This window comes from Grampus griseus (assembly GCF_964374135.1).
Source record: "Grampus griseus genome assembly, chromosome: 6".
NCBI lineage: Eukaryota > Metazoa > Chordata > Mammalia > Artiodactyla > Delphinidae > Grampus > Grampus griseus.
The window spans coordinates 22,195,288-22,436,426 of NC_139000.1; the positions used below are offsets into that span (position 1 = coordinate 22,195,288).

Below are 241,139 nucleotides of genomic sequence, written 5' to 3' on the forward strand. Positions count from 1 at the left end.
GCTATGTTTCAACTTAGAGATAATATTTCCTCCATCATTTCCTGGCATAATTATCTGGACATTAACAAGACACGTGATTGAACTTTGAACTCACCGATTGGAATTCACAGGGAGCAGACGCTCCAAAAAGTCTGTGAGGTCGTTGTCCGCTCTTACCTAAGCACACTGAGGCTCCAGTTTCTCTTAGTCACTCTGGATAGATTTAAAAGGGCATTGGCCCAAGCTCCTTCTCTTTCCCCATTTGTTTTTTATGGCAAAATGTACAAGGGTGATCATGTCTGTATATTGTACAAGTTCAAGAGCCATGTGACTTGTGGTTTTCTGAGCTTCACTGGTAGCTCTTTCCAATGTGTAATATCCACCCTGCTCCTCGGAGTAAACCCTTGGAGCAGATATGCAGATGTGTTGATGTGTAGACATGAGACATAGTACCCTCTACCGGGGCTGTGGTCCTGGTGGACAGACGGGAAACAGACACGCTGAGTGGTTTGTTCTCAGACAGTAACTGGAAAGATTGATGTCATTTTATAGTCCATATTTCACAATAAGGCACTAAGCCTGGCTTTCTATCCTCTCAGAACTGAACCATGTGCCTAAGCCTTAAAAAGGAAAACTAAAAGCAGAACATGAAGAATATGTTCCATTATAAGCTCAGGAGGGAGGTGAAAAGTTTAACAAATGAAAAACAGAATAATTGTCAATGGTTGGCTATCGTGAGGCAACATTTTGATGCACTCAACCATGAACCAACTGCGAACTGTCTTTTGGGGGCAGAAGAATATACTACACGTTAGAAGGTAGATGTTTAGTTATTTTTCCTTAGCATGATAAAATGCAGGCTTTCGACCTTCTACCAGCTCCTGTGTGCTATGGGGAAAGAACCTTAATAAAGAGTGAAAGAACAGACCCCCACCACAGGGGCATGAGCTGGTATAATCAGAGGAGGGAAAAGACCATATTATTTAGGATAAACAAGAAGGGGAGAGCAATTTAATTGGTTCCTGATGTCCCACATAACACAGGCCAGAGCTCTTAAAACCTAGTGGCTTATTTTTATTTGTGAATAGATTTTTTTTTTTTAATGGGTTTTCCATCTGTGTTGGTGGAATTCCAGTCAAGAAACTTCCATCCTGGCTGCTTTGATCTTGTGCTCACCTTTGAAAGACATAAAAAGGTCTTCTTTTTCCTTTATGTAAAAGTACTTCCAGCCAATATTTAATATGAAAGTATGAAAGAGATGTTTATCAGACTTGGGACAGGCATATTAAAGCTATTCAGGGGTTGGGGCTTTCTTTCCCTGTTTCGTCTTTTTCCCATGCACACAGGTTTTTTTTTTAAATCTATCAGTCTAGGTCCCTGGCCTATACGTCCTCTTGTGAGTTTGCACAGCAGAGGGAGGTGGCAATTAATAAAGGTGTTATAAAAGTAAGTGAGAAGAATGGGAATTCAAGGCGGGAGTGTCGCTGTGTAAGGGAGAAATGTGCATTAATTCAATTGCAAAACCTCTGACTGACAGTGGTGTGATTATTTCAGAGAGCTGACAATTTCAGTACTGTCTGTTTGCCAGATCTTGATGTGAAGTCCAGACTTACAGGCGGTATTTGGAAGATAATTCTCCGTGGGTGCCGCTGTTACTTTTTCCCCCTTCCTATCTCTAGGAAAGCTATCTGTCTATAAATTATTTAAATTCAGCAAATCAAATAGGTCTCTTTGTGAACTTTTGCAAATAAAACAGAATGTGTTATTTTAAAAACCAACTGATGATGATAAAATAGATCTTTTTTCAGGTGAAAGAAGTTATATAGTTTTTGGACATAAAGCCTGGTCATCTGAGACGATTCTAGAGCCAACTAACGTTTTTCAGTCCACTTTCCACGTAATGTTTTTTATAAACGGTGATACTCACCAGTTAACTTGCATATAATTACCCTTGTTTCTTATGCAAAGTAAACATGGTTATAGCATTTGTGTTTCTCCTAACATTTAAAGCAAAACACTCCATGAGACAGAAATGTCTCTCCACTTTAAGGAAAATGGGGGTTTGCAAAATAAGTCAGAGCAGAATAATTATTTACACAATGAAAAAATTAATTATTTGAACCCCAGATTACTACAAAATTCCTTTAAATATAGTTTAAATATATTTTTATTAACCATAATTTAATTAAATGCACCTTTTCAATAACATTGATTGCAGTAAAGAACAGTAAATCTCTAAACAGTTTTCTTTTAGCTTTTTGTTTTTCATAAAACAACCACCACAGACTTTGCCTGTGTTACCCACTTCTGCAGCCAACAGGCTTTGAAGAGATTGCTTCATTTTCTGCTCACACAGACCTCTAAAACCACGTGGAAGAATTAATAAGCCTTTTTACACAAGGGCTGTAGGATGGAAACTTTCTCAAAAATAAGCAGTGAAATTGTGGTGAAGGATAAAGGAGACAGGACAATGTCAGCTTTTAAATAGCCATTTATCACACATTCCAGATGATGGAGCAGAAATGCTGGAGCAACAGGTCAGCTGTTTTCATGCTTCTCCCTGAATCAGAGAACGGGTACTTTATGGATCCCAGCTGTGCTTATTTTGGGGTTTCCTGGCTCTTTACCATTTTCTAGGTTGTAGTCTACGTGTCCAAAGCTCCAGGGAGATTTTGGTCCAGCAGCTCTTGCCAAAGTTAGTTTTCTTTTCTCTTCCTTTCTTTTCTTTTTTCTTTTCTTCTCTCTTTCCTTCTTTTCTTTTCTTTTTTAAAATTTTATAAAGAGTAGCAGATACTTGTAATGTTCCAGATACTGCCATGATGTCCTTAAATGCCAGGTCAAAGTCAGGACTGGGCAGGAGAGTCAGAGGAAAACAGAGAGAGAGAGAGAGAGAGAGAGAGAGAATGAATGAATGAATGAGAAAAAAAGGGAGGAAGAAAGACTAGAGACCAGAAAGTGAGGCCAGGGTGTTCCATTAATTTCCCAAGAAGGAAGAAAGGAACCAAAGAATCAGGAATTCAGAGGACTGAAGGCCTCATCTATTTTTTACTTCTTAAGTTTTAGTGCATATCATAATCATCTGGGAAGCTCGTAAAATGAAGAATCCCAAGACTCGCTGACAGTTTCTGATTTATCTGGGGCTCAGGAATCTGCATTTTAACAAGAAACAACTTAATAGTCTTAATAATGTTGAAGGGCAGTAGCTCCCAGGTATTGGAGCCTGCGGAAGTTGCCTGAAGCGGCTCTGCAGGCATGTAATGAAGTCACAAAAGCAGAAAGAAGAATGAACATTTGAGAGGGAACTAGGGAAACATGGTCAGAGGAGTGTGTTAGGAGCAAAACAAAAGTGACCTCGTGAGATGTGGGAGAAAGAGGGTTAAAAGAGGAAGTGAGTACCTGTAGAGATTCTTTTTACCTTCTAACATCCAGATTTGCCTGATGAGATGAAATAGAAGACAGGAAAAGGAGAAGACATAGAAGATGGCCAAGTTGCTGTGAAGGCATTAATTAAATTAGCGAAAACTTAGGGCTGAATTCCTTGATCACTTGATAAGTCCTCTGTCCCAATACTTCTCTTTGAGATATTTATTACACAAGAGGGAAATCATAAGAAAGTACTATGAGAAATAAATGACTGGTTGAATTCATTTCCCTTATTCCCAGAAGTTCTACTGAGGTGCCTGCCTTTTATTAGAGAGGAAGACGGAATTTCAAAATAGCTGAAGAAAATCGGATCCAGGAGAGATAGGATCAAAAGTTGCCAATGGAAAGATGGAAGGCTGTTATTCCCCACCTCAGAAAAGAAAACTTCAAAATGTCAAAGTGCAAGTGGCCATTTTAAGCATATAGAGTTCAAAAATGGTATCTGGTTAGCCACTGATGATTACAAAATTTCTTTGTATGAGGGACTTGCAGGCAGTAAGAGGTTTGGAAGGGAGCCAGAGTTGGGTTTGTATAGCGCTTTACATAAGTTTGAGAAAGTCAACTGTTCACCTCAAAGAATAAGGGGTGATGGAGATTATTGGGGGTAGGGTAGGGGGGTGGCTGAAACCATTCCAGTCTCTTTTTTTTGGCGTACGGATAACGAGACTGCTGCTCCCTGAGGCAGACTCACATAAAGTCTCACTAAAATAACTGTGGAACCACAGAGAAAATGAAAACATGGGTCTTAAGTAGACTGATAAGCAGTTGCCTGCATTCTGGAGGGGACTTGGCTGACTACAAAGACCTTGAAATAACCTATGCACACCTTACCACCTGCGAGGAAGCAAGGTAGGCGTTTTCCCCCCACTGCAGCCAACACTCAGCGGCCTGCCCATCTGCCCGACGCCCTTGGGCCACCCACGTGAAGGCACATGGGAATGTCTTGCTCCCCTGCAAGGCTCACACAGGGGTGGGGAGCCGTCTCTGCAAACACCTTCCTCTGCTGGTGCTGCGTTATAGCCCTCACACATCATACATCGTTGACCCTCGCATTGAGCAAGACTAGATAGGGCTTCCCTAGACCCAGGGAAGCCGTCCACTAGCTCCACAGTCCTCAGTTTCCCTGATACGTTTTCTGGATGTTTTTTACTGACCCCTAAATGCTAAGAGGAGGAAAGTGAGATCCCCAGGATCCGACTTCATCCTTCTTTTTCTCCAAACTCCACTAGAAGAAGAAAGGATGGACTTCCATTCCTTCCTGCATAAGCAGGAAGCATGGCCTTTGTAACATGGCCTTCCAAAGCATGGCCTTTGTTTTCTGAGTTCTCCCGACTTAATACTTGTAGCGGAACTCTACAATCAAGTTAATGATTATGAAAGTGAGATCTCAAAGAACTGAGAAAATCCTTTTCTCTCTGGGCAAAGCCATTTGACAGAAGCTGAACACTGACCTTTCCATCTCCTGCATTCCTGCTGTTAAGAGTCCTAATTACCCCTGACCATCATCCAAGTCACAGGGCTACTCAAAAAGGACAAACTACATTAGATTATTTCAAAAATATTGTTCATCTAACACAACTATTTCTCCAGTTTATCATTTAAAAAGTGTTGTTTGTTTTTATTTAGAGGCGTTGTAAATTGCTATAAAATTCCCTTATTGAGTAAACTGAGTGAACTGCCCTCTCAGGACTGTTGCATTTACCTTCCCTTTTGCCTGGGAGGCTTACCTCCCCCCTTCCTCCCCCCCTTACCTGCTTTCCTCAGGTCTCTGTTTAGTGCCATCTTTACAAAAGGTCTTTCCTGACCATTGGATCTGAAGTAAGTGCTCCCCTAATTACTTTGCATTCACTTTTCTCCAATCCTCTTCGTAGCACTTATTGCTGCCCGACACATTACCTGCCTTTTGGTTGATTTTCTATCTCCTCCCATTGGAATGTAAGCTCCTTGAGGGATAGCTATATTTTGTTCACTGTTGTGTCTCCACGGTCTAAAATGGGACTTTTCTGCATTTACTAAGACGTATTTTGTTTTCTCCTTTGACCTCATTTTGGGATGACTTATGAATGAAATTACAAGTCACTTTTAAATTCCTAGAAATAAGTTTATGTGGTTATTTTGAACTTTTATAATACTGCCATCTATTTTAAAATGTTGCTTCTGGAATACTTTTATCTATAGTTGTTAGTCAACTTGATTTGTACTTCCTTTTACTATCTCAAAGTCGTCTTGTGCTTCCAATAATTTTTGCTCTACATAGTTGATGTGATATTGTTAGACACGCCAAGTTTCGTTACTACAACTTTTTGAAAAATTATACCATCGGTTCTTCTCAACTGTCCATTTTTATCTCGTTTCATTTTTTTCATTGACTATTACTTATTCTGATCTTAATAATGCCAGTCTTGAGTTTTTAGACTAGCATTTGCCTAGTATTTTCCTATTCTGCTTATTTTCAAACTTATATTTTCTTTTAGGTCTGCTTCTTTTATTTATTTTAAATTTATTTATCTTATTTATTCTTTTTTTTTTTTTTTGGCTGCATTGGGTCTTTGTTGCCTCACGTGGGCTTTCTCTAGTTGAGGCGAGTGGGGGCTACTCTTCATTGTGGTGTGAGTTTCTCATTGCGGTGGCTTCTCTTGTTGCAGTTGTGGAGCATGGGCTCTAGGCCCGTGGGCTTCGGTAGTTGTGGCACGCAGGCTCAGTAGTTGTGGCTTGCGGGCTCTAGAGCTCAGGCTCAGTAGTTGTGGTGCATGGGCTTAGTTGCTCCACGGCATGTGATATCTTCCCGGCCCAGGGCTCAAACCCGTCTCCCCTGCATTGGCAGGTGGATTCTTAACCACTGAGCCACCAGGGAAGCCCTAGGTCTGCTTCTTTTAAACAGCAGATAATTGTTATTTTATTCAAACACTGAACCTTTAAAAAAAACTTCTAAAACTTTTTTTCATCAATACCTGTACCCACATGTGTTCTTTGGTTATTTAGAAACAATTCTCAGATATCATATTTTATATTTAACACTTCAATATATATCTCTAAAAAGAAAATAACTTTAAAAACATAACCACAATACTATTATCACACCTAAACATTAATAATAGTTTCTTAATATCATCAAACACCCAGTCACAATCCAAATTTCCCAATTGTCTCATTTTTTCAAAACAAAATGTATTTGTTTGGATCAGGATCCAACAAATGTCCATACATTGCTATTGGTCAATATGTCTCTTAGGCTCTGTTTAATCTGAAGTTCCACTCGTGCCTCTGTATTTTTTCCTTACTCCTCTACCCTTTGTCAAATCTCTCACGTAAAACTGTCCCAAGTTGAGCTGTCAGGAGAGAGCCGTTGGATGGGACTACTGTATATAAAATAGGTAAGCAATAAGGATATACTGTATCACACAGGGAATTATACTTACTATCTTATACTAACCTATAATGGAGTATAATCTGCAAAAATACTGAATCGCTATGCTGTGCACCTAAAACTAACATAATATTGTAACTCAACTATACTTCAATTAAAAAAAAGAAAAAGAAAGAAAGAGAGAGCCCTGGACTTGACAATGAACAGTATTCTTCACTGCTACCCTCCCACTTATTTTACATTTCTCAGGATTCATCAGTATGCTGGACCGAGTCTGGTGCAGGTCATTTTCCCTGCTGCTTCTGCTATGTCTATAGCTTCACAGTGATTTCACTAGACAATGTGTACAATCAGTGAGAATCATATACAGTCATTTATGTGAACTCTCTGAAAATCCTCACCTTCCTCCTTTCTCCTGGTATAGACTGGGGCTAGGGAAAACGGTGCTATTAGTGGCTAGGGACTGCTGTGTCATCTCTCATTACACCATGTAAGTCTGTTCCTACTTGTTAGTGTTTCTCTTTAGAAAGCACACACTTGGAATCTCCTTATTTTCAGCCACCAGCCTTAGTAACCCGTTTTTGTAAAACTGGAAAAGTTTTCTTCAACACCCTATTAGATACGTATAACGTTTGATTTTCCATATCTCTCTTTTACATTCTTTATCTTCTCTATTAAAAATTCCACTTCTTTGCTTTTTACTGGGTATTGATAATGATAGCTAACATTTGTTAAGTATTTTATGTATCAGACATTTAGATTTTGCATAAATTAATCATTTAATCCTTATGGCACTCCAGTGAAGGAGGCACTATTTGGCTCAATGTTATAGATGAGGACTTGAAACCTAGAATCAATACTTAGAAAAGATAAAGTAGCACAAGATGAAATACCTGAAAAGGAGTGGAGCTACAATTTGAGTACAGGTCGTCTAACTACAAAGTCTAGGATCCCACCACAACACTATACTGTGGTTACGCTCTGTTCTAGGAGAAGTCTAGCAGTGGATCTAACCCATTAATTTGATTTCCATAAATGTCCGTTCTGCCACTTGTCAGTTTTGCTTTTAGTTGTTTAGTTATTTATTTACTTGCAATCATATTTTTAAATCTATAAGAATTCATTCTTGCTTTCAATGACTACTTTCTAATACCATCTAATGGAAACCCGTTTTAATTTTATCTATGCATTATCCTTTAAATCTCATGGGGAGTATCAGCTACAATTCTTCTGAAGTTCTATTTCGTTTTGCCCCATGACTACTGTTAATGAAGGTCATTTTCTCTGACTCTTCAGAAGAGAACCTGTCTTCTGGTGGCAGATTCTCTTCTTTCATCTAGTTATTTTTTGCTATCCACTCACGTATGAGTGAAGGGTTAGAACAATCAGCACCAGTGGCCATCGTGGATTTCCTTAGCAATCTTGCTGGACTGTGTTGAGCATCCCTTGGTAGTCCTCTTCCCTTCCAGCCTTGTGGAGGGCAGGTAGGTGTAAGGATCTTGGATAAGCTGAGTCAGCTGGTCTGGGTCAGAAAACTTTCTTTTTTCCAGATGTGTCAGCTAGAAGCAGACCTGAGGAACAATCTCAGAACCATCCCTTTAGGGAGTTCTTGGGGGCCAAAGCCCTACTCAACTTCACTTGTCTCATATGAAGTTCAGGTTGAATGATATGCCAGCGGTCTGTACATGGGCCACTCAGGGTGGCTTTCAACATCCTGTGGTTTGCTCTCTGGTGGCTGACCTGATCCTCAACCTGCCAGTCACACAGCCTTTGCTCATGGGATCCCAGGGACATTGATGGATGGTTCAAAATGTCGTTGCCAGTGGGAAGCAGGAGGGGTTACAATGACTAAGCATGAGTGAGGTTTTATTGATATACTGAGCTGTCCCCGCCACCTCCCATGTCGTTTTGTGGTGGAAACTTCCACTGAGTAGAATTTTTGACTTCACTCTACTTCAGAAGCCTGCTACAAAGAATTGTCCATTTTATTTATTTGTGCCATCCTCACCAAACGAGGTCTGGAGATAAACACCAGAATTGGCCACTGTCTACAACTTCATATTCATTTATATTCATTACTGTGGTGTAATGGTTCATCACAGTATCGATTAACCATTATACCACAGTGTTATACCAGTTTACTCAGGGAGGGGAGAGGGCATCTAACCCACAGGTAACCAGTCCTACAAGAAAGCCTGGAACAAAACAGTTTTGTCCAAACAGGGACAAGCTGGGCCAGTCAGATTCTCACTCTCAAGAATTCAAACGAGGAAATACGGTGAGATTCAGGCACTGGCAGGAAGAACAGAAGATAAAAGGGTGTAGAGAGAGATCTTGAGGTACTTTAGGGACCAGGATCAAGTTAAAGTTATGAAGAAGCAGAAAACATTTCATTTACATCAAAGACGTACAGTCAAGGGTGATGAATTCAGGTGATAGTATGAGAAGCAAAAAGACACAGAAAGAATACAGATTGAGATAGCAATGGAGTCACACTAAAGGCATGCTTTACAGTGAGTATCTATCAACCTGCTTCTCTCAGAGATCCAGTTACAGTCTCCATGAGATCACACAGAGCAGCAGAGTGCCCCTGGACAATGTATGACAATTACATCCTTTGACTTTTGGGGGAAGATGATTCGGTTCTAATCAGACCATGCACATTTCAGAAATTGAGAAAATAGAAAAGTGTCAGATATTTTATGGGAAAAAATTTCTCAACCTTCATTTTTTCCCCTCTACTTTATACAGTTAAAATTCCAATGAGAGAGAGAGCATTTTGTTCTGGAACATTCAGTGAGAGTCACTAGCAGAGTAGGTGAAGTCTTCCTGATGACTAAGAATGACACATACCCTTTACAAAATCCAAGCAGGCAAGTCTTTCAGAAATGGATCAAAATGAAGTTCTATATAATAGCTGAGGGGCTTCTCTCTTAAAGTTTGAGCAGAGATGTTTTCTCAATATTGTTTGATAAAAGTTTCAGCATGGTTGTCAGAGGAGAAAGCAATAAGGTGATGGCTGCAATAGCCTATAGAACCTAAAGAGAGACAAAAAGACCCTGAGCAGATGGAGTGTAACTAAGGAGACATTGTGGAATGGAAACTATCTGTTATGAAAAAGTGGAGAAGCCTATGGTGAAAGATTCAGAAAATAGGAAAATTAGAATAGATGCTAAGGTGCTATAGGAAAAAAGAGCCCTAAAATACAGGGGCTTGACTAACATAGTAATGTATTTCTCGGTCAAGAAACAGTCTAGTGGTGAGTGGTCCAGATTGGTGGGAGAGCTTTCCAGTCTTCAGTTAATCATTCAGGAACATTGTTTCTTCCATCTTGCTGCTTCTGCAGTCCCTAGGGTGTTGTTCTCATTAATCATTTGAAATTAGATCAAGCTAGAAGGAGAAAGTACAGAGTTGGAGGGCAGGCAATTTCCTTTTAAGCAAATGGTATAGAAGTCGCATACATTTCTTCCACTCACACTCTTCCACTTCCATTGGTGAGAACAAATCACCTATCACTGATCATAACTAGTTGCAAAGGAGGCTGGGTAGTGGAGGCGCTAGCTGAACGTCCATGTGCCAGGTAAAATTCCACTATTAAGGAAGAAGAAAAGAAAGGATTTCTGGTAACCACTAGCAGCATGCCACACCAAGGTAATCCCTGCTAGGGATTAAATCTCTTGAAAAGTTTGGAAACCCAGGTCAATAATGTCTTTCTCTGAGAGCCCAAAGCCATCTGTGTGGGTTACGAGTCAAAAGGCAAGTCTGTGAAGTCTGGCACAACCGTGCAAATGGAGCCTTTTAGTTACGTCCATAAAACTTCAACTATTGTTGAAATCGTTTTCTGTTTGCTTCATCCCCAAAGATTCTGTGTGGAAGTCCAGAATATTTCCTTTGCTTTTCTAAAAGGCACAATCTAGACCCTCTCTTTTAATGCCCTGAAAGATTAGCTCTGCTCGGGGATATCCTCAAATCTCAGCCTTTTGTTTTTCTCCAGAGCCTTCTTCAAGTGCTCCATTGTTTTTCCTCACAAAGGAACACAAGGCAAACTCTCTCCAAAGGGGCCAAGGACTCTTAGTTCTCTCCTTCTGTCAGGACTTCTTAGGTAGCTCAAAAAGCTTAAATAAATACTGGAATTTATTGGCTTATGTAACTTAAAAGCTCAAGGGACAGACTATAGGTACACCTTGATCCAGGGGTTCAAATTATGTCATCAGGATATTATCTCATTCCCTCTATGTCTCTCAATGCTGCTTTTCTGAGTGTTGGTTTCCTCCTTTGGCAAGTTCTCATTCATGTTGGCCTACAACATTTCAGGCTTTAAGATTCATAGCGCTGATTGTAGCAGGAAAAGAGAATATACTCCTTTCTCCTCAGCTGAAGCAAAAGTACCCAAGATTGTACATCAGTGGCTCTGATAGGATCACTGGCTCATGTTTGAATTAATCAATGTGACTGTGGAATTGAATGCTTTGAATGGTCAGCACCACATCATAGGAGAAAGCTAAGTCAACACAAATCAGTAGAAAGGAATATCAGGGTGCTGTTAGCAGAAGGGAGCATGGATCCTGGGCAACAAAACAACAACAGATGTCCACTGCCCATTCATTTGCCTATGAAGTTGACAAATCCAAACTGGTCTTAGGATGACTCTTAAATACTTGCCTTTGAATAAAGATGCTCTAAAGCCCTTTAAACTACTTAGTTTCCCTGAGTCTTCTTCTTGCAGTCATACTCCAAGTGTTTGTCATTATCATGTCCTCATGGTCTTTAACCCTGAGGGCAGGCATATGCCTTCCTACAAGGACCTACTGATCATGAGTTACATCACAGTAATTGCCATTTTGCAATTATAATTTCTTAAGGTTTTCATTTTGCAGCCCACTTCCATTTTCTGTAACTTCATGCTGTACTTTATGTCTTTTTAAAAAAAATTTATTTATTTTTGGCTGTGTTGGGTCTTTGTTGCTGTGTGCGGGCTTTCTCTAGTTGCGGTGAGCGGGGGCTACTCTTCGTTGTGGTGTGTGGGCTTCTCATTGCAGTGGCTTCTCTTTGTTGCAGAGCATGGGCCCTAGGTGTGTGGGCTTCAGTAGTTGTGGCACACGGCTCAGTAGTTGTGGGTCACAGATTCTAGAGCGCAGGCTCAGTAGTTGTGGCACACGGGCTTAGTTGCTCCGCGGCATGTGGGATCTTCCTGGACCAGGGCTCAAACCCGTGTCCCCTGCACTGACAGGCGGATTCTTAACCGCTGCGCCACAGGGAAGTCCCTGTACTTTATTTCTAATGAAATGGATTACTTAAAAAAACTTCATGTCCCATTTAATATAATGAGGGACACCAAAACTAAAGCATCCATAGCAAGAGTAATTTGTAAAGGATTTCAGGAAAGAAAACCTCCTTTATTTCTTAAACAGAATAATAGATCTCTCCAAGATACAATGGAGACTGGCCCTACTGATAGTTGGTTATATACCCTGCCATAGTCTCTAAGGCTTGGAATAGATAAGACATTTGCCACAGTAATATCAAGATCTTGTTCATATTAATGAGGACTAACCAGGGAGCAGGGAATCCAGTTTTACCATTGTTCTCTTGGAACAAGCTAGATTCGTTGGGACTTAAACAATGTAGTGTAGGGTGAGGTAGTTAAGACCATAGACTCTGAGACATTTTCCCCAGGATTGAAATTCTACATCTACTACTCACTGCCTGTTTGACCTTAGGTAAGTTACTTGACTTCACTATTCCTTACTTCCTTCAACTGCAAAGTAGAAATAATAATAGTATTGACCTCACAGAGTTGATGTGATGCTTCTATGAGTTAATATGTATAAAATGTTTAGAATAGTGTGAGAACTATGAAAATAAAGTAAGAGCCATATAAATGCATAGTAAGAACTTTATTAGCTATTATTAATTTTTCATGACTATTCATATATAAATATTTAAATAAACAAAGTGAGGGAAGTATTCAGTAGCAAGTTCCTTGAAGAAACAACTGATGCACAAAACCCACATTTTCTTTTTATGAATCCCACTTAAATTATCCACATCTGAGGAAGAAAGTGGGAATGACATACTAATGGAAAAACAGGCTAACCTAGTTTCACATTTGAGAGGTGGAATAATTTATGGAAAGGCTCTCAAGGCTTCTAAATGCTGCAATCAAATCACTATAGGGAGAAAACTACAAAATCAAATTCCAAACAATGAAAACATTAGTTTCTTAATGGAACAGTTCCAACCATCTGGCATTCATATGTTTGCAGGGAGGTTATTGTGCAGACATAAGGACCCAATCCCACCTCTAGGCAAGAAGCTTTCATGAAGGAAGTTTACCCTGGCCATTTGTGGCTGGTTAATATTACCAGAAGAGGTTTTATGGCGTTTTTTGTTTGTTTGTTTTTTTGTTTAAGTGTTCCACTGTTAATGTTTCAAATGCAAACTTTTTTTTCAAGAGAACACAGAAAGAAGGAACTTCAGATATATTTGTAGAGTGCAAAAGAGTGGGTAGGAGATTTCAGCATCTCAGAAATAAGCTTTTTCTTGAAGGCAATTTTTAAAAAGAGGTGCCCTTTTGCATAGGTTGGATTCAGTCTTGATGATAATCTATTATCTCTTCTAAACAGATTTAAATTAAATGCTAGATAATCTTCTCATCATACTTTAACAACTGATTTTGAATGAAACTTGGAACACAGAAAATAATGACATTTCATTTTTCTTTGAATGAACTGCCAATTTTGTTAGCATATTATCTTTTCTCTCTACTATGGAACTTGACCTACTGTTGAAGGTTCATTCATTCACTTAAGATTAATAATCCAACAAGTATTTACTAAGCCTCTACTAAGTGCTAGGTACTGCATGAGACATACCTATTCAATAGAGTATAAAAAGATGAGTTTTTAAGAAATGAAAACAGGTGTGTTATGAAAAGGGCAGTTTGCTATAAAATGTTAACAGCATGAGAGATTTTTAAAAAGATAAAAGGAAGAACTGGAAAACAATTTAACATTCAATGTAAATAAAAGCCACATTGGAGTGATTAGAAAGAAAAATATGCTATGGATAATAGAATCAATCATGTGGGTTTCACACTTTATAAGGTCTCCTAGGATGCAGGGCAAAAGATTAAAAAAAGGGCAAAGAGATAAAAATGACAAGAGAGGAACTGAATGGAGAACAGAGAACAAAGAGCCAGTATATTGACAAGGCTGATCCTGAAGGAGACAGAACAAATGAAGCAAAGCCACAATTACATACATAGTAGAAGAAAACTTTCCTGAGCTTATTGTATAAATTTATAAAACGAATTATAAATTTTTTATATAAAGACCTATTTCTGTAGATTTGTAGTTTCTAGGTTACTACATAATTTACTTTTTATATTTTTGAAGAGAATAGAAAACATTCAAAGATACACAAAGACTAAATATATACTACCCATAAAGCCTTGTTGAGAAATGTAAACATTAGTCCAAGTGCCTGAGGTGTATACCAAGTTGAGAACATTTGAAAATTATTATTAAAATTTTTTATTAAAAAGAAAGAATAAAATAAATTCATTAAGCATTCAGCACCAGAAACTAAGGAGATTTACAAAATAAACCCAAGGAAGTCAGTAGGAAGGATTTAACTATGAACAAAACAACTAATGAGATACACAGCAGAAAATGAATAGCGTTGATAAATCCATCCTAGATCTGTTTCTTTTTTTCATAAAGGTCAAAAAAAAAATCCTTAGCAAAGCAAATCATTAAAACAAAGCAAAACAAAACAAAAAACATGTAACCTACAGTACTAGGTTAAACAGAGGGGTGAAGACCATAACAATTCCAGTTCAAGCAATTTGAAAATATCAACAAAAAGACTATTATATGACGATCATTGAAAGATAAATAGAAAGCTAAATAGGATAGAAACTGTGGAAGATACTTGTGCAGGTTTGGTTCTATGTAGATGCCGAGGCTGAGGTAGGAGAACAAAGAAAGGGTTTATCGGGGAGTAACATCTATGAAAAGAAAAGGTGGAGAAGAAGGATAGGACAGGGGGAGCTACCAGACCATGATACAGACCCAATAAAGTCTTCACTAGCCCAATACTGACCTTGGGAGCACAGATGGTTCATTAGAGAAGTCCCTCATTAGACAGAAATGGCTAGGTCCTTGTACCCCCACCCCACCGCTCAGTCATTGGCCATGGTTGACCATGAGAAGAGTGTAATCTTGGCTATCACTTTGCTCATTCATTGGCTCAAGGGATGCCCTAAGAAGAATGTGGTGTCACCTTAAATTGCTGAAGCCGTGGACCATCTGCTAACCACACCCTTTGCAGCAGGTTTGTGAGTTCTTTCTTGGAATGGATTTGAATGGCACATATCCATGTCTGCTGAGCAGGCTCAGCCTTCCTGCTTGTGGAGATGATCAGGAATTCCACCTCTTCCCTCTCCTTTACCAGTTGAAAGAATTACGGAAGGGGGATGATCGTGTGCATTCAAGTTCATCTTGGAATATATTACGATACTCAGTGTAATTTATCCTTGCCAAAACCTGTCCTTAATGGGTCAGATGCATGACCTATTAGTCTAAATTTCTACAAGTCAGTTCAGATCTCTCTCTGGGAAAAAGTCCAGTTATTGTTATTGCTGTTTATCTTTTATCAACTTAAGGTCCCAGAAATGGCTTTTAGATAACTTTTCAGAGATATTTTTTTCTAGGTATTTTCTCAGTAATTGGAGATTAATTAACCTCATCAGCAAATTCTGTCCAGGCTCAATTGCTATACTTCCTTCCTTCTGATCACTGTGTATCTTCCCAGGGGTTTTAGAGTATCCCGTGTTACTGTCTCAAACCCCCTATAGTCCCTCTGTACTCTGCAAATTAGCAGTGACTTCTGTGAGGTCACCTCTTGTCTGCAGAGCAATCCTCCGAAGGTTGTGGCCATATTTTATATCAAATTAGTTCCTGTTGTAGGGTTTGTGATCTTTGCATGGCACAGATACAAGGTGGCCAGGGGTCCTTAACAATCATGGATAAGAACTCCATATTTAGTGGGTGTTATAGGCTGAATTGTGTCTCCCCCAAACTCTTTTTGAAGAACTTAAACCTCAGCACCTCAGAATGTGACTGTATTTGGAGTCAGGGCCTTTAAAGGGGTGATTGAGGTAAAATGAGGTCATAGGGGTGGACCCTAGTCCAACAGGACTATCCTCATAAGAACAGATTAGGGCACAGACGAACACAGACTGAGGGGAGGCCAAGTAAAGACATCTGGAGAAAACCACCATCTGCAGGAGTAGGACAGAAGCCTCAGAAGAAAGAACCCTTGATCTTGGACTTCTAGCCTCTAGATCAGTGGGAAAATGAATTTCTGTTTTTTGAACCACCCAGTCTGTAGTACTTTGTTATTGGCAGCCCTGCCAAACTAATACAGTGGGTATCAATGTCAACCAATAAACTTAGATATTCAAGAAGGATTTTTCTATATTTCAGATTAAATTCTTTTCTGGATCTCCCATTCCTCATGGTTGGTGGGAAAACATGAGCTCAGTTCTTTTGCAGTTTTCTTCTTTTCTTGGGGAATTATAGTTACACACCCCTATCTAGGTCAGTTACTCTTCCCGAGTTTTATATAATGGCAACGTGTTGGAGGGGCTTCTCCAGCATCGGTCTGCAGAGGTTGCCTCTGAGACTTCCTTTGTTCAAGTCCACTGCTGATATGTTACCTGTGAGACATGACCATCTGTGACCAAGCTATGCCATGTTCCATCTACCTAAACACATCTTGCAGTCTTTTCTTCTAAGGCAGCTTGCTTTCTCTCCAGCAGAATTGCTGGGAAGCAGGACAGAGGTGCCCTCTGTTCTTGGGATACACAGTCTTTTCTCTGTTGCTCTCACATTCCAAGTATACTTTTTTTCCTTCAGGTCTATGCATACTGTGTATGCCTGTAAATCCCCTTCTCCTAAGAGCTTAGGTTTTCTATAAAGAGTTTTGGCTCTTCTGTTTTCTGTTTTGTCATATACTTTCCAGAGCAATGAGCACAGAACATACGGCTATTCAACAATGAGAGAAGGAAAGTAGAAATACAGGGAGAAGAAAACATGGGAAAAAAGTCTCAAAATATAGTTTGGTCATGTAATTATTATATCCCACTAAAGCCAGAAGACACATACTATTGATTATATAAATATATTTTATGGTTATATAGAATTAGAATCCTAGCCGTGGAAAGTCACAGGCTTTTTACATAGGAATAATCTACTGACTTGCTTATTATTAAAAAAACAGTTTTTATTGAAGTATGGTTGATTTACAATGTTGTGTTAGATTCTGGTGTACAGCAAAGTGATCCAGTTATGCATGTATATATATTCTTTTTCATTATAGGTTATTATAAGATATTGAATATAGCTCCCTGTGCTATGCAATAGGAACTTGTTGTTTATCCTGACTTGCTTATTATAGTTAATTTTTCTTAGGACATGTGTAGAGTGTATCTTGGTTTTATACAGGAGTACAGTCATTCTCTGCTCTTAAGGGTTGTAGTGTTTAATATGTTCAGTCACAACAGCAGCCTTCAGAGGATGTGATGGCTGAATATTATTCCATAATAGTTTGTCTTAGAAATATCATTGTATGGATAGATCCAGATAATGACACTTGTGTTTTGAAATATACTATTCAGGTGTAATTTACAAATAATAAGTTACACCAATCTTAAATGTTCAGTTCACTGAGTTTGGACACATACATACACCCATGTTACCACAACACAAAGCAAGATATAGGATAGTTCCCTTACCCCAGGAAGTTCCCTTGTGTGCCTTTTCTGTCAGTCCCCATTCCCTGTGCAATCATTGTTCTAACGTCATAGATAAGTGTTGCCTGTTCTGGAACGTCACAGAAATGAAATCATATAGTATGCACTGTTTTGGATCTAATTCTGCTCAGCATATTTTTGAGGTTCATCCGTACTGCTGTGTATATCAGGAGTTTGTCCCCGGTATTGCTGACCAGTCTTCCATTCACGTCATTATTTTTTTTTAACCTGTGGAATTTACTCTGCTTCTGGCAGAGTAAATGTTGTCAGAGAAATGAGGGGGGATTGGCAGAGGCATTCAGTGCAATGTGACCAGTAGAGTTTGTGCAAAGGTGTAACACGCCCACTTCTGGCGAATGCCCACTCTAGAGGGCAGGTCATCAGAATCTCTACTTTTCTCAGATCAATCCACAATCTAGGCTATAGGGTGTCATTGAACCCCTGAGATTACAGTCAAAGTGTGTATGAATATATATATATTAGTTAAGCCATGGTAACTGAGAGATTCCCCAAGTTTAGTGGCTCAAAGAACAAAAAATTTCTTTTTCACATAAATGTCCAGAGAGATGTTCACATCAGTAGAGAGGCTGTCCTTCATGTGGACAGGAGCGTCCTTCAAGCGTCGGGAGTCACGGCTGCCTGTCATCTTCCATCCGTGGCTTCCAAGGTTGGTGTGGGTATTGCCATCCCATCAACAGAAGGGACAAAGAACCTGAGGGAGCACACCTGAGAGGAGTTTTTGGTAGTCCTACAATCAGCAGAAGTCACTTATGCTCAAGTTATCCTGGAGACAACTCAGTTACGTGGCCTCGATTAATCGCAGGAGAGGCTGGGAAATCTAATCTAGCTGGTGCCCCAAAAGGAGAGAATGGATATTGCAGTTGCTTCTGCTACAATATGTATACCTACGTTTACCTGTAAAGCAGTCTCATAGCTTTGATTCAGTTCTGAAGGGGGTCCACATCCAAAAATGTTTCAGAGCCTTCTGTTAAGGGACCACTACCCCACTGCTTCTTCCACCTTGCTCTAGGAGGTATAATAGGTATCAAGTCAAAACAACAGAAATGACATAAGATACACATGACTTGGGAAAACCCCTGTCCCACTTTTGCCCAGAGTGGCACAATACTGCGCATATTCCCTGGAACACTCATTGCAGGTCTTGAGGCAGACATCACATCAACTACTAGAACTCACAAGAATCCAGCATATTAGAGTCGGCCGTATTTTATTTGAAAGAAAAGAGCAGACTCTTTTATGGTTTGTACTTTTTGCACCGTTTGTAAGAAATTCTTCTCTACCCTGAAAAGATGAAGATATTCTAAAAATCTGGAAGTTTTACTTTAGGTCTTCACATCATTAGGAACTTCTGTTTGTTTGTAGTGTGAGGTAGGTATCCCATGTTGTTTCGGAAATATATTTAGAGAATGCTAAAGAGAACTACAGAGAACATCTTCGATGTACTATTGTACGCGGGCGTATCTCATTTACGTGTGCTTCCGTTTCTGAACCTGCCATTCTCTTTCATGAGATTGTTTACCAGTCTCTGCACCAATCCTACATCGTTTCAGTTGGTGAAGCTTTAGAATATTCTGATACCTGGAGCGACAATTTTCCCTCCTTATGCTTCTTCAGAATTGTCTTAGTTATTCTTGGCCTCTTCCACTCCCACATGACTCGTAGAATCACTTTGTTAAGGTCTATGAAAAACCCTATTACAATTTGGAGTAGATTGCACTCTGTTTATGGAGTCCTCTCGTCCATGAACATGATATTATCTATCGATTTATTGAGGCCTCTTCATGTACTTCAATAAATTTTTATAATTTTCTGCATATAGTAAATACAGATACTGTACCTTTCTTTTAATTTTTATTCAAGTTATAATAAAAATTTGTTGCTACATAAGTGAGACCTTCAAACATTTATTATTTATAATGGGCTGTGGCTTCATTGTACATTGATCTTTTATTCAACAATGTTGCTAAACTCTCTTCTTTGTTCTACTATTTTATTAGATTTGCCTGAATTTTCTCAGAAGACAATTATATCATCTACAAATCACTTTTTTCTTCTTTTCCACACCTTATATCTTCCAATTTCTGTGTGTGTGTGTGCGTGTGTTATTATCTTGGCAAGGTGCTTTATTACAATGTGGAATAGAAATGGTAAAGTGATCCTCGTTTTCTTTCTTACTTTAAAAGGAAAATGTTTAATGAATTAACATTAAGAATAATGCCTCTAGAATTAGGTTGTTGGTAGCAACTCTATCATGTTCAGGAAATTCCTCCCTTTTCTAGTTTGTTGAGATTAAGAAAAATGAGTGGCAAATTTCTTTACGTTTTCTAATATGAAGCCATTCTTACATTATGGTATCAGCCTGATGTGCTTGTGATGTATTTTTTAAAAACACATTGCTGAACTTGGTTTGATTATATGTAAGAATAAAATTTTTTATTCCTTTTGAGATTGGTCTAGAATTTTCCTTTCTATTTTGTTTTTGTTTTGTTTTTTTTGCGGTACGTGGGCCTCTCACTGTTGTGGCCTCTCCCGTTGCGGAGCACAGGCTCCGGACGCACAGGCTCAGCGGCCATGGCTCATGGGCCCAGCCGCTCCGTGGTATGTGGGATCTTCCTGGACCGGGGCACAAACCCGTGTCCCCTGCATCGGCAGGCGGACTCCCAACCACTGCGCCACCAGGGAAGCCCTTCCTTTCTATTTTAATGTCTGATCTTGGCATCAAGATTTTATTAGCTCATAAAATAATTGGGGTGCTTTCCTTCTTTTTCTCTGAAATCATTTGAATAGAGATTACCTATGAAGATTTGGTAAATCTTTGCCACCAAATTTTTGACCCTTTTTGTAGGTAGATTTAGAAATATGAATTTAATTTATTCAATAGTTACAAATATATTCATGTTTTTAATTTGTTTGACTCAATAAAGTTTTGTAATTTGCATCTTATTAAAAAGTATCTATTTCAGCTAAGTTTTAAAAATGTTCACAACATTCTGTTAGTATTAGAAAAAAAGTCTCGAAACTATAGTTATAGTTTCATTCACAGTCTTGTTTCTTTTCTCTCTTTCCTCACTATCAGTCTTACTAGAAATTTACCAATTTTATTATTGTTTTAAGAACTTTTTGTTTTGTGACCCTTTCTATGAGTTTTTGGATATTTAGGTCTATTTTTAGCTCTAAAATTATACATGTAACACACATATATGGTTTTTTCTTCATTTTCTTCCCCCCTCCCCTTCTGTTTTAGATCAAAGGCTTTTTATTTGGGTGAGGGAAACTACAGGAAAAGGATTTGCTCACCCTTGATCTACTTCAGACACTACCCAGATTATTCATGCAGAAATAGGTGATAAGAAAAAGGTGAGCAAACAGTACATTTAGGGCTTTCATTTCATTGTAGTCTGGTCCTCATACAGGGCTGCTGCACACACAATCCCATCTTCTACTCTCTGTTCCTAGAGTCTCTTTATGTCACTTCTACCCTGAAGAGTGTTATTTTATTTTATGCTATTTTAGTTTTACTACATTGGGCTGACCTCACCCACCTCTGCCGCTGGCCTTTTAAAATAGACACGTTTCCTAAGGAGAATGATTTCTTTACAGTCAAGGGGAAAAACAGCAGCGAGGCGTAAATACCCCCATTTTAACAAGGAAGAAACCTCTGCCTGAGAGGCACCTGAAAAATTTTCCCAAGCAGGCTGAATTCTCTCAGGGTATTGTTTCACCGGAATACATTCTCTGCATCAGTCTCTACATTAACAGACTGGAGGGAAAGTTTCCAACAGATCTTTTTGCTGATAGGTTTGATTACTCTCTAGTAGAAAATTTCAAAGGCTTTTTGCCAGACGGAAGGGAATGTGGGAAGGCAGAGGGAACTGGCATGACCAGCAAACCCTTCTGAACAAATAACAGAGCCAAAAGTAGTGACAGCCAATGTTTCAATCCTAAATGCTCTGCAGATTATAGTCCTTGGACCACTAGATAACAGCAATAATCTGACAAAGTCTACAGTTATCAAGATATTAATGTAAACTGTACTTGAAATACTCCTCATTCAAATTCTCTTCATTTTGCTGAAAATATTTTTTCTCACGTTTGACAGCACCAGCTATCTTTGGGCCTCTGGCTCTGGTGAAGTCATTTGAAGAAACAGATCTAGAGAAACATTGCTTGGCAGAGGATAAGAGAGAAAGGTTAGGACAGAAAGCATTAAGATGACTATCCAAGAAATGGAATCAGTTTGATTGGCAGGAGGGCCACAGACAGATAAAAACATTAAAGAAAGTATATCAAGGTATCTTTCTGCATCTCTATTGAAATAACATCACCTACTGTTGGGTTTGAAGAAGCCTGCTCAAATATATTATCTTACTTTGTTAAAGGCAACCTGGAACCTGATAAAATAGACTTTATTAGTATTATTATCCCATTTTACAGATGAGAAAACTGGCTCGTTTGGAACACAATACTAGTTTTGATGGATTAATCTCTGTGCTGAACTGGATTCTGTATTGGATTTCATTTTCTCTCTCCTTTTACACTGGGCATACAACCTACAGTTGATTTTAAAGTTATTAAACAAAAACTGGGTGAAGAGCAGTCTCATTCAGACAGGTCCGCATGTGTCAGGGAGACAGGTCTGTCCAGGCTGACCTTGTACTTTGCTCTCCAGTTCATTCTAGGCCATGGTAGGACAAATAAAGAGGAAAGAAAGTTTTTTTAAAGCCAATAACTTGGAACTCTTGAATACACGTCTTGCGTGGACAGAACTCCTCATTTGATGTTAGAAAGGATCACAGAGTAGTTAAGGCAGTTACTATATAGTCAAAGCAGAAGCCACCATATTCCTTAATATGGTAAGAGGTAAAATCAATATCCTGGGAAAAGATTCAAGCTGAGTGGTAGGCAAGAAACTCATTTGCACTTTATCTTTGATTTATGAGGAAGGGTGAAAGATTGAAATAATTAATTTGTAAATTAATTATTTGATACTATTTATTGCTATAGTTAATATAATAATTTAATTATTTTAAATAAAATTTTAAAAGATTCTTTTTACTAGATATAGAAGTTTTGGTATTGAGAAACCCGACAGTAAATACAAAGAGCGTGTAGTAGAAAGAAGACAGGAAAATGAGCTAAGTGATTTTTCTGAGGTGGGTAGAGCTATGGTGCAAAACAAAAGTCCCTTTCAGTATAGTCTTTCTTTTCTTACCAATATGTGCTTTTTATTATATTTAGATTATATAGTGGACATTTTCCTATTTGTCCTGGTATCTTTCCTTAGAGTTTAAGATCAGCTCTCATTATTTTTGCGATAAGAGTTTTTATATGCATTTCTGCATGCTGTAAATGAACATATTAGCACCGTGCATGTATTAAAATTTCTATTTTTTCACATTTTAATGGATTATTATAAAAGAAATGATAAATTGGTAGGAAAGGAGAGGACGCAGAGTTCTTTAAGGCTGATTTTTTAACAAAGGGGATTTGCTACATTGTTTGAAAAAGGAAACAGCTTGAGAGTAATGGATGAGCAGTCAGGGTTTAGCTTTGAGCGCCCTTTGAAAACCGCAAGACGAACTCAATCAAGGTTCGAAGCAGTCACTTGCGGGCGACGGTCACGTTCTCTTCCAGGCAGACCTCACTGTAAGCTTGAGACGTTTCCATCCCCACCAAGAATTCTTCCCCTCCCCGCCCTGTGCGGTTTCCGGTGACCTCCCATTTCTGCGAAGCCCAAGGTTACCGAGTGACTGCCACCAACGCAGCCCTCCGTCCTGGTTCTGCGTTTCTTTCTTATATGTACTTGTATCAGTCCTGCCAAGTTCCCTGACATACTGCTGTCGTAGACCCCACGTGCCGTTTAGAGTTTGCCCAGTTTTTACTCGTAAGCTGCTACTTTTGTTGTGTCGCGGCTTTAGCAGTGGAGCTAGAGGCAGAGAATTGCCAACACTCCAGGAAGCCAAGGGTGGGAGGTGGGTAGGGGGTGGCGCGGCTGGAGAGCCCCCGGTGGACCGGGTGTTGTTCCAGAACCTGGGCGAATCTCTGTGCCCGCCACTTTCCCGAGAACCATCCCCAGGCCTTAGTCCTGCGCCGCTCCCAACCACACCTCCAGGTGTGTATTCCCCGCCCTTAATTACTATTCTAAAATTGATAGTTTGCACTTGCAAAGTTACACTGGGAAAGCGGAAGAGAAATTTATAATCATGGATATGGAGAACTAGGGGAGCACAGTCACACTTGCTTTGGTCTGCAGACCCAGGCAATCGAAAACTCAGAAATGGAAACGTGTGCACCTTTCCGGCAGCAAAATTGACTCTGCGTTCTTTGCAGCCTCGACTTGAAGGCTGCACTGGGAGAAACTCTGTGCCTCCGGGAAAGTTTGGAAACGGAACTACGAGAGAGGCCAGACATCGGGGATTTTGCGGGCCCTGCGATGTCTTCCAGAGGTTTTCAAGTGGGGAGAGAAGAGCGACGAAATGAAAATGCAACGTGTAGGAGAGGCCGCCCGAGTCCCGCAAGTTGCCGGTCGCAGAGGTGAGCACGGGAGCGGGTGGGGATGGAGATCCGGAGCTGGAGGCCGTGGGTCTCCAGACGCGGGTGGGTCCCCAGACGCGGGTGGGTCCGATCCGGGTGGGGGGCGGTGGGAAGATGATGAATGGGAGGCTTGGGCTACCCTCCGCCCCCGCCCCTGCAGGCGGGGCGGGGAGTCCGGCAACTGGATGGGGTAGGAGGAGCACAGAGGGTAGGGGCTCTGGGGGCGTCGCGCCAGGTAAGGGAATGAGCCAGGGGGAGGGAGTCGGGGGTGTGGGAGTTGCTGACTTGTGCTACGTGGAGCCTGCAGAAAAGAAAGAAGGCGGAGGAAGAAGGGGGCAGGCGTCCGCCCTGCTCCCGCGGCCCTCCCTCGGCGCCCCCCTCCCCCGCCGCCCTGCCAGCGCGCCAAAGCCGGAGCAGTCGGGGCCGAGCGGCGGCTGACGCTCCCGGAGCCGCGACGCCCCTGTCCCCCAGCGGAGCCTGCCGGGATCTCGGGCGGCCTGGGCCCCGGCGCCGCCGAGCCCTCCCCTGCCTCCCGGCCGCGCGCGCGGGACCCCGGCGGGGTGGGCGCAGGGGGCGGCCCCGCTCCGGGCGACGGCCGAGGGGCGGGCGGAGGGCCGGGCTCGGCGGGCCGCGGGGCGGGGGCTGCGGGGATTGACCGCGCAGCCTGAAGCCAGCCCGGGGGCGGCGGGAGCCGGACGCGCGGCGGCGACGGGCGCAGGTAAAGGGACTGGCGCGGCGCGGGGTGGCGCGAGGGGACGGTGCCTTCTGAGCGCGGAGCCAGCTTTCGCCGGGTCCCTTCCGCCGCCAAAGGGCGCGCTGGGATCGCGCTGTCCTGCGGCAGACGGGCTTTGTGGCTGTGTGTGTGTGTGTGTCTGTGTGTGTGTACGCGCGCGCCTGTGCCGGGTGTGGGTGGGTGTGCATGCTCGCGGGCCGACCTGCAGGAGGCGAGGCGCTCTTGGCCTCCCCAGCCAACCAGTTGATCGAGCCCCGGGAGGGAAGTGGCCGCAGCCGCCCGGGCCGCCGCCCCTCCCGTCTCCCAACCGGGTCAGCGCTCCCCGGGGCCCACGCTGTGCCCCGTGCCAGCGGCCGGGACCCGCCCAAGTGACACGTAGGTGGTCTCCGGTTACCTGGGTCTGGGTGGGGGCCCGAGCTGGCAGGCGGGAGGCGCTCAACATTACCCCCAAGCCGCGTCCCGGTGGACGTGGACCGCCGGGGGTCCCCGCGACCCGCAGCGCCGAGCTTCCCCACCACTTGCTTCTCACCGGCCACGCAGCGGTCTCTCCCCGCCTGAGGACTTTAAACTTAAGTTTCTGTCCGGACGTCTAACAGACACGTTTATCAAGTAACTGGGGACTCTAAAGCAAGGGAGGGACCTGGCTTTGAGTTCGTGGTTTTGAAATAGACGGGCTCGTTGTGTGTGTGTGCGCGCGCGCGTGTGCGCAGGACTAGTTTGTTGTGAATGGATTTATCATTTATTCTTGTTTTTCTTTGCTGCCATTTGGACTTTGATGTGTAAGAATGACGGTATCCAGGACTTGTTGCTGTCTTCAGTCCGGGGCCTGAGATTGCTGCTTTCTGCTGCTACTTCTCTTTTTTTTGTTGTTGAAATCTATGGAGGTTTCCTAAATGTGGGTTTCCAGTGAGCGCCGGCTTGTTAAAGTTTCTCTATGAACGCGTTGTTTCCCATTGGAATAGATACATATTTACAAACATGAATCTTGAAAACAGGTGACTGCAGTTATGAGAGCAAAATCCTCTATTCCTTCGGGCTTTAACAGTCCGTGATTTTCACCTATTTGCATTAAGTGTCGTTTGCCCAGCCTAAACATAACTGTGAAGCAGGAGGTCTGTTATTCAAAGCTTGCAATTCGGGTTAGAGGGAGACCGTGCTGGTTTAAAACTAAGTTCTTTTTCCTAAGAAACTATTTCCTTGTCAAAGAAGAGTAGTAAGCCCCAAGGAAAAAGGGTGTGTACTGAAATTTGGACCGAATTAAATTGCATTAACACACACATGCATAATGTCATCCATTTGTTTCTGCCCTTGATTCTCCAATTCTGGGGAGGCCGGAGCATATTTGCCCCAAAAGCAAAATTGTGAATAACGATCAGCATTATTAAGGCTGCATTTTTCTTGATACCATTTAATTTGAGGATAAAGAAGCCAAGTAGCCAGAGAAAGAGGTAGTGTGTGGCGGGAAGGCCGGGCTGAGGGGCCAGGCAGGAGGACTGGGTTATCATAATCTGATCCCACAGACACACCACGTCCCCTAGTGGTGCGACTTTAGCCGGTTAGGTCAGCTGGTCCTCCTTCTTGGTGTACTCATCTGGAAAATGGAGGGGTTTGATCATCTCTGCTGTTCCTTCCAGCTCCCCCCACAACACTACAAACTGGAGGGTGGTTATCCCATGTTAGAACAGTAGGGAGAGAGTAGAGGGAAGTGTCAACTGTTAGTCTGGGAGGTAAGGGGGAGGGCAGGAAGGCCAAGAGGGTTGAGGAAAAGCAGCAGTGGGAGATGCCTGGAGGGGGAAGAACCTGGAGCTGGGAGTCGGTTCTCCCCTGTTTTTTCTTTCCTCCTGCACAAGGACATCAATAATACCACCCTACCCCACCCCAGTCAGTCTTCCACTACCCGTATTGTTTAAAGTGGGTGAGCTACTTAACGTTAAAATTGACTTGGAGTCTGTAGTCTGACCTGGCCAACTTCCCATTTGCATCGTTGTCTCTCAAGAGATGAGCTGCAGCTCAGTGCTGAGCGCACTCAGTGGATCTCAGAAATCTCTGCGAGTGATGGGAAAAGTTACCAGACGTGGGAATGTAAGTGGCAGCCCTTTCAACACCTGAGTTTGAAACGTCTGTTTTTATTTGAAGCTAATCTTTTCTGAAAAGTAATTTGATTTAAAAGAAGATTCTACCACAGACTTCTCAAGGTTTTACTGAATCTGTTCTGACTGTTAGACCTACTGGAAAATTCAAAGCAAGTAAAACTCTCACTTGCTAAGTCTTTTTGATACATAGTGACAGTCAGTCTGAGGTTCATGATTTTTAGGCAGGAGAATCTTATTTCAAATGCTTAGTAAGGAAAGTTGCAACCTGAGTGGAATAGACTATCATTTTCACTGGGACGCTCAAAGGGTCCAAATAACAAGACCTGAGATTTAGTTTGAGGTCACGATTTTAATATCTGTGCTTGATGTGTGGCCTGTCTCCCTTTTCTTTAATTTTTTTTTTTTGGGTACCTATATGCATACACACTTGAGGAACATGGTGTATTTTAAAAGTGAAGTGTGATGTAATAAAACTTGGTTTAAAATTTGAAAGCTTGCTCTGGCCTTGCTAACTCAGCATCTTATTTGGTTTCTAATGTTTACATACCACGCTATGTTCCAAATCCCTGTAGTGTTATTTAGCTATCTCATGGAGAGCTATCATGGATGCCTTAGAAAGTTGGGAGAAAAGGAGGAAATTTTGATCGGATAAGCAGTTACTGCATTCCTTCGACGGTGGCAGATACAAGGATGAGAGAAAGGAGGCTCTAGAAAGAGCTGCAGTACAGAGGGAAAAGATGCAGCTAACTTCAATATATAGCAGCTGGGTTGCATAACTAGGCGGCAGCTGTAGAATCTAAGAAACTTGGCATGCCAGGCAATGGAAAATTAAATTCTGTCTCTGGGGCAGACTTCACAAAAGGGACTTGAAGGATGAAAATGATGTGTCTCTTAAAAGATGAATGGTGGGGAGTGAACTATGTAGTTGGAGTCTGGAGTAATGGAGGCTGGAAAGATACAAGGTGATAAATTGTGGGGACCTTGGCTGTTATTTTAAGGAATTGTACTACCTAGGGACAGGGAGGGGGAAGTACAGTTTAACCCCACAACGCAGGAAGGCACTGAGTCACAAGTACTGGGCATAGAGAGGACTGAAATGATTGAGAGGTGCCTGGGCCCTGATTCCATCACATACCCTCGTAACTCATGCCGAGTGAGTTTCAGGGCGCTGCTGCCAGCTTATCCAGATTATAGAAAGGTTACAGAATAAAGAATATGCAGTTTCTTCACCCGTATTGCCCCCAAATTGATAGTGGCCTTTTGAGAAATATAATTTAGTGAAAATTAATGATGTTATTGTGTTACATCTGGACCTTGCGAGGCCCTTGCAGCATGTGGGTTAAAATTGCTCCCCAGGCTCAGAGCTGACCAAGAAAGCATTCTGTTTTGTTTTTGTTTAGGGAAGGGCCTGCTAGTTAATGCTAATTGAAACGTGAATCTCATGGCAACCGACATTCTTGACTGTGTGTATGTTATACATAGTATTTCACAGCGGTTGAATATTTGCAGCACAGAAGAGAATTATTATTAGTTTAGAAATGGGGTTAACGCCCTTGTAAAAGGTAAGGGGGTGATGTTGGGGAGAAGGGAGAAGCACCCTTGGTGTTGCAGCGAGGGCTGACACACCACGAAGATCCTTTATTAAGTTTAACCTCCAATAGAAGTCGCTCGCCCAGTGCGGTAGATGAATGCTTCTCTGGGAACCTCCTTTCTGGTCACCTGCCTCTTTTGTTGTTGTTGTTGTTCTTTCCCCTAACTGTCCAGAGCGAAGGTGTATAGCTCATTATCTCTCAGACAGGAAGAATCTCTGTGGGCTCCATTTGGGAGAGACTTCCAGCAACTCTGGAGGTTTCCTCTCACACCGCAATACCTCTGTGTCAAAGGTGGGAGTGGGTGGCCTTTCAGCTGCATGTCAGAGGTGCAGCTGATTTGAGTAAGTCCTCTAATTGCCTTAGAATCTGGAGGTGCTGGGCTAATAAGGAGACAGATGATGAAAGGAGATTAGGTCAGCTGCTTTTTACTGTCTTCTGAATACAATTTGAATGATCCTCCCAGCAGTTTGTTTTATCTTCTGCAAGGGAACTTGGGTTTGGCACGTTTAATCAATTAATTAAATTAGTTAAGTTGAAGTAACTCAAAGTTTTTTGGTTTTTTTTGGGGGGGGGAGGGAGAGTGCTGGTTTTGGTGATTTTATTTAAATTCCCTGGCTTTTTTTTTCTATCAGGTTGGTATGATTTCAGAGTAATGTTGTTGTTACTATTATTGACCTGGGGGTGTGGGGCAAAGAAAATTGTCTCAATCCTTGGACGTTGGCTCCTGTCATCTGATCAGTACTGTAGAAACTTCAACTTTGAAGCTCATGTAACATTCAAATTTCTTTCAGAAATGAGAGGACTGTTTTACTACATGTGTGGATTTAGGCTATAATTTATTTGATTTTTGTGGTACTGTTTTTAAAAAAAGTGGTGTAAGGACAGGGTAGACTCTTAACTTTAGTCCAGTGCTAAAACAAATAACGTGTAAGCCTGAATGAGGTAGATCAGGTTGTGTTTGTTTTATTTAATATGGAGATAAAGGAAAGGGATTTCAGAACCAGCCTCTTTCTCTGAAAGAGAGAAAGTTGGACTAATAAAACCTGGTTATGGATCTCTTTGGGGTGGGATTTCCAAGGTTGAAACTGTTGTTAAAGGAACTCTTGTTCATTATGGCCATTGGGTGTGCCTTGGCTTCTTAAGGTTTAGGATTCACTGTACAGAGAGGGCTACTGTGAACCATTCCTTTTTAGCAAGTTTTCTTTTTTCCCGTTTTCTTAAATCTCAGAACAATAGACTGGATTCGATTTCATGTAAGTCTGCTATACTCAACTTTCTTCCTCTATGTTTAAGCGGTTCTTCTTGACCATTCCCCAAGCTGCCTTCATTCTGAAACTTGGCCCTAACAGAAGGATACTCCTGGCTCTTTGGAAGGAGCAATGATTTGGTGGCAGAGGAAACAAGTTCTGTTCTACCCCTAGCAGCACTGAACTGACCGTCTCCTATAACCCAAGCATTGTGCTAGGTGCTAGATGGAGGCAGGGAGGGGGGATGAATAAGGCAGGATTCCTACCCTCCAGTAGGAGCTGAGCTTACAGACATATTAACAAATGATGATTGCAATTCAGTGTGACAGGGCGATAAGCTCAGGGCACTGTGGGAGCACCAAGCAGGGGCACCTGACCCTCAGGGGCATGGGGTGGGGGTGAGGGTGAGGGAAGGCTCCTAGGAGATTAAGATCTGGGAGGGACCTAGGAGATAAAACAAGAAACACAGAAGAGAAAAAGGTAATCAAGATAGAGGAAATCAAGGGGCTTTTAATTTCCAGTGTTGTTATTGCTGAATGAGTTGAAGTTCCATTCTTTTTTTTTTCTTTTTTTTTTTTTTGCGGTACGCGGGCCTCTCACTGTTGTGGCCTCTCCCGTTGCGGAGCACATGAACCCGTGTCCCCTGCATCGGCAGGTGGACTCTCAACCACTGCGCCACCAGGGAGGCCCAATTCTTTTTATATCTATAAAATAAGAATAGGCACTGATATTATCTGGTTGCTAATTCTAGTTTTCGTTTACTTGTTCCTTAATCTTTAATTTGTTCATTTATTCCAGATGCAGTAGATATTTGTTGCACACCTACTAGGTACTGGGGAACAGTAGGAAACAAGACACAGAAGGTCCCCTCTCTCGAGGAGCTTGCATTCTATCATATTATGTTCATGACTGAAGTTCTTTTGAAACATCTTCAGACATGGAGCATGTTTGTTGAGTTTCAACTTTAGGAATGTTTTCTTCAAACTAGGCCCGGTGTTTTCAGGTCAGTTAGCTTTTCTTAACAAGGTGAGAAGAGATGGATCCTGGTATTCTCATTTTCGTTTTATAAACTTGAAACATTTTTGCCCAGATTTACCTCTTAGTTGTCAAGTCTAGAGATAGACGTAACTGTGTCTTATCTGTAGCCCTGCCTTGCTTCCTTCTCATTTCAGATATTCTCACTTTTGACGCAATTTGTGTTTGAGGCTCTATAGTCAGTTGATAACTTGCTTCCTAGAATAATCCAAACCTAGCCTTGCTGGGAAGTCAGACCTATTTTGAGGTCATGCCACAGTGAACTCTGCTTGGTTAATGCATTTTACTTATCCTGTTTAAGTCACTCGGCTATGAACACAGTAGAAAGTGTTCTCACCAGAAGATAGCTGCATTCATTTATAGAAAGATGGGGGTTTTGTAATGATTCAAATGATACAGATGTGTCTAAAGTAAATGTAATATCCCTCTGCTCTTTCTAGCTTACCCATCTGATGTAACCAACCCCTCTGTCATGAATTCGTTACGTAGCCTTCCATAATTGTACTTCTGCTTACACAAACCTAACGTTCGTGTTTATATATATTGATGCATGTGGGGTATGTGTCTGTGCGTGCATGTGCTCTCTCTTGCCTCTTTTCGTTTTGGAGAGCCTGTGATTGAGATTGCCACCATGGGCCAGACGTTTGAGGTCCCAGGAGCCTGCATGGCTCTTCCTGAATCGGTGCAGCGTGCTATGAGGAATTCCCTGGTGGTCCAGTGGTTAGGACTCCACGCTTTCATTGCAGGGGGCACGGGTTCAGTCCCTGGTCGGAGAACTAAGATCCCACAAGCCGTGTGGCCCAGCCAAAAAAAAAAAAAAAAAAAACAAAAACAAACACAAAAAAGGGTTCTTGTCCCAGAGATGGGAAGGTTGGGCTATTATGAATGGGAAAGAAGAAAATGATTTCCAGCTGCGTGACAACCAAGACAACAAATATCATTGCCCCAGAATGTTATTTCCACCAGGACTCTGCTTCATCCGGGTGTCTGGCGAGGGAAGGCGGGGCATTTAGAAGCACGTGGTGGGTATCTGCGAACCTTTTGTTAGGTGCAAAGCAAGGCAGCTGGGGAGGGCCTATCAACTGCTTCTAGAGCAGAGCAGATAGGGGGAGTTACTCATTATAGGCAGGTTTCGTCATGGGAGCATTAAACGAGGCCCCCCTAGCAGTCGGCAATCAGCAGGTGATAAGGATGGAGAGTTTTTAACCCAGGGAGCAGCACAGCTGAAATAGAATTGCCTTTTGTTAAGGGGCTGCTTTGCCATCTTGGACTATGATTTGTTGGGAGAGGGATTATTGTCATGTCGAGAAAAGGAGGAATTCATTCTGTACCCGGTATTTATTATAATTCCACAGAGAACGGCTTGCTTTACTTTCTGAGTAGACACAGAGACCCAGAGGTTCAAAGGCTAGGGCCGGATGACTTGGCTTTTCCAAATTCAGTAGGCTCTGTGCTCTCCTCCCTTTATCCGAGACCCTGTCAGTTCAGTTTCATGCAGCTAAAATCTCTGCACGCTTATGAGATTCAGTCCCTGTGCCTGGCTGAGGACACTACAGTACAAAAATTAAAAAAGGAAAAGCAACTACCAAGAGAGGATGGTTCCCTGCTCTCAACCAGCTTCTAGACATGGAGAGGCATGGATACAAATGCCTGAGATCACGCAGACAGTGATAAATATTGTAAACCGAGGTTTAGACAAAGTGCCCTCTGAACATCTGAGGATGGAGAGAGTAACTCTACCTTGGAGTAGAGGAAACATTTGCAGGGGGTTTCTGGCCTCAATGGGCAAGTGGGCTGAGAAGCTCATTCCGTGCAGAGGAGTCATATCGAAGGCCCGGGAGCTGCATGTGAGTGATGGGTTACAATTTGTGGCTGAGTGGTGGTATGCTTTGGGTCAGTCTTTTTTTTTTTTTTTTTTAATTAATTAATTAACTTTTGGCTGCGTTGGGTGTGTTGCTGTGCACGGGCTTTCTCTAGTAGCGGCAAGGAGGGGCTACTTTTCATTGCAGTGCGCGGGCTTCTCACTGCGGTGGCTTCTCTTGTTGCAGAGCACGGGCTCTAGGCATGTGGGCTTCAGTAGTTGTGGCTCGCGGGCTCTAGAGCACAGGCTCAGTAGTTGTGGCGCATGGGCTTAGTTGCTCTACGGCATGTGGGATCTTCCCGGACCAGGGCTCGTACCCGTGTCCCTTGCATCGGCAGGCAGATTCTTAACCACTGCGCCACCAGGGAAGCCCTTTGGGTCAGCCTTGAAGGGCCAACAGAAAGGTGCAGGGAGCTTCTGGGGACAAAAAAGGGCACGTCGATGCCATTAGCAGAGAGCAGGGGCATGAGGCTATGAGGATTGTGTCAGTGAGGCATGCTGGTTTTAGGCGTGTCTAAAGCTAAGGAGGCAGAGATTTTCAGCTGGTAGCTGGAAATTTGAGCTTGCAACTTAGCTGAGAAGCTAAAGCGTGGCAGTATTCAGGAGTACTTGTTATATGTCAGAGTAAATACCAGTGAAATTGATGTGATAAGGTGGAGAGAAGTTTTAGAGTGAGAAAAGTGATATATACTCAGTGGGTTTTTAAAAATGATTAAAAAAATTCCTCCCAGCTTTATTGAAGTGTAATTGACAAAACTAAGATATTTAAAGTGTACAATGTGATGATGATGTCCGAACACATTGTGAAAGGATCCTCTCCCATTGATATAAGTACTAGGTGTCTTAACAAGGACAGTAAGTCATTTTTTGATTCTTCAGGTGCTTTTTCTATCCAGCAGGTGCTTAAAATAGTTTTGTAGGTTGTCAAACATTCAGTGAACATCCACTATGGCTTCTCTGATGAGGTGGTCCTGGTATGATACAAAGGAGATGGAATTTCAGTTTGATGTTCCTTTGAGATGAATAAAAGCTTCCAAAACAATCCATTCAGGCAAAGGAAAAAAACATCCTGAAAAGAATTGGAAGATTCTTGGTGATTTGGGGCCTGAGTGGAGTTGCAAATATAGTTTTAGTTTACTGCTGTACTAACAGCATTGAGTATCATATTACTGTCATCACTGTAGTAAAAGACAAGCTGAAAAACTTCTCAGCCTAAAGCCCGGACTTTGAGAAACCCCAGCAAGTTTGCCATGGGGGTGTATACACTCTGGTCAAGTAAATTTAAGCTTTAATTGCTTGATGAAGGTTAAAAATAACATACAGTAGAACTTTGCTCTTTACCTGGTTACAAAAAGATCTTTTCCAATTAAAAATGTACTTTCATTTCAGGAAATTATATTGGCATGCCTTCTTGCAGTAAGATAGAGCAAAGATAATCTGTTCTCAGCCTTTTTCTCTCTAAGCCATTATGATTCTTTAAAATTATACTCATTTCCATTTGAAAGTTGTAAAAACAGTACATGCTCATTTTGGAATTTGGCAAGTCCAGGAGATTCATCCGTAGTTCCACTGCTCAGGGATAACTTCCTTATTCCATTTTGGGATAACTCTTGCAGTTTTTAAAATATTTGATCTTACTGAATATTTGTAGCATTTTGCTTTGTATCATAAGTACACATGGCATTAAAATCTTTTACGTTAATTTTCCATTGACCACGTGATAGTCACAGTATTTAATAGGTATCATATTTAATCATTTCCTATCTCTGTTTGCTTCTTTATTCTTTTAAGAGTTTTTGCTTCTCTGCCCATCTTTAGGTACTCATGTTCCCAGAGTTCTATCCTTACTTTAAACAAGAACCATGTATGGACTTACCTACAGGGTAGACTGTGGTTTCTAGCCCTTTGCCATCGACTGTACCCTCTTGCTGGAATGCTCTGTTTCCAGGCATCCATATGGTTGCTTTGTCATCATTTTCACATCTTAACTCAAATGTCACCTCTTAGTGTGGCCTTCTCTAATGATCACTACATTTAACATTGTATAACCCTTCCCATTTACCGAGCTTGCCTGTTATTTTCTTCTCCATTGCATTTATATTGTTTTTACTTCTTTGATGAGGGAAAGTATTAATTAAAAAAAAATTCCTGTTTTATTTACTGCCGTTTTCCCAGTGTAATACCCTTAGGGTAATACCTTGCATGTAGAACTCAAATATTTTGAATTAAAAATTTGTTTGAACTGAAATTTTCTGAATAAAAGAATCAATATATTTACCATCTCCACATGTTATAGTAAATAAGACACAGTCTCGATTGCATGGGATTTACAATCTAGTGAAGGAGACAGCCTCTGAACAAGTAACTCCAAGTTACTTGGAATTAGGGAGGAAAGCAGGGTCTCCTGGAAGTGTCATGGGGATTGACCTTGTCTGCGAGGGTAAGGAAAGTATCTCTGAGAAAGTGGCATTTATGTGGGGGCTTGAAAGGTGAGTTCAAATAGGTTAGTGAAACTGGGAGGTGAGAATAGAAGAGGCGGGAGACATTGATTAAAGAAAAAGATGGGCTGATTTGATGGGGAAAAAAATCAAGAAAATAGACAAAACTCTGGTTCTCACTTCTTGAGTTGATATTAGGTCATTTGTTTTCAATGAAGGAGTAGACATGGATCAACTTTGTTGTCATCTTTGACGTACATGACTTCATTTTCAATGATTTTGAAATAATGAGCAGTATTTTATTTTAAATTTTGAGTCAATCATTATTGAGGGAGGAGGAATTTTCATATAAAAGTCCCAAGGTGGCAGTTAAAAAAATGAAGATAGCTTAACTTCTATGTTTTGTGCTAATAGAATCACTAAAAATTTAAAACAGTACAGGGAAAGTGAACATTTTTGTTAATACCTGACTATTGGGAATGCAGCTAGCGGCTCAGTAGGACTTGGCTGCATATTGCTTTATTGCTTACGTAGAAACTTTTGCATAAATTATTGGTTTTATTTATCATGGTAATTAAGTGAGGTTTGTACAAGTTTTACTTATTGTGTATTAGGGATTTCTGTGTCCTGAGGATTGAAAAGAGCATGGTTTCTACAGGTGACAAGTGCAGATATGTTTATTAACTCAGCCACTATAGTAATATTATTCATATCCTCTATGTCCTGATTCTGTACTTGAGCTGTCACAGACTGATAAGAATGGTCCTTTAGTCTCTTTCTACAAATGGGCTTTTGTCAGTTTCTTGATAGCAATTTCTATGTGTTACCATAATATTAAATGCATAAAGATTACTGTTAGGCCTTTATTTTGTTTATCGATATAAAATAACCCTTTATGCGTTTGGAACTACGTGCTGCTATTTTCCTGATATTAATGTTCCCAGTGTTTTCTTCTTTTCTTTGTCTGAAATAATTTCACTCATCCTTCTGATTTTAAACTTTTGGTGTCTGTCATTTTGTTTCATATATTTTTGCTTATAAGCAACATTTAATTGGATTTTAACATACCTCTCAAAGGGAAACTTATTCCTTTAATATTTATTGTTATGGCCAATATGTTTGACCTTAATTCTTTAAGGTTTTTTTTTCTGAGAGGTACTGTGAAAAGCACTGGTTTACTTCTTCCCACCAGTATTTAGCTGCATGGCTCAGATAAATTACATAATGTCTCTAGGACTACAGTTTTTATTTGTAAAGGAACATGCATACATAGATTTTCAATCAATCCTTTAAAAGTGCCTCGTACACTGAACAAATTAGCTGACACTATTATTGTCGTTGTTGATGGATTGAGTCATATGAAATTGTTATTTGACTGCTTTTGACCTATAAAAACGGCAGTTTCCTACGGTTCAATCTAATATACTTTCTGGACTTTATTTTCTGTCTTTTTCTATGTATCATTTGTTTCATATATATAAACTATTTTTAAATGGCCAAATCTAGTTTCCACTTTACTAGTGATTATCTCTGTTTTCCAAATACATTCATGATTCTGTGTTTCTCTGGTTCCCAAAGTCAAAGAACTGAATAACTTTTGATCCCACTCCTCCGCACAACAGAGAATTTAGTATGCCTTTATTTTTTTTGCCTTCTTGCCACTTCTCAATTTCCATCATATTTATATATATACACTATATATATATTTCAGCGTATAGCTTAAATTTTAAGTGTAGACTTTAGACTCTTGTATTCTAGTTTGTAATAAAATCTGCAGCAGTATTTTGTGTGTGTCTCTAGTTAGTTTTGACCCTCATTTGCACTTGGGGTCCCCTTGCTTATTCTAGTTTTAAAGGTGCCTCCCATGTAGTTGGGGTATGTCCTCATCTTTATCGGGCCAGTTGTATCTTCTGCGTTCCTGAGTTGGACTCAGAATTTTTTCTGCATTCATCAGAGCATCTGACTTGTTGAATTTCCAAAGGTGCAGTGCGAGTCTTTCAGGTTCATGTGGTTCAAGAATTTTCTTTTTACCTATCCTTCACAGAGTTAGTGGAAATAATGCCTAGATTTTGGCTTTTCCCTGCCTCTTTCTAGTACTGCTGCCAGTTTTGCCATTTTGTGCACGTTTTTGAGCAGTTTGGTGGGAAGTTGGGAGGAGTTGTATTGGGACATTCAGTTCAGTGGCTTTCCAACGTTTTGGACCATGACCCATAGTTAGAAAGGGTCATATATATATGAAGAAAATGACAGTTTCATGCAGCTTACTACATATAATAAGCATGATCCCCCCCCCATTTCTGTTATAATCTGTTCGTTTTCATTTAAAAGAAGTGTTGGTCATAATTTAGAAGTTTTGAAAACACTGATCTGACTGTGAAGGGTGGTTTGAAAAACACTGATCTAGTTTGTTGCTGTTCTATGTGGAATTAGGATTATTTATTATTCTACAGGTCTTTATTATATACACAGTACCAGTTCTTATGCTAATAGTTGGACTAGAGTGGGGAATAAAGCAGTGATCATCACTGGGGGCATGAAACAGAGTCCAGTGGGAAGGAGGATATTGACCAAATGAGCACCCAGATATATATGGACAAACGTGATGAGTGTTACAAGGGAAAAGCACAGGGAGTTTCAGAAGAAATTAAATGGGGAACCTCATCTGACTTTGGGGTGATTCAGGATTTCCCTAAGTGACGTTTGATTAGATCTGCAGAATGAGAAGGGGTTAACTCAGTGAAGGGTCGAGGTGGGGTGTGTGCGGGATTGTAGAGTCATGGAAGAACTGAGTAACGTAAGCAAAATAAAGTACTGGAAGTGAACGACAGATGGAAGGCAGACCTTTTTGTTAGATGAGTTGGCATTTTTGTGATACTTAGTGGGCCTTCCTGTTTGTGGCCTTGTTTTCAAAAGTCAAAGAGGAATAGAAAGAATATTTGGGGGGAGGTGGGTGCCAGTGTGTTTGAAGCAGTTTTGTATTATAGCAGTTTTGTGTATTGGTAAATAATAATAGCATTTGTTGCAGGTATGCTCTGCACTAGAAACTGTACAAAGCTCTGTGTGGATGTAGAGAAGTAGTTTTGGTTGGATTAAAAAAAAATCCTACGTAGTGTAATTACCAATCTAGTAGCTATGCATAATTTGTGAGAAAGTAGAGCACTGAAGTTAAGTGTTAGTAAGTGGAGATCTGATGACTGAATGAACATTTCATAGCTTCTTAGTGATTTTTTAAATAATGGTTTGGAATTATTGCTGTGTTAGGATTTTTATTTTTTATTTCCTTATTTTGTCATGACAGGGCTTTAGGGTTCATTCCCCTGCCCCCTTTTTAAAGCTGGGTGAAGAGTTCTAAAATATTTTAAATTGGATATCCATACATTAGTGGACTGATTGAGACTAAGTAAGACAGGCGACCATAATTCAAGTACCAGTTTCCCCACCGCTGTCCATGGGGCCTTTGACAGGACCCACCCTTTCCAGGCCTCAAGGTCCTTGTCTTGAAATAGAAGATTCAGAATAACGTGCACAAATCATTCTCTCCATCGTGTTATGCAGTGACTTCATGCTTTTTATTTTCAACTTTGCTCTGGCTGTTTCACCTTCAAAGAATTGATGTTCTTGTGCCACTGAGTTAATTTAGTCTGACAAGCTCAAGCTAAACATGGGAGAACTCCAGGTATTTACATCCTTACTTGTATCGTAAAGGGAGGCTCAGGTGGTACAAACATCTTGACATTGGACACCAGCACTGATACTTCTGGAAACATGAAGAGTGGGCAAAGATGAAGACTTTCCTGAGCAAATTCTTGAGACTTTAGCATCATAGTTTGTAGTTTGCCCACACTTGAAATTACATTGGTGTTTAACCTTTCAGGTTCAGTGAGGGTGAAAATAATCATTATCTTAGGTTTATATGCTGGATGCTTGCTTTAGGGGAAACGTGTAGTATCTAAATTGTTATACATAATCCACATTTTATAAAAACCCATTGAACAGTAGTGATGTTATGTCAAAGAAATTTAAAGGGCTAAGGAATCCCCATGGAAGACTGATTCAGTTATAATGACTATTCCGAGTTTAAGGAATATTGGACAAGGATTGGGTTTTCTGTGAAAGGGAATGAGAAGTACTTGGCAACTCAGCTTTTCTTACCAGTGTGTTAAATCAGTTGATTAAAATACATTAGTTTTGGTAATTTCAAAACAGTTTTCAGTCTTCCACTTTCACTTACAAGTACTTTATTTCACTTGTTCTTATTTTTGAGGAAAATGTATTTGAGGAAACAAAAGATAAGATTCATGCTTTTTCTTTTTGAGCACTACCTAATTCCTCATTCATAATAAATATTTATTCAGGAAGTCCAAGTAACTGTGGGTATTCTACTTAGTGTGTTTTGGTATTGCTTCATCAGCTTATATGCCTTTATTTGCTGTTGAATATCTTCTCCTTAAGCTGATACTATGTGGAAACCTGGCCAGGACCTCAGGCTCCCCGTCTGGGACAAGGCAGAGGCAGGTCACACAGGCGGTGTTTGGGAGCAGGTTGGGCATAGGTCCAGGCACGTAATAGGTATGGATGTTGCTCAAGGCTGGTTCTAAGAAGTAGGTTGGATTAGAAGGGGTTGGAGTCATGGGGTTAGGTTAGGTTCAAGGCTGACAGAGTCAGGGAGATGCACAGAGTGTTCTCATGCACCACCTAGTATTTTTTTTTTCATTTTTGCTGTACGCGGGCCTCTCACTGTTGTGGCCTCTCCCGTTGTGGAGCACAGGCTCCGGACGCGCAGGCTCAGCGGCCATGGCTCACGGGCCCAGCCGCTCCGCGGCATGCGGGATCCTCCCGGACTGGGGCACGAACCCGTGTCCCCTGCATCGGCAGGCGGACTCTCAACCACTGCGCCACCAGGGAAGCCCTGGGCTTATTTTAATACAGGAAGGATGCACAGAATTTTTTACCTACGCAAACCCCTTTCTTTTTCTGTTTTCATCACATTTTGATGGTGGAGTAACTCAGCTGGTAGAAGAATTTTCAGCAAACACATGTTAAAGTATTTAAAGCTATCGAACGCATCTAAAAATGTTTGTTTTTATGTAAAACGCTGTTTAGAGTATTCTTAAAAAAGTTTTGAAAATTATTTTTGAAACCACATATGGCAATATTTAAATAAATCAAACCTGTTATATTTTTCATTTAATCATGTTAGTTTTATGGTCTATTCCCATTATGGTCTATTTTATGATGTAATTCTACCTAGAGGTAACAAATGTGTTTTTGTTTCTACTGACCAATTTCTACCTATTGTTATATGTGATAATGTAGTCTGAATCATTATATTTTTAATAGCTTAATAGTAATCCATTAAGTTGTTAAACTATTTTTCATTCAAGTATTGCCCTAGTTTTGGACATTTAGTTTGTTTCTCATTTCTTTGCTATTTTATTTTATTTTATTTTTTGCTATTTTAAAAAAACACTGCACCCAACAACTATCTATGTAATTTTCTGAGACTAAGAGTGAGATCACTAATTTGAGAATAGTATCATTTGGTTTCCAAGTAGGTTTAGAATAAGCAAAACTTTTAAAATTACAAAGGTAGTATGTGTTCATTGTAGAAGACAAAAGAAAATATAAAGAAGAAAAAAAGTTGTTATAATCCCCGCCCAGAGATCTCCAGTATCAACTTTATGGGATATTTCCTTCTGATATTTCCTCTGCACATTTTACTAGTTGGTTGAAATCCTGCTGAGTACAATGAGTATACTGTCTTTTGTCTTAATAGTATATCATAATTAGAGGTGACCTTAATTCCATTCAGAAGCTCTACTTCACTGCGGTGAACACCTTTTTCTGTGTTTTGGATGATTTGTTTAGGGTAGATTCTCAGTTACAGAATGTACTATCTCAAAAGGTAGGGATGATTTTTTGACTAGTGGTGAAAAATGATTAAATCAATTTCCAAAACAATGATAACACATTATACACCTACCAATCAAGTTTGAGAAAAATTTAAAGATATTTGCATGAATGAAATGTAGGTTTGTAGAACTTGGAAAATGAGTAGAGCAATGGGAAGCTTTGATAATAATTGGTCTTGGATGACACTGAGTGCAACTGACCAGACCTTACTGGTGGATGTACTTCTTTCCACTGCGGGGATAGCCTTCATTCCTTTACAGTTCCGTGTCTAACGAACAGCATCTTGCAGCTTTCTTTGGTCCTGTACCCTCTGAGTGGACAGATTTTAATGTGCCATAAAATATTTTGCTTTTAACTGCATTCACTCTCTTGACTGATTGTGGAAAATTCCTGGTTAATATGCTTCTGCAAAAGAACTGGTTAACTACTAGAAAATGGAACAATTACTGGAAAAATGGATAGCAAAGGATTAAAAGCTAAATAGTATTTATACCTGTACTTGTTTGGTGTATATTACTCATATTAGTCCCCATAAGTTTTATTTTCCTCCAGATGCTAATTGGTCTTGAGGCCAGGGACAACTTTTGCTCTTTTGGGGGAAATTAAGTGTGCTTCCTTAAGAGATAGTTAATTTACCATTTCATCCATGACTAGAAGGAATCACATGTAATACAGTTCAATTTGATATTCAATTAATGGTCCCTTATTAGCCTTCACAGATACAAAGATGAGTAAGATGGAGGCCTTGTCTTCAAAAAACTCACAAACGGGAGAGGTGGGAACTAAATGAAAATACTGTGTGGTGAAAGAAGCGCTAGAAGTTAGTTACTTGAATATTTCCCTACTGAAGGGGAAGAAACTTACTTAATAAGCGCAGGAAGGAAATGCAGGAAGAGAAAGTGAGAGTGTGAGCTACGGGAGAGACCGAGGCAGAGGGTTCCCCTCAGGGTCCTATCCATGTATTAGGAAAAGGCCACATATTTCGCTGTCCTTGCTAGTAGGTGACACGAAGAGGGGACACAAACAACTGTATGATCCCAAAAGCCTGCAAGTATAAGGGCTAAACAAAGGGCACAACTCTTCATGGTGCTGGGAGGAGAGAGGATTTTATGAATGGTTCTTTAAACATTCAGTATGTTAATGTAATGAACAATGTCTCCAAACACAGTCTTTACAATGAATATAACGGTGGGGTTAGAAAGACAACAACAACGTTGCCCAGTAGGGGTCAATGGCATGATGCCAGAGTTTGTCTCGGAAAAGCAATTCTATGGGAGCTAAAGCAAGACAGTTCAGACAAGTAGCTCTTGGCTGGTGTAGCTCTGTACAAGGATAGACATTTCACATTCCTCGTGGAATAATGGGCTAGATGCCTTTCAGGATATTGCCTGTAAATGTTATTCCTTCAAAAATAATATTTTTGGTAAGTATTGAGTAGCAGTGAGTTCGAGGTTATACAGCTCGACACTGCATCCTTTCCTTGTACGCAGGTAAGTGGGGAGCTGTGTGCTTTAAGTGTCACCCCTGCTGGGCAGCAGGAACGAGGATCGGAATGCGACCACATGCTATGGGAATACCTACAGGCGTGCTCTGTCGTCTTTTCAGTTCAAGGAGTAGAAGGAACAGAAATGATGGCCCTGACGTTTTATGCCTTTGGCTGGAGTTTGCAAAACTGGCAGTCTGTGTGCTACATGAATTTGGCCCCATATGCATTTTCTTTGTTCAGTATAAGGTTTTAAAAGGTGACATAGCCAGGCAGGCATTATGACTGGTCCTAATCATGCAGAGTTGAGATCTGTTTTCGCTAGATACTTCATTTATTTATGATACCTGGTTGGTCCCTGGAGATGTTTGTATTCGTGACACCTGCCAAAGTATGATCACAGCATAATGTGAAGTATGTGTAACTTCCGAGGCAGCATAGAACAGGTAGTGATTACTCTGGGTGGGGAGGAGGGTCATAAAAGGTTTTGTTGAGAGGTGGTTCTGAGGCTGGGACTGGAAGGATGAAGTAGGTGTTTGCCAGGCACAGAGTTTGGGCAAGGGAAGGTGTTTCAGGAAGAGCCAAGCGCGTATGTAAAGACAGTTGTGTGGATCAGTATTATGTGTTAGGGCACTTTCGAGCAGGTCCAAAGTGCTGATGGTTCAAGAGGATGGGAGGTTATGGCTGAAGTGGGAAGTAGCTGGAGGGCTCAGTAGGCTGCGCTCAAGGATCTTGGACTTGAGGCAATGGGAAAACATGGAAGGGTTTATTAAAACTGACCATTGGCATGCTAGATATCTGTTCCAGGAAGATTAGTCTCCACACAGCTAAGGGAAATGGTGGTAGGGGGAAGGGACTTGGAATATCCTAGGGGAGATGATTAGGACCTGAATTAAGGCAGTGATAGTGGGTTTGGAGGGAAGGAGTCAGATGTGAAAGATGTTCAGGAGGAAGAATTGACACAATTTAGTGAATGGGTAGATATGGTAGACGAGGGAGAGTGGGGAGTAATGGTGAATGAATGGTGATTCCATTGACTAAGATGGAGAAGTAGGAGAGAGCAAGGAGGGCATGGGAAGTCTATGCTAGGGCTGCCATGACAAAGTACCACAAACTGGGTAGCTTAAACAATGGAACATTTTCTCATAACTGGAGGCTAGAAGCCCAGGATCAAGGTGTCGGCAGGGTTGGGTTTTTTTTGTTTGTTTGTTTGTTTTGTTTTTTTTGCGGTACGCGGGCCTCTCACTGTTGTGGCCTCTCCCGTTGCGGAGCACAGGCTCCGGACGCGCAGGCTCAGCGGCCATGGCTCACGGGCCCAAACGCTCCGCAGCATGTGGGATCTTCCCGGACTGGGGCACAAACCCGTGTCCCCTGCATCGGCAGGCGGACTCTCAACCACTGCGCCACCAGGGGAGCCCAGGGTTGGTTTTTTTTTTTGAGGCATCTCTTGGCTTGTAGATGGCCCCCTCCCTGTGTATCTTCATATGATCTTTCCTCTGTGTGCATATGTCTGTATCCCAATTTCCTCTTCTTCTGAGGACACCAGCCATATTGGATTAGCGTCCACCCTAAAGACCTCATTTTAACTTGATTACCTCATTAAAGACCCTATATCCAAATAAGGTCAGATTTTGAGGTACTAGGTGTTACGACTTCAACATATGAATCTTTGGGGACACAGTTCAGCCCCTAACAGGAAGGATGAGGAGTGTAGTTGGTACATGTTGAGTTTGAGATGCCTGTGGATGTGCAGTGGTGGTTCTGGAATGCGTTGAGAGATGTGAGAACACAGCTCAGAAAAGTGCTCCAGATTTGGTAGTTGAAACCATGGGAGTAGTTAGTGATCTTGGACCATGGTACCCAACCTTGTCTTATTTTAAGAATCACCTTGTTGGGGGAGCTTTTAAAATAAATCACATGCAGGGGTTCCACTTGAGACCCTCTGACCCCATCTTTGGGACAGACACGGGGGCAGCCACCTCGTGATTCTAATGTGCATGCAAGTTAGAGAGGAGTGTCTAGGGCATGTGATGGGTGAGCCAGAGAAGATGTATGAAAGAATGGCCCAGATCACTCAAGTGATGGCTGGAAGGGGAGAGCAGGGGGGGAAGGGCAGAATTTCAAGAGGCTTCTTGCCTGATGTCCACTGATTTCTCCGTGATGGTTGTGAATGTTATGGAGCTTATTTGAGAGGATTAAAGGCTTAGAAGAGCTACCAGGAGAAATGGAAGACAGCAAAGAGCAGTGACACCGTTAATGGCTGCTGTCGTGAGCTCTGCTGAGATGAGAAGAACTGATGAGCAGTGACATCTTCATCTTATCCATACATTTGCTCCATGGGGCCTCTGGAGGCTGTGAGTGGGGGCAGAACTAATCAGAACTGAGGTGTTAAAAGGCAGAAAGGAGTGTGTGAGGTAGCAGGCTGGTGGGGGGGGTGGCCTGTGACATTTAGGCTGGATATTGTGGGAACTGAGACTGCATGAACAGGGGAAAATGGAGGGGGCAGGAAGCTGGATATTTTGACATCCAAGGGCAGATAGAGCGTATGTGAGTGCTAACAGCTGTAGGGATGTACAGTTCCAGTTAGAAAGGGGATTTTGAAGTGCCCTGGGGGCAGTTCTGGGTAATGAGGGGCTAAGCAGAGAGGTCAGATTTGGGGGTATGTTGAAATTACTCTTGCTAATGACTTGCTTGATGACTGAGTTGTTTGAGGGTAGAAGGGATTTACTAAATAACCTTTAAGGTCCTTCCAGCCCTATGATTTAACAAAATGTCATTTGTTTTGAGCCACTGCTATCCTTTTTTTCCTCCCTTTTGTTGTTTTGGAATCCGAATACAGCAATCTGGAAAGTAACCATTTAACACTTCTCTTTTTATTGATCCCCTTGTAACTGTAAATGTTTGACAGGTTATGGCCTCTTTACATGCCGTTGGAATCTATTAGGGCACGTTTCGTAGGGTTCATACAGGGTGAAGTAGTACATTGGTCAGAAATGTCTCCACCAAACAGCTGGCTTGTGAGGTCTGTAGGGAGTAATTATGACAGGAAGGAGAGGCGTTACTGAAGTTCTTTTTAAAGGTAACGTTAGCTGGATTCATCTTTTACCGCATGGCAAAGGTCATTGTTACTACATTTACCATTTCGGGTTAGGAGTTTAACCTCTTTATTGTGGATTTGTTGGTCCTGGGCATTTTAGTTTTGCGGTAAGATGTTTTGTCTGCAGTTTGCATCTGTATTTGGAATGAGAACGAAGTATCGTTTTTAAAGCTAGGACCCAAAACAATGGAAAGAACTGTGAGGGCACATTCTGTGTTCAGTGGTAGAATTTCTTGTGGTTGTTGGAGGAGATAAATTTGACCCTCATCCTAGCATATAAAGATGACTCTTGAGTTCTTGTTGCAGCAAATGCAGACATCAACTACTGGGATTTTGAGTTTGCTTATTTGGGGAAAAGCATTTTCTAAATCACATCAAGCTTAGTATTAATACAAGAAAGCTTGAAAATTGTAAGGGTGAAACTCCAGAGCGTTCACAAAGCTACGGGCTGAAATCCAACTGGTGTGTCTTTATGGTCACAGAAATCCCCCTCCTCTGTTGCTTGGGGTTTTACCTTTCTCCTCTCATTCCTTGCCTTCCTTTTCTTCTTTCTTCTGGCAAGTCCTCCACATTGAGCAGTTTCTCAGCTTTTTACCACCCACCTCCAAGGATCAAGTGTCAGTGAATAATTGCTTTAGGATATTTATTTCTGTAAATTCAGTCCCGTCTCATACGCTGCCCTTCCCTCATTCTCCTACTACATCCCAGATACTGTTCTCCCTGTAGGGACAAGTTTGGACTGGAACTAAAAGAAGGGATTACCAGTACTGGCTTCTAATACCAGTTTAACCATCAGTTGAAACCAGCCCAGATTGTACTGGTCACTTGGATTCTGCCTTTGTGGACCTACGGGAGATAGAGGCGGAGGGAGAATGAGAGGATGAGAGAGAATGGATGGGTTTGTGTGTGGTTAAGCGGTAATCATTTAGCGACCGTGAAGGTAGGGCATGGGTTCTTGCCTTTTACTTTGCGTCAGAATCAACAGAGAGTATGTTTAAAATGCGAAGTCCTGGACCCTCTCACAGAGATTCTGTTTCAGGCAATCTGGGAAGGGTTCAGGACTGCATTTTTAACAAACTCTACTGGTAGACCACGTTTTCTTTTTTTTTTAAACATCTTTATTGGAGTATAATTGCTTTACAATGGTGTGTTAGTTTCTGCTTTATAACAAAGTGAATCAGCTACACATATACATATATCCCCATACCCCCTTCCTCTTGCGACTCCCTCCCACCCTCCCTATCCCACCCCTCTAGGTGGTCACAAAGCACCGAGCTGATCTCCCTGTGCTATGCGGCTGCTTCCCGCTAGCTATCTATTTTACATTTGGTAGTGGATATATGTCCATGCCACTCTCTCACTTCGTCCCAGCTTACCCTTCCCCCTCCCCGTGTCCTCAAGTCCATTCTCTACGTCTGCGTCTTTATTCCTGTCCTGCCCCTAGGTTCTTCATCGCCATTTATTTTTTTTTTTAGATTCCATATATATGTGTTAGCATGCTTATTTGTTTTTCTCTTTCTGAGTTACTTCACTCTGTATGACAGACTCTAGGTCCATCCACCTCACTACAAATAACTCAACTTCGTTTCTTTTTATGGCTGAGTAATATTTCATTGTATATATGTGCCACATCTTCTTTATCCATTCGTCTGTCGCTGGACACTTAGGTTGCTTCCATGTCCTGGCTATTGTAAATAGAGCTGCAATGAACATTGTGGTACATGATTCCTTTTTTTTTTTTTTTTAACATTTTTATTGGAGTATAATTGCTTTACAATGGTGTGTTAGTTTCTGCTTTATAACAAAGTGAATCAGTTATACATATACATATATCCCCATATCTCTTCTCTCTTGCGTCTCCCTTCCTCCCACCCTCCCTATCCCACCCCTCTAGCTGGTCACACAGCACCGAGCTGATCTCCCTGTGCTATGCGACTGCTTCCCACTAGCTATCTATTTTATATTTGGTAGTGTATATATGTCCATATATACAGTACCACTCTCTCACTTTGTCCCAGCTTACCCTTCCCCCTTCCTGTGTCCTCAAGTCCATTCTCTAGTAGGTCTGCATCTCTATTCCTGCATGACTCTTCTTGAATTATGGTTTTCTCAGGGTATATGCCCAGAAGTGGGATTGCTGGGTCGTATGGTAGTTCTATTTTTAGTTTTTTAAGGAACGTCCGTACTGTTCTCCATAGTGGCTGTATCAGATTACATTCCCACCAACAGTGCACGAGGGTTCCCTTTTCTCCACACCCTCTCCAGCATTTATTGTTTCTAGATTTTTTGATGATGGCCATTCTGACCGGTGCGAGGTGATACCTCACTGTAGTTTTGATTTGCATTTCTCTAATGATTAGTAATGTTGAGCCTTCTTTCATGTGTCTGTTGGCAATCTGTATATCTTCTTTGGAGAAATGTCTATTTAGGTCTTCTGCCCATTTTTGGATTGGGTTGTTTGTTTTTTTAATATTGAGCGGCATGAGCTGCTTGTAAATTTTGGAGATTAATCCTTTGTCAGTTGCTTCATTAGCAAATATTTTCTCCCCCACATTTTCTTTGAGAAACTTTTAGGGACTTTAATTTTTTATAATTCTCAGTTTCACAGTAATAGCATATTTCAAGGCTGGACCCATTTGAAATGGCTGTTATCTCAAACTATAGACTTTATTTCATGATAGTGTGTTCTTTAAATACCTCATATCTGAAAATTAAAATGAAAGCAAGTGAGATGTAGGTTTCACCGTGTTCTGGATTGGTCAGAAGCACTCAGCAAGGATACTGTATTGTGTTTTAGGTTGTAAAAGGGGTTGTAAAGGATCTATGAGATAGAAATTTTGAGAAAGGAAAGGAGTAAATGGGTGACTCGACCTCTACCTTTGTCTGCCTGATCTACCTTCAGGTGTTGGAAGGATGAGATTCAGTTTGATTACAGAAGAGCAGCTGAGCCCCCTGGATGGGCTTTTCAGCCGGGATGATGTGAACTATATTTAAGAGAATTTCTAGCGAGCAACCTGCCCAAGGACTTCATGGCTGGCCTTGGAAGGGAGTGAGCTTCCTGTCATTGGAAGTGTTCCAGCAGATAATGGAGAATGTAGACGAGATGAAAGCATTGGGGAAGAGGAAGAACTAGATGACCTCAGCAGTTTCCTTCCAATTGTGAGATACTACTTATTTCATGAACAGCACACTTGAAAGTTTTAGGATTCTATACAAGAATCCAAGGTGAAAATAAGACTAGGTAAACTATAGTTGGTCAATGGATTACACACCACACTCCCTCCCTCCCTCCCTCCCTCCCTCCCTCCCTCCCTCCCTCCCTCCCCCTCCCTCCCCCTCCCTCTCTCTCTCCCTCCCTCTCTCTCCCTCCCTCCCTCCCTCTCCCTCCCTCCCTCCCTCCCTCTCCCTCCCTCCCTCCCTCCCTCCCTCTCTCTCTCTCTCTCTCTCTCTCTCTCTCTCTCAGGCTCACAAATGATAAATGCCAGGCTGGTTTTGGGTTGCCTTTGAAGTTTATTATTTGCAGGTGTAGAAGCTCTTAGTTTTAGCTTGTAATGTTTCGAGACATGAAGTGCTCTCTTGAACTGTCTTTGATGATTTGATGTTTATACATCGGTTCTGCTGTGAATTTGGAAGGCACTGCAGAATCACTCTTTTAGAGATCAGACGACGGCTGGATAGAATAAATTAAAAGTTTTCTCCTGATATTTTGTAGATTCTTGTTCTTTGCCTAGGGATCTGCCTTCGGAGATCTGCTTATGGAAACGGAGTCATGGCAATTTGTGTGAACTCATGAGCCGATGTGAGGTTTTCCTATCATTAGCTAGTAACATATATTTAAAGTCACATAAAAGTATGCTGCCTATGGTCTGAATTTTTATTCCTGAATAAATTAGAGATTGAAATCTGTGGTTTCTAGTTCAAGGATATTGTACATAAACACAGAAATCATGTATCTGATGTGGATTTTGATGTCATGAAAGAGAAGTGGCAGCAGCCAGACATTATTAGCTTTTCCCCCTTTTTCTTCGTTGCATCAGTCTTCTGCCGTTATGCTGAAAGGCCGTAGTAAATGTGGACTTTCTTTCTCTAAATGCCAATAATTGTAAATTTTGAAGTGTTTTTTAGGTAGGTGGTTTTAGCCCCTACCTATCTTTTTTCCTGGTTCTCTTGCTTTCACTGCTCTTGTTCCCAAGACTCAAAATTGAGGCCAGATGTGTGTCAACATTGAGAAACCCTGACTGGCTCTCTTGTTCTCTCCCTTCTTGATATTAACGCACGAAGGAAACTGCGACACCAGGGACGGCCACCATTAGCATTCTTCTATTATTTCTGCCCGTGATTCCCCTGCACTTTCTGTATGAGATCAGCACATACTTTCGTTCTGTGCTTTAAAATTTTAACATTTAAAGGCAACACTTTGCCATAACATCATAAGTCTCTGAAAACATTATATATAAATATATGTATATGCAGCAGATTTTAAATTTTGATTATTTTATTTTGGGGGGAGAGTAGAGTATTTTATTTATTTATTGGCACATGATTTATAAAATTTTGATTATTTGATTAAAATTATTTGTTTTTGGCTGCGTTGGGTCTTCATTGCTGCACGCGGGCTTTCTCTAGTTGCAGTGAGAGGGGGCTACTCTTAGTTGTGGTGCGCAGGCTTCTCATTGCGGTGGCTTCTCTTGTTGCAGAGCATGGGCTGTAGGTGCACGGGCTTCAGTAGTTGTGGCACACGGGCTTAGTAGTTGTGGCTCGCGGGCTCTAGAGTACAGGCGTAGTAGTTGCGGCACACGGGCTTAGTTGCTCCACGGCATGTGGGATCTTACTGGACTGGACTTGAACCCATGTCCCCTGCATTGGCAGGTGGATTCTTAACCACTGTGCCACCAGGGAAGTCCAAAAATTTTGATTATTATTATTATTTTTCCCTAATAAACCAGAACAATGTCTTTTTTATTAAGTATATATAATATCGTATCTAAATGTTTTCCTGTAAGAAAAGAAAAAGAAAGATGCAGTTTTTGAAGAAACACCCATGTGTTTGTGAAAAACTGGTAAGGAGAATTGCAATGTCCCTATTTTGCGGCCTGTGATATTTATCTATTTATTTACATCTTTATTGGAGTATAATTGCTTTACAATGGTGTGTTAGTTTCTGCTTTATAACAAAGTGAATCAGTTGTACATATACATATGGCCCCATATCTCTTCCCTCTTGCATCTCCCTCCCTCCCACGCTCCCTATCCCACCACTCCAGGTGGTCACAAAGCACCGAGCTGATCTCCCTGTGCTATGTGGCTGCTTCCCACTAGCTATCTATTTTACATTTGGTAGTGTATATATGTCCATGCCACTCTCTCACTTTGTCCCAGCTTACCCTTCCCACTCCCCGTATCCTCAAGTCCATTCTCTAGTAGGTCTGCATCTTTATTCCCATCTTGCCCCTAGGTTCTTCATGACCTTTTTTTTTGATTCCATATATATGCGTTAGCATAGGATATTTTTTTTCTCTTTCTGACTTACTTCACTCTGTGTGACAGTCTCTAGGTCCATCCACCTCGCTACAAATAACTCAGTTTCGTTCCCTTTCATGGTTGAGTAATATTCCATTGTATATATGTGCCACATCTTCGTTATCCATTCATCTGTTGATGGACACTTAGGTTGCTTCCATGTCCTGGCTATTGTAAATAGAGCTGCAATCAACATTTTGGTACATGACTCTTTTTGAGTTATGGTTTTCTCAGGGTATATGCCCAGTAGTGGGATTGCTGGGTCGTATGGTAGTTCTATTTTTAGTTTTTTAAGGAACGTCCATACTGTTCTCCATAGTGGCTGTATTAATTTACATTCCCACCAACAGTGCACGAGGATTCCCTTTTCTCCACACCCTCTCCAGCATTTATTGCTTCTAGATTTTTTGATGATGGCCATTCTGACTGGTGTGAGATGATATCTCATTGTAGTTTTGATTTGCATTTCTCTAATGATTAATGATGTTGAGCATTCTTTCATGTGTCTGTTCGCAATCTGTATTTCTTCTTTGAAGAAATGTCTATTTAGGTCTTCTGCCCATTTTTGGATTGGGTTGTTTGTTTTTTTAATACTGAGCTGCATGAGCTGCTTGTAAATTTTGGAAATTAATCCTTTGTCAGTTGATTGATTTGCAAATATTTTCTCCCATTCTGAGGGTTTTCTTTTCGTCATGTTTATGGTTTCCTTTGCTGTGCAAAAGCTTTGAAGTTTCATTAGGTCCCATTTGTTTATTTTTGTTTTTATTTCCATTTCTCTAGGAGGTGGGTCTAAAAGGATCTTGCTGTGATTTATGTCACAGAGTGTTCTGCCTATGTTTTCCTCTAAGAGTTTGATCGTGTCTGGCCTTACATTCTGGTCTTTAATCCATTTTGAGTTTATTTTTGTGTATGGTGTTAGAGAGTGTTCTAATTTCACTCTTTTACATGTAGCTGTCCAGTTTTCCCAGCACCACTTATTGAAGAGGATTTCTTTTCTCCATTGTATATTCTTACCTCCTTTATCAAAGATAAGGTGACCATATGTGCGTGGGTTTATCTCTGGGCTTTCTATCCTGTTCCATTGATCTATATTTCTGTTTCTGTGCCAGTACCATAGTGTCTTGATTACTGTAGCTTTGTATTATAGTCTGAAGTTAGGGAGCCTGATTACTCTAGCTCTGTTTTTCTTTCTCAAGATTGCTTTGGCTATTCGGGGTCCTTTGTGTTTCCATACAAATTGTGAAATTTTTTGTTCTAGTTCTGTGAAAAATGCCATTGGTAGTTTGATAGGAATTGCATTGATTCTGTAGATTGCTTTGGGTAGTATAGTCATTTTCACAATGTTGATTCTTCCAGTCCAAGAACATGGTATGTATCTCCATCTATTTGGATCATCTTTAATTTCTTTCATCAGTGTCTTATAATTTTCTGCATACAGGTCTTTTGTCTCCTTAGGTAGGTTTATTCCTAGATATTGTGTTCTTTTTGTTGCAATGGTAAATGGGAGTGTTTTCTTAATTTCACTTTCAGATTTTTTAACATTAGTGTATAGGAATGCAAGAGATATCTGTGCATTAATTTTGTATCCTGCTACTTTACCAAATTCATTGATTGGCTCTAGTAGTTTTCTGGTAGCATCTTTAGGATTCTCTATGTATAGTATCATGTCATCTGCAAACAGTGACAGCTTTACTTCTTCTTTTCCTATTTGGATTCCTTTTATTTCTTTTTCTTCTCTGTTTGCTGTGGCTAAAACTTCCAAAACTATGTTAAATAACAGTGGTGAGAGTGGGCAACCTTGTCTTGTTCCTGATCTTAGTTGACATGGTTTCAGTTTTTCACCACCGAGAACAATGTTGGCTGTGGGCTTGTCATATATGGCCTTTATTAGGTTGAGGTAAGTTCCCTCTGTGCCTACGTTCTGGAGGGTTTTTTATCATAAATGTGTGTTGAGTTTTGTCAAAAGCTTCTTCTGCATCTATTGAGATGATCATATGGTTTTTATCCTTCAGTTTGTTAATATGGTGTATCACATTGCTTGATTTGCGTATATTGAAGAATCCTTGCATTCCTGGGATAAACCCCAGTTGATCATAGTGTATGATCCTTTTAATGTGCTGTTGGATTCTGTTTGCTAGTATTTTGTTCAGGATTTTTGCACCTACATTCATCAGTGATATTGGCCTGTAGTTTTCTTTCTTTGTGACATCTTTGTCATCTTTTGGTATCAGAGTGATGGTGGCTTCATAGAATGAGTTTGGGAGTGTTCCTCCCTCTGCTATATTTTGGAAGAGTTTGAGAAGGATAGGTGTTAGCTCTTCTCTAAATGTTTGATAAAATTCACCTGAGAAGCCCTCTGGTCCTGGCCTTTTGTTTGTTGGAAGATTTTTAATCACAGTTTCAATTTCAGTGCTTGTGATTGGCCTGTTCATATTTTCTATTTCTTCCTGGTTCAGTCTTGGAAGTTTGTGCATTTTTAAGAATTTGTCCATTTCTTCCAGGTTGTCCATTTTATTGGCATATAGTTGCTTGTAGTAGCCTCTCATGATCCTTTGTATTCCTGCAGTGTCAGTTGTTACTTCTCCTATTTCATTTCTAATTCTGTTGATTTGAGTCTTCTCCCTTTTTTTCTTGATGAGTCTGGCTAATGGTTTATCAATTTTGTTTATCTTCTCAAAGAACCAGATTCTAGTTTTATTGATATTTGCTATCATTTCCTTCATTTCTTTTTCATTTATTTCTGATGTGATCTTTATGAGTTCTTTCCTTCTGCTAACTTTGGGTTTTTTTTTTGTTCTTCTTTCTCTAATTGTTTTAGGTGTAAGGTTAGGTTGTTTATTGAGATGTTTCTTGTTTCTTTTTTTTTTTTTTTTTTGCCGTACGCGGGCCTCTCACTGTTGTGGCCTCTCCTGTTGCGGAGCACAGGCTCTGGATGCGCAAGCTCAGTGGCCATGGCTCACGGGCGCAGCTGCTCCGCGGCATGTGGGATCTTCCCAGACCGGGGCACGAACCCGTGTCCCCTGCATCGGCAGGTGGACTCTCAACTGCTGCACCACCAGGGAAGCCCTCTTGTTTCTTAAGGTAGGATTGTATTGCTATAAACTTCCCTCTTAGAACTGCTTTTGCTGCATCCCATAGGTTTTGGGTCATCATGTTTTCATTGTCATTTGTTTCTAGGTATTTTTTGATTTCCTCTTTGATTTCTTCAGTGATCTCTTGGTTATTAAGTAGAGTTGTTTAGCCTCCTTGTGTTTGTATTTCTTACAGATTCTTTCCTGTAATTGATATCTAGTCTCATAGCATTGTGGTCAGAAAATATACTTGATACGATTCAGTTTTCTTAAATTTACCAGCACTTGTTTTGTGACCCAAGAGATGATCTATCCTGGAGAATGTTCCATGAGCACTTGAGAAGAATGTGTATTCTGTTGTTTTTGGAAGGAACATCCTATAAATATCAATTAAGTCCATCTTGTTTAATGTATCATTTAAAGCTTGTGTTTCCTTATTTATTTTCATTTTGGATGATCTGTCCATTAGTGAAAGTGGGGTGTTAAAGTCCCCTACTATGATTGTGTTACTGTCGATTTCCGCTTTAATGGCTGTTAGTATTTGCCTTATGTATTGAAGTGCTTCTATGTTGGGTGCATAAATATTTACAATTGTTATATCTTCTTCTTGGATTGATCCCTTGATCATTTTGTAGTGTCCTTTTTTGTCTCTTGTAATAGTCTTTGTTTTAAAGTCTATTTTGTGTGATATGAGAATTGCTACTCCAGCTTTCTTTTGATTTCTATTTGCCTGGAATATCTTTTTCCATCCCCTCACTTTCAGTCTGTATGTGTCCCTAGGTCTGAAGTGGGTCTCTTGTAGACAGCATATATACAAGTCTTGTTTTTGTATCCATTCAGCCAGTCTATGTCTTTTGGTTGGAGCATTTAATCAATTTACATTTAAGGTAGTTATCAATATGTATGTTCCTATTACCATTTTCTTAATTGTTTTGGGTTTATTATTGTAGGTCTTTTCCTTCTCTTGTGTTTCCTGCCTTGAGAAGTTCCTTTAATATTTGTTGTAAAGCTGGTTTTGTGGTGCTGAATTCTCTTAGCTTTTGCTTGTCTGTAAAGGTGTTAATTTCTCCATCAAATCTGAATGAGATCCTTGCAGGGTAGGGTAATCTTGGTTGTTGGTTTTTCTCCTTCATCACTTTAGATATGTCCTGCTACTCACTTCTGGCTTGCAGAGTTTCTGCTGAAAGAGCAGCTGTTAACCTTATGGGGATTCCCTTATGTGTTATTTGTTGTTTTCCCCTTGCTGCTCTTAATATGTTTTCTTTGTATTTAATTTTTGATAGTTTGATTAATATGTGTCTTGGCATGCTTCTCCTTGGATTTATCCTGTATGGGACTCTCTCTGCTTCCTGGACTTGATTAACTATTTCCTTTCCCATATTAGGGAAGTTTTCAACTATAATCTTTTCAAATATTTTCTCAGTCCCTTTTCTATTCTTCTTCTGGGACCCCTGTAATTCGAATGTTGGTGCGTTTGTTGTTGTCCCAGAGGTCTCTGAGACTGTCCTCAAATCTTTTCATTCTTTTACCTTTATTCTGCTCTGTAGTAGTTATTTCTGCTATTTTATCTTCCAGGTCACTTATCTGTTGTTCTGCCTCAGTTATTCTGCTATTGATCCCTTCTAGAGAATTATTAATTTCATGTATTGTGTTGTTCATCACTTTTTGTTTGCTCTTTAGTTCTTCTAGGTCCTTGTATTTTCTCCATTCTGTTTCCAAGATTTTGGATCATCTTTACTATCATTATTCTGAATTCTTTTTCAGGTAGACTGCTTATTTCCTCTTCAGTTGTTAGGTCTGGTGGGTTTTTGCCTTGCTCCCTCCTCTGCTGTGTGTTTCTCTGTCTTCTGATTTTGCTTAACTTACTGTGTTTGGGGTCTCCTTTTCGCAGGGTGCAGGTTTGTAGTTTCCTTTGTTTTTGGTGTCTGTCCCCAGTGGCTAAGGTTGGTTCAGTGGGTTGTGTAGGCTTCCTGGTGGAGGGGACTAGTGCCTGTGTTCTGGTGGATGAGGCTGGATCTTGTCTTTCTGTTGGGCAGGTTCATGTCTGGTGGTGTGTTTTGGGGTGTCTGTTGCCTTATTATGATTTTAGGCAGCCTCTGTGCTAATGGATGGGGTTGTGTTCCTGTTTTGCTAGTTGTGTGTCGTGGGATGTCCAGCACTGTAGCTTGCTGGTCATTGAGTGGAGCTGGGTCTTGTCGTTGAGATGGAGATCGCTGGGAGGTTTTCCCCATTTGATATTGTGTGGAGCTGGGAGGTCGCTTGTGGACCAGTGTCCTGAAGTTGGCTCTCCCACCTCTGTGGCACAGCACTGACGCCTGGAAGGAGCACTGAAAGCCTGTCCTCCACACGGCTCAGAACAAAAGGGAGGAAGAAAAGAAAGAAAGAAGATAAAATAAAATGAAGTAAAATAAAATAATTAAAATAAAAATTATTAAGAAAAATTTTTAAGCAATAAAAAAAAAAAGGAGAAAAAATGGACAGAACCCTAGTACAAATGGTAAAAGCAAAGCTATACAGACAAAATCACACACAGAAGCATACACATACACATTCACAAAAAGAGAAAAAGGGAAGAAAATATATATATTGTTGCTCCCAAAGTCCACCTTCTCATTTTGGGATGATTCGTTGTCTATTCAGGTATTCCACAGATACAGGGTACATCAAGTCAATTGTGGAGATTTAATCTGCTGAGGCTGCTGGGAGAGATTTCCCTTGCTCTTCGTTGTTCGCACAGCTCCTGGGATTCAGCTTTGGATTTGGCCCTGCCTCTGCGTTTTGGTCGCCTGAGGGCATCTGTTCTTCGCTCAGACAGGATGGGGTTAAAGGAGCAGCTGATTCGGGGGCTCTGGCTCACTCAGGCTGGGGGTGGGGGGGGGGTTCGGATGCGGGGCGAGCCCGCGGCAGCAGAGGCCAACATGACGTTGCACCAGCCTGAGGCGCGCCGTGCGTTCTCCTGGGGAAGTTGTCCCTGCATCACGGGACCCTGGCAGTGGCGGGCTGGACAGGCTCCCGGGAGGGGGGTGTGGATAGTGACCTGTGCTGCACACAGCCTTCTTGGTGGCGGCAGCAGCAGCCTTAGAGTCTCATGCCCGTCTCTGGGGTCCGCGCTAATAGCCACGGCTCATGCCCATCTCTGGAGCTCCTTTAAGCAGCGCTCTTAATCCCCTCTACTCGTGCACCAGGAAACAAAGAGGGAAGAAAAAGTCTTGCCTCTTCAGCAGCTGCAGGCTTTTTCCTGGACTCCCTCCCAGCTAGCCGTGGCGCACTAACTCTCTGTAGGCTGTGTTCACGTGCCAACCCCAGTCCTCTCCCTGGGATCTAAGCTCCGAAGCCGGAGCCTCAGCTCCCAGCCCCGCCTGCCCCGGCGGGTGAGCAGACAAGCCTCTCAGGCTGGTGAGTGCTGGTCGGCACCGATCCTCTGTGTGGGAATCTCTCCATTTTGCCCTCCGCACCCCTGTTGCTGCGCTCTCCTCCGTGGCTCTGAGGCTTCCCCCCTCCGCCACCCGCAGTCTCCGCCCACGAAGGGGCTTCCCAGTGTGTGGAAACCTTTCCTCCTTCACGGCTCCCTCCCAGTGGTGCAGGTCCCGTCCCTATTCTTTTGTCTGTTTTTCTTTTTTCTTTTGCCCTACCCAGGTACGTGGGGAGTTTCTTGCCTTTTGGGAGGTCTGAGGTCTTCTGCCAGCGTTCAGTAGGTGCTCTGTAGGAGTTGTTCCACGTGTAGATGTATTTCTGATGTATTTGTGGGGAGGAAGGTGATCTCTGCGTTTTACTCTTCCGCCATCTTCAAGCTCTCATGTCTTGATTATTTTAAAATGAGGTTTTCTTGCACAAAAGTTTACCTGCAATCTATGGCCAGATGACCCACCTGTGTATCCACATGCATATGTTAAAAATTGTTTTCTTAATTGTGAAACAATAATTGTGTGAAATATAAGCAATAGAAACAATATAACAAATGAAAATTTGTAAAATACACAAAAATTATAAACCATGTAACTAAGCATCCAAAATAAAAGCACTTTTAATGTTTTCAAATACCAACTCTTTCCCCCTCTGCATTTGTGCTTATAATTTGTTTGGTCATTGATTAGAAACTGTAGGGGAAAATCCAAATTCTTACGAACTAGGAATATTAGCTGTTAATATCTTTGGTATATGTCTCTTCATATATTAAAAGACATTGATGCATTTCATATTGTTAAAATTTTAATATTTAGTAACTTTTCTTATTTTAAAAATGATACATGTACAGTTCAGAACCTCTGGAAAAGATAAAAAGCATAAAGCAAATGCTGACAGAAGTCTTTCCACTTAAAAATAAACATTAACCATTTTTAAACCATTATTTTCAAGTATGTACATGTCTATAAATGCATATTTTTTAAATAGGTCTTTATTGGAGTATAAGTGCTTCACAGTACTGTGTCAGTTTCTGTTGTACAGCAAAGTGAATCAGCCATATGCATACATATGTCCCCATATCCCCTCCCTCTTGAACTTCCCTCCCATCCTCCCTATCCCACTCCTCTAGGTCATTGCAAAGCACGGAACTGATCTCCCTGGGCTATGCTGCTGCTTCCCACTAGCTAACTATTTTACATTTGGTAGTATATATATGTCAGTGTTAGTCTCACTTTGCCCCAGCTTCCCCCTTCCACCTCATGTTCTCAAGTGCATTCTGTATGTCTACATCTTTATTCCTGTCTTGCAACTAGGTTCATCAGTATCATTTTGTTTTTTGGGTTTTTTTTACATTCCATATGTACGCATTAGCATACAGTATTTGTTTTTCTCTTTCTGACTTAATTCACTTTGTACGACAGACTCTAGGTCCATCCACCTCACTACAAAGAAGTCAATTTTGTTCCTTTTTATGGCTGTGTAATATTGCATTGTATATATGTGCCACATCTTCTTTATCCATTCATCTGTCGATGGACACTAGGTTGGTTCCGTGTCCTGGCTATTGTAAGTAGGGCTGCAATGAACATTGTGGTAAATGTGTCTTTTTGAATTATGGTTTTCTCAGGGTATATGCCCAGTACTGGGATTGCTGGGTCATATGGTAGTTCTATTTTTAGTTTTTTAAGCAACCTCCATACTGTTTTCCATAGTGGTTGTATCAATTTACATTCCCGCCAACAGTGCATGACGGTTCCCTTTATAACACACCCTTTCCAGCATTTATTATTTTTAGATTTTTTGATAATGGTCATTCTGACTGGTATGAGGTGATACCTCATTGTAGTTTTGATTTGCATTTTTCTAATAAATAATGATGTTGATCATCTTTTCATGTGCCTTTTGGCCATCTGTATGTCTTCCTTGGTGAAATGTCTATTTAGATCTTCTGCCTATTTTTTAAGTGGATTGTTTGTTTTTTTGATATTGAGCTCCATGAGCTGTTTGTATATTTTGGAGATTAATGCTTTGTCTGTTGTTTCATTTGCAAATGTTTTCTCCCATTCTGAGGGTTGTCTTTTCGTCTTGTTTATGGTTTCCTTTGTTGTGCAAAAGCTTTTAAGTTTAATTAAGTCCCATTTAAAAATTTTTTTAATTTTTGTCACCCTAGGAGGTGGGTCAAAAAAGATCTTGTCAAAGGGTGTTTTTCCTATGTTTTCCTCTAAGAGTTTTATAGTGTCTGGTCTTACATTTAAGTCTTTAATCCATTTTGAGTTTATTTTTCTGTATGGTGTTAGGTAGTGTTCTAATTTCATTCTTTTACGTGTAGCTGTCCAGTTTTCCCAGCACCACTTATTGAAGAGGCTGTCTTTTCTCCATTGTGTGTTCTTGCCTCCTTTGTCATAAATTAGGTGCCCATATGTGTGTGGGTTTATCTCTGGGCCTTCTATTCCTGTACCATTGATCTATATTTCTGTGTTTGTGCCAGTACCATACTGTCTTGATTACTGTAGCTTTGTGGTATAGTTTGAAGTCAGGGAGCCTGATTCCTCCAGCTCCATTTTTCTTTCTCAAGATTGCTTTGGCTGTTTGTGGTCTTTTGTGTTTCCATACAAATTATAAAATTTTTTGTTCTAATTCTGTGAAGAATGCCATTGGTAGTTTGATAGGGATTGCATTGAATCTGTAGATTGCTTTGGGTAGTATAGTCATTTTCACAATATTGATTCTTCCAATCCAAGAACATGGTATATTTCTCCATCTGTTTATGTCGTCTTTGATTTCTTTCATCAGTGTTTTATCATTTTCTGAGTACAAGTCTTTCACCTCCTTAGGCAGGTTTTTTCCTAGGTATTTTATTCCTTTTGTTACTGTGGTAAATGGGAGTGTTTCCTTAATTTCTCTTTCTGGTTTTTCATTGTTGATGTATAGGAATGCCAGAGATTTCTATGCATTAATTTTGTATCCTGCAACCTTACCAGATTCATTGATTAGTTCTAGTAGTTTTCTGTTGGCATCTTTAGGATTTTCTATGTATAGTGTCATGTCATCTGCAAACAATGACAGTTTTACTTTTTTTCCAATTTGTATTCCTTTTATTTTTCCTCTCTGATTGCTGTGGCTAGGACTTCCAAAACTATGTTGAATAAGAGTGGCCAGAGTGGCCACCCTTGTCTTATTCCTAATCTTAGTGGAAATGCTTTCAGTGTTTGACCATTGAGTATGATGTTTGCTGTGGGTTTGTCATATATGGCCTTTATTACGTTGAGGTAGGTTCCCTCTATGCCCATTTTCTGGAGAGTTTTTATCATAAATGGTGTTGAATTTTGTCAAAAGCTTTTTCTGCTTCTATTGAGATGATCATATGGTTTTTATTCCTTAATTTGTTAACGTGGTGTATTGTATTGATTGATTTGTGTATATTGAAGAATCCTTGCATCCCTTGGATAAATCCCACTTGATCATGATGTATGATCCTTTTAATGTGTTGTTGGATTCTGTTTGCTAGTGTTGTGTTCAGGATTTTTGCATCTGTGATATTGGTCTATAATTTTTTTGTGACATGTTTTTCTGGTTACTATCAGGGTGATGGTGGCTTCTTAGAATGAATTTGAGAGTGTTTCTCCCTTTGCAATTTTTTGGAAGAGCTTGAGAAGGATGGTTGTTAGCTCTTCTCTAAATGTTTGATAGAATCCACGTGTGAAGCCAATTGGTCCTGGACTTTTGTTTGTTGGAAGATTTTTAATTATGGTTTCAAAATCATTACTTGGGATAGTAAATGCATACTTAAAAAAAATAAAAGTACTAGAGTATATATTGCTTTGTAGGGTTTTTTGTGGTTTCGCTTTTTTTTTAACTTAGAAATGTATCAAATATTTTTTGTCAGTAAATGCACTATTAAGTTTGTTTTGGTGTGAATTTCTTTTTATTGATCTTGCTGTTTCCTGTATCTGAGGATTCATGTCTACCACCAGTTCTGGTTCATTTTTGTCCATTATTTCTTTGAGTAACACTTCTGTTCTGGCAGTTCTGTGGTTCTGGATCCCCACTTAGATGATTATGAGACCTTTTCAATATCATTCCTGCCTCTGAACCTCACTTTCAAATTCTCATCTCTGTGCCTCTGTCCTCCATTCTGTGTAATTTTTTTTTTTTTGTAGTAAGTCTCATTTACTGATTTTCTCATTGGTTGCACTTAATCAGGTAGTTATCTCACACAGTGAGTTATGGTTTTCATTTCTAGAAACTCTGAATCTTTTTCAAATTCGTGTCTTGTAAAATGTACCATTCCTTTACTGTATCCTCTTTTATTGTTAAACATATTAAGCATTTTACTTTTACGGTCTGTATCTGATAATTCCATTTTCTGTAAACTTTGTAGGTCTGATTCTGCTATTTGTTGTTTTTGATGACTCTGGTATGTGCTGACCTGCTTCCTCATGTGTTCTGTGATTTTTTTTTTTTTTTTTGATGTGAGCTCATGTTTCTAAGAAGTTTTCCTCTAGTAATTCTTTGAGAACTTAAAGTGAAATACAAAGAACTTGTATTTGCTTCTACTGATGCCTTAAGGGCACTATCAACTCATGTCCACATCAGTTTAAATATCCCAGTTGAGGTTTTTGGGTAGCCACAGCAGTAGTATGAATTTAGGCTCCCAGTGTATTAGGGGCAAATGTCTGGATAGAAATTCTCAGAGGAGGCACCTTCCTGCTTAGATCCAAATCTGAGACAGTCATGTTTCTTTATCCTCTCCCTATGTGACATGGGTCAGTACTTTTCCCCCTTGTTCACCTGTTGAGGGTGGGATGTCCCAGCTTTTTGATCTGACTTCGACTTCCCACTTGATTTCTGCTTGTAAAAGTCACAACCAGAGGTCACATGGGATTGGGATATAACTGGTTGCTAAGTTATGTGTTCTTTTACCTTGACATAATTTGGCTTCTCAGGGGGTTCATTACTTTTTTAGCCAACTTGGCTAAGCATTTAAAAAGGTAGGTAGGGATGTGTGCACGTACGTGCGCGTGCACGTACGTGCGCGCGCACGTGTGTGTGTGTGTCTGTTACATATGTGTTCATACACCCAGCAGTTTTAGGTGTTTTTGTAGTAGGAGGGTTTTCAGGGTATTTTGTCCTCAGTATTCCTGGAAAGGAAGTCTACAGTATGACTTTTTTTTTTTCTTTTTGCTGTACGTACGTGGGCCTCTCACTGTTGTGGCTTCTGCCGTTGCGGAGCACAGGCTCTGGACGCGCAGGCTCAGTGGCCATGGCTCACGGGCCTAGCCGCTCCGCAGCATGTGGGATCTTCCCAAACCGGGGCATAAACCCGTGTCCCCTGCATCGGCAGGCGGACTCTCAACCACTGCGCCACCAGGGAATCCCTGATTACATTTTTATTTACTTAAATAATCCTCTTCCTTGGGACCTTAAGGTTGCTTTCAATTTTTGTTGCAAAGGATATCCTCATATAGATATCTTAGCATAGATGGCTGATTATTTCCTCAAGATAAATAGCTTGAAGCAAAATTGCTAGGTCAAAGGGTATGCTTGTTTGGTTTTTGATAGATATTGCCATAGTCATCCTGAAGTATGAGGAGCATTGCTCCACATTGAAACTCCTGAACACAGCACTTGAAAGTACCATACTTCACTAACCCCTGAGTGTTATAAGTTTAAACAAATCATCAGTGTATCGGGGGAGATGACATTTTATTTTTAAAACTCGGATTTCTTTGATCATTGGAGAGGTTAAGCACAACTTTTTCTTAGCATTGAATGTTTGTATTTCTCATAAATTTCCAGTTCATCTTTACAATCATTTTTCTACTGGGATGCTCATGAGTAAGTTTTTTTTTATTCATTTAAATTATATACTTAATATATATGTACTACTTCTTTTTAAAACTTTTGAGATATTAATAGCTTTCCATATAATGTAAGACATCTTTCCAGTGTGCATCTCTTTATTCTTAAATATGAAGAGGCTTTAAATGTTTAGATAGTCACCTTTATCAGTCGTTTAGGCTTTTTGCTTTGGCATTATGCTAAAATAGCCTCCCCTACTCTAGGATTATAAAAGTGTTTATTATGTTTTCCCTTAGGTCTGTTAAGGCTTTGTTTTTCATTGAAAATGTGTTTGTTTATGTAGTGTGAAGATCTGTCTCTCACTTTATACCATCGTGGATTTCTTATTCAAGCCGGTTTGCCTGTGTTCCTGTTTGGAAGTATGATTTAGATAAAGCCAAATCATTTGGGAATTTCTTCATGTTGAAGCTGTAACTTTTGAAAATGGAATTGGCAAGATATAGAATTGGTATGATACTGAATTGGGAATGTAGATGTTTATGCAGGCAATGGTGAACTCCAAATCCATGATGAAAAAAGTAGGTGAGTGTGTTAAGGAAGAAAGAACGAGTTAAGGGATGTGATAAAGAAGGTTAACTATAGGGCTTAACCATCACAGGGTCATCTTCCTACCCATCTGTGTGTGTTTTCTGTTGTTCTGATTGCTATTGGAAAAAAAATGTGTGGGATGGACCAGAAAGGCTCTTGAATTGAAAAAGCTGGGAAGACCTTTATTACCCACACTTTGTTTCTTGTGTGAAATGGCTTTTTGTATGCAGTGGGTGCTCAATCAGTATTTGTTGCATGAATGAATGAATGAATGGAGATTCCCTGGTTAGGAAACAGAGCTGTGTTTCAATACGGTGTATTTTGGGGTAAACCAAGTTTTTGGTTCACTTTTCATTTCTAGTGGTTCCTTGTCTGCCTTCATTTCTCCTTTTGTCCAACAAGCCTTTTATGAGGACTGTCTCTATGCCAGACACACTGAACATTAGGATAAAAAGATAATTATGGTGCTGACTTTGTCCTCAAGGAGCTCAGAGTCCAGTAATTGTCTCACAAGTGAATAGAGTTTAGTGTGATGAATGCTGTCTCTCACGTGCAAGGTGCAGAGGGGATGGCATATAGGAAGGCACGAGCAACGCACTGCTGCTGCTGATGTGTGTGTTAGGGGGTGACTTAGGAAGGAGACTTCTGAGACTTTATAATGAAAGACTGAAGAATAAAGGAGAGTTCACTTTGTGGATAGGCGGTGGAAGAGGGCATTCCGATCATGAAAATAGAATATGAGAAGACATGAAATAATGTGTTTTCCAGGAACTCCAGGTGGTTTGGTTGGTAAGTAATGGAAGACTTGCTCAGGCATGAGGTAGAGGCCAGACCTCTTGTGGGGTGTTCCAAGGAGTCTGAAGTTTGCCTCTTCTCTGTTTCAATTGTTGTTAACAGTTGAAAGGATTTCCACAGTTTTTTATTTTTTGTTTTGTTTCCAGTTAGATCATTATGGGAGGTTAAAATGGAGAGAGACAGAGAAGTGAATTCAGATTAGAGACAGAGACCCTTGCAGTTGTCCCAGGGAGATGACCTGAACTAAGTGACAGTGGGAGCTGGAGGAGAAAGAATGGATTTGAATTTATTGAAAAGTGTAGTCAACAGGATTTAGTGACATGCTCAGCGTAGGAAAATAAGTTGGTTCTGGGATAGTTTTGAATTGGGGGTTTTTTAATTTTGGACAGGTCAATTGGAGTGTGGGAGAATGTTCTGGAATGGGGCTGCATATTTAAGAAACAAGAGCCTGCAAGTGTCTTTGGGATCCATTGGTATGAATAAGATGGCCTAGCGAAAGTGAGCAGAAATAGAAAAGGGCTAAGCAAAGGACTCGGGGGGTGCACCAACATTTCCGGATCCTTAGAGGAAGAAGATGCTGCAAAGAGGCCTGAGAGAACCAGCACGAAGTTGGATAAGAATCAAAGGATCGTGCTGTCATGAGTAGGGCAAGTTTTAAAAGACTCTGATTAACAATTTAAAATGCCACTACAGAGTCCAGTAGTCAAGGACAGAGAAATGTGCTTATTTAGAAGAAAAGGATCTTTTCTCAAAATTTTGAGCAGTGAGGGCAGAAACCATGGTACATCGTACAAGGATGCAAAAGCAGTGAGCACAGACTGTTCATTCAGTATTCTTGGCCTTGAAAAGAGAGAGCGGGTGGGGGAGGGGCAAGGAGCTGGGGAAGAGGAGGAAGGGGCAGTAGTTGGGGTCAAGGAGTATTTCTTTCTGTATTCTTTTTAAAATGGGAATCATAGCATGTTTTCATTCTGAGGGCTGGGAACTGAGGAGAGAACAAAGCTGAAGGTACAGAGAGGGAATGATTGAATGAAGCCAACTTTAGTGCTAAACTATTCATGGCCAACTGGGGACAAGAATGGGTGGGAGAAATGTCTTACAAAGTCAGTGTTGGCCAGAATTGGTGACTGTTATTATCTTTGGAAGATACAGGTTTTCCAGGCAAGCATTTCACAAATGTTTATGGTCCCCAAAACTCTGGTAGCTGTCTCTTGGGTGTATGCTACAGCCTTAATTATGTCTTTATGGAAAAATTAGCTGGGTGTTTTCCCCTAAGTCTGAATAGCTGGGATAACCTTTATTGAATCATTAATATGTCTTTGACACTACTAACAGTATAAGAATATTACATGTCCCTTGGAACAGTGTTCAAAGGTATATGTAAGTAAATTCAGTTACTTCTGGATCATTGCTGCCCAGCCTAATTCTGGTTTCCCTTACATTCTTGTTTCTGTGAGCCCCAAGAACCTGAAGTACAGTCAGGTTTGGGGGGATGATCACTATGATATGTGGCTCCAGCGTCTTGCCTTCACTTCCATAAAGACTGGTTTATTTTTCATGCTCCAGCTCTGTGGGGTGGTGCTCTTGGGAAGGAAGGAAGCTCCTAACCTCACCAAGTTGCATGGGTACCTGGATGACGCTGCCCATTCTGTGATCGTTGCCACTACTTTTTAGTTACTGCACCCCAAATAATTGTTCACCTTACTCCAACCCCCCAAAACAGAAGGAAGTTTTCTTTTCAAGTAGGAAAACTTTTTAAGGCATTTTCAGAGATACCTGCGTGTTTATAACTCTTTAAGTGCCAAAGATAGCCTTTCTTTTTCAATTTGTGGTACCTTCCATTAAGCAAATTACATTAGAGGATATGAGGATATAGAGGATATGCTCTGGGATGATTTGTGTGCCACCATGCTGGTCTCACTCTTGCCAGCCTTTTTCTTACAAGCACTTGTGTGCACCTATAAGCTCTCTCCTACCTTGGAGCGTTCTGGGTTGCCTACTAAAATCCAGGGATTGAGGCAGTCATAGTCTGTCCTCTGTTTGAGAACGGATGTCTGTGGTTTAAATACTTTCCTATAGAACCACAGGATTTAGGGATTTCCATTCTAAATGACCTGGATTTCTAGAGTTCCTGATCTGGGTATGCAAATGAGCCTTCTTATAACCAGCACTTCTTTATTTTAAAGAGATGTTGCACACCCCTAATACTTTAGAGTTTGGATGGACCACATATTTCTAGAGCCTGTCCTTTGTATTCCTCTTTTACTGGTAGTTTTAATTTCTTTGTTCTTTTAGCCTTGGCAAGAAAAATCCTATCTCTACTTGTGGCTTTAGATCCTCTGGTTTATCTAACTTGGATTAGTGATGAGAATGCCTCCTATCTAGCTCTCAGAAGACAATGGCTATTGCTTACAATCAGCCTCACTATACCCCACCCATTTTTTTTTACAGTTTAATTTTTTAAATTGAGATAGAATTGACATATATTAGTTTCAGGTGTACAACATAATGGTTCGATATATGTATAATGATATAGTTTACATTTTGTTGCCTTTTTTTGCTTTTCAGCCAACCTAAAATTTTTTTTTAAATAACATGTCCTTTTATTTATTTATTTATTTAATTTTTATTTTATATTGGAGTGTAGTTGATTTTCAATGTTGTGTTAGTTTCAGGTGTACAGCAAAGTGATTCAGTTATGCATAGACATATACATTCTTTTTCAGATTCTTTTCCCATATAGTTTATTACAGAATATTGAGTAGAGTTCCTTGTGTCCTTGTTGATTATCTGTTTTATATATAGTAGTGTGTATATGTTAATCCCAAACTCCTAATTTATCCCTCCCCCATACTTTTACCCTTTGGTAACCGTAGGTTTGTTTTTGAAGTCTGTGAGTCTGTTTCTGTTTTGCAAATAAGTTCATTTGTATCATTGTTTTAGATTCTGTCCCCACCCATTGTTAGTTTACATCATGTGGCACTTTTCCTGATTTTAAAAGATAAATTCTTTCTGAAATATGTTCTTACTTGTTTCTGGTTTTGTGTGGTTAACTTTGACACACGATGAGTATTGACTGGTAAAATTAACTGCTTGTTTTACCTTACGTTAACTACAATACATATACATATTACCCTGATTTACTGTTTAGTGTGCAGAGTGATGTGGCTTAGAAATAAGTTTGAAAATTTATTTCTCAAGGGAATTTTCTGTGCAAAACATAATAGATGAATATGTAATTAGAACTCTATTCCTTTTAAAGGAACATAGAACAGCTTAGCACTTCCATGTGTTTGATTTTAACATATTAAAAGTTAGAAAACATGATGAACAAGAAGGGTTAATTATGAGCTTATTATAACTACTTGTCTTAATGTTTACATTGTTCTAGATGCATTTAGTCAGATTTCATGCTGACTCCAAAATGACAGAACTCTCTGGAGACCCCATTTTGTAGAATGATGCTTCTTCCATTTTCATTGATAAGGGACAAAACTTTTTTCCACTTCACAGTTTTTGTGGACAGTATGCCGCACTGCCCAATAGAAACTTTTAGAGATGGAAATGTTCTGTTTTTGCACTGTCCACATATGGCAAGTGACTATCATATTGGACAGTGCAGGCCTTGACTTTGGAGTTAAAACCATCCCTCATTTGCTAGCTGTGTAGCTCCTAACTTGTCTCAGAGAGCTTATTCTTCTGGGCAGACACAGCTGCACAATGAGGCACACAACTGGGCAAGTGGTCCAGCGCTTGCTGGATTCCAGCCCTGCCTCTCCCACTTAGTCACATGCCCTTGTACAGTGACAAGGACCATCCCCCTGACCACCCCTAGGCTCTGCACCTTGACTGCTAAAACAGGAGAAAACCCTGGTCCCGTTTCGCCAAGAAGTCTCCCCAGTCAGAGTGGGGCCCATTCTTTCCTGAGTTACAAATCAATGCTGAGAGGCTTGGCTGTTGACAAGGAAAATTGTCGTGTTAGAATTCTTCCTCTACCCAGCTCTTTTAGAACTGGATTTCTGTTCTCCCGTATTCAGGAGGCCACGAACCAGCCAATGGAGTATTTATTGTACTTACTGACTTATGAAAAAACTTCTCAGCACAGAACTTCTGAAAGTGATGGGAGAAAGGGATAATAGTGGATCGCTGTCTGGTCGAAAGCAGAGCTGCGTGGTATGGAGCTGGTCCATGCTGTTCTCTTTGGTCCCCACCCCTTTTTCTGGAAAATGAGATAGAGTGGGAGAGGTCTGACCCTTCTAACTTACTTCTCCCTGTTCGTTTTCAGCAAGCAAATCATTCACTGGACACTGATTGTTTTTAATTCAGCTCCATCTTCACCGCACTTGATAGATACTACACTGCACTTAGTGTATATTATTCCCAGGTTCTTACAAATGGCTGGCTGCTCTTCTTGGTTTCAGAGCCAATTTTGAGTTTTTGCCTTTTTGTCTTTATGTGTATTTTAACTGGAAATTGGGTGGGGACAGTCAGGGAATTTGGGCTAATGTCATCTTTATTCAGAAAGTTTATGACCATTTACAGTATGAGTTATTTAATCATAGCTTTTGATTGTAAGGAAATGCCTCTGGTTGAACTGGCTGATCTCAAAGGTTTTGGACGTTAATGTTTCTTAAGAGGATTGACACAGCCACACTGAGAGTCACGTGGTGTATAGGAGTTACCTTTTGACAGATCGAATTCCATTTCCAAATGATATAAAACCTATCTGTGTCCTCATCTCTCTGCCTTCTTTCAAATTTATAATTTAAGAGCTTAAAAAAAACCTCTGTATGAGTTAGATATTGCCTTTCCAGTAGAGCTATAATATGATCTTGTGCTCATGAACAGGAAGTGAATTTAAGAAACCTCAGATGTGTTGTCCAGTCCTTTTTTTTTTTTTTTTTTCTGTCCAGTCCTTTTTTAAAGGAGAGCTTGCTGTGGACTTCGTCAGAACTAAAGCTGTTGCTTTTGGCAGACACCCTTCGCCATTCAGAAGGAGACATTAAATAGCTCCACTCCACAGGCCACTTCATATGATGTGGCGGGTACATCGCAGCTCTTTTATTCTTATGGACACACACTGGGATCAAGTCCTGCTCAAAAACAACTTGTTCTTAGCAGCTTCGCTAAGTGTGTTTTTAAAAAAGTGTCCAAGGTTTATGAATGGTTCTACCTGCCCTGCATTTTTCTGTGGTGTTTCAGTTAAAGTCTTTATTGAATAATCCAAAAGCTCCTTCCTGAGAAAATTCCTGGCTATCCTCATCACTGAATAGGTGAAATGACCCTCAATTTGGATTATAATCTAATTTATTTTGTTTGTTAAAGAAAATTCCAAATGCCTGGTATCAAAAGCACATGAGGGGGCTTCCCTGGTGGCGCAGTGGTTGAGAGTCCGCCTGCCGATGCAGGGGACACGGGTTCGTGCCCCGGTCCGGGAAGATCCCACATGCCGCAGAGCAGCTGGGCCCGTGAGCCATGGCCGCTGAGCCTGCGCGTCCGGAGCCTGTGCTCCGCAACGGGAGAGGCCGCAACAGTGAGAGGCCCACGTACCGCAAAAAAAAAAAAAAAAAAAAAAAAAAGACCATTTGAGGCAACCGGGATATTAAATGGACAGTCCAGTGAGTGGTTCTCAAAGTGAGTTACCGGGACCTGCAGCACCAGCATCACTTGAGAACCCGTTAGTAAGTGCAAATTCTCAGGCTCATCCCAGACCTACTGCATCAGAAACTCAGGGGATGGAGCCCAACCATTGATGTTGGAACAAGTCCTCCAGTGAAGTCTGGATGCTGCATGCTACAGTTTGAGAATTACTGGTCTTATGCAGGAGTTAACACATCTGACTTTCAGCCTAGGTTCACTTTGAACAGTTGTTAAAGTACCGATTCTTGGTTCCCACCTGTACAGAGTCTGATTCAGTAGGCCTCAGGTAGGGCCCAGGAATCAGTGTTTTTATATTCTGTGGCAAAGCCTGCTTTGGGAACCTCTGCTCTCACTTTGTGTCATATTACATTAGTCAGTAGCTTTACGTGAAGAATACAATACTTTGGTTCCTATGTAAATGTCCTTATAGAACTCTGATTTAAGACAATGGCATGTGATCAGAGGTTGCTTCAGAATTAATTAAGGAGACTTTAAAAATATAGGAGACTGGGTTCTACTATATCAAGAGATCTTGTTAGGGGTGAGGAGAAGTATTTGTTTTTGTGTATGTTTTGTGTTTAAGTTCATGGGTGAAATGCCCAGGTATTTTTGTCTTCGGATTTCATTGAGAATGGATAGAAGAAATCATCATGTTAATATTTCTGTGTATTTTGTTCTGTATGAGAACTGTTACTAGTATTTAGTAGAAGAGAATTGTCCCTCTCTCCTGATACTTAATGTGCAACTCTTCTTTTTTCTTTTGTTTGGTTAACAGAGAGCTCAGAGAAAAATTTTGCACAAAATTTTGAAATAATCTATTTCCATTGCCCACTTCAGTCCATGACTCATTCTTTTTTCCCCAGTTTTATTGAGATATTATTGACATATTGTGTAAGTGTAAGGTGTACAACATGATGATCAGATACACATATAGATTGCAAAATGATTACTACAATAAGGTTAGTTAACACATCCATCATCTCAAAAAATCAACTTTTTTAGGGGGTGGTGATAACATTTAAGATCTACTTTCAACGACTTTCAAGTATATAATATAGTATATTAATTATCATCTGTACATTAGATCCCCAGAACTTATTCATCTTATAGCTAGAAGTTTGTACCCTTTGACCAATATCTCCCCATTTCCCCCACTCCCTAGCCACTGATAACCACTATTCTACTATTTCTATGAATTCGCTTTTTTTTAATTAAAAATTTTTTTTAGTGGAATTTCCATTTTATTCCCATTTCTTTTAGTTTTTAAAATAACAGCTTTATTGAGATATAAATCATATACCGTAAAATTTACCCCTTAAAAATGTATGTTTCTGGGGCTTCCCTGGTGGTGCAGTGGTTGAGAGTCCGCCTGCCGATGCAGGGGACATGGGTTCGCGCCCCGGTCCACAAAAAAAAAAAAAAAAAAAGTATGTTTCAGTGGTTTTTAGTATATTTACAGAGATGTGCAGCCATCATCATCATCTAATTTTAGACCATTTTCATTATCACAAAAGAAACTGCGTGCCCAATAGCAGTCAACTCCCATTTTCCCCTCCCACCAGCCCCTGACGACTGCTAATCTGTATCTATGGATTTGCCTAGTCTGGGTGAGTTCGCTTTTTTAGATTTCATACATGAGTGAGATCTTATAGTATTTCGGCTTTTTCTTTCTGACTTATTTCACTTTGCATAATGCATTCTAGGTTCATCTATGTTGTGGCAAATGGCAGGATTTCTTTCTCTTTTATTGTTGAATAATATTCCATTGTATATATGTTATACATATACACCATATTTTCTTTATCCATTTATCCAATGATACACACTTAGGTTGTTTCCATGTCTTATTGTAAATAATGCTACAGGGAACATGGGGGTACGGTTATCTCTTTGAGATAGTGATTTTATTTCCTTTGGATATATACCCAGAAGTAGGATTGGTAGATCATATGGTAGTTCTATTTTTAATTTTTTGAGGAAACTTCATACTGTTTTCTGTAGTGGCTGAACCAATTTACATTCCCACCAACAGTGTACAAGGGTTCTTTTTTCTCCACAGTGTTGCCAACACTTGTCTCTTTTTGATAATAGCTTTTCTAAGGGGTGTGAGTTGATATATCATAGTGGTTTTGATTTGCATTTTTCTGATGATTAGTGGTGAACATTTTTCATATATGTGTTGGCCATTTGCATGCCTTCTGTGGAAAATGTCTATTCAAGGCCTTTGCCCATTGTTAATTGAATTGTTTGTTGTTTTGCTATTGTTGTATGGGTTCCTTATATATTTTGAATATTAACCCCTGACCCAGATAGATGGTTTGCAACTTTTTCTCCCATTCCATGGATTGCCTTTTCATTTTGTTGATGGTTTCATTCGATGTGCAAAAGTTTTTAGTTTGATGTAGTCCCACTTGTTTTTGCTTTTATTGTTTGTGCTTTTGGTGCTATATCTAAATTATCATTGCCAAGACCAATGTCTAGGAACTTCTTCCGTATGTTTTTTTCTAGTAGTTTTATAGTTTTGGGTCTTTGCTTGTTTGTACATACAATGTCATATCATTTGCAAATATTTTTCTTTATCCATTCATCTGTTGATGGATACTTGGTTTGCTTCCACATCTTAGCTATTGTAAATAGTGCTGCTATGGACAGTGGGGTGCATGTATCTTTTCAAATTAGTGTTTTCATTTTTGCTACAAATATACCCAGGAGTGGAATTGCTAGATCATACGGTAGTTCTATTGTTAGCTTTCTGAGGAACCTCCATACTGTTTTCTACAGTGGCTGCACCAGTTTACATTCCCACCAGCAGTTGTACAAGAGTTCCCTTTTCTCCGCATCCTCACCAACATGTTATTTGTATTTTGATGATAGCCATTCTGACAAGTGTGAGATGATATCTCATTTTGATTTGTATTTCTCCAATAATTAATGATGTTGAGCATCTTTTCATGTGCCTATTCACCATCTGTATGTCTTCTTTGGAAAAATGTTTCTTCAGGTCTTTTGCCCATTTTTTGATTGGGTTGTTTGTTTTTTGATATTGAGCTGTATGAACTGTCTATATTTATGTATTTTGGACATTAACCCCTTATTGGTAGTTTCATTTACAAATATTTTCTCCTATTCTGTAGGTTGTCTTTTTTTTTTTGTCAGTGATTTCCTTTGCTGTACAAAAGCATTTAAGTTTAATTAGGTCCCATAGAGAATAGATTGGTGGTTGCCAAGGAGTGGGGGCAGTTGGGAGAGGGTTGGATTGGGAGTTTGGGATTAGCAGATGCAAACTGGTATATGTAGAATGGGTAAACAACAAGGTACTACTGTATAACACAGGGAACTATATTCAATATCCTGTGATAAACCATAATGGAAAAGAATATGAAAAAAATGTATATATATGTATAACTGAGTCACTTTGCTGTACAGCAGTAATTAACACAACATTGTAATTCACCTATACTTCAATAAAAAATAAATTAAAAAAGGAAAAGTTTAATTAGGTCCCATTTGTTTATTCTTGCTTTTATTTCTTTTGCCTTAGGAAATGGATCCAAAAATTATTGCTACGATTTATGTCAAACAGTGTTCTATGTTCTCCTCTAGGCATTTTATGGTTTCAGGGCTTACATTTAGGTCTTTAATCCATTTTGAGTTTATTTTTGTATATGGTGTGAGGAAATGTTCTAATTTCATTGTTTTACATGTAGCTGTTCAGTTTTCCTAGCACCACTTATTGAAGAGACTGTCTTTTCTTCATTGTGTACTCTTGCCTCCTATGTCTTAGATTAATTGACCATAGGTACATGGGTTCATTTGTGGGCTCTTTCTTCAGTTCCATTGATCTATGTGTCTGTTTTTGTGCCAGTACCATGCTGTTTTGATTACTGTAGCTTTGTAGTATAATCTGAAGTCTGGGAGCCTGATACCTCCAGCATTGTTCTTTTTTCTTTTTTCTCAAGATTGCTTTGGCAATTTGGGGTCTTTTGTGGTTCTGTATGAATTTTAGGATTATTCTAGTTCTGTGAAAAATGTCCTGGGCATTTTGATAGGGATTGCATTAAATCTGTAGATTGCTTTGGGTAGCATAGCCATTTAACAATATTAATTCTTCCAATCCAGGAGCTTTCCATTTCTTTGTGTCATCTTCAGTTTCCTTTGTCAGTATTTTATAGTTTTCAGAGTATAGGTCTTTCACCTTCTAGGTTAAGTTTATTCCTAGATATTTTATTCTTTTGATGTGATTTTGAACAAGATTGTTTTTTAACTTTCTCTTTCTGAGAGTTAATTATTAGTGTATAGAAAAGCAACAGATTTGTGCACATTAATCTTGTATCCTGCAACTTTGCTGAATTCCTTTATTTTTTTAAATTAATTTATTTTTTTGTGGTACACGGGCCTCTTACTGTTGTGGCCTCTCCCGTTGTGGAGCACAGGCTCCAGATGCACAGGCTCAGCGGCCATGGCTCACGGGCCCAGCCGCTCCGCGGCATGTGGGATCCTTCCGGACCGGGGCACGAACCTGCGTCCCCTGCAACGGCAGGCGGACTCTCAACCATTGCGCCACGAGGGAAGCCCTGAATTCATTTATTAGTTCTAATAATTTTTCAGTGGAGACTTTAGGATTTTCTATATAAGTTATCATGTCATCTACAAATAGTTACAGTTTCACTTCTTCCCTTCCAATTTGGATGCCTTTTATTTCTTTTTCTTGTCTGACTGCTGTGGCTAGGACTTACAATACTATGTTAAATAGAAGTGATAAGAGTGGGCATCTTGTCTTGTTCCTGAATTTAGAGGAAATGCTTTCAACTTTTCACTGTTGAATATGATGTTAGCTGTGGGCTTATCATAAATGGCCTTCATTATGTTGAGATATGTTTCCTCTGTACCCACTTTGATGAGAGTTTGTGCCATGAATGGATGTTGTATTTTGTCAGATGCTTTTTTGGCATCTATTGAAATGATCGTATGATTTTTATCATTACTTTTGTTAGTGTGGTGTATCACACTGACTGATTTACAAATGTTGAACCATCCTGTGTCCCTTTAATAAATTCAACTTGATCATGGTGTATGATCCTTTTTATGTACTGTTGGATTTGGTTTGCTAATATTTTGTTGAAGATTTTTGCATCTATATTCATGAAAGATATTGGCCTGTAATTTTCTTTTTTTTGTAGTGCCTTTGCCTGATTTTGATATAAGGGTAATGGTATGGCCCGGTAGAATAATTTGAGAGTGTTCTATTCTCTTCAGTTTCTTGGAATCATTTGAGAAGGATAAGTATTAGTCCTTCTTTATATGTTTGATAAAATTCCCCTGTGAAGCCATCTGGTCCTGGATTTTGTTTGCTGGGAGGTTTTTTTTTTTCCTTTTTATTACAAGTTCAATTCCACTTTTAGTGATAGGTCTGTTTAGGTTGTTCATTCCTTCTTGATTCAGTCTTGGCAGGTTGTATTGAGTATGTTTCTAGGAATTTGCCCATTTCTTCTAGGTTGCCCAATTGGTTGGCATATCACTGTTGTAGTGTTCTCTTACGATTGTTGTACCTCTGTGGTATTGGTTCTTATTTTTTCTCTTTTGTTTCTTATTTTGCTTATTTGGGTCCTCGCTCTTTTCTTCTTGGTGAGCCTGGCTAGAGGTTTGTTGATTTTGTTTTTCCTTTCAAAAAAACAGCTCTTGGTTTTATTGATCTTTTGTATTGTTTTTTGATATCTATTTTATTTATTTCCTCTCTGATCTTTATTATTTTCTTCCTTCTGCTGAATTTGGGCTTTATTTGTCGTTTTTCTAATTCCTTTACGTGGTAGGTTAGGTTGTTTATTTGAGATTTTTCTTGTTTCTTGAGAAAGGTCTGTATCACTGTAAACTTTCCTCTTAGGGCTGCTTTTGCTGCATCCTATAGATTTTGGAGTGTTGTGTTTCCATTTTCATTTGTCTTGAGGTATTTTCTGATTTCCTCTTTGATTTCTACATTGACCCATTGTTTTTGTTTTTTTAAATTTTTTTTTTTTTTTCTGTGTTGGGTGTTCGTTTCTGTGTGTGGGCTTTTTCTAGTTGCAGCGAGTGGGGGCCACTCTTCATCACAGTGCACGGGCCTCCCACTGTCGCGGGCTCTCTTGTTGCGTAGCACAAGCTCCAGATGTGCAGGCTCAGTAGTTGTGGCTCATGGGCCTAGTTGCTCTGTGGCCTGTGGGATCTTCCCAGACCAGGGCTCGAACCCGTGTCCCCTGCATTGGCAGGCAGATTCTCAACCACTGCGTCACCAGGGAAGCCCAACCCATTGGTTTTTTAGTAGCACTTTGTTTAGTCTCCACGTGTTTGTTCTTTCTCCATTTTTCCTTCTGTAGTTGCCTTCTAGTTTCATTCTGTTGTAGTTGGAAAAAATGACTGATATTTCTATTCTCTTAATTTGTTGAGACTTGTTTTGTGGCCTAGCATGTGATCTATCCTGGAGAATGATTAATGTGCACTTGAAAAGAATGTGTATTCTGTTGTTTTTGGATGTAATGTCCTGCAGATATCTATTAAGTCCAACTGGACTTGTTGTCTCTTTTAAGACCACTGTTGCCTTATTAATTTTCTGTCTGGATGATCTCTCCATTGATGTGAGTGGGGTGTTCTCACCTACTATTATTGTACTGTTGTCAATTTATCCCTTTATGTTTGTTAGTATTTGCTTTATATGTGTAGGTGCTTTTGCATTGGGTGCATATATTGTTAATGAGTGTAACATCCTGTTCCTGTACTGATCTCTTATATAATCGCCTTCTTTGTCTTTTGTTATAGCCTTTGTTTTAAAGTCTGTTTTATCTGATATGAGTTTTGTTGTCCTTGCTTTCTTGTCATTTATGTTTGCATGCAACTTTTTTTTCCATTACTGCACTTTCAGTCCATATATGTCTTTAGCCCAGAAGTGAGTCTCTTGTAGGCAGCATGTAGAAGGGTCTTGGTTTTTTTTTTAATAAATTTATTTATTAATTTTTGGCTGTGTTGAGTCCCCATTGCTGCATGTGGGCTTTTCTCTAGTTGTGGCGAGTGGGGGCTACTCTTCGTTGCAGTGTGCGGGCTTCTCATTGTGGTGGCTTCTCTTGTTGCGGAGCACGGGCTCTAGGCGTGTGGGCTTCAGTAGTTGTGGCACTCAGGCTCAGTAGCTGTGACTTGCAGGCTCTAGAGCACAGGCTTAGTAGTTGTGGCACATGGGCTTAGTTTCTCTGCGGCGTATGGGATCTTCCTGGACCAGGGCTTGAACCCGTGTCTCCCGCATTGACAGGCAGATTCTTAACCACTGTGCCACCAGGGAAGCCGGCTCTTGTTTTTTTATTCAGTTAGTTGCCCTATGTCTTTTGATTGGCGTATTTATTAGTCATTGACATTTAAAGTAATTATTGATAGGTATGTACTTATTGCCATTTTAGTACTTGTTTTCCAGTTGTTTTTGTAGTTCTTCTCTGTTCATTTTAAATTCTTTTTGGTTTTTTTTTCTCTTGTAGTTTGATGGTTTGCTTTACTAGTATGTTTGTGTTCCTTCCTTTTTGGTTTTTATATATCTGTTGTAGATTTTTGATTTGTGGTTACCATGACGTTCATATATGTTGACCTGTAACTGTATCTACTTGCTTTAAACTGGCAGTCATTTAAGTTCAAGCACATTCTAAGAGATGTACATTTTTTTTTACTCCGCTCACCCCAATTTTGTGTTTTTGATGTCCTATTTTACATCTTCGTGTTTGTCCTTTTACTGCTTATTGCAGTTATAGTTGCTTTTACAATATTTTTGTCTTTTAATCCATGTACTGGCTTATTTATGTGGTTGATGCTTAATCCTTATCATATATTTGCCTCTTCTAGTGGGGTTTTCCCTTTCCTGTGGATTCTTTCTTTTCCATTTAGAGAAGACACATCAACATTTCTTTTAGGGGAGGTTTAGTATTAATGAACTCTTCTAGTTTTTGCTTCTCTGAGAAGTTCTTTATTCCTCCTTCTATTCTAAATGATAATCTTGTTGGGTACAGTGTTCCAGGTTTCAAGTTTTTCCCTTTCAGCGCTTTGAATATGTTATGCCACTTCCATCTGGCCTGCAAATTTTCTGCAGAGAAATCAGCTGATAGCCTTATGGGGATTCCCTTGTATCTGACTCTTTTTTTTTTTTTTTCTCTTGCTGCCTTTAGAATTCTCTCTTTAACTTTTGCCATTTTAATTATGATATGTCCTGGTGTGGGTCTGTTTCAGTTCATCTTGTTTTGGACCCTCTGTGCTTCCCATACCTGGATATCATTTTCCTTCTTCAGGTTTGGGAAGTTTTCAGCCATAATTGCCTCAAATACATTTTTTGATCCCCTTCTCTCTCTTCTTTTTCTGGAACCCCTATAATGTGAATGTTGGAACACTTAATGTTATCCCAGAGATCTCTTAAATTGCTTTCATTTTTAAAAATTTGTTTTCCTTTCTGACTTTCTGATTGGGTGGTTCCCATTATTCCAGATCACTTATGCATTCTTCTGTATCACTTAGTCTGCTATTCATTCCTTCTAGTGTGTTTTTTATTTCAGTTATTGAATCATTAATTTCTGATTGGGTCTTTTTTATATATTCTAGTTCCTTGTTCAGTGTTTAAGTCAATTCTTTTTCCTAATTCAGTTAACGTTTTTGTTAGCAGTGTTTTGAATTATTTATCTGGTAAATTGTTTATTTCTATTTCATTATTTTTTCAGGGGTTTTCTTTTCCTCTTTCAATTGAGTAGTTCCTCTGCCTTTTCATTTTGCTAAACTTTCTCTGCCTCTATGAACTTAGATAAAACAGTTCCCTATTGTGGTCTTGAAGGGGTGTTCTTATGTGGGAGCATCCCTATACAGACTGCTTTTAGCCAGTGCCTTTGGTAGGAGTGCTGGGTTTGACATGGATGCCATTCCCATCTTTCCTTAGGGTGTGCTGGCAGCTTTCACCTTGGTGGGGGCGGGGGTGCTAGAGATGGAGGGGCAAGAGCTGGAGCCAGGTGTGAGGTGGGACTTCCTTTCTGCTGCTCAGTGGCTGTCACTGCCCTGTCAGGGGTGGGGGGGTCTGATCCCAAGCTTCTGGGGCAGAAGCCCTGAGGGTGGAGCTCATGTTGGCTCTGTTCCCTTTAAGTGTGTGTTTTCCCTTCTCCCTTCACTGGGACTTTGCCCCAGAAGAGGGAAGTGCTGAAGCAAGTGAGGCCTGTGCGTAGACAGAGGTCTAATGTGTTGCCTCCGTAGGTGGCTGTGGCTCTGCTCAGACACAGCCTCAGGTGTGAGCCCCCTTTGTCTCTCATAGCCGATCATTCTCCCCTTCCTTTACCACCCCTGCCCTGTTGTGGAACTACTCCACAGGGCTGGTGGGTACCCGCATGGATTCTCAAGGAGTGTTGGAGAGTTAGCTGTGGTAGGGGGACGCCATCAGAGATCTGGGCAGCTCCTGGGGCACTACCTAGGTAAGAACATTGCTCACGCATGCTCCTTATGAGTGGAGTCCAGTCTTCTCCAGCCTTTCTGTCTGACTCAGTGGTCTTCCAAATAGCCAAGGGGGCTTGTCTCCACTGTGTCGGACCCCAGGACTAGGATGCCCAGTCTCTGGCTTGACCTGCTGACTCCCCGGGGCAGGTGTCCACTTGTGTAATCTCCCTTTTTCTCTGGGTCCCTTCCCAGGGGCACAGGTCCCAAGCTGACTGCTTTTCTTCCCTTCCTACTTGACTACTTTTGTATCTTTCTTACAGCCTTGGATGTATAGGAGTCCTTCTGCCAGTTTCCAGGTTTCAGTGAGAATTCTTCCACATGTAGATGTATTTTTGATGTGTTTGTGGGAGATGATGAGCTCTACGTCCTTTTACTCGGCCATCTTGATCTTGTTCCCCATACTGTTTTGATTAGTATAGCTTTGTAATGAAGCTTGAAATCGGGAATTGTGATGCTTCCAGCTTTATTCTTCTTTCTCAGGATTGCTTTGGCTATGTGGGATCTTTTATGGTTCCATATCAATTTAGGATTGTTTGTTCTATTTCTGTGAAAAATGCCATTGGAATTTTGATTTGGATTGCACTGACTCTATAGATAGCTTTGGGTAGTATGGATATGGTAACAATATTCTTCTGATCCATGAGCACAAGACATCTTTCGATTTATTTGTGTCTTCAGTTTTTCTCATCAGTCTCTTGTAATTTTCAGCGTACAGATCTTTCACTTCCTTTGTTAAATTTATTCCTAAGAATTTTATTGTTTTAGATGCTATTATAAGTGGGGTTGTCTTTCTTTATTTTTCAGGTATTCATTATTAGAGTATAAAAACACAACGGATTTCTGTATGTTTATTTTTATATCTTGCAACTTTACTGAATTAGTTTATTACACCTAACAGTTTTTTGATGGAATCTGTAGGATTTTATATAGTTAAGATCGCATCATCTGCAAACAACTTTACTGCTTCCTTTTGATTTGGATACCTTTTATTTTTATTGTCTAATTGCTCTGGTTAGGACTTCCAGGTCTATATTGAATAGGAGTGGTAAGAGTGGATATCCTTGTCTTGTTCCTGATCTTGGTGGGAAAAATTTCACCCTTTCACCGTTGAGTATGATATTAGCTGTCAGTGTGTCATAATAGCCTTTATTATGTTGAGGTACATTCCTGCTATACCCAGTTTGTTTTGAGTTTTTATCATGAACGTATGTTGAATTTGTCAAATACTTTTTCTGCATCTATTAAGAGGATCATATGACCTTTATCCTTTATTCTGTTAATGTGGTGTATTACATTAATGGATTTTTATTATGTTGACCCATTCTTATATCCTAGAGATAAATCCCACTTGATCATGGTGTCTCATCCTTTTAACATGGTGTTGAATTTGGTTTGCTAGAATTTTGTTGAGAATTTTCGCATCTGTATTCGTCAGGGATATTGGCCTGTAGTTTTCTTTTCTTGTAGTATCCTTATCTGGCTTTGGTATCAGGGTATGCTGGTCTTGTAAAATGAGTTTGGGAGTGTTCCCTCCTCTTCAGTTTTTTTGGGAGAGTTTGAGAAAGATTGGTATTAATTCTTCTTTAAGTGTTTGATAGAATTCACCAGTGAAACCTTCTGGTCCTAGTCTTTCCCTTTCGGGAGGTTTTGCTTTTTCAGTCTCCTTATTATTGGTCTGTTCAGTTTTTCTATTTCTTTATGATTCTGTCCTGGCGGATTGTATGTTTCTAGGAATTTATCCATTTCTTCTAGATCATCCAATTTGTTGGCTTATAATTGTTCACAGTCATGACTCTTGTTCTTTTATAACCTCTTGTAACCTGGCTGAAACTTGTTTGGAGATAAATGGGATCCAGAAAATAAGTAAATGATGGAATATCTGCCTCTGCTTTGAAACGAGCTTCTTGTTTGGAGAAACTTTCCCAGCTCTTGGTCAGTATTTCTTTATGTCTCCTCCATTTGATGGATGCACTACAGTTATTGCCTGGCTGTGAAAGAGTTAATGTTTCCCATTACCAGGCACTGACATAGGCAGTAGGGGAAGTCTGGCTCATTTTGTTTCAAAATACACCATACCTCAAATAAGTACAAACAGCTGCAATGTGGGATTGGGGCCAAAAGAAATCCGTGTGATGCTCTGAGCTCCAACTGAGAGGAGTTCATGTAACATGGACCTGAGATCAGGCTCCAAAACGAAACCATCAGGTCCCAACAGGAGGAGAGTCCTTGCTTGTCATCCTGGTCACCTCCACAGCCACCGCCCAAAGAAACTGGTGTGGTTCGAGGTGACCTTTTCCTTTTCCCTCTGGAACCACTTCTCTGCAGCGGGTTTAACACTACATTCAGTTTCTTGGAGCCCAGAACTACAGTAATGTAAATTGGAGACATCTTGGAACACAGAGCATTTATAGATATGTTGCCTGCTTATTTTATTTCCATGACTTGGCTTAAAATAGCAATCACACTGAGTCCGACCCTCCAGCACACTCCTCCTTTTCAAGCCCCCGTTTCAAGCCCCAGTTCTTGGTCAGGTAGAAACTGCTGCAGCTGAGTCTGTTTGGTTGTTTCTTCATCTTCCAGATTTTTAAGGTAATATCAGTTTAGCAAAACCTTTTTTTTTTTTTCTGATCCCTTTTATAACCAGAATTTCATTTTTCATGTTATAATGCCTTATCTTCTCTTTGGAGTGGCCATATAATCCCTTTCACGCTAGTGAGAAATATTCTGCATGATACTCTTCATTCTCCACATGTTTGGATTTCCCCCTATGATCTTCTGGACATTCAGGATAGCATCTTTCAGGCTGATGGTTAGAAGTCTTTAAAGTGGCACCTCACAGCTGTTTTTAGGTCTCCACTTGGTTTTTAGGTCACATCGCAGGCAGAGGGACTTGTGGCTACTTTGTGGCTTTATTATCGCCTCACAGTTTAAAAAAGGCTTCTTTTCCTGTCTATATTCTGCTTCTGTGATAAACAGCTTCAACAACAATCGAAAAAGATGCCAGATATCCACTGTTACATTGAAAACCCTTTCATAAAAGGAAAATAGGAGTTTGAATACCATTCACTTGAGAGTTAGGGAGGAGCCCTTTTTTGGTTTATTTGTTATCATGGTTACTGAGTTATTGTGAACAGAGAGGAGTCATTTGATTCCCTTTGCTTCACATTCCTGATTTCTTCCACAGGGTGATATGTTTGAAATGTTGCTCACAGAATTGTTACATTAATGAATGAGGCCATCCTTTCCTTGTTGACCTCTCAAGTGGGCAAAAGCATGTATGTGAATTCTCAGGAAAACTACAGTCTTCACATATCTTCAACCCAGCTGGGAATAACTCATTCTCCAACACAATACTAGTTTTCTTTAGATTTCCCTCTATTACCTACTCTTTTAAAGAGGTATTGCCAAGAAGGACTTCACTAAAGAAAAGTGATATCTATCGTAGCAGGAAAGGAAATGAAATTTCATTTTTTCCCCCATGGTGAATTAGATACTAGGGTTGTATTCAACAGGTTTGATTTTTTTTTTTCCCCCTTAAAACTTTGGGCAGGATCTATAAGTCTAGATTTAGGATGTACACTGATTTTCTTTTTTTTAAAAGCTGTTATCTCCGACTTAATTAGAAGTTAGTGAAGGAAACAAAGTTTCTTATTTGGTTCTTGAACTCTGAAAATAAACAAAAATTTCATATTTTTGAATAGCACACTGTGGGCCAAACAACATCTGGAAGAGATTATTCTCACTAGTTGGCAGAAGAAATTTCATAATCCACCGCCTCAAAGAACATGGTACCTTGTCACATTTTCCCTATATATGGGAAACAAGACATTCTTAGGACCACATTTGTGGGGTATCTGCCCTTTTCTTTGTTCTGCATTGAATATAAACGTGTCTCTCTACTACTATAGTGTTTCTTTAGCTTTTGGAAATACAGCAAAACTTGGTGGGATGTTGCTGCCTGCACTGTTTACTGTGGTCCAGATTTCTCCTTTTTCAAAAGACCTTTTCGGCAGCGTGCCTCCTATACTCTGCCGTTTGTCTGAGACGTCTTTTCCTGTCTTCTCTAAAATCAGGCACGTGTGTGTCTGGGATAGTCATGTAATTTGTAACAGTAACTTCTAACTAGATTAAAATTTTTTTTCTTTAAATTCAGTTTCTTCTTGTGCACATCTATTCTTATGGTTAGTAGTGACACAGGAACACTCTCTTCCAATTAAACACATTTTATTGTAGATCATGGGGCTTCTCCTCCTCCCCCACTCCTCCTTTCTCAAACTTACAGAAAAGTTGCAAGTGCAGTACAAAAATGCAAAGAACCTTTTATCTTGCCAAGTCAATTAGGAATGAATTACTGACATGATGTCCTAACACTCTCAAGTACTTTATAATGTATTTCCTAAAAACAAGAACATTCTTCCACATAGTCACAAAACAATCATCAGAGTTCAGAAATTAACATCATTATTATACTATCCTCTAATATTCAAATCCATTTACGTTTTCCCCAATTGTCTCAATAATACCCTTTATAGCAAAGGATTCATTTCAGAATCTTGCATTGTGTTAGTTGGTCATGTCTCTTGTTATGGGGACAGTTTCTCAGTTTTTTTTCTTTTATGACCTTGATCTTTTAAAGATTATAGGATGGTTATTTTGTAGAATGTTCCTCAATTTGAGTTTGACCCTGTTTTTTTTTTTGTTAATTAAACTCAGATTTTGAAACTTTGACAGGAATATCACAAAAGTGATGCCATAGTCTTCTCATTGCATCCTATCAGGTGGCACACAATGTGTATTTGTCCCAATTTCTGGTGATGTTTACTTTGATCACTTGATGAAGGTAGTGTCTTCCAGACTTCTCCACTGTAAAGTTACTGTTTTTCCTTTGTAAGTAGTAAGAATTTTGTGGGCAAGTATTTGAGTCTATGTAAATATCCTATTTCTTGTCAAACTTTTATTAGCTAATTTATATTATAATGAACTCAAAGATTCCTATTTTATTCAAAGTGTTATAAATCTGTTCTGTCATTTATTTTGAATCTCAAAAATGTCCATTTGAGGCCAGGAGGGGCCCTTTAAGCTAATTTCCTTGTCTTTTTAACTTCTTCATAATTCTTTGAGTGCTCTCTTTCTTTCGGGCACAAGAAGATGTTCCAAGTCATTGTATACTTCCCTGGCCACAGCTCTGGACTCAGGCGTTTCTCCAAAGAGCCTGGTTCCTTTCAGTAGAGAATGGTATTTAGAGACCAAGATCGAAGTGCTAGGATACTCATAGTTTTTGGGGTGCCACTACCCCCAGACCTCTGACTTGCATACACACACATGTACACCCCACCACACACTCTTAAACCTCTATTTTTATTTCTATAGCTCTTGAAAACCATGAGTCTGTATCTCTCTCTCCTCCTCTGCTGGATGCCCCTTTACCTTTTATGCTCTGACAAGTGCTGTCAGCTGCCTTCCCATGGGGACATGCTCCTTACCTCACTTAACCTCTGACACTCGGCATTGGGCTGCCCTTGCGTTGTTACAAATATATGTATATATTATAGTTAGTGCTCAGATTTTCTTATAAGCCAGTGTTTTCCTTTCAAGGAAAATATTCTTTAAATATTGTATTTTAAAAATCTGTATCATAGCATTTTTCTTTATTATAAGACATGCTTCGTATTAATACTTTTTATCGGGGACGTACATGAAGTGCATATATTTAAAATGTGCCATTTGATTTGTTTTGACGTGTGTATATACTCTTGAAATCGTCGCCACCATCAAGGTAATGAACATATCTACCACCCCTCAAATTTTCTCCTGTCCCTTTGAAGTCCTTCCTTCTGTTACCTTACCCTCCCCTCATATTTCCTGGCAATTACTGATCTGCTTTTGGTCACTATAAATTAGTTTGCTTTTTCTATAGTTTTATATAAGTGGAATCATACAGCCAATGCTGTGTTTTGTTTGGCTTCTTTCACTCAGTGTAATTATTCTGAGATTGGTACATGCTTTTGTGTCTCTAACTAGTTCATGTCTTTTTATTGCTGAGTAGTAATTCCACTGTATGGACGTTACAGCAATTTGTTTATCTGTTTGTTTGTGAATTGACATTTGAGCTGTTTCCAGTTTTTGGCTATTAAAGATAAAGCTACTGTAAACATTTGTGCTCAAGTCTTTGTGCTGACATACTTTCTTTACTCTTGAGCAAATACCTAGGAGTGAAATGGCTTGATTGGATAGTAAGTGCATATTTAATTTTAAAAAAACCTGCCAAATTGTTTTCCAAATTGATCCTATCTTCCATTCCCATAGCAGTGTGTGAGAGTTGCAGTTGATTCATATTCTCACCAACACTTGGTATGGTCAGTCTTTTTAATTTTGGTTATTCTATTGATATGTAGTGGTATTTCATTGTGGTTTTAATTTGTTTCTTCCCAATTGCTCTTCTGTGCTTATTTGCTGCCTGCATAATCTTTGGTGAAGTGTCTAAATCTTTTGCCCAGTTTAAAAAGTGAGTTTGGTTTTTTACTGAATATTGAGATTTTTAAAAATACATGTTGGATACAAGTCCTTTATTAGACATGATTTGAAAGTATTTTCACCCAGTTTGTGGCTTGTTTTTTAAATTTACTTAGTGTCTTTTTTGTTTGTTCGTTTGTTTGCGGTACGCGGGCCTCTCACTGTTGTGGCCTCTCCCGTTGCGGAGCACAGGCTCCGGACGCGCTGGCTCAGCAGCCATGGCTCATGGGCCCAGCCGCTGCGCGGCACATGGGATCCTCCCAGACCGGGGCACGAACCCGTGTCCCCTGCATCGGAAGGCAGACTCTCAACCACTGCGTCACCAAGGAAGCCCCTTACTTGGTGTCTTTTGAAGAGCAGAAGAACTTTTGATGAAGACTAGTGTTTCAGTTTGTTTTTTATGGATCATGCTTTTGATATCTTTCCTAAGAAAAATTTGCCTGATCCAACTCCGCAGAGATTTTCTCTTATGTTTTCTTCTAGCAGTTTTATATCAATAGTCCTAGGTTTTACGTTTAGGTCTAATGAGCTAATTTAAGATTACTTTAAGTTAATTTTTGTGATTTGAATTATGAAGCAAAGTTGTTTTTTGTTTTGTATTCAAATAAACAGTAGTTCAGCACAATTTGTTGGAAAGGCTCTTCTTTCTCCACTGCATGGCCTATTTACCTTTGTCCAAAATTTGTTGTTTATATAAGTATAGGTCTACTCAACTTTCTATTATGTTCCATTAATCTATTTGTCTTTCTTTAGGCCCATACCACACTATCTTTATTCTTTATATCCTTTAATGTCTATTGGGTCAGTAGTGACCACCCCTCTTTTGTTTCTGCCATTAAAAATTTGTGTCATCTTTTTTTCCTAACCAGTTTGGTTAGAGGGTTAGCAATTGCATTGATTTTCTCAAAGAAACAGCTTTTGGGTTTATTGCTTTTATCTTCTGCTATTATAATATTATTGTTGTCTGCTGTTATTCACTGTTTCCTTTCTTTCTGCTTACTTTGGGTTATGAGATCATCTTTTTCTGGTTTCTGATGGTCATTTATTTGAGACTTCTTTTCTACTATAAATGTTTAATGCTATCATTTTCCTCTTCGACACTGCTTTAGTGGCACCCCATAAATACTGATGCTTTGTTTTTTTCTTCATTCAAAACACTCAAAATATTCAATTCAAAATACTTTCTAATTCCTCCTTCAATTTCTTCTTTATTGCATAAGGTATTTAGAGAGATGATAGTTTTCCAGCATTTAGTGATCTTCCAAAGATCTTTCTGTTATTGATTTCTAGTTTAATTCAGTTGTGGTCAGAGACCATACTTTATATGACTTGAATCCTTTTAAATTTATTGAGACTTGTTTTATGGCCCAGAATATGGTCTATCTTGGTACCAGTTCTTTTTGCACTTGAGGAGAATGTGTATTCTGCTGGCACTCAGTTAAGGGTTCTAAAAATGTCAGTCAGATCAAGTTGATTGATTATGTTGTTCAAGTTCTTGTTATCCATATTGATTTTCTGTTCTATCCGTTAATTACAGAGGGGTATTGCAATTTTGGCTGTAATTGCGGATTTATGTGTTGCTCCTCTCATCAGTTTTTACTTCATATCATTGGAAGTTCCCTTATTAGATGTATAAACTTTTATTATTGCTGTGTCATCTTGATGAATTGACCCCTTTATCATTATTAAATGACTTTCTTTATCCTTGGTAATGTATTCTGCTCTAAAAGCTACTCTGCCAGATATTAATATAGGCACTCCAGTTTTATTTTTAGTGTCAGCTTGGCAGATCTTTTTCCTCTTCCTTTTAAACTATTTGTGTCTTCATATTTAAAGTATGGTTCTTGTAGGTAGTGTATCTTGTAGGGAGTTGGGTCTTGCTTTTTTATCCAGTGTGACAATATCTGCCTTTTAATTGGGTTGTGTAGACCACTTCTTGTGTGTATGTGTGTGTGTGTATTTTGTTATGGTTTTATTTAAGTCCATCATCTTGCTCATCTTGCTGTTTGCTTATTTGTCCTGTCCATTCTTTGTTTCTCATTTTTTCTTTTTGCATTTGGTTTATTTTATGATTTTTATCTCCTTCTAAGCATATTAGCTATAATTCCTTGTTTTGTTTTTAGTGGTTGATTCAGCATTTATAGTAGGCTTAAATTTATTTTAAGGTATATTTATTTAATTAAATTAATTATATTAAGTGATATTTTCTTAAGTGATACTTTTAAGTGATATTATAATCCTTTATAGTATACAACAGTATATTTACTTTTCTCCCTCCTAACTTTTCTAAAACTTTTATTTCTGTAATAAATCCCATCATTAGTATTTTTGTCAGTTGTCTTTTTAGCAGCTTTATTGGGATATAATTCAACTATTTAAGGAATACAGTTCAGTGGTGTTTGATATATTCAGAGCTGTGCAACTATCACCACGGTGTTAGAAAATTTTCTCCATCCCCAAAGGAAACCCCACATCTGTTATCAGTCATTCCCTATTTATTCTTTCCAATCCCCTGGCAAACAACTAATCTACTTTTTTGTCTCAGAGATTTGCCTAAACTGGGCATTTCATATAAATGGAATCACAGTATTTGGCCTTGTACGACTGGCTTTTTTCACACAGAATAATGCTTTTAAGGTTCATGCATGCTACAATAGCATTTATTATCATTTTATTTTTTTCTTGCCCAGTAATATTCTATTGGTAAGTCCCCTACATACGAACCTTCAAGTTGCAAACTTTCAAAGATGCGAAAGTGCATTTGCATGCCCAGTCATGTTAGTTAATGTGTCTGGTGTGAACTACTGTACTTTTCAAGGTACTGTACTGTAAGATTTAAAATGTTTTCTTTATTTTTCGTGTTTCTTTACTTTTCTGTCTTTCTGGTTCTCTCTTTTGCGGTACTCTGTTCTGTGAACTCTCGCTGCCTTGAGCTTCTTGGGTTCTCATATCTGCCTCTTTAACTCAGTAGGTTCTGTGGATCCCACCTGGATTTCCCCCGTACTGTGGCTGGACACTCTTGAGGCAGGAAGCTGGGGCAATCATAGGGCTCACCTTGTTCTTTTCCCGCTTCTTAGATGTCCAGTATTTTATAGTTTCTTTTTTTTTTTTAGACACACAATCATCAGGTCCCTGTTACTCTATCTTAGCCCTGTACATTACTTTTCTGTAGAAACTTAAAATACTCATACCACCTCAGGGCACAATAGATATATATGTATAATCTTGTTGTGTGTATGTGTTTCCCAAGTGGGAGTGATATACAGATACCTAATTTCAGTACAATTTAATTTTTATTGTCTGTATAAAATTGAATTGCATGTGAACATAGTTTTAATAACTCAGTTGGCAAGCACTATATTATTAGATAGTTTCTACAATTTTCTAGTAATATATTGCATTAAGCCCTCTTGTAGCAAAATCTTTGTCCTTTGTTAACACTTTCCACAGTATAAACTCCTAGTTGTAGAGTTACATACCCTCTGATTCAACGTACTTTTTAGAATCTTGATGCAAACCATACACACACATACACACATCCATATTGTATTCCAGGAAGATTATAACAGTTTATCTATACCAGAAATACATTTGAGTGCCGATTCTCTTACGTTGTGGCAAACACATCAGAAAGCTGTCTTCCAGGCATAACCTTTTTATGTTGAGGTACGGTCTTATTTTTATTTTTAAAAATTTATTTTATTGAAGTATAGTTGATTTACAATGTGTTAATTTCTGCCTTATGGCAAGGTGATTCATATATATATATATTCTTTTTCATATTCATTTCTATTATGGTTTATCACAGGATATTGAATACAGTTCCGTGTGCTATACAGTGGGACCTTGTTGTGTACCCATTCTATATGTAATAGTTTGCATCTGCTAATTCCAAACTCCCACTCCATCCTTCCCTCCATGCCCCCCAACTTGGCAACCACAAGTCTGAGGTACAGTTTTAAACGGCTCTTCTTCAATTCAGGCCCTCAGAATGGATTTTCATTTACTCTCTGAAAAGAACTTGAAATTTAAGCTACTGGAAACCTTAAGTAATGGAAGATGCCTCTGTCCACAGACTCCTTTGCTGTTAGTTTTCTTCTTTTTTTAATATATTTATTTATCTTTGGCTGCATTGGGTCCTCGTTGCTGCGCATGGGCTTTCTCTAGTTGCAGCGAGCGGGGGCTACTCTTCGTTGCGGTGCGTGGGCTTCTCATTGCGGTGGCTTCTCGTTGTGGAGCACGGGCTCTAGGCACACGGGCTTCAGGAGTTGTGGCTCACGGGCTCAGCAGTTGTGGCTCACGGGCTCTAGAACGCAGGCTCAGTAGTTGTGGCACAGGGGCTTAGTTGCTCCATGGCATGTGGGATCTTCCTGGACCAGGGCTCAAACCCGTGTCACCTGCATAGGCAGGTGGATTCTTAACGACTGCGCCACCAGGGAAACCCTCCTTTGCTGTTGTTTACTGTTATTCTGGGCTGAATACTTTTCTTACCACAGCTGTAGACTTCTGCATTCTGGCCAGCTATTTTGACACTTTGCCCCCATCCGCATTTGCTTTCCCTTTTTCCCTCTTTCCCTTCCCCTTACACCCTTCTATTCTAAGTAATCTGGGAATTACTTCTGATTTTAAAACATGCGCTTGCTCTTAGAAGGAACTATCCCCCAAGACTCCTCCATTGGCTCTGGTTGGAAGAGTCTAGCTCAGCCTGAGGGTTGGTTATAAAGTTGTAATCTCCTTGTCCTGAAACGTGTGGACTGCAGCCGCTCCAGCATGGCTCAGAGGCTCGCTCCATGAACACTCCTCAGTAGAAACGTATCAGCCCTATCTATGCTTCCACTTTCTTGCGTGGAACTCTTGATTACCGTTAGTCTTTTCAGGACTCTGGCTCTGGGTCCCTGTACAGCTGGCTGAGTCAAGGCATGCAGATACTAAAGAGATCAGGAGTTTAGACACTGTGGGCCTTGGGTAATGGAAAGAAACAGGGTGGTAGTAAGTAAAGAGTAATTCTTATTCAAAGAGTAATTCTTTTAATTGTCCTGTCTTTCAAGAGGATTTTCTCAGTCTTTTGAGTTGACTTCTCTTCCTTTGTTCTCATCACCTAGTTCTTCTTGCTCTCTCCCTTACGATTGAGCACCATTCTTTTATTTTTTTTTGAACTTAGAGGGTGTGTTTCTCTTTTGGCCAATTTCTGACCCATTATTCCTAAACTGCAGATTTCCCCCATTTTCTAAATAATATAGCACAAAGTAGCTTGAGCTTAACTGTAAATAGAGCACGGCCAATACATCCTTGGACCTAGTAGTGACAACGTTCTGAGATTTTTCTGAAAATTGTGTTTTTACCATTCCTGGTTATTTTGACAAGTTTCAGGATAGCATCGCTCCCCAGCAGGAACACTTTCCAAAAGGGAAAACTGTATGTCTGTCAATACAGTCTTTGAAATCCAAACAGTGAGTTTATTTAAATACGTTTTGGCCAGTTCCTTCCATCTGTAGAATCCTGAACTCTGAACTGTTAAAATACGTGTAAAACAGTGTGACTGTGGTGCTTGTGTTTCTTTTGTGCAGGCAGCGCGCAAGCAGGATGGTCTAGCTGTACTCCTGCCCTTGAATGCATTAGCTGAGTGCCACGTGGAAAGAACGGTAGACTTTTAGGCCAAATGTAGGTTTGATTGAAAAGCTGGAGAAGCAAATGGAAAAACTGATCCTATATGTGGAAAAGGAAAGATTTTTAAGAGCATGAAATATACTGTCTTCAGTGAGTATATTGAAGCAAGATCTTGGGTCTGATCCTTTGAAGAAGAAAACTGCTGCTGCCATAGGTAGAAGGTGGTATTTTAAAACAAAACATGAGGAAATTATTTGGTCTCGCAAGTGCTTTTCTGACTTCCTTGTTCTAAATCTGCATGTGAAGCAAATGGACTCTGAAAGTGATCACAGCTTTCTTCATCCCAGCTGGACCATTTGCCTCCCTGGTTTTATGGGAAGCAGTGGTAAGGATAGGAAGCTCAGATAAAAAAGTGTAGCACTGCCATCCCTTTGTCACCCATTTCCCCTTTCGCTCTTTAAATTTGGCCTGAAATTCCTCTTTTAGCAACTTTAGAAATAAAACAGTATTGATTGACTCTCAAAAGGTGAAGAATGTTTTCTTTCTGCTTGCGATTTCCTGGAGTTTTTATCTTCGTTTATTACAGTGACATGCATTTCAGTCATATAGCTTTTCTTTCAGTAGTTATAATAGCTGCATTTTTTGGTCACCGTTATTATCACAGATATCCTTGGTTTACATGGATTGAGAAGAAGCTCATGCCGAGGCTTTCCTGAGCACATTAATTTGATTTGACACATGGTTACATTATTTGCATGGTTACATTACATTACATCCATTTGACACATGGATGCATTATGTCATCAAGTGGAGATTTCAGGGTGAAATAAATCCTGATTATATTTAATACACGTGCCTTGTTCTTGCTATTGCAGGTAAATGACACCTTGGCCGAATGTATACTTTTTGAGTCATTCTATATTTCTGACAAAATAATGAAAATTGCTTCTGTGTCTCGTCATCTGTTGTGGCCAAGCTGATGACTGTGTCCAGCCTAAGTTTTTCCCTTTGTGATTTGATTTTTCCCCACTTTGTTTTTTAATGGGAATTCTTTTAGCTCTTGAAGTTTAGTTATTTAACAAACCTGCCTTTTAACTGTGGTAACATATAAATGACATGTAATTTACCATCTTGATGGTTTTCAAGTTCAGTAGTGCTAAGTATATTTACATTGTTGTGAAACAGATCTTCAGAATTCTCTTCATCTTGCAAAACGGAATCTCTCTACCTATTAAACAATTCCCTGTTCCCTCCTCCCCCAGCCCCTGGCAACTACCATTCTACGTACTGTCTTCTATGAATTTGATTGCGATAGGCACCTCATATAAGTGGAATCACAAAGTATTTGTCTTTTTGTCACTGGCTTATTTCACTTAGCATAATGTCCTCATGGTTCACCCATGTTGTAATATGTGTCAGAATTTCCTTCTTCTTTAAGACTGAATAATATTCAATTGCATGCATATACTACGTTTTGTTTATCCATTCCATCTGTCCATGGGTTGCTTCCACCTTTTTGTCTATCATGAATAATGTTGCTATGAACATGGGTGTACAAATCTCTCTTTGAGACCTTGCTTTCAATTCTTTTGGGTATATATGCCCAGCAGTAGAATTGCTGGATAATATGATAATTCTATTTTTATTTTATTTATTTATTTTTTCAATTTAATTTTATTTTTTAACATCTTTATTGGAGTATAATTGCTTTACAAGGGTGTTAGTTTCTGTTTTATAACAAAGTGAATCAGTTATACATATACATATGTCCCCATATCTCTTCCCTCTTGCATCTCCCTCCCTCCCACCCTCCCTATCCCACCCCTCTAGGTGGTCACAAAGCACCGAGCTGATCTCCCTGTGCTATGCGGCTGCTTCCCACTAGCTATCTGTTTTACGTTTGGTAGTGTATATGTCCATGCCACTCTCTCACTTCGTCCCAGCTTACCCTTCCCCCTCCCTGTGTCCTCAAGTCCATTTTCTAGTAGGTCTGCTTCTTCATTCCCGTCTTGCCCCTAGGTTCTTCTGATAATTTTTTTTCTTTTCTTTTTTTTTTTAGATGCTATATATATGTGTTAGCATACAGTATTTGTTTTTCTCTTTCTGACTTACTTCACTCTGTATGACAGTCTCTAGGTCCATCCACCTTACTACAGATAACTCAGTTTCATTCCCTTTAATGGCTGAGTAATATTCTGTTGTATATATGTGCCACATCTTCTTTATCCATTCATCTGTTGATGGACACCAGTTGATTCCATGTCCTGGCTATTGTAAAAAGAGCTGCAATGAACATTTTGGTACATGACTCTTTTTGAATTATGGTTTTCTCAGGGTATATGCCCAGTAGTGGGATTGCTGGGTCGTATGGTAGTTCTATTTTTAGTTTTTTAAGGAACCTCCATACTGTTCTCCATAGTGGCTGTATCAATTTACATTCCCACCAACAGTGCAAGAGGGTTCCCTTTTCTCCACACCCTCTCCATCATTTATTGTTTGTAGATTTTTTGATGATGGCCATTCTGGATAATTCTATTTTTAAGTTTTTGAGGAACTGCCATTCTGATTTGCGTAGGAGCTGAACCATTTTACATTCCCACTGGCAGTACATAGAGATTCCAGTTTCTTCACATCCTTGTTTATTTTGTTAGCAACCATTCTAATGGATGTGAGGTGTTATCTCATTGTGGTTTTGATATGTATTTCCCTAACTATTAGTGATGTTGACTATCTTTTCAGGTGCTTTTTGGCCATTTGAATATCTTTGGAGAAATATTTATTCAAGTCTTTTAATTTTTAGTTCGGTTGTTTGATTTTGTTGAATTTTCTTTATATGTTCTGGATATCAATTCCTTTTTAGATCTATAACTGCAAATATTTTCTCCCATTCCATGGATTATCTTTTCACTCTTTTTTTTTTTTTTTTTGCTGTACGCGGGCCTCTCACTGTTGCGGCCTCTCCCGTTGCTGAGCACAGGGTCCGGACCCGCAGGCTCAGCGGCCATGGCTCACGGGCCCAGCCGCTCCGTGGCATGTGGGATCTTCCCGGACCGGGGCAGAAACCCGTGTCCCCTGCATCGGCAGGCGGACTCTCAACCACTGCGCCACCAGGGAAGCCCCTTTTCACTCTTGATTGTGTTTTTGTGCACAGAAGTTTTAAGTTTTGATTTAGTGCATTTTATCTATTTTTTCTTTGATTGTGTTCTTTAAGCCTAAGAACTTATAATCTTTTAAGAAAAGTTTACTTTTATTGTTAAATAACTTCCGTTCCATTTGTTCTTCCAGGGGTACCAATTATTCTTATATTGAATCTCTATTTTCTGTGCTCCACAGCCATAATTTCTAATCAGTCTAGTAACTATGTTGAGTATAAGCGCGTGTGACTCTTCTTAAGCTTGTCTTCCGTGGCGTTAGCTTGGTTTTCTGTAGTGGCACTTCTGCCTGTTGTAGTTTTAAATACATTTTTAGTTTCGGCAGTGATCTTTTTTTGCTTTATTTTTAAATCAGCGTTAAAATGATTTAAATGTTCAAATGTTTGAAATTTAAAGTGTCAAATAGCTATATGAGGCTTTCTAAGGAAAAGGAATTCTTTTCTCTTTCCCTGCCATTTACCTTCCCCATAGCTACCATTTTCAGTTGGTTTAGCTGCTTCATTGGGTATTTGCATTGCATCACTAAGACTTGTACTTTTTGATACATCAGTTTCAAGTATTGATAGACATCCTTCGTGGAGGATGTGCTGCATGCATACTCCCCTCCTGTACCTCTTCATCCTGATATAGTTAGGTCGTGATTTTGATCAGACCATATTCAGTATTAGTGTTATTATGACCTTGTTAATGTCATTCACAGTGGAGCCATTTAGAATTCAGGTAGAATTCTATGGATCCTTTTCTTTTTCTGTAAATTCTTCTCCTTTAAATTTTAATTATTCTTCTTACGTTTTCTTCGTCTTCTTCTTATGTTTGCTTATTATTTTTCTGTGTGCTTATTATTTTATTCTATGTGCTTAGGATTCTACGTGCTCATTCAGTCGCAAACTCTGTCAGTTCTAGAAATATCTCAACATACCCAGACAGATGGTTATTCTGCAAACGTACTTTGTGAGTCCACTTACCTGTCATCCAGCGATGTCCTTTCACAAGTAGGCCAGGTATTCCCTTTAGTTTTCTCCTGAATCGAGCTCCTGTTCCTGTATCCCATGCCTTCATTTTGATTAGTTTCCTCCCTGTTTTGCAAAGGACATCCTGCAATAAGATTGTAGACTGTAAATCACTTTCTTCATTGTCCATTGTCTTCTAGCTTCTAGATTGCTGTTGAGAAATGCAGGGACTTTCTGGTGGCTAATCCTTTGTTTATGAGCCCCCCCATCACTTTCTGATCAGTTACAGGAATTAAAAAAAAAATCTTGTGTTTAAAAAAATCATGATAATGTGCTTACCGTGGGCATATTAAAATCGATGCAGGTGGGCAGGTATGCATCAGTGGACCCTTACAGTCAACAAACTTAGGACTTGTCACTTTAGGCAATGTTTTGAGTTTGTTGTTTGATCCTCCCCCCGCCCCCGTTCCATTTCCTTTATTTTTTTTTTATTCTGGAATTGCTTTTATTTGGCGATTAGATCTCCTGGATTAGTCCTCTAGCTTTCTCATTCTTACTGTTCTATTTTCCTTCACTTTGTTTTTTGGCTGTACATTTTGGGCAAGTTTCTTAACTTTATATTCCAGTCCTTCTCCTGCACTTCCACTGATTGGTTTTTAAGTCTCCTGTTTGTTGTTTGAATGGGTGCAATATCTTCTTCCTGATGTTACTGTCGTTAAGGTCTTTTCATCTACTCAGATTCAAGAGAAGAATCTTCCAGTCTCAGGCTTTAGATATAAGGCTGGCTTCAGATGCTTAAGATAAATAAATAGATAAATAGAAATAGAGAAATACTGAGAAAGACAGGCTATAGCTCTGACCTTCCTCTATCACGTCATCTTGTCCGTCCAGGCTTGAGGTTGAGAGTTTCTTCTGTTTGGTTTCTGCTGAACTCTATAGAGTAGAGAGCTCTCTGAAGAAGGATACACACATTTCAAGTCTGAAATTTTTTCCTGTCTGATCTAAATGGCTCTATTTATGTGTAACACTTTCTAAAATTTTGAGGGTCAATGTGTCCATTCCTGGTTTCAGCATTGATGGCTGCTTTCCTCCTTTAGTACTTTGTGTTCATCTGTTCTGTTTTGAGAATGGAAGCTTTGAAATCTTTAGTCATGTAGGCCCCACCCAAAGCTCTGGTTTATCTTCTGCTTCAGTAATACCATTTTCTGCTTTTTCATTCTGTTTTCTACTTGATCGACTGCCTTCATTCCAGTTCATAATTCATAATTTTTTTGTTAATGCCGACTCATTTCTGATCTCATGTTTTTCTAAAGTTCTCTTTTATGTAGTATACCTATTTCTTAAGTAAATATTTGCTCTGATTCTATAGTCTTCCTTCTCTGGAGCCCCATGATATTTTTCATTTGCCTGGTGGATTTGGATTTTTCTGTCTCTTATCCTCAGAGAATGAAGTCTATGCATATTCAGTATCAGGTATTACCCTGCACTCTTTCTAGAGACTGAAATGAGTCACTGTTTGACTCAAGTCCAGATGAAGGAAAAAGGTTAGCTTTATAGTAGATAAATTTGCCGCTTAGAAATTCATCTTCCTATGAGGCCTAGGAAAAAAGCCAGCATCGGCTCCAGAAGTAATCGAAGGGAACATTTGCCTCAGAACCAGAGACTTTTTTTTAAGGTATTTGGTGTGGCACTCAGTAATTAGCAAGATCATTGTCACTTGGCATGGCTGCCCATATCAGAAAGCCAGCTGGTAGTGCTTTCTTCCCACATATTTTCTGGGCCAGTCATTATGGCCACATGTAAATTAGAAGTAAATACAGCCAGAGATTACTTGCTCAGTTGGAGCCATGAACCCCTTTTAAGGAGCTGAGTGTATTTTAAATGTACTCCAACACTCCCTGGCTTAGTTCACTCCAGCCGTCATCCCTCTGAACAGGGAGCATCATTGTGAGTCTATTGGGGTCTCATTTACTTATTTTATGTCCACCTAATTACAGTTTCACATGAAGGGAATGTTGAGCCTTAAATGTTCTCCAACCTTCCATATTGATTCTTTCCAGTTTATTTCTGGAAGTTTAAGCAATAGCTGGGATCCATCTGTGGCTTGATTCAGGGTTGATTGATCAATGTAGGGTTGATTCAGGATATTTCATTTTCTTATATTCAATTGGTTATTTTCCGTTAATCTAGCACAGAACCATGAGCCTATGTAGCTTTCTTACTTGTAAATGGTATTTTATCTATACATTTTTAAAAATATTATTTTTTTAAATTGAAGTATAGTTGATTTACAATGTTGTGTTAGTTTCAGGTGTACAACAAAGTGATTCAGTTATATATACATGCATATCTATTTCTTTCAGATTCTTTTCCCTTATGGGTTATTAAAAATATTGAGTAGAGTTCCCTGTGCTGTACAGTAGGCCCTTGTTGGTTACCTATTTTATGTGTGTGTGTATATATATATATATATATATATATATATATATATACATTTCGAACTATAGGGAGGGATTTTGAGGTAATTCATACCCAAAGACTGTAAGATGGATGAATGGGCAAGTCAACAGGTGACAAAGCTCATATTCTGCAAGTGAGTGGCATTAGATGTAGTTTTGCAGTTTTGAGAAGAATGATATAGATTAGAAGGCATGCCTAGAATGGAAAGTGGGGACAACTAGGGAAGAAGGGAAGGGGCAATAGTGACGGCCAAGGGCACCTGCGGTTAATGGAGCTGACTCACACTGCTTTGTGGTTTCCTGTACCTGGAGCTCAAGCAAAGGAAGTAGAGAGTTACGGTGAGGGCAGGCTATAAGAATTGCAGGGCAGGTATCTAAATACTTGGAAGAGTTCAAGTAGGGATGAATTTCTTTAAAAATTCCGTGCAACTCTGTAGTTAGCAGTCTGGGGCTCTGGGAAAGCAGGACACAAGATGTCAAAGTAGTCCAGCTTACTTGGCCAGAGACTGAATGGCATCATTATTTAGGATATTGTCTTTTTTGTCATCACATCTCTTCCCCCATGATTTGTACAGTTTTGTAAATAGGCTGGGAAGTAAATAGGTTTCATGAATGTAATTTTAAGACATTGCTCCCTGAGAGAGCTATTTTATACCCTTTGAGGTAGTATTGCTTAGCTCTTATATTTTAAGAGTTAAGTAACCATATCCCATCTTACAAAAGGCTCTTATAATGTAAGAATAAGTTCAACATACACTTTTATGAATCTTCTAGTGTTATACACTATTATCTCAGAAATAAAGATCTCTTCGTCTGAAAAAAAAAGGTTTAACAAAAGCATCAAAACTCGGTATGTCTTAGATGCTTTAGGGGAAGACAGTTAATGTTCTTCTTCAAAATATGAAACTAACAATCTGTACTATCTACTATGTAGCTCAGGCATGTGTCACATAAATCAAAACTAGGGGCACATCATGGAAGTTTTATATGGATGAGAGCAGCCCAAGGTGCTCTCCTTCAGGGTTTGGGGAAATAGTTACTCTGCAGAACGTCTGACTTGCATCCTGCTTCCTGAAGGACTTTATGAAATTTTTGCTTAAAAAATCTCCAAGCACTTTCTCACTGTTAATTTTTGTACACTTGGAGGGTTCGTCTATGGAAAGGCCCTGGGGTGGGTCCTTGTTCAGGTCTCTGCTCCATCATTTCCTGACCACATGACTGGGAACAATGCATTGGGTTTCTCACCTATGAAATGAGTTAACAATATCTGCCTTAAACTGTATGTGAAATGATTGTGCCAGTGCTCAGCATCTAGTAGGTGTTCATTAAATCTCAGTCTCCTGTCCCTCCCCCTTTTGCTGTCAGCAGTGATGCCATATGGCATATTTGTCACATCCATTTCGATATCCCTTTCCCGACTGCAGGCTGGGTGCCCAGCATTCACCTTTTGGGCAGCTCTGTGTACTCTGATTATTGAAAATATTTTATGATTTTATCGCTTAATGATTTAGCTCGGCAGAAGTGATATTGGGCCAGCACACAGAGCGTGAGTCTTTTAGAATAGAATCTCACTTGCCTGCTTGTTTTGCTTTTTGGTTATCATTGTTTATATATTTATATATTATATAATATATTTATATATTCATCTGTCCACTCCACATATAATAGAGCAAGAAGATGTGAATTGTCAATATGTGAGAAGGAAAAAGGAAAAATACAAAAGTAGAGGTGGCACAACATGGTACCAGAAATAAGTTCAGTAGGAAAGAGTGCACCATAGGGCCCTGTAATTTTCCCAGGGTAGGCTCGGCTCTCTGGCACCCCTCATGAAAGAGGAAATACACTCTGTGGATGTGTGCCTTTCTCCTGGGCTGTTACTTAAAATCACAGTGTGATAAACAGCAGGTATTTTTCCCTCTAAAACTGGGACTGAGGAGAACATCACTGTTGTCTTAGGGCAGCTATGGAATTTTGTGTGGAATGTTAGACCAAAATGTGGCTTGACAGCTTTACTTCTTATCTATTAATAAAAATAGTCACTCTGGGGCTTCCCTGGTGGCGCAGTGGTTGAGAGTCCGCCTGCCGATGCAGGGGACACGGGTTCGTGCCCCGGTGCGGGGAGATCCCACATGCCGCGGAGCGGCTGGGCCCGTGAGCCATGGCCGCTGAGCCTGCGCGTCCGGAGCCTGTGCTCTGCAACGGGAGAGGCCACAGCAGTGAGAGGCCCGCGTACCGCAAAAAAAAAAAAAAAAAAAAGTCACTCTAACAGAAAGGTAGAGGAAGAAAATAGGAAGGTGCCACAGTTCTAAACAACTAAAACCTAAAGTGATTAAAACTACAGTATGAAGGCTAATACACAGAGACAGGATAAAAATCAGAATGTAAGGTTCAGAAATCAGAATGTAAGTTGCTGCCAAACCGTGATTGTTTCTTAGGAAACAGTTCTTCTGAGGTTATGTGACTTGCTCAGTGTAATCCAGCTCATAGAAAATAGTGCCAGAGGATTTGGCAAAGACTTGGGTTAAATATCCAACTCTGCCATTACTTAACTGCTCAAGACTTGGATCTTGTGATCCTGGTTCATAACTTTTACTATTATGAAGAGTATCCTTTGCCGATAGTTTGGAAGTATTCCAGTGTTATCTTGCATGCTGCTGAAACCAGAAAGTATATTTACAGACAAAAGCTCCCTGCGGGCAGGGGCAGGCTCCATTTTATTCATTGTGCCCTTAGTTCACTGTAGATGCTTCATAAATATCTTTTGAATAAAAGAAAGAACATTGTAAGATGGTATGAAACCAACCTAAAAATGAAAATTTTTCTTAAAATGAATGTATTTTCTTAAATTCTTAACCTGGAAAAAGGTCCCCTTCTGGACTAAATTGCAATGTGGAAATTATCGCATAGGTCTAGCATCCTCTCTCTAAGGGTGTCGAGAGGAATTGAGAAATGTACTCTTCCTCATACGTGTGGAAGTCTGGTTTACAAAGCCCCCCCCCTCCCCCAATCCAAGTACTTCACTTTTTCTTGTGACCGACTCATGTCTATCACTTTGGGGCGTCTTGCCTTTCTTTAATCCTGAAAGTGGTAACAAGTTCCCTAAAGAAATGTAAACATGGAACACATTCACTTATGTCTCATCTGGGACTTGCTCGCTGCTCTAGGGCTGGTTCTGCCGTTAATGAAGAGTAAGGTTCCAGTCATCTCTCTTCTCCAACCCACAGGGTTTTTCATCTGCTAATGGGCAGGGTTGAACTGGGTGTCTCTAAGACCCTTGATACTATTATTCTTTTTGCCCTTTGTCTATAAACTGTCAGCTCTTAATTGTGAGTCACTCAATTCCTTTGTTATTTAATGACAGGATGGCTCTTCCCTCTGCCCACTCTCCCTGTCTTCACAACTTGAAATCACCTGCCCAAAACATCTAGCTATCATACCAAGTTGGATTCAGACTTATGAAAATACATCAACTGATTTGGATGAGTGGTACAGAAGTCCTCCCGTGAGATGTTAGATGCTCCCTCCCGGGTTCCTCTTTTCATTAAGCTGGTAGTTGGCATTTGGTATAGGGGATTTTTCACTTCCCGTGGCCAAAGGTACTTCACTCTCATATGCTAGTCCTCTGAGGCTGACGGTGGGTTTTCCTATCCTTTTCCAGGTACACAGTTGCTCCTAGCATGACCGTGATCTGATCAGCAACCACGAGAATCTGACTCCCGTGTGGGGTGCCTTAGTGCTGGGGCCTGGTCACCGCCCACAACTCCAGAGCTGCCATGGCTGCTGCCTCTACGTCCACCCCTGTCATTTCACAGCCCCAGGTATGTGATTCAAACCTGCATAGGTTTGGGCTAATCATAGTTTTGTTGAGTATTTCAATTGAATTTCAGAAAGTGTGTTTGACTTTGGAGATCATGTGTCTCCTTTGAAGTATCATTTGGTGGGGGATTTTTTGAAGAGTATTTTTGTGAGGGAGGTGCTTATGGTTTTCAGTGCCTAGGGTGTCTGGCTGTTACCGTAGGCATCAAACTCCAAATCAAGACAGTCAGTAGTAAATCCTGCTGTTGGCTTTTTTAGGGTTTATTTTGGAACAGATCTAATCTTTTTTTTTGGCTGCGTTGGGTCTTCATTGCTGTACGTGGGCGTTCTCTAGTTGCGGCGAGTGGGGGCTAGTCTTCCTTGCAGTGCGTGGGCTTCTCATTGCGGTGACTTCTCTTGTTATGGAGCACGTGCTCTAGATGTGTGGGCTTCAGTAGTTGCAGCACGCGGGCTCAGTAGTTGTGGCACATGGGCTCAGTAGTTGTGGCTCGTGGGCTCTAGAGTTGTGGTGCACAGGGCTTAGTTGCTCCACAGCATGTGGGATCTTCCCAGACCAGGGATGGAACCCATGTCCCCTGCATTGGCAGGCGGATTCTTAACCACTGCGCCACCAGGGAAGTCCAGAACAGATCTAATCTTACAACAAGTTTTCTGAATGTTGTCTTGATGTCCTCCTCCTATAATGATGATTATTTTGTCTTGACCTGTTCTAGTAACTTTGAGAAGAAAATGCAATTCCAGAAACTTCTGAACCACAGTAATATGAGTTACTTTTTCTGTCCAGTGAAGAACAGTCACATGGCAAGAACATTGTTCTCACTGTTTTACAGTCTGATCTATTCAAGTATTAACTGGACTCTTTCAGTTTCAGCAGGCAGCATGGTATAGTGGGGAAACAGACTTTGGAGTCATTAGGCCTGTGCTCACATCTCAATTGCTGGATAAGGTGCCTTAGTCATGCTAACCTCCCACAGCTTCCATTTCTTCTCATGTAATCATCTTTCACAGCATGGTTATGGGGATTAAAGGAGAGAAGCTATGCAAAGCATGTAGTACTCAACAAGTGTGGTTTCCCACTTGCTCTTCCTTTGTCTTCGTCTCTTCCTTTTGGACTGTGACCTCTGATCGCATTCATGAGAATCACTTCTAGGTCAAGGTTGAAGAAAAAAGTACACCTTTGAGAAAAAGCCATATTGATTGAAATTTGAATCATTATGATACAAAATATTGTTCCATACTTTTTTTTCTTTGTATCATTTTGCAGGCTAAATTTTGTATATATTTCTTTTTTTTAATTGAATACAAGTTTTATATGATATGGGAGCCTTCGTAAGGAAATGAAGATCTGAAGAAACAGACCTATGTATTTTTATGCTGGGTGGGGTTTTATTGTTTTTTTTTAATTTTTTTTTTTTAAGTACAGTTGATTTACAGTATTATGTTAGCTTCAGGTGTACAACAAAGTGATTCAGTTATACATATATAGAGAGAGAGCGTGTCTGTGTGTATATATATATATATTTTTTCAGATTCTTTTCCCTTATAGGTTATTACAAAATATTGAGTAGAGTTCCCTGTGCTGTACAGTAGGTCCTTGCTGTATATATTTCAGGTAGGCGTGTGTGTGTGTAAAGAAGGGGACGGAGGGAAAGGAAGGAGAGGGAGAAAGGAGGAAGGAGCATTTCCACTTTATTTACTATAAATGCTTTTCTTCTCTGAAAGACCTTGGAATTTTATCACATGGATAGTCGTTGCTGTTCCTTAACATTATAAAGTTTGTATATCATTTTCCAGGATGTTTAGTGTTATCACCATCATGTGTATTTCTGTTTTCTGGTAAATGGATCATTGTCTTTTCAACACCTCATTTACTTTGGGTGTTTGGTTTCCATTCCCCTTAGTAGAGTTCTTGGTGCCCGAGAGAGACATGGTAAATGGGTAAAAAGATTTACTGCCTGTTACCGGAGGTCACCATTTCAAAGTCCACTGCACCTGTTCCCTTGCAATGACTATTCTTAGCCTTTTGTGGAGTGAGTTAGGCCCTAGTACAGGTTTTCTAGACAGGTCGTTTCAGCATCCCAGTCTCACCGCTCTCTTTTGTCAGCATTTCCAACAGCATCATCTTATCTACACGTCTTCCCTCTTACACAAGCTACTATCAGCCGGTGAGTAATATAAATATTTTTAAATGACTCATTTAATGAAAACGTTTAGCACTGCCCTAGGTAGAAAGAGGTCATATTTAGTATAAACACTTGGGGAAATATATACTCTTGTAAAGTCTCTGTGGGAAAGTAAATTGGTCCAGTCACTCTGGAAAGTAATTTGACAGTATCTGTTAAAATTATAGACCTTTGCACATGCCCTGTTCCCATCTTGGTACCTATGTTAGAAACATGTGAGTCCAAGGAGATGTGCAGGAAGATATTCATTGACACATTCGTTGAAGGCCAAGAAGTACAAAACTTTCTAATATTCAATAGTAGGAGGACTTAATCAAGTTGGTCACGTTGATATGATTTTAATACTGCAGTTAAATGATGGATATCTGTCTATCTGAGCACAACTCTGTCTCCTCAAGATATCTTGTGGAGGGAAAAGAAAGCAAGATGCAGAATGATACTTACAGGAAGATATCATTAAAACTGTGAAACAAAACCATATGTTTTTAGGGATAAACATATGGTACATTAATGTAAATGTGTATAGTGAAAAGTCTGTAACACACATTGCCAACGGGAAAGAGATTGTCCCCAAGAGGGCAAAAATTGGATCTTGGGAGATGAAAAATCCCTCCAGAGCTTAACCTTGCCTGATGAAATCCTATTCCTTAATTTCTCCTTAGGGAGAATTTGAATTTAATTAAAATTTCCTCCTTGAGCATCACCAATAGAAAAAAAAAAGTTAAGAAACACTAGTCTAGAAGGATACACAAGGCTCTTCAGTCACATTGCCTAGGTTCAAATCCTGGCTCCAGTATTTCGTAACTGAGCCTGTTGGGGGAGAGGAGAAAAGGTATCCACTCTCTCAGTGCCTTGGTTTCCTCATCTGCAAAATGAACATCATCATGAAAAAGCCGACTTCATAGGGTGGTTTTAGGGTTGAAATGAGATCATGTGTGTAGAGCTTAGAACCGTATCTGACATATTGCTCAATACATCTCAGTATTGTTCAGCAAGCACTGTGGCAGGCCTAGGGATGCAAGAATAAATAAGATAAAGAAGGCTTTTGCCCTGTCAGAGTTGATAAATGTAGTGGGAAATACACAGATAGGGAAACAAAAAATTAGAATGCTGTGTCACAAATGCTATGATACAGGAAGAATGGGTGCTCTGTGGATAAAGTGGAACACCAGAAAAGATGTGTAGAATCAGGGGAGGGGCTTCTCGAAGGAAGACTGCCAGGCTGGGAGCTTGTGAATGAGGATGAGTTATTCTGGTAAGGGAGAGGAGACAGCCCGTGTGAATGTCAGGCGTCCCAAGGTGAAAGCTCACAGCATTTGCATGTGAGTTCAGGGGTGGTTGCCGTATACTGGGGTATGAGGTTGTGAGCAGTGATGTCTAGAGCCAGCTCTGCCCGCTTACAAGATCTGACTGTTCAACTTTAAAAGGAATTTCGTGAGCCAGTTGACTTCATGCTTATAGCCTGAAATCAGCCAGGGTGGAGTATTTACACCACAGAAATTGGCAAACACAGGCCCTCATTCCTGAGCACCCATTGTTAAATACTTATCGGCATACTTAAGGTTGTAGAAAAGGTAGATGTTTTAGGTTACAAAGTTGGAGAAGGTTGTGCAGGGTCTCGGAAGCCAAATGAAGGTATTTAACATTAACCTCAAACAAGCCTGGGTAGCTCGTGTGTCTTAGAGCTGGGTTCAGACCTTGACTATTAACAACTGTGTTGAAGCAATTAATTAAAGAATCTCAACCAGAGAAGTGAGTCCCATGATTCTCACCATGTGTTGGGAGCAGTAGTAGCTTCTGATAGTTGGGGGAACTCAAGCCCTCTCGGAAGGAGTCGGCTGTAAGCTGGGGTGTTAGGTCACAGAGAGAGGCAGCTTACCCTTCCGGAGAGATGCAGCTCATTGGGTCACTTGGTTCCCAGGATCCTTTCGCCCATGATGAGCATCTTGATTATATGTCAACTCTTCACATGTAATTTGTGCAGTCAGATTTTAATCCGAGGCTGATTTGCCCTTGCCCCCAAGCCTGTATTCATTGTAGTCTCTCCTATTATCAAGTTTTCCCCAGGTTCAGAGAAGGTAAAAGTAATTTAAATACAGCATCTCCTTAGGCAAGGCGTAATAAGCTGTTCACTCAATCAGCTTCACCCGGTATTGTCTGGCACATCAACTTGCATTCTTTTAGAGTGAATTCAGGGACCTGTGCAAAGATAAACCCACATTCAAGTGTGAAAGGCCTGACAATCCTTTCCTAAGACAAAAACAACAATTTTAAAAAAAAGCTTTTGGTTTTGTTTGGTACTCTATTCATTTGGTAACAAAGAGCATTTTTCTAATCAAGGCTGCCTATTACTAGATATAAACTAATTAATATGAACAAAATAGCTGGTGATTGTTTCCAACAATAATAGGGAAGAAAGGTTCATTGTCACTCTTGCTGGAATTGCTGTTTAGTCAGTGAAAGATACGCCTGGTGCTTTGAAGTGGGACAAGTTTGTATTCCCTGCTTGACTCCTGCCTAGACTGTAAGATGGATTTTTGTTTGCTCATGCTGAGAGAGACAGCACCTTGTTCTGAAGCTAGATGAATACTGAGGCGAAACTGGGCTAGCAGCAGCAGGAAGACTGTTTGTCGCTGCTTTGTTGTTCTGCTAGTCCAGATAAAGAGCACCCAAAGGAAGCTCTGGAGATGTTTGCAGACAGGAACATGCTCATCCTTTGGTTAAACGAATGCGCTCTTACCCTGCGGGGATGGGAGAATGTAGGGGATGGAGGTAGAATAGGTAACCAATGACCATTTTCTGTTTCTAGAATGCTGTTTAGCAGGACTTTAACGGTGGTTCATCCAGTTACTGTGGGTGGAGTATGGATTAAAAGTTTTATTTTCTTTTTGAATGGAGGGGTCAATAGTTCAATCCATGAATGGGTGGTTTGGGCTCTCTCAAACCGACCGGTATTAGAGATCAGAAGAGGTGTTTAAGAACTTCAAAGGCGTTCGGATCTCACACCTGTGATTCCAGTAAGGAAGGAATCTTTGCCATCAGTATTTCACAAGGTATTTCATTCTTTCTCATTTGCTAAGTGGCTGTCTTGGTTTCAAGCCAAGGAAACGAAGATATTTTGATCCCTTCAAGTGATGTCCCGTAGCTTTCATTAAAGATGTGAATTTGGATAGATGCTTAATGTCTTCATCTTTATCAACAGATTTGTTCCCCTAGTTCTTACCCAGTTCTCTGATATAACTAACAAGTAGGTCTCTACTTGGTGTCTGCTGGAAGACAGGTGTTTTTGAACATCATTACTGATAGGTTTTTAGAGGTTTTATTTCTGACATTAGAGAGTGGATACATTTGGATTAAAGCAGTTGAATTCCTTGTTCAGTGGGTTGTGTTTTTTGAGATTGAAAGACTTCTGTTTTGTTTTTTGGTTCTTTTTTGGAACTTTGTATTATGCAGTTTTCAAACATTCACAGAAATCAAAAGAATAATATAATGAATCCCAATATAGCCATCACTGAGATTCAACAGTTATTAACATTTGGCCAGACTTGCTTCACCTTCTCCCATTTTGGGGGGATGAAATATTTTAAAGCAAATCCTTGGCATCCTGTTATTTTATCTCAGTCCTCATACATCAATATGCATCTCTAAGAAAGAATTCGCTTATATAACCACAGTCCCATTCTTACACATAGCAAATGATAAACAACATTTTAATGTCATTTTCTACTCGTCCATATTCAGAATTTCCCAATTGCTTTTCTCAAAAGTGTTTTTGCAGTTGGTATATAAAGTGTTATCTTTTAAAAACACTGATTAGATCAGTTTACTCTTCTGCCTGAAACTATTCAATGACTTTTTAAGGTTTAAAAATGGAATTGTTGCATTTGTTAAATTATCAGTCCCTAAAGTAAGGGATCATGGCTATCTTGGTAGTAACTTTCTTTTGGACTAAAGTGTGAGCAATTACTTGTAGTATGACGTATGTTTCCAGTGCCACATAATGAAGACATAGTGTGGTCTGGCTTCACCTACCCAGAGAAAAGAGAATGCTTGGGCTTAGATCCAGGTGAATTTTGGTTCAAATATAGGTTTAAATCCCTTTCAATATAGATCTCTCTTCAGCTAATTTTTTTTTTTAATCTCTAGAATTCAAATAGTATACACTGTGCTCACAGATTTAAATGGCAAAATGTCTGCTAGGTGCTTTGTACGGTATTAGCCTCTTAATTGATCCCTGACATATGTTAGTTCCTTCCTTTTTCCCCATAATTATTCCCCATAGTTTTTTGCAGGGAGTGAGTGGGTACCTCTACATATGGTCTGTGTGTATGACGCGCTTATGTGTAGTATGCCAGAAGATCCATCAGAGGAAAGCCAAGTTGGATAAACACTAAGGAAAACTCCAGTGTATTGCCAGGAATAAATGCGTGTGGAGATAAACACTGAGATTTCTGACTTACTCCACCTTGAACCATGTTTCTATTAGAAGTTAAATTTGTTCTCATATTGCAATTTGAATTCATCTCTGCCCCCTTTTGTGTTTATAAACACAGATAAAGTTTGAGAGGATATCTTATTTCAGAATCCAAGGGCACATTTGGAGTTTTCTATTCATAAGACAAAATTTTACTGGGATACCTAGGGCAAACCACAAATGAGACCTTTCATGTTTGTTTCTTTTTCTTTCTAATTGGTTTAGTCTTTAATGATTAATGGAGCCAATTCTTTATCCTTCAGAGTGATGTGGCTTCTTCCCTCTTACTGCCCATGATGGGGCTCTTGGCCTATTTTCCTTTTTACACTCCTACCTTCTCCAGTTGTTTTGCTTTGAACTTTAGTTGCAGCTATTCCATGAATAAAAGCTAAGGTGGGAAAATGCCCTGCTGTTTTCACCAGCTGAGGAGATGGTAATCAGAGGGTGCAGGGGAGTTTTGTCTTCTGAGAACTGTACCTTGCTGTAATAAGACTGTCATTTAAAAATTCCACCTTGGATGATACTACCAAGTGATACTGAGTGATGATACTACCATTTGGTAATCACATAGCATCCCTTAAAGAACTGCCTGTAAGCTAGACTTATTCCATTTCGTAAATGATTATCCTGGGCAGGCTCAGGCTGGGAGAGAAGTGATAGTGGGTTGTTATCTGCTCCTTAGCATCCGATAAAATGTTTCTGAAAGGGATGAATTCCTGAAAGGCAAGGTTAGGTATTAAGCAACTTTCAAAGATTCAGACAACCTTTGGTAGCAAGAGCACCTGTCCTGTAGGAAGAGGGATAGGGTATGGTTGTTGGTGAACAAGATAGCTGCCCCATTTAAAAGTATTTGCACTGAGATGAACTTCCACCAGCCAGCATAGGGAGGTTTGAAGCCTTAGTTCAAGCCTGGGAGAAAAAGTCATTCATCTGGATTCAGGTTTGGGCCCCAACTCCAAGGGCTTTGCATATTCTAGAACTCTGTTTAGCATTAACTTAACTGTGGTTGATCAAGTTACTGAAGTCACCTGACAAAAACCTGGCAAAAACAAAGGGCCCAGGAAGAAGCCCAGCCCTATGGCCTGTGCTCTGGGCTTACCTCTGACATGCTGGTTTGTATATGGATACCCAGTGGGAACTCAGGACTCAGAGGTTATGGTCAGGCATAGATGTGACAAGTCAAATGGAGACACTCAGCTGCTGGTCAGCTCACTGTCTCATTCAAGACCAGCTTGGAAAAGCAGAGCAACACAGCCTGCAGCTGGGAATTCAACTCTATATCAGCGGAGAAAAAAGGTAGAAAGAACAAGGTGGCGAATGACAGGGAATCTGAGAGGTTGTAGTCCTGTTGTGCCACGATGTTTAACTCAAATGATGTATCCGGAATATACATTTATTCTTATGAGCACTTTTCTGCATGATTTTTTTCTCAAACATATTAAAAAATTGCATTAAGTATTTAAAATATTAAAAACTGCCTCTTTTCAGTTGCACATCTTATTGCTTTCCTCTAAGCTAGTCACAGAAAAAGCATCGAGAAGCTGTTTGTAAGAATAAGAGAATACAGTAAGTATGGGTAGCAGAATACAACAAGAACTTAAAGAATAGGTATACAACCCTATTTTTTAAAAATTGAGAGGCGGGGCGCGGTAACGGACGCCTGGACCCCGTGGCGGCAGCGGCGAGTTTAGTGAGGACTGGCGGGGCTTAGAGGCCTGGTCGGCCCGTGGCCGCAGCCGCGGAGCCTGAGGCCGGGGCGTCGTGCGCAGGCGCTACCCGGCTGGGCCGCGAGCCGCCCGCGGCCTCGGCGGCGAGGCCTTCCTGATGCCGGTTGGGGCTCTGCGGAGCAGAGCAGAGGATGCGCCCGGGCCGCGGGCGTGGTAGAAGGCCGGCGGCCTGCTACCCCGTGGGCGGTGGATGCGGCGGCGGCGGCAATGGACGCCCTAGAGGAAGAGAGCTTCCCGCTGCCCGTCTCTTCACCTCTGATGCACAATTTGATGCTGTGGTTGGATATTAAGAGGACATTATCATGGATGGTGAGTTCCAGCTATTACAGAGGAATTGCATGGACAAGTACTACCAGGAGTTTGAAGACGCAGAAGAGAGTAAGCTCACCTACACACCTACTTTTAACGAATATATTTCTTTGGTAGAAAAGTATATAGAAGAACAGCTGTTGGAGCGGATTCCTGGATTTAACATGGGGGCTTTCACTACAACTTTACAGCACCATAAAGATGAAGTGGCCGGTGACATTTTCGACGTGCTTCTCACGTTTACAGATTTTCTAGCTTTTAAAGAAAGCTTTCTGGACTACCGAGCAGAAAGAGAAGGCTGGGGACTGGACTTAAGCAGCAGTTGAATGGTGACTTCATTGTGCAAATCATCTTCTATGCCAACTTCCCAGAAGAGTCTGCGGCGCTAGGTCCCACCTGCAGGTAATGGGATCTTTCTAGACATCACCAGGCCAATAGACTGGGAGAGGCTTTGGCTAATGATGTCAGAGGAATATGTCTTGGAAAGACTGACTCTGTTCTACAACTCTTCACTAATGCTAAGTATTGATGGGTCAGAAGAAAATTACCTGACTTCCTGGACACGTTCTTGTCTTCGGTAACCCTAGTACTCCTCCCTGAGTAGACACCTCTCGCAGGAGCTTCTGAGTCTGGCTCCTGCATCAAGCCCAAGACCAGCATTCCACCTGGGGGAATTCCACCAGCATGCATGTTGGTGTGCCCATGTTGGAAGAACCCTATCATCAACTCTCTTGGCCCAGCAGGCCTTGCATGTCCCACCAGGCTTTTTGTGCACTCACAGCTTTTTATATGGGTCAGAGTTTCAGTCCTGCAGCCTCAGTGGGGTTTTTGACTGGGAGTATTTATCTAGGGGTTAACTCTAGCTAGCTGCCCATCTCAAGATTTCTGAAAATCCTGTCACAGCTAGTCTTGGCTGTAGGAATCAACTTAGATTCCCTTTACCTAAAAGGTGCATGTGAAAATCAGTTCCTAGTCTTACATGTACAGTCCTTGTATCACTGTCTTCTGCTGGTCCTGATGTAGTCCCGTTGTTTCTATAACTCTCGTTTACATGTTTTTTAAAAAATATTTTTATAGATGAATACTCAGGCTAACCTAGTGGATATAATCTTGGAACTTCCATGATTACCCACTTCAAGATCAAAATATTATATGCTGTGTGCTTTTTAGCTGTTAGTGCTATGAAAGCAAACATGCTTGCTACGTTGGTGTTCCTATTTTACTGGGTACCAATGAATGTATGCTGGAAGTAGTCTGAAAGGTTTCCTTTCTTAGAGCGTGTTAGTGTTTGTGCAGGTTTGCTTAAAACCCTTTCTGTGTAAAACAGCTCCTTAGGTTTTCTGTTGGGGTAGGGGCTCTGCACTTACTTCTTACTGTCAAAATAATCCTACCAAGATAGTGTTCCACTGGTCTAGCTCAGTAGGAGGTAGCAAACAGCTTTACTGGTCATCTGTCTGCTTGGGTTTAGTACACTGGTTTGGTACAATGTTTGATAGAACATGACTGACAAGAAAACACGGATGTCACATCTCTAGAAAGAAAAACTGTAGTAGTTCAATTCCCAATGTGTACCTTAGTTGTTATTTTGTTTTTATTTTTATTTTTCAAGTAAAAATAAGAATCTCTGCTGACTTTTCACTTGGCTGTTTTGATTTTAAAGGATGAGCTATATAGGCTGTGTGTTTTTCTGTACCGATGTGGCACTTATTAAATACTTTTTACCATGAGTAAAAATAAAATAAATAACAAAAAATTGAACACCTACAACTAATACAATGATCTATGTCAGTTATATCTCAATTTAAAAAACTGTTCAATGAGAAAACTACCCCAAAATCCTGTATACAAATGCCTTAAAAGTATCAAGTATTTAAGAATAACTCTAATAATAAATTTGGTATAAGGACTCTGAGATTATTTATAAAACCTTATTAATAGACATTAAAGAAGACTTAGAGAGATACCATGTCAATGCATTGTGAGATTCATTGATTTCACGTCAGTTCTCTTTAAATGTGTCTGAAGATCGAATGCAGTCACAGTAAAAATTCCAAAAAATTGTCTTGAAACCTCACGAGCTGATTCTAACATTCATATCAAAATACAAAAGGTCAAAACTAGCCAATATCATCTTGAAGAAGATGACCGAGGTGGGGAAAAAGTGATCTTCCAGATATCAGAATTTATTATAACATTATAATAAATAAGTCAGTGTGGTATTTGTATAGGGATAGATAAACCATTGGAAGAAATAGAGCCTAGACACCAATCCACACGTATTATTGTAAAACAAATGGATTTGAAACAAGATAATAAAGAAAGATACTCTGTTCTTAGCCTATGGAAATAAAAAGGGCCACGAGAAAATAATTTTCTTCATCGGATGAATTATTTAATTATCTTGTTTTGATCTGTGAGTTCAAGAAGGCTGCATTTTAGAGGTGGTGTTTGATTTATGAAGGTTTAAACCCTCTGGGTTACTTGTTTTAAAAGTTTCAGGAGAAATGGATATTACAGAAACTGAATAATAACTCAGTCCTTAAAACGTGGTGTGTTTCTCTCTATTTTACAGATGAGGAAACTAACTTCTAAGAGGAGAGTGTTAAATAATTTATTCAAGTCATATTAGTAAACAAAACAACTGGAATTTGAACCCAGATCTCACCAATTCTGGGGTCTAAACTCTAAGCTACTAGAAATCTGTAATGTTATCTCCCAGACCCTTTGTTGTCTCCCAGGAAATAGGAATGTTAAGTGAAGCATGATCATGTATTTCAGTTTAAGGTGTTTGTTTGTTATTTTAAAAATATGTCGGGATATATGTATATGTATAGCTGATTCATTTTGTTATACAGCAGAAACTAACACAGCATTGTAAAGCAATTATACTCCAATAAAGATGTTAAAAAAGAAAATATGTCAAGCATACAGAAGAGTGTAGAGAGTGTTATAATACAATAGGATGTCTATTACCCAGCTTTTAAAATGTTAACATTTTGATGTAATTGCTTCAAAATCTTTTGGGTGAAGATGGTCAAAAGGTACAGACCTCCAGTTGTAAAATAAAGAAGTCCTGGGGATGGAATGTACAGCATGGTGACTATAGTTAATAATACTTACATTGCATTATTGAAAGTTGCTGAGAGTAGATCTTAAAAGTTCTCATCACAAGAAAACTTTTGTAACCATGTATGTGGTGATGCTTCTTAACGAGGCTTATTATGGTGATCATCTCACAATATATACAAATATCGAATCATTCTGTTGTACACCTGAAACTAGTGCTATATGTCAATTATACCTCAATAAGAAAGGTATATTTTGGTTATTTTATCCATTCTCCAGTTGACAGATATTTACATTGCTTCTAATATTTTGATATTATAAAAGAGTGGCAATGAAAATTCTTGTATATGTCTCCTGATGCACATGTGTGAGTTCTTCTGGCGTTAGAATCTCTCAATCACGTGTATGAACATGTCCAATTTAAGTGGTTTTTGCCAAACTGTTTTGCAAAGCAGTTGCACTGAAATTTTATTCCCACCATAACTGTATGACAGTCTTCGCCAACTCTTGATATTTTCAGACTTGTTAAATTTTGCCCACCTGATGGAATGATTAATTGGGTCTGACGGCAGTTTGTATTTAACTTTCTCTGATTCCCCGGAAGGGTAATTATCTTTTCATGGGATGACTGGCCATTTAGTTTTCCTCTTCTATGAATTGCCTGTCCCCATCTTTGCCTATTTTGCTATTGGATTGTTTGGCTTTTCTATTTTGATTTGTAAACTAAGCCTTTTTTATGTGCATTGCCAGACTTTTTACTATTCTTCAGCTTTTCTTTTCACTGATTAGGAAGTCTTTTGCTGCACGGAAGTCTTGAATTTTGTCAATGTTTTGGTCTTGTTTAGAAAAATCCCCCATTCACAAATTATAAATATATTCTTTATTTGCTTTTTACATATGTCTTTATATCACCTGAAATTGATTTCTGGGTATGATATGACATAGACAGTCAATTTGTTTTATTTTTTCATATAGATGAACAGTTACACTGTTTTCCCCATTGGTGGGTAAAGCCATGTCTCTTATATCGAGTTACCATAGAAATGTGTGTTTCTGGTTCTTTATTCTATTCCATTGGCTGTTCATGTTTTTCTGTGCCAATATCATGTCTTATTTTATCACTTTAAAATAACATATTCTTTTCCATAGGGCATCTAGTTCTTTGTTTTCCAAGTTATCTTGGATACTCTGGTTCTTCTGTACTTCTGTAGCAGTGTTTAGGGAGCCTGTCAAACTTCGTGAAAAACCCTTTTGGGATTTTCATTTTATTGCATTGAATTTATATATTAATTTTGGGAAAATTGACATCTTAACACCTTTTTCTTCCCATGAAATATTATCTCTTCAATTATTTAGGTTTCGCTGTAAGCTTTTGAATATTTAGACTTATTCCTAGATACGTTAGACCTTTTGTTATTGTAAATGGGTTGTCCTTGAAATAATAATTAAAAATTTTTTTTCTGGTGTTTCTGTAGGAACACAGTTGATTCATGTGGCTTGATAGTTAATCCAGCAAATTTACTAAACTCTGTTAGTACAGTTTGTTTATATATTATCTTGCATTTTATATGTAACTGATTAATCATTTGTGAAAAAGAGTAAGTTTTTCTTTTCCAATTCTTTCCTTTGTTTTTTTTCCTTATTGTTTTGGCTATAATCACCAATACATGCTAAAAGCAACTGGTGATTGAATCACCTTTGTTTTGTTTCTGCCTTAAAAGGGAATATTTCCATCAAATATGACAGTTGCCATACATAAATCTTTTACCAAGTTAAGGAAGTTTCCTTCTAACCCTAGATTGCCAAATTATCATGAAAGGCTATTTAAATTTACCAAACGCGTATTTCCATTTCTAGTGAGATGATCATTGGCCTTTCTTCTTGAATTTGCTCGTGTGGTGAATTCTATTACCAGATTTTTAAATGTTAAATATTCTTTGCATTCTGGAATAAACTCTATTTAGTCACACCTCTCTCTCTTTCCCTATATCTAGATCTACAGATATAGAAACTATATTTTATTTAGGAACTCTTCATTTATGTTCTTAAATAATACTGGCCAGTAATTTATTTCACTCTTAATCTCCTTTTTGTTCTTGTACCATGGATGTGCTGGCTTCATACAAATATAACCAAATAAACTGAGAATGGAAAATCAAAACGGTAATATGAGGTAATTTTAGGTAGGTTTCAAAACAAATGGAAGTAAAATGCTGAACCACAGTAACATGGGAGCCAGAGGTGTTGGAGTGAAAGCTCATCGAGGGAAGAGGATTACCTTTAGACTTCAAGTCAAGTATGCATGTTAAAATATTAAAGATAAGCATGAAAGAGTAGAAATGGAAATGTAACTGGAACCAGTTGAAGTGGAGAAGGGAGAATGCAAAACCTCAATCGGTTCAGTCTTCTCTTTAGTCTGATATTCTTGGGTCCTATCCTACTGTGTACTGTTCTGCTGATTCTCATACATGGTATCCTTCCTGTGTGTTTGTAGTCTTTGGGATGATGAATTCATCATCAGTGGGGCTGATTCGAGAGAATCCTGTGTGGCTGTATTGAGATCTGGCCCTCTGGAGGGGTTTGATGCTTGCTAGTACCAGCACGTGGATGGGAGGGGGGGCGAATCACAGGCTAAGGACTGTGGTTTGTGTTAATTTCTCCTCCTGTGGGTTCTCAGATTTGGCAAAGGTCTAACTTCATTCTCAGACTTGGCAGAAGGTCTAACTTCAAATCCCATCTTGATTGGGAAGGGAGGGGTTTTGATTTCTGAAGGGAGTCTTTTAATTTATTTATTTCCCAACCTGGAGCCTAAGCTAAGACAAACTTCCTTGTTCTCCCCAGTGCACCTGGGTAGATTATTTTTTCTGTTCCACTCTTTTACTGATAGGGAGATCTTCAAGACTCCTAGCTTAACTACTGGGTCTCAGTTCTAAGTCACTTCCTCAGTCAAGGCCAAGGGCTCATTTTCTTTTTCCCAGTTATATTTAATGCCCTGTCTGCATGATCCTGACAGTGTGCTGCCAGGGCAGCCTATCACCTCAGTTTGCTGTTCTCTTTTAGCTCAACAGTGTATCTAAAACACTATATTTTTTCTCCAGCATGTCTTAGTGTTTTTAGGCTTGTTTGTTTGTTTTCCATTTCTTCCTCTTGGGCCCAGACTCAAAATTCTCTCTGGAAATTCAACTAATATGATGTCACTCACTCAGCCTGTTACAAGGGGCCATAACAGATACAAAGTATTTTTATTGATTTACACTTGTTTTCCATAGTTTTCTTTTTTACATGTGTGTACATCATATTCACGTACATTGTTACTGTATAAGAAGTAGCATTTTATGTACTTTTTCAGATAAAGTTTAAAAAAATCTAGTAGTTGCGCGTTCTTCAGCTACTGTGAGGCTAACTTTCTAACTTCAGAACATTTTTAGTTTGCATCAGCGTTGTTTTGTGTCCTATTTTCTGATTATAGTGGTAGATCATTCCTTTTTTTCTTTTTATTGTTTCTAATTTGAGACTCTAAAAAGTGTGAGAACTATTTTTGTTAATAGAGACTTAATTGCATTTAATTAAATTCTGTGCCGTCTCTTTTCAGTCTTTTTTTGGTGGGGGTGGGAAGAGGGAGGAAATGTGTGGAAGGTCTGATTATTTTAGATTTAAAAACTAGAATTGAAGAGCCCTTAGAGATAACTTATTTTACAAATGAGAAATTGACACTCAGAGCAGTTATGAGACTTACTGAAGCTGGTGAGCATCAGAATCAGGAAGAAGTCCTCACCCACTCCATTGTTGTACTTTAACAGAAGTGGGAAACCAAATAGGCTTGATTTAGATCTTATTACTGGTCCTTTATTCAGTATAAATTAAAATCTCCCTTTAGGATGTCAGTAGAGTACATATTTACATTCTTATCTAAATGCTTACTAAATCATAAAGGTTTAGTTACCAGTTCGTGAGCTTGTGCTAAGTGCTCCCTTCTCCGCTTGGCTAATGAAGATGTAGTTGTCTTTCAGGAGATTAAATACCACACTGGATGGACCGTGAGTGACCCCACACCAGGCGCCCAGGTGTTTCATGTTGGTACCCCTGGAAGGCATAGCGTAGTGTAGTGCCATGCCCCATACCTGGCATTCCAGAAATGTTTGTGAATGTGCCAGGGAAGAAATGAAGTGCATAGCGAAGATGAACACCCTCTGTGTCTCTTTAGAGTTCAGGCTTGGCAGAGTTGTTACGACTTTTGAGATCACACGATGGGTGAGGTAAATTTTTGAGATTTGGAACATCTGTTTCTGTAGAGCAGCGAACGAGGCCTCCTCCCTCCACCCCATCATCCTGAAATGTAATTGGTGGATGTGCAAAGGGTGTGAGTATGGACTTCTCTTTTTAGCTTTGAGGACAGTTTATTTTTGGAATCATTCTATTTTGTTTACATCTTTGTTTCTTGGGCAGGGCGGAATTCTGTAACTTATTACAGAGAAATTTCTAATTATAGTCATCAGGATTTTGGAATAATGAACTTTAAAAAAGTATTTGAGTTTTGTCTGATTATATTCTTGTTTCCCCCTAAATTTATTGCAACAGATACTACTTTTCTAAAGAAGAAAAGAAAATCATTTATAGTCTTACCTATATAAATTTCACAGAATTGTCATTCTATACATCGTTTTTTTACTCTATTTTCTCCAGTAATATGAAAAGTAATCATCTTTTAGTATATTAACTACTCAATTTGGTGGCTTTTGAATCGATTATATTTAAACTTATTTTTGAAAATTATTGTTACAACTTAAATAGTATGTTTTGATTCATACCTGAGTAATAAGAGGAAATGAACAGATATTTCCATTCTTCTCTCCCCCTATTTTTAAGTTCTTATTGATACAGTGATTTTAGTTCCAGATTATTATTAATTTATTGTCTTTATAATAAGTATACCCTCAAGAGTTATTTTTGATATTTGTTTTATAACCATTTGGAGAGCAGTTACTTAGACTCGATTTTGTTTTGTGTATTTTTGATGCTTACTGCCAGTTTTTTTATTCTATTGTGGTTTTTATTTTTACTTTTTTCATGGCTACTTGCATTTGTATTTTCTTTAGGAAGGAAATGTAGATGATGATCTTTTGGAGCTCCCACATCTCTGGGACTGTTCTTTATTATCCCCTATGAGAACATCAGTATAGCTGGCTGTGGAATTTATGATCTCAAACATTTTCTCCATAGAATGGAGATTTTTTCCAAATTGAAGTATAATCGAAATAATGGAGATTTTGATTGGTTGTGTTCCATCTTTTGGAATTCTACAGCAGAAGCTTAGCAATACCATATTTTCTCTCTTTCTCTCAATATTTGATTTGTTTGCTTTTTGTTTATTTTTTTATATTTTTAGAATTTCGAATGTTAACCTTGAGATTCCAAAATCTAACCTAGCTATATCTGAATTTTAGTGATTTTTTAAAAATTTTTATTTATTTATTTATTCTTGACTGTGTTGGGTCTTCGTTTCTGTGCATGGGCTTTCTCTAGTTGTGGCGAGCGGGGGCCACTCTTCATCGCGGTGCGCAGGCCTCTCACTGTCGCGGCCTCTCCTGTTGCGGAGCACAAGCTCCAGACGTGCAGGCTCAGTAGTTGTGGCTCACGGGCCTAGTTGCTCTGCGGCATGTGGGATCTTCCCAGACCAGGGCTCGAACCTGTGTCCCCTGCATTGGCAGGCAGACTCTCAACCACTGCGCCACCAGGGAAGCCCAATTTTAGTGATTTTAATCGACTCTTTTGTAATTTATGTAAACTTAAACCAGTAATCTGAGGTCTTTCTTCTTAAGCAATAACTTTTCTTATGCTTCAAGCTGTGTTACTTAAGCTTTGTCCTAGGCTTACTTGGAAAGCTAGTTATGTTTGGAATGTTTTTCCTATACGTGCCTTCTTTCCTTTTATTCTTATCTCTGACCATCTTCTCTGAGCACTGAGTAAACTTCCTAAGTTTGTTTTCTATTTGCCATTTCAGTTTTCTGGAATTTTTTTTTTTTTTTTTTTTTCCGGTACACGGACCTCTCACTGTTGTGGCCTCTCCCGTTGTGGAGCACAGGCTCCGGACGCACAGGCTCAGCGGCCATGGCTCACGGGCCCAGCCGCTCCATGGCATGTGGGATCTTCCCGGACCGGGGCACAAACCCGTGTCCCCTGCATCGGCAGGCGGACTCTCAACCACTGCGCCACCAGGACAGCCCAGTTTTCTGGAATTTTTATACATCATTTCATTGCCTGAATTATTGTTTTTAATTGAAAAATAGTTTTTCATCTCTTTGGTGGGCTCAGTGATGAAGTTCTAATGATGTCCGTTGCATATTTAATCCTGGAACCACTGAATAGGCTAATTTACATGGCAAAAGGGGCTTTTCAGGTGTGATGAAGTTCAGGATTTTGTGATGGGGAGATTATCCTAGGTTATCTGGGAAGGTAATCACAAGGGTCCCTAAATGTGGGAGATGGAGGAAGAAGAGTCAGTGTTAGAATGATGTCAGTGTGAGAAAGACTTGGCTGGCCATTGCTGGCTTTGAAGCTGGAATGGGGCCAGGAGACAAAGAATGTGGGCCGTCTCTGCAAGTGGGAAAAGACAGAAAAATTCTCTTCTAGAGCCTCTGGAAAGGAACACAGTCCTGCCAGCACCTTGATTTAGCCCAGTGAGCCCCACTTCGGACTTCTGACCTCCAGAACTGTAAGAAAATAAATTTGTCTTTTTAAGCTACTAAATTTGTGGCAATCTGTTACAGTAGCAATGGGAAGCTAATATAATCTCTATGTAGTTTTTTCTGAAAAAAAAAATTTTTTTTTTGTCTTCGTAATGGCTGGCTCTCTTTTCAGTGCTTGTACCCTAACAAAGCATTTTGAGGATCAGATCAGAAATATCCTAGTATTTAATCTTTTCCATTCCCCCCCTTTTTCTTTTTTAATAAATCTGCTTCAAGGGGAGGTATTTTCTGTTATCCTTTAGGATGGTCATCTCCTCCTCTGAGATTGTTTTCTCCCCATTGTGTTGGCTGATTTTTTCTGTTTGCCATATCATTATAACCATGACTACCTGAATGTCTTGTAGTCCAAGCACAGTTGAATTGCATTCTCTCAGAGCTCGATGTGGGCTTCTGCCTAAATCCATCAGGTCCTGAAAAAGGAAAGAAGCACTTTCACACTACCCTTGTGACTGCCATTGAAGATGCTGCCAGGGTATCCTTCACTTATTCTCCAGATCTGCTGCTTTTTGCAGATGATAGGAGAAAAGTTTTAATTCTTCTTTCAATTCAGTCCTGTTGTACTAAATCTAGCTGAAATTCCTGAAGTTTTTCTCAGGTATATTCTACCCTTACTATTTTTAATTCCTGGTATATTTTCTACTGCTTTAATATTTAGTTGGCAATTTGATTAACTATAGAGTTCTAACCCACAATATTCTTAGTATAGACTTTTAAATCTGAAATAGACCTTATGTATAATTTAGTCCAATTTCCTCATTTAACAGATGGTAAAACTGAGAGGTTCAAAAAATCATGTAAATTATGTCATTAAATACGGTATGGTTTTTATGGTATCGCTACTCAATTTTTGAGAGATAAGAGATGGAATAGAACCAGCTCACATGCCATTTGCTGAGTAAACACTGGATACCTTCAGAGAAAATTTTTCAGTTTTATTCATCTGAGCATATTGTGGCTTAAAAAGCCAATTTATACTTTATTTTGTCATTCTTAATTATATGGTTTTTCTATGTGGGAAAAGCAAAGAAGCTGTTCATATCACTGCTTGACTTCGTTGGCAGTTGGTGTTTAGAAGTTGGAATGCTGTGAAATACTACATGCTTCCTGTTTGATTAAGAAATTTCTTTGTCCGGAGAAAGTAAATGGTTACAGGGGCTAAAGGAAAGAACAGAATTTTCATTTATATAATATTTATGATTTTTTTAATATCCTTTGCAGAAAGAAAACTTGTGAAGTATAAACGTTTTTTGAATTATCTTTAATTTATTAAAGCAATCAGTATATATTTAGAATCTAATCTAATAGTTGGATGCTATACAACAGTGAACGAGAAAGCTAGAATCTCTGCCGTCATAATGCTTACAGCCTAGTGTGGGGAGGTGTCAATAGATAGTGAAGCAATTATTATACAGTGTGGTTAAGTGTTGTTATAGGAGTAATGCAGGGAACTGTGGTAGGAGGCACCTTGCCCAGACATGGGAAGATCTGGGGAGAATGACTGGAAATAATAATATTTCAACTGGTACATGAAGAATGAGTATAAGGTGAAAATGGGGGGAAGATTGTTCTAGGCCAGTGGTATTCAAAGTGTGGTCCTTAGCCCAGGAGCATCAGCGTCATGTGGGGCCCCACCTCAGATCTGCTAAATCAGACAGATGTGGTCATCAAGCTGTGTTTTACAAACCCTCTGGGTGCTGATGCAGAAAACCTCTGTTCTCAGCGATGCTGAGAACCAGAGGTGAGAGAGAGCACAGTATATTAAATAGAGCTGAAGCAGAGAGTTTAAAGTCATTAATAGCTTGAGTTGAGGCTGGAGAGGCCTGATAAGGAGGCCAGATAAGGTGGTTGAAGAGTATGGAGTTTTAGCTTAAGTGCACTTGTTAGCCATTGAAGCGTTTTTAGTAGAGGAACAGTTTGGGCAACTTTGTCTTTTAGAAAGATCACTAGAGAAGAGATTGGTGCTAGGTAGAAAGAACACCTAGGAAGCCAGTGTAGTAGTAATGCTGGTGGCCATGAGGATGGAATAGTAAACAGGTTGAACAGATACTTAGGAAGGAGAAGTTACAGGGTATGGTTATTGGTTAAATGATGAAGATGAGGGGAAAAGGAATTCCCACGTTTAGCATTCAGGCCACTAGAAAGATAGTGGTTCTCTAGCCTCTGAAATAGTGACCGCGGGAGGAACAAGTTGGGGAAGGTTATAAGTTTGAGCTTGGTTTTGAACACAGAGACGGAAGTAATTATGAGGTTGTCAGAGATAACAGTGGGCAATTTGGTATTTGCTTAGAGCTAAGGAAAGAAATAAGGGTCAAATATGTAGATGTGGGAGTATTTGAGATATATAAGATAATTGAAATCTTGGAAGACATATTAGAAAACTCAATGAAAGTGTGTTGAATGAGAATATAGGGTAGAAACAGTAATGTTGCACAGAGGATGGGGAACCTCAGAAATGACTGAGAAGGACCAACCAGGGAGAGAGAGATCAAGAGCCAGGATAGTATGATGTCATGATAGCTAAAGAAAGAGAATTTTCTAAAAAAGAGGCTCCCAGTCATGTATCTGATGCTTTGAGGGGTTAGTAAGGTGAGAACTGAAAAATTTCCATTGGAACAGCCACCAGATTGGTGTGATTTGGGGAAGTTAATGTGAAACTCAAGAATTGACTAGAGTGGATTTGATGGTGGGGAAGGGGGAGAAGCTGTACCATAGGTAATTGAGAAATTTGTGTGTGTCCAGTGAGACACTGGAGAGCAATTGGCTATGAAGGGGAAAAATCATCAGAGCTGGAAGCCAAACAGGAAGTTATATGGGGATTTCTTTCTTTCTTTCTCCCTCCCTCTCTCCCTCCCTCCCTCCCTCCCTCTCTCCCTCTCTCCCTCTCTCCCTCTCTCCCTCTCTCCCTCTCTCCCTCTCTCTCTCTCTCTCTCTCTCTCTCTCTTTCCCCCCCTCCCTCCCTCCCTCCCTTCTTTCCTTCCTTCCTGTCTTTGGTAGAGATTAAACTTACTTGTATATGGATAGGAAAGATTCAAGAGAGAGGAGAAGGAGTGAGGAGGGACTTGAAGAAAGAAAGCAATTTATAGAACAAGATTCTGGAAATAGTAAGAATGGATGGGATTCAGAACACTTGGATGGCAAAGGGTACACCTTTTCCATTGTAACAGAAGGGGAAGAAAAAAATGGGTTTTTGAATAGGTAATTTTAAAGGAAAAAGAGTTTCAGTCTGATGATTTCTAAGTTTCCTCTTTTGGCAACTGCTGCTGGAGAGAGGGAAGGTGAGACTCAAAAGAGAATAATAAATTTAGAGTATTTACTGTGAAGAAGATACAGAATAATAATTAGGGGGAAAATCAGATTTCTTGTGGCATTAAATTCTCAGTTGAGGCAAGACATCATGTGAATTTATAGCAGAATCAATCTGCCAGATATGTTGATTTTTCTCTAACATTTCTCAGAAGCCTTGGTGTAGGTGTGGAAGTGGGAACCAATTGCATTCATCCAAGACTGCTGTTATTCTAAGAAATTGTTACAGAAGTGCAGTGGAGCAAGTAGATTAAAAGATAAAGGTCTCTACTTCCTTATCTGAAACTATAACATTTAAGAAGATCTGAAAACTGATGATTTTTTCTTAACGCAGTGGCAAAAGTTGCTCTGAATGAATAGATATGAGGCTACTTATAACCTTTATTTATCAAACTTAGTGTATATATTCATATGTTTTACTTTAGAGATTAACGTGTATCATTATGGAGTGCTGTCTCAGATTTTGGTGGGGCTGTTACGTCAAACATAGATTATGTCCTCTATAACTGTTCTTAAAACTGGCAAATTTTTGAATTCTGAAGGACATCTGACCTCAAAGTCTTCAAGAAGAGACTGTGTTCTTGCGTTAGCAAAAAAAAAAAAAAGAGGTTGAAACGATATCCTATGGAACCTAAGCCAGATAGGGAAAAGGGGGAAGATAGGGAGGTAATCCATTGGGAAAAAGTAGGATGCTTAAGGAAATAGATGGCTTCAAAGAACTGATGTAGGGGGATCAATTGAGAAATTTGGAAGAATGGGAAGGGAGTACTTAGAATGTATAAATTTGGAAGAATGGGAAGAGTAATTAGAATGGAAAGAGTATTAGAATGTATCAATCGATTATTTCCAAAGGGAGACAGTTCTGAGTGGTTACAGAGTCCAGGGTGTGACCTTGGAAGTGGGCAGCTGAGTTGTAATGGAATAGAAAGTCATGAAAGATGAGGTCAAGAAACTGAGAGGCTAGAAAATTAGATGAGATACCCAGAGTGATGGCAAGATTTGGAGTGGAATGGAACATCACAAGTTCTCATATCGCCAATGAGTGGGGCTCTGTGGAAGGTACATTAGATAAGATACCAAGATGTGTAAGACAAGGTCTTCACTCTTCCCCTGGACTATCATCTTTTTAAGAAACAAGGTGATACATAATTATACAACATGGTAAGAGTGATTATTATAGAAGCATAACCTAAAAGCTATTTAGTCTAAATGAGGAAAGAGACCCTAGATGTCTGGACAGGTCAGGAGATTAACCATTCAAGAAGAGTTTCACACACTGTTTTGGAACTTTCTGTGTTTGGTAAACATTAAGGCACAACTCACGGATATTCGGTAGAATATTCTATCAAAAATAGTGGTTAAAACTGTCATATTTGCTAGGTAATTTACTAAATGCAGTGCAAGATATGAAGAAAAAGGTTGGATGTGAGCTATCTTCAAGAAATATTCTCTAATTTTAGGAGTCACAGACAAACCTAAGGCTTTAGGAAGGGTGATTTATTCTATTTGATGTGTAATTTTCTAGTTTCTCCGTGTTACTTTTTTTTTTTTTTTTTGGCGGTACACGGGCCTCTCACTGTGTGGCCTCTCCCGTTGCGGAGCACAAGCTCCGGACGCGCAGGCTCAGCGGCCATGGCTCACGGGCCCAGCCGCTCCGCGGCATGTGGGATCTTCCCGGACTGGGGCACGAACCCGCGTCCCCTGCATCGGCAGGCGGACTCTCAACCACTGCGCCGCCAGGGAAGCCCTCCGTGTTACTTTTTCCTTTCTAATTTTGTTTTAATAGTTTTATTGACACCTATATCATTCTATTAGAAACTTCCTCAATCCTTTAGAATTCAAGTGAGAGTATAAGTAGTTCATAAGCAAATATATTCTGATTGGTGATGTTAAAAATAAGAAAACACATAATGAAACATTATCGCTCAACATTTTAGAAGGTGTACTTTTAGAGCAGTGTCAAAGTATGAACTGCTCTCTGAAGGTTACATTAGTTACATATTTCTTATGTCCTCCAAGAAGAAAAACGTTCTCAAACGTCATAGATTGTTTGATGAATGCTATTCTGGGGTAAGGAGTTGTGGGGGAAGACAGTGCTGACCACAGGAATGTTGAACAGCAAATGCTGGCTTTGGGCATAGTAGCTTTGATGCATAGTGACCTCTTTGAAATGTTGGGACTGATGGTCCTTGTGGGGACTTGTGTTACAAGATATCTGACACAGATTGAACATACTATGTGAGAACAGAAATGCAGAATAATAGGGCAATAATACCCTATCTATAAACCATCTGTGTTTACAGATTCCCTAAATAACGGGCCAAAATAGATTTCACTATGGTAAATATTCCAGTTGCAACGCTCTGCAAAATTCTCATCTGTCTCATGTATTTTAGGCATGATTTCTGGGTCGTGTGGCTTTTCTAGTAGACTTCAATGATGTGCAGCCACCAAGAACAGACCTTGTCATTTATTTAACTCCAACTGTCTTTAATCTCGAGAACAGTAAAACAGAAAGAAACCTTGGGGTTTCAACATAATCATAGAACATTACACAGGATCAGATTTTCAAATTCTTTGCTTTTGCTCTTTTTTGGCCACATTTACCGTAGAAGACTTGCTTTATCTACACATCTTTAAATTTGGGTCCATGGTTTTTCTCTTTTTTAACCTCTCTTCCTTTCTCTTTTAGTTCACAGCCATGAATGAACCACAGTGCTTCTACAATGAGTCCATCGCCTTCTTTTATAACCGGAGTGGAAAGTACCTTGCCACAGAATGGAACACAGTTAGCAAGCTGGTGATGGGACTTGGAATCACCGTCTGTATCTTCATCATGTTGGCCAACCTGCTGGTCATGGTGGCGATCTATGTCAACCGCCGCTTCCATTTTCCTATTTATTACTTAATGGCGAATCTGGCTGCTGCGGACTTCTTTGCTGGGTTGGCCTACTTCTACCTAATGTTCAACACAGGACCCAATACTCGGAGACTGACTGTTAGCACGTGGCTCCTGCGTCAGGGCCTCATTGACACCAGCCTGACAGCCTCTGTGGCCAACCTACTGGCCATTGCAATCGAGAGGCATATTACGGTTTTCCGCATGCAGCTCCACACGCGGATGAGCAACCGGCGGGTGGTGGTGGTGATTGTGGTCATCTGGACCATGGCCATTGTTATGGGGGCCATACCCAGTGTGGGCTGGAACTGCATCTGTGATATTGAAAACTGTTCCAACATGGCACCCCTCTACAGTGACTCTTACTTGGTCTTCTGGGCCATTTTCAACTTGGTGACCTTTGTCGTCATGGTGGTTCTCTACGCTCATATCTTTGGCTACGTTCGCCAGAGGACTATGAGGATGTCTCGGCATAGTTCTGGGCCACGGCGCAATCGGGATACCATGATGAGTCTTCTGAAGACTGTGGTCATCGTGCTCGGTGAGTTGTGTCTTGACTGTAACTTACTTTACGGATTCTTGATGTCTTACTACAAACCAGGGTAGTTTATGATAGTGGTAAGCAACAATGTGAACATCAGCGGGTATATATGCAGGAATTACAAGGGGACAAGGCACCTTTATAGCAAATGTTTATGATGAAGTCAGCATCCCAGTCTTTCTATAATTACAGAACTGGTTTCAGGGAAATAATGTCTCAGTGATGTGTTATAAATCATGGTGATGTGGAAGATGTCATTGACGAGTTTGGCTATCAAGTATTGAAGGATATCAGCTTTTGAAAGGTTTTATTACAGCCCAAATTGTGGAACTTTTGGCTATAGTCTCTTTATTACAGATTCTCAGAAAGTGTTCTTACTGTTCCATTAATATGCTTTCACACATAGCTATTTTTATGAGTCTGTTTCCAAATAAGGAGTCTTTCACTGTCTGTCATTGTTACTGCACACACGTAGGTAAGTATATCAAGTTTTTGTATAGATTTATTGCGCAAAATGGGTTGGAATTAATACCATCTCTGACAGTCACCTTTATGAAAACTTACTTTTTTTCCATTAATTTTCGGTTTTTAGTGGTGGAAGTTAATTCATATTTCAAGGTGAAAAGCAGGATTTTATTCTTTTATGTAATGTATACTCGAATAACTTTTGCCTTTAAATAACTGTTGTTTTTCCTGGGTGAAAAATTCATGGTTAATGATCACAAGGAATATATTTATTCATTTATGTATTCAGAAAATAGTTAAAGAGAACCTCATACGTTCCAGGCCCTGTGCTAACTCCCGGAAATGTGTCCATGAAAACAGCATACACAGAACATTTCTTTTGGAGCTTAGAGGGCCTATTTTTAAAGTTCACCCAGTGAGAATTTTAAATAATTACCCTATTGAATTACATTTTCTCCATGGGCTATATTTGGGTTAATGTCTGATCACATTTTAAAAGTATCTTTTAAAAAATCTTTAGTAGTTCATCTTTCTCCATTGAAATTCAGTGGAAAGTTCCTCTAATGCTCTTTGTTCCAGTTTGTAAAGCAGGGTTGAGTGGATGGAACCTGGGATGGTGTGGCTCCTCTGAAACTCTGGGAGCTACTTCAGTCTTAGCCCCAGGAAAGAGAGCCCTAATTATGCCTCTAAGAATAAAGACCAGGCCTTGGGATTGCCGACACAACTAAAGCCCTGTCTGTAACTAACTGGCACGTGTAGGTAGTATCCCCACTGAGGCCCCCACCACCTCAGATGTGAAATTTTCTTATTCCATCCAACAAAGTTCAGTAGAAGTATAAAAATGATTTCCCTCTGTGTTTAATTATCAACAAAAGCCTTGGACATACCTGTGCCCCAAGTATACATTCTCCGTGATAGGGATGAAGCACATCTTTGTTTACCGTGGATGCTATTTTTTGTATTAAATTAAATAACATGAGAGATTTCACTTCTGTATTGACTCAAGTATTTGTTTGTTTACTGCTGATCTCAACGTTGGTTGAAACTTTTCATACGGGTGCACTTTTTCTAGTGTCATCTCAAGTACTGCTTGTAGTTCATAGAACCACCAGCAGAAAATGACTACTGAACTTGGACTATGAACCTGCTAAGTTCTTGTTTGAATTTTGACCTTTGTATAATGCCTAGCATTTTCCGGTGTGTAGTATGCTTAACGATTCATATAAAATTAACTTTTGTGCCTCATTGGGTGGCTTTGCAGGTTAAATGAGAATTATTATTATTATTTTTGTGTGTGTGTGTGCAGTATGCGGGCCTCTCACTGCTGTGGCCTCTCCCGTTGCGGAGCACAGGCTCCGGACGCGCAGGCTCAGCGGCCATGGCTCACGGGCCTAGCCGCTCCGCGGCATGTGGGATCTTCCCAGACTGGGGCACGAACCCGTGTCCCCTGCATTGGCAGGCAGACTCTCAACCACTGCGCCACCAGGAAAGCCTGAGAATTATTTTGAGGGTTTATGGGGCCACAGTTTCAGTGCACGTTGACCCTAAATGCCCCTTCTGCCCTACCACACCAACCCCAGACTTGAAAATAACAGAATATAACGCTGGTTTCCGAGGTTAAACTAGTGGGCTCCACAAAGATTGAATACATGTAGCTGCCTCTGGAATAAATGGCATTATCTCTATAGATGTGTGATGGAAGAAGTTTAGAACATGGAGAACTCCCATCAGGGTGATAGGCAAAGAAATTTGGTGAGGCAAGATGTGTATGGGATTGTAGTATAGGAAGGAGAAATTAAATAAATGGACTGTAACCTTGCAGAGAAAAGCAGCAAGAATGGGAGAATGGGCAGGGCTCGGAATAGGTCATTCACCACCCTAAACAGCCAGGTGTTTGTCAAGTTGGTGCCTGTTACCATTTGTACAACGTACTCCCCTGCTTGAATTCTATGTAGTTGTGCTTGCATGCGAAAGATGGGTTGGTCTTGTAGGAACAAGTTTATTGACCATCAGGTTTTTTTGTGGTGCACGTTCGGTTTTTTAATGTCTTCTCTGCCAGACTGTCAGCTTTGCGGCAGTGAGCAGGAAGTGTGATGATGTGTTGTCCAGTTTCTCCACATTACCTGTGGTGGGATGTGGCACAAAGTAGGTACTTGTAAAATAACTGTTGAATGAATGAATGTGGTGACAAAACCAGGTTTTTGAGCCTTCAAAACTGAGGACCAGAGAAAGCCATAGTGAATTCACTAAGTTGATGCCACTTGGTTCAGTCGTGTGGCAGAAACCAAACCTAGCTGCACCACTATTACGTTTTGTGCCTTCCAGTCAAATACAGCAGCTTGGAAAGTGACCACAAGGGCTGCTCAATAAATAATGTGTATTTTGTTCATTTATTCTGGGGATGATTACAGTTTGATTAAGTGTCAAACCTTCGGTTTCCATTTCACCATGTCAAAATGACCTCTGGGTTTTAGACCTATTCGGTTCAATAAACCAGTGTGTATTGGTTATTTATCCTTCAGTAAAAGGATTTGTTAGTCAACAAGTTGAATTTCTAGGACTCAACATAAAATAAAGGGGTCTTTGAGATTTATGATGGCAATACCAGCAGCAGTTTTGAAGCACAAGGTTGTGTATAAGCTGCTCCTGAGTGAGTACTGGATCTTAATAGTTTTATTTGTAAAACACATATAGCATTAATCACGTGCCTAGCACTACTCTGCCTTAGACATGAGTTTTTGTAAAGAGCATCCCTGTGGAGTCTAGGTTTGTTAGCTTCATTTTTCAGAGGTGAAAACTGAGGCACAGAGAGGTTAAGTAACTTTCCCAAGATCACACAGCTAGTTAAGTACAGGAGCTGGGATACGTTTCAGGCAGTCTGGTTCCAGAGCCCATGTCTTTTTCACCTCCATGCTATCCTGCCTCTCTATAATACAAACAGCTACCAGCACATGCTGGATTGTTTTTATAAAGTTTGAACAGCACTGTGCTATTAAATTGAAACATTGTGATCCCATTTGTTTCTCTTGATACTGCCTAGCTGCCTGTGCTTCATTTCCTGGGTAGAAGAAAGCTTTCAGGGAGCATTCCTTTCCTCCTTTTGCTTCTGATCATGATCGTTATGACTCTCATCTCATTGGCCCTTTTCCACTCTTTGGTGTTGGAGCACCAGTAACTGACTGCTTCTGATTGAAGGAGTGTTTAGTTCAAGGTGTAGTTAACTTGAGGGTTCATTGTCCTAGTGCGAAGTCATGTAATCCTTCCCCAGGCTTGAGTTCTCCCCACTTGACATTTTACCAAGAATTCCTTTTGAGTCCGTTCCACGGTTGAATCAGAGTGGTAGTCAAGTTCTTCCTTATTTGACCACAGTCTATCTTGAGTTGTAAGTCCTTGCCTTTCTTGCGCTGTTCCTTCTGATGACACTTCTGTTGGGGATAATTAGAGAAGAGGGAAACCAGGATTTGGAAAGAGAAAATAATGGTTATGGTGTAGAGGTTTTTGCCTCTTAATTGTGGGAGAGAGTGAGGAAAATAAAGCAAAATAAATCCAGGTGGAGCCTATGTCTTTGGGGAAGAAGAGAGAGACACTTTTTCTAGTTGGATCTGTTCTGGCTGGAAATGATCACCACTGAAGCTAAATTACTGCTTTTTACCTACGTACCCTGTGCCAGGGTCAATACTCGGCATTACTCTTCATGCACTGTTTATAACCTTACACCAAGGAAAGTTGTGTTTCTCCCATTTTATACTGAGGGAACTGAGTTAAGATAGGGTAAGTAACTTGTTCAAGAGTGCTTATTTTGTAAGTAGCAGAACTGGAATCCAGCTGTAAGAATGTTGTGGACCATGACCTTCTATCATAGGACACTGGTCACATGCCATATAAGAGACTGTTACTGGTATTAATAATAGTAGTTGGGGCCAGATGAGTTTAAGCCCATTGTTTTCTCGTTACTCTGATGAAGGATAATTTGGCGAATATCCTGTAAGCAAATCTTTATGTACTTCTCTGTTCAGTTTAATTCAACAAACATATTGTTGAGTGCTAATTATGTGCTAAAGGATAAAAAGATGAATAAGGTAAATACCATTTATTTAAATTGAGGCAACATTGTTTTATAACATGATATAAGTTTTGAGTGTACAACATTATATTTCTACAGCATCCTCGTCACCAAAAATATAGTTTCTATGCATCACCATACTGTTGATCTCCTTTATCTGTTTCACCCTCCTCCCCACCCCCTCCCCTCTGGTAACCACTACTCTGTTCTCTGTATCTACGTGTTTGTTTTTATTTGATTTATTCTTTTTTTTTAATTCCACAGTGAGAGAAATCATATATTTGTCTTTCTCTGGCTTATTTCACATAGCATAATACCCTCAAGGTCCATCCATGTTGTTGCAAATGACAAGATTTCATCTTTTTTATGGCTGAGTAGTATTCCAGTGTGTGTGTGTGTGTGTGTGTGTGTGTACACACATATATACTACAATCTTCTTTATCCATTCATCTGTTGATGAGCACTTAGATTGTTTCCATCTCTTGGCTATTGTAAATAATGCTGTGATGAACATGGGATGCATATATCTTTTCAAATTAGTGTTTTCGTATTCTTTGGATAAATAGCCAGGAGTGGGATAGCTGGATCATATGGTAGTTCTACTCTTAACGTTTGAGGACTCTCCGTACTGTTTTTCATAGTGACTGTACCGATTTCCCACCAACAGTGTAGGAGGGTTGCCTTTTCTCCACATCCTCGCCAACACTTGTTACTTTTTGCCTTTTTTTTTTTTTTTTTTTTTTTTTGCAGTACGCGGGCCTCTCGCTGTTGTGGCCTCTCTCGTTGCGGAGTGCAGGCTCAGCGGCCATGGCTCACGGGCCCAGCCGCTCCGCGGCATGTGGGATCTTCCTGGACCAGGGCACGAACCCGTGTCCCCTGCATTGGCAGGCGGACTCTCAACCACTGCGACACCAGGGAAGCCCTATTTTTTGCCTTTTTGATAACAGTCCCTCTAACAGGCGTGAGGTGATATCTCATTTTGGTTTTGATTTGCATTTCCTAATAATTGGTGATCTGAATATTTTTTCATGTACCTGTTGGCTATCTGTATGTCTTCTTTGGAAAAAATGTATGTTCAGCTCCTCTGCCCATTTTTTAATCAGATTTTTGTTGTTGTTGTTGAGTTGTGTGAGTTTTTTATATGTTTTGGGTATTCACTCCTTACCAGATACATCATTTGTAAGTATCTTCTCCCATTTAGTAGGTTATCTTTTTGTCTTGTTGATGGTTTCCTTTGCTGTGCAGAAGCTTCTTCATTTGATGTAGTCCCATTTGTTTATTTTTGCTTTTTAAACTTCATTCTTTGCTGAGCTTACAGCGTGTTAGAGGAGACTGAGAAGGAGTTGCAAAGCAGTCGGGTCCATGTGCTAGTTGATGTCTGGGTGGAGTGGAGGGAAGGGAGGCCTCACACAGGAGGAAATATTGAGCTGGGTCTTGATGCATGTGGAGGAGCTTGTCCTCCTGTAGGGTGGGGGGAGAGGAGAAGCTAAGCAACAGCTCACCTTTGGGGGACTGAAAGTAGTCAGGTGTGATTACCGTGTGATGGGTATGCTGGATAGAGTTTTGGCTTAGAGCCTTTATAACGTATTAAGGAGTTTGAGTTTCTGCCTTTAGGTGATCAGAGATGCTAAAGGATTCCCTAAGATAAAGAACACCAGTTCCTTATAGGGATAACCCTATAATTTATCATCCAAACTGAGACACTTCTGGTAGTGAAAACAGGCACTAACTGGGACAGTGGGACAACAGGCCTAAACCAAGACTAGTCTGGCCAACCCAGGGTGTACAGTCACTCTCCTTCTAGGCTCTGCTTTCTGTTTGTTTCTATTTTTTCTACATTTTCTTTTGGCTTTGTAAATGTAGAGCTCAACACTGGACTTGTTCCACTGTGTAAACATAGTAAAGAACAACTTCTTCTTCGTTTTTTTTTTTTAAAGCAAGGATCTGTCCAGATTTAGAATTTTAGAGCTGAAAGGTCCTTTAAAAATCACGCTATCCAACTTCCTAATCCTACAAATAAAGGGACCGAAGCTCCCAAGTTAATTGAGAAATTTAGGTCTGAGTTAGCTGGTGGCTCAAACCGAGAACTAGGTTTGTTAACTCCCAGTAAGGTGCTGTTCCTACTGCCTAGGCCTCCAGCTTGTTCATTTCCATCCACACCTTCCATCATTTTCTTCCCTGTGAACATCAACATGTATTTCCGTGGCTACCCAGGTTTAGGTGTAACCATTGTGGCTATAAAGGTACCCGGAACCCACAGAAAGGGTTCCCTTGAATTTGGCCTTATTATAAACAGCTGGTGATCTCTGAAATGAACCTTTGATAAAAGTCATTGGAAACTGAATTACTGGCACATTATGTAGTTTTTACACATTTTTTTTAAACTAATACTCTTTATTTTTTTTAATTTTATTTTTTTAACTTTTACTATTTATTTGGTTGCGCCGGGTCTTAGCTGTGGCAGGCAGGCTCCGTAGTTGCAGCTCACCAGCTCCTTAGTTGCAGCATGCATGTGGGATCTAGTTCCCTGAACAGGGATCGAACCCGGGCCCCCTGCATTGGGAGTGCGGAGTCTTATCCACTGCGCCACCAGGGAAGTCCCAACACCTTCTTATCATCCTGTTTGCTTTCTTCATAACAGCAGTGTATTAGTTTCTTATTTATCTTGGTTTTTTATTGTTTCTATTTTACCGTGTGTGTGTGTGTGTGTGTGTGTGTGTGTGTAGTTTTCCCACTTACATTCATTGAGGCAGGATGCCTCTGGGATCTACTCCTGACTCTTGTCATTAACTGTCTGGGTGATTCTGGGCAAGTCACTTTCTCTGTGCAGCAATTTCTCTGTACTTTCATCTCTAGGATGGAGTTGGCCAATTTGATTTCCAAGGTTATTTGGAGTTCTACTTATAACTCTATAAATAAAACGATAAGGACATAACTACTGTGGGTCAGCCACGTAGAGTTTTCTAGTGGAAAACGTAGAAATAGAATTGGAGTAAAAGCAAGGGCCTATGATTTTTCTCCATATCAGCTTTTGAATAACTAGGTTTAGGTGTACTCTCCCCCGTTAAAGGGAGCGGCACATTGATAGAGGAGAGTCTCAAAGAAACGATTTTAAAAAAAATGACTGCAGTAGAGAGCTGTGTGGCAAGAAGGAAGGGTTTCCCAGTTGGTCTTGTTGCTAAGGGAAGGGACTAGACACAAGAGTCTCTTATTCCCTGACCACAGGTGACCAACTGCACATCCTGTTGCTCTGAAGAGGAACCAGAGCTACCCCGAGTCTCCTCAGGTCCCTGCGGCGTCCCTGTTAAGGCCTCTTTGAGGAAGGACCTGTGAGACCATTCATGAGAGCCTCTGTTGTTGGATGAGCCACGGGGCTGGCTGGCACTGCGGGTGTGGTCAGGAGAGAGTCCCTGCGGAAGCCCCACAGTGCTGCCCAGACCCCAGATCCTGGGCCTGGTCAGATGAGAAAACAACTTGCAAATACCAGCTCTTTGTACCCTTTTGTTGCCCAACTCCATTCAAATATTTTTACTCAGAAGAAACTTTCAAACAGAAACAGAAAACAAAAATACCACATGAACCTAACAGGGTTTCTTCTGAGGTGTGGACAGAGCAGGCAGAACATGAAGCTCTTTCTTACCTTAGGTCTGATGAGAGTGATTCAGACCTCGTCTCGCTGAGATGCCTGTCAGTCCCAGAATGAACCTTACACAGTCATTTGTCCTCGTCCTTAAAGGTCATAGAAGATGCAAAGGTTTCCTGAAGGAATTGTGGCAGCCGCTGGAAATCACTGTTGCTCAGGGCTTGAGAGCTTCGATTCGGAATAAAATAGGCCAGAGTTTAGAATTGGAATCCTGACCCCTCACTCATTAGTTTCATAGCCTTGAGGAAATGACTGAACGTCTCTGAGCCTCAGTTTCAGGATTAATAGCATAGGGATAGTAGGACCTTCCTATAATCAAGTGATCACGAGCATTAGACGAGGTAATTCATGTAAAGCACACTTAGCACAGGATCTGGCTAATGTAAAACACTTACTGAATGGTAGCAAGTACTGTCATTACCATGAGGTCTTGCCTGCATGTGCCTTTTCTCCCCCTGCGCCCCGCCCGCCCTTTCTGTCTTCTCTCTGACATACCTCCACTCATCCACACACCAGCATACATACAATGGTGGGTTTGGTGGCTGTGATGGTGCTTCATTTCTATGACATGGTATTAAAGTACTGTTGTGGTTTAGCAGCTCTTGGCTCCAAAACAGGCTGTAAATTTTATTCTGAGTGGCCTTTGCGTTCCCAAAGATACATCTGCACTGCAGAGTTGCCTGCGTCTTATTTGTTGAGCCTCAGCCATATGTATGAAAAGTCCTGTTACCCCATAAGAAATGACAGTTTTGACCTGGTAACTCTCTGGACGTCTCCAGATTAAACAGTTAAATAGTGTTGGCCATTAAAATGAGTTTTGAAATGGAACAGGCCACTTTGTCAGTATCTGTTAGAAAGGGTCATTAGCTCCTTTTGGTGGACCTGCCATGCTTAGGGCACAGCTGGCAACCCAGCCATCATTCAGGGCACCATTCTGTTTCCTTTTGATCTGAAGTGAAAGACTGTGTCTGGCATAAATGAAAGAAATGGCAAATGGATAGGGTCATGAGACCTTATTGCTGTTCCCTAGTGAGTCCCAGCTTTATTGTGAGACCACTTGCGATTCCTTTAGTCTGGGTCCCATCACTATCCACCTAGAAAGGAAAAGATATTTCACTCCCCTTCTCATCTCTCACTGCTACTTTACATACCTCTTTGGAGTATTGTTTTGGGAATTCAGTGATGGCAAGGTTTTATCTTATTTCCCAGCCCCTAGAACAGGGCCTAGCACTTGGAAAACTCTGGATTTTTTTTTTTTTTTTTTTTTTTCAGTACTCGGGCCTCTCACTGCTGCGGCCTCTCCCATTGCGGAGCACAGGCACCGGACACGCAGGCTCAGCGGCCATGGCTCACGGGCCCGGCCGCTCGGCGGCATGTGGGATCTTCCCAGACCGGGGCACGAACCCGTGTCCCCTGCATCGGCAGGTGGACTCCCAACCACTGCGCCACCAGGGAAGCCCTCTAGATATTTTTTGAATGAATAAATGAACTACACCTTTTATTCTGGATGGAATTTTACAGGTTCCCTAGTTACAATAGAGATATACCTGTGTAGCTTGAAATTCAATGGGATTTAATAATGAGTCTCATTCAAAGGAGTATTTGTTTAAAGGTAGTTGTAATAAGGCAGTTCCGCATCCTGCCTGTCAAGGGCATTTCTTTAGGTTAAGTTCCAGTGTGAGCTTGTTAATAATAGTTTGTTTTGTTAACAAACATGTATTGAATGTGTACTAGGCCCTCTGTTAAGGAGTAGGGAAGCGGAGATCAGTGAAAATATGGACCCTGTTCTCAAGCGGCTCTCATTTTAGGAGATCATAATGGATAATTTAAGTAAATAAAAACAATGTAATTTGGTAAATAAAATATGGAAGGTGCTGTGGAAGTGCTGTCTTCTGATTGGGCAATGTCAGGATATTTGGTGATGAAGGAGATTTAGGAATAACATCTTAGATGTTGTAAAGGAGTTTGCCATGTGAACCCAGGCAAAGAAATTACTACTATTAGCTATTGTTTGCACTCTGAATTAAGTATTCAGTTACTTCCTTATATTGCAATTAATACGTTACTTAGATATGGAAATAACCCATTTGGCATTTTTGGGGGGGTGGGAGGGGAAGCTTGCATGATTTTAAGACAACATTGTGCTTAATAATTTTTTTGCCTGCATTTTGCACTGTATAATTCATTTTTTGAATCGACTGTAGTTAATCAGATTCACATTAAATTGGTTATGAAGTAAATGAGTTTGCATGGTTACTGACCTATAAGGAAAGGGATGATTTTTCTGCGTGTGCAAATTAACATCTTGTAGCAAGTAAGAAGTGCTCTGTAGTGACATGTATGTTTTCAGGACTTGAAAGATCATTGCCTGGAGCTGTGGACACTTACACTTCTGATGAACACACATATAGGCATGCAAATTGCCGTATTTAGCAAATATAAGTAATTGCATGAGACATACTCATACTAACAAAAGTATTCATTGTTTATCTGAAATTCAGATTTAACTGGCTTTATGTATGTTATGAGGCAACTCCAACACACACAGCATTGGATGGGAAATAAAGCATTTTAGATGGCAATCAACTCTCTATACATAGATTTTTTTTTTTTTGTATGTATTACAGGTTTCTGTATTATCCTGGAGATCAATTTAAGTACACAGGGTTTTCACTTATTTAATATTTCTGATTTTTATTTTGGGTTGTCTAGAAATAAAGGGACATATCTGCTTTATAGAATCTTATATTTATCAGCAATTATATATGTTTACAAACAGGTAATGTATACCTTCAATTCAAAACTGAATTTTTCTCTCCTTTTACATATACTTTGTCATGCCCTTTGAAAAAAAGTATCATAACAATTTGTTTTGCCATAGAAATCATCTTTTTTCCTGTGTTTGTACCTTTGCTATTTTTTTCTTTGAGGTCTAAACTAGAGTCTGATACTCTGAGAAGCTACTTTTTATTCATGTATTTCAGTGAAGATGATACTGTCTAGACTGAGTGTGGTCATGGCTTTACTTAAACCCTGGCTGGTCTCCTCCACCAATAGAGGAGTTATTATAATGATCCAAAGCAAATAGGAAGTTCTAATAGGGTTACACAGCAATAACAGGGTCTTTTTGAAGAAGTGGGATTTAGTCTGGCATCGGGAGACTGGAAATTCATGGCTTCACCTATTTATCCTGCCCAAGTAGACTTTTGTTGACACAGAGAACACTGCACTTTAAGCAGGGTTTTCCATGAGTTCATTCTAAATGGGTATTTCTACACTTCAGAAAGCTTCTCTTCATGTGGCAGGCAGGAATTCATTTGCTCGAGTTATTTTCCTTTCTTGGGGGGAGAGGGAAGATAGCCACTCAGGAGCCCAGCCTTACAGGACCCGCACAGGAAACTGATGAGGTGCAAAGCTGACAAGCGTTTGCTGTGGCCAACAAGTGATTCACCACGTTATTCTGGAGGGATTTGCTTTGCTAACCTTGCTAAGCACGTGATTCCCCGGGAATGCTCCTTTGTATATTGCCCCAGCCCCAGAGGAGAAGCCCAGCTATAAATTGAGGCTCTGGAATCTGAGTTTCTGAACGAAACAGGGGAAGCCTATATTTGGACATCCTGCAAAGTCCATGTGTAATCATCAAATAAACAAAAGTCGTAGAGATTAGAGCACTAGCTTTATTTAATTAGGCAAATTCTTATGTCTTGGGAAAAATGAAGACGTTTTCATTGCAAAACACTATTTCTAAGGCACCATGCATGTACTCTAGCATATCTACAAGTACTAATACATAAGATCAGCTTATTTAAAATAGAAGAGAATACTGTAGAAATCAAATTGGAATAGTAAGTCTAACTGTAGTATAGATGATTACATTGCTATGCTAAATTCCATAACGGAATTTCTTAATATTTTAGTTCAATCTGAATGGGTTCTACCACTTTTAAGGCCAGAAATCTGTCACTAAAGCATGCATATATTCAAAAGACATGAGAATCAGAAACAAGAATTTGAAACAGAATTAGAAAATACATTCATTTATATACATTGATTTGTCTATAATATATCAAATAGTAAATGATTTGCTGCTGTTACATTATAATACATTGTATGTTCAATGTGCTGTCCCTTCGCAACTATTGAATTATAACATTAATAATGTTGTACGTAGCTTTATTACTAGGTAGCCTATAGAAGTGATGGAATATTTTGACCCATTGTTTTAATTCGACTTCAAGGACATTTTTGTACTATCTTTGTGAATATAGATATTTAAATCAAAATTACAGTAACATTCGATTTTGGTTGAGAAGATATTTTCTAGAGCGTATATTAGTCTACTTTAATCCCTTCAACAATTTAATATACTTAAAACATTTCTAATTCGCTATACTTTTCCAGATTTAGTTTAACTGAAATTTTCATGAACATCAAGTGTTCTTGTATAGATTGTAAAATGAAAACTTAATTTATCCATTAGTTTGTTGGGAACAAACCAGATTGTAACAATTAAGTGTCTACCATTGAGTTTTCATTCTTCCTCTCACATTTACTTTCCTTTGGCTTTATTTTACAACTAAGTTTTATCAAAGATATTTGATTTTTTTTTTTTTTTTTTTTTTGTGGTACGTGGGCCTCGCACTGCCGTGGCCTGTCCCGTTGCGGAGCACAGGCTCCGGACGCGCAGGCTCAGCGGCCATGGCTCACGGGCCCAGCCGCCCCGCGGCATGTGGGATCTTCCCGGACCGGGGCACGAACCCGTGTCCCCTGCATCAGCAGGAGGACTCTCAACCACTGCGCCACCAGGGAAGCCCAGATATTTGATTTTTTAAGGTTTTAATATGTAATAGATTTTGTGTAGTTTGGATGTTAATTTTATTTTTAATTAATTTTTATACCAATTTTAACTTTACCTAGGTCAATATTTATAGTTTTGAGAGTTTCTAAAAAAAAAAAAATGAGGATAATAATAATGGTTAACATTTGAGTGCTTAGTAGTCATCAAGACTCATTAAATTCACTACTTTGGCTCAAATATATATTATATAAAAATTTAAGCAAGAATCTTAAACTCTCTGAATTTCAGTTCTCTCATAAGTCAGATATAGATAATATATTTTTGTGACGATCATATGTGATAGTGATTGTGAAAGCTCTTTTTATAGGAAGTGTCACATAAATGTAAGCTATGAATGTTTTCGCAGCTGCTGCTTATAGAGCAGTGACAAAAAAAAAAAGGTTGGAATGCTAAGCATGAAATGTGATGTAGTGTGGTTGCAAAGGCATTGACTGTGTTCTGACTCCAGATTCGCTACTTACTGGTTGGTGTGACTTTGGGCAATCCTATTAACCTTTATGGCAATTTCTTCATCTGTCATGAAGGGCTCTGCTACATCAGTGTTCCTCCAGGTGTGGTCCAAGGACCACCTGCATCTGAATCACCTGGGATGCTTGTTTAATAAGCTGATTCCTGGGCCCCAGCCCAGACCTACTGAAGCAGAATCTTTGTGTTGGTTTCCAGGCATCCATAGTTCAGTCACACAAACCTGGCATTAAATCTGCCCTTGCTCATTTCTAAAGTCTGTTTTTCACCTTTCCTGCCAAAATGTATTGGTATCATTTAAACAGTGAGTGAGGACCTGTGGTCACCCCTACACACATGTGTTTGTACACCTGCTTTACAAGAGGATGAGGAGAAAAGGTAAAGGAAGGTGGAGGTAGGAGAAAACACAGAACTACTAAGATGAAATTCTTGGCTCCTGAAGAGCTTACTATTAAAGAAAATTGATACTTTTACACTTAATAGACTTTCCTCAAAGTATTTGAAGTAGCCACACTGATTGTTATTATCATCCAAGAAAAATGTCACCTTTAAATTTAGTGACCGAAAATGTGACTGACCTATCATTAAGATACCTTGAGAAATCATGGCGTAGAATCCAAGATTTTTTCAGGTAGGCATGTGATTTTATATTATTCTAAGGAGGAACCTTTTCTCTCCCACAAGAGAGGAGATAAAGCAACAGTGTTTGTTTGTTTTTGCATTAACCTAATACAGTTAGTTGTATTTGCCTACAGGGAGATCTTCACAGAATAGGATAAATCAATCATTTAGTTCATAGGCTACATAAGGGATATCCTGTCTCCCCTTTCCTTTTCTTCCACAGGTAGCACGGGGTAATCTAAAGAGCATGGGATTAAGATTTACATTACATGTACATGGGTTAAAAACCCCAAGTCAGCTGACGTGCAGACTTTATGACCTTGGACAGTATATTTGACCTTTCTGAGCTCTGTTTCCTATTGGGGACAGCATTACTTATCACTCTCCCCCGAAATGGGGAGGTGATGGGAATTAAATAGATGTTAAAGTACTTAGAATGCTATCTGGCACATGTTACAGTGAACATGAAGTTCTCATGCGTTACCTGTTGTTCTGCATTCATAAAAGTGCCACCTTTGGCCAGTAGCAATTAGTCTTTGGAACTGTTTTCCCAGGATGGTCATTCCTTGGAGCCATTTACCCTCTTTTATAGACCTATATAATCACTAGTGGCATTTCCCCACTGTCTGCCCATAGAAATGGAATTGAGTGTCCTATATGGGAACTCAACCCATTACTGTGGTTTGTTTATTCATCTATGCATTCATCTCTTAATTACTCATTTAACCAGTGAATGTAGAATCCTGGTGTGGAATGAGACTGCAAGGATTATGGCATTCACAGCGTCTTCCAAAGCCAGGCTTGGCTTGTCTGTACAGTAGTAATACGTTGTCTCTCAGCCTTTCCTCAAACATCTGGGATGCAGAAAACATTCTTATCTCCCTAGAGGCCAGACTGACTTCATATAGCTAGGACTATTATATATATTGAGGCAAAATCTGGGAAAGAGCTATATTTTAGGGTGCCACCCACTAGATCTAGTTCTTTTCCCTTTGGTGCTATAAAGGACGCTGCCACTATTTACAAACCAATTCAATTCAAGTGACATCTATTGCCTCTTGTGTGTTGGGATAACAAATACCAAAATGTGTAACCCCTACTCATTTACAGATATGACTAAATTACAAGGCAGAATGGGAGTAAGGCCTAAGGCAGATACAGTTACAAAGCAAATATGGCCCTGCCATCCTAAAACCTGCAGTCTGGTAGGAAAGATGCCACATGTACATAGATGATTATTATAAAACAGAAAAGAAGTCTGGATAAAGCTGTATGGGAGTTTAGAGGAGAGAGGGAATCCCATCAATAGTATAATCAGGAAAGCTTTATGTCAATGAGTTTTTTGAGTTGAGTGTTGAATCATAGGTGATGTTCAAGGAATGAGGTAATCTGTTAGACTGCATTTACCCCCTTAAGGACTGAATCCTATTTTAATGATCATCTTGATTACCAAAGTAACACGTATTTATTGAGGGGGGAAAGGCAAAATTAAGAACTTAAAAATTAAGAAGTAGGGCTTCCCTGGTGGCGCTAGTGGTTGAGAGTCCGCCTGCCGATGCAGGGGACATGGGTTCGTGCCCCGGTCCGGGAAGATTCCACATGCCGCGGAGCGGCTGGGCCCGTGAGCCATGGCCACTGAACCTGCGCGTCCAGAGCCTGTGCTCCGCAACGGGAGAGGCCACAACAGTGAGAGGCCCGCGTATCACATAAAAAACAAAACAAAACAAAAAAAAAAAAAAAAATTAAGAAGTAAAAATTAAGAAAATTTAGAATTCTGAAACCATTCAGAGAAGAACCAAAATATTAAAATGAATATGCTGTTTCTTTCCAATCCTTTGTTCTGATTAATACTTTACAACTGAAATCATATGGTACATACAATTTTGTTGTATGATTTTTAAAAGTATCCTGTGCATGTGACCATGCCATTAAGTAATGTTTGAAAGCATGAGTTTTCTACACAAAGTTCAGTACATCCAAATGATGGAATATTATATAATCACTGGGTATTTAGGTTTTATCTCTTACTCTCTTTTTTTACTATTATAAATAATATTGAGATAAATATTATCTAATACGAATCTCTGCTTTCTTCACTGAGACTTTGTGAATCTTGATTAACTATGGTTTAATGTTCTGTAGAAAGTCTGCACCAATTTACACTCTTACCACAAGGGGATGAGAATATTTTGTGACATTCATGCCAGTATTGGGTGGCTCTTTTTTCTCTCTTAGTGGTGTCATGTTGTAACCGTTCACATTATTTCTATTTGTGAGGATGGATATTAGCAAAACTAGAAAAGAGATGGAAACTTTTTCTGGGATTTAGAAGCTAAGACTAAACAAAAATAGAAATGCATTTAGCCCCATTTAAATGTATGTACTACTTTGAAGTACTTCGTTCCGTGTAAAAGTCTAAAGTATATTTATTTCTTAAGAAACTAAAGGCCTAACAGCTGAACAGTATAACACAGGGGATAACAGTTATCTCTCAAGTGCCAACTGCCTCAGTTCTAATCCTGGCCCTCCTACATACCAGCAGAGTCAACTTGGGCAACATATTCAACGGCTCCAAGCTTCCGTTTTCTTGTCTGTACGATGAGAGGCAGAGCAGAAACAGTAAAACCTCAAAAAATTAAGTAAGATTATTATATAAGATACCAGGCATGTAAGGACTTGGTAGATACTATTATGAAATACAAAACGTGGTGTTTTCATTGAATGATCATATAGCTGTGTTGAAACCTAAAGTCCCAGGATTAATCCTTACTGTTGTGAATCTTCATTATGCTGTGAGAAGAAGAGGCAGTCCAGAAGGATTAGGACCCATCGTGCTTCTGGGATTCAGTGGGACAGGTTTTCCTTGGACTGGGTGGTACCACCATGTCAGGTGATCCTGAATGACCCCGAAAACAGATAACACAACTTTCTTCTGAGATCTGCCGTGTTTCTGTCTTCCCTAGACAACTTGAATCCCTAATGCAGATGTTCCCATCATCCCTCAGTGCCCTTTATTGTCTCAGTAATTTTTTCACAGTGCTTTTTAGGCCAGAAGAAGTACCTGACAGTTTCACTTATTAAGCGGTTAAATCAACCTAATAAGTAGATAGGTCCTGATAAATTAGTAGCCATTTCATAAAACAAAGCAAAAACACATACACTGAAAGGAAGAAAATAATTTTTAACTAATTCTTAACAGCAGTGACTAAGGAATGTGAGTGCCTCGTTTGGCACTGCACGGCTTCTCAAAACCTGACTTGGATGGGCCACCGCCATCCTCATTTCCTGTTCCACACTGAGTTTTAGGCAATACTTGCTTTTTTTCATAGCAGACAAACTGCAGAGACATGATGTCACAGAAAGGAATGTAATGCCACCTAATGTTGAAACTGTGAACTACTTCAAGCTAGCAGTTCACATGGTTTCTGAACATATATGTATATATACACACACACACACATTAAGGGGAGGGAAACAGTGACATTCGACGTATATCTATATCTAATCTATATATTTATTTATCTATCTGTTTATCTGGCTGTGTTCTTTTAAATCAACTGGAACTCTAAGGTGCCTCGGGGCACAGTTTGGGAACCAGAGCCCTGCTGTATTCCTGCTTTCTGGATTTACTTCAGTTTTGTTTTCTTCCGGTTACTTGACTTCTCTTGTTCTCTGGTTCCTGTTTCTATTTAGCTCTTAGTTCTAGCTGTCCAGTTTCCTTCCCCTTTGCCCCGAGCCTGGCTCCGCTTCTTCCCCATCAAGCAGCAGCCGTCTCTGGAGCTACTCCTTGACTTTTGCAGACCTAGAGGCAGCCCCGGAGGGACTCGTATGGTTTGGTAGTTGGCTGTGGACCAATCACTGGGCACGAAATCTTACAGGACTTCGTCAGTTCACAACTCTAGGGAGCTTCATTTCCTCTGCAGGCTGCCCAAGTGGTCTGCCAGTGATGTGCAGTATCTTTTGGTGGCCATCTCCCTGTGGTGTGGACGGGCACGTGCTCCACACCAGATGTCCCAATCCACCAGGGCCGCTCGTGGCCTTATGGCAACAGAGGCCTGCCCAGGACACATTTCACTGTCCCTGTTCTTGGCATGTCAATCCAGAAAATGTATTTGAAGTAGTCGAGTGGTTAATTGTGGGCTCTGGGTTAGACTGCTTGCTTTTGTATCCTAGGTTACCACTTAGTGCTTAATTTCCTGAAACTTCAGATTCCTCATCTGTAAAATGGAGATTAATAATAGGACTTACTTTGTATGAGAAATGAGAAAATAAAACGAAATAAAATAAAATCTGGTGCCTAAATGTTAACTGTTACTAATTTTATTTTTCTGAAAGCACCCATAAAATTTATTTTCAATTATGTTGATTTTTGTTAGGAATAAAGTAACAATAGCACTCATTTAAAAAATTTAGTATCTGTCTTTTTACCAGTTTATGAGAGAGAACATCAATATTAAAATGAAAAAACACCTTACACTCATAACATTTGATTTGTATAATTAAAGTATTCTTTTTTTAAAAAATAAATTTATTTATTTTTGGCCACGTTGGATCTTCGTTGCTGCGTGCGGGCTTTCTCTAGTTGTGGCGAGGGGGGGCTACTCTTCGTTGTGGTGCGTGGGCTTCTTATTGCGGTGGCTTCTCTTGTTGCGGAGCACGGGCTCTAGGTGCACAGGCTTCAGTAGTCATGGCATGCAGGCTCAGTAGTTGTGGCTCGCGGGCTCTAGGCGCGCAGGCTCAGTAGTTGTGGTGCACGGGCTTAGTTGCTCCGCGGCATGTGGGATCTTCCCAGACCAGGGCTCGAACCTGTGTCCGCTGCATTGGCAGGTGGATTCTTAACCACTGCGCCACCAGGGAAGTCCAAAAGTATTCTTAATAGACACGTAATCTCAAGATTTTCATGACATAATAGGTATATACTTTACGCACATGACATTTTGCTCATTTTAGAGATGATAAAACTGAGGCTCAAGAGATTATGTGAATTGCTCAAGATAATTCAACATTTGATGAAAGCCACACCCTCACTCCAGATTTGCAATTTCGGTGCCACTGCTCCTTACTTTGTTGCTTCCTTTAATATTTAAAACGTTAAAAACGAGAGAGGAAGGAAGGAAGGAAGGAAAGGAAAGAAAAAGATGATTGTTATTCTCTTCGATTTTTCTAAGCAATGAAAATTTGCTGTTTCTGCTGTGTCTAGTACATTTAAGTGTTACAGTAGTTTTAATTTAGTGTAGAAGGACCACAGCAGTTTGAAAAAAATGTCGCCAGTGCTTCATTAGAAATAATGCCAAGAGAGAAAATGCCGTGTGGCCTTGTCGAACTGCATGTCAAAACATTGTATTCATCTATCAAAAAATATAATACAAGCATTTTTAAGTTCAGTTTCCTATGGACAGAAAAGTGCTTCAGAAAGAGACAAACTTTCCCTTCCCCCATTCTCCTTTTTTCCAAATGTTCACATGCCTAACCCTTTCACCCATGCTAGAGCCATTGCTGCCTGACCACTTTCTGGGCACAGAGGCATGGAAATACATCATCAGTGTATAATTTTGCACACAGCAGAGAGAACATGCTATTATGGAACCGAGTCTCAGCTGAATAGCCTAGCCTTAGACTGTGTTTTCATCTCAGTGTAAAAATGGAAGTGAAACCTCGGCTCTCCTTTCAGGTCTGTAGGGAGTTTGCTGGTCCCATAGTTAATGTAGTTTTCATGCCCAAATAGAAGCTGAGGGGAGAACCAGTGGTCTTGTAGCTTCGAGGTAGAAGGCGTTGACTCTCGAGTGCTGAGTCACTGTAACAGTGTAAAGATGTAGCTCGGTTCTCTCTTGGCTTACTAGAAAACTGTGAAAGTCACAGGCTAGCAAGCTAAACATTTCCTGGCCTACTGGAGGTGAGTTTTTTTGGGCAGGCAAACACTGAACCCCTACAGTGATACAGTGTGGTGGTCCTCCAGCCAAGCATCATGGACATGGTGGCAGAAGCTTTAAGTATCTGGAACATTTAATGTGGGAGAGCTTGGCTAAGTAGGATGTGAGCAGTTAAGAGTCAGTTGTACCTCAAAAAGAGGTTTAAAAAATAAACATTAAGGCTACCAAAAAAAAAAAAAGAATATAAATGATAGATACCTGGAAACTCACAAAAAGAGTCTGAAACTTCCATTCCATTTTTTTCTGTTAGTATTTTAAGGCAATTCTCATGCCAATTGACTTTCTTTAGATGTTGTATTAGTTTTCTGTGCTGCATAACAGATCACACGCTTGGTGGTAAAAAAACATCTACTTGCTATCACACAGGTTCTGTAGGTCAGAATTCCAAACGCACCATAGTGGGTTCTCTGCTGAGGGTCTCACCAGGCTGAAATCAGCGTGTTGACTGGGCTGCCTCCTCATCTGGAGGCCAGACCAGGAAAGGATCTGCTTCCAAGTTCTCTCAGGTGGTTGGTGGAGTTCATTTTCTTGTGGCTGTGGAATCATGGCATCTTGCTTCTTCAAAGTAAATAACCAACAAGGACCTACTGTATAGCACAGGGAACCATACTCAATATTTTGTAATAACCTATAAGGGAAAAGAATCTTAAAAACAATATGTGTGTGTGTGTGTGTGTGTGTATAAAACTGAATCACTTTGCTATACATCTGAAACTAACACAGCATTGTAAATCAACTATACTTCAATAAAAAGAATAATAAATTGGAAAAAAAAAGTCAGCAACAGAGAGAAAGAGTCTTCACAGTTTCCAATGTCTGACTTCTTTTTAAAAGAGCTTACTTGATTAGGTCCAACTGACCCAGGGTAATTTTCATTTTGATACATTTAAAGTCAGTTTAATTACATATACAAAATCCTTTCACCTTTGCCATGTAACCAAAGCATCAAGGGAATGATGCATAACCTTTGCCATATTCTGTTTCTTAGGAGCAAGTTACAGGTTCTTCCCACACATGAGGGGAGGGGACCGTACAGGCTGTGACTCATGCGGGGTTGTGTAGAGTGCGCCCACCATAGATGTGCCATGTGTTTTACTATGAGCACAGTTGGAAGAAAAATTGGCTTTTGAAAAGCACCATTTTAAAAGGAATTAATGTTATTCGATGGAAGACTAAAGGATGGAATATTATATATTTAAATGTACATTAAAAAATATTTGCTTCATAAATATTTGTCCTTCCTTAAAGAATGTATCATTGGACACGACCTTCTTGAATTTTTCTCTTCTGTTGGCTGCTGAGACATTACTCTTTCCTGATTCTCCTGTCTCTTGCCCCATCCCTTCACTTGCACTTCCTCCGTCCACTGCTTGTTTTTCAGATGTCACATCTCCAACCTGACAATTCCCTTTGTCCACTCACCTCAAGGATAGCAGAAGTCTTATATCCCTGACCACTTACTTCCTGAGCACAGTGGCTCAGAAACGCAAAATCAGGATGTAATTGTGACCCTGCAGATAAGCCAGCAACTCTGTTGGGGTCAGTTGTCATCTGAGTGTCTGCTGAATGGCCTGTGACAGACCTTAGACTGGACCTCACTGTTAAAATAGAAGTGAAAATGTATTTTCTCCACTTTGGTTTATAGGAGACATGCTGATTCCATTCATGTTGGGTAATTGTTATGTCCAAATAGCAGTATGACATAAACAGTCTTACAGACGTGTGCAGAGTATCTGCCTATGTTTGTTTATACTTAACCTTGTATAAAAAAAGGACTTAAGGCAGCTTAAAAAGATGCATACGGTTCAGAAGACAAAGTTTAAAATAAGCAAGAGAAAGGAGGGGAAGGGAAAAATAAATGTAAGGAAGTGCCATGTAAAGATATACTTTCTAGCAGTTAAGGCAGATATAAACACAGTTAGAATCATGAGTTGGTGGCCATAAGGTATCAGGAGAAACAGCACTTTTGAATACTGAGCCCAAAGAGACATTTCTGTTACGGGTCTTCGTCTGTGATGGACACATCGGTTACGGTGTGAGGTACTGGACAGCTAACCATGGTCAGCACGTGCAGTAGTACCACACATCATAGGGCCATTTTTTATAATATTCCTTCCTGAAGGCAGGGGTTCTGCTGCCAGAGTGCAGTTCAGTGAAAACATTTCTGTGCAGCTTGACTTTCTAATATATTGGCTGATTCAATCTAGAGTGAGGTTTATTAGAATATTTCTTAGACTTTTAAAATCTTATTGTCCTGCACCTCAAAAGTTTAAGAAAATTTTAAAATTTCATTTTCCATACCTTGGGTTATGTTTTGAAAAAGATGCTGTTGGTAATCTTCTAGCTATAAAGTTGTTATAGCATTAAAAATGAATATGCCCACCACTCGGAATTTTGCTATATTTTCTCTCAACAGCCTTTAAGAATCTTTATTTTACCTTATTCAGAAGAATGAATTATGCAGTTTGCCAAGCATATTATACTTCCTTTTTCAAGGTTTTGTTTTTCAGATGGTATTTCCTGATAATATCTGGACCACTGTTATCTTAACATTTCAAGTTAAGTATAAAATGTTTGGAGTCAGTGCAGTGTTTTCGGTGGGGGGGGGGCAGGAGGTCAGGGGCAGTAATTAACATTCTCTAAAGAAAACCTGAGGGGCTTAAGGAGACACCTGCCTCTTTAGAAGACTGTACCACCTCAGTCGCAAGGAAAGGAGGAAGAGAACCGGGGCCAAGTGAAGGATTGCCTCATAATAATAATGATGTCCTGGAGACCTTCAAGATGGCGGAGAAGTAAGACGTGGCGATCACCTTCCTCCCCACAGATACATCAGAAATACATCTACATGTGGAACAACTCCTACAGAACACCTACTGAATGCTGGCAGAAGACCTCAGACTTCCCAAAAGATATATATATTTTTTTCCTTCTTCTCTTTTTGTGAGTGTGTATGTGTATGCTTGTTTGTGTGATTTTTCTCTGTATAGCTTTGCTTTTACCATTTGTCCTAGGGTTCTGTCTGTCCGTTTTTTGTTTTTCTTTATTTGTATTACTTAAATTTTTTTTTATTTTTAATAATTTTTTTATTTTAGTAACTTTATTTTATTTTTTTCTTTCTTTCTTTCTTTTTTCTCCCATTTCTTCTGAGACGTGTAGCTGACAGGGTCTTGGTGTTCAGTCCAGGTGTGAGGTCTGTGCCTCTGAGGTGGGAGAGCCAAGTTTAGGACATTGGTCCACCGGAGACCTCCCGGCTCCATGTAATATCAAACGGTGAAAGCTCTCCCAGAGATCTCCATCTCAACACTAAGACCCAGCTCCACTCAGTGACCAGCAAGCTACAGTGCCGGACACCCTATGCCAAGCAACTAGCAAGACAGGAACACAACCCCACCCATTAGCAGAGAGACTACCTAAAATCATAATAAGTTCACAGATACCCCAAAACACACCACCGGACATGGTCCTGCCTACCAGAAAGACAAGATCCAGCCTCATCCACCAGAACACAGGCACGAGTCCCCTGCACCAGGAAGCCTACACAACCCACTGAACCAACCTTAGCCACTGGGGACAGACACAGAAGACAACAGTAACTACAAACCTGCAGCCTGCGAAAAGGAGACCCCAAACACAGTAAGTTAAGCAAAATGAGAAGACAGAGAAACACACAGCAGATGAAGGAGCAAGTTAAAAACCCACCAGACCAAACAAATGAAGAGGAAATACCTGAAAAAGTCTACCTGAAGCAGTCTACCTGAAAAAGAATTCAGAGTAATGATAGTAAAGATGATCCAAAATCTTGAAAATAGAATGGAGAAAATACAAGAAACGTTTAACAAGGACCTAGAAGAACTAAAGAGCAAACAAACAATGATGAACAACATAACAAATGAAATTAAAAATTCTCTAGAAGGAATCAATAGCAGAATAACTGAGGCAGAAGGATGGATAAGTGACCAAGAAGGTAAAATAGTGGAAATAACCACCGCAGAGCAGAATAAAGAAAAAAGAATGAAAAGAATTGAGGATAGTCTTAGAGACCTCTGGGACATTAAATGCACCGACATTTGAATTATAGGGGTCCCAGAAGAATAAGAGAAAAAAAAAGGAACTGAGAAAATATTTGAAGAGATTATAGTTGAAAACTTCCCTAATATGGGAAAGGAAATAATCAAGTCTAGGAAACACAGAGAGTCCCATACAGGAAAAATCCAGGGAGAAACAACGCCAAGACTCATATTAATTAAACTATCAAAAATTAAATACAAAGAAAAAATATTAAAAGCAGCAAGGGAAAAGCAACAAATAACATACAAGGGAATCCCCATAAGGTTAGCAGCTGACCTTTCAGCAGAAACTCTGCAAGCCAGAAAGGAGTGGCAGGACATATTTCAAGTGATGAAACAGAAAAACCTACAACCAAGATTACCCAGCAAGGATCTCATTCAGATTCGATGGAGAAATTAAAACCTTTACAGACAAGCAAAAGCTAAGAGAATTCAGCACCATGAAACCAGCTTTACAACAAATGCTAAAGGAACTTCTTTAGGCAGGAAACACAAGAAAAGGAAAAGATCTACAATAACAAACCCAAAGCAATTAAGAAAATGGTAATAGGAACATACATATTGATAATTACCTTAATTGTAAATGGATTAAATGCTCCAACCAAAGGACATAGACTGGCTGAATGGATACAAAAACAAGACCTGTATATATGCTGTCTACAAGAGACCCACTTCAGACCTAGGGACACATACAGACTGAAAGTGAGGGGATGGAAAAAGATATTCCATGCAAATGCCAATCAAAAGAAAGCTGGAGTAGCAATTCTCATATCAGACAAAATAGACTTTGAAATAAAGACTATTACAAGAGACAAAGAAGGACACTACAGAATGATCAAGGGATCAATCCAAGAAGAAGATATAACAATGGTAAATATTTACGCAGCCAACAGAGGAGCACCTCAATACATACGGCAAATGCTAACAGCCATAAAAGGGGAAATCAACAATAACACAATCATAGTAGGGGACTTTAACACCTGACTTTCACCAATGGACAGATCTTCCAAAATGAAAATAAATAAGGAAACACAAGCTTTAAATGATACATTAAACAAGATGGACTTAATTGATATTTATAGGACATTCCATCCAAAAACAACAGAATACACTTTCTTCTCAAGTGCTCATGGAACATTCTCCAGGATTGATCATATCTTGGGTCACAAATCAAGCCTTGGTAAATTTAAGAAAAATGAAATCATATCAAGTATCTTTTCCAACCACAACGCTATGACACTAGATTATCAGTTACAGGAAAAAATCTGTAAAAAGTACAAACACATGGAGGCTAAACAACATGCTACTAAATAATCAAGAGATCACTGAAGAAATCAAAAAATACCTAGACTTCAGTGGGTCTTGGGCCGCGGCTGCAGGCGGACCAGCCCACACAGTTTCGGTCCCCTGCGTTTGCGCTCCCCGACAGCGAGGCGGTCCATGGAGCGGAGTGCTGCGGAGCAGGAGGCAGTGCCCGTCGGTGGGCTGGGGCAGTGCGAGAGCCCACCAGGAGGCTCGGGCATGGCGGGCCGCAGGACCTGAGTCCTACCCCACGGGCAGCAACCTGGTGGTGGGCGATGGGGACACAGCGGGGCTGCCGCCGCACTGAGCCATGAGCGCCGCACTTCCGCCACCACCGCCTCTTCGTTGCCACCTTGACCCCTCGTGAAGCGCCAGGCAGCTTGGGAACATGACCCTGGAGCAGCTCTGCTCAGTCCTCAAAGTGTTGTTAATAACAGTACTTTTAGTGGAAGGGATTGCTGTGGCCCAGAAGACCCAAGATGGACAAAATATTGGAATCAAGCACATTCCTGCAACCCAGTGTGGCATTTGGGTTCGAACCAGCAATGGAGGTCATTTTGCTTCACCAAATTATCCTGACTCATATCCACCAAACAAGGAATGTATCTACATTTTGGAAGCTGCTCTATGTCAAAGAACAGAGTTGACGTTTGATGAACATTATTATATAGAACCATCATTTGAATGTTGGTCTGATCACTGGGAAGTTCGAGATGGGCCGTTTGGTTTGTCTCCACTTGTAGATCGTTACTGTGGTGTGAAAAGCCCTCCATGAATTAGATCAACAGGGAGATTCATGTGGATTAAGTTCAGTTCTGATGAAGAACTTGAAGGACTGGAATTTCGAGCAAAATATTCGTTTATTCCAGGTAAAGAAGTTATTTGTTTCAGTGGCTAGGGCTCACTCTGGTTTTAGAATCTTAAGGCTAGAAAAGAGATTATTCAGTCAGGGTAATCAAATCATGGCTTTAAAGAAGTTAGCAAGGTCAAAGGGAAATCAGTCCATGAATAAATAAAAACTTAACAAAAAATTAGAAATAAAACTGTCACTAGAATTTTGAAGCATATCACAGATGGTATCACATTATTTCTTAGATTTCTATATGTTTTATAACATATATCAAATGCGAAAGGCATCACAACAAATACATTAAAAAAAAAACAAACCTAGAAACAAAAGACAACGAAAACATGACAACCCAAAACTATGGGATGCAGCAAAAGCAGTTCTAAGAGGGAAGTTTATAGCAATACAATCCTACCTCAAGAAGAAACATCTCAAATAAACAACCTAAACTTACACCTAAAGCAATTAGAGAAAGAAGAACAAAAAAAACCCAAAGTTAGCAGAAGGAAAGAAATCATAAAGATAAGATCAGAAATAGATGAAAAAGAAATGAAGGAAACAGTAGCAAAGATCAATAAAACTAAAATCTGGTTCTTTGAGAAGATAAACAAAATTAATAAACAATTAGCCAGACTCACCAAGAAAAAAAGGGAGAAGGCTCAAATCAATAGAATTAGAAATGAATAAGGAGAAGTAACAACTGACACTGCAGAAATACAAAGGACCATGAGAGATTACTACAGGCAACTCTATGCCAATAAAATGCACAACCTGGAAGAAATTGACAAATTCTTACAAAAGCACAACCTTCTGAGACTGAACCAGGAAGAAATAGAAAATATAAACAGACCAATCACAAGCACTGAAACTGGGATTGTGATTAAAAATCTTCCAACAAACAAAAGCCCAGGACCAGATGGCTCCACAGGCGAATTCTATCAAACATTTAGAGAAGAGCTAACACCTATCCTTCTCAAACTCTTCCAAAATACAGCAGAGGGAGGAACACTCCCAAACTCATTCTACAAGGCCACCATCACCCTGATACCAAAACCAGACAAAGATGTCACGAAGAAAGAAAACTATAGGCCAATATCACTGATGAACATAGATGCAAAAATCCTCAACAAAATACTAGCAAAGAGAATCCAACAGCACATTAAAAGGAACATACCCCATGATCAAGTGGGGTTTATCCCAGGAATGAGGGATTCTTCAATATACGCAAATCAGTCAATGTGATAAATGATATTAACAAATTGAAGGAGAAAAACCATATGATCATCTCAATAGATACAGAAAAAGCTTTCGACAAAATTCAACACCTATTCATAAAAACCCTCCAGAAAGTTGGCATACAGGGAACTTACCTCAACATAATAAAGACTGTATATGACAGACCCACAGCCAACATCGTTCTCAGTGCTGAAAAACTGAAACGTTTTCCTCTAAGATCAGGAACAACACAAGGTTGTCCACTCTCACCACTATTATTCAACATAGTTTTGGAAGTTTTAGCCACAGCAATCAGAGAAGGAAAAGAAGTAAAAGGAATCCAAATCAGAAGGGAAGAAGTAAAGCTGTCACTGTTTGCAGATGACATGATGCTATACATAGAGAATCCTAAAGATGCTACCAGAAAACTACTAGAGCCAATCAATGAATTTGGTAAAGTAGCAGGATACAAAATTAATGCACAGAAATCTCTGGCATTCCTATACACTAATGATGAAAAATCTGAAAGAGAAATTAAGGGAACACTCCCATTTACCACTGCAATAAAAAGAATAAAATTCCTAGGAATAAATCTGCCTAAGGAGGTGAAGGACTTTTACTCAGAAAACTATAAAACACTGATGAAAGCAATCAAAGATGACAAACAGATGGAGAAACATACCATGTTCTTGGATTGGAAGAATCAGTATTGTGAAAATGACTATACTACCCAAAGCAACCTACAGATTCAGTGCAATCCCTATGATACTACCAGTGGCATTCTTAACAGAATTAGAACAAAAAATTTTATAATTCGTATGGAAACACAAAAGACCCCAAATAGCCAAAGAAATCTTGAGAAAGAAAAATGGAGCTGGAAGAATGAGGCTCCTGGACTTCAGACTCTACTACAAAGCTACAGTAATGAAGACAGTATGGTACTGGCAGAAAAACAGAAATTTAGATCAATGGAACAGGATAGAAAGCCCAGAGATAAACCCACGTGCATATAGTAACCTTATTTTTGATAAAGGAGGCAAGAATATACAATGGAGAAAAGACAGTCTCTTCAATAAGTGGTGCTGGGAAAACTGGACAGCTACATGTAAAAGAATGAAATTAGAACACTCCCTAACACCATGCACAAAAATAAACTCAAAATGGATTAAAGACCTAAATGTAAGGCCAGACACTATCAAACTCTTAGAGGAAAACACAGGAAGAATACTCTTTGACATAAATCACAGCAAGATCCTTTTTGACCCACCTCCTAGAGAAATGGAAATAAAAACAAAAATAAACAAATGGGACTTAATGAAACTTAAAAGTTTTGCACAGCAAAGGAAACCATAAACAAGATGAGAAGCCAACCCTCAGAATAGGAGAAAATATTTACAAAGGAAGCAACTGACAAAGGATTAATCTCCAAAATTTACAAGCAGCTCATGCAGCTCAATATCAAAAAAACAAACAACCCAATCCAAAAATGGGCAGAAGACCTAAATAGACATTTCTCCAAAGAAGATATACAGATTGCCAACAAACACGTGAAAGGATGCTCAACATCACTAATCATTAGAGAAATGCAAATCAAAACTACAATGAGGTATCACCTCATACCGGTCAAAATGGCCATCATCAAAAAATCTACAAACAATAAGTGCTGGAGAAGGTATGGAGAAAAGGGAACCCTCTTGCACTGTTGGTGGGAATGTAAACTGATACAGCCACTATGGAGAACAGTATGGAGGTTCCTTAAAAAACTAAAAATAGAACTACCATACAACGCAGCAATCCCACTACTGGGCATATACTCTGAGAAAACCGTAATTCAAAAAGAGTCATGTACCACAATGTTCATTGCAGCTCTACTGACAACAGCCAGGACATGGAAGCAACCTAAGTGTCCATCGACAGATGAATGGATAAAGATGTGGTGCATATATACAATGGAATATTACTCAGCCATAAAAAGAAACGAAATTGAGTTATTTGTAGTGAGGTGGATGGACCTAGAGTGTGTCATACAGAGTGAAGTAAGTCAGAAAGAGAAAAACAGATACCATATGCTAACACCTATATATGGGATCTAAAAAATAAAAAAGGTTCTGAAGAACCTAGGAGCAGGACAGGAATAAAGACGCAGACGTAGAGAATGGACTTGAGGACACGGGGAGGGGGAAGGGTAAGCTGGGACGAAGTGAGAGAGTGGCATGGACATATATACACTACCAAATGTAAAACAGACAGCTAGTGGAAAGCAGCCGCATAGCACAGGGAGATCAGCTCGGTGCTTTGTGTCCTCCTAGAGGGGTGGGATAGGGAGGGTGGGAGGGGGACACAAGAGGTAGGAAATGTGGGTATATATGTATATGTATAGCTGATTCACTTTGTTATAAAGCAGAAACTAACACACCATTGTAAAGCAGTTATACTCCAATAAATATGTTTAAAATAAATTAAAAATTTTTAAAAAATGTCCTGGGATCATCAGTAATGATGGCCTGGAGTCACAAGGGCTACATGTGATATTTATTCACTCTTCACTGATTTATGCCTGCCTAGAAAAGTACATCACATCTAATGTCAATGTTTTATAAAGGGCAAACATTTAAATACAAGTAAAGCCACCCTGCCTTTGACCACCACCATTGGGACATATTTCTACCCAGTGTGTTTTTTCCCATTGCAGTGTAGCCTTGTCGCTCGGAACAAAGGCTTCCGGAGGGATTCGGATCTGGACTCAGATCCCAGCTCCACCATTTCTTAGTTGTGTAGCCCACAAAGGCCTCTTGAGCTCTCTGAACCTCAGTTTCCTCATTTGTAAGATAGAGACAGTAGGAGTGTCTGTCTCCTGAGGTTATTTAAAGAAATACGTGAGTAAGTACGCGGGATGAGCTTAGCACAGGGCAGGGCACATGGCAGACGCCTTCAACAGATATTGTGTGTGTGTATACATGCACATAAATATATACAGTCGTGTTATAAAATTGATATCGTACTTGATACTTCTTCCTTTATCTTTAATATTTAAAGTCTGCCTAATATTTACCATAGGGTTATTTTATTTCTATACTTACCTGTTTGCTTTATTTTGGTCGTTCATGCTGTTACTATGGTTTGATAATTGATAATTGATTAAATTGTTATGTTGACAGATACTCGAAGTAAGCAGGAAGAGGTAATAGAAGGCAAACTTGTTCAATTTCTCTTCTTAGGGAAGTCACTGTTTCATTCTCCATGATAATAAGTATAGAAAATTAGCTAAAAGCTCCATTTAGAGACTTTATTCATATCCTTTTATGTCTTTGTACTTCTAGGAATTTATTCTGTGGAAAAAAATGTGTACAAAGATATGTATATGGTTGTATGTATATGTACACACATATATGTCTGTGTGTACATAGGTGTACACATATATATGCTGTTCACAGACTTGCTCTCAAAGACGGTATTATGAATTTTGTTGTATATTGCGTTTTAAAGGGTTCTACATTGTGTAGAACTCTCATGATCACAAAATAGAAGTAAAATTTTTTTTTAATGAAAGAAGGTAAAGGAAAGCTATAAAAAGCTAAACACAGTAGTTTTAAGAGTATAGTTAAACAGAGTTTAAAACAGTCTAAAGTATTCTTGAGGACAGTGTCTGTGTCTTAGACACGTGACTCACATGCTGCACATCAATGTAGTTGGCACAAAGGGGCCCTTATCATCATTACAATCGCTGAATTCAGACTTTTATTTTTAACTTGTGAAGTCTGTTTCATCCAAGGTTGCTATGCAAGCCAGGTGGTTAGAACTAAGGACAGTTTCCGTTTTCAAGGATTAGCACTTGACCTAGCGGAAGAGGTAAAAACATCCTTTTTTAAGGAGGAGGAGTAAAACGCAGAAGCAGCACCTCAGCAAGCAAAATAAAGCAAGCTTCTTTTTGAGTCTTTCATGAGGAAAGAAGTGGAAAGAGAGGGAGAAGACTTTTGTATTCATACTGTGTTAGGCATCTTCCATGTAAGTATCTGGGAATATCCATGTAAGCCTCTGTGATGCTTACATGGATACAATCTGGGAAGGAAGGTGTTTCTGACAAACATCTAGAACAATCCTGGTTGAGAGAATAACTCATGGGTTATTCTCTCAACCAGAGTAACCCATGAGTTATTCTTTCAACCAGGATTGTTCTAGATGTTTGTTAGAAACATGTTTATTAAAGACATTTGCATATTCAGTGATAAAACAGTTTAAAAGTTAGGAAGCTACATAAGAAGGCAAAGGGAAGTATGGTTAGAATCCAGTGGGAGTTTGTAAGTTCTTGGGTGTGGAGGTTGCTTTTCCCCTCGGGAGAGACACCTTTTAAGATGATGGCATCCTTTGTGGGCAGGAACCACAGGAAAAATGCAGTGGAGAACTTTTTGTTCCTCATCTCCTGCCAAAGATAAAGGGCAGTGATGATACTTGTCAAGCTTGGACATGTCCTGTTAATACAATCTAACAACAACCAGCCTTCCTGTGCAGGACTTGAACTTCTTAGCCATTCTCTCCACTTTCAGCATCTCACCCTTCTGCATCCTGCAAAATAGTCCCTTTGATCTTCCTAATCAGTAATTCAAATGGATCCATCCGCTTTGCCTAAGAAGGAAAGCTGAAATCTCTTACCCTAATAATCTCATCCTTCCAAAATCATATTGCAGCCTGTTCTTCAGACTTATTTCCCATAATTCCCCTTCACTTACTTTGTTCCCTACAAAATGGGCTATTGTTTCTTGGGTGTATCATGCACTTATCTGCTGTTCTAGTCTCGTTATTACGTGGGTTTGTAATATCTAACGCTAAAAATGGATATACTTTAAATATATATAAAACCTTTTATCAATACTTCCGTAAAACTTTGGCTTAGGGACTTTTAGAATTGTGTGTGAGTGTGTGTGTGTGTGTGTGTAATGACAAGTTCGTGCTAATTTTCATTTCTCTCAGGAAGATGAACCTTTCTGATTTGGCTGTAAGACTGACTTGTAATATGGTAAATTGACTTTTACCATAAATATGACTTTTGCAAACCTGTACCTAATGTAATGGTTGCTCTAAAAGTCTGTACTTTTCATGTGGCATGGTCTGGTGGAAAATTATCTTGGAATAAGATAGTTCAACACTTTATTTCCATAAAGGTAGGTAGATAGGCAGGTAGATAGGTAGTATGTTACATGCCAAATGAATTTCAGGGTCTGGGAATACAATGGAATATCTGGATTTGAACACAGATTTAATTTGAATGGTAGCGTGACAAGTCAATTGATTTCAACTTTAGGTTCCTCATCAGAAATAAGACAGCTGACCCTACTTTATACACTGTGTTGAAGAGTAAATGAAAAATGTTCTGCCATGGAGTCCTTGTTCCTGTGCCAGACCTTCTTATGGCTGAAAATCTGACCCTCGTAAGGTTGACCAGTTGGTCAGTCCAGTTGAGGTCAACCCTTTCACCAGTTGGGGCAGTCCCAAGAGTGGCAAGATTAGCAAGCACCTTGTGAACTAAAAGGGCCCAGTCTCATTGGGAGGTTGAAGAAGGAAGGACAGTATCCTGGTGACATTTAGAGTGGAATCTCTGGCCCTTCCCTCGGGGCACAGTTACTGAGTAATGAAAAACTGTGATGTTGAGACACTGTCTCCAGCAAGAGCCATAGGGCTATAATAGTTCAAATTTAGAGATTGCCAGTTTCTATAGTTGGTGAAAGCCTGAACATCCAAACACTAGCTCCATTAACAGCATTTCAGTGCTGTCGGAATGACGAATGTCTGAAAAGGGGTTTTATTATGAATGGTGAAGCTCATTTAATCTTGCCTCTTCTCTCTTTGCTTTTAGAAGTAAAAACAGTTGAATGAGAACTCTTTAGTCAACAAAAAGGTCTTTGACCTCTCAATTCTCTTCCTTTGTAAACTGTCATTAAAAGACAAGGTTTTCCCTTTTTCAAAGTTTTATATTCTGTCTCTGGGTCTGGGATCAGACATTTGCATCTGTAAAGAGGTCAGCATTGGTTTTGAGGGAGGTAGATTCTTGGCAGTGACCAAGTTTCCAAGTTCCAAGTTTCTGTGATACACAGTTCTACAGAGGCAGAGGATCACAGCAAAGAGGTCTGGGCTTATGGGTGGTCAAAAGTGGGTGTGTTTGGAAAGATGTTATGTTTGTCTTTCCATTTTCTATTATTAAGTATTGAAAACCTGTGATTTAGCTGTTTTGTTTCTGCATTGCTTTTTGCTTTCCTCTCTCCCTTCCCCAGTCCTGGGTGACCCAGATGGCTTTGGATCTGTCTGTCCACTTCCTCTCTCACTTGGGGTTTTCTGCCTCTGAGGTTTACTCTGAGGGAGACTGAGATAGTGTCTCCCTGGCCTGTCTGCTTTCTTGCTGACCCTTAAACAAACACCCAGACCTTTTGTATATTGCTGAGTGTTGGATTCCAATCTCAGCTGAGAAACAGAAGGTAATAGGAATATGGGGAAGGTACAAAAAATGGTTCAGATCATCCTGATCTTTACCACTCTGGTGTCTGGTCTCTAGTTCTCTCGTCCCTTCTGAAATGGAAACTAAAAATCCCATTGAGCTTTTCCTGTTTTGTTTTTTAATTTTTATTGGAGTATAGTTGATTTAAAATGTTATGTTAGTTTCTGCTGTACAGCAAAGTGAATCAGTTATACATATATCCACTCTTTTTAAAATTCTTTTCCCATATAGGTCATTACACAGTATTGAGAAGAGTTCCCTGTGCGATACAGTAGGTCCTTATTAGTTACCTATTTTATATATAGTAGTGTGTCTATGTGCATGGAGCACACCAACTGTCCTAAAGGGATGCTGGGCATGCCTGTCCTTTTTCTTCAACAAGGGTCTTGCCAGCACCATGGGCTTCCCAGCACCCTTAGGAGCTGTGTCTGAATTTATAAGGCTTTCTGGGAAGTTGTGCCCACGTCAGAGAGTTTTTGGTCCGCAGAGGAAAAGGCATTGCTTTACAATATCTAGTTAACCCCACTACCTAATGAGTTTCTCTCTCATAGACTAGAATGTTTTATTCAATCCAGTTACTAAAATGTGTTTATCCTCTTAGGTTATTATTTTATTTTACATTCCCCTCTGGGTTTCTTTCAAAGATATTATGTGATCAGGCATTCATTTACATAGGAGTTTCCTATTTTAAGACTTTAATCATTAAAATTAAACTATTATATTTAAGATATTTTAATAGTAAAAACACCCATCTAAATAATAATTTATTAATGTTTTAGTATTAATAAATCATAAAATCATTTAAAATTGTCTTAAGTGTTTTAAAATAATAAAAATAAAGATATTTTAAAATAGCTGAGTATTTCTAAATATTTAAATAAAATAGTTAATATTAATAGTACTTTAATTCCTAGTTTAAATGGAAAATGTTCTTAAAATAAGCTTAAGGGAAAAAAAAAAAAAGAAAAACACTGAATAGTTATTTCCGAAGGACAAATAAACAAAGAGCAGTAGATGGGAGGCTGAACTCTTTGGATTGAAAAAAAGCTTAACCTTTTTCTATTATAATCTTTTAATGAATCCATTCTGAAATCATAAAAGGGTATGTGAATGTGGGGTGTGTGTGTGTGTGTGTTTTAAGGATGTCTTTCTTTTTTGGTAGGAAAATTTTAGAATGATTAAACTGATATAAATCAGAAATCTCAAATGTCCTTTGGATATAGCAAGCCATCTTCTACTCTCTTCTTATTCTGCTTTAATAGCTAAGTTTTTATTAATGATGTTTATTTTCTTCCATTGTGAGGTAATATATGATCAATACAGATAAATTGGGAAATATTGAAAAAGAAGAAAATAGTCACCTATATAGTCCCATCACACAGACAGTAACATAATCTGAGAGGGTCTTTCTGTTATCTTGACATCTGAATGAGGGAGAGAATATAGAATTAATGGATAGAGATGTTTCCTGCAAACCCTTATAGATGTTGCTTTACTGGATCCTGATTTAGAAGAGTCTGAGGTCAGCCTGATTATTCTCACTTTACGGGTAACCTTTTTATTTCCATGTAAGTGGTTGTATGGTTCTTTCACTGTCTTTCTACTTCTATCTCTGCACTTTCTTCCACCAAAGAGCAACCTGGAACCTTTACCCCTTGCCGTTTTACAGCACTAAGGGGATTAGAGCCCTCAGTGCCTGGGGGCCTGCCAGGTCTCTAATGAATCCTTCTAGGTTGTCCTCCACCCATGTCTGTTAGTCTTAGTTTCTCTCTACCCATCCCTTGATGGTTCCATGATGCTATTCACTGAACAGTGCATTATTAAGAACATTGATTGTCTGTGACATCATTTCCATCAAATTTTTAAATAAGATTTTATCTCATATGGTGTTATCCTTTTGTCCTCTTTGTTAAAGTGATATGATGAATACATTTTTAATATTTTCAAACACGTGTTAGCTTTTGTGGTTAGGTGTCTACACTGTAATAACAGAAACTGTAAAGACATCTGTTGAAGTTATTTTATTCTTAATTTTAAGGTTTCTTTAAATTACAAAATTAAAATATTGTTCCAAATCCATTTTGCATCAATGTAGGATTTCCTCATATCATAACTTTCCGAAACTTCCTTTATCCATAAGTTGGCCTCTTAAAGTGTATCCAATATCACTATAGAAATTTTGGTCTTACTTATATTTTATCTGATATATCCCTTATATTTTATACTTTCTAAATATATTTATATTTTTTAAATAGAAATCATTTTAATTTAAAGAGTCTTGTCCCAGAAGAGGCCTAGAAGAAAACTAGCTGGTTATCAACGCTAATGCTTGTGAGAGTCAAATCCAAGGAAAATATTTAAGTATGACAAAAGTTCTACCACAGAATCATTGGAATGTGTGCTTTTATTAGATCATTTTTTTAGGTAACCATTTGGCATCTTTTTGGTATTAAAAGAGAGAAGATAAACTTACATTTCTAGTACACGTTAAAATTATGGAGATAATGTTTTTAATGATTACATGTCTTTACTCAGTTTTCCCTCAAAGAAAAGGACACGTGGCTTGAAATAAGCTTTTAAAAAAAATCACCAGTGTCAGAGTTACATCATACAAATGAAGTAGAATGTTACCCTATTTTATGGAACATGTTACACCAAGTTTGGGAGGAGTTAACGACTGTACGACTGTACTAACATAGGAGACAGAGGGTAGCCCAGCATTGTAGTCATGTGCTAAATGATCTGAGATTCCCAAGTGTGAACACAGGAGAATTTTGGCTTCAGAAGTAACATCTCTAAGAACTTGTATTTTTGTGCCATAACCCTTACTGATCTGACCTCTTGAAATGCTTCACTTTGTTTCCAAAATTATGTTTTTGCTGTAGAATGCTTCGTATATCCCAAGCACTTGATGTTTGTAACTTCATTTTGTTCTTACAGCAGTCTTGTAAAGTAGGTATTACCATATCTTTTTTACAAATGAATAAACTGAGACCCAGGATGTTAAACTAGGACACTCAGCCAGCAAGTACACAGACCAGGGCATTTTCTAGTCCAGGTACATCTGAAATGAAAGCCTGAGCTCTTAACCACCAAGCTAGACTGTCTTGTTGAGTGGTTCCATCTAATTCTGTTTAGGAAAAATAATTAATTCTGGTCAGATAACATGAGAGATTGAAGGAAGTTCATAGTCTATTTATATATATATATATATATATATATTTTTTTTTTTTTTTTTTTTTTTTTTTTGGCCACACTGCGCGGCTTGCAGGACCTTAGTTCTCTGACCAGGGATTGAACTCTCGCCCTCATTAGTGAAAGTGCAGAGTCCTAACAACTGGACTGCCATGGGAATTCCCTAGAGTCTTTTTAATCCTTACACATTACTGATAAGAAAACAGAAGGCTTTTAACCTTTATGATAAAGTTAAGGTGTTTATACTTATTTATAAAGCATAGTGAAGGGTATTTTTGTATTAAATGTATTTCTCTGTCTAATGTACCAAACAGTCCATATATGACCTAGCACTTCCCAAAGGTAAATTATTTTTGGACCACTGATGCAGACTTGGATTAGGGTAGCATGGCCAGCTGAAGAAGAAGTGAAAGCATGTTGAATCGGTGTACTGTGATGGGAATCAGCCAGTTTTCCTATAATCCCTTTAGTTTCAGAGATTTGATATAGGTTGATCTAAGAAGAATGCTAAGTGAACAGGAATAAATACCTTGCTTACTTTCATTTCCTACCAATGGCGGGAAAGGAATGAATAATTCCTCTAAGTGGACATGGTCCATACTCCAATGGGTATATGTTATATTTAAAGTCTCTTCCTCCTCTTACTTCTTCTCTTTACTGGAATCTGTGAGAGCCTTGAATGTGCATACAAATAAATATGCACAGTTTTCAGAGCGCTTTTAGAGACATCTGAATCACAAGGAATAACACAGGGTGGATGAGAAGAATGGAGATCCATAATTTATGGAACAATCACATTTTAGCCCTAAAAATGGCCCAGGTTGTCTTACAGACCTATTTCTCCAGCCAGTTCTATTTCAAAGATGTGGAAACGGATGCCCAGTAAGTTCTGGCAATCTACATTCTCAGGTAGGTTCAGATCATGCTGTATTCTAGATCTGTCCCAGAGTGAGGTAGCTCCCAGTCCAGGACTTTTCCCTGAATGACTTTATGCTTTTGTATACATTTAGCCACCTAATATACAGAATCCCAAGTAGATATGCAGGGCTTTTAGGATTGCACCTTGATTTACAGTGTTATTGAGTATCTCTTTGTATTGTTTTCTTAATGGTTGCTCTGGGTATTATGACCATCTACTGATATCAGTATTTTACCACTTTGAAGTGTGGAAGCCTTATTTCCTTCTAGGCCCCTGTACTTTCCCCACTTTTAAATATAATTATCTTGAGTATCAGGCAATATTTAGTGTTTGTTTCAGTGATCTAATATGTTTTATAAAACCCATGAGGAGAATTGTCTATTGTATGTAGCCATATTTCTGTTCCTTTTGTTGTTTTTCCTTTTTTCTTTTTTCTATGTTCCAAGATTCCTTCCTTTACTATTTCTTTCTGTTTGAAAAACTTCTTTTAGCCATATTTTAAAGGAAGGTCTGCTAGCAACAAATTCTTTTTTTTCCTTCCTCTGAGTTATGTCTCTGTTTTCTTTTCATTCCTGAAGGATAGTTTTGCGGGATATAGAATTTGAAGATGACCAGTTCTTTTTTTTCCCCCAGCACTTGGAAAATGTACCACTTCCTTCTGGCCATCCTGGTTTTAGATGGGAAATTTGCTCTTATTTGAATCGGTGTTCCCTTATGGGTAATGTGTCATTTCTCTCTGAATGCTGTCAAGATTTTTTTTTTTTTTTTGCTTCATTTCTCAAAATTTAATTTTGAAATGTCATGTCTTGGTGTGGATTTCTTTGTATTTATCCTCTTTGGGTTTCATACTGTTTCTTGAATCTGTAGCTTTATATATATTTTTTGCCAAATTTGGACATTTTAAACCATTGTTTTCTCTAATATTCTTTTAAGTTTACTTCCTTTTTCCTGTCCTTCTGGGACTTTGATAATGTATATAAATGTTGGATCTTTTGTTATCATCCCAGTCCCTGCCAAAGTGGATTTTTTTCAAGTCTATTTTATTTCTCTTGTTCAGATTGAGTAGATTCTATTGATGTGTTGTCAGGTTCATTAATATCTGTCCTCTGTCATCTGCACTCTACTGTTCAACCCATTGTTTATTCTTGTTATTGCATATTTTAGTTTTAAACTTCCATTTAGTTATTTTTTATAACTTCTAGCTCTTTGCTGAAATATTTGTTTTTACATTCTAAGGAATTTGCAATCGTGTGTTGAAGCATTTTTATGATGGCTGCTTTAAAATCCTTATCAATAATTCTAACATCTGACTCATCTCAATGTTAGCGTCAGCTGATTCTTTTCTCAATCAAGTAGTGATTTTCTTAGTTTTTGATGTGATGGGTGATTTTTCATTGTATTATAGACATTTTGGCTATTATATTTGGAGACTCAAGGTCCTATTTAAATCTTTTATCAGGCAGTCGTCCCATTTGGGCTTAGGATTTTCAGAGACTTTGTGATGCTGTTTTGATCAACTTGGTTTATTTGGGGCTGCTCAGGATCCCACGGTCCCTGCTGGTTCCACCTGAGGGGATGGAGGAGTTTCCCTGGGTATGGCCTCCCAGTGTCTCTGGTGGGGGTGGGGAGAGGAATTCTTTTGCCAGTGAGAACAAACGTACTTCCTGGCGCTTGCTGTGCTGTGATCCTCTTTTCCTCACTCCTTCCCCCACATTGCAGGGAAGGAGAACACTTTCCAGGTGGGGCTTTTTTGTGTCAGGACCCCCTTTGCTGGTGCTGCTAGCTGCTTGCTGTCTCTCACTGGGCGAAGGGAGTCTTAGGCCTGGTGAGAAAGGAGAGTGCTTTCCCTGGCTGTTTACTGTCAGTGGTGCTCCCAATCTATCCCTTTTGCCAGCTGCTTGCTAGCCTGGTGGTGTTGGTGGTACCCCATTGGATCTGAGGGGGGAATGAGCCTACCTGGGCTGCCTTCTGTTGCTAGCTTGGGGGTCTGGAAGGTCTGGGCGTGGCTGACCTTCTTATGTTAGGTCTGGGATTGCAAGAGCATTTAGTCCTAGGGTCTCTAATCCGTTCACCTTCCTTTTCTGCATTTCAGAGTTCTCTTTGGTTGCCTCTTTTATTTTTTCCAGGGTTTGTGTTTATATCAATACTTAGCTGGGAGGTGCAGGGAGAAAGTTGTTTGTGCCATTCACGGACTTTTCCATGAATGGAAATCTCATTCGTGGACTTTTGGGGGAGGGAAACCCCTAAGACTACCCATAATAGAAAAATATGAATTTGGTCAGTGGCTTTATTTCAGCAGAAAGTACTCTATTCTGGTACATTTCTACCTCTCATAGTTCCCTGTAAATGAAACCAGAACACAGTCTACCTGCTCCTTCTTCCCCCTCCTTCCTCCACTTCTCTAATCATGCTACCACTATAGACTTCCATGAATGGAAGTTCTTGTATCTTTGAAAGTGCAGAAAAAGAGTTAAATTAAAGCCTGGTTTCAGTTTGCCACCCTTTGTGGTGGGAAAGTGAGTCAGCAAATGCTCTATCCTTGGGCCACCACTTCTTCCTCCACCATGACCTCTTGTCAACCTCACCAAGCTTAACTTCCCAAGACTGGGAAAATGGGCTTTTAAAGACAATTTGTCACATCTTGAACATCAAACTCAAAAAGAGAAAGAAACCTTAAGTGTAGATGCCATCTGCCTTTATTTACTCTTCATCACCCTTCTCTTTCAGAAGCAGCTGGACAGATGCAAGCTTTTACTCTAAAGAGCAGTTTATAGGAACAGATTAAAGAAAGGATTTGTTTTTAAATTTTTGAACACTAACTTGATTTAATTAACATAGTCACTAATTGTATTATAACTGAAAATGCCCCAGCCCTTGGGCAAAAATCTGAAAGATGCAGGGAAGTTGCTGATGAAGATTTTGCATGAGGGTTCAGAAAATCAAATACTCATTTCATTTCTAAGGGAAATAATAAAAAAAAAATCTAAAGGAAATTTAAAGAATTAGTAAATATAACAGCTGTAATCTGATGTGTCCCTCTCAAATTCATTTGTTGAAACCTAACCCCCAAGGTGATGGTCTTAGGAGGTGGGGTCTTTGGGAGGTGCTGAAGGTGGAGCCCCTATGAATGGATTAGTGCCTTTATAAAAGAGACCCCACAGACCTCCCTAGCCCCTTCCACAGTGTGAGGATACAATGAGAAACTGACAGTCTGCAACCCAGAAGAGGGCTCTCCCCAAAACCTGACCATGTCGGCACCCTGATCTTGTACTTCCAGCCTTCAGAACAATGAGAAGTAAATTTGTGTTGTTTACAAGCTACCTAGTCTGTGGTATTTTGTTATAGCAGTGTGAATGGACTAGAACAATAACTATATACATATATAAATGGAATTCTCAAATTCTAGGAAAAATCCGAAGATCTAGAAATAAGTGATATTTTCTCATTTGTTGAGTGTTAGAAATATAAACAATATAATTTTATACTAGTGATCTCAACAGGGTTGGGGAGGCATGGGGCAGTGCATGAGAACTGTAATAGTAAAAGTAGAAAAACTTGATTCTCCCTTAGATGAATTTATGTGTGAATGGAAAATGCTATAAAATGTTTTCAGGTAGGAAAGTACTTGCAGCACAGAATAAAATCACAGTTTTCCAGGACTTTGGGGGAAAACTTTATTTACTGTTTTAAGTTTTCATTTTAATACAATGACAGTGAGAAAAATAGCCTATCAAGGATATCTGTATTCTTCTCCCTGGAACCTGTAAGTCCCCTTACACAGCAGAAGGGACTTTGTAGATGTGATGAAATTAAGGACCTTGAGGTGGGGAGATTATGTTGGATTGTAGGCTTGGGAGATGGAGGAAGGGTCCATGAGCCATGGAACACAGGCGGCCTCTGAAAGGTGGAAAAGTCGAGGAAATGGGTTCTCCCTAAAGCCTCCAGAAAGATATCCAGCCCTGCCAACTCTTTGATTTTAGCCCATCTCAGACTTCTGACCTTTAGAACTATAAGATAATAAATTGGTTGTTTTGAGCTCCTAAGTTTGGGATAATTTGTTATGGAAGCAGTAGAAAACTAATGCAAATACTTAGGTCATATTTAAGGATGTTGCTGTTCACCTCATATGCTTTTCTATATAAAAGCATTACTCCACCACTGACTTTGCCCTCCCCCCTCCCCCCATTTGGCAATGTCTGGAGACATATTTTATTTTCATGAGTAGGGTGGGTGCCATTGTCATCTAGTGGATAGAGGCCAGGGATGCTGCTAAACATTCTACACTGGAAAGACCAGCCCCTCAACAAGAAAGTATTATCCAGTCCAAAATGTCATTAGTGCCCAGGTTGAGAAATCCTAAACTAGATTGATTTTCATAAGTATGCAGGAAGTTGAGGCCTACCATGCAGTTTGCTCTAAATTAACTGCGTAATCTATCTAGACCTGCACTCTCCAACAGGATGGCTGTTAGACATAGGGCTATTTAAATTCATTAAAATGAAATAATTTTACAATGAAGTTTCTCAGTCACACTTGTCATATTTCAAGTGCTCACTAGTCACAGTGCCTAGTGACTACCATATTGGATAACTGATATAGAACATTTCTATTATTGCAGAAAGTTCTGTTGTGTTGTACTGGTCTTTCAGACCCTTGCTGCCTGGAGTGTTATGTATGGACAAGTAAAATCAGCATTAGCTAGGAGCATGTCAGCAATGCAGACTCTCAGACCCCATCCCAGATCTATTAAACCAGAATCTGTATTTTAATAAGATCCCTAGATGATTCATGTTCACATTCAAGTTTGAAAAGTCTCAGTGACTTTCTCTTGCCTTGTTTCCTTTCTCCTTCCCTCTGGTGCTCCTTCTGTTTCCCTTTTGGCTGCACAAAATGCCTTTCTTCTCAACTTTAGTTTCTAGGCTTTTCAAGCCAGAGCTATGTCTTATTTCATCCCCTCCCCCCTCCCCCAAAGACATTTCACACACTGTCTTGCACAACATAGTCGCTTGGTGTTATTGTTTCTGGACTGAATTGTATTGAAATAACTTCTGAGCAATCTTAGTATAGGTCCTTTTTCTTTTAACCAAAAGGATGGCTATTTTCATCTTTTACTTTATAATATGAGCATTTCCTAGAGTTTTGATTATAAAAAAATAAAACCTTTTCAAATATTGTGAATTAAAGATTCATTGTGAATTAAAATTCCTAGTGATTCCACGATGTGAAGCAGAGAATGCATCATAGTATGCTGTCTCTGGGTAACAAAATGAAGCAGCACTTTTTACTATTAATATTAATTACAGACATCTCCAGAATCATCATGTGTTCTATTGGAATAATTTGTATCGCGTTAAAAACTAAATGCCTCATGTTTGAGTCATCTAAGAGGATTATCAGGTTTTTTTTTTTGGTATCAATCAAAATCTGTTACTTTATGTGGTAGCTACCACTGCAAGGAATTAACTTATTCTTTCTTTGCACCAGTGCAATGAAAACATTCATCAGATGTTTTGAAGGTAAGGTGACGTAGACTCCATGAATGGCTTGATTTTATGAGTGTTGCAGCTTGTAGCATACATAAGAATTAACTCCTGTAGCAAAGGGACAAATTAAAAATTGTAGTTTAATTAGCCATAGACTATTCAGACTGTAAGGGATCTCTTTCATTTTGCAAATAAGGAAACTGAGACCCAGAGAAGTCAGTGTGGGGCAAAAGATGGTCCCATTGCTTGTGTTTTGTGGAAAGGGCAACATAGGAGACCTTTCTTTTAGACCTCTTGTCTTCATTTCATAAATGCACGCAGTGAGTGAACCAGAAGATCCTCGCATGCCCCTCGCAACTTTGAAAACATTTTTAATCCAGTTCTCCTTATTTTAAAAGTAATGTTCTTTTTATAGTTTCACACTGCCTCTCTGTAGACTATTTCCATCTGGGTGGAAACCCTCACTACAGTACTGGTATTGAAGTTGGATTTAAATTCATGCTTCTTTGTGCATATTAATCTGAATTTTAAAAGTTTTAATTTCATACATAGGTGAATAAAAGTGCCAAATTATGTAAATTCTCTGTTAGAGTTCTGCAATTCCAAACTTATTAGACAAAGCCAAACAGACTTAAAATTCCTAAAAGCACAACTAGCACTGCAAAAAAATAATTTGGTCCAGAGATTTTGGTGTGGATTGCCTAGAATTGTAAGCAAAAAGTTGTTTTAGGACACTTTTTTTTCCCCTGAGGATAGAGCATTGCCTTTCATTGGACTCTGAGAGGGGCTGATGTCATAGAAATGATTAAGAACCACCAGTCTTTTCAACTCCTGAAATACATATATGCAATCTGAGGGCTGGTGAGAACATGACTTTTGCAAGATTGCAAGTTTTATTAGTAGGATTTCTTGAAACCCCCATTTTTCTATTAAACATTTTCTTCCTTCCTCTAAAATTTCTATGATTGTGAACTTTATGTAACTTCTATGAAATAATCCCCAAATGATGAAAATTCGACAACAGTGCTGTAGAGATGACAGTCATTGACAACAGTAGTGTGGGTATCTGCTTAGTTAAAAAAAACTTTAAAGAGCTCATTTTAGTCAAAACCCAATTCTTTTTCTTGCTGCTTATCCTGCCTTTCTCCCTATCTTTCTAGTTGTCTTTTTTTTTTCTTCTACCATAGGTCTTATGCTCATCAAGGAAAGTATGATGAGAATACTCTCGTTTGGAGAACACAGGTGTCTATAACTTACACAAGAGATAGCACTGATACAAAGGTTTCTTCCTGTATGATCTGTGTGCAATTCTGATCTGTTGGAGCTTTGTGAATATGCCAAGGGGGTTGGAGGGTGGTAAGGCAGGATGCAGGAAAAAATTTCTGCCTGAATAAAACGTTGCACATCCATATACAAGTTACTCACCCTCAGCCCCAACTTTTAAGCCATGCTTACATGTATTATTTATTTGATAAATGTTCATGTGTAGTACACTCTTCAGAAGTCTTTAATCAAGCAACCTCACTTGTATTATAATAATAATAGTTCCATCTTATTGGAACTTTCTCATCTTATACTATTCCATCTAATAAGATGGAATGGTCCTATTTTTGCTGATCCTTTGCTTTGTTTTTCTTACCAATTTAAGTGTTGGGTTACTTTCCATGTTGTACCCTGGAGCACAATGGGGAATTTTTAAAAAATCAAATACTTAAGTGCAAACTGCAGAATAAACTGTCAGTAGTCAGACTAAGCAACTACATTTCACACTTTGAGATGCCTTGTGTATGTTCCATATGTGGGTTGCCCCTGAGTTCAACTGGGCATTATAAAAGATACCTTGTAGAAATGCATTTAAAAAGTGTAATTGCACTTTATAACTTTACATCGTTAAAATCAAAAGCCACAAAAGACTGGAAGAAATAGGAGGTGTCTGAAAAATAAAGGTTTATTAAAAGGAAACCATCAGTAGTAATTTTGAAAATTTAGAGCACTGAAAAATATCAGCAGAGTTTAAAATCTTAAGAGGTAACAAGACTCTACAAATTGGACTTGAAGGTCTACGTCGGCATCATAGCCCTGGATGAAATCAGGGAAGTCCATTTCTCTCTCCAGTCTAAACTGGAAGCAGATATTTTAGTGACAGCTTGGAGCAAAAAGTAGGCAGATGAATCGCCACAGCTTATATCTTCCCTAACAGGATTTTTCTCTCTGTAAACCCGAACTGATTAAGGTCTTTTATTAAGAAATGTATATGAAGTAGGTGGGTGAATGTAACGAGAAAAGCAAGAGAAATGTCTGGGGTGGTCCAAAGCGTCCCTTCCCTTTCCTTACAAAAGCAAACATGCAACCCCTCTCGACTTCATTTGTTCTTAGGAAAATTTTTTGTTTTATCTGTTTTCTTTTCCCCTTTTGCCAAAACTAGAGTGTGGTGGAATTCTCTCAGCACTGGCCCTTTCCCAGCAGCCCAGCTGTTTCAGGAGGGTGGGGTCCAATCCTACTGAGGTGGCCGGAGGGCATCGAATGCTGACCACCCACCCTCAGTGCTTTCATGGTCTGATCCGTCCCCACCATCCCCTCCTCAGCCATAACCCGTGGGCAACAGAAATGTGAGGGCTGCGTCCGCTCCCTGAAGAAGTTCCTTCCCTGCCTGTTTTTTTCGAACATCTCAGCTGGCTCAGACCCTGTCGTTAAAAACAAGACAGCCTCAACCAGCTTCATAGTTAGGAGGAAGATCTGGCCTCCGCCTTGGGCCTTGACCGGGGGACTCAGTCCTGCCTCTCCTCATGCAGGGGCCCACGCTGTCGCGTGGCCAGGCAGCAGCATCCACCCCAGAGAAACTTGGAGCAAGCTGCCCAGAGACCCCCCACTGGCTGGCCAGCTCTGAACAGGCTCGGAGTACAGCGTCTCCATTCCTGTGTTCCCAGGCTCTCCGAAGCCAGAAGGATTTCATTGTTTCCAGAACTCGAGAGCAGCAGAACAGGCTAAGGTGGCCCATTACTCTTTAGAAATTGTTCCCCTCTGCCTGAAGCATAGGAAAATCAAGGATCACTTAAACTTTGTATTAATTTGTCTCTTACCTCAAATCCTTTTTCATATGAGGTAGGCTCTAAAAGTAAGAAATGAAAAGAAAATACTCCTTTTATTTCCAACTAAAAGAAGAAAGGGGATGACCTGGAATTTGAGAGCTCATCAAGAAATGCTTGTGGGGACTTTCAGAAGGTTCTTGAACTGAAGGAAAGCAGGCTGAGGGTCCCTTTGTGGCTGAGGTGGCAGTGTACCAGAGAACACAGCCCCGCAGTTTGCTCTCTCTAGGCTGGGAGAACCAATACCGGTTTGCCCCGGATATCCATATTTCTTATAGATTTATTCCTTGAGTTTTCCCTGAAGGAGAACAAAAGGGGAAAAAATGGAGGGAGCCTACTAGGTGGCCTCATGCTTTATATTCTACCTGCAGGGTGTCTCATTCTGTCCTCGCAGCAGTGTTGAAAGTACATAGTATCCCCACTTGACAGATAAGGAAACTGAGGCTCAGTGACATTGAATAACTTGTCCATTGTCACACAACTAGTAAGGGAAAGAAACAGTATGTGACCTCAGGCCTATCTCTTTTCTCCTATAACATATGAATACTGACCCTTAAAATCCTCCTGTTGTGGGAGCCTTAATCCATCCTCTTCCTCACCAAGTAGCTTCTTTTTTTTTTTTTTTTTTTTGTGGTATGCGGGCCTCTCACTGTTGCGGCCTCTCCCGTTGCAGAGCACGGGCTCCGGAAATGCAGGTTCAGCAGCCATGGCTCACGGGCCCAGCTGCTCCGTGGTGTGTGGGATCCTCCCAGACCAGGGCACAAACCCGTGTCCCCTGCATCGGCAGGCGGACTCTCAACCACTGCGCCACTAGGGAAGCCCCCAACTAGCTTCTTGAGTGCCTGTGGGAATAATGCCTGAATATTGACAACTGTTTCCTTAATTATTAAAGAGAAACATGCTCTTTGTAAAAAACCCAAAATTACAAAAATATTTACATTAAAATTTAAAGTCCATACTGCCACCCTGCCTCCTTGTGGTAACTCCTGTCAACAATCTGGTGTGTATTCTTCTAGACTTTTTTTGTAATACATGTAAGGTATATATGCATATCTAGAGAAGTTTTATAACAAATGGAATATTGTAACCTTACAGACTTAATACAATTTGTGTATCTTCTGACGTGGGTCAGTACAGTAGAGCAATGTCAGTCTGTGTGATGGTTTCTTACTACTCCACTTATATATAATGTCAGCGAATGTTTAGATTTACAGTTTTCCCCCAGTACAAATATTGCTTCATCAAGCATTCTGTATTCATAGTATATGCTGCTTCAAGTATTTCTGGATGGGATGCATTTCTACAGGTGGAATTGTTAGATAGGACATTTTAAATTTAGACATTGCCAAATTGCCTCCAAAAAGATTGTCAGATGACTCTTCTGTCAACAGTATATCAGTGTGTCCATGGATTTACTACTCATGCCGTCATTAATAGGATTATAAATCTTCCCCAGTCTGTTAGCTGTACTTTTAAGATAAGAATATAATATTTAATGCAGATGAGCTTTAGTTCTGAAGCCAAAAGAGCTTTCTAGCATTTCATTCTTGGATTGAAAGACTCAACCACCCAGCCATGGACATTGCTGGACAACCATGCCCCCGCCCCCTCTCCCTGCCCACACACACAGTCTGAGCCACTAAGCTCCCTGCATGCTTCTGAGAGGGCCAGACAGATGCTTCTTACCAACAGATGGGAAAAACAAACTAAAGATGATTTGGTGCTAATTCAATCTTTCTTATCTCAGTTTCTCTCTCTCTCCCCGCCTCCCTCTCCCCCTTTTTCCCCTCCCACCTTTATTAAAGTATAATTGACATATAACAAGCTACATATATTTAAAGTATACAGTTTAGATATAATTGATAATAATCAATTTCTGATATAGCAATCTAAAAATCTGTACGTGGGGCTTCCCTGGTGGCGCAGTGATTGAGGGTCCGCCTGCCGATGCAGGGGACGTGGGTTCGTGCCCCGGTCCGGGAGGATCCCGCATGCCGCGGAGCGGCTGGGCCCGTGAGCCATGGCTGCTGGGCCTGCGCGTCCGGAGCCTGTGCTCCACAGCGGGAGAGGCCACAGCGGTGAGAGGCCCACGTGCCGCAAAAAAAAAAATAATAATAAAGAAATAAAAAATAAAAATCTGTACGTATATGAACACATATGTGAGGGATATGTGATGCACACACACACGCATACAGAGTATATACCTATTCTTAGCTTTCCCTTAACCAACTTGATTATTAACAAAAACTTTGTAAAACATAGTAATTCATGCCCATAGCCACTTTTCTCTTATTCCTTTCACAGCACAACTGCCTAAAAGATTTGTCTGTACTTGGAGGGTCCAGTTTCTCTCCTGTTCACTCTTGAATATACTACAATGAGGCTTACATTCTCAAGACCCACTGAACTGTCCTCAGTGACCTCCTTATCGCTAAATCCTTTCCTTCAGTTGCTTACAGGTTTCCTCCCCTCCTCTCCCTCTTCCTAGCACTCAGTCTATCAGCGAATCATATCAGCTTTACCATCAAGCTTCTCATGTTCAGAACCACCCTTAGCTCTTGTCTGGATCACTGTGTGAGCCTCTAGCTGCCCTGCTTCTTCCTCACTTGCTCTTCCATAGTCTCCAAATACTGTCCTCCTCTGAAAGATATTTTACTGATTTATTTTGTTAGTAAAGGTCTTTCACACCCTTCCTAGAACCTAAGCTCCATGAGGGGAGATAGTTTTTTCTGTTTGGTTCACTGTGGCATCCCCAGTACCTAGAATAGTACCTGACATATAGTATACACTCATATATTTAGATGAATTTTTAAAAAAGGTTTAGTTGACTATAGCCTTAAGACCAAGTCATTCAGCTCTGACAGTTACCAAGAATCAATTGTTTTTGCTCCTAAAGTGCCAGGTTATTCTAACAATAATGTAACTAGGTAAATATCACGTGATCTAATAAAAATGAGGGCAATGAGAAAACGTTTCTGGGAAAGCTAAGGGGAAGGCTTTGTTAATATTCAATGAAGACAAGTTGCAAAAAGAAACTGCTTTAAGTCTGCTGGGGAGAACAACTGTAAGTGTGGGGAAAACCATAAAAAATCAGCAAGGTTTTTGTACTCAAATTGCTTTGCAAGAATTTTAAGTTCTGACTCCACTTTGAAGAAGCCAATTTGGAGGGAGTTAGTACGTGATGCTTTATTGGTGTGGCTTTGCTTGGAAGGTGATGCAGAACTCCAGTTAACAGACCCATATTCGAATATAAAGCCTTGGTTCTGGGTTAAAGGATTGGCAAATGAATACAAATCGGTATTTTAAATTCAAATAAAATATTGAAGGTATCATTTTTATAATTTTGTGTTCTAAACATTTTTAAAATTAATTGACTGTTAGCCTCAACTGAAGCTTATTATAGGGTATCTGTGTTTGCGTGTGCACACACTTTTTTTGTCTCTGTTGTTAAAGCATAATTGATACCATTTTATGTGTATGTTTTAACACCTTGTTCTTCGTATTTAGCAGTGTATCTTGGAGATCATTTGGTAAGGATAGAATTTCTTGAGAACTTTAGAAAGTTGAATAGAATCCCACCTTATGAATCAACTTAATTTATTTTACTTCTCTACTTGTGGTTGCCTAGATTATTTCCGATTTTTAAAAATAAACAATGCTGCAAAGAATTCCTGGCACATACACAATTTTATTATGTGTAAATATATCTATAGGATAAATTCTGAGAAGTGATCTTGATGCAGTTTATTTTGATGGCTTTAGAACTGATTGATTTTTATTCAGGATTTATGTGTTAGAACTTGCTTTGTGATATTTTGTCTTAGTTTTGAGCAACCGATATTTCCCTCTGAACGTGTAGTTAAACTGATTGAAACTCATGTACAAAAATATGTTTATGATTTGAATTTGGAAGTCTTTAGCCTAAATGCCCACTTCCCAATTGAATAATCATTTTTATCGCTTAAAAAGAACTTTTTAATACAAGTTTCTGATAACAAGAGATATCTTAGGCACACAGCTATCTCGCTGTAGAACAGACTATGCCTCCCTCCTACTCTGCCAAGAGTCTGTACTTCATAAGCATCAATTCAGAGCATTTAGCAACTGTAAGAGACATAGCCAGTCTCCAAATGCACTATCATATTTACAGTTTCTGCTCTTCTTCTTTCTGTGTCTTTCAGCCATTAAGTATATATATATATAACCATTTTTATATATATATATATATACACATAAACACATACATAATTTTTAAATAAACATTTTTAGATTGCAAGAATATTTCTGAATATGCTTTTGGATTAAATTTTAATTTTTCCCCTCATTTTGTTAGTAAAATAGTGAATTATAAATTAAATTTCCATTATGTTTTTTCGTCCTCGAATTTTGTCTTCTGGGTAACACATATCTTGTCGATCCATGAACTACTACCTCCAGTAGTTCATGAACTGCAAAGAATAAAATCCACAGGATTCTGTCATCAGCTATCTTCTGTGCGTATTTTCAGCCAGATTTCAGTGGTCGTTTAGACTTGTACCATTTGGGGAGAATCCTAATTCATAGCTGAAAAATTAAATATGTTGTAAAACCAATTACAAATTCCCTGTTTATGTTGAACTTTTTCTAAGGAAAGATTCTGGGCAGGGGGAGTTTCATTTATCCTTTAAGGGATAAGTATTATTCAAATCACTTTGGTAACAGCTAGACCACAGTCATGCAATAAGTTTAGTATCATTTTCTCAGTTAGACGGTGTTGAACTGTGGCTGACAACACTGATTTTCTGTGAGATTTAAGATTGATCATTTTTCAAATAAGGGAGGGAAATCTGTGTTTGAAAAATTTTGTAATCACTATGTTTAGGAGGCAAAACAGATTTAATTGTTCTGAGAATGGTGAATTATCTCCTATGTGAAGAATATGCAAGTGACATTATCCCTTTTTCGTTGGGTCTCGTGTGAAAGAAAATAAATCTCATTGTCTTTTTTTGTTGTTGTCTTTTTTAAGACACTAAGACACAGTGACTGTTTTGAATGTGTATGGGTATGTAACACACATACATATTTGTTATATATACATTTATATAGTATATGTATGTGTATATATGTATGTATGCATATATATAAATTATATATTATTTTAAGTTTAAAATATATCTGTTACTTAAAAATGATAAGGGCTTATAAGAAAAACCTTTGTTAGGCATTTAGAGTAGCGTTGTTTTTTAGATATTAGTGCGTAATAATGCTCTGGTGAGCCAGTCTTATTCTAGTCAGTTCACTCCAAGACAGAGCTGGGTGGAAATCCGAAAACATGTTTAGGGGGGCAGAGGAGAGGCGGGGACCCATCTTAACATGGTTTAACACGCATGGATTTCGTAGGGAGGACTGAGATCCTCATTTGAGAAGCAAGCAGAGCGAGGCCAAGGAGAGGTTAACTCGGACACAGCAGCGGTGTAGGATGGATTTATCTTGACTCGTTTTAGATCTGTGAGATGTCTGATTTTTTGGTCAAAACACAAATTTGCCAACCAGACTGGAAGTGCTTTCTGTTTTTTTTCATCAAAAACCTTGGACTCCCTCCCTTGAGGTCTTCTCTGTCAGACATTTTTTTCTTTTTAACTTTGGTTCTTATGTTCCAAATATAAGCAAAGTTCAACTAGTTAGGAAAAAGTCCCTCTAGAAAAAAGCCTCTAATTGTGAGACCAGATGGTAAGCATTATTCAGCTGATGGGGGTGTGTAGATTTCAGGGAAGGTGTGGTAATCTGATCTTGCTCTGCAGCTGTGACCCCTTCTTCCAAAACAGCCTCCTTCCTCACTGCTTTTTGCGTCCACATTCCAGCATCTCTCCTTCCATCTTCGTGGGCACCAGGGCCCTCACAGACTGGTTTGACAGATGGAGAAGAAAGGACTGAAGCTCGCTCGAGGAAGAGCGACTTCTGCTATTTATTCCAAACGACAGATATATTTTGATTATTCTCCTCCCCATGTTACTTGCAATATTGGCAAATCATGCCAAATGTAACCACTCTTGTTCAGCCCACTGAGAAACAGTCTTAAAGGACTCAAATTGCCATGAGCCCATCAGGGTGTCTTTAAGGCCTCTCCATCTGAAGTCATGCAGGTACCTCAAGCTGAAGATAAATAAAACCTAGGGCACCATCTGTGTTCTCCTCACCTACCCTGAGAAAACACCAACTGATACTTTCTCCTGTATTTCTTCCTTCAGTGGAAGGTAGCACCATCCTTCTGTCACCCAAATGGAACATCTAGGAATCGTTCTAGACTCATATCTTTCTCATCCATTCCATGCAGTCCATCTTCTAAATACTTTTCCAATCCTTTCATACCTCTCTTCTCCCATTGCCACTGCTTGTGTTCAGGCTCTTCTTTCACCTCTGGAATTTGGAAATATCTGATGGTTTTGCCTTTATTTTTATCCACATCATTTTCTTCTTCCCTTCTCTCATTGTATATTAAATGAGACTCCGGCCAATGAGGCCAATGAAATTAAAATCTCATGGGAGGAAGGATAGATGAAGATCATTATTTCTTATATGTTTTGCAGGCCGTTGTAGTATGTGTCTGGGGCTGAGAATAAATGCTAGACTGGAAAAATTTCAAATATCTTTGCCAGGCTATGTACAAGGTCTTCACGGTCTTGAACATCTTATCTTCTGCTACTTCTGCTTCTGACTTTACAATAAGCAACCACAAACTACTTGTGCTTCCTCTTTCTTTCATGCTATTGCATACCATCCTTGGTTTTATGCCTTGATCTGTGGGGATTCGTCCATCAGAAATGTTCCAGAAATATACAAACTACCTAAAGGACTGTCCCTACTGAGTACCACATTATCTTATTCATCATCTTGGTAGGTACTGAGCTGACCCATGAGAAACTCCAAAATGATTTGGGGCTTCCATGCTTCTCTGCGTTCCTCTCTTTTCCTTCTTGTTATTCTTGTCACATCCAACTGCAAGTCCTAGGAATCTCTTATCATTAGGATGGTGTCATCTCAGAACTTTTTGAAATGCCAGGTCTTCATGGTCCAAAACATGCTTCCACATTTTGCCCTGGAAGAAATCGGCCCTGGAACTGTGCTACACCAGCCTACACACATTACGCTTCCCGCGATGGCAACAGGTACTGTAGTCAGGTAGATGTGCAGGTGTAGAGGGCTTTTACGTGTCGTATCTGTCTCAATTTGATCCTCGCCACACCCTATGGAGTAGGCAGAGAGCTCTTATTTCTCCACTTTACAGATGTGGAGATGGAGGTTCTTTTCATTCTTATCAACCTGCCTTATAGGTGTGCCCTTGAGTCTCTACAGATTATGTGTTGGTAATCTGTCCACAGGTTACAGATCAAGGGTCCCCAATGCACATCTCAAGTTCTATGACCCAACTGGATTATGGTTGGCTCCTTTTTACTAAAGGGGCTTGGTTGTAGTTTTTGTTTTTAGGAACTTGGTGGTAAATCCGTGATTTGAGCAAAGTTGATCTCATAATGTTCAATCACGATTGTTTAGAAGCCTAATCACCTTGGAATTTTCCAGGGCCCATTTTCCACTGAGGTAGTCCACCTTCAGCTTTTGGTCAGTTTGATCCTCGGCACCTCTGTGAAAGAGAGGGGAGGGAGAAGGAAAAGCTCTGTATGATTGATTTTAGATGTTGACTTTTGAGGCCTGTACTATGAGTCTCTTAAATTACTCGATCAGGTCTCGAAGATCCAAACACAGAGTGTTGGGACGGTGTGGTTGGGCCTAATTATAGTACTACTGAAAACAGTTCCTTTTAATGAAGAAGAAGGGAGGGGAGTTCCTCAGTGAAGCACCCATGTGTATTAGCTCCTGGTCAGGCTATGGTGTCCCCACTTCCTGTCTCTAATCTAGGCTCCTGGCAGGGTTGATAAGGCCCATTGGGCTAGTTCCTGAGACCATCATGGGTTTTATCGCAAAAATCTTGCTCTTTTTGAATTTAAAAATTAGAAGAAGTTATAAACAACAAATGACTGTATTTGAATTCTGCCACTTTTGAAGAAAGTCAGACAGCTTGAGCAAATCCATGAGAATAAGGGTCTTCCCTTCTGCTGCCTGGAAGGAGAAAAAGATCGTGTTATTTAAAATAAATCTATTGAGATGCATGTTGCTGGTATCTAATCAAGCTCTGAATTTGAGCTCAACTAGGGCTTTGATAAAAGAAAGGGGAAAGGAGACTTGAAAGAATGCTCTCCCATTCATGAAGGGCCTGCATGTTTTTAGTTTCCAAGTAAATGGAATAATGGGACCATGTATTTTCCATCCAAGCATTTTCCATCCTGAGAATAATTCCCTTCCCAGCTTCTCAATGAATAATGCATTATTTCTGAAACTCAAGAGGCATTCCTTTGATTTTCCTTTATGTTTAGCTTTCTGAGTGATTTTCAAGCAAGGAAATTCAAGGACTTGGAATGAATGCTTTATTAACATTTTTACTTGAAGTTCAAATAGCTCCTTGGCTATTATCTCCTGATTTTTGAAATATTTTTTTTTCTCCCTAAGCAAAGTCTAAGGTATTGTATTTATTAGAAAATGAAGCACCTTGGCCAGTCTTCAAAGCGAACAGCGGTTTAAAACCAATACACATTTGTGTTTAGAACAAAGAGCTTTATGGGGATACTCTGCTCCTTGCTTTATTTTCATTTCCCTGCTGAAAAGTTTCAAAAAAAGAAAGCTCACATTCAAAACTGGGCTGTTTGGAGACTAAATCTCGTTTGTTTACATTTTGTGAAACTCATTCCTTGAGGCTAGTCCAATTCACGACCCCAATCCAAGCCCGCCTTCACCTAGGCCAGTGCCATTTAAATCAAAAGCTTCAAATGCACTTCTGGGATCATCGCTACTCCCTGTCTGCTCATTGTGTAGCCTAATTACACATAAGGGACCCATCAAGTAAGATGTAATGGGACATGATGGTGCCCACCAGTTCACGTTCTCTTAGCCAAGGATCCCCAGCTCATTCCTGGGGTAATACGGTGGTAGATTTTAATGCTATTTCACAACCTCCATTTCCCCTGGGAGCCAAGTGAGTGGTTTCAGGAGCTAAATAAGTTGGAACTAAGAACATCATTTGCATTTCCATCCCTTTAGAGTTATAGTAAAATATTCATGATTTAGAAGAGTTGGGGAAGCAAGAGAATTTAAATAGGAAACATCTAGAGCATAAAATTTCGGTTTAAAAGATTTAATTTTATTAATTTAAGAAGTGGGAATATAACATAGTGTTTTCTGGAGCATGGACTCTGGAGCCAGCCTTTAAGAGCAGAACAGAAACTCTGGGGTTTGCCTCGGGTCTGCCAGTTTCCAGGACCGTGACGTTGAGCAAGTTATTTTACTTTTCTGTTTCTCAGTTTCTTCCTCTGGGTGATGAGATAATAGTTTCTATCTCCTACAGCTTTGGTACAGATTAAGTGAGTTAATGTTTGTAAAGCATATAGAAAAGTACCATTTAAGTGATAGTTGACTTAAAATAAAAGTAAATGTGCATCTTACTGTTGGAAATTGCTATTTCCAAACAGGCCCGTGCCACTGAGCAGATAATAACAGTATTATTGCTACTGCTGTTTCTGGTAAGATGTACTGGGTGATTATTTTCTGGGCACTCATTTACTCCTGCCACACCCCAAATGAGGCAAATGGAATCATTTCTGTTTCTCAGATGAGAAAACTGAGGTAAAAAACTAATTTGCCAACACAAGGACCTATGACGTAGCATAGGGTACTGTGTTCAGGATCTCGTAATAACCTATAATGGAAAAGGATCTGAAAAAGAGTACATACATATATGTGTATCTACACACACACACACACACACACACACACACACACACATATACACAAAACCGGATCACTGTGCTGTAAACCTGAAACTAACACAACGTTGTAAATCAACTCTATATCAACTAAAAAAGGAAAGTAATTTGCGTAAGTTCGCCCAGTTTGTTAAATAGCAGAGCAAGGATTTGAGCCCAGTCAAATCGAATCCAGAGACTGTGCCTCAACTAAACGTTAAAGGGTGTTTGTCACAGTGCTTTTGCCTGAAAACAGTCTTATACTATTAAAAACTGTATTTTTGGGCTTCCCTGGTAGCACAGTGGTTGAGAGTCTGCCTGCTGATGCGAGGGACACGGGTTTGTGCCCTGGTCTGGGAAGATCCCACATGCCGCGGAGCAGCTAGGCCTGTTAGCCATGGCCGCTGAGCCTGCGCGTCCAGAGCCTGTGCTCCGCAACGGGAGAGGCCACAACAGTGAGAGGCCTGTGTACCTCAAAAAACAAAAAAAAAAAACCTGTATTTTTATAAGTACCAAAGTGTGTATCCTGACTGTAGGATGTCTCGATTTCATACCGCAGTTGCTTAGCAAACTCTGTTTTGCTCAAAATAATCATCATCAGTGTCTCAGAAATACTCAATTTTAGTAAGGTCTGAATTAATGAGATTTTATTCAATTGCTCATTTTATCGTCAAAACCTTTCCTGATTATTTCAGAAAATGAACATTTTATTGCAAATGATGATCCGGTGGCTTTGAAGCTCAGTATTTTTACCTTGAACTGAAATCGTGTCACCCCATGGCTGTTTGCCTCATCATTCTATTTTTCTGTTCTCTCTTTTTTTCAACCTCCCGATCCCGCTCCCCGTCCTCGCAGGTGCCTTTATCATCTGCTGGACTCCTGGACTGGTCTTGTTACTTCTTGACGTGTGCTGCCCACAGTGTGACGTTCTGGCCTATGAGAAGTTTTTCCTTCTGCTTGCCGAGTTCAACTCTGCCATGAACCCCATCATCTACTCCTACCGCGACAAGGAGATGAGCGCCACCTTCAGGCAGATCCTCTGCTGCCAGCGCAGCGAGAACACCAGCGGCCCCACGGAAGGCTCCGACCGCTCAGCGTCCTCTGTCAACCACACCATTCTGGCTGGAGTTCACAGCAACGACCACTCCGTGGTTTAGAAAGGAAACTAACTAAGATGAGACGCGGCCATCATCTACTGAGGGATGATCATCCTCCCCCTTCCCAAAGGCACGGGCAGGGTGAGGTGTGAGAGAGAGGAAAAACACACTCGTGTGCTTAAACACTAACCCATGGCAGTATTTGTTCCTAGACCCACCAAGACTTGATGTATATTGAAAAATTAGCTTATGGGACATCCCTTATCCTACTCCCCGTTCCTTTTGAAAGTAGAAAGTGGAGACCTTGCAATAGAATTCATAAACAGACTCTGGAGTGTCCATTTACACTACACTAACTAGTCTTCAAAAGATTTTGTGTGGTTTGGTGCAAGTCAGAATCCATTCTGACTAATTGAATCCACAACTTCATTTACATGCAGGCTTCCCTGTTTTTCTTTTTAAAGGATACATTTCATTTAATAAACATGTTTATGCCTATCAGCATGCTTGTGATGGATAAGACTATAGACTGTTTTTAAACGATCATAACTCCATTTTTTTCCTTATGTAGGAAAACTGTAAATTAGAATTACTTTTCTAGAAAGCATGCATGTAATGTATGTATGCAGTATGCTGTACTTAAAAAGATAAAAGGGTATTAATTTTAAATCTTCTAGGAAATAGAAAAACCTAGATGTCAAAGCCAGTATTTGTTTAGGTTATGAAACAAACAATGATCTAATCACAATATTACCTTTTTTATTAAAGTGTTGTAACATGTATAAAACAAACAGGGAATGTAAGTTTATTATCAGAAGAATATGTTGTACTCTATAAAAGTTATAGAGATGAGCACAGTGGTATTGTTCCCACATATTTATAATATCCAAGTACATTCTAATTATTAGTTCATCAGAGGAATTTTTTAATGACCTGTGTTTTTCTGTATTATAATACATAGTCATTGTAGAAAACTTGAAAAATACAGAAATGTATAAAACATTCAGAAAAAATACTGATAATATCACAACCCAGAAGTAACCACCATTAACAGCTTTTCCCCTGTGTATGCCTATATGTATATTATATACCTTTTTATATAATTGGGATCATACTGTAAACAGTTTTATAACCAGTTTGTTTTTTCCACTGCATAATTGCCACATTTTCCTATGGCATTAAAAATTTTACAAAAACATAATTTTAATGGCTATATAATATTCCATTTAATGGATGCAACTCAGTTTATTTAACCATTCCTGTATTGTTGACTACTTAGGTTATGTCTAATTTTCACTATTATAAATAATGTTGCAAAAATTTTATGTACATAAAACTTTGTCCATGTAATTGATTATTTACTTAGGACACATTCCCATGAAGGATTTTTTCTTTTAATGTGAAATGTCTTTTTATGCTCTTAACCTTTTATAAAAGGGGATTTCCTGCTTTTGCCCTATGTAGGTGGCAATTGTGAGGAAAGCCAGTTAAATTACCTTTTTACAAAGGAAATGCAGTGGTTACTTTAGTTGAGAGTGACTTTTTTATATAACAAGATGGACTAGAAACAGTCAACTGCCACAAATAGCCAGGATACCCTACTTAATATGTCTAGCAATTCCATTTCATTTGAGCAATGGATGATCCAACTCTCGGTAGCCACAACTCTAGTGTAGAATTGAAGACAATGCAAAGAAATCAAACATGCCGAGTGAATAAAGGATCATCTTCATATTAAATAGCTTCTGTAGCAAATGGGTTGAGCGTGTTGGTATGTGACTGGATACTGTGTATTCTCTAAGGTCACCCCCACAGATGCCGCCATATTAGGTGATACCTGTTCAACTGTCCGGGTAAACTAATTATTGCACCAGTTTGTCGTAATAAGTAACCAGTAAAGTCACAGTCACGAAGCAGGTGTGGGAAAGTCAGGAGTATGTTTGAGAGAGAGATGTCCAGAAGAAGAATGGTTATTTAGGAAGGAGGAGGTCAGTGCATGGTCACCATTTGAGCAGAGGGCAGACTCAACAAGTGCCCAAACTGGAAAGAAATGGGGAACCGGTTAGCAGAAAGGTGTTTGCACAGACTTTACACAAAATACAGAGCATTTTATAGTGGAAGGGAACCAAATGAGCTTGGACTTTTACTCACGCGCATTTATTCTGAAGGAGATGTGGACTATTTGAAATTTAAAAACATACTAATTGGACTTTAATAAATCATTCTCAATCAGTGTTTGCTAATGTGTGGTTCTGGTCAGTGCTGTTTCTTTTGTTGGAGAGTCATCCTTGCACTGCATGGTGCCTGCATTCTTTGACCTCTTTTCTGTTCCTGCCACAAGGGCTTCTGAACTCACAGGTGAAGCCACCATATGCTTCCCCAGCTCAGAACTGCTTTTTTTTTCAACCTGAGTCATAAGTCTTTCCAGTGTACAAGAGGTGGTGGTTTGTGTTGCATGAAAGGAGAGGTAACATCTTAGGACAATACTTCACTTGTCAGCAGTATAACTATTAGAGTGAGTTTCTTTTGGAAAAACTGATTTTATAAAAACTTTACAATGACTTTATAGAAAACTCTCACTAGGAGATTATAAAGTTACAGTGGTCTTTATGTTTTTAGATTTAATGACTAACAGGATAAAAGTGGTAGGTATCTTCCAGTTATATGCTAATTGTATTTTCAATATATTGCTAAGACGGAAAAAATAACAATGGTTATTCAAATGAATGTCTCAATGAGCATTTGGAATAGAATACTGAACCTTTAAATTTAGGTGGTTGTAAGATTGTTAGAAATGAAATGTCTCAGGAGTCTTCTTCACAAATTAACCATGCTTTTTTTTTTTTTTAATGAAACCGTAATTTCCTAGACTCAAAACCTCAGCTAACGTTATACAATTAGTGAGTCTTATCAGTTTTCCCATCCTCTTTCCCAGTTAGCTATTGCTTTAGGTTCCATTGTTCATCATCTTTCTCATTTATTCCATTAGTCTCTCAGCTTCTGAAATGGAATTTTGATACTGTTTCCAGCCCTTCTTCTTAAACCCAGAGTGTGACTTGTGCTAGATAAAAACCGTAGAAATGCTCCTCGATCAGGTCCCTTCATTATACCAAGGTAAGCAGAACATTTTTACATTAAGACCGTTTGAACCAAATTGCTTATTTTTTAACACCGAGTTTACCTGATCCCAAACCCTAGGAAGGCTTGGGGTCAGTTTGTGTGTTGGGATGGACTTGGATTCAGGCACCATCTGACAGAAGAAATGTGTGTAACGAGGAGCCAGAATGGCTCATCAGTCTTCCAAAGCAGGGACCATTCAGTCTGTAACGTTCATCTGTACTTTGCATATAAAATTCTCGAATTCTTACATTGATGATGCTCATATTCACAGATTACTTACTGCTCATCTGTTTAGTGATCGGGCAGATAAAGACCCATTTGCAAATCTAAAGCAGAGGTTGGCAAACTAAGACCCACTGGCCAAAAATCTACCTGTTTTATATGACCTATGAGCTAAAGATGGGTTTTACATTTTAGTGATTGGGGAAAAAAGAGTATTTTGTGAAACATGAAAATTATATGAAATTCAAATTTCAGTGTCCATAAACTAAAGTTTTATTGGAGCACAGTCACACTCACTAGGGCTATGTATTGTTTATGGCTGTTTTTGTACTGCAACAGCAGTATCGAATACTTGCAGCTGAGACTGTCGCTCGAAGTCTAAAATATTTATTCTCTGACCCTTTACAGAAAAAGTGTGCCAACCCCTGATTTAGAGAATTGCATTTTCAGTCATTGCTATCCTCATTTAACTGTATGTTCATTGGAAGAGTTAGCAGAAATTGGGCACACCACGATCTCTTGAGCTCTAGACTGCAGAGAAAATTGTCAATTGCATTCTTTATAATAAACAGTTTTTATTTTGAAACAATCTCAAACTCACAGAAGAGTTTGCTGAATCTATGGAACATTTTCCCTGAGCCATTTGTTAAGTTGCCAGCGTGATGCCCCATCATCCTTGAATACTGTGTAATTCCTACAGACAAGGACATTCTCTTTCATAACTTCAATACAACCATCAAAATCAGGAAATTAACACTGAGACATAAACTACCACTTAATTCACAGACTGCATTCAAGTTTAACTAGTTTTTCCAATAATGTTCCTTGTAACAAAGGAATCCAATTGAGGGTCACTGGTTGTGTTTAGTTGTCATACCTCTTGAATCATCTTCAATCTTGAACAGTCCCTCAGTCTTTTCTTGACCTACATGACCTTGTCATTGAAAGATCACAGGCTATGCATTTTATAGAATGTCCCTCACTCTGGGTTCATCTGATATTTCTTCATAATTAGATTCGTATTATTTATCTTTGACAAAATAACATAGAAATGCTGCTGTGGTGCTTCTCACTGCATCCTGTCAAGGAGCACATGATGTTGATTTGTTCCATTACTGGTGATGTTAACTTTCATTACTTTTGAAGTCTGCCAGGTTTCTCCACTGTGAAAAAAACTATTTTTTCCCTTTTTGTAGGAAATATTCTGTTCTCATCAAATTTTAACATCTAGTTTTAACATCCATTGATATTTCTTGGATGAATGAATCATTAATCTGATGATTGCCAAATGATGAATTTCTAATTCTTTTCTTTTTAAAATTTATTAGTTAGCTGTCTACTGTGAAAAAAAGCTTTGTCCTCTCCTGCTTGTTTATTCATTTATTTATACCAGTATGGGCTCATGGATTCTGATTTTATTCAATTGGTTATAATGTTGCTATTATTTTAAAATTAAACTTTTGAGATAATTTTAGATTCATATGCAGTTGTAAGAAATAATATGGCGAGATCCTTATACCCGTAACCCAGTTTCCCCCAGTGGTGATATCTTACAAAACCAGAGTATGACATCACAGTTGGGATATTGACATGGATACAGGCAAGGTACACAATAGTTCCACCACCACAGGAATCCCTCCTGTTACACTTTTATAGCCACACTCATCTGCCTTACACCCATCCTGACCCCTAGCAACCACTAATCTGTTCTCATTTTGTCAGTCACATTTTAACTATTTTTTTCATATTCCTAAAAACTTCTATACAACAACAGTTTCAGGGTGGGGGGCTGATACTTCCCAGAGTATTGAAGTGGTTTTTGTTGTGTGTGTCTGTGTATGCAATTTCCAGAGAGAGAGAGAGAGAGTTTTGTGATTATAAAAGCTACACAAACTTAATATTTCAAGGAATACAGAAATGAATAAAGTAAAAAGTAAGAATCTCTCCTGTAGGATGGAAGCTAGACCACAGATATTTGTTGAGCACATTACCTGTCAAACAGACTTCCACAAAGTGATTTTACGTCTTGTTTTGTGCAACTCTCCATGTCTTCCCACTGGCATCAGGGGAGCCAGGCTTCAGGTTTGTTACTTGTTTTGCATCTTATCTCTTAACTTGCATCTTTCTTTCTGGAAAGGAATCTTATTTCACTTTGTATTCTCCACCTCACATCACACAGTGCTAAATAGTATTTAATACTTGCTTGTTTAAATGAAAGAAAATGTGTGAGCCACAAGGAAAGGTATTCTTGACCCAAGAAATGCTCCTTAGTTCCACAAGCCTGATAAAGGCTTCCCTTCATGTTTAAGAATATTGCAGTTAAAATTAAGTAAGAACAATGAAAAACCAAGGGCAACACCTTTGAATAATACAACGTTTGTGCTTTCTGAGTGTCTTGTTTAACTTATTTTGATTTTTAATATTACCATATGTTGAATCTGTAATGTTATCTACAGCTTACAGAAGACATTCGTATAATTTGTATTTTGATCTTTGCGATAACCTTGTTACACATGAGGAAACTGTGTCTTGGGGGAAAATTGGAAGTCTAATATTTGTTGTCTAGAGGACTTTTTGAATCTAATTACGTATTCTTTATATTGTCATTCATAATTCCTCATATGTACTTATCTATCTTGGTCCTCCAAATTATGAGTTCCTTGATCAGTATGATGCATTACATTTAAAAATTCCTTTAAAGAACCCAGAACAGTAAAAGTTATAGGTAAAATGAGGTCATGAGCAGGCACATGGATTGTTCTGTGTCAGGTTTACATTGTTGCAAGTATGCCTGTATCGCAAGCTAGGTTATAAATTCTTTGAGAATGAGATAATCTTATATTTTCCACCTCCTTTTAATGATTCATATCACTAGAACAAAACTAAAAATAAGGTGCCATTTACTAAATGGTTCTTGACTGAGAACTGTAAGACCACAATCAGGTGTTGTCATTGTTATTACTATCACTTGTTCTTTAATTTATTCATCCAGAAGGACTTTTTTGAGGCCCTCTGTATACCCTTAGGATACTGCTGTGAAGGAGATACGCAAGATCTTTAATGGAAATTTAGTAAGAGTGAGGGAGATAAGGGAGAGAAATAAGTAAGTTAAAAGTAAATTACAAGTTGTATTAAGAGCTATGAAGGAAATTATCACGACACAGAAATTGAAGATAAAAGAGATAGAGAAGGCGGGGAGAGGAACTACCTTTGAAAAGAGAGTCTAGGAAGGCTCCCTATTAGGACAGGAATTGTCCTCTCAAAGCCCTCACCTTGAGCCTGAATTGCACAAAGGTGTGGCTCTGTCAAGCTCTTGAACGTGAACCCACTTTGGTAACCAGGACACATCAAAACAACCCATTAGAGAAATGGACATGAATCCAGCATAGGTAGATAGGAATTCCAGGCAAGACATGTAAATGCTTGGTGAGAGAATGCATGCATTTTGGAAAGAAAGGCAGTAGAGACTGTGAGAATGAGGCTTGTAAGGCGGTAAGTATGGTGTCTTGAGTGATTTTGAAAGTCATTTTATGATGAGAAATATGGAGAATGAGTTAAAGGACTCACATAAGGGAGTGACACAGTCTGATTTATGCTTCTGAATAAATTGAAGAGGAGGAACCCTGGAGGCAAAAGACAAGATCAGAGGTTGTCACTTTAATGAAAGATAAAGATGGTCATGGAGGTGTAGAGAAGGAGGTGGAAGGATTTGAGAGGTGTGCGGGACCTAGTGATTGTGTAATGAGGTCATACCTCAGGTTATGACCTTGGCCTCTGGACAGATGGGGATGTGATATGGTGAGATTAAGGAACATGGGATGAGGAGCAAGTTTACAGAAAGAAGATACTGAGTACATTTTGAAATATCTGAGCCACCCGAGGAGAACTTTGAAGTAGGGAAGTGCCTTTGTGATACATGAAGCTCAGGATGCATCTCTGGACTAAAGATCTAGATTTTGGAGTCCGTAGTCTTCTGCTGTCATCCTGCCACATTGTCCTCAAGATAGGAAACACAGAGCCTTTGATCTGTTTGAATAGGAAGAAAGAAAAGGAAGGAAATGGGGAGGAATAAAAGAGCAGAACTTAATATCTGAAAATATTATCTAGAAACATGTGGAGATGTTTCTTTTTCACAAAATAAGGTTAACTATATATAGTATATTTGGTGGGTGTTCTTTTTACTTGATAGTACATTACAGAGATAGATACAAGGTTGATAAATATGTATCTGCCTTACTGTGTAGTTGGGGTAGAGATGTTTAGAGCCTATTAATATCTTATTTTCTCCTCCTTCCTGGGCTCTGGGAAAACTAAAGTTCTGTTAGGCAGGTCCAATGTGACTAATTTTGGCCAGTAGACTGTGAGTGGATGTGACAAGTGTCATTTCTGGGCTGAGGAAGTAAAAAACCCCTGTGCTACTCTCCAGATCTTTTTTCCCCCTGAAAGCCAAGCACAGAGATGTGAACATGAAGAGAGTGAAGTCCCCATCAGCTTGGGACCTTGAGTGACTCTGTAGAGCAAAATCCCTGCCAACTCATAATGAATGTATAGCATGATCAAGAAATAAACATTTTTGGTGTTTATGGTGAGATTTTGTGGTTCATTCATTACTGCAACATAACCTAGCTTTAATACTAATAAATAGTATTAAATTTTGATGCATGTTAGGTTTCTAATTTTTTGTTTTTCTGGACCATAGGGAATATACATTTAAATTTTAACTTTTGTAGACAATACAAAAATACATTTCAAAAAGTCATACCAGTTTATAGTCCTGCATATATGAGAACATTTTTTAATCTGTATTTTACCAATACTGGATGCTACCAATCTTTGAAATTTCTTTAGTTAAAAGAAGTTTGGATGAAAAATTCCCAAATACTTGGATATAAAGAATTCCTATATAACGTGAGTAAAAGAAGAAATCTCAAGAGAAATTTTAAAATATTTTGAACTAAATAAAAATGAATATACAACTTATCAAAATTTGTGGGATGCAGTGAAAGCAGTGCTTAGAGGGAAATTTATAGCAGTGAATGTGTATATTAGGAAAGATGAAAGATCTGAAATCAATCATCTAAGCTTCTACCTTAGGAAACTAGAAAAAGAAGGGCAAATTTAAACCAAAGTAAGTAGAAGAGAAGAAATAATAAAATTGGGACAATGAAAAAAAATCAAAAGAGAAAATCAATGAAACCAAAAGCTGATTCTTTGAAAAGATCAATAAATTGATAAGCCTATAATCAGACTAAGAAAAAAAAGAGGAAACAAGTTACAGATATCAAAATGAAAAAGGGGATATCACTATAGATCTCATTGACTTAAAAAGGATAATAGAGAAATACAATGAACAACTCTATGCTCATAAATTTGATAATCTATATGAAACGGGTCAATTCCTTGAAAGACAATATGCCAAAACTCACACAAGAAGAAATAGACAATCTGAGTAGGTCTGTATCTATTAAAAGAAATTGAGCAAAGGGAGTACTACTTAACTCATTCTATGAGGCCAGCATTGCCCTAATAAAACCAAGTAAGACATTACAAGAAAACTAGAGACCAATGTCTTTCATGAACATAGATGCAAAAATTCTCAATAAAATATTCAATAAATATAGTAAATGGAATCTAATGATGTATAAAAAGAATTATACACCACAACCAAGTAGAATTTATCCCAGGTATGTAAGGCTTGTTAAACATTAAAAAAACAAAAAATGTAATGCATCACACCAACAGGCAAAAAAAGAAATATCACAATCATGTGAACGGATGCAGAAAAAGAACAAAATCCAGCACCCAGTCATCATAAATAACTCTCAGTAAACTAGAAATAGAGGGAACTTCCTCAACTTGGTAAAGAATATCTACAAAAAAAGGTAAAACTAACATTATACTTAATGGTGAGAAACTCAAAGCTTTCCCACTAAGATCAGGTACAAGGCAAGGATATCCTCTCTCACCAATCCTTTTCAGTATGATACTGGAAGTTCTAGCTAATGTACTAAGACAAGAAAAATAAAGGATATACAGGTGAGGGAGGAAGAAATATAAAGGTCTTTGTTTGCAGATGGTATGATTGTCTTCATAGAAAATCTGAACAAATCAACAAAACACTGAAACTAATAAGCAATTATAGAAAGGGTATAAGATGTAAGATTAATGTGCAAAAGTCAATCACTTTCCTGTATATCAGCAACAAACAAGTGGAATTTGAAGTTAAAAACAACACCATTTACATTAGCACCAAAGAAAATGAAATACTTAGATATAAATCTAACAAAACATGGGCAAGATCTATACAAGAAAAACTACAAAACTCTGATAAAAAGTCAAAAAGAACTAAATAAATGGAAAGATATTCCATGTTTGTGTATAGTAACTCAGTATTGTTGGGTGTCAGTTTTTCACAAGTTGAATGCAATCCCAACCAAAATTCCAGCAAGATATTTTGTAGATATTAACAAACAGATTCTAAAGTTTTTATGGAGAGGAAAGAGACCCTGAATAACCAATGCAATAATGAAGTACAAAGTTGGAGAACTGACACTATCCAACTTCAAGATTTACTGTGGAGCTATGGTCATCAAGACAGTCTGGTATTTGTGAAAGACTAGGCAAGTAGATCAGTGGAACAGAATAGAGAGCCTAGAAATAGACCCACACAAATAGAGTCCACTGATCTTTGACAAAGATTTCTTCCAATACAATGGAACAAAGGTAGTCTTTCTAACAAATGATGCTGGAACAACTGGATATCCACATGCAAAAACATGAATCTAGGCACAGACCTTGCACTCTTCACAAGAATTAACTCAAAATGGATCAAAGACATAAATGTATGTAAAAAGCAAAACTGTAAATCTCCTGGAAGTTAACAAAGGAAAAAAAATTAATGACCTTGAGTTTGGCAGTGATTTTTAAGATACAACACCAAAGGCATGATCCATGAAAGAAATAATTGATAAGCTAGACTTCATTAAAATTAAAAGCATCTGCTCTGTGAAAGATACTGTCCAGAGAATGAGAAGACAAGCTGCAGATTGGGTGGAAATACTTGCAAAAGACACATCTGATAAAGGACTGTTACCCAAAATAAACAAAGAACTCTTAACATTCAATATAAACAATGCAATTAAAAAATATGGGCAAAAAACCTGAACTGGTGGCTCACCAAAGAAGATATATAGATGGCAAACATAGGAAAAGATGCTCAACATCATTAAGGAATTACAAAGTAAAAGAACAAGATACCACTGTAAACCTATTAGAATGGCAAAATTTAAAACACTGACAACATCAAATGCTGGCAAGGATATGGAGCAGTAGGAACCCTCATTCACTGCTGGTGGGGATGCAATGTGGTACAGCCACTTTAGAAGACAGTTTGGTGGTTTCTTACAAAACTAAACATATTGTTACCTTCCAGCATCCAGCAATTGAGATCCTTGGTATTTACCCAAAGGAGTTGAAAATTCATGTCCACACGAAAATGCTGCACATGGATTTTTATAGCAAGGACAACACTTTTTCTTTAGAAGGCATGTTGTTTGGATGGTTCTTGGAGGTACCAACTTAGAGCTTTCTGAAATCTGAAGAAAATATTTTATGGTCACAAACTTAGCTTCATCTTTAGACCATGTTTTCCTGACAGTGCCCTCAATTTGTTCTTTGCCCAAAGCCATTTTTACTTAGCATTCTTTACCATTTTTAGAAATTGACAGTTTTCAAACCAAACAATTCCTGGATCCTTTATATTTAACAGTCCTTTCTTTAGCTCATCTCTCTCTCATTGCATTTTACTATAAATGTCAAAAAGAAAAAAAAGCACAAGCAAAACCTCCAATACTATATCTGGAGATCTCCTTAGTTAAACCACCCAGCCTATAGGTACATTTTTTATTTTTCCACGTTACTTTAGGTATTAGTGTTACTAAACTTTCTGCCACTGTTTAAAAAGGATCCCTTTTTTCCAGTTTCCAATACCATTTTTCTCACTTTCTCTTAAGTCTTCACCAGCAGCAGTCTTGAAGACCATATTTATGATGCTAGCTTTGGAAATCTCACATTGTTACTTCTTTGGTGTTATTAGAGTATATTATCGAATCATTTCTTCTGCTGGGGTCCCCTAAGTTCAATCCTGTGCCTATCCTCACAGGGCTTACAGTTAGAAAGGAGGACAGCCATGGGAAGAGTAATTAATATGAATGAGATGAATATTATAGGGGACTCAACCTTGTCTGAGAATGGGGGTGAGGTAGCAAACAAGGCTTCTCTGAAAAAGTAACTTTCAAGTTTACAGCTGAAAGGAGTGTGTAGAAGTTATCTAGGTGAAAGGGGGACATGGAAAGGTTAATGGAAGGTCATGTATAGAAGTTTTTTTTTTTTTTTTTTTTTTTTTCCGGTTTGCGGGCTTCTCACTGTTGTGGCCTCTCCCGTTGCGGAGCACAGGCTCCGGACGCGCAGGCTCAGCGGCCATGGCTCACGGGCCCAGCCGCTCCGCAGCATGTGGGATCTTCCCAGACCGGGGCACGAACCCGTGTCCTCTGCATCATCAGGCAGACTCTCAACCACTGCGCCACCAGGGAAGCCCCATGTATAGAAGTTTTAAAGCATGCTCTTAAGTACTTGAAAGATTGTATATAGGGAGCATGAAAAAAAAGGGGGGCTAGAATTGGGATGATAATTAAGAGCTATATTATCTGATTGGCAGACCCTATCATTCATGCTAAGGAGTTTTTCCTTTAATCTAAGGGCAATGAGCCACTCAATGGTTTCAAGGCAGGGAGGGAAACCATGAGCTCTGCAGGTTCCAAAGCTTGCTAATTGGATAATAGTTTAGATGGGGGCATGAGTGGATGAAAGGAGACCAGTAGGACGCTACTAATGTATCTGAGGTGAAAAATAATGTTACCTTAGACTAGGGTGTTGGTGGTGGAGATGGAAAGAAGAGGGACAATTTGAGATATATGTAAGAGATAAAAACAACCAAGATTTAGTAATTTGATGGGATGTATTTTGTAAGGGAAAACAAAATAAGAAAGAAAATTCTCTTGCCTCTGGATTAAGCCTGATATTGGTGCCATTTACTAAGATAGGAAAACTTAGATAAGGAGCAGATTTGGAGTGAGGGTAGGGAGAAGAATATGAGTTCACTTATAGATGTGTTTGGTAGTTGCTGCCTCTGATATCTTCAAGGAGATCTGTTTACCCCTGAATGCAGGGCTGAGTGTGTGCCAATAAGTTTTCCTTATTAAAACATATCAATTTTGTATTGGTTATAGTCCCTTCTCACTATTAATGTATTGACATTTCCTCTGTTTCTTGATTAGCTTTGGTAGAGGCTGTCAAATATATTAGTATTTTCCAAGCAACAGCTGTTGAGTTTTGTTATTCCTCCTACTGTATTCTTATATGTGAATTCAGTAATTCTTGATCCTATTTTTGTTCATTCTTTTCTTCTCATATCCTTGCCTTATTTTAGGACACATGAGTTGAATGCTTCATTCATGTAAAAATGTGTACATTTTAAAGATGTGAATTTACCCTGAATCCTGAATTCAGATTTGGAAGAATCTATTAGATTTTGTTTAATTTAAAATTAATTTACTGTGTAAAATTTAAATGACCATTTCACAGAGAATAATAGAAAAAAGAATGATATATTCAGAATAATCATATCCATATATATGGAGAAATTGAGCATATTTTAGTTTTGGAAGTGCTATGGGAAATAGAAGAATACTAGTTTTTCACTGCATTCAATTATACAAGTATATTGAGCAGAAACAGCATGATAGACTTCAAGTATCACCTTTACTAATGAGGCATTGGCCCCACCCAGGCCATTAAATAGGAAGAGTTCCAGGACTCACCATTATGACAAGGCAAACCTAAGTAAAGCCCAATGTCATTGTCTCTACTGGAGATATTTTCTCTCCTTGATGACCAGAGCACAGGTCCCTAGAAGAAGCAGACTGGTGCAATGCAGTGGCTCTCAACTTTATCAGAGCCAGTGCCTACCTTTGTTAACAATTTTTTTGTTTAAAAAAATTATTGGGACTTCCCTGGTGGCACAGTGGTTAAGAATCTGCCTGCCAATTTAGGGGACACGGGTTCGAGCCCTGGTCCGGGAAGATCCCATATACCGCAGAGCAACTAAGCCCGTGCACCACAACTACTGAGCCTGCACTCTAGAGCCCGTGAGCCACAACTACTGAGCCCGCGTGCCACAACTACTGAAGCCCACACGCCTAGAGCCCATGCTCTGCAACTGCAACAAGAGAAGCCACCGCAATGAGAAGCCCGTGCACCGCAACAAAGAGTAGCCCCTGCTCGCCGCAACTAGAGAAAGCCTGCGCACAGCAACAAAGACGCAACGCAGCCAAAAATAAATATATTTTTTAAAAAATTATTATTATCCTGAAATGAGAGTCTTAGGTAATGCAATCTACCTAATTCATAATTTTTTAAAAAGTCAATATTCTTAATTCTCTAACTAATATAATGGAAAACATATGAAAGGAAACTAATTTACAATAAAGTGATGCTTCATATGTAAATGCTCAGAAAGGCACTACAGTAGAGGAAATAAGGAGGTAGTCAGATGTTTGCATTACTTACGTTGAGTAAGTTCAGATTTAAGAGAGATAAGACACTACTCAACCAAATATCGTAAATCCCAACAGTAATGCAATCAGTGAAGTCCATTTAATTTAATTGCATTAAATGCAGTATCACATTATTTAAAGGTCAATGAAATGATTAAATTGCAGTGAGCCTTCTGAGATTTCCTGGGGTTTGCTACATGGGCCAAAACTATCCCCCTCCCTTTTATAGTTTGGAGCCTCCTGGTGGCAGTTGCTGTGCTCCAGCTTAATACTAATGGGAAGAATTCCAGATCCCATACTTTCAATTCTCCTTTTTACTGAATTGTAACATCTTATTGGTTCCCTCGTTAATTAATGAGCTTAGTAAAATCTTTGCCATGTATTATTTTATTTTTGTATGAGAGTCGTGATTTTATCTCCTAAAAAATAACCACTTAGCACTATCATCCCCTCAAAAAACGATGTTGTATTGCACACATTGCTGAGAGACCTGGTGGGTGGGAAGAGGCTGAGGGTCTGGGTCGGAGGAGGTACGTCAGAACCACAGACAGCAGCAGGGCACGCTGCAAACACACAAAAGAGCAAGGCAGGACTTGTTACTTAACATCTAGGCAGAAGCCACTGTCTAATCCTCAGACACCAGGTAGGATAAGCCTGGAATCAATGCAAGTTTCAGAGATAGATCCACTTCCTTTTTCCAATGCCATGATATCCATGAGCTTCCCCTCCCCACCCCCCAATACCTAGATGCCTCAGGCAAGAAGTTTCCAAGATAAAATAAAGAAAATGGAGTGCGGAGCAAAGTTTTCCAGAGGAAACTGAGTTAAGCTTCAATAAACTAAATTTTCAAGTAATTTTCAAAGTTACTCTGCATGAGTGAGATTGATTTTTTTTTCCTACCACTGAATGGAAATAGAACCTCAGAAGATCGAATTCAGTTATAAAGAAGTAAAAGTTACATTTTTGCACCTCCAAGATGTAACTATAAATTTTAATCTCATCAGGCAAAAATTGGATCATGGCATACCTATTGCCTCATAATCTGTTTTTCTCCCTTATTCAGGGCAACATTCATGCATATGCATACACACGTATCTCAACTTTTAAATTGCTGCATAATATTCCATTGTGTGCATGAACTGTAATTAATGCTTGGTGAACATTTAAGTTTTTATAATTTTTCTTTCATAAAAAGTGCTGGAATCTTTTGTATCTTTGCACGCTTGTCTAATTACTTCCCTAAGATAAATTTCTAGAAGTGAAATTGCTGATACAACAATTGAATATGTGCACTCAATTTTTGATTCTGCTTACTGGATGTCCTTGAAGATTTCCAGTCATTAGAGAGCCCATTCCCCATGCCTTCACTAATAATGGTCCTAAACAGTCTCTTGATTCTTAACCAAATTGACATGTGTTTAACAGTTTCTCACTTTAATTTTAGTTTATTTGTTTACTGGTGAGATTGACCTTTTTTTCATAAGTTTCTTATTTTTCTTTGTGTACCCTTTTTCTATTTTTTTATGAGTTATTGGTCATTTTAATTTGGAAGTTGTTACACTAACCCTTTGTCTTTCTTATATATGGTGAATGTTTTTCCTACCTTTGAATGTAATGTCTTTGGCTACATTCATTTTTCCCTTAATAAATTCCATATTATTTTCATTTATGGTTTCTGCATTTTGTGACAAGATTAGAAATGCTTTGTCCTCCCCCCATTTTATAAATATATCTGATCTTTTGTTTCATTTATTTTGTGCTTCTATTATTTTTAGTGGTTAAATATTAACAATCTTACTGCAATTTTTAAATATATGGTAAGAAGTGAAGATATACCTTTATTTTTCCCAAGAAGAAAGTCAATTTTTCTAACATCAGTTGCGGAGTTGTTCATATTTGTGTGTGTGTGTGTGTGTGTGTGTGTATATATATATATATATATATATGCTTTATAAATATATGTGCATATGGAGAAAGAGAAAGGATGAGAAAGAAAAAGTAGCCTGTTGATCTCAACTCTTTTAGCTAAATAATTTATATATAATAATTTAATATTTTAATTATTACAGTGTTAAATGTTTTAATATAAGACATGGAAACTTACTTATCCCATTCCTTTGTGTCAATATTTTTGTAAGTATTCTTACACATTTGTTTTATTTACAATTTAGAATTAATGTGTCAAATCCCAAAGTAACTTGAAAAGCATGTGAGTTCTTTGCTAGATACACAGATCTATATTTTCTTTCTAATAAAATTTGTGACTGGTATATTTAATTTAATATATCATAAACTATTCTCTTTTACATTAGGTATCCCATTAGGATGGTTTGCCATAGTGTCCCATTATGATTGTGAATTTGGCCAAATTTAATGTGTATGGCTTAGATGGACATTGTTGGGCTTTTTTTTTTTTATCAACTTGATAACAGTATTTTTTGTTTGTTTGAATTTAGATTTCTCCAAATGTTAGTGTTTCCAAGCCTGCTGTTTTTTTCTTTATTCATTTTCCAGCTCTATGTTATTTTGTCTTGGGCATACAGTTTATAAACAGCAAAAAGCTTGGTTTTGCTTTACTATTCATTCCATGAGGTTTTGTATAATAGAGTTATTTAGTTGATTCTCTTTATTTTTCTTTACTATGCTTTTGTATATCCTTATTTTTCTTTTTCTAATTTGCCATCTTTAAATTACTTTTTTAATCTCTTTGAAGTTATATATTTCAAAATATTTTTCAAAACATTTTAACTTCTATCAATGAAAAGAATATGTGTATTTCTCTTCTTCAAGTTCAGAAATTTAGCAGTTTTACTTCCTACCCTTTTCTCCAAAATTCCTCATATACTAAAAAAAACTGCATATTTATTTCCAGATCCTCTTTCTCATAATGCAGTTTCTCTTTGAAGGATCTTTGCTAACATAGGCCAACAAGTCCTTAGAAAATGGTACTTTGCTGGTTATATAGCTCATTAGTTTTTTTTTGTACTATGTCTTCCTCTTTCTATAAATTTTTATGCTGAATCATTTTTCTTTTTGCTCCCATGAATGATTTTTTTCTTCCAGGAGGCGTACCTTGCGATTGCTTGTACGTGTTAAAACATGTTTCATTTTCCCTCTCACGTGAACATTTTTTGGCCAAGTTTACAGTTCTTGGGTAATAATCTTTTTTCTTAAGAAAATGTTAAACATTGCTCAGCTGTCTCTACAATTGATTGTTACAGGAGTGATAACTGATGCCAATCTGGAACATTATTATAGTGTAGGATTTAATGTTTATTTTGGAATTCAGAAATCAGGAATCTCTATCTTAGTATCTATCATTTTTCTAAATGTCTCTTGTAGGCTTGAGAAGAAATAATGTTCTCTAATGGTTGAATGCCAAATTTAATGTTTTCTTTTGGTCAAGCATATTCATTATATTTTAATGTCTTTGATATTTTGCTGTTTTCTGCTTTTCCTGTCAATAATCAAGAAAGCTGTATGGAGGTCTACTTTGATAGTGCATTTGTCACTTTTTCCTTGGGGGTTCTATCCATTTCTTCTTTATGTATTTTGAGGCTATTTTATTACTGTTTATATTTAAAAAGATCTTCCTAGTGAATTAAATCTATTATGTAGTGGTTTTTGTTATGTCTAATAATGCTTTTTAACTTGTGTTTTTAAATTTGATACTGAATGCTTCTTTACCATTTCTCCTCAGGGTTCAGTGAGATTTTCTGATGTAAACCTCAATCAACTCAGAGAAAATTTCTTCTATTATTTCTTTCCTGTGCTCTCTAGTCTCCTGAAAGACCTAATCATATAGATGTTGGACCATCTTCCTCTATTATTCATGTTAGTGAGTATTCCTCTTATCATTTACATAATGTCTGTTTTTGTTCTAAATTCTGTAAGAATTCCCACTAGAATGGAAGCTCCATAGGAGCAGGGGTTTGTTTGCTCCTTGTATACCCAGTGTCTGGATGTGAGCCAGAACAGAGAGCAGAGGAGGTGCTTAAATAATATTTATTGACTAGATGAGTGAATTCTTGGTGTCTTGTTCTAATTTGTTTTCAGCAGTCTAGTGTCCATTCTGCTATTTCTGGCCTCTATTATTTATTTTTTAATTTGATAAATCATCTTTTTTCCCCTACAGGAACTCATTCTTGTTCTCTGATTACTCCTTTTCCCATAGCCCCCATGTTAGTTCTATGCATCCCTATAGTCTATTAAATTGCTCTGAAAATACACATTGTGATTTTTTTTAAGTTTTTCCTGGTTTTGCTAACTCTATGTCTCCAAGACGATGAGCTTAGGCACTAAGCTAGTGATCCTCTTTATTGCAGGGTACTTTGATGAATTTTTTTTTTTTTCTTTTTTTCTTTTTTTTTTTTTTTCGGTACGCGGGCCTCTCACTGTTGTGGCCTCTCCCGCTGCGGAGCACAGGCTCCGGATGCGCAGGCTCAGCGGCCATGGCTCACGGGCCTAGCCGCTCCGCGGCATGTGGGATCCTTCCGGACCGGGGCATGAACCTGTGTCCCCTGCATCGGCAGGCGGACCCCCAACCACTGCGCCACCAGGGAAGCCCTGATGAATATATTTTTTATCAGTGAAGGGTAAGCTTGATCTGAGCCCTTTCAGTGACTGTACATGTCATTTTTTTGGCCTCCCCAGTATGGCTCAATCTGATTGGCTACTTACTGGAGGAGTCTAAGAACAAGTTTTTCTCTGGGTATGGTTAATGGATGGAGATTCTAGAATTCACGCAGTGTCAATTTCCAATCAGGGATTATTGAACTTCACTGCCACTCTAAAGACCCTCTAAGTCGTACTATTAAGAAGAATAGAGTTGAGGAGGAAAAGAAGTCAACATTTAAAGCTTTGAAGGCACAAGATTTCTTAATGAAGATAACTTAATGCTGGGATAGAGTGTACAGATGCAACTCCACTCTTTAAAGACAGAGTACCTGAAAGAGAGGTGCCAGTGGACCTCTCCAAGGCAGCCAAGTTCTGACTCTGAATTGCATTTCTAATTATTCACTGACAGGCTCTGCCCACACAGATATTCTTTCCCCCTTTTGGTTACAGACCCTGAGGTGGAGTGTACACACTCCTTGATGTAGATTGAGGAGAAGAGAGACATCTAGTGGTAACCTGCAACTAGGAGGACTGTTACCAGAGACAAAACTTTGGTACCAAAAATCTGAGACAGAACTCCTGGAGTGACATTCCATTAAATATTGAGTTGACTGTGTTTGTCTCTCAGGAATTTGCCCATCTGCCAGCATCAAGTTCAGTAAGGAGAGTGGAGGGGGCTGTGGTTGTCCACCTGGAAGATATCCAGAAGCATATGACAAGGGTGATTTCCAATGTCCCCAGTAGAAGAGAGAGGGACAGCTAGGTTGTAAATAAAAAGAACTTCTGGGATCCCCACTTAATAGAAGAATTTTCTTGTCTGTGTGTGTATATGTGAGTGTTGGGGGTGTAATTTTGAAAAGAGGGGCAGGGAGACATAGTCAGAAATTATTAGTCTATGTAAATCATTTTAGCATCCCACCTTCCCCAGGAGAAACCTCTTGTCTCACTTGGCTATTCCCCTTCTACTTCTCTCTGAGGAGCATTTTTCTCTGCCTCACTAGCTCCTGGAAAGAGTGAAAGGGGCCAGAAAACCCTAACTGGAGATGGGAGATGAAGAGGAGAGAAGACCTCAGGGGAAAAGATATGAAGTTGATCTCCATAATAAGAGAAAAGGCACGGATTTTGAATTGGGTACAATTTATTTCTTTTTTGTTTTGAGTTGTGTGTTTAAGACTGACATTTTAAAAAATTATTATTTTTGGCTGTTTTGAGCATGCTGCCTTGAAGGTGACATCATCCAGGAACGAAGTCCACTTGTGTCCAAGATTCATAATAGTCACAGCTTCCGTTCTTGCTGCCATATCCCCATTGCTGCTTATACCTAACTTGAGTTCAGAATTCTGGCTCTTTCCAGAAATGGTTCTCTAAGCCTCGGCACATGAACCTCTGACTCTGACTTCTCTGCCTCTATCAATCATAAGAAGAACCTGACTGTTGACTCCCCAGCTTATCAGTTTGGCCCATCTCCAAACTGTTCCTGGCAAATCCAGTCCCAATCCTCTCTTTCCTATATTCTGCTCTAAGTGTTTTTGTTCAAACAGTTCTGTCAGCTCTGCGAGGCAAGAGGCATATTCCCATCCCATTGTTTTGTAAAGCTTTATATTCCCTTTTATTAGTCCCCAAAGTGAATCTTTTCTGAAAAGCTCTCTTGGTATTTTGTTATTCCTACAGGAATCTCATACTAATTTCTTTGTTATTACAATCTGGTTGTTCCATAAATAGATTACTTCTAATCTGTTATTTGAAACAGATTCCTATTAGCACAAAGATTGTATTTATTGCATAACATCGTGCCTATGTGTGATATCCTATAAAAGAAATCTACATTGGTAGAGAAAGATATCTTTGTTTGCTTCCTTTCCCCACACCACCCTACACTCTGCTTTACAGTAAGGCGATGCTGGGGATATTTGCACCAATACTGAGTATTCCTTTTCGATATCTTCGATTTAATACCGGTGGGGAGATAGCCACAGGTATTCAGAAAAAAATTCACTTCTCTCCTGGCAAACAAAACCTCAGTGGTAAAGCCAAACATAGCAGGTGAATTCATTTGAATAAAAAGCTGATGGACCCTTTTAACATCAAGCCTGTGAAGGGTTACACGGGATTGGGACCAGCTGCTTTCACTCACCCTTGTTAAAAGCAGGAACGGGCTGCAGATAGCGCATGGAGCTACCAAACAGAGGAAGCCTTGGCTTCGGAGATGAAGTCTGAAAATTCATCCTCTGAAAATGAAATAAAAATGAAGCTTCTAGTTTCTGTGTACAAGCGCTCAATAAAAAAGCAGAGTACTTTTGCTGCTGAGATATTTCAAGACCTTCGGCTAAACATCCAGGTATGTCCCGTGTTTAATCAAGAAAACCAGTCCTGAATCTGTAACTGGCGTATAATCGAAGTAATTGTAATGTGTTGGAAGGACGGTAGTCTATGTGGAGTCTAGAAATCGAGAGCCAAAGAGTGAGTCATTTATCTCCAACCCAGTTTGGAGATGGGACCACACCGACTGGAATGAGAGGAGTGGAGTCTTGATATGAGTATCTCTATGGGGAGACGCCAGGGAGTTTTTCCTACTGCTTTGTTCTCGTTCAACGCTCACTGAGAAACCTTTCTTTTAAAATTTTCGGCGTTTACTTGTATGCTGTTTTATGTGAGTTATGTTTTTACGTTGACTGTTTTGAAAACTAGAAACACTTGGAGACTGACTCTTCATTTTACTTACCTAACAACTATTTTGGGCATGTATTTTCTTCCAGTCTGTTTTCTACGAATATGTATTATAATAATGGTGTGCAAGCCATTTTGTTTTCTGTTTTTTCATTTAACATTCTATAAGAAGCCTGCCCCATACAGCTAAATTATATTCATAATCACCATTTTAAATATCGCCACACAAGTATCATAGACTTGTTTGTATATACAGCACAAAAGAATTAAATACAAATTTTTGCACCATGGGCTTCCCTGGTGGCGCAGTGGTTGGGAGTCCGCCTGCTGATGCAGGGGATACGGGTTTGTGCCCCGGTCTGAGAGGATCCCACGTGCCACGGAGCGGCTGGGCCCGTGAGCCATGGCCGCTGAGCCTGCGCGTCCGGAGCCTGTGCTCCGCAGCGGGAGAGGCCACAACAGTGAGAGGCCCGCATACCGCAAAAAAAAAAAAAAAAAATTTTTGCACCAGCACGTGAAAAGCTTGACATTAGAGGTTGTCCATGCTAGCATGACTCTCACCTGTGCCTGAGGCTGCACTCCCTAAAGCAGTACAGCAATACCTTTTCATCAGTGTAAGAATGGGTACCCAAGGTCTGTCTCCAGACTCATTCTGGGGTTCTCTGCCCACCTATTCATCTGGGTTTGGTGATGAGTTTGGAGTAGGGGCTGGTCTTTTTGATTTAGCATCTCCCCAAGACAGTGCCTTTCAGATTTCTGCTCTCACTGACAAATGTCCAGGCTACCATGACCCTTGCAAGATACAGGCTTTGGGAATACTGAGCCCAGTGGAGCCCAATGCGCAACACCTTACCTTGTGGCAAAGAAAAGCTCAGACAAGAGCACTTGGAAAATAAAAGTATTTTTACTTGTGAAGTTTTTCGAGTTACTCCACACTTTAACAGAGCTGGGCTCCCCAAATAACCGAGGTTAAATTAGCTTTTTCATGGCAGAAAAACATGTTTCTTCACTTGATTGTCATCTATAAATAAAGGTTTACATACATGTGTTGGCATCAGTCTTGTAAAAGTCAAGGGTAACATTGTTTTGATTGGAGAGTTAACCTAAAGGAAAGGGCTCAAGGCTTCCTGTATTTGGAGGAGCAGTGCTAGGCAGGGTGTTCTTGCCTTTAAAAAAACAAAAAAGCAAAAAAAAAAACTTAGAATGCACAGAGGAGTTTTTTCTCCTCTGGCTGAAGCTTGTGATGTGCTTAGTGGTAATACTGGCAGCTGGGCCAGTTTTGCTTTCTTATCTGTCTCAGAAAGAAACTGGACAGAAGCGTGCAAGGATGCTGTTGGAGGACAAAGAAGAGACAAACCACATTGGCTTCTTGGTTAATCTGTTGCTAGAACATACTGCCAAACAAGCGATCACAAAATCTCAGTTCCGTGTAACAGTGAGCATTTATCTCACATTCTGTGGGTCCTCTGAGGGTCAGCTGATCAAAGCCAGACTCAGGTCAGCTCACTGGAGAAGTTCTGCTCCGTGAGTTTCTCTTGCTCCTACTGGGACAGGCTCAGACATGTTCTTCTCATAGCGATGTCAGAAGTTTGTTTAAAAGGACGTGGAACTGGCAGGTTATCATCTCTGCTTCTGTGTTATTTGCCAAAGGAAGGCACAAAGCTGACCTCAAAGTTAAAGTGTGAGAAAGTATACTTTGTGCGTGATGAGGCCGTGGCAAAAATGTAAATGCAGAAAATGGTGAAGCGTTGTGAGCACAGATGCAACCTATCACACTGAGGATAAGGGAAGACTTCTTGTGAACAGGGCAAATGAATTGATCCCAGGAGGACGAGAGAAGAGTAAGCTTAGGGTTTTGGAATGACATTGCAACAGAAGGAAGGGAGACAAGTATAGTGGACGAGCATGATGTTTGGGAAAATAGAAGTAATTAACTGAGGTGCAGGGAATGTGGGAAGGTGATTGCAGATGAAATTCTAGAGATAGGATGAGGGCAGACCATGAAGGGCCTTGTGTACAAAATAAGGGAGCTTAAGTAATTATAGAGCCACGGAGAGCCATTGAAGAGTCTCAGGTTTGTCTTGGATAAAGGTCCTTATGGCAGAAGTATGTAGGACCTGGTCCAGAAAGGTCTTAGGGAGACTGTTGAAGGAGATGTCATAAGATCTCGAGTTAAGGCAGTGGAGGGGGGGATGATGGGGAGGAAAAGGATATCAACAAGGTGGGCGTTACAAGATCTAGTTGTTGGGATTATAAAAAGAGGCCTTGCTTCTCAAACCTTGCTACTCAGGGGTCATCCACAGACCAGCAGGATCATCCTCACCTGAGGAATTCATTTTCTGATTTGGACGGTGTAGGAGGCATGGGGGTAGATGTTTAGTTCAGCCTGGGGCCTGTTGTGTTCGAGTCTCCATGGTTTGTTCCAGTGGAGATGTCCAGTCTACAGTTCTGGGTCTCAGGAAAGAGGTCTGGGACTTGAATCTGTGAATTTGGATGAGGCTACCCAGAGAAAGGGTTTTCAACCCAAATAACTGAGCGCTGAAGTCAGATCCTCGATGCAAGGAGTGAGCTAAAGAATAAGAAGAATCATCTGACGGATAGGAAGAAAACCAGAAAGGTGGTATGATGAAACCCAGGGAGGAAAGGCGATCTGCAGAGTCTAAAGCCATAGAGAGATTACGTGAGATTTTTAAATAAAAGGATCTATTGGGCTTAGAAACCAGCAGGTTATTGGTAACATTGATGAGGATAATTTTAGGTGAATGTGGGGTTAAGTGGCTCAGCTAAGATTACCCATGATATTTAAATGGAAAATCTGAGACTCAGACCAGGGTTTGGACTCCAATTCAGTTTTCATCCTGTGCACCTCAGCTGTTGATCTACTTCTGAAGATAAATTAATATATTGACAACTTACCCACAGAAGCCTTTGTGGGAGGGAGGAGAGAGAGCAAAGATGCATAAATGACAGTTTATCAAAAAAATATCTGGCAAGTTTGTTAGGTCAAAGCTCTTGGAAGTCCTGATAGCCTCTAGTTGAACAGATATGTTTGGGCTCCAGGATAGGCAAAGCCATGGATTCCCTTCAGCCTGGATCCCTGGTGACACCAGCAGTCTGTGAGATGTGCCAAGACGTTGTCACTCTGTAATTTCCTCAGAGTTACACGGACATCAAAGGAGAGGTCCTTTCTTTTTACCCTACGCACCTGGAGGTTTTGACTAGTACGTCAGGGAAGAAGGGAATATGCAGTGTTGGCCCTTAGCTTTTCCACTCTGCCTTTGCAAAAGTTCTTCCTTTTTCCATGTGGGTGATAAATCCTGTAACTAATAAAATGTCAAATCACTGTAACCAAAAGAGCCATGAAAAATCCTCTCCTCTTCCAGTTAAAATACTGACACACAAAAATAAACAGCACATCTAACAATGTGGTTTCAAGTATTTTTCCAGGCAAAATAGGCAAGGGAAAAGAATGTAAAGAATCTTAACTGGGATGCATTCTTGCGAGGTGAAGCAGGACTTAATGATTTCCAGTTTACGGGGACCGTACAGCCTGAAAGACAGATTTGAGCTTGAGCTGACTCCCATGGGCCAATCCCACGCACATTTATCTCGTTTTATTTTTCACAGTCTTCTATTCAATTTCTTAGATTACTGGAATGTTGTATTACCAAAAATGACTTAGAAGTTGATTTTCTAGTATTTTTCTATTTATATATTCTCTAGAAATAATTTTTTGCATTTTCTTTTTCAAGAGAAACGTCATTTTTTTTTTCTTTTTACTGACTTATTGCATTGGATGAAACTTCTAGAATAAATTCGTTAGGGTAATGATAATGGACGTGTTTTATTCTTTATTACTTATGGATGGCTTCATTGTGTCACTATGAGGTATTATATCTATTTGAGATGGTGTATAAGCATTCTTCTATTCTTGCTTAGGGTTTTTTCAATCTTTTTGTTTTGTTTTTTCCTAGAAATAGACATTGAATTTTATCAAATGCTTTTTGGCATATGATTTTTAAAATTGCAATTATTGATCTATTTTATTACTAGGTTTATTCAAGTCAAACCATTCTTATATTATTGGAATAATTCCTACTTGTTCATAAATTTTAACTTTTGTAATGTAATATAGTGATGGTAGCATAACATCATAGTTAAAAGAAGTGTTCTTAAGGCAGACTGCCTAAATTTAAGTCCCAGTTCCACTGCTGGCTGGTTGCGTAAACTCGGGCAAGTTTCTTAACCACTCTGTGCCTCAGTTTCCTTACCTGTATGGGGAGGTGGGTATTAGTCCCAACCATACAGGGCTGTTGCAAGGATACAGTAGATTAGGCATCAAACATATATTTTGCTTAGGTTGATTGGTGGAGGTGGCTGGCGACAACTAAATGGTGTGGATTTTCTTTTTGGGGTAATGAAAATGTTCCAAAGTTAATTGTGGTGAAGGATGCACAAGTCTGTGAATATACGAAAAGCCATTGAATTGTATACCTTAAATAGCTGAATTGAATTGTATGTTGGTGCCCAGTAAATGTTAGCTAACAATGTTAATAACACTATTTAATGCTAGAATTGAGAGCAGGGTTCTATAACCGGTTTGCCTTGCCCGGCTCAACCACTTATAAGTTGTGTGACCTCAGGCAACTTGCTTAACCTTTTTTTTGGGTTAGGTTCCCTCAGTGTAAAATAATAGTATCTACCTTTTCACTTGTTATAAAGAGTAAATATATCAATACATTTAAAGCACTAAGAATAGTGTCTGTCAAATAGTAAGTTCCCAGTAAATGTTAACTTTTATTAAAAGTATTTCTCAGCTAATATTTTACTTAGGATTTTAAAAATCTTTACTCTAAATTATATTGATTTATTCTCCTTTTCTTTATAAAAAAGCCACCTTCTTTCGTAATAGAGGAGTTACTATGTTGTTATGTATCCATTTTAAAATTATAAGCAAGAAAAAAGAAATAAAATTAACCCACAATCCCACTGTCCTGAGATAGTCAGTGTTATCATTTTGGTGTATAACCTTTTTTCTCCTTACTCTCATTCTTTTTCCCCAGATAAATATGTGTGTGTGTTTGTGTTGTCCTAGAGCATAAATTAAATATGTATATTACATGTATTATATCTATTAATGAGTATAACACAATTTACAGGAATAATTCACAAAATAGGATTATACTCCTCACAGTGTTTTATCTGATTTTAAAATTCAGTGATCCACTGTGAACATCTTTTCATACCATTAATTATCCTCAAAATGGTTCTGAAGAACCTAGGGGCAGGACAGGAATAAAGACGCAGACGTAGAGAATGGACTTGAGGACACGGGGAGGGGGAAGGGTAAGCTGGGATGAAGTGAGAGAGTGGCATGGACATATATACACTACCAAATGTAAAATAGATAGCTAGTGGGAAGCAGCTGCATAGCACAGGGAGATCAGCTCGGTGCTTTGTGTCCACCTAGAGGGGTAAGATAGGGAGGGTGGGAGGGAGACACAAAAGGGAGGGGATATGGGGATATATGTATGCATATAGCTGATTCACTCTGTTATACAGCAGAAACTAACACAATATTGTAAAGCAATTATACTCCAATAAAGATGTAAAAAAAAAAAAACTGTAAGGGAAACCAGAGTGGTAATAATCTGTGATTAATCTATAATTAGCGGGCTTCCCTGGTGGCGCAGTGGTTGAGAGTCCACCTGCCGATGCAGGGGACACGGGTTCGTGCCCCGGTCCGGAAGGATCCCACATGCCGCGGAGCGGCTGGGCCCGTCAGCCATGGCCGCTGAGCCTGCGCGTCCGGAGACTGTGCTCCGCAACGGGAGAGGCCACAACAGTGAGAGGCCCGCGTACTGCAAAAAAAAAAAAAAAATCTGTGATTAGTAATAGTTGAAGGTTTTTAAGAAGGTACCTGAATACACTTAAGTATTTATATTTCTTTAGAGTTTTCTCTGAAATAATTATTATTGGTAAAGCAAAATTTCTGTGAAAAAAATAATTCTTTTAATAGATGCATGACAGTCCACACATGTTACCATAGTTAACTTAAGCTATTTCATACTGATAACTTTAGGATTTTTCCAATTTCTATTATATATCACATTACAAGGTACAGCATATTTAAATATATCTGTATTTTGTTCTACTCTCTGACTTGGTTCTTTATATGTAAATTATCTGAGGGTTATCTTGGTCTGTGTGAATTGGTCTGCTCCCCATCTATTCCTCCTCTAATGCATCTCTTGCACTGCACATGCGGGAAAGCTAAAAGTCCCATACATCTGAGTAGCTAGTGTTTCCAATGTGATTTAGGTTTTGTGAATGGGATGTACTTGTGTGAGACTTGACTTTGCAAGTGAATTGAGTGGGGAGGAAGGTAAGGTATATGACATCCATTTTACTGATACAGAAACTAGCAGAGGTAATATGGTTTCAGAGCTGGCAATAGTAGAGGCAACTTAGTCATTCGGCACCAACTCTCCTAGCCTAGACCTGCCATGTGGCTTTAGGAGTCATTCCTGGAAATACAGCCTGCAGCCTTTTTTTTTTTTTTTAGTCCTCTTAATGATTCTGTAAGCCATTTAGTACTATGCACTAAACCCATTTCTGCTTAAACTAGCTGGAGAAGATACTGGGTTTTTGCAACCGAGTGTAGCAAATACATAATGGCTCTAACTGTATTTATCTCAAATATAATATATTAATAATTCATTCTCTTCCCACTGGTTTGTAATCTAACCTTTATCATATGCATGGCATATATATATATATATATGTATATATATGCATGGGTTTTTTTGAGTCTGTTCTTTTTTTTCTAACTGAATTTTTTTCCGTTTATTCTACTGCCAGTACCAGCCTTCTTTGATTACTGTAGCTTTATGGTAATCTTTAATACGTGTTTGGATAAGTGCCCCCTATTAAACCAACATTTTATAAACCTCATGGGCTTTTCTTCCAGATGAATATTTTTGTCAAGTTCTAAATAGATCTTTGAATTTTAATTGACTTCAGGAGATAACCTACATCTTATAATACTAAATAGTCCCATCTCAAGACATATGTCTCTCTGTTTAAGCAGTCTTTATTTATATAAAGAGAATTGTTTCTTTTTTTGTGCTTGTTACTCTGTATATAGATCTAACAGATTTATTTTCATGCCAGTTCCCAGATATTTAAATTTTTTGTGTGATGGAGAGTGACATAATCTGTATTGTTTATTTTAATCAGTTTTATCCAGAATATCTTGATTTGCACATGTTTATTTTTCACTATTTTCTTCTCTGAACTCGTTCATAAGTTCTCATAATTTTCAGTTGTTCATAGGCTATCACAGTAGTCAGTCTTATAGCTAGTAAAATGGTAGTGTGCCTTCCTTTCTAATTCTTACACTTCCTCTTGTCTTTTTGTGTAAAGTTATAGTTAATATATCAGTAGTATGGTGGATTATGCCTCCTTTTGATGGATCAGCTCTGGACATCAGTGGGATCATAAGAAGAGGAAACCCTTGAGACCCAAGAGGTGTCTACTATGCTCTATTCCTCTTAGACTATATGACACAGAGCACATTCATCCACTGTTCTGTCCATTCATTGCAAGATTCCCTTGCTTAGCATGATCTTACTATCCCATATTTAGCCACAGATGATCTCATCATTTTCCCATTGGAAGATAATACACATTTATGTCAATAGGAGTGCCTGTTCCCTGAGTCCAAAATCTCTCCCTGCTCTCCATTCCTTCTGTATTTCTGTGGTAGAGCCATGGCGTGCAAAAGCTATTTCTGCAAATGCCAGTCATTAGAATATAAAAGAGAATTTGTAAAGATTTGAAAGAATGGAAATATCCAGAGTTAGTGAGAGTGGAGAAAAACAGACCGTGTTGTCAGGTAAATGAATCCCGATGAACTTTCTGGAGAGCGACTTGGCAGTATGCTTCAAGATCTTTATAACGAGCATGTGCTATGTCAATTAAAATTCTTTGGTTGCAAGTAACAGGAAGCAACTGGAGTTGACTTAAAGAAAAGAGGTCAGGGAGTTTATTATAAGAATACAGAAGTCTCACAGGCGATTCAAGGGCAGTGTTGCAGTTGGGCCTTAAAACAGTATGAGAACAAGGATTAAAGACGTGTTAAGATCTCAGCTCCTGAGTCTCATGTCTCCCCACTCTGTGCATCCGTCTCTTTTATCTGTACTTGTCTGTAATTGATGTTTGTTCTTTCTGTGGAGCTTGGCTCTCAGATATACTATGCATGGCTTCTGCACCTAGCATATACTCCTCCAAATTCTATGGCCATAGCCTTAATCTTCTTTTTTATTTTTTTAAATTGAAGTATAGTTAATTTAAAATGTTGTGTTAGTTTCTGGCGTACAGCAGAGTGATTCAGTTATATATATACATATTTACACACACACACATATATACTTTATCAGATTCTTTTCCATTATAGGTTATTACATGATATTGAATATAGTTCCCTGTGCTATACAGTAGGACCTTGTTGTTTATTTTATATATAGTAGTTTGTATCTGCTAATCCCAAACTCCTAATTTATCCTTCCCCACCCCCTTTCACCTTTGGTAACCACAAATTTGTTTTCTATGTCTGTATGTTTCTGGTTTGTAAAGAAGTTCATTTGTTTCATTTTATTTTTAGATTCTACATATAAGTGATATCATATGATATCTGTCTTTTTCTGTCTGGCTTCACTTAGTATGATAATTTGTAGGTCCATCCATGTTGCTGCAGATGGCATTATTTCATTATTTTTCATGGGTGAGTAGTATTCTCTATGGCCTTCATCTTGAATGTGCCTCTCTGACCGTGGCGTTTAGGCTTCCCTCTATGACCACTTGGTGTTCTGAGCTCTTCATTTTTGACCTCAGTCTGTCTTCAGCTTTTACTCAATATTTACGTGTTGCCATTCTGTCTGTCTATCTTCTCCCAAGTGTCTGACCCAGGTTGCAAGCATTGTTCCAACTGGCTTAGCAATTAGCTATATCTGACGTTTTACCACTAGGTAAAGTGCCTAAAACTACTACTTCAACATGGAGATAAGTGATTTTTATACTTTTTTTTTCTTTTACACATTGATCTTCAAAATAAATTACTGGCCCCCTCTGTAATTAGGGGAAGCGTTAGAACAGAGATTTTGTACCAGTTTTGATGTGGGGTCTACTTGAAAGGGAAATGGAACCCGTTCAGCATGGTTCTGGTTTGGGGCTGCCAGGCTCTGCCCCAGGATAGTAAGGATGCAAGCCAGCTCAGTCTCTCATTTCATCTTTCTTGGCTTATAATAATGAAGTGACTCAGCCTGGGATTTTATAAAACAGTGAGTCATCCCAAACTATGAAATAAAGTATAGCACTTCTGTTATATAACCATAGTCATCACAGCCTACTCCCCCTGCCCCTTTCTCTCCATGTGCGTATCTATGATATGTCCATATTGTTAGTTACCAGTTCTTGTCATTAGGTTTATTGGTTAAACCCTGAGCCTGGTGTAGTCACTACTAGGCTGGTCTTCCTTGGACACCATATCACATGGGACACTATGTTAGTTACCGCTTGATTTCAGATAAGACAAAATGATTTCACAGACCAAACTTTGTAAGAGACCAAAGTTTACTCTTTAAGGAAATTTCCACTGTGGCTACATGATTTCATCGACTTTTCCCATTACTTTGGCTCTTTGTGAGTTCTTTTTGCTATCTATGAAATGCAGGGATGCTGGAATTCTGTCTGTTCCATAATGTTAATGGTTCTGAAAAAAAAAAAAGCCATCTAAAAAATTCCTGAAGTTGTGGTGGGAGAGGGTTTAGTGTCTTCTCTGGCTTTTGGAAGGGAAAAGAGTATCTTTCAAGTTGGGTGTTTCCTGAAAGACTGGCCCCCATTAATCAGAAAGCTTTTCTTCTATGGTTGCTTTCTGTTTACAAATATTTAACAGCCCCTTGGCAGCAGGAGGTAGGGTTAAAAGCTCTGTACTTGCAGCTCTTTTATCCCTTTCTCCGATAATGCTGCTGGTTTTCTAAAAATGGAAACGTTCATTAGTTAACGTCCAACCTATTTATGGTTTTAATCATCGTATCATTGTGTGGGCTGATGTCTTAAATGTTCACATGTATGGGGAAAGATATTTCTAAGAAACAAAACAGGGTACTTAATATGGTGATAATAATCTATTTTTATGCATGCTGGAAGCAACTGGATATAACAATTTGAAGTCATTAAAAATGTTTCTCATTCATTCCTGATAGGTTTTCCAGGAGGCTGTTAGTAGTTATCCTTGTCTGTTCAGTAAAAGAGCATTTAGAGAAATAAACCATCCCTCTCTTTAAAAATTGGCTCACACAGGCTTTCTTCTTTTTTCAACCAAGCAAGTGAAGTTTTATAATGTTGATTATTTTGGTTAGTAGTTAACCTGCCATTTGCATTTAACAGATATTTTGTATGGAAAATTAATTGATGTATTCTTTCAATGAGACTTCTTCTCCATGACCTGAAAAATTAAATTTTTGTTTTTTGGTTTTGGTGAACTATTCAGTACACATTCTCTCCTAAGCTTCTCATATGTGTGTCAGCTGCTGGTTCCTATCCAAATGTGGAATTCATTTAACTAAGCACTGCCAGGGCCTTTTCTGTGGGATTCCCCCCCCCCCTCCCATTTCTGGAGACTTCTATTCCTCCTGAATGCCCCTGTCTGGGAAAGATTATCTTGGCAAAGAAGGAGGACGTTGGGAAATAAGAGAGGGCAGCTCTTTGTTGCCAAGCAGAAGTAGTGGCTCACTGACTTCAGAGAAATGTGAGTGGGTGAAGTGGGAAACAGTTTTTAAGAAGTGTAAGTGATCTCATTCTTTTCCTTAAATGACTTCAATGCCATAAAGCAAGAGCGATGCCTGAGAGCTTGATGTTCAAGCTTAGCAATCCTCTTTTTATGTAGCCACTGATGTGAGATCCAACAGTAGCAATGTAAGATTTGGGGCCACCAAGATGATACTACTGACCACTTAAAAATGAGTCACATGATGTATTTGTCCAGTTTATGGGACTTTGTTACTGTCTCATTTCATGGCCTTCCTAATCACCAGAGTCATCTTCAAACTGTATGTACCAGGAGCCAACCCAGTTGTTAAGATATTGAAGTACAGTAGCTCCCCCTTATCCACAAGGGGATATGTTCCATGACCCACAGTAGATGCTTAAAACAGTGGATAGTACCAAACCCTGTATGCGCTATGTTTTTTCCTATACAAACACACCTATGATAAAGTTTAATTTATAAATTAGGCACAGTAAGAGATTAACAATAACTAATAATAAAATAGAACAATTATAACAATATACTGTAATAAAAGATATGTGAATGCGGTCTCTCTCTCTCTCAAAATATCCTATTGTACACATTTAATGCCTTTCCATCTTAACTAAACACTTATCATGCACCGTGGCCATAACTTTTGCAATTTGAGGTGCGACAGCAAAAGGAGCACAAACTTTTTCTTCTCTGCAGTTTCACAGATGGAAGATTTGTTCTTACCGTAGATGTTAGCAACTTCAGCATACGATTTTTTTCTTTCCTTATCAAGTTGAGAACTTTTGTCTTTTTACTTAATGGAAGTACTTTCAAGCTTCTCTTTGGCATATTTGAATTGCCAGCTTCATTACTTTTATGCTTTGGGGCCATTGTTAAGTAAAATAAGGTTTACTTGAACACAAGCTCTGCCAAGACAGTTGATCTGATAACCAAGACAAGCTAGTAGGCGAGATTTGCTGGACAAAGGGTTGAATCATGTCCTGGGCAGACAGAGCAGAGCGGTGTGATTTCATTACTCGGAACGTCTTAAAATTTAAAAGTCATGAATTGCTTATTTCTGGAATTTTCCATTTAATATTTTCAGACCATGGTTGACTGGGGGGTAATTGAAACCAAGGAAAGTGAAACCACGGAATGCGGAGGCGGGGGTGGGGGACACTACTGTACTTCAGAGATCCTCTGGCTCTTCCCTAGATCAACTAAGTAAAGTGTTACTCACTTGGTAAGAGGGTGACCTCCAGGCCTCCTATGGTTGGTGACCTTTCTAATTTGTCTAATATGGGCCATATCACTTGGTAAATATTTTGACTATCACTGCTAATAACTCATCTTCTTTTTAGTTTTTCCTTCTGCCAACCCATTCATTCATTTTCAAATTCATTTATTTAAGAAATCCTTACTGATGACCTGCTAAATGCAAGACATTGTTGTAGATGCTAGAGAAATATTAGTGAGGAAGATGGACAGGGTCCTTGATAGGGTGGTGTTTTCATTCAAGTAGAGGGAACAAACAGTCAACATGAACACAGAGGTAGAAACAAGGTCATTTAGTAATGATGGGTGCTATGTGGGCAGTATAACAGTAATGAGACAATTGCCAAGGAGGGATTCGTTAGGTGGAGGGGTCAGGGAAAGCCCTTCTGAGGGGGAGTGTTAGCTGATACTTGAATGGGCAATTCTTCTGATGTCTCTTGGGCTCCATAGTGTGACCAAGAGTAGGCAGGCTGCCAGCTGAAGGCCTGCTCCATGCATCTCTCACACACATCCAGAATCCTAGCTTAGGCCTTTCCATGGCATAAGTGGAAGAAAGGGAACACATGTTTCTGGATTCTTTCTGTGTCACTTGCTAACATCCTTGGTTAAAGGAATTCACCTGGACAAACCCAGAGACAAATAGGGAAGTTACCCGTGATGTTAAGTAGCAAATGATGTGGATAAAGTGAGGGCTGAAGAAATGGGATCATTAATGAAATCAGTCAACTATATATTCTTCTGTTAACTTTTCTCTTTTAGCTAAACTGTTTTTTTAAAAACACATTGTTTTTTCTCCTTTTCTATAGCAACCTGTTCTTGTGGTTGTGGAGACACTATCTCAGTAACTTCTCAAACTTTTCGGAGAAAGTGAATTAGAATATTTTTTTTCTTAGATTTTCTTAGTTCTGTGAAAAATTGCTTTTTCCTCAAGGGTCAATATTATTTTTTGGCAATTTACTCCTCTTGGTCTCTCACTGATCCTGTGGTTTGTCTCAGATGTTTGCTGATGTCTGGATCTCAGTTCCCTCTTGTGGAGGACTGGATTGATTAACATTAGGCACAGATGTGAGCTTTTCCTATCGATTTTTCCTCCAATAGACCTCTCCCCTGAATGGGAGGGCTTGGTATACTTGGCAGGCTTTAATTGAGGGAATAAAAGTGATGAGCAAGCAGGCAAATACCAAAATAAGGATCATTTCACTCTGAGGTGCCAGTGCCCACACGAGCAACCTTGATTCTCTCCATATTTAGATATGGATATTTTAGACAAGAGCCTCTAGCTTTCGTTGGGGATTAAATGCTGCTGCCACCCATCACTCTGCTTGGTCAGGGGCCTGGGAAAGGAGTGAATGGCTGAGAGGAGACATTTCTAGTTTTCTTTCCCCCTTCTACTCTCTACACCTGCCTCTGCCTCGCCAGAAGCCTCTCAAAGTTTTAGCAGAGAAGAATGGATTCTGCATTCACTGCCTCTTTATCTTGTTTCCTGTGCTCTGTTATTGGTCAGCATGACCCCATCTGCTTTCCATCTTCCGGACATTGATCAAATCTGTAGTCCACCCAGGCCCGGGATGGTGAGACAAACCCATGTGTTTCCTCTTCCGTCTTGAACTGGAAAGTCATGGAAACCTTGAAAATCCCACAATAAACCCCTCCCAAATTAAGATTGCCAAACATTAAATTTTCAAGTGGAGGAATTTAAGTAAATCGATTTATACAGTCATCCCTCATTATCCACGGGGGATTGGTTCCAGGACCCCCACGGATACCAAAATCCGAGAATGCTCAAGTCCCGTATGTAAAATGGCCAGTCCAGTCAGCCCTATGTGTCTGCGGATGTGAAACCCACAGATATGGAGGGCTGACTGTACTAACATTGTCCATTTCCTGTCGCTTATAGCACCTTGTTGTTCAATTTCTCCTTACAACAACAACGGATATTAAATTTAAAGATTTCTTTTCAAAAGGCACATACTCATAAAATACACTTTTAGTTTCCTTTTGGTGCTAGCTATTGCAGGAGCAAATGGCCCCTAGCAATTGCAGGTTTCACTTTAACTGATGAGTCTTTCCCTTAAAACTGTTCTACAGCCCTTAGAAGCTTCTTTAATCTAGCTGTGAAAGACTCATTTAGACATGAATGAGGATTGTTTTGAAATCTCTCTGCTGAAAAAAAAAAATCTCAAGTAAAGTAGACCCTTCAGTCCTCCCCGCCCCCTGCACCTGCCCCCACCAAAGACATTTCCTGGAGATAAACTGTTCTCAAGCCAAGTGTTCTGCTAAAGAGATTCCAGGCTCACAAGTGCTTCAGGCAGATTGCCCATCCTGCAGGGCTGGTCTGCAGCCAGGGGCTGTCCAACGGCACAAAGCTCTGGTTTAGTTGTGCCCATCTTGGAGGTTTCAGATTTAGGGAGAGTGAGCAATTCTTTCATCCCTATGCCTTGAAGTTTTGGTGGGAGGCTTCTCACTTTGCCCTGGCTTGAAGAAATGAAAAGAAAATCTTGACTATGCATATATATATATATGTGTGTGTGTGTATATATATATATATATATATACACACACACACAATGTCATTGTCAATGGTTCTAAACACATGCAAAATAGCATGCCCTTTTTCCAGAATATTGGAAAACTTATTGCTGGCTGGAATTTTGTTTGACCATTGAATCATGAAAGGCATATAATTATAATTCCTAGAACGTAAGCAGAACATGTTTAGGCTTGTTTTGGAATCTGTTAATTTCAATGAAATAGTCCATACTGACGGAAGAAAAGAACATACATTAAACCAGTTAGGTCTTCCATGAGCGTTGTCACTGTAATACTCTGAGGACACTCTTGTACCGTAAATTTCTCCCAGCACCATTTGTTCATTTGCACTATTTCCAATTAAACTATTTTATTTTGATTGAACTTTTTTTTTTTTGGTCTACAGTGGGTACGAGGTAGAGTCTTTGGTGGGGGGGGGGGTCAAATGGCTTGGACCATGGTCTCTGGTTGTATACACTAGTATGTAACCAGTTGTGCATAACTCAGTGGTCACCGGTGCAGTAGACACACAGACAGGCTTTCTTTTGGGGGGACCAGCAAGTATCCAGGGGCACTGCATGCAATCCTGGACCCCCTTTTTCTTGCTTTCATAAGGTGAGGAAATCCCTTTGCCATTTGCCCCAATACCATCCTGAAGAGGGACGGAGGTTGGGTAAACTCATCTGAGAGTGATGGCATCGGCCTCTGTGCACCGGTGCTGAATTGCATCTTAGAGACAGAATTTGGGGTGAAGTAGAAAAGAACAGCTTTATTGCTTGCCAGGCAAAGGGGGACACAGCAGGCTAATGCTCTCAAAATTGTGTGTCCCATCGCGGGGATTTGGTGATGAGTTTTAGAGCAGTGGTTCAAGGGCACGTTTGCTGATAAGGATCAGGGTGTGTACAAGGCCTGCATTCCTTTAATCTGGCCTCAGATGGTCTCCTGATGAGCTCCTATGGTTCTCGTGGTTATCAAACTGTGACCTTCTCTCTGGAATGAGGAATGCTTCATCAAGTAGTTAACATCTTCCATTTGTTGGGGTTTTAGTTCTGCAGAGAAGCTCGAAGATATTGTTATGTGTATTCATTGAGGCAGAACCAGAACCCTGTCCCAAGGCTGCACTACTGTTCCTCCCTTGTTTCTGCATCCCCTCTCTTCCCTGATTAGCAACTGGTTAGAACCTGCCCTTTAGAACTCAGGGAGGGTCATGGAAGCTGAACCCTCATCCCTACGAGCAAGAAATGGGGGACACAGAAAGGCTTCCGTGCCCAGGAGTTCCACAGGGTCCTGCTTGGTTTCTTTCTTTTTTAAGGTTTATTTATTACTTATTTATTTTAGGCTGTGTCAGGTCTTAGTTGCAGCATGCAGGATCTTCGTTGAGGCGTGTGGGATCTTGCGTTGCGGCAGGCGAGTTTCTCTCTCGTTGTGGCGTGTGTGTTTTCTCTTGTTGTGCGTGGCTCTGTAGTTGTGGTGCGTGGGTTCCAGAGCGCGTGCGCTCTATAGTTTATGGCACGCAGGCTGTCTCCTTGAGGCGTGCGAGCTCAGTAGTTGCAACACATGTGCTTAGTGGCCCCACGGCACGTGGGATCTTAGTTCCCTGACCAGGGATCGAACCCATGTCCCCTGCATTGTAAGGCAGATTCTTTACCACTGGACCACCAGGGAAGTCCCCCCGCTTGGTTTCAAGAGCTAAAGAATTTCATATGAGGTGCCTACATTCCTAAAGGACTATCTAAATAATGTTATCGGACCAAGTTTACTATGGTAAACTAAACCATTGGTTTCCCCTCTATGCAGCAGGTGGGAATACTCAAGGAATCAACAAAGAATCTACATTTTCTATATTTTCTTTGCACTGTGGTGTGAATAAATCTGTGATTCTGATAGTGTGTTTTTCATGACCTATTTCTCCAGCTTGGGATACAAATATATTCCCATTTCTTATTTTTCCAATTATTAATTCAGGCAACCCCAAATTCTTCCTCTGGAGTTCTCTCCTACATCCTCAGTGGTCAAGGACAACAGGCACAAGTGACCAGCTCTGCCTTAACACTCCAGAGGAGACGGGGCCCGGAAGGATGAATCAGTTCTGCTGCAGTTGCTGCTGCTGGAGATCTGTCCTGCTTGCCCACTGGGGCAGGGATGTCTCTGCTAGTCCAAACCCATCTCTGTGCTTGGGCAAGAGTTTGGATTAGCAAACTTTTGTGTGAGTCACTGATGCAAAACTGCTTCCCTCTTCAGCCTCACACTGTATAGGACCAGCCTCCCCTACCAAATTTCCTAAGCCTGTGAGGAGGTCCAGTACCATCCCAAACTTCCCTTCCTTCCTGGTGAGTGTCCTAGGAGGGCTTTGCTATTCTTTTTTTTTTTACTAAATAAATTTATTCATTTATTTATCTATTTATTTATTTTTGGCTGTGCTGGGTCTTCGTTGCTGTGCACGGGCTTTCTCTAGTTGTGGCGAGAGGGGGGCAGAGCTACCCTTTGTTGCGGTGCGTGGGCTTAATGCAGTGGCTTCTCTTGTTGCAGAGCACAGACTCTAGGCACACAGGCTCAGTAGTTGTGGCTCAGAGGCTCTAGAGCACAGGCTCAGTATTTGTGGCACACAGACTTAGTTGCTCTGTGGCATGTGGGATCTTCCCAGAACAGGGCTTGAACCCGTGTCCCCTGCATTGGCAGGCAGATTCTTAACCACTGCGCCACCAGGGAAATCCTGCTATTCTTTCTTGATGGCAGAACTTGGTCAGACCATCACAATCCATCCTGATAAGTTCTCCTAACTTTGAATGTCAGGCATAAGGAGTTGAGTTTCCTCCAGGAAACTACTGGCTTTCAGAAAAGTAGTTCATCTCGCCTACAGGTATGTTAAGGTATCTTCTTGGAAAAGCAAACTCGGTTAAATGACGAAAAGGTTCTCCTTTCCCCTTCAACCATGAAATTAAGGACCTCATTCTCTATTTGTTTAACTAAGTAGGGCCCCTTGAATGATATCTTGTGTTTCTGCTATTTGAAATCCATGCCAAGAATATAGGCACATATACAAAAGATTTTTTATAGTGTTATTTAAAATGATAGAAGATACATAACAATTCGAATATCCTACGTGACTGTTTGTTGAGGTACTACTTTGTATTTTCTTTTTACTGCTGGAAAACTTAGATATTTGAGATGGCTTTTCCCTCTGGAATTTGTACCTAGTTTTAAGGCCTGTGTTTCCTTTGCCCCAGATGTTTTTGCAGTGCCTAAAGCCTGAGTTACTTGAGCACAGTCTTTCTTCTTGGCACTTGGGTAAGCCTAAAACAATTGGAGAGATTAGGTATAAGAAAGCAGCAAGAGAAGGGAGGAGATTCTCCAAGGCTGAGAAGGGGGCCAAAGTCTCTGGTTTCTGGTGGTGGTGGAGACCCACTCTGTAGGTGTCCTGGTGAGATGGCAGGAGCCCCAGGGTGAATGGTTGCTTAAAGCAACTAAGAACATTGGGCTGTAGGCACAGAGTTCCTGGACTGACTCTATGATGATTGGAATATATATATAATATACTAATAATACTAATCTTAGTATTATATATTAACACTATTATACACATGTAAACACACACACAAAATTAGAATTCTACGACTCTTCCGAGTTCTCTGCTGGAATGTGATGGTGTGGGAAGAGCCGGCGCCTAGACCATTCTCCTCCTTTTCTTTTCCCAGCCTGGGGTTTGCCCAACACATGAAGGACCTCGTACACACATTTGTGTTCACTATTCTCAGAACACCTGCCCCTTGGTGTGCACACTGGAACTATTCAGTCTGGAGTAGAGGGACTGAGAAAAAGGGTTGTGCCAGTGCTAACATTCTAGGGTCTCTGATACCTGGAACATGGTTTAAAAGGAGGAATATAGGCTCTAGGTAGGCATGTCTCCTTGGCAACTTGGACCCCTTAGCCTATGAGGAGGGTTATGGCCAGAGAAGGGCCAGAGTGAGACCCTCTTAATTGTGGGCCTAAAGTCAGGGCCCCCTCTTGCCCAGGTCTAAGGTTGGTACTGGTCTGTCCTGTGGATTATTCATATCAAGTGAGACTTGCTGGTGCCGTTTGATAGATTACATTGTTTAGTGCCAAGCTTGGAATGTTCCTTGCTGAGCAAGTTCTTTTGTGGTATTTGTGAAATATTGTCAGATCTGCTCTGAGAACTTTCCCAAGTGTGAGCGAAGCTGTGAAATCCTTGACAACAGGAAGAGTTATGGTTTACTAAACTTGAACTGGTATTCTTCCCCTTTTGCATTTCCAGTACATAGCATCACAGACCTCCAGAAATATTTTTTTTATCATAGCTACAGAAAAATTTCTCAATTTCTTCTTAAAATGCTGAGAACCCAGATTACATCCAGGACAGAAATCAGGGACATACGATGGTTTGTAAATAGTAAACAGGGCAGAAGATTGTCTCCTTGCTTCTTCTCCTTCCTCTTCCCCTGTTTCTTCTCGGCATTTGTGACACTTGGAGGACTCCAAAAGCCTGGGAGAACGCGCATCTCCCAAGACTAGTAATCAGTGGAAGCTTTCTCATAGGGAGGAAGACCAACTAATGGGCTAGATATGTGCTGTTAGTATGGGGTAGGAAGTTTCCATCTCATTCACTTGGTAGCCAGCTAAGGTTGAATCTGGAGTGTTCCTTCTTTCCTCTGAAGTTCAGCTGCTGCTTCAACAAGAAAGGAAGGCTGGATCCTGGACCAACCTAAAAGATTGATTGTGTTACTAGGATTTATGTCATATCTACTAGCAGCGTGCAAGGAGGTGTTCAACATAAAAGGCTATAATGTGTCATGATTCCTTAACAAGGGTACATCCATAAAAATAAACCTGATGATAAGAATATTTCCAAACTGAAAGTTCAGGAAGTCAAGAAACTCAGACTTTGAATTCAAGATAGTGATTTCAGCCCACCATTTAATCTTTTTTTTTTAATTGAAGAACAGTTGATTTACAATGTTGTGTTAGTTTCAGGTATACAACAAAGTGATTCAGTTATACATATGTATATATCACTTCCCGTTCAGATTCTTTTCCCTTATAGGTTATTACAAAATGTTGAAGAGAGTTCCCTGTGCTATACGGTAGGTCTTTGTTGGTTATCCATTTTATATGTAGTAGTGTGTTTATGTTAATCCCAAACTCCTAATTTATCCCCCCTCCCCTTTCCCATTTGGTAACCATAGGTTTGTTTTCTATGTCTGTGGGTCTATTTCTGTTTTGTGTATAAGTTCATTTGTATCATTTTTTAACGCTTTCTCCTCTTCCAGATTTCGACAGAGTCAATCAAAAAATGTCCAGTGAGAGGATTTATGCACTGTATTAGCAATGCAAGCCAGGGAAGGGTATCATTTATAAGTCAGAAACTCTGAGGATTGTTTTGCAAGGTAGAAGTAGGTGAATCTGGATTAGTGGTCCATAAGAGAAGACTGTCTGGGAAGCACATGGAAAAGAACTTCATGTAGCAGAATTCTCAGAATGGCAGAAGACCACAGTGGTGTAGCAGAGGCTTTAAAACTCCACACAAATTTCCCTTCCTAGGCTCTAAAACCCATGCCTCAGCTGTTACACCAACACGTTTCTCTAGAGGACTCCCCTCCAATGACCGGAGCATGTGTCTCAAGTGGTGATGCCTGACAGGTTACCTGCCACCACTCCCCTGCCTGCCCTGGGGCAGATTCTAGCCCAAGGCTGACCAAAGCACAGGCATAATAAATAGTACAGTTGCCTTTGCCACTGGGTAGACAACCTCTGGGGTATGATTCATGCTCCAGAGCTCCCAGTGAGGCCAAGCTGAGTCACACTTCAGCTCAAACTACCCGTTTGCCCAGCTTCTCTGCTGCCCAATTCTGCTTCCCTCCCTCCCTAAGAATTTTTCCCTGAGAGCACTTCCTCAGTAAATCACTGGCATAGGAATCCTCATCTTTGGCGTGACTCTTAGGGAACCTGACCTAAAACAGTGACCTAGGAGTGGTACCAGGAAGCACACTCTAAGAATGGGAATCTAGAGTTGCATCGCGCGCTGATGGCGATGAGGGCCCCATCACTTGGGGTAGGTGTCGTATAGACAGCCCTTGGAATGCTGTAGCAGTTCAATCGTTAATACGTTTATTTGTAGTGAGCAGGTGGAAGGAAATAGACTACTTTGTGCAAAGCCTCTGCCTTCATAGAACTCACTGCTGTTTAAAATGATCTTCTTTTATCTTTGTTTTCATGTGTATTGTTTGTTTTCCACTAGGACGGAAACTACCACATCCAAGATCGTGTGCATTGTGTTCACTCCTGTTTCCCCAGCACTTACAACAGTGCCTAGCATTTAGTAGCTAATCAGTAACTCTTGGTCGAATAAATAATAAAAAATTAATGGATGGGTTGGAGGAAGGAATGACTGAAGATTTGTTATTAGGTGTGGTGGTCAAAATACTTAACGATAGGGCCCAGGCACTGCCAACAGAATGATCACCATACGTAGGGCCTGAATTCCCCCTTTTGTCAGGTGATAATATTTTAGTTAGTAGATCTAGGGAAACAGTCTCAAGGGTTTAGTCAAGAAGAATGGTTTCCACTTCTACTGCATCCTTCTTTTGTTTCCTGTGTTCTGTTTTCTGTCAGCATGACTCCATCTGCTTTCTATCTTCCAGAAATGTATCAAAATCTATAGTCCACTGAGACCCCACATGGTGAGGCAAACACATGTGCTCCGTCTCCCATTTTGAACAGGGAGCCCATCCAAACATTGAAGATCCCACAATAATTTCACTTAATATAATTATTAATATGCTAGGGCTTAAGTCTGCCATTTTATTTGTTACTTTCTCTTTGTTCTCTCCATTTTTTTCTTTCTGTTTCCCTTTTCCTCACTTCCTGTGGGTTACTTGAACACTGTTTAGAATTCCATTTTGATTTACCAGTAGTGTTGTAAAGTGTATCTGTTTGTATAGTTTTGTTAGCTGTTGCTCCAGATATTCCATTATGTGTTTGTATGTAGCCCATCATAGTCGATTGGTGTTGACATTCTACCAGTTTAAACAAAGTGTGGAAACTTTGCTTCCTTTTCCATCCTTCTAGCCTCCCTGTTCATAATATACTTACCTTAAATGCTTCCTCTACACATATTTAGAACCCAGCAGGGATGAAAGTCTTAGCTCCTGACTTCACTCGGACTTTTCTGAGGCCACTCCTGCAGGGTTTGAGCCCCTCATTATGGATGGGTGAGGGTGGAAATCTAGGCCCCCATTCAACCTTTGCTGGCCTGGATGGAAATGAACTCTGATTTTTCTGTGGTGTTTGGCTGGAATAGAGCAATTATTGTTTGGAAGTTTTCTGTCTTAATAGGCTGTCCTTTTTCCTGGCTAAAGAGAACAGGCTTTAGTTAGAGCATTTAGGGGTGCATGTCCATTGGTGTTTCTGGGTTTCCAGCTTCTTCAGCTCCAAATCTGAGATATTTGAGGCCACAGGAAAATCTAGGGAACTCACCACTGTGTCATTCCTTCTTCTGAGCCAATCTGCCTACTTCTCTCCACCTTTCATAGTCTTATGTTTCATAAGACTTATGTTTTCATAGTCTTATGTTCATTTCATATGTGATGTTCAAGGTTTTTAGTTGTATTTAGTGGGCGGGATAGGGAAAAGTACATCTTCTCCATCTTTCCGGAAGCAGAAGTCTGCTGTATAGGTTTTTATAACCTGTAGAGTCTGACTCATGTGAATACATTATTATTAAAAATCATTCAATAAACATAATTAAATAATGCAATGGAAACAGTTAAAAGCAGATTGGATCATTAGATAAGAGATATAATGAATTAGAAAATCAGATTGAGACATGTATCCTATCCCAGAGGAAAATGATATGAAATTAATACTAGAGTAAAGATAATGAATCTAAAAGGCAGTTCCGAGTCATGCATTCTAATAAGGATTCCAAAAAACTAGAACTAAACAGATGAAGGACAATCAGTACGAAAGAAACAGTAACATGTCCTTGACAATTTACAAAATGACCAAAAGAAAGTTGATAAAAATATGTGAAAAAAATCCACGATGTCTCCAGGAATTTAAAAAAAAAAAAATCATGGGGGCTTCCCTGGTAGCGCAGTGGTTGAGAGTCCGCCTGCCGATGCAGGGGACACGGGTTCGTGCCCCGGTCCGGGAAGATCCCACATGCCGTGGAGCGGCTGGGCCCGTGAGCCATGGCCGCTGAGCCTGCGCGTCCGGTTCCTGTGCTCCGCAACGGGAGAGGCCACAACAGTGAGAGGCCCGCGTACCGCAAACAAACAAACAAACAAAAAGCTAGGAGATAAAAGGTCTGTCTTGTGAAAATGGATAAATATTAAAATTTGATGACATTCTAAGGTAGCCAGTATAAGAAATGGTTACTTTCATATGTTGCTGTTGGTTGTATAAATTGTTGCAGGATTTCTGGAAGGTAATTTCACAACATACCTTCACATTCCTAAAAATGTGTATTGAGTCTGACCCAATTACTTCAGTTCTATTGTATTCTTAGGAAATAGTAAAAAGATATGTGCAATGAGTTACCTATAGTTCATGGCAGCTATAGATTTAGCTATGGTTCATGGCAGCTACCTATATAATAGTAAAAATTAGACACAGTTATATTAGCAAAACTCTTGGTAGTATTTGCTATGTTTCAGACACTTTCCTAAGTACTGTCCACATATTAACCCATTTAATTCTTCCATCATCCTATGAACTAGGTCTTATTATTCTTATTTTATGAATGAGGAAAATTGAGGCATAGAGGGATTAAGTCAATTGCTGGGATGTGAGTCAGTGCTTGAGTCCATGTCTTTCACTGCTTTATCTGCTGTCTGTCTAGATACAACTAGGCAACATGTATATAATGGTTTATTATACAGCCCTTAAAGTAATTGTTCATATTTAAAATATAAAAAATATGTTCGAAGTTTATTGCTAATGGAAAACTGGCAGGCTACTAAATAATACAAGGCAATCTTAAGGGAAAAAAATCTAAGTGTAGATTTCTAAAGTGGAGAATCTAAGTGTAAAAGATTCGTGTTAAAGGATGAATGGTTTTTCCTTCAGAGCTGTGGTATCTTGAAGTCATCATTTTGATCGTGCTGTAGATATAATGATTTACCTAGTCATGATAAATTCTGGGCAAGTGTTAGACAAATTCACATGTACTGCAATGAGAAAAGAGGCCTTTGAGAGGAAAAATTGAATTTTCTTCAAATTTTTTTAAAAATTGGATGAGTAGAGGCGTGCTTCCTTCCAAAATTATCTTGTGTTTGAAAATTAAAAACTGATTTCATCAAGCTTTGCAAAACTGATCTCACAATTGGAAACTGGATTTGTCAGCCATAGAAACTGAGATAAAGAAGTTTCCCCTAAAATTAGACGCTTACTATTAAAATTTAAAACTTATGACTCCTCAGGCATTTCCTGGTCTTTTTTACCTTCTTAGACATCGCATTTACCTGTGGTTCTTTGCTCACTCAGTGTCACCCCTCTGTAGGCCTGTCTCCCTTCCTCAGTTATTTTTATCCCTCCTTGCCTGTCACTGCTGAGAATAGTTTGGGGGATAGGCTGAAATCAGTGGTTCTTTTTTCAGGTTATCATAAGCAAAGTGACCTGAGCAGAGTGATGTGGACAGTGACCCTAGGATCATTATTCTCTCCTGAGAAAAGCTGACTTAAATGAGTGAAGATAAAATGAATGAATACATGATACTTGATAGACTTCCCTCAGATCCTTAAATATAATACATCCCAATAATTGAAAAACCAAGATAGCAAAAGTGATGTTGACAGTAAATCATATGTTTAGTCCTTCCTTGAGTAAAGCATCAATTGAAATAAGAAACAGCATCATGCAAACCACTTTAGTGCTAACATGGCTAAAAAAGAAGTTCAGAAAGCAGTGTCATGTCAACACTTCTAATTTTAATCGCAGCTCTAAATAGTTAAGAGCACACCCAGAAAATGACAGTGTGTATATCTCAGTCTGGTGTGTTTTGTGGTTAGCATCTCTCTGACATAACTTTAGATAGTACAGGTGGCTTCTCTTCTTAGGGGCACAATTCTAAATGTGGCATTTACTTTCCAGAGGCTGTGGTTTGAAAGGAGAGGAATGACGGCTACTTGCATAATTACAGGTATGATGACGAAGCTTATAAGAATAAGTATCCCTTTTGGATCTCTTAGAAGTTTTCAATTAAGAGGGATCCAGTAAGGAAGACATGTAAAGGTTGAGAAGTCGTAATTATTTCTCCACTTTTATTTTGCTTTATACTCAGATGACATAATCTTTTAGAAGGCAAGGTGAACATCTAGACACGCATATATCTTTCTTTGTAAGAAATGCACTGGCACAGACTTTAAAAACTTTTTTTAAACTTTTTATAATTTTTAATCTTATTATTAAATTATTTTTTATTGAAGTATAGTTGATTTACAACGTTGTGTTAGTTTCAGGTGTATAGTGACCTGATTCAGTTACACACACACACACACACACACATATATATATACATATTCAGATTCTTTTCTCTTGTAGATTATTACAAAATATTGAGTATAGCTTCCTGCGCTCTACAGTGGGTCCTTGTTTGCTATCTATTTTATATATAGTAGTGTCTATATGTTAATCCCAAACTCCTAATTTATCCCTCCCCACCTTTCCCCTGTGGTAACCATAAATTTGTTTTTTATGTGGGTCTATTTCTCTTTTGTAAATAAGTTCATTTGTATCATTTTTTTTTTTAGATTCCACATATAAGCAACATCATGTATTTGTCTTTCTCTGTCTGACTTACTTCACTAAATATGATAATCTCTAGGACCATCCATGTTGGTGCAAATGGCATTCACTCTTTTTCTGTAGCTGAGTGGCAAAGACTTTTTTAAAAATCAGACCGTCACGCCTGTGAGTCTTCCCTGCTGATGTAATTTCCCACCACATCATGATGATGTGGTGACTCACAGGACCAAAAGCCACTGAGTGGTGCCGTCGTTTCCATGGTGATCAGGACCCAAGTAAAGGTCTATACGTGCATATATCTTGGTGTCTGTGCTACTTAAGTAGATCTAAAACAAGTAAAAGAATGGTGACCTGAAATACATGTTCTGTGACGATTTGAATCCACAAGCACAGGGTAAATCCTCCCCACAATAAGGAAGATTTTGGTTAAAGCGGTGAAATGAGCACAGCATCAAGTTCTCCCCTCCCCAGTTCTCCTGAAGTGGCACGTAGACCGTGTTTAAAAGGAAACATGCGTATCCGTGTTGTAAAACAGGAATGGGTAACAGCTCCATGCAAGAAACTGGTGCATTTCTGCCAGCTGTAATAGAAATGGGAGAGGGTATTGGAAGCTATTAAAATGGACACAATCTGCCCTCTTGAGAAAGAGTGCAGCACCCGGACACCAAGCGTGCTTTCATTTTGGAGAGGCTCTAAGCCTCCTCCCTGACATGAGAGGCATTACCAGGCTGTGAAGCACTTTTCAGCTTTGAATGTAGATCAAGCACAGAAACAGAGCAGAGAGCCTGGCTCTGGGGGGTGTGTGTGTGGGGGGGAGAATTTGAAGCTCTCATCTATAATAGGTTCTTAGAAATACGAGTATGAAACTGGGGAGAGAGGTTTGAGCTAAAGATTAAAATGTTGGCACGTAGCTGGTATTTACAGCCACAATTGAGATGGCCGGATGCAATCACTGAGGGAGACCTTACATAAAAGAGAGATGAAGCCCAAGGATCGAGCTGTGGCGTGTTCCAATCTTAAGAGGCTAGGAGAAGGAGGGAGGAAAGAAAGAATCAACAAAGAAGATTGACGAGGAGGGAGCAGGTAATTCCTGAACTACCAACTATTCCAGAGAGGCTTCTCAATCAAAATGGTAGGCTGACTGAACCCCTTCTTTTCCTTTCCTCCCAAGATTTCATTGATGTGAAAGTAAATGTATGTGAATAAGAATAAATCTGTGTACATGTCGAAACCAATCTAAGTGCCACCATGTTGACAAATGTTTGCAGAGCAGAAGGTATCTAACGTTCTTATTCATGAATAACACAGCAAACAGTAAACTACAGCCTGCAGCACACAGGAGCCAGCTCTCAGGGGAGGTGGGAAGTGATCTCACATGAATAAAGACTCCAGGCTCTGAGTCAGCAGATGCAGAGGGCAGGGATGGGCTCTGGGTTGTCAATCAGGGTGAGCAACGCGAGGCTTATATATAGAATAGGTGGACTGAGAGGCTTTCCCACCAGCTGGAGCCCCACGAAATGCTCTCTGAATAGACTGGAAGATTTGCCTGGGAAGGGTACTTGTTGTGTGTGTTGAATCTAGGTAGGGAGGAAGAGGAGAATAGGGGGAGAAGCTTAGACTCTCACAGGGGATGGAAGGGGCGAAGGAATAAAAGCTCTCTCCAGGAGTGAAATATACCAAAGCGTTATACCCTCAGAGTAGAGTCTTTTGATCACTTTGGCAACTGTGGGATTTCTAACTCAGCCTGCCTAAGTCCTCCCCACAAAGCACATATGCAGAGCCCACGGGGAGCCATCCCGTTAAAGAGAGGCCGTGCTGCATAAACATTCCAACAAAATTGCAGAGGAACTACACTCCTGCCGCCTATATGAATCAAAACAACTCTTCATTTGCAAGGATGTATGTTAAATCAACCATCACCAGACATTTGTGGAAAACAAAAGCACGAGGAGGCAGAAGAAAGAGGAAGAAAAAAAGGAATGTTAAGAACAGAAGAGAACATAAAATTCTGTGATATTTTAAATGACACTTCACCCATAAAATAGAGGAAATAAAATGGAGTTTTAATGGATATTAAAACAGATTATCAAATTAAAATAATTAAATACCACTATTGGTGTAGCAATGCACGAGTATTACATAATCACACTGTTGTAGGCATTGTTTCTTTTTTTTCCCAAGCTTAGAATCAACCTAGAGTAAACACTCAAATCTTAATTTGTTGCAGAAAACAAAATGCAAACATTATAGATCCTGACGGCATAGAAACAGCTGGACAGTATAGAAAAAGCTGTACAGCATAGAAACAGGTGATAGAACATAGGGTGGACGGAAAAAGTGATAGAAGGAAGTGAGCTTCAGTTGTATCTAACATAGTCCAGAATCAATGGGTAGCCTTTGTTTAAGTGTATTTTTTTAATGTTTATTTTGTTGAATACAATATTGTGTTAATTTCTACTGTACAGCAAAGTGATTCAGTTTTACGTATATATATATATACACATTCTTTCTCATATTCATGTGGTTTATCACAGAATATTGAATATAGTTCCCTGTGCTATACAGTAGGACCTTGTTTTTTACCCATTCTCTATATATTAGTTTGCATCTGCTAACCCCAAACTCCCAGTCCATCCCTCCCCCACCTCCCTCCTCCTTGGCAACAACAGGTCTGTTTTCTATGTCTATGAGTCTGGTTCTGTTTTGTAGATATGTTCATTTGTGTCATATTTTAGATTCAACATATAGGTGATATCATATGGTATTTGTCTTTCTCTGACTTACTTCGCTTAGTATGATAATCTCTAGGTCCATCCATGTTGCTACAAATGGCATTATTTCATTCTTTTTTATGGCTGAGTAGTATTCCATTATATATATATATATATATATATATATATATGTATATACCACATCTTCTTTATCCACCCATCTGTTGATGGACATTTAGGTTTTTTCCATGTCTTGCTATTGTAAATAGTGCTGCAATGAACATTGGGGGTGCATGTATCTTTCCGAATCATAGTTTTCTCAGGATATACGACCAGGAGTGGGATTGCTAGATCATATGGCAACTCTATTTTTAGCTTTTTTTAAGGAACCTCCATACTGTTTTCCATAGTGGCTGTACCAATTTACATTCCCACCAACAGTGTAGGAGGGTTCCCTTTTCTCCACACCCTCGCTAACATTTGTTAATTGTGGACTTTTTAATGATTGCCGTTCTGACCAGTGTGAGGTGGTACCCTCGTAGTTTTGATTTGCATTTCTCTAATAATTATCGATGTTGAACATCTTTTCATGTGCCTGTTGGCCATCTGTATGTCTTCTTTGGAAAAATGTCTATTTAGGTCTTCTGCCCATTTTTCAATTGGGTTGTTTGTTTTTTTTGTTATGGAGTTGTATGAGCTGTTTGTATATTTTAGAAATTAAGCCCTTGTCAGTCACATTTTCTCCCCATCTGTAGGTTGTCTTTTTGTTTTGTTTATGGTTTCCTTTGCTGTACAAAAGCTTGTAAGTTCGATTAGGTCCCATTTGTTTATTTTTGCTTTCATGTCTGTTGCCTTGGGAGACTGATGTTTAAGTGTATTTTTAATACACTGATGTTTAAGTGTATTTTTTAAAGTTATAAGGATAAATAACATGATTGATAATGAGAAGTTAACTAAAATAACTCAAAATTGAGAGGGGTTTGAGTAAAAGTGCTCTGACCTGCCCATCTTTTGTGAAGGGAGATATTACACACCTTTTTTAATTGATCAATTCAGAAAGAGATTAAGTATATTTGTTAGAATTGCATTGGTCATTGCCAGCAGAACTGAAACTAGAAATGGGTAAAGTGGTTTGTACTTAGGCTGGAACTAGAGATGATTTGGAAGAGGGGACTTTTTATTTTTTATTTGTACACTTCTTAGGAGTGTTTAAAAGATCATGTCTATGTATTGCTTTTATTAATAAGTAACAGTTATTTTTAAAAAACGAACCAAGATCCAAAGGAAGAAACTCCTAAGTTTTGGAAACTATCATAATACTGATACCAAACTCTAACAGAGAAGAAAACGATAAACTTTTAATTTCATGAATTTATAAATATTGATGCAAATAAATGTTAATAAAACAGATTTGGTAGTAAATTAAAAGACTGATGTGCCCCCCAAAGAGCATTTATTCTCAGAACATAACAACATTTCAACATTAGGAAATCAATTCTTACATTTCTACATGTTGACAGATTAAGGAAAAAGCCATAATCATCTCAGTAGACTGAAAATTCAACATTCTTTCCTGATTAATAAAATCTGATAGTAAAAGACAAATAGAAGTATACATTTTTAGCATTATAAAAGTGGTTGAAACATGTATGACAAACTTTAACTCAATATATAAAGCATTTTTATAAAGCAATAAGAAAGAGATATACCCAATAGAAAAATAACAATAGGAGGCAAATCACAGAGTAAATCAACTGTCCTCAAAACATTGAAAAAGTGTTCAACCTTATCTTATTTAAAGAAATGTGAGCATAAGCTACGAAATAAAAACTTAAACTGTTACGTTGGCAATTATTAAAATGCTCATGCTCAGTATTGGTGAGGTTGAAAGAAAAAGGCTCTCATCTAGCTGGAAGATTATAGATTGAGAAAATAATTCAGGAAGTAATTTGTCAGTGTATTAAAAGCATTAAAAGTATATATACCCTTTGATCTACAAATTCTATCGATATTTCTAGGAATTATACATTAAGAAATCACTCGAGATAGATGCTCACAAAATTTAGCAACAGGATTATCAAAATACTGTATTTTATAACAAAAAAATAGAAATAAACCAAATGTCCAACAATGGAATAATAGTTAAGTAAATTGTAATTTCATATAATAGAATATTATTCAATCATCAAAAGTGATGTTGCACATGAATACTTGTTGATATTGAAGATGTCTGATACACGCAGTGATTAAAATCAAAGCTTTAAACAATAAAACAGTATGATCTTGTTTTCATTTTAAAGGATTATCTGTTTCTCTCTATAGCTCTATCTCTCATCTACCTATTTACCTACCTACCTACATGAAAAAGACTGGAACGATATTTATCATGAGTTAATGTTAGTTACCACTGGTTGGTGTTTTTTCATTTTCTTTATTATTTGTATATTGTTGCTTATTATTTTTTCTTTTCAAAAAAAATAAATATTGCTTTTGCAATGATAAAGCAAATGCTATTTTAAAATAAAAGTATATATGTATTTTCTCTTCTGTGCAACGTATGACAAAGGTTTACTCTTTATTAAATAAAATGACTTACAAATCAATTAGAAAATGAACTCTGCAATAGAAAAATGAGTTATAGATAATTCCCCACACGAGAACTATAAATGACCTGGGAACAAGAAAAATTCAACCTCACTAGTAATTTAAAAATAAAATCAAAATGAGATCATCTTTTTCTATAACCAAGTAGAAAAAAGCCTTCTAAAAAATAGAGAATTAATTCTCTATGTATGACAGCAACTGTTTAGGGCTATGAGATCTGTTGTACAACTCAGAGATGGGAACAGTGTTTCTAGAGAATATGACGAACAAAAGCCTTAATTTTGTTCATGCCATTTGGCTTGGATGTTCCCTTTTTTCAGAATTTCCATAGGAGATATTTATGGGCTTGTGCAAATGAGGATGACCAATAGAGTATTGTTTGTGAAATAATAGTGAAAACTGGAAAAATAATAATAGTGAAAACTGGAAAAAACTCAAACGTTTCACTTAAAAAACTCAAATATTTTAAAAATAAGAAATATTTTAAAATATATTCAAATATTTTAAAAATAAGAAATTAATTAAATTATGGTATATTCATAAAATGGAATATTATTCAGAAATTAAACTGAACTTTTAGAAAAATAGTTAATGATATAGAACAGGTTTATAATATCCTGCAAAGTGGAAGGAGTGCTCCTTTTCTGCTCTATCACGATACCAGGGAATGTGTTCTTTTGGTGCCCTGGAACTCTTGTCTTGTTTGATATTCAACCATTTAACGTCACTTGTGGGTGCTTCACCAGTGTCTGTCCTGACACTTGGTAACAATGACCCTGTGAGTCTCTCTCCTGATCTTTTTGAACTTATACAATGATTTTACAATGGGGAAAAAAAAATCTGTATTTAAAAAGGAAAACAATACTGGTAAATACTGGGCCCATGTCCCTGAGATACAGAACCTTGGGATGACCACTAAGGCAATACGACAGTGATCTTGACAAAACTTGAAAGTGCATTTAGAGCTAACAAAAAAAAATACACATGCCATCAATTGGATTTTTTGATTAAATTGACAATGCTAAAATATACTTTTTTGCTATTCAATGAAAAGACTGGGATAGGAAATCAGGAGTATAAGGGGTATGGTGTATGCTTTGAAACTACATGCAAATTATAACTCACCTCCACAGAGTCATTGTGATTCAGTTGTTCCCTCTGTAATCATCGGAAGCACCTCAGCATGATGATCGAGAGTTCAACGTCTTTTGGTCACAACCTAGGCTCTGCTGCTCTGTGTGCTTAAGGCCAGTTACACAATCTCTCTGTGCCTGTTTCCTCACCTAAAAAATGGGCATAATGATAGTACTGACATCACAGGGATATTGTATATTTTAAGTTAATATATTTACTTCAATTTAAAAATATACAACTCTCTCACTTGTGTGCTTTATAGAGAAGTTTGATGTAATTCTTATACTCGTAGATTGTCTCATTCCCTCCTGGCCCCCTTCAGTCTACTTTCAAAATTCTATCTTTGTCTTCAGTATTCTTCAGTTTAATATGATATGCCTAGGTACAGAAATTTTGGTGTTTGTTCTGCATGAACTTCCTGCATTTGTGGTTTTGTGTTTGTCAAATTTTGAAATATTCTTTGCAAATATTACTGCAAATATTTCTTTTGTTCTATCTTATTCTTTTCCTTCTGGTATTCCAATTGTGCATGTTACACCTTTTGAAATTGTCCCACAGTTGTTGGATGTTCAGGGCTCTTTCTTTTTCTTGTTACATTTCAGTTGTGGGCATTTCCACTGACGTATCTTCAAGCTCCCTGATTCTTTTCTCAGCTATGTCCATTCTACTGATGAGTCCATGAAAAATATCCTTCATTTTCGTTACAGTATTTTTATTTCTAGCATTTCTTTTTGTTTTTTTTAGACTTTCAATATCTCTGCTTATATTACCCATCTGTTCTTACATGTTGTCTACTTTTTTTTTAATCAGAGCCTTTAACCTTCAGAAGTGTTTCTCCTGTATATAGTTTTCTCCCCACTGCCACTTACTTGCTTCCCTAGCTATATCATCCCCAATCTCTGTCCTTGAAGTCCTCACCCTTTTTAACTGAAATGTTTCTCCTTAGGTGAGACATAAAAGCTGGAAGAATCTGGACTAAGCAGTAATTATCTTCCACTAGCTGAGACAACACTGTCAAATTCTTTCCCATGGAATGTAGGACTTTGTTACATGATACCTGGTTAAGTTCTTGGAGGTAAATCTCACAAAAGTTATGGTATTTCCTTAAATCTGTACCCTCCAGGATTTTTTCACTCGTATGCTAGTCCACAGCCAGCAGACTCTGCCAGTTCATCAAAATGCCAATTAAATATTCCTACCAGCTTAAAAAAAAAAAAAAATATATATATATATATATATATATATATATATATAGACCTTAGAGTAAGCATTCCGTAAATGCTAGCTGATGGTATTACTCTTATTACTATTGTTACTATAATGGATTTCTAGTTGTTATTTTAGTTTTCAGTTCCTTTAAATATTTAGTAAAATTGGATGGTCTATATAACAGTTCCTTGCTTGCTCACGTACTCATTCACTGACTGTAGTTACCTATGTCTCTCTGACTTTTTTGCTTTGAAATCTTAAATAGCAGAGCCTAAAAGACACACAGAGAATCTGTGAGGCTGTGGAAGGCATGCGGAAGAGACAGGAAAGTAAGGGCAGTTATCCAGCAACGGGGAGGGAAACAGAGCACAGCTCAAAGCAGCAGACAGCAGAACAGGGCAATGGAAGCCGTTCTGAGGGGCAACACGTTCCCAGCAGCACTAGCCCCACGGCAGGTCCTCCAAGTAACTCTAACTGTCCTGACCCTGCTTTTCTATGGAGTAGTTTTTCTGATTGGCCTGACTTCCATGTCTTTCTTTTATAATAAAACTCTGTCAGCTGAGGAAAACTGAAGACGTCTTTGACGTTTGCAGAGCATGTATGACACACACATGAGTTTTCATGGGTGAAGGAGAGGGACAAGTCTGTGTTTTTGCCTTGGTTGCCTGGAATGACTATGAACAAGAAAATGGCAGGTTTTCCAGCAAAGGTGAAAAAGTTTTTGCATGCAGGTGCCTTTGGAGATTTTAGGTAGAGTCTTCCAGAAGCAGTTGAAAATCTACTTTCAAGAATTCAGACCATTTCTCCATTGCCCTAACTACCAATTAGGTTGAATGAAAGTAAGCTGAAATAGGGTAGACTGCTATTTTCTCTTCCCTGTTTATTTACTTTTCGGGAGAATTTGGGTTCATACTGTATCAGGAGAGACTCACATCATCCGTGTTGGCCTCAGATAAAGCTATATTGTGTGGGCACCACTGAGAAATCTTGTGCACCAAGAACCTGACTTGCAGAGGGTTTTTTTTTTTCTTTGTAAGAATCATAAGATGTAACAAGATAGGTGAACAGTCATGCAGAAAGTTGATAAGCAGCCCTACATTAATGCTACTGCCTATGAAATTGGTTTCTAGAAGGAAAAAAATGTCAGAATGCACAAACATCAGGTTTGAAATAACTCAGAGCCACAAGAGCATCTTGCAGAATCCCATATTATAAACTATGCTTTATAAAGAGATTTAATAGACTGTGGCAATAAAATTAATGGATGACAACTTTAAAATGTGTGGCTTCAAAAGCAAGTGCAGAAGAAAATGGTAATACTTTGCAAAAGGTATATACATAATAGTCCACAATGTTATTTAGAAAGTTATTATTTCTGCCAGGGTGTTCATTGTATGGATGAAATAAAAAGAAAAAGTAGCTAAATAACCAAAAAAGAACCGAGTTCTGAAAAAAGGAAGAAATAAAGATAAGAGCAAAGAAAAAGTACCAAAAAAACTTTCAAAGAAAAATGTAAATTAATTAGCCACAAAAGATTTTTTCAGAAAAGAAAATGTAGGAATAAAATAAGCAGAGTAAATTCATGACAAGTGCACACAAAGGAGAGACTTCTAAAGGAGAAACTTCTAAAGAAG

General features: G+C 39.3%; 2 protein-coding genes across 3 annotated transcripts; both read left to right on the plus strand.

The window, feature by feature from the left end:
• Nucleotides 1-24,793: 24,793 nt before the first annotated feature.
• Nucleotides 24,794-187,491, plus strand: LPAR1 (lysophosphatidic acid receptor 1). 2 transcript variants are annotated; one of them, XM_082656839.1, is made up of 4 exons: nt 24,794-24,861; nt 102,264-102,423; nt 126,922-127,669; nt 185,001-187,491. In XM_082656839.1, exons 2-4 carry the CDS (start codon nt 102,379-102,381, stop codon nt 185,300-185,302), a joined length of 1,095 nt encoding a protein of 364 aa, XP_082512965.1. In that variant the 5' UTR covers nt 24,794-24,861; nt 102,264-102,378; the 3' UTR covers nt 185,303-187,491. The 2 variants fall into 2 exon arrangements, with proteins under 2 accessions (XP_082512965.1, XP_082512966.1); XM_082656840.1 differs by lacking the exon at nt 24,794-24,861 and adding an exon at nt 25,149-25,251.
• On the plus strand, nt 111,108-111,440 carry LOC309824561 (ADP-ribosylation factor-like protein 2-binding protein; the record flags this gene model as incomplete). The annotated part of the gene is made up of 1 exon (XM_082657517.1): nt 111,108-111,440. The coding sequence occupies one exon, from the start codon at nt 111,108-111,110 to the stop codon at nt 111,438-111,440; it is 333 nt and encodes a 110-aa protein (XP_082513643.1).
• Nucleotides 187,492-241,139: the final 53,648 nt, after the last annotated feature.

What these genes read in the sequence shown, in the direction of transcription:
- LPAR1 (XM_082656839.1), top strand. Translation starts at nt 102,379, where the DNA reads ATGGCTGCTGCCTCTACGTCCACCCCTGTCATTTCACAGCCCCAG. An exon ending in CTGTCATTTCACAGCCCCAG is followed by an intron (nt 102,424 to 126,921) that starts GTATGTGATTCA and finishes TTTCTCTTTTAG; the next exon opens with TTCACAGCCATGAATGAACC. An exon ending in GACTGTGGTCATCGTGCTCG is followed by an intron (nt 127,670 to 185,000) that starts GTGAGTTGTGTC and finishes CCGTCCTCGCAG; the next exon opens with GTGCCTTTATCATCTGCTGG.